At 41.2% G+C, this 277,291-nt stretch overlaps 2 protein-coding genes, 1 non-coding gene and 1 pseudogene across 10 annotated transcripts; 3 read left to right on the plus strand and 1 right to left on the minus strand.

The window, feature by feature from the left end:
• Positions 1-90,208: 90,208 nt before the first annotated feature.
• Positions 90,209-219,975, plus strand: GNG12 (G protein subunit gamma 12). Of its 8 annotated transcripts, XM_065520536.2 has the most exons (6): positions 91,555-91,848; positions 93,385-93,429; positions 143,817-143,866; positions 152,344-152,486; positions 213,428-213,546; positions 215,882-219,975. In XM_065520536.2, exons 5-6 carry the CDS (start codon positions 213,454-213,456, stop codon positions 216,005-216,007), a joined length of 219 nt encoding a protein of 72 aa, XP_065376608.1. In that variant the 5' UTR covers positions 91,555-91,848; positions 93,385-93,429; positions 143,817-143,866; positions 152,344-152,486; positions 213,428-213,453; the 3' UTR covers positions 216,008-219,975. The 8 variants fall into 8 exon arrangements, with proteins under 8 accessions (XP_065376599.1, XP_005543128.1, XP_005543126.1 ...); XM_065520527.2 differs by lacking the exons at positions 91,555-91,848; positions 152,344-152,486 and adding an exon at positions 90,209-90,326; XM_005543071.5 differs by lacking the exons at positions 91,555-91,848; positions 93,385-93,429 and adding an exon at positions 90,209-90,326.
• LOC123571041 (U7 small nuclear RNA) lies at positions 147,279-147,339 on the plus strand. Its single transcript, XR_006695218.1, has one exon. It is a non-coding gene; the product is annotated as a U7 small nuclear RNA (small nuclear RNA).
• A 13,222-nt stretch (positions 219,976-233,197) lies between the features above and the next one.
• Positions 233,198-236,357, minus strand: GADD45A (growth arrest and DNA damage inducible alpha). Its single transcript, XM_005543072.4, has 4 exons — positions 236,016-236,357; positions 235,428-235,529; positions 234,952-235,189; positions 233,198-233,874 (listed from the first exon to the last, which is right to left on the minus strand). Exons 1-4 carry the CDS (start codon positions 236,057-236,059, stop codon positions 233,761-233,763), a joined length of 498 nt encoding a protein of 165 aa, XP_005543129.1. The 5' UTR covers positions 236,060-236,357; the 3' UTR covers positions 233,198-233,760.
• A 22,432-nt stretch (positions 236,358-258,789) lies between these two features.
• Positions 258,790-259,711, plus strand: LOC107127239 (heterogeneous nuclear ribonucleoproteins C1/C2 pseudogene; annotated as a pseudogene).
• Positions 259,712-277,291: the final 17,580 nt, after the last annotated feature.

Raw genomic sequence — 277,291 nt, forward strand, 5'->3', positions numbered from 1 at the left:
AGGATTTTCACATTCTAAGGAAAAAAGGACAATCTTCTAGAGAGACACAGTCTGCAACCATCGTTTCCTCCATTCTCTCTTAGCGTGTGCCAGCAACAAGTCCAGCATGTTAAGTATTTCGTGGGGCTATTTTTCTTTTCTAAAATGTCAGTGCTGTTGTAATCTAAAAGAAGAAACCAAGCCCCTAGGGGAGCCATTGGTGAGAGGCTTAGTCATAAGGACACAGATATTGATTCTTACCTCCATTCCCTGAGCTCGGCAAGGACCTGGAGCTTTAGAGAAACAGCCTTGATTTATTACCTCTATCTTCTGACTGAAATCTCTCCATTAACAAGGTTGAGCTAGTTAAAAAAAAAAAAAAAAAAAATCTTACTGTGAAATATTTTTAATATATTTCAAAGTAAGGTAATTCAATAATTATGTCATATTATTTTGTCTCTCCCCACTCCTTCTCTAGCTGAAATATTTTTTATTTTATTTTATTTTATTTTATTTTATTTTATTGACACAGAGTCTCGCTTTGTCGCCAGGCTGGAGTGCGGTGGTGCGATCTCAGCTCACTGCAACCTCTGCCTACCGGGTTCAAGCGATTCTCCTGCCTCAGCCTCCCGGGTAGCAGAGACTACAGGCATATGCCACCATGCCCGGCTAATTTTTTGTTTTTTTTTTAGTAGAGACGGGGTTTCACCATGTTAGCCAGGATGGTCTCAATCTCCTGACCTCATGATCTACCTGCCTTGGCCTCCCGAAGTGCTGGGATTACAGGCGTGAGCCACAGAGCCTAGCCTTGCTGAAATATTTTAAAGCAAAGCCCAGATATCATGTCATTTTGTCCCTACATACTTAAATATGCATCTCTAAAAAGAAAGAGCCAAACTATCTCATTCAAAGTATGACATCATAATTCAGTGGATTATCACATTTGAAATGCTATCATTTTCAAATTCTCCAATTGTCTTCTTTATGGTCATTTTATTCAGATCAGGATATTAAAAAATGCAACTACATTTGGTTGTTTAGCTCGTATGTTTCTTTTAATCTAGAGCAGTAACCTACCGCCCCTTTTTAAAATGGCGATTGACATGTTGAGAAAGGGTTGAGCTATTTTAAAAAAGAAAAACAATGATAATATCATTTCCTCTCCTTTCCATCCTCCCCTCACTACCTAGAAAAGGGGGAGCATTAATAACCATAGCAGAGACCACTTGTTACCACTATTATTTCTCTCCTTCTTCAAAGTAATGGAATTTGAAGCTGGGCTTATGACTGTCCAATATAAAGATGACAGTTCACGGCCACCCTTATAGTTAAGTATGGCCATGTGTGCATAAGTGAGGGTGAACTTTCCAAGTTCCAGATTGTGTTCTGCAAGGAGAGAGGCATGCTTGCCTCTTCCTCATTCTTCTTCCCCACTGCCTGAACTGCAGCCATGGGGTGACCATGCAAACAGGACAGCACCACAGGAATGGCAAAGCCACAGAACAGCAGGTAGCAGAGTCCCTGATGATTCTGTGGAGCAGAGCTACCATTCCAGCTCAGACTTTTACACGAGAGGTAAATGTCTACCTTGTTTTTTCTTATTTGTTTTTGTTTTTTTTTTTTGAGACAGGCTCTCTTTCTGTCACCCAAGCTGGAGTGCAGTGATGTGATCTCAGCTCACTGCAACCTCCACCTCCCAGGCTCAAGCAATCCTCCCAATTCAGCCTCCCAAGTAGCTGGGATCACAGGCTTGCACCACCATGCCTGGCTAATTTTTGTACTTTTTGTAGAGATGGGGCTTCGCCATGTGGCCCAGGCCAGTCTTGAACTCCTGGGTTAAAGCGATCCTCCCACCTTGGCCTCCCAGTGTGCTGGGATTACAGACTTGAGCCACTGTGCCCTGCTCAATGTCTACCTTGTTTAAGCCACTGTTCCTTTGGGACTTTGTCACATGCAGCTACATGTATATGCTTACGAATTCAATATCCATATTCATATGTCTTCAACCTGTCTTCCTGTGCTTTTGGGAACGTATTCTATCTCATTAATTCTGGATTTCCTCCAGTGTTAAAAGAACAATAATATTAATACCTATCTCAGAGCATTGAAAGAATTAATTCATGCATGCATTTATTCAACAGATATAAATTGAGTATCATATGTCAGTTACTGTGCTGTGCACTGGGCATATAGTGTTGAATAAGACATTCTTCCTGCCCTGTAGGAATTGACAATCTATTCAGGGAGGCAACAAGTTACAGATAATCACCTTAAAGTGCAATCATTTTACAATAAAAGAAATTAGGCACAGTGTGCCATGAAAACACAGAGAAGGAACATCAGCTTTGAGGCCTGAGAGTAAGGCAGAATTAGATTAAAAGGAGTTTGCTTATTAACCATCAAGAGTGCCTACACCCATCAGGACCTGAGCCTTGGTTGCTATTCCTACTTATTCATCTAACAAATGTACCAAATGCTGTGCATATAGCAATGGCTAAGACCTGGTCTGTGTTCTGCCTGGGAGAAGTACACAGTCTAGTGAGGGAGACATGCTAAGAGATAAATTATAAAATACAGTTGGAAGTATTTCAACAGGACCTTGAATGTAGAGGTAGAAGAAAGGGCACAGATAAAAATATTAATAATAGTATTAACCTTTGCTGAGTACTCACTAAAACCTCAGCACTAGGCTAAGCACTTTGTAAACATGCCTGATTTTCATTGGTAATCACAATAACACAGGATTTGAGCCAGGCACTCTTCAAAATACGTTGGATGCATTAATTCATTTATTCTTCATAATAATAGCCCGAAGAAGCAGGTGATATTATTATCCCCGTTTCTCAGAAGAGAAAACTCAGGCACAAGAGGTTAAACAACTTGCCTAAGGTCATGTGGCACACCAGGATAAGAGCTTGGCCTCTCAGGCTCCAGCTTCACACTTGGCCACTCTGCTGGCACTGACCCCGCAGAGTGCCTCCCCCCAAGTGGAGGGGAGAGAAGGCTTCTGGGGAGAGACAAGCTGGTAAGGACCTGACCTCAAGTAGAGCAGTGGGGAGAAGAGAGAAGAACCTCGCTATCTAAGGGAGACCTGACAGGATTTGATGACCTGTTAGACATTGATGAGGGTAAAGGTGAGGTGGAGTGAGGGTTCTGAAGACGACCTTGGGAGGGTCTAGCATAGGAGGATGAGATGATGGCAGTGTCATTAATTAAGAATATGAGAGGAGGACAGGTGTCATAAGGGAAAGAGAAAGAATCTTGTTTGATCACGTTCCCTCTGAAGAGTCCCATGAATATTCAAGCAGAGATTAAGAGCTGGAGCTCAAGGAAGAGAATCAAGCCAGAGACAGAGACGGCCTAATCATTAGCATGGTGTGGCTGGTCATACAAGCCATGGGATGAGATCACACATGGAGTGTGTGTATGTGTGTGTGCGGCAAGAACAGAAAATAACCAAGGACAGAGCCAGAGGAATCCCCTAGCATTTAAGAGTAGACTAAGAAGGGCCGGGCGTGGTGACTCACGCCTGTAATCCCAGCACTTTGGGAGGCCGAGGTGGGCAGATCACTTGAGGTCAGGAGTTCGAGATCAGCCTGGTCAATATGATGAAACCCTGTCTCTACTAAAAATATAAAAATTAGTCGGGCGTGGTGGCACACAGCCGTAATCCCAGCTGCTTGGGAGGCTGAGGCAGGAGAACCACTTGAACCTGGGAGGTGGAGGTTGCAGTGAGCTGAGATCACGCCACTGCACTCCAGCCTGGGTGACAGAGTAAGACTCCATCAAAAAAAACAAAAAAAACAAAAAAAGGTAGACTAAAGGAGGTGAGACCATGAAATAGACAGTGTTAGGTGGAAGTTTCTCTTATTACCATGAACATGGATGCTTCAGCAGCCATCTTATAACCATTGTGTAACAAGGGCGGGAACCATTAAGAGAATCACCCATATGTTGATCCTAACATAGGGCATGAAATTGCACAAATAATCGACTTTATACAGACATTGAAAGAAACATCATTATTCGAGAACTTACTGTATGTTGTTTTGTTTAAAGTTGCAGTTTCCAAGAAACTGTTGATAATGTTGAGGAGTTACTGTACTCATTAAGCAGTAGAGATTATTCTTAACTATAAAATGAGAGTAACTGTCACATAGGATGCTTGTGAAAGCCGAGCCTAAGCATTTGTTGCATTCTCTACACTCATTAAGCAGACGGGGCACCAAGATACAAGGTTGTAAAATTTTCTTGGCCATTCACACAATAATTTGAGAATTAAAAAAAGCAAATTATATCTCCAGAGCAGGGGACCAATTATGAGGGGTAGGGTAAAGAGAATGATAGAGTAAATGGAGTGAATGGTGAAAATACAAAGTTTCCTTGCCATTAGGTCCAAGGTGGGGAGAGAATGAGATGAATCCAGGCCAGTGCTGACACACTGTTGACACACCACAAGATCCTCCCATTTTGTGGTGAGATTCAGTCCTCTCAAAGAGGACAGACTACAAGACCAGTAGTTTAAAAGGGATAGAGGGGTTACATCTTGTGATCAGAAAAAGGGATTCCCCTGCTTTAAAATTTCAAAGGTGAAGTAGTTTCAAATAGTGACAAGCCCAGAAGCAGATGGTTGTAATGCGGTGGAAGCGGTTGTAATGCGGTGGAAGCCCAGAAGCAGATGGTTGTAATGCGGTGGACAAAATAATCAAAATTAATAGTTTACATTTTATTTGAGTACTTGTCTAGCAGATTCCAGGTGTATTGGTTTACTAGTGCTGCCATAACAATGTACCACCAACTCAGTGGTTTAAAAACCAGAAATTTATTTTCTTGCAGTTGTGGAGGCTAGAAGTCCAAGATCAAGGTGTTGGCAGGGTTCATCTCTTCTGAGGGTTCTCTCCTTGACTTGTAGATGTTTCTTTTCCCTGTGTCTTCACATGATCTTCCCTCTATATTTCTGTGTCTGTATTTCTGTGTTGTATATGGACACCACTCATGTTGGATTAGGGTCCAACCTAATTCAGAGATCTTAATTACTTCTTTAAAGACCTTATCTCCAAATACAGTCATGTTCTGAGATGCTAGCGGTTAGGACTTCAACATACAAACTGTAGGGTTGGGGGACACAACCTAGCATATAATGCCAGGCAACATATTAAGCTTTTGTATATATGAGTGCTGTTTATACATCACCTAATTTTTACACTAGCCCTTTGAGAACAAAAGCATTATTTTCAAGTTTATGTATTAAAAAAAACGAATAGAGAGATTAAGTTACTTGCTCAACGTCTTAGTCAGTTTGGACTTCTATAACAAAATATCATAGATTGCATGGCTTAAACAACACACATTTATTTCTCACAGCTCTGGAGCCTGGGAAGTCCAAGATCAAGATGCCTGCAGATTTATAGATGGTTACTGCCTTGCTTTGTTTTCACATGGTAGAGAAAGAGATCAGTCTTCTTCTCTTTTTATAAAGACATTAATCCCATAATGAGGATCCTACTGTCATGACTTAATCTAACCCTGATAACCTGCCAAATGCCACATCTCCAAATATCATTACATTAAGGATTAGGGCTTCAACATGTGAATTCTGGAGAAACACAAACATTCATCCCTTAACACCCAAATACACACTGCTAATACCCAGTGGTGCTTAAATTCAAGCTCAACTCTGATTCCGAAGCCCATGTGACTTCTTTTCTCTCTTTCTCCTTCCTCTTATGTAAAATTTAAACCCTATCTTCTTTAAAATGGACTAGAGGAAGCATCTTACAATTATATCTAACATGAATCAAAAATACTTTTTATCCCCAATCTGTGTTGTAATAGGTAATAAAAAAAATAGAGAGGAGGGACTAATAATGATGCAAGGGAATCAATAATGAAATTTGAAGATGACTAGTATGGTGAGAACTAAGCAATTGCTTAAGGAGAGCTGTGGATGAGGCATAACTCCAGGATGCTGCATTTCTGATTACCTAAAGTATTAGTTTTCTATTGTTGATATATTAAATTTTCACAAAGTTGGTGTCAAAAACTATAAATATATACTATCTAGTGGTTCTAGAGGTCTGAAGTTTGAAGTGGAGTCTTATGGGGCTAAAATCAAGGTGTTGGCTGGGGTGCATTTCTTCTGGAGGCTCCAGGGGACACTCTATTTCCTTGACTTTCCCAGCTTCTAGAGGTCTCCTACATTCTTTGGCTCATGGTCCCTTACTGCATCTCCAGAGAGCATTGCTCCAACCACTGCCTCTGTTGTTCTATCTCCCTTTTCTGACTGTGACCCTCCTCTCTCCCTTTTACAAAGACCTTTGTGATTACTTTGGGCCCACCCACATAACTGAGTATAAACACCCCAACTAAAGATCCTTAAATTGCTCATATTTACAAATTTTCTTTTGCTACATAAGGCAACATATTCATAGGTATCTGGAATTAAGGCATGGACTTTTCGGGTGCCTATTACTCATCCTACCATGCTGTTGTCCAGTGTTTATTTCAAGTAGGAGAGAAAGTACAATGGAAGTTACTAAGGCAGGTTGCTATTCTCAGCATTTTAAAACTTTTACAAGAAGAAATGTAAGCACTGATCAAGCAGTCAGATAATGTTCCTCTATATAATGAAGTGTACAGTATGTGTGGTGGAGCAATCAGATGGTTGCTCTTTAATGAACATCCTCAAGTATAAGACGTATGACTCTTATTACGTAAATGTTTGGGAGCTGTAAAGCAGAGCATAAATTATGTTCGTGATTCTTCCTTTATGTGAGATATGAAAGGGGCAATAAAATGTTACTATTGTCAAGCATAGGATTTGACTATTTCACTACTTCTTATAGTAAAAATGATTTCAGGTGAGCAAGGTGTACTCTCTCATCTGGATAAATTAAACAATAATTTCCTTGTAGGGTGGTTCAGAGCTTAAGTGGAGGTAGGGGTGGTATGTGAGAGCATTTGTAATGTGCACCTTAATTAGACTACCCATGGCTGCACCATCGTTCATCAGTATTGGATACCCACTTGTCTTAATCTGTTTTGTGTTACTGTGACAGAATACCTGAGACTGGGAAATTTATAAACAACAGAAGTTTATTGGGCTCACAGTTTTGGAGGCTGGGAAGTCCAAGAGCATGGCACCACCAACATCTGGTGACAGCCTTCATGCTGTGCCAGCCGATGGTCGAAGATGGAAGGGCAAGACAGCGCAGAAAGCAAGGGGGGGCTGAACTTGGTTTTATAACAAGCCTGGTCTCTCAATAACTAACCCGTTTATGAGATAATGACATTAATCCATTCTTGAAGGCAGACCCTTCTGACTCAATCACTTCTTACTAGGCCCTACTTCCCAACACTGTTGCATGTGTTCAGTTCCCAAAACATGAACTTTAGGGAACACATTCAAAGTATAGTATGATTCCTTCCAGACTCATAGGAGAATTGCTCTTATCCAGCCCTCTTGATGTTAGAAGGGTCAAAATAACTTGCTTTAGCCAACAAAATGTGATTGAAGACTCTCTAGCTATACTTCCTCTACAGTGATGATTGTAGGAGCAAGCCTTGACATAAAGTGTCACAAGCACAAAATGCCTGAAGTCCTGAGCCTGCACAGGGAGGACAGGCACACTGAAAAGCAGCTCAGAGACAAAGAAGAATGTATATGAACAAGAAAAAGATTCTCGTTCAAAGCTACTAAAACTCTGGGGGTTGTGATCCTGTAAAATTAAACAACTTAATCTGACTAACATACTATTACAGAGATAACCCTTTAAAGGTGGAAAAAGCTGTCTTGGGGAAATTTGGTGCTAAAATGCTTCAAAGTTTCAAGGCTTTCAGGCTAAGTATGTGTAGTAGCAGTAATAATGGTAACATAACTGTTGTTGGTGCTTATGAGACTCAAGGTACCATCTTAATTACTTTACATTCTTTGTATTATGTCCATATTGTTCACACTGGTATCTGCAGTGCCAAGAACAATGTAAAACACAGTGGGCATATACTTAAATATTTGATGAATTAATACATTTCTGCTTTCTACTAGGAAGGAATTTGAGTATAACTTGAAGAAAACTCGAGTTCGATTAACAGTGAGTGAGCAGGTAACTTGCTTTACATGGGCAGTTACTTGTTTTTCATGCTTACACATTAGTATTTATTGCCATTATCAGCCAATGTATTGAATGTTTACCCTGAGTAGAATACATCTACTTCGATTTTTAATGGTTTGCTTACATGTTTTAAAACTGTTACATTTTTTAAAAGCACGAAAAATAATGTCCTTATTTCGTACAGGAAATGGTAAAAATATTAATCTATATCAGACATTAATAGGTCAGTAATGCTTGTTACAATCTCTAGAGTAACCATTAAAATTAGTAAAATAATGTGTAAGAAACTTATTTATAAAGGGAAAAGAACTGAATAATAAAAATAACTCAAAAGAAGGCAAGGAAGAAGAGGAGAAAGGAACATGGAAAGGGCATAGCAAGTAGGAAGGTGTGGCAAAATGATAGCTGTACACCTAAACATATCTGCAAATGCAGTAGGTATAAACATAATCAATATTTCAATGAAATACATAGATCATTAGACTGGAGGGAAAAAAATGCTGCTTTTAAAAGACACACTTCAGATGATTCAGAATAGTTACAAGGATGGAAAAGACATGGAGGAACCCTAAATGAATATTGCTAAGTGAACGAAGCCAGTCTGAAAAGGCTACGTCCTGTGTGATTCCAACTGGATGACATTCTGAAAAAGGCAAAACTATGAATACAATAAAAAGACCAGGGGTTGCCAGGGTTAGTGAGGGAGGGTCAAATGAATAATTGGAGCACAGAGGATTTTTAGGGCAGTGAACCTATTCTGTATGACACTCTAATGGTGGATACATGTCATTATACATTTATCAAAACCCATAGAATGTCAATGCCAAGAGTGACTCCCTAAGGTAAACTGTAGATTCTGGGTGATGATGATTTGCCGTTGTAGTTCATCAGTTCTGCACCACCTAATGGATTGCCCCTCTCCACCCACAGGTGGTCATCATCCTGAACCCATGTTCATCATTCCCTTTTTCTCTTCAACTTGTGCTTTCTATGTGTATACAAAGGATATACTTTTGCCTATTTTTGCACTTTATATCACACCTGAAATTATGCTGATGTATTCTTCTGTGAGTAATATTCTTTTGTTTAATAATGTGTTTTTGAGACTCATCCATATTGATGTGTGTAGGTGGCATTCAACCATTTTCATTACTGTAAAGCATATTGTTTGACTTTACATAAAAACAAATTTATCCATTCGTTTTTGACAGACATTTGGGCATTTCCATGTTTCTTTTTTATTTGTTTGTTTTTAAGAGGCTACACTGGGAAGAATCCTTGTTTATTTCCATAATGAGTAATTTTGCTAAGGATATGCTTGTACGTATGCAATATTTTCTCTAGGTATAGTCTCAGTTAGTCTTGGGTCCAGTCATGAGTGACAGAAAGCCAAAATAACAATGCTTCAACAAGATCGAAATGTATTTTCTTCTTACTTCAAAGAAGTCAGGTTGGAAGCTGTGCATAGCTAGTGCAGCAGCTTTGCTCTCCTAAGTCCCCAGAGACTGGGACTCCTTCCAAATCACAATTTTGCCATTCCTAAGGTGTGGCTCTCACTCTCACAATCACGATGATGGGATCCTGTATTTCAGCCAATGGGAAGAAGGAAGAATGAAAAGTAAGCTGCAAAGTACATACATCAATTGTCCATTAAGGAAGTTTCCTATAAAATGCTATATATATTTCTACTTATATCTCACTGGTCAGAAATCATGTAGCCACACCTGGCTGCAACGTAGAATGAGAAATGAAGTCTCTATTTTGGGCAGTCATATGACCAGTTAGAAATTCTATTTTCATGGAGGAAGAAAAGAATGGATATTGGAAAACAACTGGAAGGTTCTACCACAAGTACATACCTAGGAGTAAAACTGCTGTGTGACAAGGTATGCATATGCTCATGTGTGCAAAGTAGTACCAAATCATTCTCTAGAGTGTTTGTCCCAGAGGGTAGAATTTGAATATTTTTATTCATTAAGCAATAAGTTATTAAACACCTACCATGCACCAGCTTTGTTCTAAGAGTTGTACTGTAACAGTGAGCTCACATTTTAGTGGAAACAAGTAATAAACAGATAATAAACAGACACTCACCAAAACCTGAATGTACAAAGTTATATATTCAGGAGTAAAGTGAAGTGAGTAGCTGATAAGACTGTAGGGGTACTAGGTTTTAGAGAGCAGGCAGGAAGGACCACTCTCCAGGACGCCTGAATGAGTAAGGCCAAAAAGGCACAAGTGGACTAAATTCAGATCCTTCTGTGTCTCCCCTTGGCACATAAGAACAAACTTGTCCCTTCTAACAAGTGGCTTTTTTTTTTTTTTGACCATCAAAAAAACTGAGCACGATGTTACTGGTAATTTATTCAAATAAGCATTATTCTGGTGGCAACTCCTACCTGAAATGCAGCACCACTAGATACAAAAGTTCAGAGGCCAGTCTTTCATTTATTCATCAAGTACATCACATTTGCAAAACACTGTGCCAACTAAGGGGGGTATTGCAAATGTGCAGAACAAAAGAGTGCAAATAGTAGCTTATAGGCACAAAGACAGTGAAGCCAGACTGCCACCAAGACAGGCACAGGAGGACAGGTAATCTGCCATGTGTGCAATGTGCGCTTATGAGTACAGGGAGTACATCTCCAGGAAACAAGTCCCATGTGCAGATGCTCACATGTAATTTTCCCAAAACATGCTCAGAAAGCTTCTTCTAAGAATGGCAGCCAAGCTCAGGATTTTTTCTTTGCTACTGTAGTTGTAATTCAACTACCACTATTCCAGCTCCCCTTACCTAGAAAAATTACATATGAACCAATGCAACTTGAACTTTATACAGATACCATTCTCTCTCTCTCTCTCAATCAATGATTTATAAATGAAACGTTATTACAAAAACACATGCTGTAGCATAACAAATCTATTCATACAGTCATCCTTTCCACACTTGACTATCCTAATCCTTGAATGCAAACTCTAAAATGATATAGCTCAATATGCCCATCATGCTATTTTATCCCTGCTTGCAAACTAAACTTTTGCTTGAATGGTAAAGTAAAACAGCATGAAGTCAATCTACTCATACCTGGCTTGAACTTGTAGCCTTGTTTTAATTAGGCCTCAACTTCAAGAAGCTGAGTGAACCAACCACAAACAGCAGAGAAGTTGAAACAAGGAAAACAGCCATCATTCAATAAACAAACACCCAAACCTGAACGTACAAAGTATTCTCTGTGTGTGAACAGCAAAGTGGACCCCATGGTTGAGTCTAATGGGACATCAGATCTACACAGAACTAATATTTTAAAGAACGTGGGACGAAGTAAGTGCTGTGCCGCCTGGTGATGAATAGCACTCGCTGTTTCTAGGGCCCCATAAAGATGCTTGTATAAGCTCCATTTTGCTGGTTTTTAAACACAGCTGGGCCATCCATTACACTGAACCAGGCAGGACTCCTTTCCTCCCACACTAGATCTTGGAAGTAATCTTGGCATACAGTTATATTACAAAATTTTATCCACCTAAAATAATATAAAGATATTAAGTCAGGAAACAGTACAATGTTTGGCAAACCACTTCCCCATGTTGCCAATTTTCTGATCTTCAGAGTGCCCTTCACTTCACTTATGAAATATAGGACTGGAGTTGAAATCCTACTTTTTAGCTTTTCTGGGTCAGCAGACCATCACAGTGTCAGGGACATATCATCAACTGACCACTGTCCTCTTTTGCTTTTATTGGAACCCAGGGGTTGCAGCATATCTGCAGCCTTCAACGGGAGAAAATGGTGACTTCCTTAGTCAGTGATCATCTTCATTCTCCTGCACTTGTCCCCTACCTACCCATGGCCAGAATATCCCTTACCACCTCACAAAAAAGAGGTGGGGAGTCACTTCCTATTTATTCTGGAGGCCCTCATGGTTCACTAACCTACAGATCTGAATTTCCTGTTCAACCAATCCCCATAAAACTCCTGTATCACAGTAGCCAACAGCTGATGCATTGCCTACAATTGGGCATTTACTAATTATGTATTTCATTGAGGTGGAAAACACTGGGTTTTTAAAAAGTCCTACTGCAGCTATGGGAATACTGAGAAAGGATTTAGTAATTCTAACTGAAGAGCTGGGGAAGGCCTCGCAGAGAAGACAGTGTTTGAGCCACAGCCTGGAGGATGGAGTCAGTCTTGGTAGGCAAAGAAGAGAATCAGGCATCCAGGCTGATGGAAGAGCATGAGCAAAGGCATGTTCAGAGAACACTGGGAAATTTAGCGGCAGCAAAGACTGCATAATGTTGATGGGGGATAAAACTGGAGAAAGGGCTGGAGTCAGATGATGGAGAATCTTGAATGTAAAGTTAAGAATTTGGATTTGACTCTTTAGGTGATTGGGAGCTACTGAAAATTTCTGCAGAAAGAACTTCACCTGTCCTTTATAAAATCAGAGGGACGAACTTGGAGGCCAGTGAAGAGGCTACGGCAACACTCAAGGTAAAAGAAAATGGACACTTATCATAGAGAGTAACAGCGGGGAATTAAACAGGAGGAACCAGGCTAGCAAGTCATCAGGGAAGCTCAGATTTCACTGCTGATTTTCTAATTAGTAAATTGAGATGATTTGTATAACCTAAGGATTACTAAAAAAGTCATGGAACTGCCCATTTTTTAAATCCAGTGGTAGGGGAAGAACTAGTCCTATTGAATAAATGTATACCAACATGGGAGACACAAATTGATTTGTGGTAAAATCCTGAGTCATGCATTTTTAATATACTGCTTTCTCTATGGTCCTTCTTATGCATTCACCATGAAACCCAGCTTGATATATCCCTAAGGGCAGGTCAGCATCCTTAGTAAATGGGAATATTTTCATTTATTCATTCAACAGATATTTATTGATCATTCACAATATGCTAACTGCTCTGTATGTAATGAACAAGACACAGTCCTTGCCCTCAAGTTGTTTACCATCTGGGTGATATGGGAGTCACATAGGAGAGGCTGTCTCAATGAAGTGGATGGCAGTTATGACAGAGGCAAGCAAGGGGTATCCACAGACCACCGAAGAGGCAACTAACTGAATCTTGAAGGAATAAAAAGGCATCAGCAAGAAAAGCAAGAGGTCAGTGAAAGGAAGGACAGTCAAGTCAAGAAGAGTCTGATTAAAAGCCCCAAGGTGAGAGAAGGGTTGATATATTCAAGGAAACAAGTCGCTGTAGGATGGGAAATAAGAAAGAGGTGGAAATGTGAGAACAATAGTTCACCCAGACTGTGCAGCCTCCCAAACCATCCCAGGGAGTTGGGACTATATCCCAGGGTAATGGAATCATGAAAATCTTTTTTTTTTTTTCTTTTTTTCTTTCTTTCTTTCTTTTTTTTTTTTTTATTATTATTATACTTCTAGGGTACATGTGCATAACATGCAGGTTTGTTTTAAGCCAGGAAGCAACAGTCTGTGTTTTAGAAAGCTCACTCTGACTGCAGGAAGCGGGGTGGATTAGAGGGCAATGAGGCTGCAGCATGGATGTGTACCATTCATAATGTGGCTGTTTCTGCCCAGAGCACCCTTCTGCCTATAGAAATCCTCCTTATTCATCAAGATTCAACTCCTGAGACATCTCTGCATCTCCCACACAATCACAGTTAATGATTACTCCTTCTTAAGTATCTCCATTATCCAGGTGCATGTACTTCAGTTTCTCTCAGTAAGTCCAGCTCTACAATACCTCCTGAAATATCAAAAGAATGAGAGCACCCTTTGTAAATTATAGTGTTATACAAATGTTTGCAAAGTGATGACAGTCGCAGTGAAGTTGTTTGCCTTTCTAGCTAGACTGAAAGATCTCTGAGAACAGTGATTGCATATTAAATCTTCCAAGTCTAAATGTTTCAGCTTGGGTAAGTCTTCATGTAAAATGGTCTTTCACACTGGAGGGTTGCTGAGACATATAGTAGAAAAGACTTTGGAGTCCAACAGACATGGGTTGGAATCCCAGCTTCTGACTAGTGTATAGTTTTGAGTTCTTTTTACCTCTTGGAGCTTCAGTCTCCATATATGTAAATAGAAATAAAACTAACCCATAAGGTTGCTGTGAGAATCAGAAGTCGCATATAGAAAGTACCTGGCATGGTACGTTGTACAAATTAGGCAGTACATAATAATTGCTACTCTTAAATTGCCTCCATTTGTATACCCATGCTGGTGAAACCAAGTCCCAATTTAGAAATTGATATTCTGGCTTCAGAAGGAGGAAATCATGGCAGACCACAGGCAGGACTAGATTTCCCCTCCCACTCAGATGGACAGAGCAGTGTATACAGGCTTGCATAGTGAACTTTTGCTCCAGAACAACTGCAGGAATAAATGAGGAAAGCCGACAGAACACACAGATCCTCTGAAGGAAATGGATTGCTCCTGCAGGACCCAGGAGACACCCCCAAATACTGTGCTGGTATCCACAGCTGAGAAACCCTCAATGGTTCACATCACAAGACTCTGTGCAGACAACCCCCAGTACCAGCCCAAAGCCTAGTAGACTCGCTGGGTGGCTAGATCCAGAAGACAGATAACAATCACTATAGCTCAGCTCTCAGGAAGCCACAGCCTGAGGAAAAGGGAGAGAGTACTACATCAAAGGAACACCCCGTGGGACAAAAGAATCTGAACAACAGCCTTGAGCCCTAGACCTTCCCTCTGACACAGCCTACCCAAATGAGAAGGAAACAGAAAAACAACTCTGGTAATATGACAAAACAAGGTTCTTTAACACCACCAAGAAACCACACTAGCCCACCAGCAATTGATCCAAAACAAGAAGAAATCCCTGATTTACCTGCAAAAGAATTCAGAGCTTAGTTATTAAGCAAATCAGGGAGGCACCACAGAAAGGTGAAGCCCAATTTAAGGAAGTCAAAAAAATGATACAAGAAATGAGGGAAGAAATTTTCAATGAAATAGATAGCATAAATAAAAAAAAACAATCAAAACCTCAGGAAACAATGGATACACTTATAGAAATGCAAAATGCCCTGGAAAGTCTCAGCAGTAGAATCAAACAAGCAGAAGAAAGAACTTCAGAGCTCAAAGACAAAGTTTTCAAATTAACCCAAGCCAACATAGACAAAGTAAAAAGAATAAGCTGGGAAAACTGGCTAGCCATATGCAGGAAACAGAAACTGGACCCCTTCCTTACACCTTATACAAAAATTAACTCAACATGGATTAAAGACTTAAAATTAAAACCTAAAACTATAAAAACCCTAGAAGAAAACCTAGGCAATAACATTCAGGACATAGGCATGGGCAAAAACTTCATGACTAAAACACCAAAAGAAACAAAAGCCAAAATTGACAAATGTGATCTAATTAAACTAAAGAGCTTCTGCAAAGCAAAAGAAACTGTCCTCAGAGTGAGCAGGCAACCTACAGAATGGGAGAAAATTTTTTGTAATCTATCCATCTGACAAAGGGCTAATATTCAGAATCTACAAGGAGCTTAAACAAATTTACAAGAAAAAAACAACCACCTCAAAAAGTGTGCAAAGGATGTGAACAGACACTTCTCAAAAGAAGACATTTATGTGGCCAACGAACATATGAAAAAAAGCTCATCATCACTAGTTATTAGAGAAATGCAAATCAAAACCACAATGAGATACCATCTCATGCCAGTTAGAATGTCACTCATTAAAATGTTAGGAAACAACAGACACTGGTGAGGATGTGGAGAAATAGGAATGCTTTTACATTGTTGATGGGAATGTAAATTAGTTCAACCATTGTGAAAGACAGTGTGGTGATTCCTCAAGGATCTAGAACCAGAAATACCATTTGACCCAGCAATCCCATTACTGGGTATATACCCAAAGGATTATAAATCATTCTGCTGTAAAGACACATGCACATGTACGTTTATTGCAGCATTATTTATAATAGCAAAGACTTGGAACCAACCCAAATGCCCACCAATAGTAGACTGGATAAAGAAAATGTGGCACATATAACACCAGGGAATACTATGTAGCCATAAAAAAGAATGAGTTCATGTCCTTTACAGGGACCTGGATGAAGTTGGAAACCATCATTCTCAGAAAACTAACACAGGAACAGAAAACCAAACACTGCATGTTCTCACTCATAAGTGGGAGTTGAACAATGAGAACACATGGACACAGGGAGGGGAACATCACACACCGGGGCCTGTCGGGGAGTTGAGGGCAAGGGGAGGGAGAGCGTTAGGACAAATATCTAATGCATGTGGGGCTTAAAACCTAGATGACGGGTTGATAGGTGCAGCAAACCACCATGGCACATGTATAACTGTGTAACGAACCTGCACGTTCTGCACATGTATCCCAGAACTTAAAGTAAAATTTTAAAAAAAGACAGAAAATATGAACAATGCCTCCAAGAAGTCTCACATTATGTTAAATGACCAAACCTAAGAATAATCAGCATTCCTGAGGAAGAAGAGAAATCTAAAAGTTTGGAAAACATATTTTGGGGAATAATCAAAGAAAACTTCCCCATTCTTGCTAGAGACCTAGACATCCAAATACAAGAAGCTCAAAGAACACCTGGGAAATTCGCTGCAAAAAGATCATCACCTAGGCACATTGTCATCAGGTTATCTAGAGTTAAGACAAAGAAAAGAATCTTAAGAGCTGTGAGACAAAAGCATCAGGCAACCTATAAAGGAAAATCTGTAAGATTAGCAGCAGATTTCTCAGCAGAAACCCTAAAAGCTAGAAGGGATTGGGGTTCTACCTTCAGCCTCCTTAAACAAAACAATTATCAGCCAAGAATTTTGTTTCCAGTGAAACTAAGCTTCATAAATGAAGGAAACATACAGTCTTTTTCAGACAAACAAATGCTGACAGAATTTGCCATTACCAAGCCAGTACTACAAGAACCACTAAAGAACTCTAAAACTTGAAATAAATCCTGGAAACACATCAAACAGAAACTCTTTAAAGCAAACATCTCACAGGACCTATAAAACAAAAATACAATTGGAAAAAAAAAGGTATAAAGGCAACAAATAGCACGATGAATGGAATGGTACCTCACATCTCAATACTAACGTTGCATGTAAATGGCCTAAATGCTCCACTTAAAAGATACAGAATTGCAGAATGGATAAGAATTCACCAACCAAGTATCTGCTGTGTTCAAAAGACTCACCTAACATGTAAGGACTCACATAAACTTAAGGTAAAGGGGTAGAAAAAGACATTCCATGCAAATGGACACCAAAAGCTAGCAGAAGTAGCTATTCTTATATCCGACAAAACAAACTTTAATGCAACAGCAGTTGACAAAGACAAAGAGGGACATTATGTAATGATAAAAGGCCTAGTCCAACAGGAAAATATCACAGTTTTAAATATATATGCACCTAAAACTGGAGCTTCCAAATTTATAAAACAATTACTAATAGACCTAAGAAATGAAATAGACAGCAATATGATAATAGTGGGGGAATGCAATACTCCACTGACAGCACTAAACAGGTCATCAAGACAGAAAGTTAACAAAGAAACAATGGATTTAAACTATACCATGGAACAAATGGACTTAACAGATATTTACAGAACGTTCTACCCAACAATAACAGAATATACATTCTAGTCATCAGTGCATGGAACTTTCTTCAAGATAGACCAATATGATAGGCCACAAAACAAGCCTCAACAAGTTTGAGAAAATTGAAATTATATCAAGCACTCTCTCATACCACAATGGAATAAAACCGGAAATCCACCCCAAAAGCAACCTTCAAAACCATGCAAATACATGGATATTAAATAACCTGCTCCTGAAGGACCGACCATTGGGTCAAAAATGGAATCAAGATGAAAATTTAGAAATTCTTCAAACTAAACAACAATAGTGACACAACCCATCAAAACCTCTGGGATACAGCAAAGGCAGTGCTAGGAGCAAAGTTCATAGCCCTAAATGCCTATATGAAAAAGTCTGAAAAAGCACAAATAGACAACCTAAGGTCATACCACAAGGAACTAGAGAAACAAGAACAAACCAAACCCAAACCCAGCAGAAGAAAGGAAATAACCAAGATCAGAGCAGAACTAAATGAAATTGAAACAAAAAGAAATACAAATACAAAAGATAAATGAAACAAAAAGCTGGTTCTTTGAAAAGATAAATAAAATTGATAGACCATTAGCAAGAGTAACCAAGAAAAGAAGAGAGAAAATCCAAATAAGTTCAATTAGAAACAAAACAGGAGATATTACAACTGACACCACAGAAACACAAAAGATCATTCAAGGCTACTATGAACACCTTTACATGTATAAACTAGAAAACCTAGAGGAGATGTATAAATTCCTGGAAAGATACAACCCTCCTACCTTAAGTCAGGAAGAATTAGATACCCTGAATAGACCAATAACAAGCAGCGAGATTGAAATGGTAATTTAAAAAATTACCAACAAAAAAAAGTCCAAGACCAGATGAATTCACAGCAGAATACTACCAGACATTCAAAGAAGAATTGATACCAATCCTATTGACACCATTCCACATGATAGAGAAAGAGATAATCCTCCCTAAATCATTCTGTGAAGCCAGTATCATCCTAATACCAAAACCAGAAAAAGACATGATTTAAAAAAAACTACAGCCCAATATCCCTAATGAACATAGAGCAAAAATCCTTAACAAAATACTAGCTAACCAAATCCAACAACATATCTAAAAGATAATCCACCATGATCAAGTGGGTTTCATACACAAGTCAATATGAAACCCACTTGATCATGGGTTTCACACAAGTCATACACAAGGGATGCAGAAACGGTTTAACATACACAAGTCAATAAATGTGGTACACGACATAAAAAGGATTAAAAACAAAAATCAAATGATCATCAATAGATGTAGAAAAAGCATTTGAGGCCGGGCGCGGTGGCTCAAGCCTGTAATCCCAGCACTTTGGGAGGCCGAGACGGGCGGATCACGAGGTCAGGAGATCGAGACCATCCTGGCTAACACGGTGAAACCCCGTCTCTATTAAAAAAATACAAAAAAACTAGCCGGGCGAGGTGGCGGCGCCTGTAGTCCCAGCTACTCGGGAGGCTGAGGCAGGAGAATGGCGGGAACCTGGGAGGCGGAGCTTGCAGTGAGCTGAGATCCGGCCACTGCACTCCAGCACGGGCGGCAGAGCGAGACTCCGTCTCAAAAAAAAAAAAAAAAAAAAAAAAAGAAAAAGCATTTGACAAAATCCAGTGTCCCTTTATTATTAAAACTCTTAGCAAAACCTTCATACAAGGGACATATCTCAGTGTAATAAAAGCCATATATGACAAACCCATAGCCAACATAATACTGAATGAGGAAAAGCTGAAAGCATTCCCTCTGAGAACTGGAACAAGACAAGAATGCCTATTCTCACCACTTCTCTTCAACATAGTACTGAAAGTCCTCGCCATAGCAATTAGACAAGAGAAAGAAATAAAAGGCATCTAAATTGGTAAAGAGGAAGTTAAACTGTTGCTGTTTGCTGATGATATGATGGTTTACCTAGAAAACCCTAAAAACTTCTCCAGAAAGCTCCTAGAACTGATAAAAGAATTCAGTAACATTTCCAGACTCAAAATTAGTGTATGCAAATCAGTAGCTCTCCTATATACCAAGAGTGACCAAGCTGAGAATCAAGTCAAGAACTCAACCCCTTTTACAAGAGCTGCAAAAATAAAATAAAATAAAATAAAATAAAATAAAATAAAATAAAATAAAATAAAATAAAATGCTTAGGAATATACCTAACCAAGGAGGTGAAATACCTCTACAAGGAAAACTAGAAAACACTACTGAAGAAATCATAGACAACACAAACAAATGGAAACACATGCCATGCTCATGGATGGGTGGAATCCATATTGTAAAAATGACCATACTGCCAAAAGCAATCTAAAAATTCATGCAATTCCCATCAAAATACCACCATCACTCTTCACAGAACAGGAAAAAACAATCCTGAAATTCATATAAAATGAAAATGAGCCCACATAGCCAAAGCAAGACTATGCAAAAAGAACAAATCTGGAGGTATCACATTACCCGACTTCAGACTACACTATAAGGCCACAGCCATCAAAACAGTATGGTACTGGTATAGAAATAGGTGCATAGACTAATGAAACAGAACAGAGAACCCAGAAACAAACCCAGACACTTGCAGCCAACTGATCTTTGACAAAGCAAACAGAAACATAAAGTGGGGAAAGGACACCCTATTCAACAAATGGTGCTGGGATAATTGGCAAGCCACATGTAGGAGAATGAAACTGGATCCTCATCTCTCACCTATACAAAAATCAACTTGAGATGAATCAAGGACTTAAAGTCCTGAAACTATAAAAATTCTACATGATAACACTGTAAAAACTCTTGTAAACATTGGTGTAGGCAAGGATTTCATAACCAAGAACCCAAAAGCAAATGCAATAAAAACAAGGATAAATAGCTGGGACTTAATTAAACTTAAAGGCTTTTGCACAGCAAAAGGAATAGTCAGCAGAGTATACAGAAAACCCACAGAGTGAAAAAAAATCTTTACAATCTATACATCTGACAAAGGACTAATATTCAGAATCTACAACAAACTCAAACAAATTACCAAGAAAAAATTCCCATTAAAAAGCGGGCTAAGGACATGAATAGACAATTCTCAAAAGAAGTTATACAAATGGACAACAAACATATGAAAAAATGCTCAACATCACTGATTATCAGGGAAATGCAAATCAAAACCACAATGCGATACCACCTTACTTCTGCCAAGAATGGCCATAATCAAAAAAATAATAGATGTTGGCATGGATGCGGTGAACAGGGAACACTTCCACACAGTTGATGAGAATGTAAACTATGGAAAACAGTGTGGAAATTCCTTAAAGAACTAAAAGTAGAACTACCATTTGATCCAGCAATCCCACTACTGGGTATCTACCCAGGGGAAAAGAAGTCATTACATGAAAAAGATACTTGCACACACATGTTTATAGCAGCACAATTCTCAATTGCAAAAACATGAAACCAACCCAAATGCCCATCAACCAACAAGTGGATAAAGAAACTGTGGTGCATAATATATGATGGAATACTACTCTGCCATAAAAAGGAATGAATTAGTGGCATTCGCAGTAACCTGGATGAGACTGGAGTTTGTTATTCTAAGTGAAGTAACTAAGGAATGGAAAACCAAACATAGTATGTTCTCACTCATAAGTGGGAGGTAAGCTATGAGGATGCAAAGGCATAAGAATGACACAATGGACCTTAGGGCCTCGGGGGAAAGGGTGAGAAGGGGGTAAGGGATAAAAAACTACAAATTGTTTACAGTGTATACTGTTCAGGTGATGGGTGCACCAAAATCTCACAAATCACCACCAAAGAACTTACTCATGTAACCAAACATCACCTGTTCCCCAATAATCTGTGGAAATTAAAAAGTAAAAAAAAAACAACAACAACAACAACAACAAAAAACAATACTCTGAAGAAACTAACAGATGAATAATAAAAGCTTCAATTAAAAAATCATTTTTCTCAGATAAAATTCAATGAACATGTCCCAGAAAGACAGACATGCTCCTCATAGTGACATTATATTCAAATAGAATGTTCTGCAATGATGAAAATGTCCTAAATCCACAGTGATGAATATGTGACCAGTAGCCACATGTGGCTCCTGAGTTCTAAAGATGTGACTAGTATAAATTTTTTATTTTAACTTTTTTTCATTTTTTTCCTTTTTTAAAAATTTCAATAGTTTTTGGGGAACAGATGGGTTTTGGTTACGTGGACAAGTTCTGTAGTAGTGATTTCTGAGATTTTGGTGCACCTGTCACCCAAGCAGTGTACATTGTACCCAATGTGTAGTCTTTTATTCCTCACCCCTCTTCCATCCTTTACTCTGAGTCACTACAGTCCATTGTGTAATTCTTATGTCTTTGCATACTCGTATTTATGAGTGAGAACATAAAATGTTTGGCTTTCCACTTCCGAGTTACTTCACTTAGACTAATGGTCTCCAACTTTATCCAGGTTCCTGCAAATGCCGTTATTTCATTCCTTTTTATCGCTAAGCAGTATATATATATACACCACATTTTCTTTATCCACTCATTGATTCATGGGCATTTAGGCTGGTTCTACATTTTTGCAATTGCGAATTGTGCTGCTATAAGTATGTATGTGCAAGCATGTTTTTCATATGACTTATTTTCCTCTGTGTAGATAGATACCCAGTAGTGGGATTGCTGGATCAAATGGTAGTTTTACTTCTAGTTCTTCAAGAAATTTCCATACTGTTTTCCATACTGGTTGTACTAGTTTACATTCCCACCAACAGTGTAAAAGTGTTTCCTTTTTACCACATTCACACCAACATCTATTTTTTTGATTTTTTGATTATGACTGTTCTTGCAGAAGGTGATATCAAATTGTGGTTTTGATTTGCATTTCCCTGATAATTAGTGACGCTGAGCATTATTTCATATGTTTCTTGGCCATTTGTATATCTTCTTTTGAGAATTGTCTATTCATGTCCTTAGCCCACTTTTTGATGGGATTATTTGCCCTTTTCTTGCTGATTTGTTTAAGTTCATTATAGATTCTGGATATTAGTCCTTTGTCAGATCCATAGTTTGCAAATATTTTCTCCCCCTCTGTGGGTTGTCTGTTTACTCTATTGATTATCTCTTTTGCTGTGCAGAAGCTTTTTAGTTAACTAGGTACCATTTATTTATCTCTGTTTTCACTGCATTTGCTTTTGGGTTCTTGGTCATGAAGTCTTTGCCTAAGCCAATTTCTAGAAGGATTTTTCTGATGTTATCTTCTAGAATTCTTATGGTTTCAGGTCTTAAGTTTAAGTCTTTGATCCATCTTGAGTAGATTTTTGTATAAGGTGAGAGATGAGGATCTAGTTTTATTCTTCTACGTGTGTCTTGCCAGTTATTCCAGTGCCATTTATTGAATAGGCAGTCCTTTCCCCACTTTATGTTTCTGTTTGCTTTGTCAAAGATCAGTTGGCTGTAAGTGTTTGGGTTTATTTCTGCGTTATTTATTCTGTTCCATTGGTCTATGTGCCTATTTTTATTCCAGTACCATGCTGTTTTGGTGACTATGGCCTTATAGTATAATTTGAAGTCAGGTAATGTGATGCCTCTGGATTTGTTTTGTTGTTGTTGATTGTTTAGTCTTGCTTTGGCTATGCGGGCTCTTTTTTGCTTCCATGTGAATTTTAGGATTGTTTTTTCTAGTTCTGTGAAGAACGATGATGGTATTTTAGTGGGAATTGCATTGAATCTGTAGATTGTTTTTGTTAGCATGGTCATTTTCACAATATTGATTCTAGCCATCCATGAGCATGAGATGTGATTCCATTTATTTTTGTCATCTAGGATTACTTTCAGCAGTGTTTTGTAGTTTCATTGTAGAGATCTTTCACCTTCTTGGTTAGGTATATTCCTAAGTATTTTTTTATTATTATTATTATTATTATTATTATTATTATTATTATTATTTTGCAGCTGTTGTAAAAAGGGTTGAGTTTTTGGTTTGATTCTCAGCTTGGTCATTGTTGGTATATAGCAGTGTTATCGATTTGTGTACACTGATTTTGTAACCTGAAATTTTCCTGAATTTATTTATCAGATCTAGGAACTTTTTGGATGAATCTTTAGGATTTTCTTGGTATATGATCATATCATCAGCCAACAGCAACAGTTTAATTTCCTCTTTACCAATTTGGATGCTCTTTATTTCTTTCTTTTGTCTGATTGCTCCGGCCAGGAAAATTTTCCTTCATTTACATTTAAGTAGAAATATATTGGTGTATGGCAGACATACACCAATGTATGGCAGACAGAAGTGACAGCAATACCTTAATGTAAGCATACCCTGAGAATGACCCTATGGTCTAAGAAGAATGTGTTTAGAGTTCCAAGATAAGGAATCCGGGAGTGACCAACCCAGAGATTCATTCCTTATCTATGAGGAACATCTAAACACCGCCCCCCACCACCAACACACGCCATCTGCCCATCCTGTGGAATGCAGCTCATACAGGGGCTCAAGGCCTTTTGTTTTTGGTTGAATGAAGGTTACCAGGTGCAGGTTGCTAGAGAAAGAATACTAAGTGAAAATGCTACATATTGCATATTTTTTTAAAGTGGTGGCAGTTCTCCTCTCTAACCCACTGCCACCAGATCTCCCTGTGTGTAAGTTCCTTCAATAAACCCTATGTCTCATTCACTGGCTGTGGGTCTCTTCAGCCTCTTGAACACAGTGCCATCCTTATTGAAGTCAATAGGGGTCTGACACAAGAACGAGTAGATACCATGCTGGACTGTGTAGGTAGATGCTATGCACTGGGCTAGCCCTATAAGTGTGTGTTTTGGTGGGGAGAGCTTAGGAAAGGCATGAAGGGGCAGGAGGGATGGATGGGGAGATCTGTTTTCAAAGCCATACAGAAAAGTTATGTGAGTTTGAGTACAGTCATTACAAGAAGTTATAAGAAGGAAGCCCCAAGTGGCCAAGAAACTGGGTAACAGAGGTTAAGGAGGGTAGGTCCCACACCCCAGGATAAGGACAGGGATGGTCCTTGCTACGTGCAGAGAAAGAGAAAGCAATTCCCAAAAGCTGGTGCCAAACGCAAGCCCTAAGTATAACATCCTTATAGTGTCCTTGCAAATGAATTACATCAGCAGGTCAGACAGTTTGATACGTAAGGGTTTTATGATTTTGCTTCCTGTCTTTCAGCTGAACCCTAGATTTTACTCCACAGGAAATACATTTCTGGGGGTTGGTGAGCAACTGTTGGAGACGGCAGAGAAAAGATGAAATGCTAGAGGAATGTTCTGCCTCTCAGAGGAGGAAACACCTGCTCTGAATTCTCTCCTCTCAGAATATGGGGCATGCATTTCACTCCAGGGCAAGTGAGCAAAGGGACGTGAAACCTTGCCTCCCTCTCCTGCCCCTCCTGCCTGCCTGCCTGCCTGCAGCAGGAAGACTGTTTATTACATTCCAAGTCCCCATGGAGACAGTCCCAGAAAAGTCGCCTTCCTCGCTCTTTGTGGGACCATCAGACAAGCCAGAGGAGAAGCAGGCAGATACCACAACCATTGGCCATATGCAGGAGGGGTAGCAGGCAAGCTAGAGACTGAGGGAAAAGGAGAAAGAGAGTGACAGCAACAAGGGCCGCATGAGGCAGGGGTCTGAAACATCGAGAAATTCTGGGGAATCAAGAGACTGTTATCCTATGAAACCCACACCCACCTCCTCTCCTGATTTTTCTCCCAGAGTTTTTCTTTCTAAAGTTAAGTTCACACTTAAAAATTTAGCTCAATTCAACAAATGTTTATTGAGCATCAATGATTAGCCAGGCTCTGAGAGGATACGTATGAATTCACAAAATCCCCGCCTTCCAGGAAGGAGACAGGAGGCATGCGATAACTGTTGTCTGGGAGACACAGACATAGCACAGTGGGAGCGAATGAAGAATCCTGGTCAAGCATCCAGGGCAGTCTGCACAGAAGAGTTGGTGCTGGAACTGCACCAGAGACACGGGGATGCCTTCGATGATAGGGGACAGAGTAGAGCAGGGCAGCCTTGGTGTAGACAAGGACAGGGTGTGAAAGGAAAGGAGAAGGGTGGGCAGTCGGGCAGGAAGTGTGATGATGGCAGCACCTGGAAGCTGCTTTGGATGCCATGCCAAGTTCTTCAGACCGCAGGTGAAAGGTAGAGGGGAGCCAGAGAAGATTTTTAACACAAAAGTGACATGCTTATTTATGTTTTCTTTCTAAAGATGAGAAGACCTGGTCCCTCTTGTTAGGTTTCCAGATGTAAATGACAAGCGACAAGCTTTTAGAAGGATGCTAGGGCACTGGTGCAGAGGTCAGGGTGGAATTTGAGGGACTGCAACAAGGAGGTGAGTTAGGAGGCTGCCAGCCATGAAGCCCTAAACTTCATGGGTGTGGATGGAAACAGAAGGAAGACATGGTTAGGTAGGAGACACTGAGTTAGCTGAATCAATGCAACTCAGTGACCCATAGGGTGAGGATGCAGAGGGAGGGGATGCAGAGGGATTGTGAGGAGGGGCTGTATGAGTAAACAGGAGGTATGCAAGGTGAATTCCTCAACCTGTTTGGAGGGAAATGACAGGATCAACTCCATGTCTCTCCTACTTGCCCAATAAAGTAAATTGGAAAAAAAAAAAAAAAAAAAAAAAGCACGAGGAATCTGAGAAAAACCATCCATATATAGTTAATATTGATCATCCTCCTGGGGAAGACCATCAATCATTTTACCAACCTATCCCAATAGCTCTGGATCTGCAAGGCACATACATGCACACACTCACATACAAACGTGCCCATGCATGAGGCAAATATCTTTGAATTGCTACTTCCTCTTACTGACCACCCTTAAATTGTTGTTGTCTAGGGGCAGTCATTCTGTATTCCACAAGGCAATATCTGACATTGAGGAAAAAATGAGCAGCTCAGAATTTACAAACATTACGGTATGTCCACTCCACAGAAAATATATTTCTGGGGAGTGGTAAGCAATTGTCAGAGATGGCAGAGAAAGGCAGGCATCCAAGGTAAGCTTACGTTTGGGTTTGCCAAAGTTACCCAGTGAAAACTAAAAAGAGGTAACCAGCAAATCAGGAGAACACTATAATAGTCTTTAAATTTTTTGAATTTGGTGTTCAATGGTTCATTTTTTTTTAAAAATAGGCACTGTCAAGAAAGTGAAAGACAACCCACAGAATGGGAGAAAATATTTACAAATCTTATATCTAATAAGGATCAAGAATGCAGAATATATAAAGAACTCTTATACATCAAAAATAAAAAGACAATCAATTTTTTTTAATGGGCAAAGGACTTGAAGGGACATTTCTCCAAGGAAGTCATATAAATGGCCAATAAGCACATGAATAGACACTCAACATCATTAGTCATTAGGGAAATGCAAATCAAGACCACAGTGAAATACCACATCACATCCACTACAATGGCTATCATCAAAAACATGGACAAAACAAGCATTGGCAAACATGTGGGGAGACCGGAACCCTTGTACATTGCGGTGGGAATGTAAAATGGTGCAGCTACTTTATTAGAAACCAAACATAGAGTTACCACTAACCCAAAAATTCCACTTCTAGGTATATTCCAGGAGAATTGAAAACATATGTTCACACAAAAATTGATATATGAATGTTCATAACAGTATGATTAATAATAGCCAAAAAGTGGAAATAACCCAAATGTTTATCAACTGATAAAGGAATAAAGAAAAAGTATATCCATACAATAGAATATTATTATTATATTACTCAGCCACAAAAAGGAATGAAGTGCTGACTGATACATGTTACAACATGAATGAACCTTGAAAACATTATGCTAAGTGAAAGAAAGCAGGCACAAAAGGCCACATTATATGAGCCCCTTGGATGAAATGTCAAAAGTAGGTAAATCCATAGAAAGAGAAAGTAGAGTATTAGCTGATAGGGGTTGGGGGAAAGGAGTGGAATGCAGAATCATTGTTTAAATGGTACAAGTTTCTTTTGAGGGTAATGAAAATGTTCTGGAACTAGGTAGTGGTGATGGTTCCACCCTTGTGAAGATACTTAAAATAGCTAAATTGTACACTTTAAAAAGAGCGAATTTAATGGTATGCAAATTACATCTCAATTTTTTAAAAATCTGATGACTTCCTGGTCAGTGATCTAGGTGTTCTTTGAGAGTAAGCGCTCTTGCTGCTTTTAATACACACCGTGATGTACCTAAGAATGTATTTATTTTAATTTAATCTGCTCAGAATTCATTGTTCTGTCTGAATTTGAGGATTAGAGTCTTTCATCAATTCTGCAGTCATTATCTTTTCAAAAATTGCCTGTTCACCATTCTCTTTTCTCCCTTTGAGACTCCATTTAGACTCATGATAGATCTTTTCATTCTCTTTCCCATACCTACTAACCACTTTTTCATATTTTCTATCTTTTTGTCTCTCTTTGCAGCATACTGGTTGATCTTTTTAGATTTATTTCTCAGGTCTGTTTTGAGCTATATCTAATCAGCTGTTAAATAATCAATTAAGTGTCTATTTTAATTTATTATTACAATCCAGATAACATGAATTCAGTCTACATGAGGCCATATTATGTTTATTAATGCTCAACTGAGTATTTCATTTCTCCAATAAGTATTTAAGCTCGAGATAGGCAGTGTTCCCATGTATCCTCTGTCAAGAAACAGTGTGGCTATTTTCCTGTTTGTGCATGAGCAAAAATTCCTGGCAAAGTATGAGTGAATGGTAAACAAGCCTTAGAATTTAGAGATAATTTATTACCCCAGAGAGATTTGAAGGTTTATTTTCCCTGAAACTATTATTTATTTACTTTCAAAGGATTGTGGACACCGAGGGACCTTCCCCTTCTCTTCCTATAGAGGATTGGTTTACATTAGAGAGCAAAGGTTTCTCTTCCTATCTGCAGAGGAAAGGGCAGCAGTTCCTTCATAAACTCTGAGGTTCATAATTTCTGGAGTTCCCTCCCGAAGGACTGACTCCCTTTGTACATGCAAGGGGAATATCTGCTCTCATCATATCACCACAAAGGGGTAAATGGAGCATGGAGAACCATTAATGTTACTGCTGTAAGTAAATAATTGGTCTGATCGCTAATCTAGAAACCTTGTGTCTGCTATTAAGATAAAATAAGTATAGCGGCCTGCCATGGTGGCTCACACCTGTAATCTCAGCACTTTGGGAGACTGAGGCAGGTGGATCACTTGAGGTCAGGAGTTCAAGACTAGTCTGACCAACATGATGCAACTGCATCTGTCTAAAAAAAAAAAAATACAGAAATTCACTAGGCATGGTGACAGGTGCCTGTAATCCCAGCTGAGGCTGAGGCAGGAGAATCACTTGAACCCAGGAAGTGGAGGTTGCGGTGAGCAGAGATCATGCCGCTGCACTCCAGCCTGGGCCACAGACTAAGACTATGTCTCAAAAAAAAAAAAAAAAAAAAGATAAAATAATTATAGATAAACATAAAACTTATCCCCTGGGCGGGCAGGGAGTGAGGGACTGGCTTATGTTTTGGTCATCCTTACATTAAAAGTACAGCACATGGAGGTACCAGTTTCCTACAGGGGCTCTCCTATTAAACTCTCCACTTCAGGATTTTCTCCTTTCCCCTTGCCCTGACAGAATGTGAGACGGAAGCTTAGGATCAGTAGAGTTTGGTGTATGCCCTCAAGGTAAAAACCACTCAAAGCAATGTTCAAGTTTGAGTTCTTACTGTGACTTTTTTTTTTTTTTCCTGAGGTAGTCTGGGATTTTTACTAGGATCTTTGTTATCGCATAATTGAAGTACCATAAACTGCACATATTTGATCAATTTTGGCAATACACATTGATGAAATCATCCTTACAATCAAGAGACTGAACATTTCCATTACTTCAAAAGCTTCCCCCTGCTCCTTTGGAACAATTCCTCCAACTACTCCTACTCTCATGAAACCACTGACCTAGTTCCTATCACTACAGATTGGTTTGCAGTTTCAGGAATTTTATGTAAATGCAATCATAAAGTATGTATTCTCTTTTGTCTGGCTTCCTTCACTCAGCACAATGGTGTTGAGTTACTCCATACTGTTGCATGTGTTAACAGTTTGTTCCTTTTTATTCACTTTGGTTTAGGACTCTAAACTCTCACTGCATCCTGGCTCCTGCTTGCGATTAATTTCTTAAAAAATATTTTAACCAGACTTTTAAATTGTGTTTTGGTAAGAGCCAGACAGAGCACCTAGTTTTCCATACCATGCTTCCAGAAAAAGAAATTTCATCTTAATATTCTGCTTAAAGAAATGTCTTACAAGACCTCTTGAGAGGCACTGTTGAAGGAATAAATGAGTCATGAGTAAAAGACCTAGTCCAGAATCCATATATGCTTGAGAATTTTTTTAAATTTATTTTTTATTATACTTTAAGTTCTAGGGTACAAGTGCACAAAGTACAGGTTTGTTACATATGTATACATGTGCCATGTTGGTGTGCTGCACCCATTAACTCGTCACTTACATTAGGTATATCTCCTAATGCTATCCCTCCCCCCTCCCCTCACCCCACAATAGGCCCTGGTGTGTGATGTTCCCCTTCCTGTGTCCAGGTGATCTCATTGTTCAATTCCCACCTATGAGTGAGAACATGTGGTATTTGGTTTTCTGTTCTTGCGATAGTTTGCTGAGTATGATGGTTTCCAGCTGCATCCATGTCCCTACAAAGGACATGAACTCATCCTTTTTTATGGCTGCATAGTATTCCATGGTGTATATGTGCCACATTTTCTTAATCCAGTCTGTCATTGATGGACATTTGGGTTGGTTCCAAGTCTTTGCTATTGTGAATACTGCCACAATAAACATAAGTGTGCATGTGTCTTTATAGCAGCCTGACTTATAATCCTTTGGGTATATACCCAGTAATGGGATTGCTGGGTCAAATGGTATTTCTAGTTCTAGATCCTTGAGGAATCGTCACACTGTCTTCCACAATGGTTGAACTAGTTTACAGTCCCACCAACAGTGTAAAAGTGTTCCTATTTCTCCACATCCTCTCCAGCACCTGTGTTTCCTGACTTTTTAATGATTGCCATTCTAACTGGTGTGAGATGGTATCTCATTGTGGTTTTGATTTGCATTTCTCTGATGGCCAGTGATGACAAGCATTTTTTCAGGTGTCTGTTGGCTGCATAAATGTCTTCTTTTGAGAAGTGTCTGTTCATATCCTTTGCCCACTTTTTGATGGGGTTTCTTTTGCTACAATGTGTTTCTGGCATCTCAGCTTCATATAGGTAGCATAAGGAATAGGCCTTTCCTTAGAGATCTACACGGGAGTTGACTTTCAGGCAGGGTTTAACTTCCTCCCAAATCTCCATGAGCCCTTTATTCTTTGATGTGGACAACTGGTACTTTTCCAACCTTATGTAAAGTGAAGACAAATGCAGTTTCATGTATCCATGTCTCCTTTCCCTTCCAATCTGTTTACACCTAATAATTTCCTCCCATATTGACATTCTAAACTGCATTGTACATTTGTCAAAACTCATATAGCATACAACATCAAGAGTGAACCCTAATGTACACTATGGACTTTGGGTGATAATGATGTGTCAGTGTAGGTTCACTGATTGGAACAAATGTCCACTCTGGTGTGGGATGTGGATAGTGGCAGGAGGCTGTGTGTGTGCAGGAACAGGGGTCTATGGGAACTCTGTGCTTTCTGCTCAATTTTGCTGTGAACCAAAAACTGCTCTTCACTTCCAGTTGCTGCTTCTTCCCTCACACTCGCTCTTCAGCCCTGGAGTTTGATTCTTATTTTTCTCACAGTAACCAACACATCAGTTTGCCCAGAATTTTTTTGGTTTTAGCACTGCAAGTCCCACATCCTGGAAACCCCCTCAGTCCCAGGCAGTGGGGGACATCTGATCACCTTAGCCACCACCTCACAGAAGCTATCATGGCAAAGAACATCATGGCCTCTCTGTCATTCAATCCAACGGACACTTTTAAAAGCATCTTATTTTATCTCTCTGAATGTTTCCACTGTTCACCATTCCTTCCTGGCTCCTGTGACTTCACTTTATCCTGCATCCCAGTGATTCCTTCCCAGAGGCTCCTCTTTTTCTTTTCTCCCTTTATGTGTTTGCCTAAGGTTCAGTCCTCGGGCTGCATCACTTCTTACTAGTCCTCACAGTTTCCTGGGGTGATCTCATTCGCTCTGTGACTTCACCTTCCCTCTCTAGGACCACAATTCAACCTTCTTTCTCTCATGAGCTCCAGACACACCCAGTCAACTCTTCTGGGTGCCTTGAATCAAGATTTGCTGTGCAGACTGGGGGCCCAATGAGCAGTTCCTCATCGCAGACTGTAAACAAAACTCCTTTACATCAGGGTGCAAGGTAACACTGGCAGATACACAAACATGAATGACACATGTTCCCTGGCCTTAAAGTATTGCATTTACAATAGAGTAGGAAAGACTAGTTGTTTTTCACCTCCCACTAATTCAAGATGAAAAGTACCATAAGTGAGGTCCCAGGAGGGTGAAAGAGAGTTCAGAGGAGGAAAACTTTGCATTTATCTAGGAAAATCAAGAGTGGTCCAAAGAGTTGAGTATTCAAGCTAGGACATGAGATTGAATGAGACATGCAATGATGCCAAGAAGGATAGTCCCAATGACAGGATTGATGTGTGCAAATGCACTGAAGCAAGCCAGCTTGGAAACTGGTGTAGCAGGCTGCCTGGGTTGTACGTGTATCCATACCAGTGTACACACTCTCACAAAGCAAGGTGGTAAATTAAAGATTGCCCACACTCCTATGTATTCCCATTAATGATGATCACCCAACAGCTTATAAATCTTTTTCAGGTGGCTTCATGATCTTTACAAGCAGCACGGTTCATTTAGCAAGCAAACTCCAGCTTGGAGGAAGCAAATATCTCATGGGTCTGAAGGCTCAGGCCCAGGATTCTCTCATTTGCCCCTTTTCTCTGAGACCAACAGGCTTGCAACATTAGGAACAAACAATTTGGTAGAAGCAGCTGAGATGGCAACATCACCACAAAGATATGAGGCCGTGCTACGGTGGAAAGAGCACTGGATAGGGAGGCAGAATGCCTGGATTCAAGCCTCAGCTCTGGTTTCTATAACATGTGTAAGCTGTGTGGTTTGCTTAACTTCTTTGAGACTGTTTCTTTCTGTCTTTTATGGGAATATGCTCAGTGTTTTATGGGTTTGTTCTGAGGATCAAATGAGATAAATGTGAAAGGCTTTTGCAAGACAAAAATGATTATATATTATAAAATATCTGTTGCTGTTTTTTTTTTCCTTTTTAATAACACACTTCTCTATAGAGATTATGACCATTCGAAAGGCATTCACCTCCAGCAAGGAAAGGGAAAGTGCAGACATCTATAACTATGTAACTGATCATGGATTCAGCCAAGCTCAAACAAACGCAGTAATGTCTGCCTGTGATTCTAATACCAGCAGTAGAATCTCCCACTGGGAGAAAAATTTAGATGTTGTGTGCACTTTTCTTTCCAGATCCTGGACAGCACACCTAGCAACCAAGGAAATGAGAGTTATAGCTGTTTCTTACACAATGAAGAGTTCTCAAGTATAATTAAAAAAAAAAAAAAAATCTCATTATCTTCCCCTCTACCCAACTCATGACATCATTTGTAGCTGAAAGTTCCACATGGGTGAGCCATCCCACACTCCGACCCTCAATTTCAATGACATTTCCTCCACACCATCCCAGCCACCCACTGCATGGTCATTTCCTGTCCTTTGTCATCACCAGAAAATGGGCCACTTCTAACCTCTAGATTCCAAGAACTCATTTTCATTGTCATTTTAGCTCACTTTCTCTGGCACCCCACTAGTACAATTCTAGGACTTCTATAAGATCTCTAACCCACTGACTCCATTATTTTCCTCTGTCTGCATACATTGTTATTATATAGTATATTACGATAATATATATTATAACTTCTATAACTTTGCAGCTTAGATTCAGAGGGCATCATTACCCCTACTCCCATGCAAATATCCCTAACACCCTTGCCCCACTTGTTTCAAGGTTTTCTCCTTAGCCCTGAAAGAACCTCTGCATCTGCATCTGACATTTAGCTGGAATGCCTCAGAACAGCTGTACCAGCGCTTACTGCTGGCATCTGCTCTGAATGATTTTCAAAGGTAGATTTACTGTGAATCTGTCAAAGCCTAAGTTTCAGGGCCTCCATATGCAAAACACCTTTCAAAGACCCTACCCATGTGTTTACAAGGCCATATCAGTTTTGTTTTGTTTGAAAAACAAAAGTCATTGAGCAGACATTTTAAAATTTCTTTTTTTAAGGAAGGCCCTCTCCCCAAAATGTTTAAGCAAAACCAGGTCCACCCCTGCCAGGTGTTGACTATTTTAAATATTGCCCCTGACTATCACCCACGCAGTGGACATGGCTGTCTAATAGATGCAGCATACCCACACACGCTGGCATAATCTGCTCCCTGCCCGGGTCTCCTCTGCTTTTCTGCCAGGTTCCTCCTCACTCTCCAGTCACACTGGTCTCCCTCTGACCATCATCACTAAAGCAAATGCCCTCCCACCCCACCCTTGCCAGCCCCTCGTCTGCTTCCTTCATAACACAACAAAATGTCATTCTTTGATTTTTCCATCGACTTTTTGTCAGTATCCTCCATACAACTGCATTCTCCACAAGTACAGGGGTGGGGTCTGAACACCACTGTGTGTCTCCAGGACAAACAGGACCTACCACATACATACTTTGAATTAATTACAAATGACACCGACTGCTTGGGTTGTCAGTGAGGCTGTTTCCTCCCTACCGCTGAAGGGAAAGTCCGTGGCGGCCGCTTTCAGGCTGCTCTAAATTCCTTTTGTGGCTAAGGAGGAGGTGGTCTCCCGAGCACAGAGCAGGTTGCATTTCCAGATTCCTACAGAGTCCTGAAGGCTTCCAAAGCCTCTGCAGGAAAGCATTGCTCGATGCTCTGGGAAAGCCACATTGCTCCTTTGCTGTCAGCAGGATGGAGGCCTCCCATTCCAGTCCCTGGATGCCTCGTCCTTTGCCTACAGCTTCTTTCAGCTCCTTCCATTAGTTAAGTCTCCCTGGTCCCCGAACAATTGTCCTCTGTATTAGGGGATAGCCCAGGGAAAGAGACACCCGCAGTATGACAACCGCAGGGTGTACTACTTTATTAAGTTGGAGACTATTCAACACAGCATGCAAAATTATATACACGTTCATGCATATGCATGTGCATTTTAATTATGTAGAATTTATTTTCTGAATGCCTGGAGCTGAAAATATGGTAACCTTAATCAAGGGTTCCCTGAGGGAGGTGATGCTGACAGCTTGCTGGGATGCGAGGGATTCCAGGTGTGTTTGTGAGGAAGTTATTCCGTAAGAGCAGCTGCTTCTTATTCCCACAAGCAATTACTGTCAATAAACATCTCCCAAACCTATTTATGAATGGAGCACTGTGTTGGCACTGGGTTACCTGACCTTATTTGCCCACTCTAATTTCTATTTGCATAATGTACATTTTTCAGAACTTTCATATGCATTCGCTCATTCAATTCAAAGAATAATGATGACATGAGGAAGATGGGGTATTAGGCCCCTTTTACAGAAAAGAAAACTGCGGCTATTCAGAACCAACAAGCAATGCAAGGTAGCATCTGATATATGCCAAAAAGCCAGAGCTTGTAATGTGTGTTCCGGGTTGAAACCTACAAATTAATGAACTGTTGTAGGAAGGCAGCACAGTATAGAGGGAAAGGCCAGGTCTAGGGGTCCAAACATCTGTATCTGGCCCCAGCTATTCCCCAAACTGGCTTGTGTTCCCTGTCTACTAAATGAAGCCATGAAGCTAGTCAGTGGTTCTTCACTTGGGTTGGCCATTGTCATAATCAGGGAAACTTTTAAAATTCCCATACCCAAACTACACCATAGACCTATTAAATACAGTCCCTGAAGCTAAGAGACTTGAATTTCCGCATTTTTTTAATGCTCCCTGGCTATTCCAAAATGTAGTTAAAGTTAAGAAACTTGGCTCTGAACTAAATGATCCCTTGGGTTTTTAAACACACTGTAAACTTCTATCAGAAGACAACTTACAGCCTCTGACCAAAATAGATGTTCATTGAGTAGCCTTCAAAGAAACCCATTTGATATTGTTTAACCAAGTCTTTCCCAGTCATATGACCACAAAAGCCTTTCCTCATGTGATAATTGTTAATACTACTAATATCCCAGAATATTAATGTATTATGGAAAATACTCCATGTAGGGTTTACCTTGAGAAATCCCTTTGGAAGAGTTTGATTCTCTAAGCAGTTTGGAGCACTGGAGATGCATGCCTTAGGAAGCTCTCTCTGGCAAATTGCCAGCACCTCCCAGCACATCCAGATGGGATGATGGCCATTTCTACTTAACTCTTGTTTTGGGATTCAGTTCTATAATTATAGCATCTTCTTTATTATATTCTGTGTCTAGGGATAAGAAAAGAGGATGTTTTATGTATGTTTAATGTGTTTCAGATGTTTTAAAGAGCTAAACATGAAAGCAAACCCGTGAAAGTATAAAGTACAGCAAAATACATCAAGGTACAAAATGCAGAAGCAAGAAAGGAAAGGAAAATAAATTTGGATACATCAAGCTTTTAAATGGTAGAAGGCTCCATAAATTAAAAATAAAAGAAATTATATACTGGGAGGAAATACCTGCAGCACATGTAACAAATAACAAACATGTGGAATATGTAAAGAAGTCCTATAAATCAACAAGACAAAGACAAATAGCCCCCAATAGAAATAAACGAAGATATGAGAAGGTAATTCACAGAAGAAAGACAAACAGCCAGTGTTAAAAGATGTGAAAAGATGCACAGCCTCACTAGCAATTAGAGAAAAACAAACTAAAATAATTGCAAGACATTTTTCACACAGGAGATTAGCACAAAATGTAAGAAGATTAATAACAGCAGGTTTTCCTGAGGAGTAGCAAAAGGTATATACCTTGCACACTGTTAGTGAGGATATGAATTGAAAAAGCCTTTTTTTGGAGGACAATTTAGAGTATCTAAAAAAACTTGTAAATACACATTGCCTCCCACCTAGCAATTTTACTTCTTGGTCTTTATCCTGCAGAATGACTTGCAAGTTCCCAGGAAGGCAGGTACCAGTATGGTCAATGCCATGCTGCTTATAATGGAGAAAAACTGGGCAACATCTAAATAACCATCGAATGCCAAAAGAGAAACATCTGAACCCTTTGGGAGGCTGGTATATGGTGGTCAAAGTGGACTGCTTTATCTGCATTATTTAATTCATTTTTTTTTTGTACACTGTCTTAATGATAGTGCCTACTCATAAAGTTGTTGTATTAGATGAATGAATATATATAAACTATTCAGGGCCTGTCCCATAGTAAGTACTCAAATAAATGTCTTTGGTAGTATTTTTGTCATCTGTAGCCATAAAAAGTGGTGTTACAGTAACTTCTTGTTACTCAAGAGTGGCATCTTCCCTCTCCTCTGACAGTGCTGTGGAAGGCCTCATGTCACCCACCTTGGCTTATGAATAGTTCTACTTTTAAGTCCCTGCCTCCTCCATTCAACCAGGCAGTGAGCCCTGATTTCGGCTTTTCTGTATCAACACTACAGAGGCCCTGTGCTTTCTCAAGCCTCTGAGATGGGGAGTGCCACAGGGAAACGTGGAAGAAGTGCAGAGACACAGACTCGAGGATGTGTGCAGCGCCTTACTGGAGGTCTGCTGACTTTTTTTCTCTCTCCCTAGTTGCTTCCTCTCACATGCTCTCTTTTGTCTTTTTTTACTTTAGCCTTGGAACTAAGAAGACCATACCTTCTAAGTAAACCCTATCAGCTTTTCCTCCCTGACACCATCTCACTGAAAACATCTTTCAGCCAGAGCACTGCTTCTGGCCTGGATGGAACTTTTATCCTCTTTCGTCTCTTTCTGAATTTGACTGAGTTGACTTCTTCTCCCTAACCATCCCTTTCAAGAGGTTTAATCCAGAGATCTGGTCCTCTTTTCCTCCCTTTCATCTTTCCCCATGCTCAAATTTTCATTTCTATTTGAAGATGCACGGCCTTAGAGATATGTCACAGACTCCACGATTCTGGCAGGTAGCTGTGACTTGCAAAGCTCTCTTTCTCCAGCTCCATCTCCTTCGTGGGCACCCTCTGAAGTCCCAGCTATCCTGTGGATGCTGAAGGTGAGGGAACACACCATTTTCCCCATTTCCCTTTGGCAGTATAAATCTCACCAGGTCTAATTCAGTCCTACCTCTCTTAAGAAGGCTTTCAGGACCGCCCCAGCTGGAAGTGATTTCCCCTACTGTGAATTCCTGTGGCACTTAATGTCTATATCACTTAAACGGCCCACCATCTCTGTAGTCTGTAAAGAACTGTGATGACTATCAGAGCTGCTCGCAGACGAGGCTGTGTGCATGTGATCAGAACTTGACCTTCTGGTTACAATGCTAGGTATAGGCAATGCAAAGATGATCAAGAAATGGTCCCTCCCTTTGTAGGTTTTTATAATCTAGGAAGGAAGACACAAACTTAGCCACATTTTTTCTCTGTATACAAACCCCCCTGGTTGAATTGAAGGGTGGAAATATTATCATTTGGTCCTTTTGGGGTTGACCTCACCTAATTCCTGAACTACTAGGTGTGACTTGGGACCTTCAATCAGGTACATGTTACCTTAAGTCAGGGCGGTTTTTAGATTAATTCCTTGAGACAATTAGTTTCATGGGATAATTCCTCATGGGCATATTCCCTACTTTCTTTTCTCACCACAGTACAAAATATCAGCTGGAAATGGTAGCTCATGTCTATAACACTTTGGGAGGCTGAGGCCGAAGGACTGTTTGAACCCAGAAGCTGGAGGACCAGTGTGAGCAACAAAGTGAGACCTCATCTCTACAAAAAATTTAAAAAGGAGCTGGGGGTGGTGGCACATGCCTGTGGTCCCAACTACTCAGGAGGCCAAGGTGGGAGGATTACTTGAGCCCAGGAGGTTGAGGCTGCAGTGAGCTATGATCTCGTCACTGCACTTCAGCCTGGGCAACAGAGCGAGACCATGTCTCAAAAAAAAAAAATCACACATACAGAGCAAACAACCATCACAACATCATACTAAAACATAGATTAACAGAAAATGCTTTATAAGATATATATTTCACATTAAATATACAAACCACATCTAAACACTGAGAATCCCTGGGTGATCTGTTTCTAAAACTCATTCACTCTGCTCACCACAACTGCTACCTTAACACTCATAACAGTTGGACCCACTTCCAAAAGCTCGAGTTTCCAAGTTTCTTAGCTGTTCTAACTCTGCTGTATATGTGTTGATTTTGATTCTCTTCAACCTGTTGTGGAAGCAGCTATATCAAGATTTTAAGTTGCTCTTACCCACAAGATGCTCCAAGTATTCAGCCTCAGCAGAAAATACCCCACTACGTCTAGAAACACTGTGCCTCTGGATCATCCTACTTTTAAGTCTCTTCCTCCACTTTTCAGATTTTCTCCCTTTGGTTCAGAACTTTAAAGTCTGTGTATATTCTTTTAAAAGGTCATGTCACTGGCTAAAAGTCTTCCTTTTCCGTTCCATCTTAGATATGTTCAGTCTCTTTTCTTCTTTACTTGTTCTTAAGAGTCATTTCAGGTTAAGCTTGGGCCATTCTCCCAGCCAATTAATTTCAAAGGATTTGTCTCTACACATAGCACCCCTATCAGATGGCCCCCTCCCATGTAAATCCCTCCTGTTCCAGCCCTTACTCCTTTGTCTCCAGTTCTAAGTTATCCTTCTTGCACCAGAATTCCTGTGGGGCATTCTGATTCACTCATAGTACTCATCACTTTCTGTCTCCATTTAGAATTACTCAGCCCTGTAGCTGATATCCCTAGTATATTAAAAAGTCCCTGGGAACAGGATCTATGACTGACTCATATTTCTATGAGTCAGCACCCACTGCAATGCCTGACTAATAATAGGCACTCAAAAACTTTTGTTGAATGAATTGATAATGAAAAGATGGATGAATGGATGGATGGATGGATGGATGGATGGATGGATGGATGGATGGATGGATGGAAGGACAGACAGATGGATGGACGGACGGACGGACGGACGGACGGATGGTCAGGGAACATGAGGTAAAATGAAAAACCTTTGGAATTAAATTCAGAAAACAGAGTTCAGATCCAGTTCTACTCCCCTCTATGTGACCTTGGATATGCCATTTTACTTCTTTGGATTTCAATTTCTCCATAAGAAAAATGAAGATATTAAGACCTGCCACACCTAAGGTTGTTCTGAAGATCAAATCGGGAAATTTATATGAAAGTGCCTTATGAACTATAAAGAATCTTAAGAAAAATACAAAGAATCAAGTGGTGATTTGCAGCCTTTCCATGTGAATTATACGTAAGGTATTCAAAGGCATCTAGATTATTTCTTAATTTGTACGTGTATACTTCCCTCCCATTACACAACACTGAATGAATGTTCTGGTACCATCACAAGAACATCATGATCCTAAGCATTATGTTAAATACTCACAATCTTTAAGCTGAAGACTGAAAATACGAAGACAATTAAGTACATTACCATAAACCACTCTTATGAATTGTACTCCCAGTAGCAGCTAAGAATGAATTTTGAGAATTAAGTAAGTTTACAATATTGTTAACTTATATTACAAATAGATTACAATATCTTACATAACAAATTTGTGTTGAAAAGCATAAATTGTGTTTTACAAATACTGTATTACTTTTCTCCTTCCTCCTTGGCAAGAGTTTGATGCTTTGCTTCTCACAGAAAGAACAAGCAGCATGTCCTATCTCCCAGGCCTTATCAGCCTAAAGAGGAAGTAGGGACATGTAACCAAGCAGTAGTTCTCTGGCTCTACCTGTGATTTCCAAGCTTAGAGGACTTTTAGGGGACTTAAGCAGATACTCCCTCCTGCTCAGATCCTAGGTCTCTGGGCCACTGTGCTTTTCTGCCATTGCTGGCTTGGCACCCTTCTCCTCCTGGGGTGCACAACGGAAGCCCAAACGGGTGCATCTTTTACACACCTGCCAGTGACTCCCAGGTTCAGTAGGATCTATGCTGCAGCTCCTGGGAGGTAACCCAGGTCTGGCTCACTACCTAGTCTTCCATGATTCTATCCTTCTGAAATGTGGCCGCTTCAAGCCAGGTGGAAAAATACTCCTTACCTCTGAGGCAACTCTATTCTTGTTTCCACTCCCCTCTCCAGGTCTTGGGCAAAAATTCCTGGAGCAAAGGCAAGAACCCATAGGAGTGTGAGTAAGATATCTGCTATTGTAAGTATCCCCAAGTAGGGATCGTTTGTCCATACCCAAGCCTGCCTTTTTCAACCCAAGCCTGCCTCTTTCAATGGCTTCTTTTCTTAAATTAAGTTTCTTCACATGAAGATCCCTGGACCAGTGGACATACCCCACATGGACCTAACCTTCTCACTATCCCAACAAGCACCAACGTATGTGTATACCTCCCTCCCATTACACAACATTGAAAATGGGTTCAGTATGTTTCAACTGTGCTAAGTAAAGGCCTTTATTCAGAGCAGATTTCATAAGATTTTAGACACAGTGCCTTTTTAAGAATCTGCCCGTTTTCCCCTCTTGTGGGTGGAGGCATTACGGCATAGTGTTCAAGAGAATGAACTTAAGATCAGAATGCCAGCATTCAAATTTCAACTCAACCTTGAACAAGTTTCTTACCCTTCTAGTGCTAGTTTCCTTATGTTTAAAATGGGTCTTTAATAATATATATCTCATAATGTTGTTTTGAGGATGATCAAAATTATTTGTAAACTGTATCATAAACCAAGCCTCAAATAACTTTGAAGTACTGAATTATTCAAAGTGTGTCCTCTGGAATTAAGTTAAAAGTTAATAATATAAAATTATTTGCTTGGAAATTAGGTAACCCATGGCTCAAATAGGGTACTCAGGTTTTCCCCACTTGTTTTTTGTTTTTGTTTTTGTTTTGAGATAGAGTCTCACTCTGTCACCCAGGCTGGAGTACAGTGGTGTGATCTCAGCTCACTGCAACCTCCACCTTCTGGGTTCAAGTGATTCTCATGCCTCAACCTCCCCAGTAGCCTGGATGACAGGTGCATGCCACCATGCCCAGCTAATTTTTATATTTTTAGTAGAGACAGGGTTTTGTCATATTAGGCAGACTGGTCTCAAACCCCTGACCTCAAGTGATCTACCCTCCTCAGCCTCCCAAAGTGCTGGGATTACAAGCATGAGCCACCGGGCCAGCCCCCCCACTTGGTTTTCTAATATGCACTTATACCCCTCAATTATCAGTAAAAACTGATGAAGGGCAAAAAACGAGTTGCCCAAATAGGGAACCTAATCAAGTGTAATCTGAGTGAGAAGGCTCCCTTACCCATCACATGCAGAAAACTGAGTGAAACAGGATACTGACAATCATTGCTTGGGCTTCTTTAATCATGTAAAAGCATATGTTCACACTAAACATGAGAGTCACCCCTCTTACTACACACATTTGCACAAGCTAACAACTAGGGAGTGAATTTGTATAATCACTTTCCAAGGAAACAAGCATGTTTTGCCAGATTCCTAAAAACGAGGGTTTATAAACAGGGCACAGTTTACCCAGTTCATCCTTTTCTGTCCAATAAATATGGGAATCACAAGAAGGAAAAATCAGGAGACTAAAGATGCTATTTCTGCTTCTCAGATTTACAGACTGGAGACCTTGCAGGGCAGAAAGGTGCTATCTGACTCACCAGTGTGCTAGCTGGAAGACTGTTTAAATTTTTCCAATTTGCACTTGGCTGGGACCAGGACATTTTGTATTTGCATCCGTGCCTGGCATTTCTGTCACCACATATGCTAAGGATATATCTCCTAGGAAACACAAGAGATTGATGATAAAAAGTGAATCATCACCCAGGGTTATGAATTAGCCAATGCTATTCCACACAACAAACATTTACAGAGCAATTATATTTAGTTAGACACTGGGCTAGGGCAACGGTGCCACTAAATGTAAACATCCAGATGGCTCATTATAAAGAAACGATTGAATCCTCACATCAATTTCAGACACAGGCTGATATCACAGTAAGACATGAACAATGGACACGGAATTGGAAGGTCTGTGTCCTAGTCCTAGCTCTGGCACTTCTTCACTGTACATCAGCAGGTTAAGTTTGTCACACAAGGGAAAAAAGAGTAAATTATGTCTAATCCATGTCCAGCTATTTTCAGTGAGATAATGCATGTGAAAGCTGTTTTAGTACAGTTGAGGAGAGTTGCGGAGGTTCTTTGTGTAACATTGTGACATGATCCCCAAGAAAGTATTATTAACTTTTTAGAAAAGGGTACAGAAAAAATGCTCAATTTTTGTAAAAAACAAAAAAAAAATAGAGAAAGGAAGAAAGCAAGAAAAAAAGGAAGGAAGGGAGGGAAAAAGAAGGAAGGAAGGAAGGAAGGAAGGGAAAGAAAGAGAGAAAGAGAAAGAGAGGAAGGAAGGAAAGAAAGAAGGAAGGAAGGAAGGGAGAGAGAAGGAAGAAAGGAAGAAAGGGAGGGAGGGAGGAAGGAAGGAAGGAAAAGAAAGAAAGAAAGAAAGAGAGAGAGAAAGAAAGAAAGAAGAAAGAGAGAGAGAAGGAAGGAAGGAAGAAGAAAGAAAGAAAAAGAAAGAAAGAAAGAAAGAAAGAGCAAAAGAAAGAAAGAGAGAAAGAGGAAGGAAGGAAGGAAAAGAAAAAGAAAGAGAGAAAGAGGAAGGAAGGAAGGGAAAAAGAAGAGAAAGGAAGGAAGGGAAAGAAAGTGAAAGAAAGAAAGAGAGAGAAAGAAAGAAAGAAAAGAAAAGAAAGAAAGAGAAAAAGAAAGAAAGGGAGAGAGAGAAAGAGAAAAGGAAGGAAGGAGGAGAGACAGAAGGAAGTAAGGGAGGGAGGAAGGAAAGAAGGAAGGAAAAAGGAAGAAAGAAAGAGAAGAAAAGAAAGAGAAAGAGAGAAAGAAGAAGGAAGGAAGGAAAGAAAAGGAGAAAGGAACATCTATGTACTGTTAAATGCATAGAATATGTTTGGAGGTAAACACAAAAAACCAGTAACACATTGCTAATCCCTGAGAAAGGCTACAGTGTGCGTGGTCTATAACAATGAGAGCAAATTTTTACCATATATCATTTTGAACTTCCAAATTATGAACCATAGGAAGTCATTAACTATTCAAAAATAATATTTAGTTTTAAATAGATTTAAATATTAAAACACATATTCTTAACATGCTGAGTTTTTCTGTGAAGACCAGTGCTCTCAGTATACTGCAAAATTATATAAGTAGACCTTAGTTATTAAAGTAAAATCAATATATTAATCATGACAGGAAAACTTATTTACTAGCAGGGAACAATATCTTGACCCAACAGAATCAAATCTCAATGGTACAGTGTCAGCTTTCAGAAATGGCATAGAGCAAGGAGACAGATTTTTGGTCACAGCCCTTTAAGAAACCTTAAGTTTTACACTACTAGAAGTCATGGCCAGTGATGATGCTGGGGTAGATACAAGCTAAGCTCTTTTCAGCTCCCTTCTTCAAATGACTCCAAAGGAAACAGGAAGTCCATGTTGGATAGTTGGTTGGATGAATGGATGGATCATCCACTCTCAAAGGCTTATAAATTCAAAATCCATTAGTTCTAGTCTTTACTCTGAAATGAGAATATGGGACTGAGGCTAGAAGTGTAACAGAATTCATGGTCTTATGAGTCATTGAGGGTCCCTGTCTGCGTTCCCCAGCTCTGATGCACTCTATTGAAAATTTCACAATTCATGAAGAATTTCTGACATGTCCCTAGGATAGATACTGACTCTAATTGGAAAATTCCTTCACCCAGAATCTCCCTCTTTGATTACCCATCTACTATTTTACTGCCATTTATTTAGGTCTTCTTTAACGTCCCTCGGAAATGTTTTATAGTTTTTATTATACAGGTCTTGCACATGTTTCTTATGTTTAGTATTACTTAGGATTTAGTATTTAGTCTTGTACATGTTTCTTTTAATATTTAGTATTATTATAAATATATTTATATTATAAATGGCATATTTATTTCTAATTGTGTGAGATTCATTTAATTTTATATGTTAACCTTGTATTCTGATACCTTGCTGAATTGACTTAATAGATTCAATAGTGTTTTGTAGATTCCTTTGTATATTCTATGTACACAATCATGTCATTTGTGAATACAGTTTTATTTTTTCTTTTCTAATCTTTTGACTTTTTTCCTTACTTTATTGTATTTGTAATGCTTTAAATATGTCATTCTGGTGGGCATTGTTTTTAATAAGTCTGCTATCATTCTTATTGCTCCCTGGAATGTTCTCTGAATTCATTTGGAATTTTCTCTTTATGCTTATATTTTAACAGTTTGACTATGGTGCACGTAGGTACGACTTTCTCTGTATTTATCCTGCATAGGGTGAGATCCTTGGATTTGATGATTAATGTCTTCCATAATAAAAGATGGAAAAAGTTTTGGCCATTATTCTTTTTTAATATTTTCTGCTTACTTGCCTATTTTTAAGTTCACCGATCCTTTCTTTTGCAGTTTTCATTCTGCTGTTAAACAAATCCAATTTATTTTTTCTCTCAAAGACTGTATCTCTAGTTCTAGAATTTTCATTTGGCTTTCCTTCATAGCGTCCACTTTCTGCTGAGACTACCCATCTGTTCACCCATTCTTTCCTTCTTTTTCCTGTAGTTCTTTAAACATATTCATAAAAGTTGTTTGAAATTCTTCTCTGCTAGTTCCAATATGTGGATCATCTATGGGTCTGCTACTGACCATTTTGGGTTTTTTTTTCCACATGTCTTATTTTGTATTGTATATAAAAATATAGTGGAGATTGTAAGATTTGATTTTTTTTTTCTAGTGTGTGCAAGCTCTTTCCGATGTCTGGTAGCTAAGATGAGGAAGTGAGCATTCAGTATTCACTAAGTGTCACATTTCACTGGGATAGGCCTCGGCTTTACTCAGATAGTTAGCCCAGTCCCTAGTTGTGCTATAGCTGCAGGAGCAGCTACCTAACTTCTTTGCTCTTATTAGCATTTGAGCCAGGGTGGCTGGGTTTCAGTTTCATCCTTGGATTCAATGACTGCAGTCTCCTGTTTGCAGGAACCATGGAAATCACCCATGAATTCCTTCTGGTATCCAGTTCTGCCAGTGCCGTATTAGTAGCAATTCAGGTAGGGGTTGAAGAGAAGCATCCAGCTGATCATTCAGGGCACTTTCAGAGTCCAGTGTCATACTTGCCCCACCATTACCAGTAGCTTGATGGGTGTCTCTTCTCCCCAGCAAAGTCTTTTGATCTTTGTAAACTTTCTCTCTTCTCACTCATACCCAGATCCAGAGTTCACCACCAGGAAACAGATGCAGCTCCCTGCTTGCCAGGGAAGAATGCTTCTCCGTGGAAGTCAGTTCATCAAGTCTTCCTTACATCTACTCTTTGGTTGTCCTGTTCATACGTATGATCTCTGTTTGATCCTGGAGTTACCATGGGTATAGAAGGTTCCTATTTTTACATCTAACCAGAAGTAGATATTATACGTATTTTCTCAGTCTAGAGATCCTAATATACTGCTAGTCTCATCTTAGAATCTATAAAATGTTTAGATAGACATAGATCTATAGATATAGGTGATGTGTAGCTGAACACTTACTCTCTACAATTCACTAAGATGACTTATTATTCTCCTTCTATAGATAAGGAAACTGAGACATGTAGAAATTAGATAACTTGCCCTGGGACCCCTAGTTAATATCCAAAAGGACAGGGATTTAAAGTCAGGTAGTCTGGTTATAGAACTCACTGTTATCCCCATGTTACACTGAGACATGGTGTCCTCATGATGGAAAGGTTAATGGCCACCACTCTAGAAGCACAACTCACTTATTTAGCCATCATCTGTAGAATTTAATCTACTAGCTATTTTTTCCCCATTTCCAGGCTGATGTGTTATCCTGGCTGAGAACATTATGTATTTCATTAAATTACACTTTATTTTGCACAAATCAATACAAAACCAATGATGATTTCTCCAAAAACATACACAGCATTACTGTTCCAGGTTTGTACTTTTCTTCTTCAGCATCATATCCCTGAAAGCTATAGAAGAATCACTTATTTTAACAGGAATGATCCTTTCTTTGTGACACTAATTGAAATATTGTTTGTGTTTCAGAAAATGGCTGAACAGAAAATGTCAAATGTAATTTGCCGGTGCCTTTCCCAAAGTCGCTGCCCACCTCAGGGATGTTTGGCTAGACATCCTTCGGCTCCGTTTGCTTAATTGGAGATTCAGTCATTGGATTTTGGTTGATGGGGTGGTTAATGCCTTCCGCTTACCATGCCCTCTAGCTGCCCTGTTTAAATCACCTATCAGTTTATTTTTAACTTCCTCCCAAAATCTTTCCATGAGACCTGCCTGCTTTGAGATTAGAGCTGAACCTGTTGTTCCTCTCGATACCAGTTAACAGATGTCAAATTTATATCCCACTGAGTCATTCTTATGAACAGTCATCCTCCATTCAGACAAGGCCCGCATCTTCTGGCCCTCCTTTCTGCTAATAGCTTCATCTCCATTCCACTGCAGCCATCTCCTCACTCCCATGGTCACACCCAGGCCTCAACATTACCATTACCTTGATTTCACCACAAAAATATTAGACTTCAAAATCTCCCAGCCTCATCACAATTTCCTGAAATTTTACCTGTAGACCATAAAACTGTCCCAAAACCCTCTTCAAGGATTCAGTATTCTCAGGACCTCACTCTTCATCTGGCTTCACTTTCTTTCCTGTCCAGCCTGGATCCCAAGATCAAATTCTTCAAACCCAATGACAACTGTTTCCGCAGTTCCTCTCTCAACTATCACTCTGCTCCATCTGCTTGAATGGCTCTAACCCTTGGGAAATCCAGCAAGCCTGTGCCTCTGCCTCTGATCCCTGACTGTCAAGAGTAGAGAAAAGCACATACCTTGCAGATTCATGACTTTTGTCAGCTGAAGCCTCAGCTCATGAATCCCTTCACTGGACCCTAGTACGTTCCCTTTTCCACTCACCATAGCTTTAACATGGTCCTATTTCAGTTAGGATTGTATTTGAGTACATATCACTGAAACCCAGATAATAGTGGCCCAGATATGCTAAAAGTTTATTTCCCAATCAGGTTGAAAGAAATTCAGAGGCTGAATTTCTTGGATACTTGGATTCAAGTGTGCTATGCAGATACCACAAAATCATCAGAACCTAGTATATTTTTGCTCTGTCATTCTCAGCAGATGGCTTCTATCCTCAAGATGATCTCATGATCCAAAATGGCTGCCGGTACACCAGTCATCATTTTCACATTCTAGACAGCAAGAAGGTGAAATAATAACAGACCAATTAGGGCACACTGAAAGCTGAGTTATCTTCAAGCCTTCATGTAAGTCCCATACAACACTTCTGTTGACATCTCACTGGCTGTAACTTAATCACATGACATTTTGTTGTAAGAAAAGCTGGGAAATGCAGTCTTTTAACCATGCTTGTTGCCAACCTAAACAAAATCAAGGCTCTTACAAAGGATGAAGAAGATAACATATTTGGGTTAAGCCTCTAAAAATCTCTACCACATATCCTTAGCCCCTCTATTTCCACACTTATGCTTCTCATTTCAATCTGATGATTCAACCTTTTTACTAGGAAAGAAACCATAAAGTCTCAAATCTTCTAATACTGCTCCTCTTGACTTTCAACTTACTTGTTTATAGAACTAGCCCTCATTTCCTCCATTTCTATGTCAGAGGAAGAATTGTCCCTACTCCTGCTCAAGGCTAAAACTTGTGCTGTTAACATGTGCAGTTTATTATATGTCAAGTATATATCAATACAGCTCTTTTTAAAATTTAAAGATTTTAAACTCATAAACTTCTTAATCCTTTACCATCTGTTTTCCATAGAAACTCACACTTTCCACCATCTACTTCCTCCATTCCTTCAATTCTTTCTTCCCTTCATTTCTTGAGCTTTGTTTTTTGTTTGTTTTTGTTTTCCTTTTTGGTTCACCACCTGCTTCTGTGACCACATTGGTCTGTCAATGTTTTGTATTAGTGTATTTTGGAGACTTCTCCAGACTCTTTATTTTGTCCTCTTCTATTCTTGGCTTCCCAGATATTCACATCAATAATTACAGTTCTATTAGAGGAAATGTTATGCTTCTGTCCTCATGTTTCAGGATAAAGAACTTTCATTCCCAAGAAAGAATAGTATTGAAAGAACCCTACTGAATGAACCCCTCCTTTCTCCCATGAGAGAATTAATTTATCTGACTCCTATTTTTACATAGTCCCTTATAGGGGAGAGGTTGAAATGTTAAAGTCCATGGTTCCCATGTCGCCTGTCCTCTCTCTTTTTGTTCCAGCCTGCCTGTGGAAATCACAAATTCTGCTCTCCTCTGTGTACTACACTGAACTGTAGGTCTGAGGAATAACTTTAGTAATTTCAAATCAGAAGAGAGCTTTAGGAAACCCCTGTGGCAACAGATCTAAGCCAGTCTTGTTACTATTGAAACAGATATATTGATCTCCATCTATTGATATCTGTATTTATTTCTGTATTGGTCCTTAACTCAGAGAGAGAGAGAGAGAGAGAGAGAGAGAAATATGGTCCAATACTCCCTTAAGCCCCAGTGGGCCCCAAAAACCACATCTGTGCCAACTGCTCCCAGGCCCATCTCTCTGGTCCTGAATTATTATATTTTCAACTGACCATCTGACTGTCCTCCTCATGCATCCCAGACTTCTGCTGTATTATTTTTTGTTTGGCTGGTTTTAAAACATTGAGCTTTATGTAAGCATGATTTTTGAAGTTATATATGTCTTTCTTGAGGCTCAAAATTATTAAACATCAGAGAATTGTGTAATTAATAGATTACAAAGTTGAGGAATCTCAGGGATAGGAAGAGCTAAGGAGTCATTTTTTCTGTATTCTTGATCTTGAAAAATGGCACAAGCATCCACTCAGGCCCAGGAAGAGGACAAGATGAATGGCAGAACCTCACAGCAGCCTGAAACAAGAATTGGAAGACCATTAAGAACTCAGGTATCTGCCCTTGTCTCCTAAATTTTCTCATTATTCCAGGAGATGTTCCCATGCCCTTCTCATAAGTACTCCCTTTTGATTTCAGGTTGCTTTAGAAGATTTATATTACTGACAACCATCATCTGATGTTTATCACATGCTTTATACTTTTGACTATTTTCTAGGTTGTTCTTGAGCATGAAACAAATAAAGCACATGTTTTTAAGTATAAAATAACATATCCATGTTATCCTGCATTTGCTTCCTTTTTTTCTCTCCTTCAGATTGCCTGTCCACACTGCAGAATCTGGAAAGCTTAAAAGCTGCATTTCCAGACATTTTTGCACCTAGGGTGTAGATACAAATTTTGTCCCACCAAATAGATGCACTTGTGCAAAATATGGAAAGCAGAAACGAGATAGAGGCCTTTTCCCTGCCCCTTTTAGACTGGTTTTCTTCTGGCCAACATTATCTTGGGGACAGGAGCTATTTCTATAGCAAGGTTGCAGTGTCTATTATCCAGCTTCATTGGTATAGAAAGTAGTTGCAACAGAGGCATTGGCGATTGTAGCCTCTTAATCTGGCTTTCTGATCCTTGAAGATGTCATTCAGATCATGCAATGCAGGTCCTTGACTATGGGGTGGTGAGTTCTTCTACTTCTACTCAAAATTTCCAGGGGTAGCTTCAGAGATGGTAACTTCCACAGGGGTTAGGAGTTGCTGTGTTATTCTTGGAGCAAGGATTTTTCTCCTCCCAACTTTCCAATGACTTTTACTAGCAGCTAATTTCCTGCATTAAATCACTTCTTGCATAAAATTTCTAAAGTGGCTCTCTTTCCTGCACTGAACCCTAACTGATACACTATTGTATTTTCTATCACCAGAATAAGCAAGGTTAGAATAATATAAGAATCGTTTTCATGGCCAGAGACCCAGGAATGCCCAAATCCTGTTCTGCTTATCTTCCCTTCCATTGGAGTTCCTAAGGGAGCTGGCCATGAAAGGAGTAATAAATAAAAATTAAAATACCACTTATTACTAGGTTTACACAGCTTAACACCAATTGCAATGCCTAGTAATGGGCTCTTTGACCCCAAATGTCCATCTGAACATCTTATTGCTTTGGCTGGGATAGGCAGGAAGAATTGGTATAGGCAGTTGAAGAGAAGGTAAGACAACAGAGTCATCTAGAATCTGCTAATTCATCCACCTGTGAGAAGGAGAAGGGAAAAAGAAGTCTATGTATTTTAAGGTACAGTAACCTTGCTCACTAGTCCACATGGCTCAACCAACAGTCCCAAAATCTGACCACTCAAACTAACTTCTCTCCCTATGGTGGGAACAAACAAGGAGTTGAGAAAAGGGGGTTAAGCATGGGAAGAAATCACAGGATACATGAGAAGGGGCTGGCCAGGCGGAGCAGAGAGGTAAGAACTATTGAATATCCTTCAGTATGTGTTAGTCTCTTCTTCTGCCCCACCATGAGTGCTTTGATGAGTGTATATTTATTTACATTTTTGTCTGTCCCTTTGAAGTTACTTGCAGAGCTAAGACTTTCCAATTTGTACAAACCTATAAAAGGTAAAAGTGTGTGTGTGTGAAGGAAAAGGAAGGAATGGTGATGGGGAAGTTGACCTGTGGGGGCAGTATTGATAAGTCAGAAGGTGTTGATCAATACCATCAACTGTGTATTAACTTTTCATTTTTTGTTAATACACATTTGTACATACAGGGTGTATTAGTCCATTCTCATGCTGCTAATAAAGACATACCTAAGACTGGGTAATTTATAAAGGAAAGAGGTTTAATTGACTCTCACAGTTCCGCAGGGCTTGGGAGGCCTCAGGAAACTTACAATCATGGTGGAAGGGGAAGCAAACACATACTTCTTCACATGGTGGCAGCAAGGAGAACTGCAGAGCGAAGTTGGGGGAAAGTCCCTTATAAAACCATCAGATCATGTGAGAACTCACTATCACGAGAACAGCATGGAGGTAACCACACCCATGATTTAATTACCTCCCACTGGGTCCCTCTCATGACATGTGGGGATTACACAAACTATAGTTCAATATGAGATCTGGGTGGGGACGCAGCCAAACCATATCATAAGGTACATGTGATATTTTATTTACATGCACAGAATGTGTAATGATCAGAGTTTAGTATCTCCATCATCTTGAGCATTTATCATATCTGTGTGTTAGGAACATTTCAAGTCCTCGCTTCCAGCCATTTTGAATTATTACTAACTATAGTCACCCTACTCTGCTATCAAATATTAGAACGTATTCCTTCTACCTAATTGTATGTTTTCACCCATTAGCCAACCTCTTTATGCCCCTACACATATCCATGCTCTTTCCAGCCTCTTTGAACTATCATTCTGCTCTCTACCTCCATGAGATCCACTTTTATAGCTCCCGCATATGAGTGAGAACATGTGATATTAGTCTTTCTGTTTTCTGCCTTATTTCACTAACACAGTGCTCTCCAGTTCATCCATGTTGCTTTAAACGACAAGATTTCATTCTTTTTTTGTGGCCAAATAGTATTCCATTGTGTATATATACCACATTTTCTTTATCCATTTATCCACTGATGCACACTTAGGTTGATTCCATATCCTTCCTATGGTGTGAATTTTTAGGATTAATTGGCCTTAATGAAAATACTAGTAGACCCCCTTCTCACTACTGCACTTGACTAGTCTTAAAAAAAATACTAGTAGAAATGCTACTAAACTACACAGATTTTTCTGGGAGGAAGAGACTGAGAGCAGAAATCCTGAATGTACTTTCAATAGGTTATTTGACTTAACCTCTCTGAAAGAAAATGAGTGACATGAACTTTAAAATTTTCTAACTCTACTCTGTACTCTGGAAACACCTCAGAGTTTCTGCCATCTCTAAACAGCTTCCTGACCCAAATAAATCAACACTAGCCTCTATGCTGGTAATACCTACCTCCTTTAGACACCTCTGCATATTCTCTTTATTTTTGCCTGCACTAAAGAAAAGAATATATCTTTCTGAAAGTGAAGAAGCTACACTTTCAACATTTTTAAAAAAATCAAGTTGACTCTGTATTAAAATAGACAGGAGTAAGTTCATTATCCAGGAAATAAAATTCTGTTTTGTTTATCTTATTGACAGTACTGTTTGTATTGTTGAATGACCTTATGGACTCAAGTTTACAGCCAAGTACTTAACTAGCACTCTGACAATATGTAGGGCCTTACATTAATACTGTCCTTGGGAATATATCCCAAGAATTGTGTCATTTCTATAAGAGATGGAATTCCTTGGGAGCAAGAACTGTGTCTCATTAACACCTACATCTTTCACAGCGTAGTTGTAACACAGTGGACCCTAGAAATGTAGATGAATGGAGAGATGGTGAAATTGATGGTTAAACAGATGGCTGCACAGATGGTTGGATGGATAAATACGTTATTTTTGTTATCTCAATCAACACACTCCTTTGGAAGGGCTTCAAGATGAATCTGTGTAATATTTAATTCTGCTGAAAGAGAGGTAGGAGTAAACATGGGTTATAGTCAAACTCAGACACAACAGAACAAAACAAATTAATATTAAAGGTTTTTAAAAACTTTACATTTTGAAGTCCAGAACCCTAGTTAAATGTTTTGCTTTTTATAGTTTAGAATCCTCTTTTCCATTCTTATCTTTTATCTCAAAATAATGCTGTGTTAATATTAGCTCCAGGAAGGGCGTTAGAACATAGTTATGCTCTAGTCTAGAAACTAGCTACGCAAAGTATGGTCCACGAGAGCATCCCCATCTCCTGAGACCATGTTAGAAACGCAGACTCTCAGGCTCTTCCCTAGACCTACTGAATCAGGATCTGTAGTTAACAAGTTTCCCAGGCGATTGCTATACACAAAACACTGGTCTATATTCTAGACAATAATGAGTGAGAAGTAGACTAGTCCAGAAGCCTTGACCTCTGGCATGAGACTCTTAGTCTACACAGAGTAATAAACTTCAAGTAGTATCTTGCTAGTGGAGAAGTCTAAGACGCTGAGGAACAGATTTTGATATGTTAGACTACAGAGAGTAAGATTTGGAGGTAGAGGGTGAAGTCTGTGGGGACAGGGAACAGTGTGTATGTGTATGGGGTAAATGGGATAGTACTAAAATTCATTTTGTGGGTAACCAGAACCCACAGGAAATTCAAGTGGCTACAATCAGCTGATTGAAGTATAATGCAAGGTCTCCACTAGGTTTCATTGCCCTGAAAAGGGATGGAAAACCTGGGATACTCACATTGTCCCCAGAGAAACCTAGCTTCCCTGATATCACCGCTGAGCCCTTCAACTTCAGAAGGCACAGCCAAGCCCATGTCCTGCTTAGAGAAGGAAAGAACTGAGAGTTCACTGGCCAGCCATGTCAGATCTTTTTAAACTTTGGCCAGAGGCCAAGCAGTCTGCAGCATGCTGGGTGCTTACTTCAAAGATTTAAGAAAAATCTAGTATGGGAGGACAGAGCCTGACAGTGAGGATGTGTGGCTGGTATTAATGTCCTGAAATGACATATGGAGAAACTGACGCAGGTAGATGAAGTGTCTTACTTGCACTAGCTTGGTGTAATGACCCTGTGCAAATCAACTCACCTGTTAACTATATATTTTTAGTTATTTTCTTATTGGCTGCTCTAGAGATTACAATATCCATTTTATTACAATCTATTTCAGGTTAACAGTGACTTAATCCTGTTAAAATATAGCAAACTTTGCTCCAATATGGCTCCACTTCCATGTTCTTCCTTTGTCCTATTATTATCATCTATATGGCATCTTACGTAGTTTATAAACCCAGCCGTACAGTATCACAATCATTGCTTTTAACAATCTATGTCTTCTAAGCAAATTTTTATTTAAAAAGTATGTATTTATACTGCCATTTACAAAAGTATGTATTATATTTGCCATTTCTAATGTCCTTCATTTCTTTCTGTGGATTCCAGCTACTGTCTGGTATCATCACCTTTCAGCCTGAAGGATTTCCTTAATACTTCCTGCAAGGCAGGTCTGCTAGCATCAAATTCTCCGTCTTTATTTAGGAATGTCTTTATTTCGCCTTTATTTCTCCTAGATAGTTTTGATGAGTATAGATTTTTGATTGACCTTTTTTTATTTCAACACTTTGAATATGTATTCCATGACCTTCTGACTCCATTGTTTTTGAGAAGTCAGTTAGTTAACCATATAATTGTTTCCCTGTACATAAGGCATTTTTCTTGTTTTCAAGGTTTTCTTTGGTTTTCAACAGTTTCTCTTTGATGTATCTAAGTGGAAATCTCTTTGCATTCACCCTGCTTGGTGATGGTTGCATTTCTTGAATCTGTAGACTAATTTTTTTTTTTTTTTTTTTTTTTTTTGAGATGGAGTCTCACTCTGTCGCCCAGGCTGGAGTGTAGTGGCGTGATCTCGGCTCACCGCAAGCTCCGCCTCCCAGGTTCACGCCATTCTCCTGCCTCCGCCTCCTGAGTAGCTGGGACCACAGGTGCACGCCACCATGCCCGGCTAAGTTTTTGTATTTTCAGTAGAGACGGAGTTTCACCGTGTTAGCCAAGATGGTCTCAATCTCCTGACCTCGTGATCCTCCCGCCTCGGCTTCCCAAAGTGCTGGGATTGCAGGCGTGAGCCACCACGCCTGGCCAGATAATGTTTTTTATCAAATTTGCAAAACTGTCAGCCATTATGTCTTCAAATAATTGTGCTGCCTTCCTCCTCTCTCCCTGACTTCTGGGATTTTCATTACATGTATATTGACAGTTAATGCTGTCTGACAGATCTTTGAGGGATATTTTTCTTCAATATTTCTTCTCTATGTTTTCCAGATGGGATAATTTCTGTCTGTCTTCAAGTTACCAGGTTCCTTATTCCATTATACCAAATTTGCTATTTATCCCATCTAGCAAATTTTTCATTTATGTTATTCTGTTTTTCAACTCTCGATTTCCATTTTTGTAGTACCTATTTATGTATTTATTGAGATTCCCCATTTTTTGAATCATTTTCATCACATTTTCCTTAAATACTTTACAGGTGGTTTCCTTTAATTCCTTGGACATGTTTATAATAGCTATTTTGAAGTCTTCATCTGCTGAATCCATCATCTGGGTTCACTTACATATGATGTATATTGGCTATATTTTTCCTAAGGGCCACACTTTCTGGTATTTGTACATCTCACAATTTTTTTCAACTGGACATTAATCAAAAATTATCAAAATATATTGTAGTAACTTTGTTTTCTGGTTTTCTCTAAACTCTTGTTGTTGATTTTTTGGTTTTCTTTAGTAACTTACCTGTACTTAATCTGTGGAATCCGTCTCCTCTGCAGTACGCAGCCATAGTTGTCTCTGCTCAGCTTTTTTTTTTTTTTTCAGAGATAGGGTCTCACTCTGCCATCCAGGCTGGAGTGCAATAGCATGATCATAGCTCACTGCAGCCTTGAACTCCTGGGCTGAAGCTCTCCTCCTACTTTAGCCTCCCAAGTGGCTGGGGGGCCGGGCACGGTGGCCCACACCTGTAATCCCAGCACTCTGGAAGCCTGAGGCAGGTGGATCACCTGGGGTCAGGAGAGTTCAAGACCAGCCTGGCCAACATGGCAAAACCCTATCTCCACTAAAAATATAAAAATTAGCCAGACATGGTGGCATGTGCCTGTAATCCCAGCTACTCAGGAGGCTGAGGCAGGAGAATAGCTTGAACCCAGGAGACAGAGGTTGCAGTGAGCCAAGATCATGCCATTGCACTCCAGCCTGGGCGACAAGAGTAAAACACTGTATTAAAAAATAAAAAATAAATAAATAAGTAAATAAACAAATAAGTATACCAAGTAGCTAGGACCACAGATGAATGGCATTATGCCCAGATAATTGTTTTATTTTATTTTTGTAGACATAGGATCTTGCTATGTTGCCCAGGCTGGTCTGGAACTGCTGGCCTCAAGCAATCCTACTGCCTCGGCCTCCCAAAGCACTGAAAGCATTTTTTAATTCTTACTTTTACTTTTTAGTCTAGTTTTCTAGAAGTTGCTCCTGTGTCTGCATAGCTTAGTAGTCAGTAATTGGTCAGAAAATGCTCAGATGCCTTCAGCCAGTAAGATTTCTAGCTAATCTTGATGGACCTGAGTGTGGATCAAACTTTGTGCATACAAGTTTCAGGTGGGTTTCAGGTCAGCCCCAGCTTTTACTTTCTGTTAGGCCCCACATGGACTTCTTGTGCACGCATATCCTCTCAGTCAACCAGTGATGCGTGGAGAGCTGATCTAATTCCCAAGGTCTACTTGTTGAATTTCTGGCCACAATCTGAGGTCAGCAAAGCTGTAGGCTCTTCTTGTGTGTTTCTAATTTTCTGATTTTACTGATGATGTCCTTCACTCTAAATCAAGTCAGCACCTTCTGGCACAAGCAGATCTACCCTGGCAACACTATTGTGACAACAGATCTAGGGTTATGAGGCATCCCCAAGCAAGAACAACACAGACTCCCATTTTTCTTATCCAAAGTTCAGCAGGGTTCCATGAACAAATGTTTCCCAATTTCTTGTTGACCTCTGTCCATTTCCAGAAGACTAAAATGGCTGGTTTGGACAGTTTTCTCCAGTTGTTCTTGGGAAAGAGGATTTGTTATCTTCTCCACTCTGCATTACTGAAAGCCCTGAATGAAATTCACTTTAAAGGGCTTTGAGTTTCTCATCAATAAAATAAAACTTAATTTTATTGCACAGGACACTAGTCCTGTGCTATTTCCACTGGATCAGGGTTTCCAAAGGTTTTGAGGAACTTGAGGAGTATTAAAAGATGACAGGAATGTATTACCTAAGCTTTGGGAAAGTGCAACCTAACCTGACTCTAGCTGAAGCATATTGGAAGGACACAAGGCAGCTCAGAGATAAGACTGCCACTAGCACAAATTTAAAAGGATGTTCCTCCCTCAAATGAAAGATGGTTCCATTAGTATATTATTGCACAACCAAGCACTATACTCAGGCCACCCAGGAAAAGTAGACACCAGGTAAGTAGCTACCTTACCTGTAAACGAAGAGAAAGTAAAACTAAAGCCTGCTGCCTGGACACACACCCTTAGTTTTCTAGGCCATACAAAGAAAGTCTGCAAGGGCCCTGGCAGGCAGAGTTACAGGTGCTCTGTAGAAATGGGTCTTGCTATACACACTTGTGCCCACATTCCTGGCTGCTTATCCAAGTCCTATACTGGAACATACACACTGTTGACAGAGGCACACTCCATGCCCCCAGTCCTATTCCCTAGGCAAAGGGACTGTGTCTAGATAGGTTTCTGAGAGTATCTGAGAGCAGTGGAAGGATGACAGAAACAACCTCATAGAATTCTTGGGGTTACACAGGAACAAAACCAGGTTGTGAGTCCATGGTCATCAACAAGTGTGCATGCAGGTCTCCGAAGTGAATGTATATTCTTGAATGCTGGTGCAGCCTAACTTCATCAGGAACTCTCCTCTACTACTTCCAGATGCAGCCAGAAATCCCAGACTCTCCATTATCCACCGCCCCCCCACCCCCATTCTCACAGGAGTTAATATAGATCTACAGCGTGAATGTTTTCTTTCTTTTTAGACATGGTGCCCTTTAAGCAGCACACAGCCTGTACAATTACACAAAGGAAGGCTGGAAAACCAGAATGTTAAAAGCTCAAGAAGAAGAGTAGCTCCAAAGATCCAGTAAGTGGAGCACCATCACCAGGAAAAATGAATTTCAACCATATTGAATCACTGCATTGTTCCATTCAAGATACAAATTCCAGAGAGAAAGCATTTGATTGGTCCATCTTGGGTCACATGCCCATACTTTGGCCAGGGCATGGCAAGGCCCCTTGATTAACACCCACTTCACACTGTGTCAAATCAAGTGGCACAGTTTCCCAGAACAAAATTATGGTGCTATTCCCAGAAAAGAGAACACATACTGAGCAGGCAATAACAACAGATGGCCAACACAAAAAATTAATTAGGGATCAGATTTTCTTTACTGTAGGAGTAGGACTTCTCAGAGCCTTCAATTAGCAAATCTTATTTTCTGAATCCTTCATAGGAGATAAAATACAGAGCATGTCTAAATTATATTACAAGAAACCATTTTTTGACAGAGTATTTAAAGAAGCTAATGAGTTTCCCAAAAAACACTTTTAGGAAAATTAAATCCTTTCCGGGTTTCCACTAAATTGGCCTTTACAACTTTTTCTCTTGGTTTTGAGCATTTGTGTGGTTAAGTTGTTCAATGATGTATAACTTATGATATATTATGTTACTTTCAGTATAATCGAGCAATTTTATCATAGAAATTGCACTATTCAATTTTGTTAAGAAAAAGCTCCCTTTTCCTAAGATAGTAATACATTCAGATTTACAAAATATTTCAAGGCATGGATCAGACAAAACAAGCATTCAAAAGCACAATTATAAAATAAGAAAAAGGTGAACTGTGTTCCAAAATGAGATGAATACAAACAATTTATCAATTTTACTGTTTCAAGTGATTGGACAAGAGCATTAAAATGCATTTAAAAATTTATATTACCATAAAAACTCATAGAGAGACATTTATTTATAGGAAGTAAAATAACAGAATGCTGCATGTAAAATAGGTAGTCTGTTAGCCCCAAAGCTAGAGCCATTTGGGAAAGAGTTCCCAGAAATTAATTAAGAGGATACACTGAAATCAACCAGACATGGGTTGAAATCCAGGACCCATCCTAAAGTAGTTACGTGATCTTGAGCAAATTACAAGCTCTCTTCTGTTATCTTATTTCTAAAATAAGAACAATGACACCTACTTTAGAGGCTGGCTAACCAGTGCACTCTTCAATTATTAACTACTGTCTTACTATCTATAAAGTTTGGAGCAAATTAAAAATACAAATTGTCCCCTTAGCATAGCCTCCTCGCCATCTAGCATAGCTAATGAAATAAGCGTGTGACAGTAAAGGGGCATGGATCTGGGTCCACCATAGAGGGACATCAACTTAGAGGCAGGGAGGCATAGAAAGGGAAATAACTGAGCAAGTCACGGGCCTCAAGTTTGTGTATCAGTCTATATAGGCAGTTATAGGATCATGATGAAAAGAAGAAACTTTTCAGTCGCTTTGGGTTCTCATCATCACTCTGTCACCCACTAACTAGCTTTGTGATCTAAGAAAAGGTACCTATTCTCTCTTTGCTTCAGTTTCATCATTTTTTAAAGTTGCATAATAAAGTCTATCTCACTGGATAGCTGAATCAAGTGTGGTCGTACATGTTGTGTGTTTATCTCAATGTGTGGTACATAAATGCTCAGCCAATGCTAGCTAGTAATCCTATTACTAGTAGGACTAGCAGTATTGATAATAGTAGTGGAGTTTCCAGGCTTTGGTTCAGGAATAAAATGCCTATCTCAACATGATTAAGGGTTAAAAAGGAAAATAAGAGTTATTCTATATAGCTTGGATTAGCTAGGCAGCCACTCAGGACAACAAGGCCAAGATACACACACAGAAACAAGGTACCTGGGGGAGACCAAGTGATAATAGCAGGGTAGAAACACAGCAACTCAAACTGGGACACGTAATCAGGTTTTAACTAGCATCAAGTATGACATGATGCAGTTGGGCTAAACTTGCTGACATAGAGATCAAGGTGGCTCAGCTGTTGGTAGAGCACTCTGGGAAAGGCAGACAGGCACCTCATAAGCACAGAAAAGGCACGATAACTCCTTATGTATGCAGAGGTCATTTATTCAGTAGTCTCTCTCACAGAGTAAGTAAACAAAAAGGGTTTCTGAACAATCTTTGTCATAAAGCCCAAGAAACAAAATGCACATCTTTTACTCAAAAGTAATTTTTCATCTCTTCATTCAGCTCCTGTTTACTGGTATTTTACTTACAATTTCAATGAGCATTTGTATCTGGTTTCCTAGCCCAGGACAGATTTAGGGAGAAATGAGAAACTTCTAGTGGGCAGGAATCTGGTCAAAAAGGCAAACACTATAAAATTATTAAAACATAGAAACAAGTTTTATAAAGCATAGTGGTCTTGTGCCATTTCATGCAAGGGCAAATTGTTTTGGATGCCTCATAAACCAAGAAAGCACATTATAATACTAGATGTTCATAATGATAATTTTGAGTCTTCTCATCTTAATAAATAGTATCACCAATCACCAGTGGATCAAGCCAAACATCCAGAAGTCACTATGTTTGCCTTATCCTACGTGTCTAATCCATCAGCTAGTCTTGATGGTCATAAAGCTAAAATATGTTCTGGATCTGTCTGTACACTTCTTGCCACCGTCACTGTCATAGCCCAAGCCACTGCAGTCACTTGCCCAGATCACAGCAATCACCTCCTAGCTGGCCTCCTCAATAATCCATTCACCTTGCAGAAGCCAAAGTGAGCTTTTAGAGACAAACACTGTATATGTCAGTTCCCTGATTTAAAGCTCTAGGAGCTTTCTACCATCTTAAGAGGGAAATCGAGACCTGTAAGATCCAACAACTGCTTTCCTGGATGTTTATGCACTCCTCCATCCAGCCACACTCTCCTCTCTGTTCCCTGAATATGCCAAGATCACAGCTGCCGGAGACTCTCTGCATTTGTTCTTCTCTCTTCCTGGCATGTTCTTCCTCCGGATCTTCACTGACACCAGATCAAATGTCACCTCCTCCCACAGGTCTCTCTGATCACCCAGTCCAAAGTAGCTGACCCATCATTCTATCACTTCGCCTGGTCTGATGTTTTGAATAACATCTAACACTCCCCAGATATTTCCTGTTTATTTCATTGAGCATGATCTCTCTCCCATACTGGAATGTGGTCTTGTCTCTCTCATTTGCCCTTGTGTCCCCAGTACCTAGAATAGTGCCAGGCACCTAATAAATACTTAGTATTTGTGAAATGATATAAATGAATAAATCTGCCTCAATTTGTTTTAAAAAAATAAATAATCTTCAAACCTTAACCATTATGACTGAATGCACATAATAATGTGCAGGTGCAGCCCCCTCACCACTAGTCAGGTCCTACTGATGGCTGAGAACCTCTACTATGCCCGATGACAAGAGGTGTGAGTGTTTTCTCCCAGGAGGGCAGCATGATGGAGAAGGGCTTTGACAGAGGTGAATCTAGAGGGTGTTTACAGAACAGATCAGAGGGGCACAAGCAACAGCCAAGTGGTCAGTGAGATTCCTGTTTTATCTATCCAGGTGGAAAGTGATGAAGCCTGAATTAGTGGCAGGAAAATGAAGGAACAGATGCAAGGATCATTGTGATGGAAGAAATAATAGGGTTGGAGGCTAATTAGATTTACCCGGGAAGCCACAAGAGTGAAGGAGCTCTGGGAGCTCAAAACCTGGCAATGATCTTCTCCTACTTATATGAAGTCTGCTTCCTATAAATGACACCCTGAGTGATTTAATAAAGGAATACAGATTCATTAACTGAGATAGCAGTATGTTCCTCTTTATTTTCCTTACATAATACTTACGAAAATCGTGCATTCTTTTAAAGACTGGGAAGATTTATTTGCTATCAATAAACATATCACTTAAAAATGTTTAAGTAATTATATCCATATACTATATGAATACAATTATTTTGAATGAATTGAACGAAAAACAACAGTTTGGTCTTTTTTAGTTCTTTTAACACTTTGATAATTTGACTGAATTTTTCACTTTATCTTTACTTGGTGTGGTGCGTTCATTTTCTATTGCGGCTGTAACATTACCACAAACTTAGCAGCTTAAACACAGTTCTGCAGGTGAGAAGTCTGGCCCAGGTCTTCTGGGCCAGCACCAAGGTGTAGGCAGGGCTGCTTTCCTTGCTGGAAGCTCGAGGGGAGAATTCATCTCCTGGCTTTTTCCAGCTTCTAGAGGTCACCTACATTCCACCGCTCCTGGCCCCTTCCTCCATCTTCAGAGCCAGCAACTTTGGAGAACACTTATAATTATAATTGGATTGGACCCACCCAGAGAATCCAGGTTAATCTCTCATCTCAAGATTCCTAACTTAATAACACTGGCAAAGTCCCTTTGGGCCACATAAGGTAACACATTCATAGGTTCTGGTCGTTGGGGCAAGGACATCTTTGGAAGGCCATTATTCTGCCTGCCACATTTGGTATCATATAGTTATTGTTTTGTCTATAAGAAGTAATTTTTTCAATGTTGTCTGATCCTGTGTCATACAGCTGGATTCTCTAGTAGCTACCCACATGAGAGGAAGAGGCAAATGAAAATCTTGATCGATTTCATTTCCAATTTTTCAGAAAGGTATTTTAGTTCATTTGTGTAGACCTCCACCGTGTCCTAGAAAAAATTTAAGAATCCTTAATGGTCCTTAAGAATTTGATAAGGATGATATGTCTGGTACGGGATAGCAGCTTCCTCCTCTTTCTTTCTTTTCATCTGGACTGTCTTCCAACTACAGAGCCTAATGGTTCACAGCGCAGGCTCTGGTGCAGGGAACGACTCATGCTTGGCTCTGTCACCTACTAGCTGTGTCTTTGCACACGTTACCTAATTTCTCTGTGACTCTGACTCCTCATCCATAAAATGGGAGTTAATTCATGCAACCAATAGTTACTGAGCACTTACTATGTGGGAGTATCATTCTAAGCACTGGGGATTCATTCAGGACTCACAAGTACAAAATCACTGGTTGTTAAGAAACCCCTCATCCTCACCCCTTACTTCACGTCTGCCCCAACCTTTGCCCCAGGACTCTGGACTTCCCACAATCTAGCAACCAAAGGCAGTGTGCCTGGTTCAGCAGGGGCTCTCAGGAAGCCTGCCCCAGTGCTACTGCCTGCATCTATAGCACCCGTGCAATAGAACTGTTCAATGTGTTTTCATATGACCTGAGAATGCAGCAGTGAAAAAGAGACAGGTGAAAATCCCTTTTGGATCCTGGTAGAGAAATAGACAGTGAACAATAAAGAGGATAATAAGGGCTATGGAGAGAAATCAATCAGGGAGGGGAAGCATAAACGTCAAGTTTAAATAAGGCAATCAGAGAAGGCTCACTAAGAGGAAGAAGGATGATGGCCCTTATCTCGATCACTAAGGGGCTACAATTCTAGGGGGTGATGAATCTATAAGGCAGATATTTGGTACCCAATGAGTTGTAAAATTCCAGCTGAACCCTTTTCTTACACACACACACGTACACACACACACGCACACACATCGTAACCAGTAGGTACTGTTCTATGAATTCAGAGCACAGATATGGCCATATCTTGTTTATTTTTTACTTGAGTACTCAAATATCCTCATGCCCTATTAGCAAAAGTGGCATCTTGGGTTGTCTTCAACTCTAACGAGTCCAACCATCTCCCTGGAGCTTACACAAGGCAACGATGTTCAGACCTGTCCCTCAACACCAAGCTGAAAGAGAAGAGGTTCGATGGATCCAGGGCTGCATGTCTTTTGCCTGGTGTCCTTGTGGATTGTGGGGGACTAGTTGTGCCCGCTCACCTCTTCACCTGGACTCTGAGGTTGCAAGTCTTTCAGATATACTCTCGTTCTCAGAAATTCTTCCCTTCGTTCTTTTCACTGTGTCCGGAAGGGATACTGATATGAATGAAGAATTGTGTCGGAACCAGCCCTCCCTCACACATTTTAAGGTTTTGATCCCATGTCATCAGCCTAGATATCTGTACCTTGAGGTTGATTTTTATTTTAGGAACCTCATAGGCCTTCCTTGCCCTGGTTTTAAACGGAGCCCTTCAACCTTTCTCAGAAGCTCTACCTAACCAGACCTCAGGAAACAGTTTGGAATGTTGGTCCCTTGTCTCAAAATGCCTGGGGGTCTTATGCAAATCAACTGCCATCTTCCTGCAGATCAGTTTCCCAAGTTCCCCTAATCCACAAAAGTCAGACATGCCCCAAAGCCAGAATAATGGGTACCTATAGCCCTGTATTAAATGACTAAAGACCACTCAAGAAACAGCACAGCAGAGAGGAGACAAGCCTCTCTTGATTACACACATATCCAGACATTCCTAACTGAAAAGCAAAGGCTGTGGACAAAATCAGATAATGCAGTGTGAGCTATTTGTATCTGACACATTTTCATTTGATCTGTCTAAACATTATAATATATTGTTGGAACCGAACTGTCGATTCCCTCCTGGGCAGGGGTCGCCGCGAAGGATCACCGACACGAGATTCACAGCAGAGAGTTATTTATTACTAGCGCGCTAGGGTCCCAAGCTCTAAGTTGGCCCTGGGACCCCGAGTGCTTGTTACAGGTTGTTTATATAGGCAAACAAAAGTTCAAACACAGCTTAGGGCGCAAAATTCAAACAAAGCTTTAGGCGCGTGGTAATTGGGTCTGTCTATGGCCTGAGCAAGGTATCTTGTTCTGATTGGTTGGGGCGGGACCTTAGGAGGTTCTTTCCTGGAATTGCTGATTCCGGGAACATCGGGGACATTGAGTCAGGGTGGGACCCCATGAGGTTATCAGGGTGGGACCTCATGAGGCTATCAGGGTGGGACCCCATGAGGCTATTTCCCGGAATTGTCTTTCTGTTTGGGTTCTGGGAACATCGGGGGGCTATCCGTGGCCATCTGGGGTTTAAGTTTCATGATGGCCAAGCTTTCTAAATTTTATGAGGCTTAGGAATTATGAGGCCTAGTTTCAATATCTCATTAATTTCCTCATTGTCTAATTTAGGTAAGCCCTGGAAGGCTTGAATAATTAAGATGTGCAGACAGTAGAACCAATAGTATAACTCTCTTTAAATATGGTGGTTACCAACAGAGCTTTCAGAAAGACATTTAGATATAAAAACTCCATCACTCTCTCCTCAGTTAAAAATGTTTATTGGCCGGGCGCAGTGGCTCACGCCTGTAATCCCAGCACTTTGGGAGGCCAAGGCGGGTGGATCACGTAGTGAGGAGATCGAGATCATCCGAACACAGTGAAACCCCGTCTCTACTAAAGATAAAAAATTAGCCAGGCGTGGTGGAGGATGCCAGTAGTCTCAGCTACTCGGGAGGCTAAGGCAGGAGAATGGCTTGAACCGGGAGGTGAAGCTTGCAGTGAGCCGAGATTGCGCCACTGCACTCCAGCCTGGGCGACAGAGCAAGACTCTGTCTCAAAATAAATGAATAAATACAAATGTTTATTAATGCACATTGCTAGCAGATAGAACCCTAAAGATTGCCCATTATAAGAAGAGAGTACTGCTACCGTGGGAAAGCAATCCACAAAGTCCAAAGAAATCAACCTATTTCCTCCCTTGTGCTGAAAAGAGGTGATAGCAGGATGCACTGTTTACTCTTAATTGTGCACAACAGCATAGAGATGTAATAATTTAAAGCACATGATTTCAAAAGCTGGGAGAAACACATTTCGCTCATCAGAGTTATTTAATCAGTTGTGAAACAACACTTTGGAAAGAGGCTGATCCCTGGCCAACAATATCCATGGCCCACTTAATGTATATATCGGTCTTCGTGGGTCTTTTAGTCCAGAGCTTATTGAAAAACCTCAACTTCCTTTCAGAGAGAGAACTGATTCAGATTTAGCTTTTTTGATCTCTGAACCATGTATGCCTAAGCCAGGGATAGCAGATTTTCATCTAAAGGGCCAACCTTGATCTATAATAAATTCTACATCTATATCCAGCTGACAGTCAAAAGTAATGTCTACTTGGGCATGGGAGGTGTATGAACAGGATGAGGAGTTCTGCTCTTTTGCTTCAGTATTCCCAGGGCTTCGAACAGTGCTCAGCCCACAGAAGGCACTCTGTAAAAAGGCATGTTGAATGAATGAATTACCCTATCATCTCCAGCTTATATCTTTGAAAAAGCACAGTGTTGTAGAAAGCACACTAAAAACTAGAAGACGCCACCACGTATCTTTCTGGAGTTTGATGCATCAGTTCACATTTTGCCATCAGCTTCTCAGAATCAATCTGCCTTTTTCAGCCTGTCTGACCCTCAGGACGTTTCTAAAGACAGGTTTGATGAGTTTCCAGGTGCAGCCCCTTCCTGGAAGCCAGCCTCAGGATGGAGAAAGACAATCAGAATGCCAGAAAAGGTAGTTTGCAATGAATAGACTCATCAGTGATGAAATTGTTAACTCCTGAGCAAAATTACACAGCGAACTTTACAATAACATAATAAAAGGAGAACATGAAAAATCTAAGTGCTATACAGTGACATTTAGCTACAAAAGAAGAGGTTTCCAGGGGTATCTCCTTGACAACCAAAGGCAGAGTGGAGGAAGTGTAACCTTCCGTAGCCTCTTTCTGTCAAAACAAACTATGACTTCATTACATCTGTTCTAAGCGGAGGCCTCTCTGTGTTCGAATAAAAAAAAACAAAACACATATTTATTCATTAGAATAGATTTCCTGCTCAATTTAAATGACTCAGAAATGAAAATTCTGGGAACATAGGAAAATCGATTCAAACTATTTGGGACACCATTGCAGCTTCGCAAGGATCAGGCCCCATCTATCTCTCATTCCTTTTCTTTCACTCAAATTTCACCACAGGCTTTGTATCCTCTTGGAATAAAATCTAAAATCCTTGCAATGCTGACAAGGCCTACCTGTTCTGGCCTGGCTAGCCTCCCCACCACATATGCATTTGCTACTGTGTTGCCCCCATTCACTCCACTGTAGAAATACTATTCTTTAAACCTGCCAAACACAACACTCCATCCAGACCCTTGTATCTGCCGTGCCCTGGCCCTGAAACACTTCCCACTGGAAGATTCAAAAGACTCTGACTCACTTCTTTCAGATCCCTGTTGACATGTTAACTTAGCAAAAAGGACTTTCTTGGTCCTTCCATCTGAATGAGAAGCTCACACCCCAACACTCTTGGTTCTTTAACCCTTTTAACATTTTTCTTCTTTGCTTTTATACCATCTGACATTTTTTCCATAGGCATATATACATATGTATTTAAACATTTATTTGCTTATGGCTTATCTCCTCTTATTAGAATGTAAGCCTTGTAAGGAAGAAACATCATTTTTATTTCACTACTCTATCCCCAGTACCTAGAGCAGTACCTGGTGTATACTCAAATATTCATTGAATGGATGAGCAAACCCCTCTTCCCAGCCTACCCTTTCATGGTATTCAGGCACTCTTCCTCACATACATCATGCATTGCACCTCCATGCTCATTGCTGTTCCTCCCCCTGAAATACTGTTTCCCTTATTTCTGGATCCCAGAGTAATTTCTCTTTTATTTGTTTGTCTGTTTTGAGACACGGTCTTGCTCTGTCACCCAGGCTGGAATGCAGTGGTGCCATCATAGCTTACTTCAGCCTTTAACTTCTGAGCTCAAGTGATCCTCCCACCTCAGCCTCCAGAGTAGATAAGACTACAGGTGTGCATTACCATGCTGGCTAATTTAAAAAAAATGTAGAGTTGGGGGTCTTGCTATGTTGCCCAGGCTGCCAAGAGGGATTTCTGTCCAGCACACACAAGAGCTGAACTGATTGGGAGGAATGGACAGGAGGTAGGAAGGTGGGAACTTTCCAGAAAAAGATTGCAGCAGAAAACAGTTATAATGGCGAACACAGGGAGAACTGGAAGAATAATTTACCATGGAGAAGGAGAAGGGAAAGAGTCACAGGGGAGACACCAAGCAACCATCTCCACCAAACTCAGCCTCGTGGCCCAGACCTGCATTTAAGAGTCTGCAGGGTTGCCATCATCTAGAACCTAGTCCTCCTTCCTCTCCTTTCTTCTCACATTTCCATCCATCCAAACCTTTCTTACCAAGATCAACATAAATGCCTACCCTGTGGCTTCCCCACTCAGCCCTTCAGAGTCATGTGCCCCTGCAGCTTTAGTGAGGGCCTCCACTCAGTGTTTATGAAACCCTACTCTGTATTTGACAAAGGTTTGTGGGGTTTTCCTACTTGCTTTTTTCTCCAACTAAATAGTAAACTCCTTGAAAAGCAAAGATGTACAGACTTTTGCAATATGTTTAAATTTTGACTTCAATACTGACTATCATATTTCATAGAATCTAAGCTAATATAAGATACATTATTTTATATACTACTAAAAACAGAAAAATACTTCCACTTGATTGTAAGACACTGCCAATTGTAAAAAGCATCCTGATTTCAGAGATCTGAGAATGTGAAAAGTGGGCATAGAAGAACTGATGGAAGACATGTGGCCTTAGACACGTGGTAAGCCTCTCTGAACTTTAGACTCACCATTCATGAAATGAAAACCATAATTTTTCATTCATTCGGCAAATGTGTATTGAGTGCTTAGGTGTTGGGAACTTTTTAAGTTGAAAGGAATAGGAACTGGCTCTGGTTAATGTAAGCAAAACAGGATTTACTGGAAGGATATTGGGAGCTCAGAGAAACAAGGGCTGGAGCAGCTGGCTTGGTGATGGCAGGAAGCAGGGGAGCACCGAGGCCTGGGAAATGGAAACCATGGCAACAGCTCTCACCAGGAGAGCTCTGGTGAGGACAGAGATGCTGGGATTCAACTCGTCCTCTTGTCCATGGGTAACTCAGGAGCCTCTGATGGACACAGCCTGCCCCCTGGTGTAGGGGTCTGGGGCGGCATCTGCTCGCTTTGGCTTCCACAGTAGGAGGCAAACACAGAATTTGCCATCCCATCAAGACCACACACGACAGAAGAGTGGAAATTCCCCAAAGTGATTTGGAACATTAGAAAGATGAGAAAGGGAAATGGACAACATGTGATCAAAACAGAAACCAAAAGAGATAAATTGCATAACATATTCCTAATATGTGCCAGCCACTATGCCCCCAAACAGTCATGGTCCCTGTTCTCATAGGGGTTACTGTTACTATCCAGTGAAAGAGGCAAACAAGAAAGAGAGAAAGAGAAAGAGAAAGAAGGAAGGAAAGGGGAGGGGAGGGGAGGGGAGGGGAGGAGAGGGGAGGGGAGGGAAGAGGGAAGGGAAAGGGGAAGGGAAGAGGGAAGGGAAGGGAAGGGAAAGGAAGGGAAGGGAAGGGAAGGGAAGGGAAGGGAAGGAAAGGGAAGGGAAAAATTCAGATACTGTCAATGGAGAAAAGACTGCTATGGGATAGAATAACTGGAGCTGCTTGGCTAAATCCAGTTGCTCATTTTCAGTCCTCATTTTACATAAACCATCAACAGCTTTTGACACAGTTGATCACTCCCTCTCCAAGAAACACGCTCTTCACGCAGCTCTGGGGAAATCATGTCCTCGTGGTTTCTCCTCCTTCACCAGTTGTTCCTTCTCTTTGATGCATCCTCCCTTCATTTCCCCACCCTTAAGTCCCAGAGGACCCTAGGGCTCAGCCCTCAGACTCCCACTTTATCTATACTCGCTCCCTTGGTGAGTCCCTCCAATCTCAAGGTTTTAAATAATGTCGGCATACTGGAGATGGCCAACTTTATTTATCTAGCCAGAACTCCTACACTGAACCCCAGACTCGTGTATCCAACTGAAGTCTCAACAGCTCCATGGAGATGTCTAACTTAAAGTTCAAACTTATGTCTAAATCTATTCCTCCACTTTCTTCTACCAAACCTGCCTGACCCATAGTCTTCTCATTCAGGAAACAGCAACTCCATCCTTCCAGAAACCTTGGTGTCACCTTTCACTCCTGTCTTTCTCTCACCTCTTTCAGCTAATCTACCAGCAAACCCTGCTGGCTCGAGATGTAATCACCTCTCACACCTCCACCACTGTCCCGCTGTTCCAAGCCATCCTCATCTCTTCTGGACTAGTGCAATAGCCTCCTAATTGATCTCCCTGCTTCTACCCTTGCCCTCTATATTCTAACTTCAACACAACACCTTGAGTGATGCTTAGATATCTAGATCAGATCATGTACCCCTCCTCAAAATCTATTATGGCCCTGAAGACCTCAACCTTCCTCCTAACCTCTCCAAATCTTATTTCCTGGCTGTCTCATTCATTCGCTCTGCTCTAGCATGTTTCTTCCTCTAAGTTTTTGCAACTGTCCTTGCCTGTTCCCAGAATGCTCTTTCATCAAGCTATCCACAGAGCTTCCTCTCTCACCTTTTTCAGGTCTTTACCAAAATACCATCATCTCAATCAGGCAATCCCTCACTACTATATTTAAATTAGCAACACTACCACCTCCAAACACACACTCACACACAATCCCCTTCCCAGTTCCCGTTTTATTTTCTCCATGCCACTCATCACTATCTGGTATATTACATATTTTATCTATGTGTGTGCTCCCCACTAAAACATAAACTGCATGAGGGCAGGGATTTCCTTCACTACTTACAACACTGCCTTGCACATATTAATAGTATGCTCTCAGTACAAATTTGTTGAATGAGCCAAGTTGCCTGACATTTCTGAGCATCAGTTGAAGAAACTGTGGGAAACAACGCTGCCTACAATATAAAATTTACATAAAAGGCCAATGAAACAGTGTGCCTTATAAACTGAGCTACGCTGTGCACACGTGAGGAAGAATGACAACCTGCTTTTCACATGACCACATTTTAGCACCCTGCTCTCTTAGCAATCTCTCACATAGACTGAAAACATGAACATTTGTTTTGCTACTTGCAATACAGGTGAAAGACCAAAAAAACTGTTTCCTTCCCTCTATGATAAAGGTATATTTCCTATCCATTTCTCACCACACCCTTATTACCCTCCCCTCGCAAGCCCCCACATGAAATAGAAAGCCCCCACTGAAAAGCAATGCTATTAGATAACAACAGTATTAATTAGGCCAGACACGGTGGCTCATGCCTGTAATCCCAGCACTTTGGGAGGCCAAGGCATGAGGATCCTTGAGCCCAGGAGTTGGACACCAGCCTGGGCAATGCAGGGAGATCTTGTCTCTTAAAAAAAAAAAAAAGAAAAGAAAAAATTAGCCAGGTATGGTGGCATGTACCTGTGGTTCCAGCCACGTGAGAGACTGACACAGGAGGATCACTTCAGACCAGGTAGGTCAAGGCAGCACTGAGCCATGACTGTGCCACTGCACTTGAGCCTGGGTGACAGAGCAGACCCTGTCACTATATATATATATATACACACAAATATATAAATATATACATATGCACACATACACACACACACACACATATATATATAGTATTAATTGGGGTAACATTTCTGAAAACCTATTTTCAAAGCGCCCAAATATTTTAGACTTTTATAAAAGAAAGTGAAGTATCTGGTGGCCTGAGCTAGTAGGAAATAGGGAAGAAGATAAATACAGTGGGGACAGCTGGCTGGCTTTGCTGTATAAATATTCCCTGTGGCTGAATCACAGGCACTAGCATCAAGTCAACTTCTTCCCTAGGTAAATTTGTGCTATATTCATACTGTGTGAAGCTCCAAACAAAACAGCACTCGGACCTATCCTACCTGGAAGGCTGGGAATATATGATCCTAACAGATAGCAATTGTACATGTTCCAATAGATGAGGAAAAGCTACTAAATAGAGAGTAATTTAATTCATTGCAGTGTATCAGGAGGCGGTGATTTTCCAGCATCCACATTCCATTCAGGAGCTTCCTCGCTCTCCATCTTCATGGCTTGCCTGTCCAATCAGACAAGTCAACTGCAGAAAGACTCCATCTTGTGTCAATACAGTTGGGAGGAAGGATTACCAAGGAGGAGCACCTTCCAGGAGCCAAGTACTAAGAGAACCTGAAAGGGAGTCAGTCATCTTGCCATGACTCATGTGCTTCACTTATTAGATCATGCCCGGCAGGCTGCCCACAACTAAGGCTGGCAAAGAATAGAGTCTTAGAGCAGGGAAAGTGGGGATAAGGGTCACTGTGGAAATAATAATAAGAGCTACCGTGTATTAAGTGCTTACTTTGTCCCAGGACTGCTAGACACATTATAGGCATGCATTATCTAAGTTCACACTCACACCCCGATGAAGTTGGTACTAATACATATACAACATTCTACAGATGAAGAAAGAGACTCAGAGAGGTTATCTAAGGCTTCCAACTCAGGTGCTTGCACTAAGAACCCTTAGGATTAAGGGGCTTTTCATGATATGAAGCGTAAGTCCTAGATAGTACATGCACATAGGTACCCACTGAAACACATGAGCCTTCTTGTAAGAGGCCACAAAAGGATCTTTCTCATAAAACTGCCTCCACTTATGCACATTAATAGAAGAACTCAGCAGGATGGGCTGCACTTTCAGTGATTTTGACTAGACTCTGGTTGCGTGCCCCTCCAAGAATCCACCTGAATGTAGCTAAGAAGGTATGGCTTCTAAATCTGGGCTTTTTTAAAGAAATGTTGCCATCTGGTGGACACCCAGCCAGTACTTTTAACAAATATTCATGAGCAATTTTAAAAATAAAGGGAAGGGTGATGTATGTTGAACTTGAGTTGTCTCTTTTAGCCTCAGCTCTTTCGGCCTCAGCTGTAGGACTCTTGTTTGTACTATTGTAATTAAATAGGGTTTATTTGTATTGTAGACATGCATCAGGCTTCAGAATTTATGTTCGCCTAAAAATATGACTGTCATCTACTTCCAACCTCTCCATACAAACCAAGTCCTCCTCTTGTTTCCACCATCTTGCTAAAGTCACCTCCATCAACCAGGTTTTTCAATCAAGGAACCTGGGAGTCATTCTTGATACTTTCATCTTCCTCTCCCTCCTCTCCTGTACAGCTTCTCACATCATGTCCCGTCAATTCTATCTCCAAAATACACCTCAGAACTATCCACTTCTCTGTCCATCACCCGGTACCATCTCTTGCTTGGACTAATACAATTTCTCTGTTTCTGATCTGGGCCCTACCCACATTGCTAAACTCACCTCATCTCACTCTTCCACTGCTACTCTACATTCCAGCTACACTACCCTTCTTTGGGTTTCGACAACATCCCAAGCTCTTTCCTGCCCCAGGACCTTCACACGTGCTGCTCTCTTGGGCTGAGTTCCTCTTGCTCCCACTGCACTTGAATATTAACTACTCATTTTTCAGGTACAATTTGAAAATTCTTGACTCTCAATGTAAATTGAGTCTCCATTATTCTTTTTTTATGACATTTGGTTTTCTGTTTGGTTGCTTTTTCTTTCAGGGCACATACTTTTTGTATTTGTTTTATATACATACATGTATCTATTTTTTCTAAGTTTTCTAACTCCTGACCCACTTCAAGATTATTAAGTTCCATGAGGAAAAGAGCCATATCTGTTCAATTTACCTTTGTATCCCTGGTGCCTAGCACAGAGTGTTATATACAGGGTTTTTTTTTTTTTTTTAAGGTAGAAAGCCCTAGAAATCATGCTATGAACAATATTACTACTATTATGAATAATACTATACTACCCTCTACATTATTTTAACACGTGGTTTATTAAAAATCCTTGTTGGCATTTCACCAGAGATATACAGATAGAAAATGCACATGAGAAGATGTTCAACATTATTAGGGAAATACACATTTAAAACATGATGAGAAACTATTGCACTTCTATCAGAATGGCTAAAATAAAAAATAATGACAACAACACATGCTGATGAGGATGCAGAGAAACTACATCATTCACAAATTACTGATGGGAATGTAAAATGTTTCAGCAATGCTGCAAAACTGTTGGCAATTTCTTTGAAACTCAACATGCAACTACCATACCTAGTAATGTACTCATATACATTTATCCCAGAGAAATTAAGACTTACGTTCATAAAAAACCTGTACACAAATGTTTATGGCAGCTCTGTTGATAACAGTCAAAAAACAGAAATAGTCCATATATCATTCAGTGATTGAATAGTTAAATAAACTTTAGTGCATCCATCCCATGGAATACTACTCAACAATAAAAAAGGAATCAACTGTTGATACACACAACAACTCGGATAAATCTCCAGAGAATTGTATAGAGTGAAAAAAAAAAAAAAGCCTGTTTCCCAAAGGTTACATAATGTATTATTCCATTTTTATAACAACTTTTGAAGAGACAAACTTATAGAAATGAAGAACAGATTACTGATCGCCAGAGGTTCATGACATAGTGGAAAGGAGTGTGATTATAAAAGGAAACATTAGGAATACTTGTGATGATGTAAATGTTTTATATATTGACTATATTAACATCAATGTCCTGTTCATAATATTATACTAGAGCTTTGCAAGGGGAAAACCAGGAAAAGAGCACATGAGATCTTTTAATATTACTTCTCACAATTGTGTGCTGTAAGATAAAATTTTTTAACTCAATAAAAATTTCAATTAAAAAATCTTTTAATGCTTTGGTGGTGACAAAAAAAAAAGAGCCAAGTGGCTCATGACTGTAATTCCAGCACTTTGGGAAGCCAAGGTGGGAGGATCGCTTGAAGCCAGGAGTTCAAGATCAACCTGGGCAACACAGTGAGAACTTATCGCCATTTTAAAAAAAATTTCAAAGAGGCTTCCATATATGGTGTTCCTGTCTTAGTGGTATAAGTTGCCATTTGTGGTATCTTGTCTTCTCTGTGAGGGGTACCCTAGCACACTCCAGTCCCTAGAAATTTCACTGCAATGGCAGGCTCCTGAAGTTTTTTGGAGTTTATTTCCCACCTTCTGGCCCTCTTTGTTGTATCAAAAGAGCTTAAGTTATTTGCACTTCCTACAGAAATTCACTGTATGAATGAGAGGAATGATTTGACAAACTGTCTTTTTTCTTACCTAAGTGCTTCTATCACTCAAATCTCCACACGCTAAAACAGTGTCCACTTCCAACACTGGCAGTAGCATGAGCCATACACCCTCACAACATCCAGACATAGTGGCCTTTTCTATTGAGGACACAGGAAAGAGATGTGGAAAAACATTTCCCCTAAAGTATGAGCAGTGTTAGTCATGAAAGCACATGTTTATGAACACAGGTTGTACTAGGCCAGGACTGAGCATTAGATTCAAGTGAAAGAGGTCCTTGTACATTCCTTAAGACATTTACAAAAGGTTTCTCCACTCATTCATCTTGATTAGTGGGCTCTGTGATGCAGGGGGCCCACGCTAAAGAGCCATGATAGAGGAGACCTCTTTTTCCTGAGTCTAAGCTCAATACTATCTGGCAGGAGACAGATTATTAATTTGATGAAAGTTTAATAGTGGCTACTTACAAAGATTGGGCAGTGTGGCCAGGCGCGGTGGCTCAAGCCTGTAATCCCAGCACTGTGGGAGGCCGAGGCGGGTGGATCACGAGGTCAGGAGATCGAGACCATCCTGGCTAACATGGTGAAACCCCGTCTCTACTAAAAAAAATACAAAAAACTAGCCGGGCATGGTGGCAGGCACCTGTAGTCCCAGCTACTCGGAGGCTGAGGTGGGAGAATGGCGTGAACCCGGGAGGTGGAGCTTGCAGTGAGCCGAGATTGGGCCACTGCACTCCAGCCTGGGCCACCCAGCAAGACTCCATCTCAAAAAAAAAAAAAAAAAAAAAGACTGGGCAGTGTTGAGGGAAACCAGCAAATAATAACGTAGTATCTAGAAGCTAGCAAGAAGGGGAACCATTACCACCCTAGGCCTAAAGAGGTAAGGGGTGTAACAGGTTACCAGAAGAGGAGGAGTTTAGCTGTGTGGAGATGGCCATCTGACAGGAGCTATGGCTTTCACTGGGGAGATGCAGTGAACCCACTGACACTCAGCTGGGAAGAAATTAGGGCAATAAATATCCCAATCTCTTATTCTTTCTTTGATTTTCCCCCATTGGCCAAACCCTGCCAGAAGCTAGAGGACAAGGGAGCCCATTGGTGAAGTCCATGCTGGTCAGGCTGCTGGGGCACAGAAGAGGATCTAGTGGGGAAAACAAGATATAGAGCACAATTTCTTTAAAATCTAGAAATAACTAAATAAATAACTCAAATCCCTAAACCTCTGTGACAGCAAGAAATCCAACCACCCTTCTAAAAAAGTACTTCCTTCCAAAAAAAGGATTCCTGAAGAAGACATAGGCTTCCTGATAAAGATACACATCTTTTGTTAGCACTTGCCACCTTGCACTCAAGACAGCTTCTCCATCCAGGTTTGCTGGTCTCTTCTTACCGTCTCATAACTGCTGCTATAGGCTATTAGTTACTGTCTTGACTTGCACTGTCTTGTCTTGTCTTGTACTGGTATTGGTATCTCAACTACAGAGTCAACTTTTCCTTTCCTTCCCTTAGTCACTAGCCTGATGCTGGACTGTAGTGATTAGCCAGCCTCACTAAAGACATGAGGATATCCTGAGGTAATTATGATGCAGTGCATGAATACCACTCAAAACCCAGTGTTAGACATTTCTGCTCCTGGTATCCATAGACCAATCCCTGGTAACAGTCAGGGCCTCCTTAGCTGTCACTGATTTGGACCTCAGTACTGGACCCACTTCCATAAGATCAAAGTGTTCCCTTCAATTCCCTCTCTCCTCAGATTCTTTGTCTTTCCCTAACATTGCATCTTTGGCACTACCTTCATACCACTCACAGGAAAATAAGACTCAGTTAACTTCAGAATAAGCTCTCTACCCAAGAAGAGTATCTTTTCAATTTTATCATCCTTTGCAGTTTTACTAAACTGGGCATCTTGTCTCAACCAGTCCTCTCTAATCTGGGCCCTAATTCTTGCTCTATGTAAAAACAAAGGACCACTTATATGTTTTACAAATAAGAACTGGTTTTTGCTCCAAAATTATGTCAACAAATCTCCTAGATGAGTGTTTTTCAAACTGAGGGTCCTGACTCACTAGTGTGTCAAGTAACCCTGAGTGGGTTGCAATCAGCATTGATTTAAAAGATAAAATAGAAGAAAAAACATCAGAATGCATTTTAGACAGAAAAAAATAGGCTGTGTGCAGTGGCTCACGCCTGTAATCCCAGCACTTTGGGAGGCTGAGGCAGGTGGATAACAAGGTCAGGAGATTGAGACCATCCTGGCAAACACAGTGAAACCCTTTCTCTACTGAAATACAAAAAATTAGCCAAGCGTGGTGGCATGTGCCTGTAATCCCAGCTGCTGGGGAGGCTGAGGCAGGGGAACTGCTTGAACCCAGGAGGCGGAGGTTGCAGTGAGCTGAGATTGCACCACTGCACTCCAGCCTGGCAACAGAGCAAGACTCCGTCTAAAAATAAATAAATAAATAAATAAATAGAAAAAATAATTCAATAGTAAAAAAAAAAAAAAAAAAAAAAAAAAAAAAAAAAAAAAGTTGTTTTGAATTTAGAATACAGAACTAGCCATAAGCAATGTTTAAATTTTTATCTAAACAGAAATGTTAAGAAGGGAACCTATTTTTTCTTCTCACACTTCCACCTTAACCCATAGAAAAAAGAACACTTCCACCCAGCTTCTAGGAGAGAGAACATTCCTGCCCATACTTCTAGAGACCACCTCACAGATCCCCAAGGAGGAAGCAAGAGGATGCCAATCCCAGTGGATGGCGCCTGGTTCACACTGGATCACTTCCTGATGGCTGCCTTGTCTGTGTCCTGTGTCCTCTCCTACTACATGCGTCCATGTGTAGTGGGCCCATCTCTACATCCTGTTACCCTATGAGAATCTCACCTGGACACAAGCTGTCTCCTTGAGGGAAGCCTAGCAATACTTGTGCTCTCTGCCCAGCTCTCTGGTCTGCAGTGGTGTGGGTGAGGCAAGCCAGCCTTTCTCTACTGCACAGCTGGTTAGGTCAGTGGATTAGAACCTGCTGTGCAGGCCTAACCATTCTACACTCAGCCAGTCCCCACTCAAGGGAGTAGAAAACTCCATGTTGGCTTCTAGACTCAACCCTCCAGCACAGCTAACAAGACAATCTCTGCTATTCTATCAAATACATCTGGTTCTTTGTCTTGTAATTAGCTATTGATCTTTAGATATGTGGCTCCCTCAGCAGGGAGCCTTAGAGGTTTGGGGTACCAAACCCCACTTCAAACTCCTAATGAGGAATACATATAATTCTAATAATAAATAAAACATATTCATTTCATGAATATTGTTATAATTTCACTCATTTGCTATGAGGATTTAGGCAAGTTTTTACTCTCTCTTAGCTTAGATTTTATAAAATAAGGTAGTAAGACTTGATATCTCATCCATAAAGTGGAAATGATACCTCATAAGGTGATAACAGAGATTTCATAAGGCAATACATATAAAGCTCTTAGGATAGTGCCTTGCACACAGTAAGTGTTTAATGTTTGCTGCTAGTGTTCCTATCATTTCTTTCGATTCTTTAAAAAACACTGTTTTATTCTGTAAGTCACAATACATGCATGCAATGACTAGAAATTTAGTCAAAAACATTCTCTCTACATTGATTTAAAATCAGAGATAACATGAAGGTCAGTAATAGAAGAGAAAACAAAAATGTAATTTGAGGGAGAAGAAAGTTAAATAAAACACGTCCTAAGAACAAAGAGAAAGCAAGAAAATAAGAGAGAGAAAGAAAAAGAGAGAAAGGAAGAAAATGAGCCATAATAATGGGAGGCCTAGAAACATTGATGCTTATGTACCTTTCTGTGATCTCATCCCAAATTCAATTCAAGCAATACAGCTTGACAAAGATGTGACTATCAGAAATCAGAATCTGATACTACCATTATCCAGGCTGCCCCCGCTTTTTACCTGTCAAGCAAATAACTTTGTGCCTGTATAGAAAGTTGCTGGCACATGGTTAAACACAGTTGATTGAACACAGGATTATCTCTATTCCTCCTTTCAAACAAATCTCATTAAAATAACATGAAATGAAAAAAAAAAAAAGGGTATAAGTCCATAGAAGGAGGAAAATGAGAGAAGACCAGAACAGATAAGAGATGGAAAGTAGATGAACATCCAAGTGACAAGGCAACTGGCTTAGCAGAACAAGGAAAGTTGAAATCCAAATATCTAGAATATTTGAATTACTAAATGTCTCTTTAGTAATTCAGTCTGTTAGGGGGAATGCCAACAAAAGCAAGCTAGCTTATTCCACTAAAACCCAGAAAAGCTCAGAGATTGGAGGCACCAAGCACTTTTGAAAATAGGAATGTGGGTTAAAGCTCAAAACAGGAGGTGTCTTAGTCTGTTTTATGTTGCTATAAAGGAATACCTGGGGTTGGGTAACTTATAAAGAAAAAAAGTTTAGTTGCTCACAATTCTGATGGCTAGAAGGTTCAAGATTGGGGATCTGCTTCTGGTGAGGACTTCAGGCTGAATACAGAGACCCCATAATGAGACAGGAGGCAAGATAAGCTGGGGGAGGTGCCAGGCTCTTTTTGACAACCAGGTCTCATGGGAACTAATGGAGAGGGAACTTACTCATTGGTAATACCCAAGGAGGGTATTAATCTATTGATGGGGAATCCACCCCCAAGATCCAAACACCTCCCATTAGGCCCCACCTCCAACATTGAGGATCCAATTTCAACATGAGGTTTGGAAGGGTCAAATATCCAAACCGCAGCAGGAAGACTGTTTGAAAGTCTTCATGATGGCCCCTTGGAACTCCAGATTTCTGCTACTTCCTTTTGCAGCCAGCCACCCATCCCTCTCTTACCCTGGCAGAACACTGGACACGTATCCTATTAGAATGTAAGCTCCATGAGCACAGGATTTTCATCTGTTTTGATTGCTAGTGTATCCCCAAGCACCTGGAACTGTGCCTGGCCCAAAGTATTAAGGGGACACTCAATATATATTTAATGAATACATGAATGATCAAACAGTTGAATACAGAGTACTGTACTGAAAACAAGATGATTAAGTGAATATCTAGATTAAAAACAAACAAAAACCATGATGAGATATCCAGGCTCCTGGAATGCTGGCAGTCAGGCTTAAATCCTCCCCTTAACCCCAAGTGGGGTATCTGATCTCCTTTTGGGGGTATCTGACTAGCCCTAGAGAAGAAATCTATAGAAACCAATAGAGTTCTGAAGACAAAATAGCCAAATCTCTGCTCTGTTACCTATTGTCACCACTCCGTAAGTTCTGGACACACACAAGGATTCCAGTTAGAATCAGCCAAGAATCAGTCAACATTTAAGGAAAGCTGCTAACATGAAAGACACAGATAAAAAGAAGAAATGTTTTAAAACACAAAAAAGAAAAGAAAGCCAAAAGAAACAATAAGGACAATAAAAAGAACAGGAAAAAAGCCCAATATACATAATAAATGTTTTCAAAGAGATGAGAAAGTATTAATATAACCAGAATATTTACTATTAAAAAATAAAGTATATATGTGGAATCAATCAGTGGGGCTGAAGAAGTAGGTATTCAGAGAATAAAAGTTCTTTTTTAAAATGCCAAGAAGACAAAACAACTGTCAAGAAAAACAGACACTATCAAAATGTATATCTCTTACAGAAGAAATCTATAACTTTTGAAGAAAATTATAGACCACAATGACATTTAATTTGAATAATTCATAAGTATTCTTCCTATATAGAGTATACAGTACCATTAAAATAACACACAAATAAATTTTATATGTTTTATAAGGACACATGCAAATAAAAAGAGGCATGTAAGAATTAAGATACACATCAGACTTAGAATGTCTACGAACAGGAAAGAAATGCGGTAGGAACAGCGTAAAAAGTATAGGAATGAAAACCATCAATCAATCAAGAGATGGCCATTGCACAGATCAAAAATGAGCATAAGTCACCAACTGAGAAATATGATTAGCTGAAGCTTTTGCATTTGAGTTAAAAGAGACAGTGCTGCTGCATTATTCCAAATTCTTTTGGATGCAAAGGACAGAAATTCTACTTGTGCTAGCTTGAGCACACTGAAAGCAATGAACTGGTTTACTGAAAAACCCAAGGGTAGTCTTGCTGCAGGCAGAGTTGGATCCAAGTATTCAGATGATGTGTACAACTCTCAGGTCTGCCATCCCAAAACTTACAGAAGTAAAATAACCTTTTTACTTTGTTCATGAGTGTGTGTTACCTGTGTGTCTGTGTGTGTGTGTGTCTGTGTGTGCGTGTGTTAGGAATTCCGTAAAGGCTCAACTGAGCAGTTCATTTCTAGTCTACTTGGTGTCAGATGGGGAGTCCAGGCCAGAGGTTCCTCTTCCAAAATATCTTCTTCATTCATGTGTCTGGCACTTTGGTGTTCCCTGCTCCGACCCCTACACACACATACCCCATAGTGTATTGCAGATTCGTTTTTACTCTATTGCTACTTCTGCAAACTACTTTTATGGTAAATAACTTCATATATTTAAAATTTGTTATTTCTATCATCTCCTTAGCAATTCAGTCTGTTAACATGGCACCTAGGAAATATTCACAGCCTTGTACTTGTTCTGGGTCCATAGTTTAGTGGACCTGAGAGGCTTCACAGAGAACTAAATATATACAAATCTTTGCTGAGAGAAGACTCATGCTCTTCTGAAATCAGAAGCCCTGTAGCCACATTCAGTGCAGTATACAATTATAATGTACTACATAAATGTGGGGACTAACAAATAATTGCAGACTGGATTTTGAATCTACATAGAAAAACTCCCTTCTTTTCAACTTCAGCTTGCTGTAAAAGTTGTTTTCTTATACTTAAGCCTCAGAGGTTTTGAGGTTTTGTTTGTTTGTTTTGCAGAAGAAAGGGGCACGATTAGAGGTGCCTCATAGGAAGAGTAAGCCAGCCTCAACTACAACTACAGGGAATTCAGAGACGAGATCTGTGATGTCCAAACATTTTTGATTGTATACTTCATCGGTAAGGACTTTGAGCACGTAGTCCTAATATATGTGTCTTTGTAAATTATATACCTGACCTACCATAATAACAAAAGGAAAAGACAAAAATTAAATGTAGCTGTGATTTCTAACATTTTTTCCTGCACCTCAGAGGACTGTCTTGGAGACTAGAGTCAGAAAAAACAGTAGAGAGGCTTTTGCAATTGTCAAGTGAGGTTTTTAAGAAAACTGTTCAATTGTCAAGTCCATCTTTAGGATACTGACTAAATAATTTAAGGATGTTGATAGGAAATAGCATCCCATCCTTTCCTTTATTAGGAAGGAGGAGTAGGCACATTATTATGGGACAGGAGGGCTGAACACTGCAGTGTCCAGTGTTAGCAGTCTAAGAAAAGAGGTCAGGGTGGCAATTCCATTGTGATACATAATTAATATTTGTAAAGGGCTTAGAGCCAATCAGATTAAGAGGAAGGGTCAAAATCATGATTCATTATTACCGCCATGTTCCTGAATTCCAAGCAGATTCCAAAAATGTGACCTAATCTGCCAAGAACTTTGGCAGATTTACAGACAGAGTAGCTTGACTAAAGTCACCAGCATTGCAGTGCTCAAGGTCCTCACTTTGCAATTGGATAGAACTTGGCCTACATTCTTCTGGTTTCAGAATAGGAGCTTCCACTCTCAGCAACATCTGTTCAATTTTCCTGCTCATCATTCGAGTTTTCTCATGATCTCCATCCTGGTCTAGCTTTCATTCAGTCATTCAATATTTAATGAGTACCACTACGGGTCAGGCAATATTACAGGTGCTGGGGAGGCAATAGAAAACAAAACAGACATAGTACTTTCCCTCATAGAGCTTACAGCATGATGAGGGGGGCAGGCAATAATATTAGATAACACTAAGTTAAAAGGGGGCAACTTCTACTTTTAGTCAAGATGGAGTAAAGAACCAGTTTTGCCCTCCTACCCATAGCAACCTAAAAACAGGCAAAATAATTGAAACAACAGTTTGCAAAACACTGTGCATCAGGTGACAAGAGGACAGTGATCCCTGAGAGATGGGAAACAGATGAGGTGTGTCCTACGACTCCCCCAGCACCCTCCCCTGAGGGAGTTTCCAGGCCGCAGCAGAGAGAGGGGAATTCAGGAAGAATCTGGTGGACTCCTTGAGTTAAGGAGATGGAGACAAGAAGAGATTAAGGCAACTAGAATTCCTAAGACAGAGAACCAGAGAGAAGAGGGTGTACAGAAAGAAAACCCAGAAACTAGCATGAGTATGGTGAGTGATAATGGGCTCTTGCAGGCGAAGCAACTACCCAAGGCTGAGAAAAGAACCGTGTGCAAGGTATTAGAGAAAATAATACCTGATGCTCACACAGGGCCAGGAAGAGTCCCTCCTCCCACCAACCAGGCTGAAAAAAAACTCAAGATTTATGGAGCATTGAATAGACACACAATCCCCTTTTGCTTCAATAGAGGCAAAAATCCTACAGTGGTAACTGCTCCAACTCTGCTAAACAAATCTTAAAAGCAAGAACTGAAAGAAAGGACAAATCTGTTTCCAAATAACTTAACTATATTCCAGAATAAAGCTCAAGGATATTTATAGGAATACAGAAATATCCAGCACAATCCATCAAAGACCTCTGCAAGTAGATCCATGCCCAAATTGGTATTGGGCCTGCAGATGACTAATAAATAGAAGAAAATGTGCTCAATCTCCCTAGTAATCCAGGAAATAGGAAATAAAACAACAATAAGACACCTGTGGAGGATTTAAACAGGCAAGGAATGTGGTCAGAACACTCTTTAAATGAATGCACTTCTATTACCTTTAAATTTTTAATGTGGTATGTAATTCTCTGGGTAGTCTCAAGACAGAAATGGTTCATATTTTTATTCTTAAAAAATACTGAGATAAATGAGTAATACCAACAATAATGCCAGGATTTCAGTACTCTAAAATATGTAATACTAGAATACTGAAAGAAAAGAGCATTTTTATTACATTTTCTGAGATTCCCCCATGTTCTGAAAAAATATTTTATTTATTTTGGGAACCATGTAAATTGGAGTCACCGAGGTTGCAGGCTTGGTACTTTCCATTCTCACCAGTATCCAAAGCTAAATGAAATTAACAGGTTTGTTATCAAAGTGCCAGAGTAAATACTTTCCATTCCCTTTTTAACTTAGCTTACAGGTCCACAGAGTTGCCTGTGTATGAGTCAAAACCCAATAGCATAGGCTATAGGTAAACCAATAATCTAACCATCTCACAGGCTGCTTTTCTTTCTGACACTGCAGGGGCCTATGTTTTCTTCAGGGAAGGTCTAAGGTGAGTGGCTGACAAAGAGCGTGTTTCTGTTGAACCATTTAATTACTTGGTATCTGAGTACATTCCATATCAAGGCCAATATCCAACTTTTCTGGCTGAGTTCTGGAAATCAGCAAGGGCCTGGCATTGCTCAGACTGGCATTAGTTAGCCTTGCTCATGTGAGTTCTGCAGATGGGAGCTTTGATGCTGGATACCACTGACTGTGAAGGAGAAAAACCCCCAAACCTCCTCTGTATATCTGGAGGCTAGATGGATCGTGTGGGAAGGGTCTGATGAGGGAAGGGGAAAAGGGAGAGATTTACTCCATCCAATTCCCAGCCTTTCCTCTGGAGCTGGACACCCTCTCCTCCTCCTCAGCTGGGCTCCTTCAGCTTCCCTGTTTTTTCTCCTCCAGGTCTAGGTCTATTCTTTAGAACCTTGCCTCTCTTCCGCCAGGACAATTTATTTTGTCAAGGACTTCCTCAATTATTCTGTCTTGGAGAGATCCAAGCCAGGAAAGGGAAACCTCAGTTCTCCTCCTGGTACTTTCTCAAGTAGAACAGCATCTGAGGGCAAACCGTAGAATAAGATGGTGATCTTATCAGGAGAATGACAAGGAAGAGGAAGAGGAGGAGGAAAAGAATAAGGAAGAGGAAGAAGAAGGAGAATATACAGACCTTAGCTACCCAAATACTAATATTGTCACTTTGCTCTGTTATAATCACTACTCAGAACTGGGATATACTTTAAAATATACAGTCTATACATATTTTTAATAGAAATTCAAATAAATTGAAATCTGAAAAAGTAAATCTAGGTTGCAATTTGCCATACTGAAAACGTTTTCTAGTTTAATTGTCTACACCAGAGGTTGCCACACTTCTTTCCTAAAGGGGCAGATAAATACTTAAGGCTTTGCAAGCCGTAAGCTCTTTGACAGCTATTCAACTCTTACCTTTACCTAAAAACAAAAGCAGCCATAGACAATAGGGAAATGAATGAGTGTGGTTGTGTTCCAATTAAACTTTATTTACAAAAGATGTGGTCCTTTTGTCCTCTGGTCATAATCTGCCAACTCCGGGTCTGCACAATGCCTTTTGTCGTTTTGTATTATGAAAAAAGATACATTTATAATATGAAAAAAGACATGATTTATAGAAAAGCTACACATTCACTGTGAAAAAATTCATGCAGTATAAAAAAAGATAGGTTACCTGAAATCTCACCACCCTGAGAAAGTCACTGTTACTATTTTCACAAACATAATTGCAGATACACTTATAGAAGAGATTCGTGTGTATGTATGCTTTTTTATACATGAATGGAAAATTCTCCACATGATAGTTTACAATCTGTTATCTATGCTCAAGAATGCATTGAGGGCATCTTTTCATGTGAACATATTTAGATCTGTATCTTTTTTTTCAGAGTGCTTTAGAGGGAGGTATCTTATCTCTTATGATGGGCATTTGGGTTGCATCTCTGATATCCCCTACATCTCTACTTTCTAAGTGACCGCTGGTTGAATTCCTCCAATGATTGGAAATTCATTAACTCTTGAGCCCATGTTTTTGACTTCTAGACAACAGTATCTGGGGACTTCCACTCCCTAGAGCTAGGGAGGCTATTGCAGTAATAAGTCAGAGAGCTCATATTGAGTTAGTAATCAACTAACTTGCATGGGTGCCTCCATTTTGGGTCACTCCCACCCAGGCGTCTGGAGGTTTCCACCCATGTGAGTGTGGAACTATGCTAAATTGCCTTATGATCTGTAGCCACAGTTTTGGTCATAGCTCCTGCCTATGGCAATACACGTTTCAACAGGTTATGTGGGGATTTCCAAGACTGTGGGTGCTTATCCCTGACCTAACTTCTACATGGAAATATGGCAGCCTCTGACTGAGCAGAAAAACCAGTTTGGAAGACATTTATTCCCAGGTGACCTACTCAAAAGGAGGGAGTTCTCCCTGACTTCCAGGGCAGGTCCAGACAAAAAGTGAAGCCATGTGCAACAGGACCAATAAAATCCACAGGGAGCAAAGCTAATATCCCAAAAATGTTGTTCTGAAGTAAGATCTCCATCTCTAAAGAAAAAAAAAGAATTGTTCTGAAGTCTGTGGAGACCTAATCACCGAGAGACTGACTGATTTGCCTCACTTTTTAATTTCTTCACCATCTCTTTCTGACTCATCCTTTAGCTACGGTGTTGTTATTGGATATTAAATAGAAATTCACAGTAGATTGACATATGAATTGCAATTCATTTAAAAAAAAAAACTTTCCTGAATTATAAAACCACTTCTCTTGTTTGTCTCGTGAGGGATTAAATGGCCAAGAAAGCCACTTTTTAAAACTAAAATTTAATTTCCATAGAATTGGGACTTTAGAGGCATTCTCTTACAATCCCTTTATTTTAAAGACAAGCAGAGACCTAGCAAAGTTAAGTGACTGTCCCAAATTTACACAACTTGTTAATGGCAAAGCCAGGCCTTAATCTCAAAGACCTTATCTCATAAAGCATAAATTTCACTCCACTCCACTGACACTCTTTCATAGGAAACTGATTTATTTGTTTTGAATGCCACTGGGTGAGGGAGTCGAAAATAATTCATTAACTATTTTATAGCAAGAACATAAAAAAAAGTAAGAAAAAAAGTTTAAAAGTAGAGGAAAAAAAACAAAAGAAACCAAATAGGCTCATGAAATTTGGCCCAACGGCATAGGGAACTCTGTAGACAATGTAGATCCACCAAGTTATCACAAATATGAGCAAAGGAGCTGAAATATTTATTCCTCCACACTGGCTAAAGGCTAGGGATGGAGGTGGAGGACATTAATTGTAGGCGTTTCCAGCTACCCTGTGCCCAGGCAAAGCAAATCCTGCAGCTGGAGCTGGTACTCTGAGAATAAGATGCAGGTGCTGGCAGGTGGGAATGAACGCACACCTGGAACCAGTGTGCACAAAACCGGAAAAGGATTGGAGGGGATATGGCCAAGCACTGACAGCAACTGCTGGAATTAGGCATGTACTTTAACATGAACTAGGGTAGAAGATTGATGCTTGCTTATCAAACCCATGATTACATGCTTGGAGTTACTAACTGCCAGGGTAATACATGTACAAAATAACAAAAGTGAGTCAATAAAAAATATAAATAAAAAATAGGAATTACAGTGGCATGAAAATGGAATGTGAATCATTTAAGTTTGGGAAACACCAGCAGAGTAGAAAGGACACTGGATTGAGGGCATGGATAAAAGAACAAAATATGAGGTCAGCCAGCCAGGGTTTGAATCCTGGCTCTGCCAGTTTTGCTCTGTATGACCTAACCTTACTGTGACGGCGTCCTTAGGTTGTTAGGAGGAGTAAAAGGTTTAATATATGTAAAGCACTTAAAGCAACATCTGCCATGCAGAAAGTGCTGGTTAAGTATTAGCTGCTATCATTCCTGCCTTGCTATTAGGTTGGTGCAAAAGTAATTGCGGTAATAACTTTCGTACCAACCTAATACTAACTCGATTAGTTTTTCTCAAACTATCAGTGATATTTTATTTTCAATCTGTTGCAGGCTGATGCCTTTCTACATGATAAGAGAAAAATGAAATAAACAGACATAAAATACAAAGCTGCATTTTAAACGATTCAACAGACATAAAATTACTCTGTCAAACTCTTATAAGTTTCTACATGCTCATCTTCAATTTCTATGCTCATCCCTTTGTAGATGGGTAACGGTTTGCAGACTGTCACTATTCTATGAACCACACTTTGAACAGCACTCAACTAGAAAACTTCCAACAGGCCACTTAAGTTACTGGTGTTCCAGTTTCCAGGTTTTTGCAAGAGACTAATGAGAGAAAAGTAAGAGTAAGTACATGAAAGCACTTATTAAACTATAAAGTGTCCCAGGAAGGGAAATTAGTAGTATGGCTTAGAGAAGTCTATTCTGTGGTCTGTGGCCAAAAAATACAAACTCCAGTATGCCACCCTCTCAGTCCCTGTGGTGTCATGCTGTTCTGTTTCAGATGTATCATTTGAACTGTTAGTACCTGTGAATCAGTCAAGCATTTCCTAATGCTGAACAGAACAGGAAATAAAGACCTCTCTGGTAGCCTGTGACTTGCACCCCCAAAACCACCCTCATCTGCAGCTTGCTAAGATCACACCCCTGGGGCAAGGCATGCATTCATACACCGACTCTACCTGTGACACCTCTTCTACATGTGCAAATCATTTCACTAAGCCTGATACTTGCTTAGGGGTCAGAAGGAAAGCAAGAGGGAATATAATGCCCTGACTGCAGTCCCTAGTTTCCAGATTCCCCAGGGCCCACTTGTCCTCAGTTGGTGAAACTCAATACACAGACATCCCTCACCAATGCTTTCAGACTCCATTTCAAGTGCGGACTCTGCCCACACTGGTTCTAAGTGACCTACTTTGGCCTCACCTCTTTTCTCTCCACCCTGTCAAACAAGAAAGCGGTTACCTAGGAATATTCCAGAAGTCCGCTGAGTGGTTTTCTGAACATTCAACTTCTTTACTCTTTCTGGACTCCAAGAAGGCAAGCCCCCTGTCTGATTCATCCTTGTACCTCTCCCATCACCTTTAGCATCGCGCTTGGTACACAGCGGGTGCTCGGTAATGTTTGTCGAATGGCCCAAGGAATAGTACGAAATCTGTGGAAGCAGAAATGGCTCCTCCATTTACCCGACCTTGAACCATTCCAGAAAAGACCAACCAAATCCGATTAATTCATTGGGCAGAACTCTGCCAGGTACTGGACATTCGGAAACAAATTTCAGGGGGTTGGGGCAGATGGACGGGAAGCTAATGGTGGGTGGATGTACTACAAATTCAATAATCCGCAGTTATACCTCCACTTTCTGTGAAACGTCTCTCCGTGGCCCCAGGGCCCTTTAAATGTTACTGTGAGTGTTTTCCTCCATAGTGTCTGGGGCAGAGCCAAACTTTTGTGTAGGGGTTTGGCAGCGCTCATCCTCACAGCCCTGGGGACGGCTGGCACAGGGGCTGGCGAGGCGTTCGCACGCGAAGGAAACTTGCGAGGCGTCAGGGCGGCCCCGCGGAGGAGCGGGTCGTAGAGTGGGAGCCCTCAACTCCTAGAACTTCAGGTCCTCCATGAGAATAAGGGGAAGAGGGATGGCCAAAGACGGCCAGACGTCCACCGAGCTTCCCCAGGCCAGGCCTCTCCCCTCCTCCAGCCGGGCCACAACGCGGGCTCCGCGGCCCGGGGCAACATAGCCAGGGTGTCTGGGCGGGAGGCAGGGCCCGGCGCGGAGGAAGGAGCCTGGGGCCGCCGCCGCCCCGCCCACCCCAGCGAGGCGGAGCCGGCGCCCGGAGGAGCAGGAGGAGGAGGAGGAGAGGTCGGAGCCGTCTCCAGGAGCCCTTAGAGACCGAGTCCCGGCGGCGACGGCGGGGCAGCGCACCAGCAGGCGGGTGAGTACCAAGCGGCGGGCGCGGGTGGTGAGTCGGGTCCCCGCGGGGTCCGGGCGCGGCGCGGGGCGTCGGCCAGCGAGTTCGGGGGCCGCCTCCGAGTCCCGGGTGCTGGGAAGCGAGATGGAGGGAGGGAGCAGAGGAAGGAAGGAAGGAGGGAAGAGTGTCCTGTAGGGCGGGGACTGGTCGGGGCGCTGGGCGCCGGAGACCGGGGAGAGGCGGAGGAAGGGGGCAAGGGACACCCAGACCCAGAGGCAGAAACCGCGCGGTCGCCCTCGACGGGCGGCAACCCGAGGTCGCGGGGAGCCGGTGCCCCCACGGCTGGGGCTGGGGCTAGGCTAGGGGTGGAAGGAAAGGTCTCCCCGCGAGCTCGCTTGCCTCCTCGCCAGCCTGCGGCCGTGCGCCCCGCGCCCGATTGGGAGGCCCCCAGTGTTCCCAGCCCTGGCTTGTGGTGGTGCCAGGCGTTGGAGGAGGGCTGGAATCTGGGGGCGACAGAGACGCCACGCCCCTCTGCCTGCTTTCTACCTCCCGGGACCAGCCGGCGGGAGCGCAGCGTTGGAATCCACTGGGCGCTGGGGGTCTAGCAGGGAAATAGCGGGTCGCAGAGGGGAGAGCCCATATGACGCACCCTGCGAGGGACCCCCGAGTGGGGTCCCTAGGTTGCCCTTCTGCAGACTATATTTGCAGGTGATAAGGGGGAGGTTGAGGCTCAGTCTTGCGTGATTTTTTCTTAAAAAAATTATTGCCCCGACAGTTATCCCGTGGGTCAGGGTGACTTCTGTTTTTCATTGTAATTAGGGCGTATCAATAAAAGCTAACTTTAAAACCCTGTCAGCGCCTGCCGTCACTCACTCGTCCCTCGCTTTGTGTGTACTGTAAACTTGGCTTAAATCATTCATAACTCTCGGTAAGGAAGCCGTGATTCTTGTTCACGTCGCCGCGGTGGAGTGAAACTTTGCCCAGCTGGGGCTGAGTGGAGGCACTGCCGCGGCCGGTCATCTGGTGGTCATCCTGCCGGGCGTGGTTGTATACAAACAAGTGGGTAGAGAAGGAAATCTCTGAACGCCAGAGGTAGAAGGGAGGTTCCTGCGCCCACGTGTCAGGGCGCGTTTAATGGCTGCTCCCAGCGGAAACAAACGGGAATTTATTAGACCATGTGGAGTTGGACAAACTTCACATGATTAGCTTCCTTCCCATCAGTTACTTCCTCTCCCCCCCTGCTGTCTTTGCCGACACAGTTTATATTTCCTGGGGCGGTTGTAGCTTCGCCTGAATAGGCTGTCTATAATGAATCTTTTGGATGTCGTCAGAGGCAGGGTCTGCGTCTGTGCCTTCTCTATTTTAAAAGCGGAGTTTGGCTTTGTTTTTAAAAGTGCTAGTCACCAGACTGCACCCTTGCCAGCGCTTCTCAGCTCTCAAAGTAAATTATCGCAGGATGGCGGCCCTCACCTAGGAGAACCAGGAAGGCAGGCAGCGCTAGAACGACGGGATTGAATTTTACTATTGCCAAAACAATCACATTCAAGTAAGGAGCTGTTTTGTTTTGTTTTTGTTTTTTTTTTTAACCCAATTATATGTACTAGCAAGCCCCTTTTCTAGTAAACTAACATGATTCACACACACAATTTTTAAAGTAATCAAACATTTTACAGAGTCTTAAGTGATAAAAGGACTTTCAGATAAAATGTTCAGTCCCTTTGCCTTCTCTAATAGTTAACCAGCGCCGTAAAGCCCTGGTTTAAATCCAAAAAATGCTTAAAAGTCTACTGCGTCGTTAGACCTTATAAATAATGCAGTCCTATTTTTGCTGTATTTAACTCACGTAATTTACTAGATATCGAACACCCAACAGGGCACACAGCACTGAGATTTGTGTAGAAATATATGAAAATGTGAATCTGTGTTTCACAAGAGCCTGAAAAAAATAGTATTATAAAAATTTCCTGTCCAGAAAGCTCCAATCTTACTTGAAAGCTCTCTAACAATTAGATTTGTGGATTTGTGTTGTCACTTGTTAGAGAATATCGGTGGTTTATTAAAGTGTGAGAGCAAAGGGCTTCATGGTCAGAACACTCGAGGAAGTGGTTAGCCAATATCAGATTAGTTTTTTTTTTAATTGTTGAAAACTTCTGTCTAGCAGGAAAAAAAATCAAATTTAGAATTAAGTGATTTATTGTGTTTTGCTTTAATTTGGAGTTTTATGTCAGCTTAAGCTTAACCTAGAAAGGCAAGTTGTGAAAGTCAAGTAAATTTTTCTGAGCCCTAACTTGGAAGAGAAGCTTGTTTAACAGTGATTTGGGGTGTTGGCTTTGGAGTCAGACAGACTTAGATGAAAATATTAGCTATTTAACCTTTTCAGTCTGATTTATAAGATGGGGATAATAATGGTCTCTATCTGTAGGGCTTTAAAGTATGTGAAACAGTCTTTGGAAAACACTTAAACTGGACTTAACACACAGTACATGGTCAAAATTATTAGATATTAATCTAGCTTGTTCAAGCAGCAGGCTACTGGATAAATTGCAAGGTGGTAGCTTGAACCTTCCGAAAATGCTAGATAGAGCAATTTCAAATTCCACAGAAGTAACTGGTATGTGTGTGTGTGTGATGTTTCTACCACAACAATATGAATAATTATGATTAAAGGATTAATAGTTTTAATATGCTTTTAGTGCCAAAGTTACAGTTGCATAGTAATTTTGACAGAAACATTGCATTATCCTTTACATTTAAAGATAATTTATATTTCAAATAGTTGTGTTTATTAGCCCTAGGTAGGAAAGTAGCCAGGAACTGAAGTATTCATCTTTAACCAAGTATAATTCTTAATTAAAGTATGAAAACACGTGACCCAAGGGTATCTTGTTATTTACTTTTGCATGTACTGATGTCCAAGGCCAACAGATAAGCCCTAAGAAGTGTTAGGCTGATTGTGAGTGGTTGTTTTATTTGTAAATTTTCATGAGATTGGGTGTTCAGTTAATTCAGGGACTCTACTCATCACATTGTTGACTCACTTCCTAAAATCTAAAAGATTTTTAAAATGTCTTTATCATGCCAGGCGCAGTGGCTCACACCTGTAATCCCAACACTTTGGGAGTCCGAGGTGGGTAGATCACCTGAGGTTGGGAGTTTGAGACCAGCCTGACCAACATGGAGAACGCCCCCCCCTCCCCCGTCTCTACTAAAAATACAAAATAAACTGGGCATGGTGGTGCATGCCTGTAGTCCCAGCTACTTGGGAGGCTGAGGCAGGAGAATCACTTGAACCTGGGCGACAGAGGTTGCGGTGAACCAAGATCGGCCATTGCACTCCAGCCTGGGCAACAAGAGCAAAACTCTGTCTCAAAAAAAAAAAAACAAAAGCCTCTGTCTTTAAAACAAACCCTTTAAATCTTCTTGTTTTTGTCTTAATGCACGTCAGTTGCACAGAATTGGGCTGAACCAGGAGCTTAGCTCATGCCACAGATGATTTCTCGTTTTACTAATTGCTCCACTGGGACACAGAGATGTGGTTTATAATAATTTTAAATAACTATAAAGGGTACAGTGTTATTATTAATTGTTTCTTGCCTATGACATTATGCTCTGAAACAGTTGAAGCATTTGATTGAGTAAATTATTGATGCTTTTCACTCCTAGAACATAGCATAATGATTTGTGGCTCATACTTCTAGGTGAGTAGACAGTGAGCAAGTTACTTAATCTATGCTTCCATAAGTGTTATAAGGAATAAATGAGCTAATCTATGTATATAGCGTTTGGATTAGTGCCTGGTGCATAGTCCACATTCAATAAATGTTAACATTAAATTATTGAAATTTTCTCTACATGTTGTATAATGAGCATGCATTATTTTTGTAACAGGAAAACAGCTATACAAAATTTTAGTATTTCCCCCAAATCTAAAAAAAGCTCAGTAATTTAAATAGTCCTGCCAAATAGTACTTACAAAGTAAGAGAGTTAGGCAATCATCATTATGTCTTTTGAATGTGAAATGGTTTGTAATTTGTTAAACAAGTTAATTCTTCCAAATCTCACTTCCATTTTCTTTTTCATTAGACTTTTAAAAATCAGTAATGCATGAAGTCTGTTACAGTTTAAAATGGGGAAAAGCAATGTGCACAGTTACATTGTGTTATTACAATTACAGCTAGCCTAAAAATTATTTTTAAACCATAAAAAAAGGCTAGAAGAAAATACAGACAAATTGGTGATGGGATTATGGTGCTCCCCCCACCCCAACTTGCTTTTCCCCTATTTTCCACAATGCGCCTATATATATACTAAAAAATAATTCATTTGTGTAATAGTTACTAAACAAATCTGGTTTATTAACTACAAATACTAAAAATAAAATTGTGTAATAGTTACTAAAAAACAAATCTGGCTTGTTAACTACAAATAGCAGGATTTTGTTGTTGTTTTGGAAAAAGCACCAACTTTTATGGCAGTTGAATGTCCTTCGGTTAAATGTCAAAACCTTTGCAGTGAGAATTGTTTAGCAGTAAAAGAGAAGGCCCAGAAGCTTGTAGGTTGATCTTCATGAGGAATATTTGAAAAGTCTACCAGTGGGTTTTTAGGATCTGCATATAGACCTAGTCCACTAACCTTGACTTTATGGAAGTTGTGACTTCCCAGATCCAGGCCTGCATTGATGAGCTGCGCTTTTACAGCACCTTCAGTATATCAGACACCAGGAAGACAGTAATGAGGCAAATATTGGTGCACTTAGTTTAACAGGAAGGTTGGATAGATAAAAACTAATTACAGCACAATTGTATGTATTCTATATACTGGGCTGTTTCTAAACCCTTCCCATATACAGTCTTGCTCAGTTCTCACAACAGCCCAGAGGAGGAAGCTGAGGTTCCCTAAAGTCTGAACCTTGCTTAAGTTGCAAGAACAGAATTTGACCCAGAAGCATCTTAACTCCGCATCTCATGCCCTCTGCGTAGGGATGAAGGTGCATCCAGCCAGAGGTGAGAGTGAAGAGGGCTTTATGGAGTCAGTTTTGCTTAAAAACTATAAATCACATCAAGAGAAACATGAGGAGGAGACTCCTTTTAGGTGACCTACCTGAGGAGAATCATCAGTGCCTCTCCATCAGACTTGCCACTCTTTAGCCATAGCGGTTAACACTTCCAAATGGCTGCTGAGACCCAGCAGGCCTGAAGAGAACACAAAGGTCCAGTCCTTGGTGACCCTGTGAAGTCTACCTCTTTCATCCCTGGACTCCCAAAGGGGGCCTGGATAATACAGATGAAGGAACTGACCTGCTAAGTCCTGTTCTAGAACCAGCAGATACCCACACATCCTGATCTCCCCACTTTCCTCCCTTAGGAACGACAGGAGAGTAGTTAACAGGTAGCATGGATCCAGGGCAGATGGTGGAGGTGATTTGACTTAAGATAACTTCTAGCTAGATTATTCCGTTTATTGGAGAGTCTCTCTTGAAAATCATTTCTGGTGTTACTGAAATGTTTGGTTTATCATGTCAGGCTTTATTGGGTATCATAAAAGTGCTTGGTTGTGAAGTGTCTGGTTGCCATCCTGTGACAAGGAGGGTTTTTGTCTTCTTTTAATGGGTCTGCATTTCAGAGAATTACTGTATAATAAAAACTGGAGTGTTGGCCGGGCGTGGTGGCTCAAAGATCGAGACCATCCTGGCTAACATGATGAAATCCATCTCTACTAAAAATACAAAAAATTAGCTGGGCATGGTGGCAGACGCCTGTAGTCTCAGCTACTCTGGAGGCTGAGGCAGGGGAATGGCATGAACCTGGGAGGTGGAGCTTGCAGTGAGCTGAGATCACGCCACTGCACTCCAGCCTGGGCGACAGAGCAAGACTCCGTCTCAAAAAAAAAAAAAAAAAAAAATACTGGAGTGTTGGAGACTATTAAGACTTAATACTTTCAGTTCTGCCGGAGAGTTAGTAGCTAAAAGTTCCAAGAGATTGGTTGCTAAAATCTTCTGTAATTTTCAGTTTCATTGATTGTATAATAACTGGCTGACGATGGGCCCAGAGAGTCAGAAGGCTTTGTATTCTGTGTGCTTTCTGACACAGTAGGGCCACCACTCCCCTTATAGGCAAGGTCATGTGATTGACACATAGGATCCCCTTTGGTTGACAGAAGAGAGAAGTATAAGCTCTGGTTGAACTTGAGTTTGCGTGATCACACATGCTCACTGGAGTGAAGTCTGAATCAGTTGTCATCTCTGCACTTGTGTGTAGAGAATTGTCTTCATTCAGAACGGCTGTGTCCAGACTCACATGAGCCCATCTTAACTTCACTGATGTGAAATAATCAGGCTTTTATTTAGCTGCAGATGGCACTAGCCAAGACGTCCTTGACCACTGGACACTAAACCCTTAACTCCCCACTGGGACCCTTTGACTCAGACCCCAAGCTTGCAGTTACATCAAATTTTGTGGGATTTTGGGTGGGGGGATAAATTATTGCCGAGGAAAAACATGAGGTTTTTTCTCAAGTGAAGACTCATACTGAAATCCATTAACCCACCATAAGCTAAAGCTAAGGATGGAAAGAGGAATCAAAATCTGAAAGCCTCCTGGACTTTATTGAGGCTTATTGAAGACGTTAGTGAGATAACATCATCATACCAAGTTTAACCAGAATCTCAGGCAAATTAGAAAAGTGTAACCTTTAGACTGGATGCCTGAGTTATACCTACACTAATGAAACCTGAATTATTAGACCATGGCCTGCACATTAGACCATGGGGCTTCATGTGGGTATATAAGGTCATGATTGGCTGTGCAGATAAGTTGTCATGGGAGGGTTGGATGTCTGGCCAAGAAGCAGAAAGAATGGATTATGACTTCTTGACAGGGATGCCTTGAACTGTTGTACAGGTTGTTCACTGCACAAGAGGGCCTGGGCAAGGAGGCAAATGGGAGGTTCACATCTGCTAAACAAACAAAAACCACATGCATCCTGAAGTAGGATTGCCTCTACTAGGACAAAAGGGAACTTCTTTCTGATGCTATCAAGCCTGCAAAAGGCTAGGTGTACTTGGAGGGATTGCCTTTTTTAACACACACAGAGGCACAATATGGCTACCAACAGTTCTGCTTCTCAAAGCCCCTACAGCCACAGTAGTCCCCTAGATGCCATCAGCTGGTAGAGTCTGTCACTTAACCATTTGGTTTATCATGTCGGGCTTTATTGGGAAACGTATAAACTTCATGAATGCCAGTGGAATGAAGGAATAAAACCATGTTTTCTCTGGTGTGTGTCAGCAAGGTACATGTAAAAAAGTAGTATGGATTATATATGCTAGGAAAGAAACATTCAGTGGTACACGTTGCCTATGATGAACTTCTTTCTCTTCAATTCATTATTTCTGAGGGTCACTTGCCAGGGTCACCAGCACCCGTTGTGCTGTTGGCCTGGTGCAGGGAATGGAGTAGCAGTAACTCTTGGGAATGTGGAGAGGGGTTCATGTTATTTATTGATCAGCCATAGGCCTTTTTCCTTGGGGACAGGATGCAAGTAACAGTGGTTGCAGGAGCCTTTGGAACTTACCTATGAGTAGCTGCTACTTCTGGAAAAAGGCTCCTAGTTTAGGCTAAGAGGTGCGGAGTCTTGTTGCCAAAGGTATGACAAACTCAGAGGGTTTGTCTGTGTTCCTCTTAGTACCAACTGGTACTACTTGCATGCTTTTTAAGTTGATCCTTTAGACAAGCCTATAGTCAGAATCAACTTCCTCCTCCTGGCTCCTCTTCTGGGAGGCATTTGCACAGCCTGTAGGATCAGCCATGTTTAGTGAATCTAACTGCTAAGGTAGTGGTCCTGAGGGCCAAGGTGCTGGTTCGTACTTCATACCTAGGCCATCTGCTGTTTTCTGCAGACAATACACCTTGTGAAAAAATCCAAAAGATGCAGAAACGTGAATGCCTTTCACATTTAACCTGGTTAAATGCAGCCATCTTCAGACATACTCATATTCTCAAAGCAGAAAGAGCAGAAGATGACAATTCCTAAGAATTTCTTACAGAATTTCTTTAAATAACTAATTCACTTGTTGTGTTTCTAGTATGATTTGATTACACAAAATTCCAGGAGTCTCAAGTTTTCAAGGAATATCTCTGTCAAATTAAGCAGAATATTCCAGCACATGCCTTGCCCTCTTTTTTAACATAAATATTTGATGAGCAGCATGCTTTTTCCAAGAGCAAATCAATGCTCCTGGCAGGCCTCCTGGGAGGTAATCCTAGTGTTCCTGTCTTTGCCTCCCATTCACCTACAGTTCTCTGACTTTCTTCTGGCTGTAATAAATATCAGGGGGCTCAGAGCCACCCACATCCAGCAGGTAATATAACACAGGGCAGAAATTACCCTCTCCACGCTCACTGTGCTCACCTTCTGAACTCTGGACTGAGATTTCCCTGACCGACTTTCACATGAGAACCTACCTGCCTAAACCCAGGTTTCTCCAACTCCTCCTCCTGAGCTGCTGAACTCCACCTTAGCTTTATCTCTTCCCTGCCAATCTTGTGCTTTCTTCATACTTTTGGGAAAATTGCCTATGCAACCTCTATATTTTTGAAAATACATAATATATGATCTTGAAGAAACATTATAATCTTATATAAAGGTAAACATTTTTGACAATTTCCTATAAGAATTCCCTACAAGATTTCTTTTCTTTTCTTTTTTCTTTTTTTTGAGACAGGATCTCACTCTGTTACCCTGGCTAGAGTGCAGTGGCACAATCATGGCTCACTGCAGCATCGACTTACCTGGCTCAGGTAATCCTCCCACCTCAGCCTCCTGACTAGCTCGGACTATGGGTGCCTGCCACCACGCCTGGCTAATTTTTGTGTGTTTTGTAAAAATGGAGTTTCACCATGTTGCCCAGTCTGGTCTCGAACTCCTAGGCTCAAGCAACTCCTGAGGCTGCCAGCCTCGGCCTCCCAAAGTGGTAGGATTATAGGCCTGATCCACCATGCCCAGCCCCAGGATTTCTTTAAATAGCAAATTCACAAAAAATCAAAAGTTTTCATATTCAAAAATCTTGCTCCCATCTTATCCCCATGCACGCCTTCCCATATTCTCTGCAAGTAGCAACTTGTAAATACAATCTAAAAGAATATATGGTATTTTAATTCTTCCCCCTTCTCTCATTAAAGATGGTATATATACTCTTTACCTTGCCTTTTAAAATTAGCAGTATGTTTTAGACATCTGTCTCTGCAAGTATCTCTCTCACACACACATAGAATAACAAGTTTTCCATCACGTGGATGTACCATGGTCCTCTTGACCAATCCCTACTGCTGGACCTTTGGGCTGTTTCCCAGTCTTTTGCTATTACAGACAGTGCCGTGATGAATAAAGATGTAATACATCATTTTGCTTTGTGAAGGTGTACCTAAGGATTGATGCCCAGAAGTGGGACTGCTGAATCACAGTGCTCTGTAGTACCCCTCCGGAAAGATTGAACCATTTTGCCCTCCCATTAGGAATGTATTGGATGTCCTGGTTCCTTAGGGCCACCGGCCATAAAAGTGTCAGCTCTTCTTATTTTTGCTAATCTGGTTTCTGCACAACAGTAATTTAGAGCCATTGAAATATTTTTTATTATGAGTGAGATGGTGGTTTGGGGCTGTTCTTACATCTTTTACAGAATGTTGATCCTCCTGTGGGCATTTGTTGACCTTTCCTCTTGCATACATCTCTGTCAGAATCTCCTAAATACAGACTTATGAATGTGATGGCTCTTTTGGGCCTAAGGGTAGAGTGGGCTGCCAAATTGTCAGTGCAAAATCAAGAGAAGTGGAAAGTAGGGTTTTATGCCAGTTGCTAATGTCTGAATTAAAAATAGTTTTCAGCTAATGGTATTACTAAACTGGGGCTTCTCCAAAAAACATGATGAAGATGATCTTCTAGCCTGGAATTTCTCCCTCTCAAACAAAAACAAAAGAGAGAGGTTGAGAATATATACATTTCAATAATATTTCCTGCAAAACTTAAAAACTTCCTTTTAAGAAGCCTAGAATTTTCCACTTACAAGTATCTCCTCAAAGAAGGTTATACATGCCACATTTTGTTGTTGTTGTTTACTCTCTGAATTGGGCTCCTGTTCTCCCTTTAATTTCACCATCAGAGCTTTGTCTACTGTATTTCCAGGGTGAAAGAGAAGATGAAAGTAAAAGCACAATGTAAGAAGTCAAGCCAGAGCTTAAGATTCTACAAAGGATGTGGGATTGGAGTTGCATAGAATCATCTTTCTTTTTGAAGTGCTCTTTCAGTCAGCTCTTGGGATGCTATTTTAATATAAAATTAATTTTCATCTTTTAAAAACTGAATGCCGTTGAAAGAGAGGGAAGTTGTTATATGATGGGAAGATGGCTGTGGCTTTGTTTTTGGAAATTCACAAGAGGCAGTCTTATGAATTTGAGTATAAAGTTACCCTATATCTCCATCAAAAAACAAAAAAAAGCAAAAAAACAAAAAAAAAATTTTAAACTCACAACAGAAAACTCTGTCTCTGGGAGTTCCCACACTAGCAATGAGTGGCCCATGAAAAATCCCAAAGAAAAAATTTTATCTTCCAGGCCCAGTGCTCTGTTTCTTTTCAGCTCCTGAATATGTACTTTCTGACTTTTGTGAAGGTTGCTTTGAAGTTCTCTGGATGTTTTATTTTCCTTCTAGCACTTATCTCAATCAATTGTTATATTAACCTACCTCACTATAGTGTCAGCTTCATAAGGGCAGGATCTTGGTCCAGTACCTAGAAGGGTACCTAGCACCGTTGGGTGCCTGATCAGAAGGGATTGACTGCTTCTGGAGCTAGCTGGGTCTTTGTGGTCCTGTATCAGACATGAGCCTGAAGGAGGTCATGTCAGCCATTCCTTGGCCTTTTGACAAGATACCCTAGCCCAGGGATGTTCAATCTTTTGAACATGGGCTCAAAAGATGGGCCACAGTGGAAGGAGAATTGTCTTGGGCCACACATAAAATACACGAATACTAACGATAGCTTATGAGCTTACAAACAAATTGCAAAAAAAATCTCAAAATGCGGGGCGCATGTGGCCCAGGATGACTTTGAATGTGGCCCAATACAAATTCGTAAACTTGCTTCAAACATTATGAGATTTTTTTGCGATTTCTTTTTTCAGCTCATCAGCTATCGTTAGTGTATTTTATGTGTGGCCCAAGACAATTCTCCTCCTTCCAGTGTGGCCCAGGGAAGCCAAAAGATTGGACACCCCGGGTTTAGAGCTTGAGTTTGCAGTTTCAGTCTCCTGGGCAAATCACCTGACCTCTCAGATGCTGTTTTCCCGTTTGCAAAACAGAGATAGTGACACCACATTTCAACAAATTTAAGATGTCATTGATTAGATGTGCTAGTATTCTATGTGCCATTATTCTATGTGCCGCTAAGAAAAAAAAAATGCTGCTGATTAAACTATAACGCACATCAGCTGTAAGAGTGTGTTAGTCTTCTATGGCTACTATAACAAATTACCATAAATTTAGCAGCCTAACACAACAAATATGAATTATCTCACAGTTCTGTACGTTGAAAGTCAGGGTGGGCTTGGCTGGTTTCTCTCCTCTGGGTTTTACAAGGCCAAATGGAAGGTGTTGGCCTCTTATTGGGAGGCTTTGGGAAGAATTCATTTCTAGGCTCATTTAGGTTGTGGGTGGAATCTAGTTCCCTGCAATTATAGGATGAGGGCCTCTGGCTCTCTGCTGCCTCTCAGCTGGGAGCCATCAACTCCTAGAGACCTCCCTCTGGTCCCTTGCCCTTAAGCCCATATCAGAGCTAGCAACATTATGACAAATCCTTCTCACGCTCGGGATCTCTCTGCTGGTATTTGAGCTGAGAGCTGAATGAGCAGGAGGCAACCAGGTTAAATCTGGAGAAGAGCGTTCCAGGTAGAGGGAGCAGCCAGTGCAAAGGCACTGAGCTGGGAACAAGCTTTGCGTGTTTGAGCACAAAAAGAAGGCTCCTGTGGTAGGAGTGTAAAGAACAATGAATGAATTAATACGTGGTAGGAGATGAGTTTGGAGAAGACAGAGAATAGGTCACATACGCCATTATAAAGAATCTGGATTTAATGAAAATGCAATTAAGAATTTGCAGGGAAATCTGCTTTTTGTTCAGACATAAGCTGTAATGAGTGTGGCATTTTGCATACACACTATGTTATTTTTGAAGGGAGGCAAGTTTAGGGTTGTGGAACTGCTGCTTTTTAAACTATTTTAAGTGTAACCAGTGCAAAGGGGAAAGAAGAGGAGGAAAGTGGCTTGGCAGAACTAGGGTGAAAATAGTGACTACCTGAATTCAGTAAACGAAGATCACAGTCTGTAGAATTTTCCTAAGACACAGCTGTAGATTGTCTGTCTCAGGCTCTTCAAATTCAGGTAGACATTTGCTGAAAACTGATCTCATCATCTTCCCCTTAAAACCTGCTTTCCGGCCTGTTTTCCGTAAGACATTTCCATCCACCCAGGTTGCTAAGCTCTGAACCCTTGAGTCATCAGGAACGCCTCCCTCCTCTTCATCTCTGCCTAGCTCGTACACCCTGCCCCCAACCAAAGCCTGGGTCCATCTCCTAAAGCGCCCATATGTCTGCTCCTCCCTACCCCCATGCCTCTCACCTGGATTGTTGTTGTGGCTTCCTAACTGACCTTTACCCTGCACACTGCCACCAGCATGATTTCTCTAAAACATAAATTTCAGTGGGTCACTTCCTGGCTGAAAATTGTCTGAGTTCCCCAGAGGCATCGGAGTCTAGTAATGAAGGTTCACACTGCCCAGGTTCAAGGCCTCGTGATGCTTCTTACCACCTCTGGAATCTTGGGAATGTTTTTCACGGCTGTGTCTCAGTTTACTCACCTCTAAAACGAGTGTGACAATAGCACTTACCTCACAGATAGGTTATGAAATGTAAATGAGTTAATAGGTGTGAAGCACTCATGACCATGCTGGGCACACAGAAATCCTCAGTAAACATTATTCTGGATCTCTCTTTCCTTTGTAGAACAATTCAAGCTTGTCTTTCTTGTGGCTCTCCACAATAGCCCCTACCTCCACCTTTCTCAGTGCCAAAAGCTTGGTCAGCAGACAGACCTCTTTGTTAGCAGTCTGCAGCTAGATAAGTCCATGTTTGGTAATTTTTATAGCAGTTTGACCATCATTTTACATCTGTTGAATCTGTTGATTCGGAACTGGACTTGCATTTTGTCCCATTTTTGGCAGTTCCTTTTTGCTGCATTTTTATGAAAGATTTGGTCCATATTGATTTGGAAGTTAAAAAAAAAAAAAAAAAAAAAAAAAACCTGGTCTTTCCCCATGAATAGTTTGAGAAGCACTTCTGTGTCCCCACATACCCACTATGTGATTCACATTGGCCAAGTTATCCAAACTCACTGTGTAACCTTAAATATCTCTGGATTTCCTACACTGTTTCCTCTGCCTAGAATTTGTTAGACATTTATTAAGTACCTGTAATAAGTACAAGACCCTGGGGACATAAGGATAAATAAGGTTCTGCCTCTACTTTTGAGAATGTTTCCCTCAAACCACCTAGTGAATTCCTACCTGTCTCTCGAAGCTTAGCATAATTTCATTTTTTCCTTCATTCATTGAGAAAACATTTATTGGCCAGGTGCGGTGGCTCACACCTATAATCCCAGCACTTTGGGAGGCTGAGATGAGAGGATTGCTTGAGCCCAGGAGTTTGAGACTAGCCTGGGGAACCCAGTGAAACCCTATCACTACAAAAAATTTAAAAATTAGCTGGGTGCAGCCAGGCGAAGTGGCTCACGCCTGTAATCCTAGCACTTTGGGAGGCCGAGGCAGGTGGATCACAAGGTCAGGAGATCGATACCATCCTGGCTAACAGTGAAACCCCGTCTCTACTAAAAATACAAAAAATTAGTCCAGTGTGGTGGCGGGTGCCTATAGTCCCAGCTACTTGGGAGGCTGAGGCAGGAGAATGGTACGAACCCAGGAGGTGGAGCTTACAGTGAGCCGAGATCGCGTCACTGCACTCCAGCCTGGGCGAGAGTGTGAGACTCCATCTCAAAAAAAACAAAAACAAAAACAAAAAGCATTAGCTGGGTGCAGTGGCGTGTGCCTGTAGTCCTAGCTACTCAGGAGGCTGAGGTGGGAGGATTGTCTGGGCCCAGGAGTTTGAGGCTGCAGTGAGCCATGATTGCACCACTGCACTCCAGCCTGGGCAGCAGAATGAGATATCTCCAAAAAAAAAAAAAAAAGAAAAGAAAAGAAACAAAAGAAAACATTTATTAACATTTATTAAACACCAAACACCAACTGTTTACTAGGCACCTGCTGCCTTCCCTTTCTTCCCTAAGGACCAGTAAGCTAATGAGGAAGACAGACACAAAAACAAATAATGACAGAATAATAGGCATGTTATATGGCATTGTGAATACAGCAGTATGGAAGCACAGAGGAGGAGTGTGCTGGGCTATGCCTGGGCCAGGGCAGGGCACTGGGGAGGTCAGGAATGGGGTCATAGTCAGGGTGGAGACAGTGTGTGGAAAGATTATGATCTAGGTTTTGGGCCCACAGCCAAAGCCCAACTCTGCCATTCACTAGCCATATGACTTTGAGAGACTGCCTCTCTGAACTTGCGAGGTAGGTAGGTATTGCTTTCCTTATCTGTAAAATGGGGAAAGCAGTACCTACCTACCTCACAAGGTTGTTTTGAGGCTCACTCGAGATTGTATACATAAAGTGCTCAGATGAGTACCTGACTATCAATATTTACCTGCTGTCTGTCACCTTGTCCTCTCCTCCATCTGTGGACATATGTAAATTTTCTGTTGTCTGACTTCCCAGTAGCATGCTATTCAGCCATCATACTAATTATTACATTGAATTATGTAGCTTTATCTACCACATTTCTGTTTCCCGCATGGAATATATTGTACCCCTTGAATTCAGTGGCCTTTTTTTTATCTTTATATTGTCAGTGATAGGCAGTGTCCATGCATAGAAGACTCAATTAATGTCTACAGAAGTTGTATTGTATCAAAATAACTTTAAGCATTTTGCACTTTTCAAAAAGCTTTCTGAGGAGTCTAGTCAAACATTAATTTCCACTTTACAGATGGGGACACTGAGGCACTTTCTAGAAAGCTTCTGTTACTTGCGCAAGGTCATGGGCTAGCAGAGGGCAAAGGTGGAGTTAGAGCCCCACACCTCTTGTTTTCCTGCTTTTGTGCTGCCTCATTAAATCCAACTCTAGTGAGTTGGGAGTTGTCAGGTGCTGGCCAGGCTCAAGACCTCTTGTCACTGGGCCCTACATGTCCTGAGAGGACGGCTGAGTAGGCAGGAGTCAGTCCTGGAGAGAGCCCTGTCTACACCCTTCCCCACCCCTCTGGTTCACTGCTGCGCCACAGGTATTTAAGAGTCACACCCTAAGTGGCAGGGCCCACCTGGAAACCTGGGGTGGGGATGAGGGCAGAGGACTCCAGCTGGCTTGAGCTGGAGGCAGAGGGCCCTGTCCTAAGAGTGAGTAATTTGTAACTAGGCTGGAGGATGAGTGCGTCCAGGAGGAACAGGAGCCCAGATGAAGGCAGGGTCTTGGAAAGTAGTGAAAGTCCTTGCATGCATATCCAAAGGGCAGTGAATCTGTTTCTTAAATTTCTTTTCTCTCCTTCATAAACTTCCAATACATTTCCCTTCCACCCTCTTTGAAAGGGTGCCCTGTACACTGCCCAGGAGCATGTTCTGTGCTCCAGTCACTGCGGTTGGCTGTAGTCTTCCTTAGGTGGGTGGGGCAAAGGGATAAATTCACACTAAGGACTCTGACCTAAACTTTCTTGAGGAAAGCTCAAAATATATGATTTCATACATTATCTTTTTCTTTCACTAGAAGAAAAGAAAAAAAGTCTCAAGAGAATAGGCTCTAGCACCTTCTGCAACCTAACTGAAGACAGAAGGGACCAGGGCAGTGGTTTATAAACTTATGTGCATGTTAGGATCAGCTGAGGAGTGACTGAAAATCACGGAGCCCCAGCCGCACCCAGCCCTGGCCTGGGGCCCAGAGGGTACAGTCTAATAAAGCTTCTAGGTGACTCCAGGGCGTGGTCAAGGTAGGAGTACTGGGTGAGCAGCCTTCTTGCTGCCAGAGTATACTGTAAGTCTCTGTAGTGCAGATGATTGACAGGAGGAGAACTCTGGATTTGGCTGCTGAGGAGTCTTGTGGATCCTGGCTCATTTCCTCATCCAGTTATGGAGTCTGTGAGAAGCCTTTGGGCACAAATCCTCCCTCATGCCAGCCCTCTGAGCCCCCCTTCCTCAACACATACCGAGCCCTACCTTTGGGCTGTCTAAATCTGTCCGTTAGGAAAAAAATGAAAACAGAAAACTCTTCCTACTTACAAATTATTGGTGTATGCTGCTAGGTAAAAACAAAAGGAATGTCCCTGAAGGAAGAACGTCACCGTTTCCATTTCGACACAGTAACCCACAGGGTAACAGCACAGCACTCTAGGGATGAGGGCCCCAGGTACACAAGGAGCCTCTGCAAGTCCTTGCCTTGGCAAGTCGTGTTTCATGGAAAGTTTTCTTGAGAAAGCTAAATCTGAGGATTCTGGGACGTGAGTGTTACTCATGGCCAGCTTCATCATATGGAGCCTGGGAGCGAATTGTTTTTTCAAGAGGCGTATGTAGGCTATTGAATTTTGATTAGAAATGGCTTTAGTGGTCAACATTAATTTTGCTTTATATCCAGCAGCATTTCTTATGTTTATCAGGGATATACGTGAAGGAAAAACTGTGAGGGAAGGCAACCTGTAAAGTTCTCATTCATAGAAATGATTTGTGACCTTGATTTCCTGGATACAAATACTATTTAAAATTTTTTTAGAGAGGTTGTGTTTGGATGGAATTTCCAATCCACATATATTTCTCCATTCCGCCTTAAGAACTAGAAGTCTTTCGTATGGTAACACTTTCCAGAAGCACCTGAAAGGAGTCCTTTGGAACTTTTGTGGCCACAAACTGGATAAAAATGAAAAATGGAATCTCAGAAGTGCAGCTTGGTTTTGAAAGTAACTTTTTACAACTTTGATTATGGGAAGTAACTTTGTTGTGTGTCTGTTGTTGACTTGGCATTACAGCTCCATTAGGACAATATAATTCGTTTTACAGAAGCAGTACAACTCAGAGAGCTTCAGTAATTTGTGCAAGGCTGCAAAGCCAGAATTGAAACCTGTGCCTGTTTGACTACACTACTCCTAGAACTAAAGAAACACATAACTCAAGTGTTAATTTTCTAATAGCTTTAAGAGACTTGTTTCCTTTTATTGTCCACAGAAGATTGTCCTGATAAGCATATAAAACATGAAAGCATGTAAAGCATTGTAAAGCTCGAGGCTTAACGGAATTAGAGTCTACAAGAGGACAGAAAGTCCAGGGAAGAGAAAGTGGAACTGTTTCCTGGCAGGTACCATGTTTATAAAAAGCCCAGCAATCACTTATGTAAATTCATTTTTAAACTGGCTCATAACAGCTGCAAAGACTGAAATTGTCAGTTCCCAGCTCGATTGTCTTTTTATTGTTGTGACCCACCCTTGTTAAACAGGGAACTAATAGGTAGGAACAGTTTTGCTGATGGTTATTATGCCTTTAGTTGACTGTTACACTAAATGCAGGATTTTTAGTTATTTCACCAGAAAACAATGCGGAAGAAGTTCAGAGAGAACGGTGGAAAAATGACAGAATTAAAGGGTTGGCATTCTCCAAAATTTCTAAACAGGAAGGGCTTAGGGCTGGCAGGGTAGAAGAGTGCTAAGAGACAAATCTGAAAGCTGTTTGCTAAGCAAGCACAATGTTTTGTTGTTGTTTACTTTATGTGTTTCTGTAATGTTTTCTAATGATATTTTAAATTTTTACTTTTAAAGGTGGGAAAAGGTTCACTGTCAATATTAGAAAGGGGGCTCATGTAGTATTAGGGAGCAGGAGCCTGACTGGCAGGGTTTAAATCCCAGCTCTGACACTTGCTACCTTAGTGACCTTGAACAAGTTACCTTATCTTCCTCCTCGGGTTATTGTGAGGCATAAGTTTTAATTACATATATGTGTGTGTATATACTACTATATATATATATGTAAATGCTTACAACTGTGCCTGACACTGAATAGACTAGATACTCAATAAATACTTGCCATTATTTTAATTACTTGGAACTTAATTAATTTAATTGGAGGAGGTGATAGAGATAATGGGGGAGGAAAAGATGCAAAAGTTGCCGCAATTCAGCCTTCTGCAAATTCTTCCAGTATAATTAATTCTGTTTAGCATAGTGATTTGAGGTTCATTTTTTTTTTAATTCTCATCATATTCCATGTTTATATTCTATAGTACGGTATAGTGGGAAGATCAGTGAACTATTTAATATTTAAAAACTTAACATTTTAACTCTACTTTTAAAAAGTGTTCAGTGTGGCCTCTGCAGAAAATGTACTTTTAGTGGGGTCAAGGAAGACAGAAGCTCTGTGCTGGAGACACAATTGTTCCAGTTTCCTTGGAACAGGGGCCTCCCATGCTTAGGCCCTAACTAATGCCTAAACATCGTAATGAGCAATGTCGTTTTCATTCATAATTGGCGTACCAATTCTTCTGGAGAAATACATTTTTTTTCTGGTCCTAAACTGTAACAGATTTATCATGTAGGTGTAAGTTCTTATGAGAGGGCCTTTGGGGATAGGTTCTTCACTATCTTAAGTGGTTCTTCCTGGTAAATATTTAGAGAAATTTTTCTTATGGCTATTTCTTATGTTGACCCTTGAAATAATTAGAGGATGCTATTCTTATTCAGTAACTGCATTTCTATGGGAAATAATGAAGTCCAAGAGCATGTTCTCTTGATCTAATTTGATAAAGGGCCCAGTTTGGAAAGAAGAGTGGCTAGAGTCGGGAGCTTGCCATCTGGAGCTTTGGGGACAGAATTATGGGATGTTACAACAGAAAGGGGCCATTCTCGTTATGGAGTCTAACTTCTTTTTACAGATGAAGAAATGGATGCCCAGAGATTTGCCAAGTTCACATAGCTAATTGGTGGCAGCTCCAGGATTCCTGATTCCAGCTGCCCATTCCAGCAAATATATCCTTGTCATAAACGGTGTACTTAAGAGTATCTCTGTGCAAAACGTTCTGCAATGAAGGACAGGTTAAGTCTGTCTGGTGGTGTAGCCACCAGCTACTTGTGTCTCTTGAGCATATGAAATATGACTACTGTAACTTGGGAGTTAAATTTTGCTTTATTTAATTTTAATTAAACTTGTTAATATATAGCTACCATTGGGGTAGCTCAGCTTTTATAGACATTTAGGAGGAGGAAAGGGCTTATCCTCATCTCCTACCTCATTCTCACCAAATGAGAGGCCGCCTTTTCTAATGGCTCCAGTGCAGCTGCTTTGTGCCAAACCAAGAGAGTCACTCTCAGTCTCATCTCCTCGCCTCCTGCCTCTCGAGATGAAAGTTAGCTCCTCTGTAAAATTGACATGAGTGGAGTAGATGGCTCATTGAGGCCTCTTCCACTCTGAAGCATTATGACTTTAGACCTGGCTCTCCAGTGATCATCAGTGACCTTTAGCAGGGCACATAGTCTGCCCATACCTCAGTGTCCTTGTCTGTCAGCTGAAATTAACACCCGTTCTGTCCTCTCTCAGATTAGGAGAAGCTCAAAGTAGAAAATCAGTGAGATGAGCTCCGTTTGCAACCTTTATTTTTAAATAATCTATGGTATCTGGAAATATTTTTGGTTTTGATACAGATATTTTTTTTTCCAATAAGCTGCAGCAGATCCTCATTGCCAGAGTAGAGAAATAATAACCCACAGCCCATATGAAATATGAGCTGGGAGACATGGTACTGATGAAAGATGACTGATTTGATCAGTGGGTGCTAGCTTTTATAATAACTTGCTTAACTTGGCATTCCCTAAGCCATTACTCCATAGTCAGCTGTTTATCTGGAAACCCAAAGCAGATCCCTTTTCCTGAGAACTGTGACTATCTATCTTGATTTTCCTTCTTTGGCTCCTTTACTCATTGTCAGCTTATGTAAGTTTCATTTGAATACTTGGAACTGCATGTTCTTCCGTAAACAAATACAGCAAAAACCTTCTCATGATTGTTTCCTTGGTTATATCCTCTACATCAGTAGTTTTCAAACTTAATTCCTAGACAGTGATTCTCCACTGGCATATCTACTGCCTGCTGCTGAGCCTCTGCTTTCTTCAGGAGTATGCCACCAAACATTGATTGAGACATAAAATGTGTTTTTGACACCACAGAGTAAGGAGGTCTTTTGACCCAATATGAATGGGGTACAGCTTGCTCCGGGCAGCAGACAGTGTAACATCAAGTTGAGGCTAGATATTACAAAGGATGTTGCAAAGAGAGCTAGATGGCACTTCTGAAAAGTTTTGTTCCAAGCATGTAAGATAGCCAAGTCAGGCCAGGGATGTGGTACTAGAGGGTGACCCAGTGTGGAGTGGCTTAGTTGTGGATGCCCCTAGAAACCCCAGGAAGTATTATTTTACCGCAGCAGGGTTTGCCTTATAATTATGGTCGAATCGCTAAGTGTTGTGTTAGTCCTTTAATTCTGTTAATGGTGCCACCAAAAATTGTAGTATCTGTAACGATCAAAGAGCATTTCCCTGCCCCAGAGGTCCCTTGGGGATGGCTACAGGGAACCAAGTGGGACCTCAAGGGCACACATCGAGCTCCCCCTACCCAGTTCAATCAGAACTGGTTCATATTTATGTGTTCCACAGATCAGCTTTCTGAATAAGATTCCTTTTGAAGAAAGGATTCCTCTGCTTATAAAGAAAAGAAGTTGAAAACTATGATGTTAGAGCAGCAGTTCTCCATTTTTAATGAGCATCAGAATCACTTGGATGGCTGTTAAAACACAGATTGCTGGGCCCACCACCAGAGGATTCAATGTGCCTGAGTTGCAGCTTGAAAATTTGCATTTTTAACCAGTTTCCAGGTGATGCTGATGCTGCCAGTCCAGGGGGTTGAACCACTGATTCTAGCAAACAGAAATGTTAACACTAACTGCCTGTTACATTACATGTGATAAATTCCATGTCATTTGGTTTTGACAACCTTTTAAAGTATTTCTGTCCCCATGTACAAAGAATAAAACTGAGACATAGTTTCAGTAACTCACCAGTCATCACACTGTGGTCATCACAGAACCGGAGTTTGAACCAGGTCTGGGTAAGGCCAGACCCCTTCCATATCCAAAATGTCACTCGCCTTCCTTGTAGACCTATGGTTCCCAACCTGTGGTCCAAGGTGGGGAGGAGGAGGGAAGATTTATTGTTTTGGTTTGCAAATCCAGATGTAAAGCAGACATTGCTGGCAGACTAAATGTCTCACAAATCAGTCTTTTTTTAGTCTTAATAAACTTTAAATTTCATAGCAGTTTTAGGTTCACAGCAGAATTGAGCAGAAAATACAGAGAGTTCCCATATACCCACTGTCCCTATGCATAGCCTCCTCCACTGTCCACATCCCACACCAGAGTAGTACATTTATTGCAATCAGTGAACCTAAGTTGACACATCATTATCAGCCAAAGTTCATAGTTTACATTAGGATTCACTTTTGGTATTCTACATTCTATCGGTTTTGACTAATATATGATGGCATATATTCACCAGTGTAGTATTATACAAAATAGTTTCACTGTCCTAAAAGTCCTGTGTGCGCTGCCTGTTCATTCCTCTCTCCCTCCTAACCCTTTGGCAACCACTGATATTTTCACTGTCTCCATAGTGGAATGTCAAATAGTCGGAATCTTACAGTACATAACCTTTTCATATTGACTTCTTTCACTTAGTAATATGCATTTAAGCTTCCTCTGTGTCTTTTAATGGCTTGATAGGTCATTTCTTTTTAGCACTGAATAATATTCTATTGTATGGATGTATCAAAGTTTATTTACCCACTGACTTACTAAAGGACATTTTGGTTTCTTTCAAGTTTTGCCAATTATGTACAAAGCTGTAAACATCCATGTGCACATTTTTGTGCAGGCATACATACGTCTTCAGTTTATTTAGGTAAATACAAAGTTGTACAATTACTGGATTATATGGTTAAGAGTATGTCTAATTTTTTTTTAACTGCCAAACTGTCTTCCAAAGTGGATGTACCATTTTGCATTCCCACAGTGAGAGCTCCTGTTGCTCCACATGTTCATCAGCATTTGGTGTCATCAGTGTTTTGGATTTTGACTATTCTGGTAGGTGTGTGGTGGTATCTCATTGTTGTTTTAGTTTGTAATTCCCCAGTGATGTAATATTGAACCTATTTTCAGATGCTTATTTGCCATCTGTATGTTTTCTTTGGTGAGGTATATTTTCAGGTCACTTTTGATCATTTTTCAATCAAATTATTTTCTTATTCTTGAGTTTTAAGAGTTCTTTATATATATTTTGGACAATAGTCCTTTATCAAAAGTGTCTTCTGCAAATATTTTCTCCCAGCCTGTGGCTTCTCATTCTCTTGACATTGTCTTTGGCAGAGAAGGTGGTTTTCATTTTAATAAAGTGTAGCTTATTCTCTCTTTTGTGGTTCATGCCTTTGGTGTTGTATGTAAAAGCCCATTGCCATACCCGTGGTCATCTACATTTTCTCCTATGTTTTCTTCTAGGAATTTTCTAGTTTTGTATTTTACATTTAGCTCTGTGATCAATTTTGACTTAATTCTTATGAATGTTATAAGGTCTGTGTCTAGAATCTTTCTTTTTTGGGGGGGAGCGGGGCGGGGGGGGGGCATGTGGATGTCCAGTTCTGGCACTATTTGTTGAAAATACTATTTTTGTTCCATTATATTACCTTTGCTCCTTTGTTGAAGATCAGCTGCCTATATGGGTCTGTTTCTAGGTTCTATTGTGTTCCGTTGACCTCTTATCCTATTTCTTGGCTAATACCACACTGCCTTAATTTCTCTAGCTTTATATTAAGTCTTGAAGTCAAGTGGCGTCAGTCCTCCAACTTTGTTCTTCAATATTGAGTTGGCTATTCTAGGCCTTTTGCTTCTCCATACTTTATATTCAGTTTGTTTACATCCATAAAATAATTTTCTGGGATTTTGATTGTGATTGCACTGAATCTATTGGTCAAGTTGGGGAGAGGTGACATCTTGACAATATTGTGTTTTTCTGTCTATGAACATGGACTATCTCTTCATTTATTTCTTCTCTGATATATTTCATCAGCATTTTGTAGTTTTTCTTATACAGATCTTGCACATATTGTTAGATTTATACCTAAACATTTCATTTTGGGGGTGCTAATGTAAATGGTAATGTGTTTCTAATTTGAAATTCCACTTGTTCGTGACTGGTATATAGGAAAGCAGTTGACTTTTGCATGTTAACCTTGTATTCTACAACCTTACTATTATTTCTTATTAGTTCCAGGAATTTTTTTGTCAGTTTTTTCAGAGTTTTTACATAGATGTTCATGTCATCTTTGAAAAAGGCAGTTTTATTTCCTCTTCTCCTATCTGTATATCTTTTATTTCTTTTATTTACTATTGCATTACCTGGGACTTGCAGTAAAAAGTTGAAAAGCAGTGATGAGAGGGACATCTTGGTCTTTTTCCTAATCAAAGAGCAGGAAAACTCCAAGTTACTCACTATTAATTATGGGCTATTTTGTAGATGTTCTTTATCAAATTGAGGAAGTTCCCCTCTATTTTTAGTTTACATATTTTTTTAAAAAAATCATGAATAGATGGTGGATTTTGTCAAATGCTTTTTCTGCATCTATTGATATGATCATGTGACTTTTCTTTTTTAGCCTTTTGATGGGATGGATTCCATTAATTGATTTTCAGATGTTGAACCAGCCTTACTTACCCTGAGGTAAATCTCCTTTGGTAGCAGTGTGTAATTCTTTTTTACATTGTTGGATTCAATTTGTTAGTATTTTATTGAGGATTTTTGCATCTTTATTCATGAGAGATACTCTTAAGTTTTCTTGTAATGTCTTTATCTGGTTTTGGTCTTAGGGTAATGTTAGCCTTATAGAATGAGTTAGGATTTATTCTCTCTGCTTCTATCTTCTGCAAGAGATTCTAGAGAATTGTTATAATTTCATCCTTAAGTGTTTAGAAGAATTCACAAGTGAATCCATCTGAGCTTGGCGCTTTCTGTTTTGAACAGTTATTAATTATTGATTCAATTTCACTAATATAAATAGGCCTATTGAGATTATCTGTTTGTTTTGTGAATGTTGGCAGATTGTATCTTTCAAGGAGTATGTCTGTTTCATCTGGGTTATCAAATTTGTGGACATAGAGTTGTGCATATATTTCTTTATTAGCCTTTTAATGCATATGGGATCCGTAGTAGTGTCCCCTCCTTTATATCTAATATTGGTAATTTGTCTTCTTTCTTTTTTTCTCAGCCTCACTAGATGCTTATCAGTTTTATTGACCTTGTCAAAGAAACAGCTTTTGGTTTCATTGATTTTTCTCAATTGGTTTTTTTCTGTTTAATTTCATTGATTTTTTTTTGCTTTATTTGTTTAATTTGAATTTTTTATTTTTTATTTTTATTTTTCATTGTGTATTAATCATTGCCCATGCTTAATTTGAATTTTTTTCTAGTTTCTTAAGGTGGAAGCTTAAATTACTGATTTTAGATCTTTCTTTTTTTCTGATATATACATTTAATGCTATAAATTTCCCTCTCTTAAGCACTGCTTTGGCTTCAGACCATAAATTTTGGTTAGGTATATTTTCATTTTTATTAGTTCAAAATATTTTTAAATTTGAGATTTCTTCCTTGACTCATGTATTTTATAGAAGTGTGTTGTTTAATCACTAGGTATTTTGAGATTTTCCAATTATCTTTCTGTTACTGAATTCTAGTTTAATTTCATTGTTGTCTAAAAGCAGACATTATATGGTTTATATTCTTTTAAATTTGTTAAGGTTTTTTTATGGCCCAGTATTTGGTCTCTCTTAGTGACTGTTCCATGTGAACTTGAAAAGAATGTGTATTCTGTTGTTGTTGGATAAAGTAGTCTATAGAAGTCAATTATATCCAATTGATTGGTAGTGCCATTAAGTTCAACTGTTGGCTTTAATGTTTGTCTGCCTTGTAGATCTGTCCATTTCTGATAGAAGGGCATTGAAATCTCCAATTATAATGGTGAATTGATCTGTTTGTCTTCGAAATTCTATTAGTTTTTTACCTAGCTTATTTTGACACTGTTGTCAGGTGCATACATGACAAATATTGTTATGTTGTTAGTGAATTGACCCCTTTATCATTTTGTGATGCCTGTCTTTATTCCTGGTAACTTTCCTTGTCAGCTCTGCCTGAAATTAATATAGCTACTACTATTTTCTCTATTAGTTTTAGCATATGTCTTTATCCCTTTACAGTCATCCCTTGGTATACACAGGGGATTGGTTCCAGGACCACCCCTCTGCCCTGCATGTAACCCAAATCTGTACATACTCAAGTCCCACGGTTGGCCCTGTGGAACCCGCACATATGGAAAGTTGGCCCTCCAAATATGTGGGTTTCACATCCTGTAAATATTAAATATTGTATTTTCCATCCTTGTTTGAAAATAATCCAAGTAGAAGTGGACCTTCTCAGTTCAAACCTGGGTTGTTCCAGGATCAGTTGTATGTATGGACATAAGCGTATATCATTGGATATATTGTTGCTATTTTTTAACAAAGTATATCTGTTAAATCAATTAAAATTAAGAAAAATTAAAGTTAGTATTTTACCTTCACTTATGCATTCTCTGATGTTTTCTTTCTTTATGTAGATCTGAGTTTCTGACCTATATCATTTTCCTTCTCCCTGAAGAATTTCTTTTAATATTTCTTATAAGGCAGGTCTACTGGCACCAAATTCCCTCAGTTGTTTTTTAATCTGAGAATGTTTTTATTCCTCTTTTATTTTTGAAGTGTAATTTTTCAGGGTACATAATTCTAGGTTACTGGTTTTTTTTTCTCAGTACTTTATATGATTCATTCCACTCTCTTGCTTACATCAATTCTGAGAAGTCAGTGTAATTATCCTTGGTCCTGGATGGGTAAGATTTGTTTTTTCTTCTTTCAAAAGTTTTTATCTTTGATTTTTTGAAGTTGAAATACGTTATGCCTAGGTTTTTCTTTTTTCTTTTTTTTTAAGTATTTATTCTGATCGGTGTTTCTGAGCTTCCTAAATTCTGTGGTTTGGTGTCTGACATTAATTCGGGGGAATTTTCAGTCATTATTGCCTCAGATAGTGCTTCTGTTTCTTTCTCTTTATTTTTCTGGCATTCTCATTACATGTATGTTACACCTTTGTAGACATGCTATAATTCTTAGATACTCTGTTTTGTTTCTTTTCATCTTTTTTCTCTTTGCTTTTCAGATTTTGAGTTTCTATTGTCGTATCTTCAAGCTTAGAGATTCTTTCCTTAGCCCTGTTCAGTCTACTAATGAACTTATCAAAGGCATTCTTTATTTCTGTCTTTTAAAATTCTTAGAATTTCCGTATTTCTACTTACATTATTCATCTGTTCTTGCATGTTGCCTACTTTTTCCATTAAAGCCCTTAGCTTATTAATCTTAAATTTTAAAAATTCCTGGTCTGATAATTCAGCATTCCTGCAATTTCTGATTCTGGTTCTGATGCTTGTTCAGTTCCTTCAGTGTTTTTTGTCTTTTAGTATGCATTGTAATTTGAATGAAAGGCAGACATGATGTACCAGGTGAAGGAAATGTGATAAACAGGCTTTTAGGAACATGGAGGTGAAGTGTGGGATAGCAGAAGTGTTCTGTACCTCTGTGGTTAGATCTGAGGCTTTAGATGAGTCTTGCACCCTGGACTATGAACCTCACGAGTGCTTCCCAGTATTTTTTCTTCCCTGAGGTGGGACAGGATAACAAGAGGGTACTAGAGTTGGGTAATTCTTTTCCCCAGATAAGTTAGGCTCTGTTAAAACCCAAACAGATTAGGCTCTGGAAAAATAGTTTCCTCTGAAGACAGTCCATATTAAGAATAGAATGTTCTGGTATATTTAAAAATGCTTTTTTCTCCCTCCCCCTGCTGGAAGCATGAAGGGATTTTTCATCCCTATTCAGTGAGGACCTGAGAGAGCTTCTAGAGGTAAAACTCACAAACGTATGTCTTCCCATTCCCCCATTACTAGATTCCCCTGAAGTTTTTAACTCCCTGGCTTGTCTACACTAAGTCTCTAGCAGTTTGTTGGTTACAGCTCAGGTTTTTCCACCTCGGTGCTGGTTCCCGCGGAGGCTTCTGCTTGAAGGTTTCTAATCCTGTATACTATGATTTTCTGTATCCACCTGCCTTTCTCTCCAAATTTTGGGGCAGTGGTTTTTCCTTGTCACCTTACTTCTCTACTGCATCCAAGAAAAGTTGTTGATTTTTCCATTTATTCAGCTTTCTAGTTGTTAGGAGCGAGTGACAACAACTAAACTCCTTGCGTGCCCAGCTGGCTAAATGTCTGTTTTTCAAATGCACTTTTATGATAAAGACACCATGGAGTCATATCAGGTGTCTCAGCTGGACAGAGTTAATGTGCACCTAGCATTTTCTCAGTGCGCACTGAAAGTACAGCTTCTGCAGCTGAGTGCTTGGGAAGTTTTTGGGTTTTGTTTCTAACGGCACGAAGTTGTCTTCATAACTAGAAAAGATGGGGAATTATTTCAGTAAAGCACTTTGGTTGCCTTTTCTCAGTCTAGGGGCAGTGGGAATTAAGAAGACGTAATATTAATTAACTGATTTTTATTTGAAGAGGTTACTGGAGAAAGTAATACTGTCATGTTGATTAATTCCACCAGGAATTCATGCCATGTGACTTCAGCTGCAGGGCCCCAGTGGGAACAGGATTTCTTCCCTCCTGCTCTCGACTGAAGCCCTGCCCTCATCTCTTGCCCACAACCTTTAACCTGCTTTCTCAGCTTCTCCCTATCCCTCTTCTTTCTCTCTTGTTTGCCAAAGCCAGCCCTTCTGCCTGGATTCCATCCATTCTGTTGCCTAGATTCCTTACCCATCATCATCTCCTCTCCAGTTGCATGTTTTTTGCTTCTCTGCTGTTTCATTCAAATAATGTGGGTTTGTTTTGTTTTGTTTTGTTTTGTTGGTACACTTGCTGTGTAGCAGAAACGTTGTTCCCTCGTCTAACAGATGTGTTCAGGCCTGCCTCCTCTGCTCATGGTTATGATAATTAAACCCTTACCCTGTGTCAGACTTGTGCTAAGTATTCATCTTGCATCATTTACCACTGACTAGTTATGGGACATTGGATATGTTATCTACATTTTCTAAGCATCTCTAAAAAGGGAATATAACTTCATAAGGTTGTTGTGAAGATAAAAGTAAAATAATGCTCGCAAAGCACTTAACACAGGGCCTGATACCTTTTACACACTAATTATAGATATGGCACAGGAGGCTCACCCATGAAGAAAGGGAGAAAAGTCATTGTCACCACTGTTTCCTCCCGATTTGCTTCTGCAGTCAGTCCTTCCAGGCTGCTGTTCTCTCACCCCTTTTACCTAATCACGTTCCTCCAGATCAGTGCTTCTCAACCTTTTTTTCATTGTCACCATATAAGGAGAAACATTAAGATAAATTAACTTAAAATTCTATAGAGATGAGTTCACTACATTGTCCAGGCTGGTCTTGAACTTCCGGCCTCAAGCAATCCTCCTGCCTCAGGCTTCCAAAGTGCTGGGATTACAGACATGAGCCACTGTGTCCAACCAATTAACTTTAAATTAAAATTTTCTCCCTAATGGGATAAATATTAAGGAATAAGATTTTTGGGATGTAGGATTGAGCTTTGGAGGGCCACAGACCAGTGTAATCTAAGAATTTTTTTACTTGCACCCCCTGAGAACCGGCTTCTACTCCCTAGTTGGGGCAATGTCCCTTGCAAGGAGAATGCCCGCATTAGACCCCCAACAGTGTTTTCTTTTGTGAAATACATTAGCTTCTTCTGGACTTTATCATCCTTGGTCTCTCTTAACACCTCTTAGCTCCTCTTGCTGCTGCTTCTCTTATGGCTCCATGTCTGTTTTCCTGGCTTCATCAACCATACAACAGAGACCGAGTGGCTGCTATATGCAGAGATGTCCAGGACAGGGTCATGTGTAGGGGGAGAGAGAGAGAGACCCAGCTTTGCTATAGCAGGAAACCAACCAGGGAATGGTGGGCAGGAGCAAAGTCCAGTGGGAGCCCTGAGAAAGGAATGAACGAAGACTGTCTGGACAGGGGCAGAGGGTAGTGTGTGTGCTGGGGCATAGAGGATGCAGCAACAGGACAAAGAGAGGTAGCCTGGGACACAACTGCCTCAGGGGTGGTGAGAGAGCCTGGGCCTTAAATGATGCTCTCCCTAATGATTTTTTGTTTTGTTTTTCCATAATCTTAATATATGACCTTAAAAATAACAAGTGCCGCTTTTTGAGAAACTCTGCTTCTGGGAAAGAGGCGGTGAGAGCAGAGCTTGCAGAAGTCTGGAGCCTGAAAGCATGAAATCGCAAGTTTGGCAGAGCAGCAGGAGTGACTGGCTGGAGTTGGGGCGGTAGAGCCAATATGTGCCTTGCCGACAAGGGTTTGGAGCCAGTTAAAAGGTTTTAAGTCGGTGCATCCTTTTTGTGTCTCAGATCCTGTTTTCTCTCATTTTTCCATTTGCCCTAATTTACAGTAGCATGTGTCCTACAAAAATATTGATCCTTCACCCTGTGCCTTTCTTCCCTCATCTATTCCTTCCCTGCAGAGGACCTTCAGGTCTTTGCCCTTTGGTAGCTACAGTACCAGCCTCCTTGGCTGCTTCATATCAGTTCGTTCCTCTGGTCACCCAGGCTTGAAATCGTGGAATGATCTAATGGCTTTTTCCCATTCTCTGGTCAAGAAACCACAAGCGGGGCTTATAGATTTGCTCTCCCTTTGGTACTGCCCAGGTTCATCCAGGCATTCCACAGATATTTCCTTCCCTCAGCCATATTTCCTCCTCTGTACCTCCCTCCTTTTTCTTCCTCACCCCCCTTCCTTCTTTTTTCCTTCCCCCTTCCCTTCCTCCCTCCCTTTCTTCCACTTTTTTGTAGGCAAAATTTATTGAGCGAAGAACGATGCTGGTTGCCTTGTATACACTTTTTCATTTAAACCTCACAACAACTCTATGAAAGTATAGATTATTATCCCATTTTGCGGATAGGGAACGTAAGAATCGTACAGGAAAGGTAATTTCTCCAAATTCACACCGTTAAGCGAGAATTTGTGGAAACCTGTGAAGTCTGACACTCCCCACCAAGTTACGGTTTTTCACTGAGAATGCTGAAATAGGACACAAATTGCTCTCTCCTCTTCCTTTTGATCTCCACTCCAAGTCATCCCAGATCTCACTGGGTATAATCTTTCGACAGCACAAATGTTGCCCTCTTAATAAAAACTTCTCGGTTCGTAGACTACCTGTACCAACATCCAAGCCTCCCACTGTATGGCCTGAGTTTCTATCCCTTTGAAGAAATCAGCATGTAGGGAAGGAGTATGGTATTTGGTGCCCAAAGACCTGAGTTCAATCCTGTGGCCACCACTTCCTAACTGTATGACCTTGAACAGATAATTCATTTCTCTGAGCCTCATTCATTTATTCATTCAGTGAATATTTATTGGGTGTTTCCCATGTGCTGACCACTGGGTGAGAGTTCCACATATTCATGAGTGAAGAAAATGGGCATGATCCCTGCCTTCCTTGGCAGGGATGCATAGGTGAGGAAGATAAGACCCATCTTCTGGGAACATTGTGAGGACGCGACAGGTAATTTGCACATAGTACACCTAGCCATGTAGAAGGCGCTACTCAACTGAGGTTGTGCTTCCCTGTTCTGCTCTAGGAAAGTTTCCTGCCCATTTCTGGCTCTTTGCTTTGGCTCATGCTCCTTCCAACCTCCTTTACCTTTAAACATCCAGTGTAGTCTTGGTGGCTCAACTGAAAAGGTCTCCTAGACCTTCCCAGAACCTCCCTCCATAATATGAAGTTATATTTGTTTATTGAGATATTTAAGAACATTTATTAAACACTTTTTAAAACAGTGTTTTCAGTGTGTGGTACATAGACCCTGGGGGTCTCCATGATTCTTTCAAGGAGTTCACAAGGTCAAGTTTGCTTTTAAAATCATATTAAGATCCTATTTGATGTTTTCCTTGTGTTGACATTTGGAATGATATTACAAAAACAGGGGTGGATAAAACTGCTAATTAAACAAGGCAGTAGTCGTATCCCTTATCACCACACACTCAAAAACAACAAAATGCCATTTTCACTTAAAAATGTCCTTGAAGCAGTAGAAATTAAGTCTTATAATTTTGAGAGCACTTTTAAAAAATTCTGTGTGACATAATAGGGAAACTAAAGCTCTTCTGCTGATAATAAAGTATGTCTCAAGGAAAAATACTTGTGTGATTATTTCAGTTGCAAGTTGAACTAGCCACCTTTTCACCTGACACTGCTTTTACTTGGAAAAATGTCTGACAAGCTCTGATTATTCAGACTTGGATATTTGGCAGACAGTTTCTCAAAAAAGAATAGTCTGTCACTGCAAGAAAAATGATTATATTTATTGCTAAAATAATGCTTTCAAGCAAAACTCGGAATTTTGGAATACTTGTATCTGCCACCATGAGCTTGACCACTTCCCAATACTTAGGCTTTGCTGATAAGATCAGGGATGACATTAATGAGTACATTTTCAATATTGTGTAATGTAATATGTCAACATTTGGAAAACCTGTATAACTCAGTGAACCAATATTTTTCAGTGAACAATGTGCGATGTTAAAAACTCTGCATGGGTTAAAGTTCTGTTCCAATGCAACAGAGACTAATCAATTTTAATATAGCAGAATGCAGGAAGTTCATTGAAAGGCTTTCAGCCAGCCTGTAAGAAGCCTCTACTTATCAAGTTTTGGTTTAGTTTCAAAGAAAAATATCCACACATATCTTAAAAGACTTTTCATCTATATCTGTGTGAGGCCAGACTGTTCATACACTACAACGACAACAACATATCACAAAAATTGGATTTAGAAGCAGAAACCAAAAAAAACAGCTGTCTCCTGTTAAAAGGTGTGCAAAGAGAGTTGAAATTAAAGAGTTACAAAACTGTAAAACAATTTTCACTAAAATTTCTTCTGTTTTGGAAAACATTGTTTTTATAAATGTTTTTGCTAAGAGGTAATGAATTTATTACTATTATATTTTAATGGATTAATAAGTATTTTTTAACTTCTCAGTTTCAATTTCTAACTATATATCAGATTAAGCTAATAATTGAAAGTCTTTTGGGATTATCAATTTTTTAGGGTCCTGAGAACAAAAAGTTTGAGAAGTACTATAATAGAACTGTTTGTAAACAGTGCTAGTTGCTGGTATACATGTGAAAACTAAGTCCTCTAGCAAAGTTTATTCATGAACGTCACTGTGGTCTGGGTTCATTGGCACTATCTAACTAGATACAAAGTCAGAACAAATAAACATGGAATGATTGTAGAATACTATACAATGCTCTGCTGTTTATGGCTGCGCCTGGGGATTTATTATGCTAAGTACAGTAAAGATGTGAAGAAGAGCAGCTCCCTGGAGAGACAAATAAACGTGTCTGCCATGCCTTATAAGCCCCTTCTTAAAAGGCCCAGTTTCTGCTAAGGGAAGCAGACTCAGACTATTTGGTAAAAATGGGTAGCCACGTTCCTAACTATAGTTGACCCTCGAACGACACAGAGTTTAGGGATTACAACCCCCATGCAATCAAAAACGTACATATAACTTTTGGCTCTTCAAAAACATTACTATCGATAGCCTACTGCTGACAAGCCATATTAATAACATATACAGTCACTTAACACATTTTGTATGTTATATGCATTCTTAGAATAAAATAAGCTAGAGAAAAGTATTAAGAAAAGCATGAGGAGAAAATATATTGACTTTATTTATTTATTTATTTATTGAGACTGAGTCTTGCTCTGTCGCTAGACTGGAGTGCAGTGGCATGATCTCAGCTCACTGCAACCTCCACCTCCCGGGTTCAAGCAATTCCCCCGCCTCAGCCTCCCGAGTAGCTGGGACTACAGGCTCATGCCACCACACCCGGCTAATTTTTTGTATTTTAGTAGAGATGGGGTTTCACCATTTTGGCCAAGATGGTCTCGATCTCCCGACCTTGTGATCCGCCCGCCTCAGCCACCCAAAGTGCTGGGATTACAGGTGTGAGTCATCGCACCCAGCCAGGTTTACTATTTATTAAATGGAAGTGGATCATCATAAAGGTCTTCCTCCTCAACATCTTCACGGTGAGAGGCTGAGGAGAAGGAGGAAGGGGAGGGGTTGGTCTTGCTGTCTCAGGTGGCAGAGGGGGAAGGGTAGGCAGGAAGACTTAGGGTAACTTTATGGAAATACATCATAATTTCTGTCTGACCTTTTTCTCTTCCTTTTCTCTAATAATATTTCAATACAGCAGTGATCTCCAGCCTTTTTGGCACCAGGGACCAATTTCATGGAAGACAATTTTTCCATGGCCAGCAGTCACAGAGGGGTTGGGGATGAAACTTCCACCTCAGATCATCAGGCGTTGAGTTAGATTCTCATAAGGAGTGTACAACCTAGATCCCCTGCATGTGCAGTTCACCACAGGGTTCATGCTTTGTAAGAATTTGATGCTGCCGCTGAGCCTACAGGAGGCGGAGCTCAGGTGGTACTGCTGGCTCCCTGCCGCTCACCTCACGCTGTGCAGCCCAGTTCCTAACAGGTCACGAACTGATACCAGTCCACGCCTGGGAGTTGGAAACCCCTGGTGTAGGGCATTGGAAAGCAAACAGGAGAGGGCAGACTGAGGCAGAAAGCGAAAGGAACCTCCTATAGGTTCTTGAACACAGGAGCAAAAATGTAGTTGGGACTGGTTTAATGAGTACGATGGACTGGTTTAATGAGTAGGATGGATCTGAGGACAGGGCATTTGAGCCAGAGAGGCTGGTTTTGAGGCCACCGTGGTCATCCAGTGGTGCCAGTGGAGACGCGTGTCACCTCAGCCCTATTTACGGTAGAACTTGGTAAGCCTGGCCGGCGCTGTCACCTGAGGAAGGTCTTGGCTCTAAGGGGATGGTTCTGTTGTTAAATGCTATGTACATGCCATGATAGGGATATGTCGCGCCCTGGTTGACTGGAATTGGACCGATCATTATTTTTCCCATTTCCCATCCTATTTTCTAGGTCAGAACCTCTTCTGGCAAAGTGTAGAGAGTTTAACTGGAAATAATTTGAGTGAAATAAGTTGGGATTTTTTAAAAGTCAGAACTATCACAGCAAGGGACTGTTTTCCCTAAGCTGCACACTGCTAGTTGGCTTCTACAGAGTGAGTGTGGAGGGTTACGTTTTATTTTTGTGTAGTTCATACTTGAGTTGTTTTGCTTTCACAGGTGATTTAATTTATAGTTTTGTCCTGCCTGACTCAGTTATGCTTTTGAATCTCAGTGTTCAACAAGCCATGGGACTTCTTGCCTCTGAACGGTCTGAACGGTCTAGTGTCGTACTTGGTGAGGCATTTTGGGAGAGTATTTCCACCTTCCATTGACATACAAAGGGAAGGGGATCTCTGCCTTTCAAGAACCTGTATCATAATGGCAGGACAAGTTAGGTATGAGTAGAAAAATAATTTTGGAATTTATTCTGATGAGCATGATTTTCTGTGTTTTATCACTTAATTTTTAACTCATAAAAGTATAATCCCATTGAAAATGAGCCAGGGATTGAAATGTGGTTAGCTGAGGTAGGAAGCTGACTACCTGTCTTAGTTTGGATGTTTATCCCCTCCAAATCTCATGTTAAAATGTGATCCCCAATGTTGGAGGTGGGGCCTAGTGGGAGATGTTTGGGTCATGGCAGCAGATCCCTCATAAATAACTTGGTGCCCTCCCCATGGTAATGAGTGAGTTCTCACTTAATTACTTCACACAAGAGCTGGTTGTTTAAAAGAACCTGACATCTCTCTTGCTCTCTGGCTCACCAAGTGACACACCTGTTCCCCCTTTGCCTTTCACAATGAGTGGAAGCCTCCTGAGGCCCTAACCGGAAGCAGATGCCAGCACTATGCTTCTTATACAGTCTGCAGAATAGTGACCCCAATAAACCTCTTTTTAAAATAAATTATCCAGCCTTGGGTATTACTTTATAGCAACACAAAACAACATTACCCTATTTCTATTGACCTTAGCAAAATATTGGCCATTAAGCAATTGACTTTACCTATCTGCACCCCATCTGTAAAACACGGATAATTATAATACTTCTTTTATAATGTGGACATGAGAGTTACATGAACTAAAGCATAACCCAACTAGTAAATATGTATTTATTGAGTGCCTACTATCTGTCATATAATCTGTGTTTGAGGTCATACTGGAAAGCATGATTGACATGAGCTCATAGGAAAGTGCTTACAGACATACCTAGTATGTAGTAAAATAATAAGTGGTACTCGTTGTTATTATTTGAGAAAGGTACACTCAAGTTCAGGAATTCTTTAACGAACCAGAGTTAGCTAAAAGAAAGGTATGGAAATGCAGGCCTCAAGCAGAAAGCATCCTGAGTGTGCCAGTCTCAGCAGGGAATGGTTGTCCTTGAAAAGTAAAGATTGGGTTATCTGAATGTGCAATGTGAAAAGAGTATGTGTGTATTGGGCTTTTCACACACACAGCATTCAGACACCGGGAATAATGTAGTATATGTTTAGCCTGACAAATAAATAGATCTAAATAAATAGATATGTTTAGCCTGACAAATAAATGGATGTCTTTTGTCAGTAGGGCATTTATTTTCATCATAGGCATATAGAAGACATGTTTTTCTAAATCGGTCACATGTTAAATTGTGAGCCTGCATTTCATAAGAATTCAGTAACATCGATCATAAGAAGGGTATGGAGATTAAACAGAAGAAAGAAGAGCCAGTTTACAATTATTAAATTCTGAATTTTTATTGTACATGTAGAAGAAAGTATTCTTGTGAGTTCAGCTTCACATTCTCATGCCATTTGGTTTCCATGTGCATATTTTTGCATAACTGGAGTCAGTGTATTATTCTCTGTTGGTCTTCCTGCCTTTGCATCTGACCTTGATTCGTGTTGCCCTTTTCCTGTGTCCTCACACTCGACATCCTTTTTCTTGTAATGGCAATAAAAGAAACTCCTGCACTGATAAGTGGCCATTGGTTCAACTTTTCATCCAAATACTGGATATTTGGGTTGTTTCCAGTGTTTCACAGATGAGAACATATTTGCTATAAACCTGGTGTCCAGAGAGCTTAGTCAGCAGCTTATTAAACACCTTCTGGAATGGGACTCTCTGCCAAGGTTTTTGAAGTGATACCAACTCATTAAATTAAGAGTCCTGAGAACTGGCATTCAGGATTTCCTGAGACAGCATCTTATTCTTTGGCTTATTTTTTCTCATACATTTAATCAGCAGATATGTATGGACAACCTAGTGAGTGCCACAGAGTGTACTCAGGACGGGTAAGCAAGGTGGAAAAGGTCTCTGACTCATGGTGCAGACAGCAGCCTGCAGAGGCAAGGTGCATGCGGTTGAAAAAGAGATCATCATGGTGGGCTGCCATTTTGCAGGCATGGTATCCGTCAGACTTCTAGGTGGAAAGTGGACCTTTGGTCTGGGTACATCAAATGTCAAGAAAGGGTGCAGTGTAACTAACTGCAGATGGCAGAGTTGGGAACAGTCAAAATTGCAGAATATTAAAAAGCAGTGCAGTTTTTGTTATTTTTAAATCAGGCCAACAAGGAGATTACTAACATTTGAAGCTGCATGGGATAGTAAAAAGCGCAAGGCCTTTAAATTCACACATCCTAGATTTGAATCCTGACTCTACACTTGTAGACTAGGTTTTAGGAAAAACATTGAAACCATCTGTACCTGTGTCCTTATCTCTAAAATGGGTATCGTATTTTCTGTCCTTTGGGTTGTTTGTATCTACAGTGCTTAGTGAAGTGCCTGGCTCAGCAGTTGGTTGTTGTTAGAAAAAAAGAAGAAATGGGTTGGCGGATAGGCGGGTGGGTGGATGGATGATTGGTTGGTTGGTTGGACAGATGGATGGAGTGACCACTCTGCATTGAGAAAGCCGAAGGGCCTCTGTACTAAATAATATAAATATAGCTGGAGCAAGTCATACTTGCCCTATTAGCTTGAAGTTTGCTAAACAAACATTTTCTCAATTCTGCATTAGACCAAATTAAGAAGCCTTTCTTTTGTCATCTCATATATATCAAGACTATAAGTAACAAAAAAGCTGGACTAATTTGTCCCTAACAAGTAGGGAGTTGTTTCTCTACATCTTCATAAAGCTTGGAGGAGGCAGCTGCTTCTGCTCTTTGGCATGAAAGACTTACGCTCTTTTCATCTCTGTGATCCACCGTCTTTGTTGTGTTAAGTTTTTTAAATTGAGACATGCTTTCTCGTGGTCATCAAATGGCCGTCACGGTTCTGTGCCTCATGACCAGTTTCAAAGTTGGGAATCAAGGGGGTATGGGTCACGCTACCCCTGGCTTCTGTGAGGAAGCGGAATCCTTCCCCAGCATTCTCCCGTCATCTCCCCTCAGACCTCATTGGAGTGAGCAGGGCAAAGGCCCACCCTTAAACTATGGCTCCCATCTCTCCTGAGCTCACAGGGTCTCTATTCCAACAAGCCCAGGTTCTGCTAGCAAAGAGATGTTGAGGACTGTTGGTGGATGGACAACTTTATGTTGGCCACATTTTCACAAAAGTAATTAAGTGGAAAGTAAAAGCCAACATTAAAGTTTAGTGGATATGGTTTACTTGTAAGACTTTATTATCTGGGTTAAGGGATTCAGGATTTGTGAGCCCCCAGTTGGTGCCTTAAGATTCTGTTTATGCAGAGTAGAAAGATTTTTGTGACTGTTATGTCTCTCCGTGAGAGTTTATCCCCCCGCTCCGTTTTGGATGGCAAAAGAAAAGAGTAAACGAATTCAAATAGAGAAATATTTTCTGGAGTCAGTGGTAGGCCTCTAAAAAGCTGCAACAGTGACTAATGCCAGAAATTGTGTGCGGAAACTGGTCAAAGAACTGTTAACAAAATACTTCCCCAACAAAGTGAGTGAAGAGAAAAACACGTGAAACAGTGTTTGAGGAAGGAGGGGACAGGGAGGAGGGTTGGCGGTGAAGCTTTGCAGAAGACTGCAGGAATTTGGGGGTCGTTCAGAATGTCACCAGCATGGGGTTTATGTTGGCTCTTCCCAAGTTCAGTATTCAGAGAATAGCGGAAGAAAGCCACTTGCACAGCCAGAGAGGGATGCAGACTGCAGTGGAATGAAGTCCAGAGTTAAACTGCACAAGCACAACATTCTAGGAGGCCAGATTTGTGGTTTAAAAAAAAAAAATCAAAGTGCTTTGAGTGGGAGCTTTTGCCTTGAATGACCAAATACTTAGTATTTGATATCTACCATTTTCTTCTTTTGGACAAACCACCTAACAACTTAAATTCCCAAACAATTAAATAAGATTTCACATCACAAAGATCAAAATTTTTAAGCTTTAAAGAAATACATGGAAATCAAAGTTCACCAAGACTTGCAGATGATTTGCTGCATTTTATTTATTAAAGAAGTAAAAGGGCAGAACTGATAACCATCTGTGTTTTCTATTTATGTTATCACTAATGTTAGAATTTGACCAGATCTTTGAACTAAGCTGAGTCTGACATTTCTCAAATGAGTCAGGATTAAGAACATCTTGTTTTTACACAATAATTCCAAAGTCTTATATGTAAAAGATCCAGAAAGATTATGCTTTAAGAAAAGGAGAAAAGACACAGGAGACAATTTCCAGTTGACTGAACTTGCTGAAGCTGAGGTTTGCTAAGAGTCCAAGGTGGAATTCACAGAGCAATAGTGGTCTCTGTGGGGTGGTATTCACTGTCACACTGGGAAAATGTCAGAGGCTGGGAGAGTGGCTGTCCCCTGGGAGCTAACTCTGTCCACTGAGTGTGTCATGATAAATGGGCTTCATTCATGAAGGAAACACTGCTCTTCTGAAAAGCACCAATACTGGCCAGGCAGCCAGAAAACCCAAATGTATTGGAGACTCCTGGCAGAAGGGGCCTGAACTTCCTTCTAGTCTCTTCCAAGGAGTTATCTTAATATTCCACAGTGTTTCTGTGGCTGCTGGGCCCAAACAACAAAAGTTGTGGGACAAACTAGTTGGCATTGAAATCTGAGCAGCCTTATTCAGATACTACTGGGGGAAAAACAAAAAAAGCTGCCACTGCCACAAGTAAGGCAGACAATGTCTTTATTAGTTTAATTCTGCAAGCATTTTTTAAAGGTAATAAAGCCTTAAGGCTTTAGTTAGAGGTAAAAGACTACAGAACATGCCAGATGCTTAGTAAAAATTCAGAATGTAGCCATGAGGTTTTCTATATTGAGACACCCCGATGGGCAGATATCAGAATCTAAGGGGTAAGGCATACGTAGTTTAAAAATCATGCCTTATCTTATGATTCACTTGGGGAAAGGGAAAATATTTATTTTTATAATGTGAACATCAGGAAAATCAAGTTCAATAAAATATTTCTGCCTAGTTGAGAATATGCATTCATTCATTCAGTAACAAAAAAAAATGCGTATTTTTTCTTGAATGCCTAGCCTGTGTCAGGCGTTGCCTCAGGCACTGGGAGTACAACGGTAAACAAACAACATCCTTTTCTCATGGCGTTGACATTCCAGTGAAGGAGAGGGCTAATAATTCAATAGATAGAAAATAGAGTGCCAGGAAGGGGGAAGGGTTACATACCAAGAAGAAAACCAAAGCAGAGTCTGGGAAGAGAGAGTACGGCCTTTCTGAGGAGATAGCGCTTGACCTAGAGACCTGAAGGAAGTGAGGCAGTGAGATGTGTAGGACTACAGTGTCTGTGAGAAGTTTAAGCAGAAGGAAGAACCTGTGTGAGGACCCCGAGACAGAGCATTGCTTGGCAGATTAAGGAGAAGAGGGGCTAGTGTGGCTGAATACAGTGAGCCAAGGCCATTTCTCATAGCGCCTGATGGGCCAAGGAGTGGATGTGAGTGAGTGTGTTAAGTATGCTGAGAAACTGTTGGAGAGTTTTGAGCTAGGAAGTAATGACTGATGGAGACTAGGTGGGGGGTTGAGGAGGGAAGCAAGTGTGAAGCCCAGGTCAGCAGAGGGAACTCTTTAAGTCATCCAGGCGAGAGATGCTGCTAGTTTGCCCAGATGGGAGCAGAGAAGATGCCAATGCGTGACTGGATTCTAGAGGTATTTTGAAGGCAGGGCTGACAGGATTTGCTGATAGATTGATTGGATATGCAGTTGGTGAGAAAGGAGCCAAAAATGAATGAAGATTTTGGCTTGAACAAGGGCATGAATGATGGAGTCCTCCTGGTACCATTGATGTCCCCTGGGGGCCCCAAGAGGGGAGAGCAGTGTGGGAGGTGATTGTGGCCAGGGCACAATTGTTTGTGATGCCTTATTAAGCATCCTAGGGGAGATATTAAGAAGTCAGTCAGACAAGTATGTGTGGAGTTCAAAGAGCAAGCTGAGATAGGAGATAGAGATTTGAGAGTCATCAGATTTGAGGAAAAGGAGAGAATTCAGCAAAGGAGACTGAAATACATATCACAGTTTCCTAAGACACCTAAGGATGGATATATCAGAATCTGATTAGGGATGATAAGGTTATCAGAAATGAGTGCGAATTTTAAAAGATTAAGAAAAACTGTATTTACATCATCAGTATCCACAATTATTCCTGGTATTAGGAGAGACATGTTCACAGGAATAAAAGCTGGCTCTGACAAATAAGATAAATAGAACTGAATTTCAGAATTAACTCTTGCGTTACCCTTCCCCTGAGCCACTGTGAACATTTCAGTTTTAGAAAATTAGATATAATTAAGTACATCCAGAGTGTTTTTTTCATTTATTAACAATCTAGGGCGCTTCAAGTAAAGAGATAATTCTTGTGGGAAGGAAAACAAATACATATAGAAATAAAGTATGGACTGGGCATGGTGCCTCACACCTGTAATCCCAGCACTTTGAGAAGCCGAGGCGGGCAGATCACGAGGTCAGGAGTTTGAGATCAGCCTGACAAACATGGAGAAACCTTGTCTCTACTAAAAATACAAAAATTAGCCGGGCGTGGTGGTGGCATGTACCTGTAATCCCAGCTACTCAGGAGGCTGAGGCAAGAGAATTGCTTAAACCTGGGAGGCAGAGGTTGCAGTGAGCCGAGATAGTGCCACTGCACTCCAGCCTGAGCAACAGAGCGAGACTCCATCTCAAAAAAAAAAAAAAAAAAAAAAAAAAAAAAAAAGTTTTTTTGGCTAGTACAGTGATTATATGCTTGTATATTTCCCTAAATGATGGGCAATAGATTGTCTGTGTAGTTCAGAATGTATGTAAAATGGAAAGATCTGTAAGGATGCCTGGTGGAGGGCGGGGGTGCAAACTAATATTACAATAGAGGCAGCAAAGATGGCTTTACCCGGGAAGCAGGTGGTAAGTGTAAGAACAGGTGGGTTGTACTGGATATGCTGATTTTCTTCAGAATAGTCTTCCTGTTGAGTTATGGCTTTCAGTGGACTGTGTTGAACACAGACGAGTGTTTTGTTTCTGTTTTTTAATAAGCTGTTGATCTCTTGATGATACAGGAAAAGATGAGCAAGTCCTTAGAATCTGTATATCTTACTTCTTTGGTTTTCAATGACAGAAAAATTTCTTTGCTAATCCATATTTTCATAGCTAGAGTTTAAGACTAAACTATTCTGTGGAGTCAAAGCCCCAAAACCAGCGTGGGATACTTTATAGCACACCCACCTCACACATCTGTGAATGTGCAGGTCTTGGAGGGAGGCTCACAGTCTCACCTGATGAGCACTCCTCATTTTCTTCCTCTGAGTCCGAGGCCTGGGGAAGTGCGCTCATCTACACCAAAGGTCTGGCAGAGTGGAAACAAACCCTTCCGGCTCTTGTTTTTCTGATCCAGGCTCAGGGCAATGCCCTTGGCTGCATCCTGCCCGCTTGTGCCGCCTGACTCTACAGCAGACATAACCTGAATATGTCTTCTGTGATTCTATGTCTGATGCAAAGGTGTCAGCAAAAAGAGTAATAGCATTAGAGAACTAAACCTCATGGGCAAAATGTTTATTTTCAATATATAGCAAAATCTCAGTTACCTAGACTACTCCAATAAAACCAGAATTTTTAGAGGGACTCATAGTTACATATCACCAGTAAAAAGTACTGCTAAATTTTACTCTTTAATTTTTTTTTTAGTTTTCTGAGGCTAATGAAAGGTATTTTAAATATAGTTCCATTCAAACACGATTAGATGTTAGAAATATCTTTTCATCGAAAGCTAACCAAAAATGTGTTAGAAATCATTGCTTTTGTCGGAGAAAGATTCTAAGGCACGTATCTTCATCCATTCCTATGTCAGGATTCTCACCAAAGAGCATTAGCCTGGATGACATTTCCTGAGCTTCCTGGGGGGATGCCTTTTGAATCAGGACTTAATAGCGGGCCCTTGGTCTTCCATTGAAGTCTTTCTGCATCTTCTGCAGACCGAAGGCCATGTCACCTATTTTATTCATTACCACCCTTGTAAGGAAAGGACTGCTCTTGAAGAGCTTTTGCTTCCTTTTATTGGACAAGAACTGTGTGCCTCAGCTTGGAGCTCCCGCTGCTTTAGTCAACAGCACTGTAGCAAAAGCACAAGTATAGCCTTTATCTCATTCACTATCCTCATCATTTTCCTTTTTGTAGTTCTGTATGGGCCACTTTCCCACCATCATTCATTCTATAAAGATTTGTCAGCCACTCTCTGCCTGCCAGATATTGCCACAAAGTAATATCCTATTGTGACTGTATTTATTGGAAACTATAATGCGTTCTTGTTGTCTTCTAAACCTTCTTAAATCTGTCGAACGGTAAGAATGTAAGCCATTGCAATAAGTAAGGCATGGTAGGATTCCTGGTTAACAAAGATATATGAAAATATGTATACTACTCTTCCTGTGTAAGTAAACTAATTTATTTTAGGAAGATTTTCAATGTCAGAAGTTAAAGCCGGCCAGACACAGTGGTTCATGCCTTAAATCCTTATGCTTTGAATCCTCAAGCAGAAGAATGGCTTGAGGCCAGGAGATTAAGACCAGCCTGGAAAACGTAGCAAGACACTATCTCTTTTAAAAAAAATACAAAAACTAGCTGGGTGTGGTGAAGTGACCCTGTAGTCCCAGCCACTAGGGAAACTCAAGAGGATTGTGTGAGCCCAGGAGATAGGGGCTGCAGGGAGCTGTGACCTGATCACACCACTATACTCCAGCCTGAATGACAGAACCAGACACTGTCTCAAAACAAAACAAATCAAAAAAGTTAAAGCTGAAAGATTGTTTGGTTAACTTTCAGTTAACAACAACAACTAATTTCAGACGACTCTTCGGGCTGATTGCTGTGAAGTATGCAATTATCTGATGTTAGCACACAGATAGTAATCACTAAGCCCTCAGCTAGGCTTTTGCTTTGCAAATATTATTCAGTGTAAATTATGGCAAATAATATAGGAGCCTTGGAGAAGTCACTAAGTTATTCCAAAAGGTTCCGTCATTCAGAGGATCCAAGTTAGCTTGGGAGGTCGGTCACGTGTAACTTTGCACCAGTTCCTATACAAAAAGCTGTGTCATAATCCCATTGCCCACTTCATGTACGTCACAAACTCTGAGTAGGCTGACCAACCATCTTGCCTTGCGTAGCACTGAGGGGATTCCTGGGACATGAGACTTTCAGTACAAAAACTAGGAAGTCCCAGTCAAAGCAAGATGAGTTGGTTTTTCCTAGTCAGAAGCTGGATGGATCAACAGAAAGGAATATTGATAAATCCTGTCTTCTAAAACCAGCAGCTTACCTGTAAAATGGAGATAATTCTGCCCTCCTCTTAGGGTTGTGAAGAAGGCCTGCTCACTCTTCCTTTTTGTTGGGTTGGGTAGCTGGCTATTGGTTTTTCCTTGGAGTTGGAAACCGGCATTGACTCTGATGAGGTTGTGGCCATGGTACAGTTTATCTTCTTGCTCTCTCTCTCTAGAGGTCTATTGCTCAAAAGGGCCTGGGCTGTCCCCCCTGTCTGTGATAACTCTTTCTGATGTGAAGATGCTAGAGATTCTGGGTCATTTCCATTGGTCCTGTGGTTTTCACTATAGTTACCTCCTTTAGGTTTTGCCTGGCTGTTGCCTGTTAGTTAATAAGGACTCTCTCCACTTGAGAACTCTTTGCCCCAGTGCACCAAGCTCTTTGCATCCCCCAGTGTGTGTAGGGACTCACTTCCTCTCAGGCTTTTGCACGAGCTTTTCCCTCTACCTTACTTATACCTCCCTCCTTTCCTCTTGTGGTAAACCCTGGTCATTCCGTACAGTTTAGCTTCCACCCTGCTTCCTCCTGGAAGCCTTCTGTGATCATTCCAGACCGGTATAAGTGTCCCCTAGTGTTCTCAGAGTTAGCTGTCCTTACTGTAATTAGATTATTTGCCACTGGAGCTATGGTGGCCTCATGAGTTGTTTATATGACTTATTGTGGGTTCCTTGAGGAGAGGGACTATATATATACACACATATTTATACACACACATATATATACATATATATAGACACACACACATATATATACACATACACACACACACAGAGAGAAGGGAGAGACAGGGTCTCACTCTGTCACCTAGGCTGGAGTACAGTGGCCCAGTCTCTGCTCACTGCAACCTCCACCTCCCGGGTTCCAGCAGTTCTCCTGCCTCAGCCTCCCAAGTAGCTGGGATTACAGGCACCTGCCATCATGCTTGGCTAGTTTTTTGTTGTTGTTTTTGTATTTTTAGTAGAGATGGGTTTTCACCATGTTGGCCAGGCTAGTCTCGAACCCCTGACCTCAAATGATCTGCCCACCTTAGCCTCCCAGAGTGCTGGTATTACAGGCGTGAGCTACTGCATCTGGCCCATAGAGGGACTATATTTTGTTCTCTGTTTTGTCCCTACCACCTTCCACATTGCCAAACACATAGTAGGTTCAGAGACACTTATAAGCAGCAGGATGGTGGAAGAGCTAACAAGCTACAGACCCTCTTCTACAGTTTTCTTTGGCCTTGCTCTGTGGCTGTCCATCATTGTCCCTCCAGTTCACCTTGGGAGATATAGCTATGCTAGATCTTTCTCAAAAGACCCCAATCCTCTCTGTCTGGGGACCACCGTCCAATTTAGTGTTAGGTACTAATTTGTCCCACAAGGCACTGGGCACGTTATGGAAATACACACGAAACAGCTAACCTCAACTGCCAAGGGTTACATAAATGTCCGCGGGGAGATACAGAATCTGAAAGTATTGTGTAGGCTGGGGTATTCACTTTTGTTTATTGGTGTGTATCCGGAATAACAATGTTTCTACTGTAACAGGTATTTCAATAAAATGTTAAATCATCCCCAGTTTTGAAGATCTCATGGCTCACAGGCTATACTGTATTCAATTGTAAATTTTGGATGTTTTCATTTCATAATTCAATCCAGATTATTTCTTTCTCCCTAGTTAACATTAATCATTTCCTGTGAATTTTCCTAGTATTAGGAAACAGATGTCCCATATTTTTATCTGAGTTTTTCCCAAATGCTGACCAAGACTTTAGTGCTTGTGTGCTGTGTGTCTGTGTGTATACACAGTGAATTTTTGAGAAATAAGTTATATCTGAATTTGCAAATAAAAGCATCACAGATATAGCTGTGTATTTATACAGATTTGTACATGGTTGGAAACATTCTTAGACATTCTGTTTAATGTAGTTTAGTATTATTTGGCTAATGCAGGCCTCCAGCCTAAGAATGCATTAGAAGTGTCTCATGATAGTATGTTTGCCAAAATAAGGAATGTTGTAGCAAAGAGAATACAGTTAGTGCAACCTGTACTTTAATGCTCTTATTTTAATTACATTTTTTAAAAAACTGTTGTCTCTTAACTATGAAAATTCTTCCCCCATGTCTCTGTAAAACATTGAACGAGTGCTCCTCCATGCAGAGAAAGATGCCAGGTGATTTAGGAGATACGACTAAAATATGGACCGTGGGGACCTTACCACCCAGTAAGAGAAGTGCAGCACATTCCCAAATATCTGTGATAAAAAGTAGGAGGTGAAAAAGGTTGTAGAAATTCTAAGAGAAGAGTGGTTTCATTGAGCCAAAGAATGAGGGAATACTTGGGAGAAGAAGTGGTATTTATGCCAGGTAAAAATAATAATAATAATAATAACTTAAAACTTAATTTAGGTTTAAGTTATTTAAATTATTTTGTCTGTATAAAAAACTGTGTGAGGGTAGATCCATTTTGTGAGCCATTGTTACAGTAAATTTGCTGAAGTAATGCTAGCATTTCTTGAGATCCTCCAGCGAAGTAAACATGGTTCTTGGATGCTGTGTGTAAAGGCTTTCTAATAGGAAACAATATAGAATTGGTGCTTTGAATAATAATCCATTTTGCACAAAATACGTCTCTTCACTTTTACCTTGTAAGCTTCCTTTCACAAGGGGTCCTGTGACTCAGAGAAAGAGGGATTCAGCTGCAGGATTCAGTGGTCCTGTCTCAGTCCCCTGGCCTGTTTGGATCTGTTTTCTCTGCTGTACAGGCAACACTGTTATACTTCCCAGTTCACTCACAAGGTTGCTATGACCATCAGCGTGGATATAAATTGACTTTGAAATTCAATCAAAAGCCAAACATTTTGCCAAGAAGCAGTACCATATCTCTTGAGGTTTATACAAAATATAGCTGTTACACATTATTTATGAAATGCTATGTAAGTGAAAAGATACTTTCATACTTACTTGCATAAGTTTTGGGAATCTATTTGTGGCAAATGTATATATTATCTGTTGATTACTGTGCACTACAAAGAACTTATTCAAACTTACAAGAAAAACATCAGGTTCCTAGTACATGAATAACCAAAAAATATAAAATTATTGTTTTTCAAGGTGACACACCATTAATAAACATGTAAAAATGTTGATCCTAATGCTCTTACAAATAAAAAATAAAACAGTCTTAATACTATTTTATGTATAAAATATGAAGATCTCAGGAACTGTGCATTATTTTGCTGGTGATATTGTATGCTAATAAAAATCCCCCCCCTTTTTTTTTTTTTTTTGGAGACGGAGTCTCGCTCTGTCACCCAGGCTGGAGTGCAGTGGCGCGATCTCCTCTCACTGCAAGCTCCACTGCCTCCTGGGTTCAAGCCATTCTCCTGCCTCAGCCTCCGAAGAAGCTGGGACTACAGGCGCCCGCCACCATGCCCAGCTAATTTTTTTGTATTTTTAGTAGAGACAGGGTTTCACGGTATTAGCTAGGATGGTCTCAATCTCCTGACCTTGTGATCCACCCGCCTTGGCCTCCCAAAGTGCTGGGATTACAGGCGTGAGCCACCACGCCCAGCCAATAAAAATCCTTTTAAAAGCAAAAGCTAGTAATTCTACTGTTAGGAATTTAGAGAAGCCAGAGAAATAAGATAAAAGAATGAAAAAGCTAAGTCATGAAGATGTCCAATGTAATCATGTTTGTGATAATAAAAACTGGCAGTAACTTAACTATCCAGCATTAGGGGATTGATTTAGGAAATTGTGGCTTTTCAACATGAAACACTTCTGTCTATGTGTAGAAATACTAAAATATTTAAAGTGAAATTTTAGAAAGAAATAGTAGCTGTAATTCATGGAGTTTGTCCTAGTGGCACTGTGCTAAGATTTTCTTTTTTTATCCTTACAGCAAGTGTATACAAAAGGTAATATTAGCCCCATTTTACATGTTAGGAAATTGAGCACTAGAGATAAATTGTTCAAGGACTTGCGTCTCATTAGTTGAGGATCCGACATTCAAACCTAGATCTGCCCAATTCCAAAGCCTTTACTACCAATACCGTATAAACTATGGCCATAGTCACATAAAAGCACATGTTTCTATCAAAGGTAACATGCAAAAATAAATAGCAGCACTAGGATGCTGGAAATATGGGTAAATTCCAAAGAAGCTTGCCATCCTTTTAAAACTGTGATTGTCCTTTCAGTACAAAAATGGGAAAAAAATTATGTTGAGTATAACATTTCAATTTCTTGTTTACTCTTTTTCACTTATTCTCTTAAAGTGTGATGAAATAGGAATCTATGTGTATTTTTTAAAATTTATACTGTCTTTGGCATTATCAGAATACTTTTCCCCCAACTCATCTACAAGTTAGTTGAGTATATATACCACCAGTTCCTCATTTGAAAACAAAACTTTGTCTTCAGAAACTCTCTGTAGATTAGGACAGTAGCCAGGTAAAAAGAGTTTCTCCTGATGAACAGCCTAGACCAGCTCTTCCAGCCAAGAGCCAGTCCCAAGGTGGAGATAATGGGGTGGTACCATTTGGTTAAAGTAGGCCGGTTCAACCTTTTGGGGTGTGCCATTCTCTGGGACAGAAGCCCTTGTACAATGGGGCAAAATGCCAGCATTTTAACCCACAGTTTTTAACCTTTGGAGCTCAGGAATGAATTTATAATTCTTTGACACATATAGTATTACTTTACAAAGTTGGTAGCCCTCCAAGCATCTAATAAAGGCAAATTCGTAAGACTTAAAGCATAGGGTTTATTTCCCTCAACTATGCCCCACCTTTGTGGAGCATTTACCTTTTATCCCTACAGTAGGGTCCTTTATGTGTGTCAAAAGCCCTTTTACATCTGTTTTTGCCTTTTGAGATAACATATCAGAATTTGCAAGTGAAACCATATGGTACCTGTGCTGTTCCATAGAGTAGCTGCCTCTGTGGCTGCTTGGTCACTTGAAATGTGGCTCATACAACTGGGGAAGTAAGTTTTTAATTGTATTTAAATTTAAAGACCCACATGTACCTATGTTGGACAGCATGGTTCTAGACTTCTTAATGCTTTTTTGACATCCTCCCTTGGATGTCTCAAAGTTAACCAGATCACATCAGAATTCTTGATTTTTTTTTCTTCCCTCAATCTGTTTTCTCCCTGAGTAAATGAAACCATCATTGACCGAGTTGCTTGACCCCCTGTATCGACTTCATCAGCAAGTCTTAATTGTTTTACCTCTGGAACCTATACTGAATTCATCTACTTCTCTATATCTGAGGTACCGTATCTCACCTGAACAATCAAATGGCCTCACACTTGGTCACCATTTGTTCGCTATTGCCTCTTCAATGCTCCTCCCTACAGCTGCTGAAGAAACCTTGTTAAACTCTTCATTAGGTCACTTCACTCCTTGCATGTATGAAAAAAATTGTAGAACTTATTGTTTAAAATGATCTTATTTACTTATTTGCATACGTGTTTGTTTGCTTTCCCCCATTACAATGTAAGGGCCTCAAGTCAATAATGTAATTATACTTCATTCACCACTGCATCTCCAGCACCTAAAACCATCCCTGGCACATGATTTACATTCAGTAGACCTCTCAATAATAACTAAATTAATGTCACTATTTCTTATGTAAGGAGATGATATGGCAAGAGTCAATACAGATTTATGGTTTGGTTGTTAATAACAAGTGATGCTGACATCCATCTACTTACATGGGAAGGTGGTGGATTCTTTTACATTCTAGATGCAGTATAAAGGGTGGATGTTATGGCTGGCTGTATTTATCTGCAAGTGGGTAGGCTGGGCCACAATCCTGATGCAATCTCTGACCAGGCTAGAGAGAGCTCCTTCTCTTCCTAGAGATCAGTGTATGTTCTAGATCTTAAAACTTTTTGCCTTTCTCACTGTTAGAGGAAAGTATTCTTCTACAAGTTCAAATTCCATAGGCATCCGAGGGGAGTTTAGTTAGTAATGGAAAGAAATATATCCTGGAACTCCAGGGTAGAAATATCCAAGCCATGTCCAGGCAGCCAAAGGAAATTTTTTAGCATGTGTCTTTTCTGGCAGTCCTTGATAATGGCCAGCCAAGACTCTGGGTATGCTATTGCTTAAGCACGTTATTACTTAGTTCTACATGCAAAGTAAAGTAAAACTGATGAACTTGGAGGTGTGAGCAAGTCTGCCAAGCTCTGAGTTGCTTCTCCTCCCTCTGGTACTGAACAGGCCTAGGAAGTGACCATCTCCTTGGTACCGGCTGGATTTAAAAGATAAAGTCAAAACTTGCTTTGTTAAAGTCTGTATTTGAAGATTCTTTATCCTAAGGCATTTTTATCAGGCCTGGGTTGATAGCCTTGGCTCCTATCCTTTCAGTGCTATTCCAGTGTTTTCCTGTGTGTGTCTTTATTGAGTATCTGCCATATACCAAGTACCTTACTAGGTCCTGGAGAGACAAGAATGAGCTAGGCACATTATTAACCTTCAGGGATTCTGCAAACGTGGGGAGAGAGACCAATAAATGGAAATCTTAAAATATAGGAGATACCAGAGTAAAGTAAGTACAGGGGCAATGAAGGTAGAGGGAAGGGGACCCTAGTTGGAGGCAGGCATGGAGTCTGAGGTCTAGAACCAAATTGTCTGGGTTTACAATTTGACTCCGCCACTTATGAGCCATGTAACCTTAGGCTACTGGCTTAACCTCTGTGCCTCAATTTGCTGTCCTACTAAACGGAATAATGAAAGAATCTTCCTCATAAGATTACTAAGGGGATTAAAGGAGCATGTAAAGCATTTGAACAGTGCCTAGCACATTAAAAAACCAGCTTTTAATATTACCAATAGTACACTCATGTGCATATAATGAAATTTCAATCAACTATAGGCTGCATCCGTGGCAGTGGTCCCATAAGACTATAATACCATTGGTACCAACTGAATGTGTTTTAAACAAAACAACCTATTTTAAAGATGATAATACCATATTTTTACTATACCTTTTCTATGTTTAGATACACAAATACTTACCATTGTGTTATAGTTGCCTACAGTATTCAGAACAGTAACACGCTGTCCAAGTTTGTAGCCTAAACACAATAGGCTCTACCATGTAGCCCAGGTATGTGGTAGGCTGTACCCTCTAGGTTTGTGTAAGTACACCCTACGATATTCACATGATGAAATCCCCTAAAACTTCATTTCTCAGAACACATTGCCCTCCTTCAGGGACACATAACTATAGTAGTATATAATTGCCATTTGAATCGAATGAATACTACCTTACTGTCACTACTGCAGAGAAGTTGTTGCTAAGCCAGTCGAGAGTATTCACACAGGCTTCCCAGAGGTGGTGACTTTTGAACTGAGATGTGAAGACCCACTGATACTGTAGGGAAAGGACATGTTTGGCAGAAAGAACAGGATCCACAAAGGCATAGAGGAGTGAAGGGGGCAGGGTGTGCATTTTGGGACCTGTCAGTGAGACGCCTGAGGGAGAGTCCAGGCATGAGGCCACAGGGGCTTTTTAGAGTAGTCTGAGGAGCTTGGCCTTGATCCTAAAACCTAGAGGAAGCCACGGAAGGATTTTCAGCAGCTTCAGGGCTCTCTATGGGAGACTGGGTGGCAGCACTTTGAGTGGCCTTAGCTCTACGATGTCAGTGACCAGCCTCCGTCTCTGTGATTTGGCAGAAAGCTTGCATGTGGCGGGCTGATTTTGCTCACTGAGTGTGATTCTTTTGGGGCCTATGGATTAATAAAGTGAAAAGGATGTGTTTTCTTAATTCTTTTACTTGATTCTTCCTAACTCCCTACCCCTGCTGAGACAGATATAGGGATACCTATCTAAAAGACTCGTTTGAGAATCTTTCAGCATCTGATGAAAGCACTAGGCCTTTCCCTCAGAAAAATCACCAAAAGAAGATTTTCCGTGGACCTCACATTAACCTCCCCGACCACCACCACCTTAGTCATCCAGACAAACCTCCAGACCCGGTGCAGCCTTTTCGACCCCGCCTGCTATGGTTTTTGTGCTCAGATCCCAAATTGTTTTAAATTTAATTTGCTAGTGCATCCAGTAACTGTTCCATCTGCCATCACTGCTATTATCTAACCATGTTATCATGAGAGCAGACTTGGATCATTTGATGGTTATAATTAAAACTGAAAGTAATTATCTTATTTTGAGCTGTTCAAATTTAATTGAGAGGGTAGTGGGTAAAAGCATGGACTCTGGAGGCAAACGACTTAGATTTGAATCTCATCCCTGTCACCGTCTCACAGTCTTGTGTAAATAGTGTAACCCCTCTGTGCGTCAGTTGCCTCATTACAAAATGAGAATAATATATTTACCTCATAAAGTTATTGTGAGGTTTAAGTGAGGTAACACAGGGGCATGCCAAGAACAGTTCCTGGCACATAGTAAGTGCTATATATAAGTATTTGCTGTCATTTTGTCTGATTTCTGTTAAAATGACATCATGAAATGGGAGTAATGATAGATGACTGAGAGAAGGAAAATAGGTGAATAAGATCTTCACATGCGTCGGACTTCTTGAAGCCTTGCCAATACCTGAAGGCCAAGAATAGGTTCCCTAGACCTGTGCTGTCTAGTATGGTAGCCCCTAGCCATGTGTGGCCATGGACTACTTGAAATGTGGCTAGCTCAAGTTGAGAGGTACTGAATCTTGAAGATTTAGTCTAAAAAAAGTAAAATATCTTATTAATGATTTCTGTATTATGTGTTACAATAATACTCTAGATAAATTAGGTTAAATTGAATATTAAAATTAATTTATTTTTTGCTTTTTAAATGTGGCTACTAGAACACCTAATATGTTCTAGTTATTAAATGTATTTTATTATAATTATGTATAGTTATAATATATATAATACAATACATAATTTTATATTATTAATCTAATTATTAAATATATTTAATATTATGTTTTAATAGTATGTGGCTTGGGTTATATTTCTGTTGAATAACACTACCTTAGGCTCATTACTATCAATTAAGACAAAAATCTGTGTTTATGTATATGATCAGATAGCCACTATTAGAATGTCTTGTACACTCCTCCTCTGCCCTTCAAGTTATGTTGGACCACCAGTGTTTTAGGTGGTGTCTTAGAGGGAGCCATGGCTGGGTCCTAGCATAAAGAGATTGAGAGACCAAGGTAAGGGCAACAGCTAGAGAGGCTTCCCCGGACTTGGAGAGGTTTGGAAAAAACACTACCATTTATAGTTACACTGGCCTCAGATTTTGAGCACTCCCCAAAGTAGATGAGAGCATGCTCTCTCTATTCAGGAAGTTAAACTGTGTTGGCCAAAAATGTTCGCTCTTCCATCAGGAGCCAGAAAAAGCTTTGTTCATCTTTCACTACATGAATAAATGCTCAATGTTATGGCAGTCACTTGGGATCGAAAGCACACCCTTTCCAAATGTGATTTACTTATGGAATGTTTATTTAATTCTATTTCAGATTCATTCCACTTAAAACCTGAAAACATTGGACCACACAAAGTCTTACTGGTAAGTTCTTCATTTCTTAAACAAAGTGACTGTTTGACTTTATTTTTGAGATGACATTCACACTTCTAGGTTAGATGCTTCCCTACCAGTGCTATGATGAGATGTCTATTTATTTGTACTTTTCTTTAATCTCTATAATGATTTATGATGTTTCTATGCCTTAAAAAAACAGAGCAACCCATGTTCCTTTGTAAGACCATGGGCAGGATAAAGATCCATGATTACATGCCAAATACTATTAAAATAAAAACTTTTTTGGGTAATGAAACTATTTCCAGGCCCCTGTTGATGGTCTGCTTGTTTCAGGCAGTATCCAAAACAACAGAGTGTTATTTCAGCCAAGGAATTCAGACAGTCCCTTGTAGTGTGTTGTAATGAAAATTGGCTCACAGCTACAACATAAAACATACTGGGGCTCTACTCTTTATTTCTGTATTTTTTTCTCCCATCTCTTAGCTCACCTAAATGTGATTATTGTGAGGTAATAGTTCTGCCATGGTAGAAAACTTCCTTAAGAGCTAGGAAAATAATGTACTTTTTAAAAGTGAGAAAGCTTCTGGGGCTTCATATAGCATCACTCCCTAATATTGTGGTTATTTGCAATGTGTATCAGTTATCTTATGCTGCATAACAAACCACCCCAAAATTTACTGCCAGCATTTTGAGTCAAAATTTACTGGCTCAAAATAACAATGCTTTATTTATCTCACCATTCTGTGGGTTGGTGATTTGGGCTGGGCTCAGCTACGTGATCCTTCTCCTTTCACCTGGGACTATTCATGTATCTGCAGGTAGCTGCAGGTCCATGTCAGCTAGGCTTTCTTTCTTGGGGTCACTGACTGTCAGGTGGAGTGTTAATGATGACTAAGCCATGTATCTCATCATCCTGCAAGTTACCCTAAGTGCATTATAAATCATAAGTATAATTAAAATGAATTAATTGATTGTGGATCTCCAGTCGGCCAGTGTTCTGAAAAGGGCAGTAGCCTGCTTGGTAGAGGTAAAAGGAATAGACAGTGAGTGATTAAATGGTAGTGGTGGGATTAACAATAACAGCAACAATAGTAATAATGAGTAGCTACTGTGTATTGAGCACTGTGTGCCAGGTACTGTGCTGCCTTACATAGAATTACTTGAGATTTACAAGAAAAATCTCCCTTTCAATTTCTTTTGTACTACTTTTGTAGTATATTCCACCATTAGTGAATTACTTCTATGGGGTTTTTTCCTCTTCAAAATGCCTGGTTAAAATGTACCTGTCCTTGAGAAAGAAAAGACACTACGCTCTTATCAACTGTTGACAACATACAGTCAAGCCCAAGGTTCTAGAGAGAGGTGGAAGGCATTTTGATTTGGTGGGAAGAGTTGAGGGAGGGAGAGCAACCAGTAGCACTAAAGAGAGAGTAGGTGTGGATGCTCAGGAATGGCCCAGGGGCACTGGCTGCCCATGGGGGATGGAGGGTAGGGAAGGTGAGCAGGAACACAGGATCCAGGGTAGGGAGAATGAGATATTTGCTGACTTGATGAGTTGGCCCAGGGCTATTGCTGGTTCAAGGCCATCACCCTGTGCCTGCCACTGCATGGCAGCATTTGTAAAACTCCTCCACTCACCATCTGGTTTGTTTCCTCTTATGTTGATTACTGTTAATCTGATGTATGTACCTGTCTTCAAAGATTTTTGAGATGGCCTTTAAACATAGGTATAATATAACGCGATTAAGAAAAATAAGGGAGGAAATCTGTGGAGAAGGAAAAGTGGGGTGAAGTCAGAGATAAAATAAGGCCCCAGTTCATGGGAGAGAGGCTATTCATTTGCTGTCAGGTCCCACAGTCTTACCTCTGAGCTTCCGAGCAGTCAGTATAAGAAGGAAAACATGCTCCGTTAACAACTTACGGTGGCTGGAAGATAAAAGCACACGAGTTACTCAGAAGAAGCAAGGTTGATCATGATTCAAGGCTCAGAGAAATGTCTTCAGAGTGCTCATAAAGTGAATGCCACACAGAGTGGCCGACAACATCCCTGTAGGTAAAACAGTGAGGACTGCCTCTGTGCAAGCGAGTGATGTGACAGCTGAGTGCAGTCCAAGAGAAACCCCTCTAGTTCAGGTGTGCATTTCTCTGTTGGTCTTGCTTAGTCCAAGGATGAAATGTAATTGTTTCAACTGAAATAACAAATACATATATTCACAACCCTCCTCCCCTCCCCACCTCGTAATGGACTTCAGATTGTCACGGCCGTCTTGATGCTGAGCCTTGGCATTTTAGTTATGGACCAGATTGGACACGTGAGTTGAAATCTACTTACCATCCCTGTTCTGAAAGAAAAACAAACAACTTCCTGATAGTGCTCTGTGAATGTTACTTCTCTCAATTCTCAAGTCATTCTACAGTGACTCAGTCTGTGTTGTGGCTTTTGAAACACAGAATTTACATTGACCCTGCATGATCCTCTTCCCTTGCTCCATGTCTCTCTCCTCTTTTGAGCCCAGTGGTTCTAGGTTCATTTCTTATACTGGAACGTTCAGTGCCTTTTGGGGGCAGTTTGAGGGGCTCATGAGACTTGACTCCAAGTCTCGCTATTTGATGGTAGCGAACTATAAACTAGGCTACTATTGTCCATTTCTGGGTCCCTCCTCTTCTAATGAGTAACCTTAATACTTATTACAAGAGGTAGTATCCGATAGTGTAGGGAAGGTGAGCAGGAGTACAGGATCAAGGGTGGGGAGAATGAGATATTTGCTGACTGGCGGCACTGATAACTGTTGGTGCAGAGAATGATAGGGAATAATGTTAAGCCTAGACTTTTTTGCAAGAATGTCATAGGAAGAAAAAATTTTAATTCATTTAGGGTCGTTATCAAAGAGGAGCCCAGAATTCCACAAGGACTACCCATGAAGGGGAATTTCCTTTGGGACTTTGTTTTTCTTTAGATCAAGTTTATTAGGAGTATTTTGGTTGCAAGCAACAGAAATATAATTCAAACTAGTCTCTTGACTTATATGATTAGGATGGCCATACTAGTAAGGGCTTCAGGCACAGCTGTATTCAGGAGTTCCAAAGATATCATCAGGCCAGTATCTTTCACTCTGTCTTGACTTTACTTAGCTGTCTCAGCTTCATTCTCAGACATGCTCTCCCTTACCATGGTGGCAGAGGTAGCTATCAGTAACTGGGTTTCTGTTATTCTCACAGCTATGGGTGCCTCTTTTGCCATACTTCTAGCAGTAGTAAGTGCCAAGGAGGGACCTTGACCGGCCCAGATTGGATTGCCTGCCTGAATCAGCATGGCCAGAAATAGGCAGTCGACAATAAGCAGCATCACTTTAGCTAAGGCCTGTTCATGTGTCCCATGAGAGAGGGTAAATCCCACCAGAATTACACAGAATGGGTTCCCCATAAAAAAAAGGAGGGGTAGTGTTACAGCTCTTTTAGAATTTGTCTAGCAGGTTTTCTGTTTTCACTGGAAGACTCCCCACATTAAATACATTTAAAAAATTAAAAAATGATAAAAAGGAGGGTTGTTGCTACCAGAAGGAAGGAAGGAAAGATTGAGAATGCCAAGCAGATAAATGTTCTAGGTACCAGAGTCCACTAGTTTAGACATTCTTCATTTGGAGTCTGTTAAACTTGAAAGGTTGGAAATTAGATTCTGCACAGTTACGTTGACTACCTACTTCAGGTTTGGTGTCATGATCCAGACTACCAATAAGGAACATGTGGAGAGGACAAGGATGGGTAGCACCACTTTGAGATCTGGTGGGCAGCTCTTGGCCTGAGGACCTCATGTTGAATCCTCAGGATCTACAGGAGTGGTTCTTAATCTGGAGATTATGAATATACTTCAACAGATCTGTGAACCTTCTGTCATTATTTGCAAAATTGTACATATGCACTTTTTTTTATTGGAGAAAGTATTATGTTTTCCATCATTGTGTCACAGGACTCCATGCCTGCCCCCTCCCCTGGGCCCCCCTTGCTTAAAAACCATTGCTTCAGACTTACTCTAATTGTTTTAGACTTGGCTAGCTTAATCTTACACGTTCCTTTCTTGTCTTGGCTCAATTAGTAAAGTGTAGTGTCCATGATAAACATAGCTCCTTATGGGACAGACACAGTGACATCAGTGGCTGAGCATGTTGCATTAAATTATATGTTAAGCTTTTTAGGCACATATGTACACTTTCCACAATCATAGTTGCCATTTACCTAATGCCGGCTCTGTGCTAAGTGCTTTACTGCATTCTCTGAACTCTATATTTATATACATGATTATAATTCTGGGAACCTCAGATCCACCTGCTGGAACCAGCTCCTTCCAGCTGCCTCTCCTGGAACACTGGATACAAATTCTGAGTTTTTCCTCTCCCCTTTGTCTGCTGTGGGGGGTCCACCTCTCTCTACCTTCCCACCCACAGATGATAGCATCATAAAATCAGAGTGTTGTACAAGACCCATAAGATCATACTTGTCAGTGGCTTTCAAACTCTGCTTTTTGATTTTCTAGCTCAGGGACTCCTAAGGAGGAAGGATGGGCAGGACCCAAGTCCCTTTCCTGCTTCAATCACAAATTTGCTGAAAACCACTCATCCGGGACAATATGAGAGCTCACGGATAGATGTCAGGCTTGAGGTTGAGTACAGGTTCCTACTACTTTACTTACTTACCCGTGTGACCCTGGGCAAGGTGCCTAACTTCTCTGAGCCACAGTTTTCTTATCTGTCAAATACATGCCTCAAGGAGTTGTTAGAGGGACTGAATGAGGTAGTGTCTGTGAAGTCCATGGCCCAGTGCCTGGCACATAGTCAGGACTTACCAAAGGTTGACTGTATGTAACTAATATATTGTACAATGTGACTCACAAGTCATAGTTAAGACTCAGCTTCATTCTTATCTCCCACTGTTCCTTTAAAGTTTATTCAGGGAGGTGTGTTGTACCCCATTTCGGATAATAACTTGATCAGGCCCATGACTTTTCTGGTTACTTTTCTGGTAATGAGAAGTTCTAAGGCCACTTCAAGTCAGCCTGCCTGTCTGTCTCTCTCTCTCTCTCTCTCTCTCTCTCTCACTCTCTCACACTCTCACTCTTTCTCAGCATGCACACACACATGCACACAGGTTCATTTTGGAAATTTGAAATGCCCTCTTTGGTCTATAAAGAGTCAGTATTCATTGCAAGGGAGGACTTCCCTCCATCCAGCCACCAAGGGCCACTTCCTCTTCCAGCGGCCTCCAGCTGCCCACTGCTCAGGTCTCTCCAGGTTGTGGGGTCAGGGGGAGTGTGCAGCAAGTCTTTACCTGACTGCGACTGTCACACCTGGTGCTGAGCCTGGCAGACAGGGAAAGGGGACTTTTTTCTCTCCTGGCCACCTCCATGGCCTTCTCCAGGACTCCTCTGAGGGGCCTTGCACTGGGGCCCCTGGGATTTGGGTGGTTCTCTCCTCCTGCCACTGTTGCCACCCCTCAGCACCTTCTGGCTTCCAGTCGGACTCTCTTTGGGGTCCTCTCACTCTCATGCCAAAGCCCTCTCGGGGAGAACCTGTTGCGAAGAGACCCAGGCTGCCACTCTGGGTGTCCAGGGTTCATACTGCTTTCACCCTCCCCTCCGCCATGGGGCAAGGGGACAGTACTCACTTTCTGAGGTGGCATCCGCCCTGCTGGCTTAGCCAACGTCAGCCACCTCTCACATTTTGGTTCCTAAGGCAGATGTCACATATCAACCTGGGAACTCTAGGAGATGCATATCAAACTCACCACATACAGCTTTTGAAACCCTTTTCTCTGGGCTGGAGAAAAAAGGCTGAGCCCTCTCCATTCCACCCACCTTGGAAACCGTAGGAATCAGAGCATTACCAAAGAATCTTACTCACAGAATCCTCCATTGCTTTCCACTGTCCTGTTTGTGTCCTCCTTCTGGGTCTTAGAGCCAGCTTCTTAGAAATTTCCACATAATGATCAGATCCCCTGCTTTAGAATTTACCATCTGTTACATCTTGAGGTGGTGGAAACTTCCACTTTAGCATCTTAACCTCAGACCCAGTGTGAGACACTTCTCTTCTTTTAACACTCTAAAAGTGGTCCTTCATCTGGTGAGGAGCTTCCTGTCTCCCTCTCCCCTCCCTCCCTCTCATATCATCCCATTCAGATTTTCAGCTAAGTTGGAGTTGTTGAAAAGATACTGCTCCCTCCGAGCCAAACCTAGCTTCCTATGACGTTCTTTCTCTCTAATGGGATCTCAGGAGAGAGAGAGAGAGAGAGTATGAGTGTGTGTACGTGTGCATGCCTTGTCTGGGAAAATTGGACATTGGAAAAATGCGAAACGTTTGGGAAAATTGGAATTCTTGCCTGGGCCTCAGATTCCAAAGTGAAGCTTAGACACCCTGTTCTCTAAGCCCACAGGGAAAGTTTTGTGTGTCTGGGTGGGTTTCCTTTGCCTGCATACCAACATGCACCTGTATAACTCCAGCAGAAAGCTAATATTTGGAAACGGTGCTCATGCCATTTCTCATGCTCATGACCCTAACATAGTTTCTCTTGATCTGAGAACTGATTTGCTGTGCTTTGTGGGGGCATATTGATCAGGGCTCCATGCAGGGTTTATGAACTCTGCAAATTCAAGCTTGCAGAATGTCCTACCTCCCTGCAAAGACCCACCCTCACTTATGTAGGTTTTCTTTCATGCTCATGTGACATTTGGAGTCAGCATATTTTTCTGCCTTCTCTGGCACCAGCGCTGTGAACTCAGCCTCTCTGCCAGCATGCCCTCCTTTGTCATGTGCGGTTGGATCACTGTGATGTTGGGTCCTGTAACAATTAGGTCACTCGCTGAGTATAGGCCCCCCAACCCGTAGTGAAGCCAGCATCTCAAATGAGCAAGTGACCCATGCTGGGAAGATGCTTGGGTCAGCTAAAGTTGGAGTCTCTCTGGGTGCAGTGGCCTAAGAATGTATTAAATGCATTTGGGGTAGTTCCATTGTGTACTAGTCTCTTGGCAAGACTGAACATCATATATCCAGATGTGAAACTGATTTATGTCCTCATTTTTACTGGCTGTTTACAAAGATGGCAAGATACAGCTTCCTCCTTTCCTCCCCCAGACCCATCATATGAGGTGATATTAGAGACAGAAGCTCAGATAGCAGAACTCAACTCCCCTGGGACTGCTCACCTATACTCTCTTGGCCTGAAAGCATATAGTGATTTCTGTTGGCCATTCGAAGATCTAGATAATATATTTGAAATAACTAACAGGCTCTTAGCTAAAGCATGCTTTCTATTTGTATACATTTTATAGTAGGGAAGTGGCTTAGTGTGGGCAGATAGACTAAAGTTCAAACTTTCCTTAGCTATTTGAACATAGTGGTTATGGTTAACCTTTCTGAGTCTCAGTTTCCTCATCTGTTAAATGGGCATCATATCATTTGCCTCACAAGATAGCTATATTAAAGGAAACGGCGCATATAGTGAACTTAGCCAGTGCCCATCACATAATACATGTTCAATAAATGGTAGCTATTATCATCGTTTGCATTTAACTATTATGATGATTTCTAAAAACTTTTAAAGCCTTGGAAAAAAGTAGCCCCATTTCTCAGCCTGTTCTCTTTTTCTTTTTAATCAAATAGGAATTTGGGGAAAAATCGAAATATGTGCAATGATCTGCTTTTAAAAAATAACTCTCTTGTGAAACTCACTAGTTCTTTATAGTATCGAAAGTGATTTTTGGCTGCAGAGGCAGCATGGCATGGGGACTTAAGAATAAGGCTCAACCTATCCAGCCTCAAATCTATACGAAATACCTTTGTAACCTTGGACAAGTCGCTTACCTCTTAAAGCCTCAATTTCCGCATCAATAAAATAGGGATAATACTGCATAGGGTTATTGAGGTTGATTAAGTGAAATAGTCTATATGAAATGTTTAGACTACATGTAGTTCACAGGACACAAATAATGGTGGCTATTATTTTCCCATCACACTCCATTTTACAAATAAGAATTTGCAGAAGGTCAGGCACAGTGGCATGTGCCTGTAGTACCAGCTCATTGGTGGGCTGAGGCCAGGGATTCCCTTGAGCCCGGGAGTTTGAGTCCGGCCTCCTCAATGTAGCAAGAGCCCATCTCCAAAACAAGTTTTAAAATCAAATTTGCAGAACACTGTTTTTTGTGATAAATGGCTTTTATGAAGACACTTTTATATGTAAGAAGTTGTTCTTACTGTTTTGTTCAAAAAGAAGAAAGTTTATATCTGGTTTGCTTATACATTCCAAACTGTAGCACATGTGAAAACAAGCTACATTAACTAAACTTAACTTTCCATTTTTTTAGGCCTTGCCTCATTTTATTAAGATTTGGGTAAGTGATATTGCCATCAGATAAGGAAAAAATTGCGTATTATTTTTACAAGGACTGAAAATATGCAAACAAACTATGTTTAGCTAAATGCTCTCAATTCAGGTCACTTGATTTTGCTCTCTTTCAGTAAAGACTAGTATAGTTGGCACCTTTGTGCAGCCCCAGGAGGTCTGGAAGCAGGGGTGCATAACCTTCCATGGGTGGAAAAGGAGAAGAAGGCGGAGTCTGAACTAGTGAGACGACCCAAACTGGTGACTGAGGCTTGGTCAGGTAGGTGTGGAGAGCTGGCCCGTGGCAGAGGAGTTTGTTCCCTTTCACAGGGCAGCGCAAGTGTTTCTTTCAGTAGCTCCACCTCAGTATCTGTCTCCAGGCAATGGACAGTCGTAAGCGGGTGGAGCTCGGGCCCTGTCGTGCTGAACCCGTATCGGCCTCGTTAGAGATGGCACCATGTTCAAAAGGCCAAGAAGAGACCCAGAGCCAGCACACGTGACGTGGGGTTTTATTGCAGGATTACATGGGTTTTTATTGCAGGGGAGAGTCCAGTGGTGGCAGGCTGAACAAGATAACTGCATGGCCCAGCAGTTAAGAGCCCTAAGTTTCAGGATCTTTCACTGGCAGCATCCCCTTCCAATGCCCTGTAGCTAATGTGGTATTCCTAATTTTGTATTATATTTCTAAAGAGGACCGCCAAAATTGTATAAAGCTTAGAACTCACAAAAACTGGATCTATCCATGCATCAGGGACACACACACTCTGAGCCTTCTGCCCTGTTGTATGGTTGCCAGGGCGCTGAAACTCACATTTGATTCTCCCTTGGGAATAGGCATTGCCTGTGTGTGCCCCTTCTGTAGCTAGACCTGCGTTCCCTAAGAGGACACCTAACCCTTTCTGTAAGGGGGAAGCGAGGCCCAGCGAGGAACTGCTGTCCAGGCACCTTCCTGGCCACCAGATGCCATCCTTAGGGTAGAAAGGGCCCCGTTCATGCAGGAAGGAAGGGCAGGCACTCAGACCACCAGCGGCTTGCTTTGTGGTTTTTCAGAGGGAGGCCCTACAGAGGAGACCGGGTGGGAGGGAGCCCCGTGTGAGGCTTCAACTGGCTTCAGAATTTCCCCAGTGGAAAATTCTCCTGGAAAAAAAAAAAGAAAACATATATTCTTGAAAGTGTATCATCGCTGGCAAAACCATAGCTGTGATCTCAAGATTGAGGAGAATGGGCTGGCCAGCCTTCAGGGCTGTGCTGATTAAGCCCTGCTCATGCTCAGCCGTAATCACATTCCCTCCGTGTTACTGCGCCGAAGGGCTGGGCTGCTTTGCTCATCAGCGCAAGTGGAATGTATTGAGAAGAAACAGGAGCGCGGAAAGGCTCCTTTATATGTGAGTATCTAGCACTGTGCGAAAATCGTAATTTCCCCTTTCAGTGAAATGCGAGCCAACTTCGCCCCCTAGAGGAGGACCAGAGAATTGTTTAAAATGAGCCCTCGAGGCATTTTTATTGTACTGATTGATAATCTGGAAAGATTGTTAGCCTGTAATTAGATGGGACTGTGAAAGGGGCTTGTCTAAGAGGACTTTGGGGGGGGGGGGGAGGTGTGTGTGTGTGTGTGTGTGTGTGTGTGTGTGTGTGTGTGTGTCTTGTCTAAGAGGACTTTAGGGTGTGTGTGTGTGTGTGTGTCTTGTCTAAGAGGACTTTAGGGGGTGTGTGTGTGTGTGTGTGTGTGTGTGCGCGCGCGCGCGCGCGCTTTGCTTTGAGTTTTTGCCTTGAGATTTTGCCTTGAGATATTATTGTAAACTTGGGGTTGAATACTCTCATAGCTATCAAGAGTAAAATAGTTTAAATGCCACCAGACTTAAGGCTCACAGCTGTTACATTTATAGTGGACTTTTTTTGGCCAGATTTTCACCACTACTTCTAATTATGACAGTCATTGTTAGTCTTGAGTTTCCTTTCACTCCTTGGGGTTGTGGCAGACGTAAAGCCCACTAGAAAGCAGGAATTTTCAACCACAAACTAGATATGTATTAGAGATCCTAAATTATAGACTTTAGTTATGTCACTCACATTGAAATCTTTTTGATTTAGTCCTGCTACTTTATTTGCATCATTTCATTTACACCTGCTACTAACAACGGATTCAGTCACAGGTTAACTAGGTAGTAGTTATTTCACTACTTCCTATACATTTTGTGTATTTTTAAAAGAAAAATGCAAAACAAGCAGAAGGATAAGGGTTGAAGCATAAAAACCTTTCTATATATTTCATCTTCTGTTAAAATATGATCTTATTCTGACACCTTTGTTAAGCCTTTGTTAATTATTCAGCTGCTTTTAATTACCAAATCTGACCCAATTACTTGGCTTCTAATGTGTTCCCTGTAAATAAAGCCTTTATAATAAAAATGTTATCTACCATCTTTTGTCTCTGGGTAAATATGTTTATCATCTTCATTGTTCTAGATCTTCATCCCTCAAGTGCAAGATACAATTACAGTGTTGATATTAGTAATAGTCTTAATGGGTTTTTTTCTTTCTCTGCTCTTAGAAACACTGAGCTGTACTTCAGTATTTGAGGGCATGGCATTGTTAAGAGATCGTTACTCGTGCGTCAGATTAATTGCCTACTGGGGACTGTTTCCCTCAGAAGGATGTGAAAAGAAGAGAGTGTGCATACATTTTGTAGATTATTATAAGTTATTTTTTCAGGACTTGAACTTCTAATGACTATTGATAATATTCTTATATATTTGTCTACTTTAGTTTTTATATATTCTTATATATTTTGTCTCATTTTTCAACTCATGCCATTTTTATGCAAGGAAATAATTTTTTGACAATATAATCTGTTGCTTTTTGCCCCAAGTGTGTGGAAACCAATTGCCTGAAGTACCAAACAGGCTTTGTTTGGAGAAAGATGGATATATTTTTCCCAGGTCCAGTTCCTGGAGGATTCCTCTGTGTTCTTGCTACTTGACTCACTCTGACGAAGTCCAGAGGTGATGGTAAGGCCTAGAGAGCTGCAGTTTCTGCTAAACCAGAGGAACTCCAAAGCACAGGCAGGTCGATTGTTTTTGCGGGAACACCCATCTTCCTTGCTTGTGGCCGTCACCGCCACCCCAGTTATTGAAGGAGAACACACACGCATATACCCACATGCATATACACACAGCTGTTAGTACCTTTGTGTCTTCTTGGACATCTGTCCCCTTTCCGCTGTTGAAAGTGGCCATTAATCTAATGTTGGTACAGTCTCATTCATTAATTGTCCCTCAAAGTCAGGTAATTGCAGTGCTGAGCAACATCAGGATGATATCGAAGTTCCCTCTAATTTCAGAGCATTTTCAGGCTTTCATTATTATTCACAAATTGCAACACGCTGAAATTTAGACCCTGCTGACTAGACCCTGCTGACAGAGGAGAAGGGTAGGCTTTGGAAGTGGGTACTTGGGATAGGTCAGAATAAGGGTTCGTATTTTTAGTAAGAGCAATGTTTTGCAGACATTTTGATAGAATTTTGCGGTAAATGTGGTAAATGCCAAGAGGTACCCCACCTCTTTCTCCTGGTCCCCCAGCTGCAGCTCACTGGCTCATTTGTCTTTATGCACCAGGCTATTCCCTGTCTACCTGGAGCACTGCCTCCGGGTACTCATTGTCGCACCAGCCTGTGTATTTCACATCCCTTAACACAATCCATATATTCTTATTTCTTTCTTTACTTGAGACCTTGATCTCACACCTAAACTATTGGCCCAGAATATACACTTAATACTTACTGAGTGAATGCGAAGGAGTAAAAGAACGAGCAAGCAAGGAAAGGAATATATTCAGAGGCATGACAAGAGCAGTGCCCTTTATAATCACAATTTAAGGTGAAAGCCACTAAAACAGCAATGCAATACTAGCATGTCAATGCGCAAGGCTTGTTAGCCTGACGTGGAGTTCACAGTCTATCCTTTGTTAGACTGCAAATTGACAGAGCTTCTTAGACAAAAGTTGTTAATATAGTAACAATCTTAATGTATTCTTTTAAACAGATAAACTAAAATATAAAAATTAATAGTGGAAAGCCAATCAGTAGTTCATAGGGTGGGAGGGGGGCTGATTTAGAATTATAGCAAAATTATAAAAACAACCTAAAATGCTACAACAAGAAGATGCTTGTGTAAAATGGAATTTGCATTCCCAGCTACCCTGGAGGCTGAGGCAGGAGGGCTACTTGAGCCCAGGAGTTTGAGGCTGCAGAGCTATATCATTGCGCCACTGCACTCTAACTTGGGTGACAGAGTGAGACCCTGTCTCTTACCAAAAAAAAAAAAAAAAAGTGATGTATATTTATTTCTGTGTATCCCTACCAAAAGTGCATAACCTGCATCAAATCAGGAAGAAACATGTGCAAACCCAAATTGAGGGACATTCTACAAAATAACCACCTTTTACTCTTAAATATCAGTAACATAAAATACCAAGACATACTCAGGAAGCATCCCAGAGTAAAGAAGACTAAAGAGACATGACAATTGAACATAAAGTATAATTTTGTATTTTCTTTTCCTGTAAAGGACATTATTGGGATAATCATCACAATCTGAATAAGGTTGTAGATCAGATAATAATAAGATATCAGAATTAATTTCCTGATTTGACTAATTGGTGTGGTTATATATGAGAACTCCTTATTCATAGGAAACATACACTGAAGTGTTTAGGATTAAAACTTCGTATTCATTCATATTCATTCTCTCTCTCTCTCTCTCTCTCTCTCTCTCTCTCTCTCTCTCTCCCCCTTCCCCCCCCCCCCGGAGGCCTTCCCCCCCCCGGAGGGTAGGGTGTTAAATATAGTAAAATGTTGACATTTGAGGAAACCAAATCTGTATGCTTTGCGACTATTCTCTAAGTCTGAACTTATATCAAAATAGAAATTAAAACATGATGCTTATAAAGACTTTATAATCACATAGGGAAATGCTTTTGCTAGAATGGAGCAAAATACAAAGTTGTGTAGCAGAGTATAATTTAGACTACCTTAAAAACTCAATCTGATCAAGGTTTCCTTTGATTTTTTTAAAAAGGAAGAACAGAAAACGCCCAAGAAAATATTAGAAGGAAATATAACAGCATGTTCACTTTTACCTTCTATTCACTTTAATTATATTTTACAAATTTTTCACTAAATTGCATGTATTTCATGAAAACATAGGGGGAAAAAAACTTTAAAAAGAGATAAACGCTAGCGCTCAAAAATCTGAGTGAATCTTCCTCTGTGTGTCTTCACCACCACATACCCCATTCCAGTAGAAGGATGCCGTGTATGTATGCATGCATGTAGAAATGTATGTATGTACATAAATACATACTCTTTTAAACTTTTCTCTTGTTTTTCTTTAATATGTTGTGAGGGAAATCCTATATTGGGCAGGATTATAAATGAGATGACCTCTTAATCATCTTCTAGCCTTGCAGTCCTTGCCTTCCTTTCCATCTCTTTTGGAGTCAGCACCTCCTTAATCCAGATGCTGTGCTAGCTAGGTACTGAGTATGTAAGGATGGTTGAGCCACCCCACTTCATCTTTTAGAGATGTTTCAAGTCCATGGGGTAGGCAGATAAACAAGTCAGTGATTACAATCTTGTGCTAGGTACTGGGCAAATGTAGCAGTTCCTACAGTGGACAGGCTTGGGTTGGGGGCAGCCGTGGTGGTCAGGCAAAAGGAGAAGGTGTTGATCTTTAGACCTAGAAAGTTTAGTGAGAGCTTGACATTTGGAAAAGATAGAGCATTCTAAACTAAACATTGCAGCATATCTAGTGTATGTTCTCACCAAGACCCACTGGAGTATCGTTCTGGAGGCCCTGAACAAAGACGCCAAGAGTCTTACAAGACCTGAGAAGCTCCAAGTCCCACTGGGTCTGCTTTCCTGGGTCTGGGAGGGAGTGGTCTGACTGCAGGTGGCAGTAGTTGCTTTCTTTGGTCCTGGAGCAGAGCCCTGATTAAACTCAATGTCCCCATTTGCAGGATCACTGAGAGAGTTTTCCTGATTGCCCCTGCCTCTCTCGCCGCCCCCTCCCTCACCCAACAGAAAGCGGATGGTGTGCACATACCCTCAGGGAGGGTAAGGGACTAAGGGTTAATGGGAATACCTGGTTGGAGAGTTTGCCAATCTCAGATATACCCTGCTGAACTGTTGGAAATGTGTTTTATTCATTTGGAATCATAAAACCAAAGGGCCAAGTTGGCCTGCACTTGACCTTGCAGGCTTTGTAGATACTTCTAGGGACCCAGAATTACCCCAAAGCAATGTTGCTATTGAACAAGATGCCCCCTGTTTCCCTGGACAGTAACTCATCATTGAACCATTTGCCTGGGCCCATTATCCATTCCCATCATGAGAGCTGAGGATGCCAATACATAAGGTTTAAATCCACTATTCAACAAAATCAGAACAGAGGTTCAGGATGCTACAGCTGGGTGAGGTTGGAAGCCTCTCTGTTTATCTTGGGAATCTTTTAAACTATTTTAGAGCATTATTTTTTGCCCAGGTATTATTTCTACTTTAAAGCTGTCTCATAGGTTCTTAAGAAGATTACATAAACTGATAGAAATTCAGGGCATGGCACAGAGTAAGCATTCAGTAACTTCCAGTTATTATTCATAAATATTGACCAGCACAGTGTATGGAGAGAGAATACTAGACTCTTGGTCAGGAAACCCGACCAAGGTCTAATCTCAGCTTTACCCCAGAATCCTAGAAGTGAAGGGAAACTGAGCTGGAAAGAGGCCTTAGAAATCTTCTAGTATCTAGCACAACTTTATTTCAGAAACTTAGACCTAGAAAGGCATAGGAGCCCTGTTCATTACCCACAACTTAAATGTTCTGCACATTTTCAAAGCAAGAATAATCATCGCACCCCCATTATAGGATCATTTCAAGTCAAGGATGAAGCGAGTTGGTGTACATCAAACTCTTGAAGCAGAGTTCTTAATACATATTAGCTGGTGTTCTTGTGGATTTCCTGTTTATCCTACCCCTCCTGTTTAACTGCAGGGATCGAGATGTGTCCTCCTTGCTTACTGTTATGTCCCTGGCATCTGGCACAGTGCCTGACTCTGGAGGTGCCCAGTCAATGTTTGTTGAATAACTGAAGAAGGTATCTTGCTGAGGATCAAATTAGGCCAAGTCCGAATCAGAATACAAGTGCTAATGCTAAGGTTCAGTATTTCCACACAGTTCTACATTAGCTTTGACTTTAGGCAAGTTGCTTCATTTCTTCATTTGGTTTCTTCACCTTGAACACGATCCATCATGTTTTTCCTGATCATGAACAAGGTCACCCGTCCGTCAGCCTTTTCGGGCAACCCATGTTTGTGCTGCACTGGCCACTAGGTGTCGTGGTTGGTCAAATATCAGAGAAAGCAAAAAAATAAAAATAAAAATAAATTGAACTGATTGCCCTACAACCTGCCAAATGATGGGAGTGAGCTTATACAGTTATTGGAAGCTAGTTACCTCTGGATGAGTTGATTGGGTTGCCTTGGAAATGCAGGGAGTTGCCCAGGATTTGCATGCATGGACTTTGAAGCAAAGCCATAGATTAGAGCCCACAGCTGTGCTCATACCAGCTAGCACCTTGGACACACTGGAACGTCACAGGGCCTTGGTTTCAGTAATGTAATGCATGTAACATGCTCGGCACTTTGCCACAGTGAGGGAAGAGCACTACAAAGTTAGTGGCTATGAGGGCTGCTTCTGGTATTTGATACTGTAAAATGCTGCTTTTCTGTCCCTTGCCACGCCAACTGCTAAAGCTTTGCAGGCTTTCTGCCTTGCTCCCTGTTTTACAAAGCCAAATTTTTAAATAGCCCCTTAAACAGTAGAGTGGACAGGGTATCAGTATCAGGTTAAAAGGGCAGCCTCGAATATTTGGAGGGACACCAGAGCTCCTTGGAATGTCACTGTGGAGCTTAGTCAACACAAAGCAGAGTGTTTTTTACATGACTGGGACCCAGAGTGGAGGGAAGTGAGAGTGAGCGTCGTTAAAAAATGGCCTTCACTGAGATTGCTCAAGGAAGGGATTTCTTTGTTACATGGACTGTCATTTAGATCTAGGTGCCTTCTTTTTAAAATAATTTGGGGAAACTTCTAGGAATAACAATGACTAGTATTTATAGCGTGCTTACTATGCATAAGGTATTATACAAAACATCATACTTGCATGATTTCATTTAACCCTCACAGCAACTCTGTGAGGTACATACAGTTCTTATGTCCATTTTGTAGATGGGGAAATTGAGGTGCACCAAGATTATAATAATAACAGCCAACAGATACTAAGTACTTAGTAGAGATCATGCATTATTCTAGGAGCTTTAAGTAGTATTCTCACAATAATCCTATAAAGTCAGTATTATTACCTTCGTTTTACACATGAGGAAACCATGGCACAGAGAGGTTATATAGCTTTCTCAGGTCACACGGAGAATGGGTGAAAGAGTCCAAACACAAACCCAGGCCTACCTGATTCCAGAATTCGCTTTTTTTTTTTTTTTTTTAGACGGAGTCTCGCTCTGTCGCCCAGGCTGGAGTGCAGTGGCACGATCTCGGCTTACTGCAAGCTCCGCCTCCCGGGTTTACGCCATTCTCCTGCCTCAGCCTCCCGAATAGCTGGGACTACAGGCGCCCGCCACCTCGCCCGGCTAGTTTTTTGTATTTTTTAGTAGAGACAGGGTTTCACCGTGTTAGCCAGGATGGTCTCGATCTCCTGACCTCGTGATCCGCCCGTCTCGGCCTCCCAAAGTGCTGGGATTACAGGCGTGAGCCACCGCGCCAGCCCAGAATTCGTTTTCTTAATGGCTGCACCGTATTGTCTCCCTCAGTACTTTGGATGCCATTAGGCACTTGACGAATGTTTACTGAGGTGAGTAGTTATCAGACTATAGTTAGCCAACATGGAGAAGACTGTCTACGCAGGAACCATAGAGACCTTGACGCTCCTCCCTCCGAAAGCCACACGCCCTCTGGCCTGCATTTAGTACTGTGGGATGTATATGCTGTTCCATGTGCTGGATTTCACCCCTAACTTCTTAAAACATTTTTTATTGTTGTGTAATGTGCATATTTGGGGGGTACATGTGATATTTTGATCATGTATACATTGTATAATGATCAAATCAGGGTAATTGGGCTATCCATCACCTCAGACATTTATCTTTTGTTTGTGTTGGGAACATGGCAATTTTTTTTAGCTGTTTTGAAATATACAATAAATTGTTGTCGACTCTAATTTTCCTACTGTACTATCAGATACTAGAACTTACTTCTTCTCCCTAACTGTATTTTGGTACCCCTTAACCAACTTTTCATCCCCTCTTCCCAGCCTCTGGTAACCATTATTCTACTCTACCTCCATGAGGTCTACTTTTTTAGCTCCCATACATCACTCCTAACTTTTTGTTAGTAATAAGGTATTCCTCCATTGGAGCAGTCAGGAAAAGGCGAATGTTTTCAAGTCACACTTCCACAGGGAGCATCTTAGCTGATTTTGTTTGCTTCATGTTTTTCTGTCAAGGACTTTTTTGGGTGGGTTTGTTCTGGTGTAGTTGTGTCCAGCCTCATCTCTCAAGCATCTAAAAGCCAGAGCTGATGGGTTAACAGCGATGAGCCCAGCCCTCTCTGCTGTACCATCAATGTGTGCTCCAGTGTGCATATGGCAGCCACTCAGCCCCTGTCCAGCATGCTCCCCAATCCTGACACCAGGCCAATGCCAAGCTGTGTGAAAAGCAGAGGAGGGTCGGCTGCCCAGCTTAGCGAGCTGGCCGCTGCTACCAGCCGATGGTATTTCATCATCATGGTGAAATACTAAGTCTGAGGAGGGACAGCAGGACCCAGGCCACATTAATCCTTCTCTAGGTGTAACAGTTCAGTCCCAAGGGTTTGGTTGGTTGTTTATTCTAATGTGTTGCTGCAATAGGAAACCCAAAGCTAGGGCTGGGCGTGGTGGCTCATGCCTGTAATCCCAACACTTTGGGAAGCCTGGGCAGGCAAACTGCCTGAGGTCAGGAGTTTGAGACCAGCCTGGCCAACATGGTGAAACCCCACCTCTACTAAAAATACAAAAATTAGTCAGGCGTGGTGGTGGGAGGCTGAGGGAGGAGAATCGCTTGAACCCGGGAGGCAGACACTGCAGTGAGCCGAGACCGTGACATTGCACTCCAGACTAGGTGACAAGAGCAAAACTCTGTCTCAGGAAAAAAAAAGGAAACCCAAAGCTAAAACCTCCTTTTTGGACCTGCAGTTCTGAGCCCTGAGACTTGTTTATGTAACCCCTGTCCATTTCTGCATTGCTGCATTTTCTTTTTAAGTGAGCTGAGCCATCTCAAATCTTTCTCAGAACTTCTCAACGCTCCCCAGTGTCCCTGGGGACCCCTAGTTCAGCCTTCTCAAATAAAGCAGTGCTTTTCCTTCTGAATTTTTCTCCTCTAAATACAAGATTCTTTTTCCACTGTGACCAAAATCACAGATATCAAAGGAGATGGAGAGGGAGTTTGGAGCTTCTGGAGGGAAGGCAACAGTCAATATAGTGCAAGGTCCCCCAGAAGGCAGGAGGGCATGAGGTAGAAAGCCCTAGTGGAAAGGCTCCCATTTGTGACAGTCCCTTTGGCCCTACTGCTTGGCACCTTCCAGCCGTGTCGGTCTTTGGTTGCCTTGCCAGTATGCAGCTGGAAGCAGGTTGGTGTTGGCTTTGTCATTAAAGAGCTGGTGGACACTTGAGTGATGGAAGGAGACGAGTGATGAGCCAAAGGGGATTCTGGGCTCATGCAAATGTTTTCCTTTCTCTTGTCTAGAGTGGTACTTCCTGCCAATTTCCTCATGTAGGTTGATCATTCCTAATCCAGAAATCTGAAATCCTCCAAAATTCAAAACTTTTTGAGCACTGACATGACACCAGAAGTGGGAAATTCCCCATCTGATACCTTTGCTTTCTGATGGTTCAGTGTGTACAAACTTTGTATCATATACAATATTTAAAGTATATAAAATTATCGTCAGGCTCTGTGTGTAAGGCGTATATGAAACATAAATGAATTTCAAGTTTAGACTTGGGTCTTATGCCCAAGATATCTCATTGTGTATATGCAAATACTCCAAAATCTGAGAAAAATCCAAAAATTTGAAAGATTTCTGGTGACAAGCATTTTGAATAAGGGATGCTCCACCTGAATGGCACACTTAGAAAAGTCATATTATAGCATGGAGGAAGATGCCCACAGCTGGAGGCTCTGGATGGTCCAGGCCCTGCCTGGCCACCTGGGGCTGAGGCATACCTGAACCTCAGCAGGGTACACCGGCTTAGAAGCCCTGGTCCAGAGAATCATAAACCTTGCAGTGCAGATGACCCAGGCACACCAGTTGATTGGTTTTAGACATTGTGTGGCCCAGCCTCTTGATAGGACCTGTGAAAAAAGTGGGGGTCAAAGATGTATGACCCCTTGAACTAGATCACAGAGGAATCTGTGGCCATGCTGGGACCAGAGCCATTCCTGTGCTCACCTAACTGGGATGTGGTAAATGAGGAGGCAGAGCATCACATCACACACGTATGCACACACACGTGAACTCATGCTCATACCAGGTTAAAACCATCACATTCTACCATGTTGCCTCCAAGTCAGACCCACTCCCCAACCTGAACCCGGAAGATGGGAAGCTGGTGTCCAGAGCCAGCATCCTTTGAGCAGCAGCCACAGCACCACATGCTCTTGAAAACCCAGGCCTGACATTATTTGTCATTAACCTGTTTCCAGCCTGAGAAACCTGTGGTATTCCACAGTGAATTACTCTGGCAGCCCCTCAACTGGCCTCCCTGACTTCAGCCTTGTCTCTCCTACCTCATATATTACAGTCAGAATCCGCTTTTTATAAACTACAGACCTGATCATGCTACTCTTCTTTTTATTTTTATTGTTTATTTTTGTCCCTTCCTGAATGATAGACTTACCCTTTCTGTTCAGATACTTCTCTGAGAGAGCTTCTCAATGCATCAGGTCTGGCCTTGGAATCTCTGTTGCACCCTCTAGCTTACCTATTACAACATTTACTGCACTCTTTTGAAGTTGTCTGTTTTTCTTCCTCCCACCCCCAGACTCTAAACCCCTTGAGGACAATGGGTCAGTCTTACCTGGTTGAGCCCCAAGGCCAGGCCCAAGTAAGATGGGCATTCAGCCCACATCCAGTGGGCAGCTCTGCTGCTCAAATTTTATTTTTTTTGCTTCACTGTACAAAGCCTAGTTCTCCTTGTTCTATTTTAAGGCTTTAGCATCTTGGTGGATCAAAGCTCTCATATAAACAAACAAAAACTTACCACTAGTGATCTCCTAGAACCAGGATATATTTAGCACTATTTGTTGGTAATTACTGTTCGTTATGACCTTAGGATGTTATAAAAGTCCTAAGTGCTCTTGACTCATCAGAGGCAAATTAAATTATTCATTTAGCAAACATTTTGAGTATCCACTTTGCGCAAAGCATGTGTTGAGTACAGTGAGGTATGTAAGGATGGATGTGATAGGTTTGCCTCCTAAAGTGGACCGTAGAGCTTTTATATTTTGCTCATGGTTCTTCCTACATTGAACATTTGTAAAAATAAATGAAGCAAATTAAGCCCCTGAAGAAGGCCCATCTACAGGTTGAGACCTTATAGTGTGAGGCCAGAAGACGGTGCTGGCTCTTCATTCAAGCTCAAGAATAGGACAAGCCACCAGCCTTTGGGAGATACAAGGTTCTATCAAAATGCAAATGCTGCCCTTAAAAAGACCACAGTCTAAAAAAAAGAAACAGATTTATACCTAGTAAGTACCTCTAAGACAAAATAGGCAGTGAAAAGTGCCCAAGAATCTGTAATCTGTTTGAACTCCAATAACAGAAAACCAAATTCAAAATGGCCTTAACCAAAGGGGACTTACCATCTCACAGAAAAAGAAGTCCACATAGAGTCTGTTTCCAGTTCAGCAATTCAGAAGCCCAGCACCATCAAGCTCTTTCCACCTATTCTGCTATCCTCAGAGCATCAGCAGGCTCTCCTCCTAGGTACAGAAAGGTTGTAGGCATCCCATCCTCTCATAACAACGCCAAGGCAGACGGATAAAGAACTGCTTCTTATGCATCTCTCTATGAATGAAGAGACCTTTCAAAACTCCCCAGCCGACCTCCCCTCATGTCTCGCTGGTCAGAACTGGGGCGCGTGCCCACCGCTAAACACTCATAAGTGGTCGGGGGCCATCCCTGTGGCCTAGACCAATCTGGATTTACCCTCATCACATGAGGAAAGAGTGAACTTGTTTTACCAGCAGAGACGAGGGAGTAGATGGCCGTCAAGTAGCAGGCTGGAGTGCGTGCTACAGAAGGAGTGATTAAAAACCTTCCACTGCTCAGAGGAGAGCAAGGGAGCCCTCACGGAGTGGCCTCTAACGCAGAAGACCCACAGGTGTGCTCGGTGTCCTGATGGGAGAGACGGAGGTGCTGTGGCTTCCTGCATCAGCACTGCTTCCTGCAGGAAGCAATGTCTAAACTGTGGACAGAGCTTTAAAAGAGGAGGGTCACGTCAACTTTTCTTTACCGAAACATCACTCTGGGTGTGCAGAGTGGATTGAGGGGGTTCTGTGGGGAGATAGTGAGACCTGCTAGACAACCATGGCTGTGCTACAGTGATCCAGTGGCCAGCTGCTTATAGTCTCAACTGGGGTGGGGCAGTGGGGTAAAAATATACTAATTTGAGAAATATTGAGGTGGCTTAAGCAAGACTTAGAGACAGAAGAAGGGATGTGGTGGAGGTGTGGGGAGTCCTGAATGACTCTGGGGTGTCTGGCTTGGGCAGCTGCCCAGATGACAGTGCCACTCCCTGAACTGGAGACCACAACAGTAGGCGGAGGTTTGTGGTGGTGACAGGAATGATGAGTTCAGGTATGACCGGAGCTTAGTGTGTGGGAGGTGGGCGTGGTCGGGACCAAGCTGAAGAGGTGACCGAGCAGTCACAGCACACAGCGCCTGTGGGCCAGGCCAAGAGCTTGCCCTCCAGCTCCCCAGGAATTTGTGCAGAGTTGGAGGTGAGGAGAGATGAAGGAAAGGAAATACTGTGCACAGAGATGGGGAGCTCACAACCCTCCGGGCACGAGCGGGAACAGCAAGTTGTCACACTGAACTGCACAAAGTGGCCCAGAGGAGAGTGGGCAAAGGGGCGGGAATGCTGGAATGACAACACCAGCCCGTGTAGGGCAGCCTCCTGAAGAGGAGAAGGGAGCGCCTACCTTTACCCTGGCGGAGTGCTCAGATACACTGCCACGCTTAACACCCACCACCTGTCCTGCTGGGCAGGCATTCTCTCACCGACACCACAGAAACAACCCAGACAGAAACCACCCAAGGGGATCAGGGCAGTTCTAGAAGTAGCTCCCCGTTCTCCAGTCTCAGGCCAGTGGTCTCTTTAGTACAGACCCTTCAAAGATCTTTATTCACCACTGACCGAACACTTTACTAAGTGCTAGGGATACAGCACACAGTCCAGTGTGGGAGGCACAGAAAGGCAAACAGCAAACCCAGCAGTGAAGCATGGAGGCAGAAGCTGAGCTGTGAATGCTTTCCATGCTTGGAGAGGAGGTGCATGCAAACAGCTGATTCAAGGAAGGTGTTGGGGCTGCCGTAGCCCTCACCTCAATTCTAGCTGGCCTGCCCACCACTCATTACTTTAGGAAGTAAAATTTCCTCCAGTCGCAGGGCTTGTCACAGGTCATGTTCACTGTAGGGCATAAATTGAAACTCAGCAAGTATAGATTGAGAATCACTTACCTGAAATGCTTGGATCCAGAAGTGTTTCAGATTTCAGGTTTTTTTTCAGATTTGGGAATGTTTACATTATATACTTACCAGTTGAGCATCCCAAATTTGAAATGCTTCAGTGAGCATTTCATTTGGGTGTCATGTCACGGCCCAAAAAGTTTCAGACTTTGAAGGATTTTGGATTTTCAGATTTGGGATGCTCAACTTGCATTTGAAAACAAGAACTTTAAAAAAAATTCTTTCAACATAATTACCAAACACCCACTCTGTGTTCAGCATTGTTCTAGGTGAGTAAGACATGTTGTGGAGCTAAGTAGGGAAGAGGATACATGGACAGACCATTGTAGTACCACAAAGTGAATGCAGTGGTGACACTGTAGGAAGCAAAGGGAGGCCGCTAATTCAGGGTAGCAGTCACCTGGGAAGGTTACTGGAAGCCATAATACAGGTCAGATTTGAGCCACCTTTCCCTGCCTTGAGATTTTCGTAAGGACACAGGGACGTAAATTGGCACTTAGTGTCTAACAGTGTTTGGCAATGGATGATAGCCCATATTATTTATAGCTCAGATTAGTGGAGGAATTAGCTAAGAAGTATAGAGAGAATGTTGCTAAAATAAGGTAATGATACCTTAGTCAACTATCAGTTGCTTCAAGGAAAGAAAGTATATGAAATCAATTAGAACAAAAATAGTTCATTGTTTCCAACTTATGTGATTGGAGCGAGGTGTTGAAAAGAAGTATTAATTAACTCACGTCTGGGCCCAACAGGAAAGAACACCATGACTCATTAGTGATAGCTGCTGTGAGTGCTGATCCATTAGGGATGTCTACCGTGAGTGCAAGAGGAAAAGAGGCAACCTCCATGCCACATGTCTGCATTCCTTAAATTGGAATAATAGCTCAACGGAAGGGGGATCTGACTGCATGCGACTTGTTAACCCCAAACTCCTACATGCTTGGCATTTTTCAGAGACAAAGTAAACAATCAAAGTAAACTTTCAAAATGTCTATTGTGATCCTGGTACATTCAGACCAGTCTCTTATAGTTGCTACTTATATACAGCTGCCCTCTTCTCTCAAGTGAGACCTGGAACCAGAGCAACATCCTGAAACGCCAAGGAAAGATGAATACGGGGTACTTAGTTACTGCATTGAGTCAGTTATATTTCTCCAAATGGTGGGAGAGTGAAGGAGTATATGTTAGATTTCCTGTAACAGCTGATCAAAGAAAAGGCCTGCTAACAAGAATATGGTTATCAGAACTTCTCATTAAAGGGTCAGCGTAATCAGTTGAGGATGGGCCACATTGAATAACTATGAGGTGCTATGGGGCAGAGAGGAGACTGCAGTTTCTTGTCTTGGTAGTAACTCTTACTGAAAGACAGATGTAATACAACCATACTGATACTTGTCATCCTTCACAGCCATTAACCTGGCATCTCTGTTGTGCCACTTAAATGCCAACTTAGCTTAGAAAGACAGCTGTGAACTCCAGAAAATGGGGAGAGGCTCATCTCATTTAGTACATGTGTTCAGCACATTAGGCTTGAGAGAGGTTTCTGTTTGCTTATTGTTTGGGTTTGACTCTTCCAGCGCATCTGCATGATAACTCTTTCCGCCAGCCTTAGAGACACAAGAGATGTCTCGCAAGCCATGCTGGAAAATCACTTAGATTTCTCTTCGGGATGCCATTGAATGGGAATAAGGGTCAAGGTATGGCTTTTCAGGTTACCTAAGTATCCAAGAACCAATACACCAGTCAACATTTGTGTGCATGTTCTTTTGTACTCATAACCCCAAACACAGCAACCCTGACCTGTTTGAAGACCCCCCCCCTGGACAGGGGACAGTGTTCCCCCAGAGCTGCCACTCTCGAGGCTCTGGAGGAGACTGGGCAGAGACCCTCACTGTGGGACAGGCAACTGAAGGTGATTGTCCTGCCCCCTGAGCCACTGCAAGCTTTTTTCTTCAGATACTGTATTATTCCCAGAGGCAGACCATTAAACACTCTCCCTATGCTGTGGTGAGAAGTGGCTCACAGACTCTGCCTCTCTGTTGAACAACTATAGCTTTTACTTTGAAAGCTAATGTCATTCATTTCTATAATGGATAATAAATATTTTTAGTGGCCCAGAATGCATTTTACTCTGTGTGTGTGTGTGTGTGTGTGTGTGTGTGTGTGTGTGTGTGTATCCATGTAAACAGGCAGTCCTGGAGGCTATAATTAGACTATGAGTGGATGTGTGGGTGGGTGGGTGGGTGAGGGGGTCAATGTGTGTATATGGTTGGGAAAGTCTGGAGTGGCCCAAATAATAACTGAGGTTAAAAATTGTTGAAAAATATTTTAATATAAAAGGAAAAACAGAAGTGCATGCATATTTTTTAATGAGGAACAAAAATAACTCCTTACCGGTTAGTGTTATTTTTAAAGCATATGATGAGTAATTTATTACCTGCTGCTACATATAGTGTCATGAAATATGAAATACGAAAATACGACTAATAAGTGGGAAAGGAAATTTGTGCAAGTCAGCATTGCTGTAACTGAAAGAACATCCTGCGCATGTACTGGCAGTCTAATGTGAGTCTGAGGCATATAAGAGAGCTCAGTGAGACCACATATAAGTAGGTATAGGATATTCTGAGGAATAAGTGGGCCTGGAAACCTAAGCCCCAGTTATAACACTGTTTCTATGGGAAAATATGCTCCATAAATACCTTCTTTGAAACCAACTTTTGAAACCCTGCCGATTTGTAAGTTGGGGGCTAATGATATAAAATGATCACCTACTGATCTGTAAAATTGTCAGCACTAGTCTGTCATCAAGCATTTATTGAGTAACTGCTGGGTGGATTGCACCGTGATAAGCATAGCAGGGTAAAACAAAAGAATTGCAGGAGTGTTTCTGCCCTTAAAAAGCGTGCACCTCGTTGGAGAGAGAAAACCTGCATACAAAGCAACCTGAGAACTTTTACAATGCCTGAGCCCACAAAGCAGGAGGCCTGCAGGCAGCAGTGTGAAAGAGGAATGTGAGGCAAGTGTGGTGAATCAGGAAAATGTGGGGTTCCACTGGCAAAGCATGTTCCCTATTCGTTTATAATCCCCAGAGGCACACCAAAGACTCTCTCGTTTTTCCTGGAGAGCCTCACACAAGCATGAAGCAGTAGCTGCAGTGAATGTCATATGATCCTGGCGTGCCAAGCAATTTGAAACTAGAAATGGCATGTGGTATTACCTTATTAGGAAAGGTTCAGGCTTTTTTCCTCTTTCTGCTTCGTTTTTGTTGTTTAAAGGAAGATAGGTTGCTGGCAGGCTGGGCAGTGGGTACCTTCTGTCCCCAGAGTTTCAGTTCTGAAGCACACCCTGGTGAATCAGAGCCTTTCTCAGAGTGCCCAAGGTTTGGAGCCCAACTTTGTGTTTTTGTGTAATTTTCTGGGAGAGTCTGTAGATGGGACAGTTCCTAACCAGTGACTCAGCACCTGACAGGCAGAGTCCTTACCTTATTTGTCAGGCAGAGCTGTTGCTTTTCATTTCTCTCAAGCCTTGAGGTCTCCAAAAGGGAGAAGGGAGATCAGGAGAGGGGAACAAGTTGTGGGTAAAATTCCCGGAGTCTGGGGCTGTGGTGCATCCCACTGGGAATGCCGATAGCCTGTGGAGAGAAGCGTGTGGCTGAGGCTGCCTTGCCGGGTGAGGCATCCAGATCAACCAGTCTGTCCTGACCAGAGGCTCCTAAAATAAGCCCTTTGCTCTGTTCTGCAGGCTGCCTCTGAGACGTGCTTCCTGGGGGCTGCAATCAGCTAACAATTGTACCCAGTCCCTTCCTCCTGGTACTGTCTTTTAGCTTTGAGAAGCACTGAATCCTTGTTACTATACATGCAGTGGCGGAAAGGATGACATTTCTCCTCAAAGAATTTGCATCATCATCAGTAGCAGCAAACATTTATTGAGCGCTTACTGTGTTCCAGGCACTCCATGTGCTTTGTCTCATTTAATTCCCTTTACAGCCCTGGAAGGGCTTTTCTTTACCATTAAAACTCCTAATACTGTTATCTTAAAGTAATAATTTTACCCTAATGTAAAGTTCCATTTTGCAGGTGAAAAAAACGGAGGTTTAGGGGAAGGTTAAGCAACCTATCCATAGTCTCACCATGTGCAAATGACAAAGGCAGGATGTGAACCCAAATCTGTCTGCCTCCAAATTAGCAGACTGTTCTTAGACCTTTTTATTTGCAGTTACTGTAAGTAATGTCTATAGACCTTACTTCTGCTTTATTCTCCTGCATTATTCAGGAAGAAATGGAGGGTTTGGTTGTTTCCCCCACCCCCCCCTCCAGGGGAGCGGGAAGAGGGAAAGGCCTTGGAAAATAAGTCAGAGATGATTTTTTTTAAAGGAGAGTTTGTAAGGGAAGTGTTGAGTTGGCCAACCGAAAGGGAGAGGCTATTCTGGACTTCACATGTGTTATGGAAGAATGTGTGGTAATGAGTGGGAGAAACAGAAAGTAAACCAGGACAGGGCAGGATCAAATAGAAGGAAATGTGATAGCAAAGAAAGGGGCAGTCCTGCCTCCAAAAGTAGCATGTTAATGATTAGCACTCTGCAGACTTTTCAGATCTCACATGCTCTCAGCAGTATTCAGAACTCCCTTGTTTTGGGGGAGAGTTTTGCTTTCCAAAACACAAAACCATGACATTTAATTCTGAGTTTCTGTAGGGACTGGATGAAATCACCACTGGAAAAACAAGAATGGCAGTGCATATTAATTATTTCAGGAACTCTTCGAGGGTGCAAATAAAACAGCTGCCATCCCAAGAGACGCTGTACTTCTTCCTCCACCCTCTCTTCTTCCTGTCCCCCAAAGCCCTGATTTCTGCTTTTTGTGCCCTTCTTGCTACTTCTTTTAAAGAACTCATATCCCTTGTGTTCACTGAAGAGAAAAATGCATGCAAGAGATTATAGTTCTTTTTTTTTTTATAAAGCATGTTACATCTTCCCAGTAGCCTATGGTATGGTTTCAGGACTACTCTGATTTTCATATCTGATTGACCTTTGATTGGTAGCCACCAAACTCTGGAAGGCTAAGAATTTCTTGATCTGTAACCAAACTCCCAAACGCTCAGAACTTCCACTTTTCAAAGGAAACATATTACAAATAGAAAACTCCTTTGAAAAATGAATTGTAGCCCACTCTTTAGGTTCTCTCCTTTCCCTGCCCCCAAGAAAGGAAAGTTCTTTATCTGTGCCCTCTGCCTTTTCTCTCCCTGACCCCCTCCCCCATGCAGACTAACAGGCTCTTGTTCTGATATAGAATGTTCTGTAATTATTTGTTCTCTGAAGATTAGGATAATAAAACATTTCAGCCACCCTCTTTTGGATTCCCACTTTGCCCCTGTGAATAGAACTATTCCCCACCATCCTCATAGCCAGCAGCCTCAAGTCCCACAATAGCTCTGCCTTGGCACAGGGAGCCAACATTGTTTGCATAGCATACGTTCCTGGACAATTAGAAGATCTAGTTTAACCTTCAGAGCATCTCCATCAGTTTGTGGGTGTTTGTTCCGGGGAAAGGAGGAGAGATAGTGACTTTTGTGGTCCACACATGATGCCACCCACACACAAGTCCAAATCTTTATAGTCTAGAGATGAGCTGAAAATTGTGTTGCTAAAGTTCACATGTAAAATCAAACTTTTTAGGTACTTCAGTCTTTCTGTCCAGAAGGAGATAGCATTAATACTTGCTTCTTATAACACTACTCACCCACCTCATTCTCATTAAGTGAAAGCTTTTTTAAAATAGCCCAATTTCATGTGAAATTAATATTCATTAATCAAGATACTATAATAGCACACCTTTCTGAAAATACATTCTGGTTATGATTGATGCCTGATGAGGGAGGCTTTAAAACTCTTATTCCAAAGATGATACAGTCTTGGGCCATCGAACACTCAATAGATTTTTTATGGTTTGGGCGCGGTGGCTCATGCCTGTAATCCCAGCACTTCAGGAGGCTGAGGTGGGCAAATCACTTGAGGTCAGGAGTTCGAGATCAGCCTGGCCAGTATGGTGAAACCCCATCTCCACTAAAAATACAAAAGTTAGCTGGGCATGATGGCACACCCCTGTAGTCCCAGCTACTTGGGAGGCTGAGGCAGGACAATCACTTGAACCCGGGAAGCGGAGGTTGCAGTGAGCCGAGACCGTGCCATTGCACTCCAGCCTGGGCAACAGAGTGAGAGTCCGTCTCAAAAAAAAAAAAAAAAAATAGATTCCTTATGCTTTGAAAACTGCATGTTAGGAATTATTTGCAGTTTTGTGTGCATAGAAGTTGGATCCCAAAATGACATCAGGAAAGATAGGAGTAACTAAGTTGAAACTCGCCAGTTTTTCTTCTACTTATTTATAGTGAATTATAGCACAGCCCCTGCCACGAAAAACACACACACACACACACATACACACACACACACTTTTAAAGTGTATTATTTGCTTTAGAAATGTTTAGCTGCCTTTCACTTTCAAACTGGAATTTAAGCCTTCTACATCATATTACCCCCCTTCTGTTGTCTCTTTTCACCTTTCCTCAGATTCTGAGAGAATAAATATTTTAGAACTTTGGAATCAAAATAAAATGGCAACCTCCTTGAATTACTTACTAATACTCTCTGGGTCTTAAGCATAATTTTTTGCACATAATTTAAAAATCAAAACACCAACTGGTGTATTTAAGCCAAACTCCCTATTTTTAGAACAGTATATTTTAGACGGCAGATTTTATTTTAGACCACAGGGATGGAGAGTAATGAGGGAAGCTCCTGGGCACTTCTCCGTCCCTTGGGGAAGAGCTGGTGTGACCACCTCCCCCGCCCCCATAGCTCCCTCCAAATGCCTTCCTCAGCACAAGCCACTTCCGTGCCTTCATGAATTGGTTGCTGGGAAGAAAGGACGTTGCTTAGTTTAAAAAATATATATATATTTGGTAACTTTCCTTTTGATTCTGGTGAATTTAAGTGCTCATTGAGCTAGAGGGGAAAGTGGGGACTTTTTAAAAAATTAAGAATAGAAGAGAAAAGTTTCTTTACTCTTGCATGAATCAACTTAACTATGCCTTTGTCAGCAGGTAGTTTATTGGAGAGTCAATTAAAAAAGAAGGCTCTGGCCTTTAATTATCTCAGCTGGTATTCAGCTTTAGAAAGTCTGTGGACCTGCTGAGTATGTTAATTTAACAACCCTGTAGTATCTTAACTCGGCCATTTCTCCGCCCAAACCACCTCTCCAAAGAAAAGAATTTAGAGGAGTCAGATGATACAATACACCAAGAGTCCTACATACCTTGTTTCTTAAGACTTTGGACTTTCATTAATATCTTTAGGTAAGTTTGTTTGCTTCTCATATAACTTCAGAGTCATGTATTCATTGGTTCATGTATTCATACTTTCCACAAATGCAGTCAGTAAGTATTTATTAAGTACTGACTCTACCAGTTGCAGGGATGTAGACAGAGATGTCCCTGCTTTCAGAAACCTTAGCTTCTAGGGGGATGGAGAAACAAGTAACAAACAAGGAAAACTCCATCAGACAATGGTAGGTGCTGCACGTCATTTCCACGAACGTCTATTTATGTATGTCTTTATTTATTTTTTAGATTTTTACAGTGACTTGGAAACCACGAATACTTACTAAGTATCCACCTGTTGCCCAGCAAAGGACATGCCCGTGGAGAGCTCTGTTTGCAAAGGGGCTCTAACCTTCCCTTTCTTACTTGCCCTCAACCCTGTGAAATAAGGGGACAGACACCATTTTCTCCATTTTAGAAGAAATAGGGATGCAAAGAAATAAAGCAGTTTCGTCCAAAGTTATAAAATTCGTATATGGGAGAACCAGACCCTGTGGGGCTTGGACGCCATTTCTGGCTCTTTCCTTCCCCATGCCATGCTGCCTGGTCACTGGGGCAGCTTTTCACCTGGGAAGAAGCAGGGCCCAGAAGAGTGAAATGCTGTCTCCAAGTCACATAGGAATTCATGTCAGATCTGAAACTAAAGTCCAGGACTCTTCCAAATGTATTCTTCACATCAGCAATTCAGATGGAAAGCTATCAGGTCCCACAGCAGTGTTTGTGGTGGGCTTGCTACGTTGGCCACTGCGAGAGTTGATTTATATAAGTTTTCCATGATGACACATCTATTACCCTGGTTTATTTGTCGTCTGTATATTAAGTGCCCATGTAAGAGAAAGTTTTACATTTTTGTTTATTTCACACACTTAAGTAAATATTTACCATGTGCCAAGCACTGTGCTAAACACTTTACAAATACTAGTACATTCATTCTTCAATACAATCCAGTAGGATAGGTGCAATTATTATTCGCATCTTACAGATACTGAAAGAGGTACAGAGAAAATAAGCAACTTGCCCTCAGTCATATAGCAAGTCGGTGGCAGAGCTGGTCAAACCCAGACATTCTGGCTCCAGCCCGTGAACTTAGCCGCTACTCTTGGTTGTAGTTTTAAACAGGATCACAGTCTCTCTTAGGAGATATGCTAGGAGGGACAGAAGATTTGGAGGTAGAGATTCAAATGCTGGATCTACCCCTTGCTAAGTGTATAATTTGGTGCAGATGACCAAAGTCCACTCTTCCTATCTGTAGCATGGGACATGTTACATACTTTGTAGGGTTCTAGTGAGGATGAAATGAGATATTGATAGCATCTGTATGGCCTTTCACAAAAACACCTGAGTCCTCCTAGCTCCTGCCCCATGAGTAGCAGTCACATATGTATGATTCTGGAACCGTGCCTTGTCTCTGTCCGTTTCCATAGAGCTGGACTAAGACATGTGGGCCCTCTCTGCAGACTGCAAACTGGTGCTTCTTCTTACAAACATTCTTCATATATCTGAAAATCAGTTATTTAAAGAAGTGCCCGAGCACAGTGTAGGGTGCAGTGGAGAGGAAACACCAGGTGTAGCCTCTGCCTTTCCTTGGACACCTGAGAATTTCATTTCAGGCTCTGGAGTTGCAGACAGCAGTTAGCAGTACAAAATCCCTGATGTTTAACCCAGAACAATCTTGCTTAGAAGGCACCTGGGGGACCAGCATTTAAGAGCAAAAGCTTGGAGTTGCTCTACCTAGGATCACATCCCAGCTCTGTGACTTGCTAGCTGTAGTTTACTTGATTTCTTCATGCCTTTGTTTCTCCATACATAAAGTGGGAATGATAGAAGTACTCCCTCATAGGGTTAGTGTGAAGAGTAAATGAGGTAATTCTTGTGTAGCACCAGTGCCTGGTACATAGGAAGCATCCAGTAAATACTGTTAAGTTTATTGTTCGTACTGTCATCATCACTCAAGCAATGCCTTTTGAGGATTCTCTTCCCCACGCACACACACAAAAACTCACTCAAAGGAACACACCCAAGTGGCTTACTATGTTATTTCTACTAACCATTTTCAGTACTTCACTGACAAAATAAATGCCATTTTCTCTATTGTGATATATTTCCAGAAGATTGTTTAACATGCAACTAACGTTCTCAATCTCTTAAAGACCAATATCCTTGTAAAAAGCTGGATGACTGGTCTTCCTCATAACTTACCTCCTGCTTATAAACACAAAGAATTCAGTTTATTGATGAATAGAAATATAGAAGTGTCTTAAGCATTACAGCAGCCTAAATTAATTGCTCTTTGAGTTTCTGAAGTTTTAAAAATATATGCCATGAATAGGGCTTTTTCAGGGGAGGTAGGGGGCAGTCAGGAAGCAAATTCAAATGGAGGCAGCTGTGAGTGAACCTAAACTGTCTTACTTCCCTGGGTCTTGCAAAATCCCTGTATGCAAAGGCATTCTGGCCTGTCACGGTCTTTATCTAATCTAGGCTTTTCTGAGTTTCACTCTGTACTTCTGTTGAATTTGGCTGCGTTAGCAGCAAATAAAAATTCTCTGTCAGTTGCTGTGTGGAGACATTTATGCCATGAGGTTAGATGCAGTTTTTATTGTTAACAAAAATGTATTGCATTTTGTTATATTTGTTGTTTTTATGTTATTTTGCCCACCCAGCTGACAGTAGCATGAAGAACCTTGCTTCTGCTTCAGGTACTAGCTTCAGTGCATACTAAATCTTGATGCTGAGATTTCCAGATTCAAATTCCTAAAACAATAGATAGCATTTCATTCTCACCCAGCTTCCCCTACTCCTACTCTCCAGATCCCGGAAGGTGGCTTCATGGTAACACTCTAGGAATGTTTTCTTAGTCAACCCAGTGTAACTGAATTTTTTACTAAGCAGTCAAAAAGAAACCTTTATTCTTCCTGATTACTAAGTAGATAGCTTGTATCTTTACTCTTCTAGTAAGGTAGTGTATTCTAAACACCAGTATTTTGCATGCCACCATCAGAGTATTTATCAGACCTGCATACCATCTAGTAACAGATGTTTAGTGTTTTTCTTTAAATCCATTTTAAATCAACTCACTTTTTAACTTATCCTTGTCTCAAACAGTCTCATCCATAAAACCACTAGTTTGATGTGTAATTATCTTTATCTTTTTCAAATCTTTATCTTTTTATCATGTTTAAAATAAACATGAGCTATTTCTATTAAAGTAAATGTATGTCCATATACCACCAGAAATCATTATATGTTTCCAAGAATGGAAAATTGTGTTCTTTGATGTAGAAAGTAATCAAATGGCATAATTTGCCAGTGATCTTCCACTGAAATTTAGTGACTTTATTTATAATAAAAATATTTATTTCTCTTTTTTTAGATAGCTTATATCACTTTATACACATCTTTGCTACTTTTCGTCAACTTCTTTGGACCCCACCTATCCTTTCAGGCCCCCAAATTTATTCCTCTTTTGAGATAATAATCGTGCTTATCTCATAGAGTAGTTGTGAGAATGAACGCTCTGAGCACAGTGCCTGCCACAGAGTTAGAGCTATAAGCTTCTCTTTGGTCTGTGTGGGAGTTTTCTTCCCAGCTGAATTACCAAATCCTTGGGGCCAGAGAATTCCTGAATTCTTTGTGCGTGTAGAGTGTAGTAGCTTGCCTCTAGAAAATGCCAACATATATTTATTAAATTATTGAAGATTAGATCGTTTTAGAGTAGCTCAGGGGAAATAAACAGAACTTGGGTCGTGAGAATAAAACATTTCTTGATATTAATTGATTAATGCACATTGTGGTAGATGAGTCTTTTTATGAATGTTGTGAGCATTTACTTAGGTCATTTCTAAAAGGGAAATCTGCCGGTTCACCCTAATTGATGCCCCTCTAAGTAGAAAAGCAGAAGAACTAAAATTCAGTCTCAGCACTTTAAAGGTTTTGATTCCTAAACTTGATGTTGGTCCCACTGCCTGCTTGAAAAATTGGAACAACTTTCCAAAAGATGACTTACCCCACGGTCACAGCCTCAGCCACCTGTGGGCCCCGGCAAGTATAGCAATGCAGCAGGTGAGGCCAGGCCGTATCCAAGAGCATCTGCTACTCAGCTCCAACCAAGCAGCCACGTGGGAATGTGCTTTATGTAAAGAAGCCAGAAATCTGGATCTTTATGTGAAAACTCCCAATTTCTGAATGTTAGCTCCATTAAAAAATATAATAATTCTCTGTAGGCCGAATAAAACAGTCCGCAAGCCAAATTTAGCCCTCCAAATGTAAAGTCTAATGACTTAGACTTTACTTCCTTGATCCAATTCTAGAGCTTTGTCAAGTTATACAGTATTTTTAAATAATTTATTCTAGTATCAAACAACTAGTTTGTTATAGACTTAAAGATGGTGGAATCAAAGACCTTTGATGATCAGTTTCTGTTTGGGGTGATCCCAGCCCCGCCCCCCCCCGCCCCCAGAATCTGAGAATGAGCTGTTAACCCTAAACATAGCCATCAGTCCTTCCCCTGTTGGCAAACAGAGGAAACAGATGCCAGGCAGTTAACAGCACTGGTAACTTGTGAGGGACTTTGGATAGAATATGGTGAACTTTCTTCCAGGGTCAGTGCATTTTTGTAGCACAAGGAGGAACAGCTTGGAGGAATTAAGTCCATGTAGTCTGCACGTGTCAGTGACCTTACACAAGAAGGCGATGGCCATGAAGTCCAGGTGTGCAGTCAGAATGGCCGGGAACTCTGACTTGTTTATTTTTCCCAAAGGCCAGAGAAGCTTTAAAAAGCAAACAAAACCTTAAGTTGTAAAAAATGGTTTTCAGTTCTTGGCACTAATCTTTAACTTAAGAAGCATTTCTCTGTTGCATTTCCCCAGTCTGTATTTTATAAAAATGAACTGAGCTTCAAATTAGATAACAAGCTATCTGTTAATGCTTTATATATACACTGAAATGGAAACAAATGGGAAGAATAATTTTGGGGAATGGTTTTATTCTTTAGTTTGGGTTTTTTTTTTAAGAACTAGTGGATAAAAATATAAAATATGGATGAATCCTTGTTCATTCATATTCATGGTTGTTACAACAAAAATACCATAAATTGGATGGCTTATAAACAACATTTATTTCTCACAGTTTTGGAGCAGTGGAGGTCCAAGATCGGCTCCAGGAGATTCGGTGTCTGGCGAGGTCCTGCCTCCTCATACATGGTGCCTTCTCGCTATGTACCCACATGGTGGGAATGGCCAATTAGCTCCCTTGAGCCTGCTTTATAAGGGCATTAATCTCACTCATGGAGGCTCCACCCTCATGATCTAATCACCACCTCCTAATACCATCACCATGGGGATTAGGATTTCAGCATATGAATTTTGGGGAGACACAAACATATAAACCGTAGCAGTTATATATGTGGTAAATTTTAGAATGAAGCATGATCTTTTCTTACTCCAGATCAGGGGTTGGCAAACTTGTTCTGTAAAGGGCGAAATAGTAAATATTTTAGGCTTTGTGGGCTATGCAGTCTTTATCACAACTACTTAACTCTGCCACTGCAGGGCAAAAGCAGCCATGGGTAATACATAAACAAGTGAGCATGCCTGTGTTCTCATACAACTTTATTTACAAAAATCATCAGCCGACTGGGTTTGGCCCACTGGCTGTAATTTACAGACCCCTGCCCCAGATCAGCAAGAAAGAAATATAGGAGACTTGTTCTATTTTTAATTGTTTTAATTGTTCAAACAACAGTGGTAAGAGTATTCATAGTCCTGTATAGCAAATTCATTCATTTTTGTACGTTCTGCTCATTCTTTATGCATTTTATATATAATCTAATATACTCTCTGAGTAGCACGGGTAAAACTATATATTTTTTACTTAATGTAACATCCTGAACATATTTTGTATAGCAATACAATCTTGAAAAATCATGCCTTCAGTGGTACATTTATCCAGCTGGCATGCCATAATTTATCCATGCCTGTGTTTTGTGAATTTTTATTCTTCATTTTTAATTTTTCAGTAAATAATACTGTAGTGAATATCTCTACACATACTTTGGGTTATTTCCTTAGGATGAATTCCCTGTGTTCAGATTATGGGGTCAAAAAATATGAACATTTTTATGCTTTTGGAAAAGGATTGAAAAGCAGCTTTAAAACAGAGTTGTAACTGCTTTCCAGCCCATTGTGGAGTTCCAGTTTCACGATGGCTTTCCTGGCTGGGTTACGTTTAAATTAAGCAGCTCATTTGGTCTTCAAATATCTGAACTTACTATGTCTGGTTTATGCCCAGCTCTGATTTGCTCTGGTTTGTAGGAGTGAGAACATAACTTTTCCCTCAACCCTGAAGTTCATCTGTCAGATATTTTGAGTATTCATGAGTACATTTCTAACTTACAAGTACACCACTTTGACACAGGCTTTTCCTCTGAAGATGTAGCTCATGAACACCACTTTCAAAAACCTATCCCTGATCCCAGGACAAGATAAAGCCCCTATTCTATGATTTTCCAACATAGCAATCCCAATACTTCTCATCAGTTGTGTGATGTCAGCCTGCCCTCTGTCTTCTATGTCTATATGGGGCCTACCACATAGTAGGCATTCCGTAAACTTACGTTGAGTGAAGATCATACTGGTCATTGTGATGAACTGTGTCATTGTGATCAACTGTCTGCAGATATCACCTTGAGGGAGAGGATTTCAGAACAGGAAGAGTCTTTTGGGCCTGAGCATTTGGGTGAATGGTATTACCATTTCAGAGATGGCGAATGCCACAGGAAGAAGGATTTTGACAGGCATACAGGGTGGAATCCAGAGATTTCTACGTATTAAGTGTGTTGTTGCTGGGGTTTTTTTGTTTTTGTTTGTTTTAATTGACGGAGTCTTGCTCTGTTGCCCAGCCTGGAGTGCAATAGTGCAATCTTGGCGCACCACAACCTCCGCCTCCCAGGTTCAAATGATTCTCCTGCCTCAGCCACCCAAGTAGCTGGGACTACAGACACCTGCCACCACGCCCAGCTAATTTTTGTATTTTTAGTCAAGATGGGGTTTTACCATATTGGCTAGGTTGGTCTCGAACGCCTGACCTCAGGTGATCCACCCACCTTGGCCTCCCAAAGTGCTGGAATTACAGGCATGAGCCACCACACCTGGTCCCATTTCTATTGTTTTAAAAGCCAAGGTCTTGCTGTGTTGCCCAGAATGGAGTTCAGTAATACAATCATAGCTTACTATAACCTTGAACTCTTAGGCTCAAGCAATCCTCATGCCCCAGCTTCAGGAGTAACTGAGACCACAGGTATATGCCACCATGCCCAGCTAACCTTTTAAATTTTTTGTAGTGACAGGTTCTGTGTATGGTGCCTGGGCATGTCTCAAACTCCTGGTCTCAAGTGATCCTCCCACCTCCCAGAGTGCCAGGATTATGGGTGTGAGCTACAAAGTTTACACGTGTAAACTTTGAGATACATTTTAGATATCCAAGTGGAATGTTGAGCAGTCAGGTAAAAATTAGAGACTGGAGCTCCACGGGGAGGTTGAGGCTGGAGATAAAGAGGGGAGGGCTCAAGATCGTTGTTAAAGAGTTGATATAGACCAAAGCTCAGTGAGGACAGTGACTGAGTCTATTCACCTCTGTAAACCTAGCACAAGATTTCAGTTATGTATGTCTAATGAATAAATTAATCTGTGGCTGTTGTTGCACAGTGATTGTGATTTAGCACAAAACAAAATCACTAACTGAAAATTTGCTTTATTGTTCAAAACAAAACAATGGAAATCTGGTATGTAGTTTCTTAGAAATAATTTGCTTATAGGGCCGGGCATAGTGGTGCACACCTGTAATCCCAGCACTTTGGGAGGCTGAGGTGGGCAGATCACCTGAACCCAGGAGTTCAACACCAGCCTGGGCAACATGATGAAACCCCATATCTACCAAAAAACAAACAAAAAAAAAAATAGCCTGACATGGTGGCACACACGTGTCCCAGCTACCCAGGAGGCTGAGGTGGGAGGATCATCTGAGCCTGGGAGGTTGAGGCTGAAGTGAGACATGATCCTGCCACTGAACTCCAGCCTGGGTGACAGAAAAAATAAAAGAAAAAAAAAAGCTTTTATAATAAAGCTTGACACTGAAAAGAATCTTAGAGGCCATTTAATGCAAAGGTTCAAAGTGTACAGGCAAAGAATGGTAAGGGGAGTGGACAGTTTATTGCAAAGGGTGAGCCGTTGTTTACAGGGGCCACATATTGACAATAAACTGAGTAACAATGTCTTAAACGTAATGGCACCACTCTCGTTAAAGTATATGAAGATGTTGTTGCAATTAATAAAGAGAACATTTTTGTTAATTTCTTGTTATTATGTATTTTCATAACCATTAGCCTCCAAAAACACAGCTGTCTTTGGAGCAGGGAAAAGCTAATGCTTATACATTTAAAAAAAAAAAAAGTCTTCCTATTGAAAAGAGGAGGAAACACTGACCTAATCCAAGCTCTTTGTTTTACTGATGCAGAAAGGGAAAGGGAAGGGGATTGAGTGACTTGCATGAATTACACAGTTAACCAAAACTAACACCTGAACCTAGATAGACCCTCGATTTCTTGACTCTGGGCCCAGATTCTTCTTACCATCCATGTGACTGTTTATCTTTCAGAACCAACTTTCTTCAGGCCAGTAAATGAGGTAGTGCCTTAGAACAGAAATAATTTACATTTGGCTATGGAATTATATTAGTGATTTATTTTGATAATGATTTAATATGATAATTAAACTTGCTTTAGCTAGTTTCAAAATCCATTTACGATCCCCTAAGCACAGGCCATTTGGCAATACAAAAGACTAAGTAGCCCAAGAAGGGTTGATGAAAGTATGATTTTTAATTTGCAGTAGATAATTTACCCAATGAGTACTGCTTATATAGAAAATTAAGACAGTTTTAGTTGCAAACATCATTTTAAAGAAGCTTAGCAGCCTATGTGGAATTTCAGGAGTGGACACCTCTGAATATCCACAATTCTTGGTTTAAATTCAGGCTCCACAACTTTAGTACCTACATGATGTTGGCCACACTCACTCACTCCTCCAACCCTCAGTTTACACATCTGCAAAATGAGATACTCCCTTTCCAGTGTTGCTGTGGACATTAGCAAGCACACACATTTGGTGTTTGCACAAATGAGGTCCTAAGAGGTGGGTTCCTCTCATCTTACATGAGGAAACTGAGGCAGATTAGAAATGACCCAAGGAAACCACTCCGAGTTCAGTCTGGAGCCCACTCCCCTAGGTTATAATCATCCTCCAACTCAGTCCCTATCTGCTGAGGTTCCTGAATCCAGATGGTGCTTTCTAAGGAATTGTCTGTTCCCACCACATGGATGGTTTTCCAGGCAGAGGTGGTGCCCTGTGAGGGGGTCACTGCTCCTGGGGTTGGCATCATGAGGCTGAGCCTGCAGGCTACACAAGTATATTTCACTGAGAGGCTGCCCTAGTGGCTCCATTACTCACTCATCCCTGCCACAGAGTGCAGCTGGGCGCTGGCCCCAGCACAGGGTTCATTTACATAGCTGCACAACAGGAAGCAGTCTAGTGTTTAGAGCTGCTCTGGCCCACTGAGAGCAAATTGTTTCAGGTGCTGTGGGTTCTGGAACTGTGGGCTGTGCCTGTGGCGTCCACGTTTGCATCAGGAAGCAGTAGCCCTCTACTGCAACATTCTCCCTGCCTGCTGCTTGGTTCAAGGGTTGGGATTTTTGTTTTGCTTTGGTTTTTGTACACTCTCACGCTTGGCAGGCACAACCGGAAGAAGAGGTAGGCGTTGTGTCAGGCTGGGAGGGAGTGCCTTTGTGGAGCCAGGATTCCTAATGAACAGACTCCTAGTTCTTCTCCCACAGTGACTGCAAGTGAAATGGCAGATGTATGAGTCACTTCATAAGATGGGAACAGGAAGACATCCTGTTGATGCCAAGCCGTTTTCAGTTCAGGGATGAGAATCTACCCCCCGCAAGAAAGTGTGTGTGTATCTTCCTTCTTTCCCTAGTGCAGAGGGGGGTCAGCACCTCGCTCTTGTGAGAACTCCTCCACTTGGTTTAGCGCCCAGGAAATCAGCCCTTGTCTTTCATTTGTATCTATTATGTTATCCGAAGATCCTCTTTGCCAAAGATACTTTCTGTCTGAACTATTTTTTAAAAAATATTTTCCCTTGTTTTTTCTTTCTTTAGAAGAATATTGTACTCTGTGATGGTTTAGGATTTTCTTTCATGGAAGAATTTTTTATGTTTTTCTCACAGGAGCTTCACTGTTGTTAGTGAAGATCACTCAGAAATTATAGTATTTACAGTGATTCTCTGCCCCTTTTAATTGAATTCTCATAATTTCTTTCTTCAATTATTTGGTAGTCTTTATCATCATTATAAGAGGTCCCATTTATTGAATATTTGGAGGCAGGCACAATTTTAAGCACTTTGCGTATGCATTTCATCCTCGGATAGTTCCATGAGATGTAGAGACTGTTGTTATTCCCATTTTTGCAGATGAGCACACAGGCTCCAATTAAGCAACTTTGAAAGTCACTCAGTTAAATGGCAAGAACCAGAACTTAAGCTCTGTTCCTAACAAGTCCATTTGCCAGCATTCACTCAAAGTGTGATCTGCAGAACACTGATCTCATGAGATGTTCCTCAGAAAATGTTTTTATGTGCAAATAGTTTGGGGAAATGCTGCAAGCCACAAGCCTCTTGCCAGATCATAAATGTATCTTAGTGAAGGAAAGACCCTGAGAAGCCTTGCATGAAAGAAGCCTGCTTATCATTGAGTGAACTAGGGCTTTCCAAAATATATGGCATGGAACCCATTTCAGTATATACCTATTAAATTATAATACATTTGAGGCCAGGCGAGGTGGCTCACGCCTGTAATCCCAACATTTTGGAAGGCCGAGGAGGGTGGATCACCTGAGGTCAGGAGTTCGAGACCATCCTGACTAACAAGATGGAACCCCGTCTCTACTAAAAAAAAATACAAAATTAGCCAGGCGTGGTGGTGCATGCCTATAATCCCAGCTACTTAGGAGGCTGAGGCAGGAGAACTGCTTGAAGCCAGGAGGCGGAGGTTACAGTGAGCCGAGATTGCGCCATTGCACTACAGCCTGAGTGACAGCATGAGACGCTATCTCAGAAATAAATAAATAAATAAATAAATAAATAAATATTAAATAAAAATAGTAATACGTTTTGAGAAACACCACCCTAGTCTAAAAAAGCAACTAGAGCCAGACCCTGTAGTGTGCCTGTAGTCCCAGCTACTTAGGAGGCTGAAGCTGGAGGATTGCTTGAGCTCAGGAGTTCAAGGCTGCAGTAAGCTACGATCCTGCAACTGTACTCCAGCCTGAGTGACAGAGCAAGGCCCCATCTCTAAAAATCATAAAGAAGGCGACATAATGTTATGGTTAGGTACAAGGACTTTGGAGCCAGAGTTCATGGGTTCAAGTCTAATATCTGCTACACCCTAGGTAAATTATTTAACTTCCTGTGCTTCACTTCCCCCATCTGTGTAGTGGGAAAAATATAGCACTCTTGCATAGGGTGACTGTAAGGGGTAAATTAGTCAGTGCATCTAAAGGACCTGGAACACCGTTGTGCACGTAGAGAAGTAGTCAGTGTTCTAAATGTAGCAGAAGGAATCAAAACATTTACCACCATGTGGTCTGATCACAGCCAAAATGCTGTTTGCCCAGTCTTCAGAAAACCTATCAAAGAAGAAGCATGCCCTCACGCTCCTTTCCTCTGGTACTCTCTCTAGCTGCCCTGTGCTCGCTCTGCCTCTCACCATCTGCTTGTTCCAGATAGCAGCCCAGACCTGGGCTCAGGTCTAGGCAGTAGGTCTCTGCCCTGCCCTTGAGTCAGGAATAACACACACTCCCGCTGGGACACAGGACAGCTATCAGGTTTAGCCACACGCTGTGGGTGGCCCCAGCAGAATCTGCAAAAAGAACATTCTGGTGAGAAAGGAACTCAAGTTTCCTGCATTTGAGCAAGGCAGCTGCGTTTGCAAACCATTGGCTCTGGATTTCCAGAAGGAGAAACTATCTTCAAGCATTGCACACTCACTGAACTTGCCACTGCCCCATTTCACCTGAGACTGTCCTCCAAGGAGAATGGGTGCTGTATGAGGGGCCTTACAGTTCTGCAGGCTCAGCTTCTGGGCTGATCTCTCAGTACACAGCCTGCCTGGGCTATTTGTTGGGAAGTCCTGCAACAGGCAGGTAACATTTGGTTGGGTTTTTCTCTTTCCCCTCCCCTGTGTGTTCTGAAGTTGGTCCTGCAATGACTCCCAGGAAGATTTGGGGGAAGTCCATGGGGGAGAAGGAAAGAAATTGCAGAAATTTACAGATTTTCAAAATTCACTTTAGGTATTGTTTCATGTTGCCCTTGGGGTTTTTTTTTTTTTTCCTATAAATTTTAAGTATTTCAAAATGAAAAATTAAAATTAGAAAAATACACTAACACTCTGTATGGGCAAGGATGGTTACATGTGATGTGTTTATTATTGAGTGAAAAATGCAATTGCAGAACCATATGCAAATATGATTCCATTTGTTTAAAAGACCATGCATGTGTATATGATTGTATGTTTGCGAAGACCAGAAGAGGGTATGGAAGGAAAGAAAAAGACTGTATTGACAGTAGTTACCCCTTTAGAGTGAAATTCAAAGGAAAGAGTTTTAACTTTGTGTTCTATAGACATGCATATAGTTTGAATTTTCAACACTTTTTTATTTAAAAAAAGAAGAAAAGGCAAACACCCTAAGCCAGCTCCAAAAATAGGGCTAAATACTGGTGGCTTGTGATAGGTGTTGCTGCCTAACTGACTGGAGGGCTTTGCAGTAAGGGAAGGAAACTCAGATCAGAAAATGGGCTGATTGCAGTCACAGTCAGCTCTGCACCATGCACACTAAACTGGGCTGTGCAGTGTGTGGCTTGGGAGCCTGTGCACTTGCAAGTGGTGCTAAGTTTTGCTTTTCCTTTCCCACGCCCTCCCTCGGGTAAGCCACACCAGCTGCTCAGATCCTCCAAGGTTCAACTTCCCGTGTATTGCCCTTGGCCATGATAAAGCGCTTAATCACCCGGGCCTGGACCAAATGGAGGGGCCCACCCCAAGCACAACTGCCAGGAGGGCCGTAGCTATCACTGGTCACCCCTGCGGAAACTTGCTGCCCCTACAAAGGCCTTGAGATGAGTGGAGAGAGTCTCATCTGAGGGTCAGGAACCCAGCTCCCTTCCCCAGTCCTGGGGGACCTTGGGCAAGTCGTTAAGTCTCCGTTTGCCTCAGTTTCCTCTTATGCTAGCCAGACAAAGTGATGAGGTGTGATAATAAACATGAAAGAGCTTCAAAAGCAAAAGGCAATGTTATACAAAGAAAACAAGCACCATGAATATTATTAGCTGTAGTGAGCTATGGGACCTGCCACTCAGTTCCTGAGCTGACTTCTCTCCCAATGGAGTGTTTTGTTCTTTCTTGATTGGAGGCAGAGCCCCTTTCTTTGCAGTATGTAAAGTACTTGATCCCCTCTTTTAAAATAAGAAACCCAAGGGCCTGAAAGGTTGAACTGTCTCTTTTCCCCACCTTCCAGATCCCACGGAAAGTCAGAGAACAAGGCCAAGGGTTAGGCTTGACTTTCTGATTTCATGTTCTAGGTGCTAAGCATTGAATAGGCCTCTCTTGATAATAACAGTCGCTTTATTCTGGGGGGTCCCCTGATAGTCAGTTTACTTGAGAACATAGGATGTGGGACAGTATTCCTCACGTACACCTCATATAGCATCTTAAGTAACTTTAAACATTCTCCTTTGTGACTGCAGTTTTTTCCTCTAGATGTCAGTCATTCAGAATAGTGAACACTTAGGCATAGACGCGGAATCTAAAGACTGAGCGGAATACCTGAATTCATCCAGCTTTTTTGTATTAGTCCTGTGTGTTTTTTCTTTTGCACCTTCCCACCTTCTTTCCTCATTCATTCATAAATGGTTTTAAGTGGACATTGCACATTCATTAAGTAAATATCTGTTGAGTGCCACCACATGTAAGACAGCATGCTAGCACTGAAACCATTTTTGTCTTCCATTAGACCAAGTCAAGTTGGGGTGGAGAATATAAAAAAAATAAGCGTACAAAATAACCATATTATGAAGGAAAAGGCAGTGAAGTACCACAGAGGCAGAACAATGCATTTTAGACCCTCGAAGGAGGAAGAGATCATCTTAATCCCTCTGAGATACTAAGGCACATATCTGATCATATCATGCCCTGTTTATACTTTTTCAGTGGCTTTCAGTTGCCTCCAGCATAAAATTCAAAATCCAGAGCCTGAAAGCTAACCTTCTGCTTCCAGCCTACACCCTTCCAGATCTTCATGGTGCCTCTGCTCTGGGTGAACCAAACTGCCTGCCCTTTCCTGCCCAGGCTCATGGGTTTCACCACACTTACCTTCGTCCCTCACTTAGAATGCACTTTCCTTCTAGCTCCAAATCCTGCAGGGCAGTTCCACCTCCTTCATGAAGCCTGCTCGAGTTTCCCCAGCCAAAAGCAATCACTCTTCTCTGAACTCCCCTTGGCCTTCTCTCTGTCTCTCTCTGTTCTTTCTGCTTAAAGTTACATGTGGATTTTACGTGTGCTTAAAGTTACACCTGTTTTCCTTCTACTGGATAGAAAGCTCCTTGAGAACAGGGATTAGTATTTGTACATCCTCAGGGCCTTCCAGAGCATCGTAGCAGTCCACTTATAAATAGCTGTGACAGGAAGCGAAGGGGTAATTTTTGGTTTGGGAATCCAGAGACTTGGTGGTAGAGGTGACCTGACAGGCCCTAGAAGCACAGGTAGAATCTCAAGAGGAGGAAGTCAGAGAGGGGAGGGCTTTCTGGGGGGAAAATCTAAAAACAAAATAGGAATAATCACAGAGTTAAATTCTAATGACCATTTGAGGAGCAACAAGGAGAGTGATTGCTCTTTACTTTTTTGGTTTGCGAGACCCCTTTGAAAAGCTGACAGATGTTCTGGATGAATGCTATGGAATGCCATGAATGCCTCTCCCCAGAAAATGTATATTCCCACAACATTTCGTAGGAATATCTGAACCCCTTAGGGGTAAAGAATCACCACAGTAGGACGGGCGTGGTGGCTCACGCCTGTAACCCCAGCACTTTGGGAGGCCGAGGAGGGCAGATCACGAGGTCAGGAGATCAAGACCATCCTGGCTAATGTGATGAAACCCCTTCTGTACAAAAAAAAAAAAGCAAAAAAAATAGCCAGGTGTGGTTGCGGGCGCCTGTAGTCCCAGCTACTCGGGAGGCTGAGGCGGGAGACTGGTGTGAACGCAGGAGGCAGAGCTTGCAGTGAGCTGAGATTGCACCACTGCACTCCAGCCTGGGCAACAGAACGAGACTCCATCTCAATTAAAAAAAAAAATTAAAAAAAAAAAAAGAATCATGACAGTAAAATGAAAAAGTACTCTGAAACAGTAGATTACAGCCATATTGAAAAGGGTTTCTGGGCCCCAGTGAAAGTTGCATTTAATGCAACAGTTAATTGGGAATATTTGATGATTTGTTTGTTTTAAGCTTTTTATTGAAGTAAAATATTATACAGAAAAGTACCCAAATCATATTGATTTAACCTTAAGTGAAACACACAGCCAGCACTTGGAAGCTGCCTTGTATTTCCTTTCCCACCTTTCCCTTCAAAGGAAACCAATATCCCAACTTCTAACAGCATAGATCAGTTTCACCTGTTTTTAGTACCTAATGTAAATAGAATTATATGGTATGTACTCCTCTTTTTTTTTTTTTCCCTTGTGGTGTCTTGCTCTGTTGACCAGGCTAGAGTGCAGTGGTATGATCTCAGCTCACTGCAACCTCCTCTTCCTCCTGGGCTCAAGCGATTCTCATGCCTCAGCCTCCCAAGTAGCTGGGACTACAGATGTGCACCACCGTGCCCAGCTAATTTTTTGTATCTTTAGTAGAGACGGAGTTTTGCCATGTTGGCCAGGCTGGTCTCAAACTCCTGGCTTCATGTGATCCACCCACCTTGACCTCCCAAAGTGCTGGGATTACAGGCATGAACCACCACACTCAGCCTCCTTTTTCACTCTTTTATGTTTGGCTTCTTTCACTCAATTTTATGTTTGTGAGACTCATCAATATTGTGTGTTTTTAAAAGTTGTTCATTTCCATTTGCTGTATAATATTCTATTGAGTGACTCATTGTGTTCTTATTTTAGTCATTTGGGCAGTTTCCATTTGGGGTGTGTTTTGAATAGTGCTGCTGTGAGCATTCCAATACCTGTCTTTTGGTGAAAATAGGTACACATTTACTGTTGGGAATATACCTAGGACTAGAATGGCAATACCTAAGTCAGTACTGCCATAATTTACATTCCCACCAACCAGTTGGTGATTTTTGAGGAGGATGATATCATTAGAGCTGAATTTTAGGAAGATTCATCTGGCTGTGTTATCTATGGTGGCTTGCAGCAGCGATTTCAAATTGTCTCGGGTAGCCCTGAAGATCTGCAGAGTCCCCTTGGAGGCTGCCACTGGGGAGGGAGGATGGAAAGCCAGTTAGTAGTAGTGCTGTGAGCCACACCTTTCCCACACAACCTCCAACAGAGCAGGCTGGCTCATACCTGTTTACTTTGCTTTTGCCAACCGTCTGACGGATTAAAAGCCTTAGAGTAGAGCACAAGGGAAACCAAGAAGACCAAGGCCATTGCCATCATCTCCCAACACATATCAAGGGAGGGCCTGAGCGAAAGGTTGATGTAGGGGACTAGGAAGGGAGGTGCTGAGTAGAAAATAGAACCAGTAGGTCTAGTCAGCTCTGGTTGCGAGCAGGCGAAGATGGAGGTCTCAGAAACAAAACTAAAGTTTCGAGTCTAGGTAACTGTAATAAAAGCTATTTTATTAGCAGAAAGAGAGAAGCTGAGTCCAAAGAACTGGCCTCCTGTGTAGAGGAAAGGCACTTTGACTTTTTCAGTTCCAGGACCTGGCAGGCTGTCTGGATGAAAGGGTGGGGTCTCACAGACAGGTCCCCAGGACCATAGACAGATAGATCCAAGAGTCCTTTGCAAGCCCTTGGAGGTAGATGACAGGAGAGATGACAAAGTGAGGAAAAAATATGCACTTGGGCAAAATCTTCAAGGACAACTGAATTTAGAGCACTCAGAGCAGGAAAGATGTCAGCCCGGGACATGGGGCAGTGTCTGTCAGAAATGTAAAGACGTGCCCAAGGGAGGGCCAGAATCTGAAATGAGAGCAGGCCAGGGTAGCAGTATCAGTGCCAAAAAATGGAGTTGTTCAAAGAGTTCTTCAGCATTATCTAGAATCATGAAATTTCACAGAAGTGCCTCTTAACTGTCACTTATGTTCCAGGTTTTCTGTGTATTGTGCTGTTTCTCTTTGAACTAGCTACAGTGGTGCCCTTGCACATGGTAACTCAACCAGAAATTTCAACTTGCTGTCATACCCTTCCCCAAACCATTCTGGCTAAAGGAGAGCTTTCTGTGTGTGGGGGCATGTTTTCTTGAAACATCCATTATCACTGTTTTCTCTCCCGAATGCTTGCCTGCTTTAGAGCCCCCTTGGTAAAGAAAGCTGCCCTGCCCTGACTCTCTCCCATAAGCTGGTCCCCAATTGTGAAGTGTCCTGGGGCTTCAGAAGCTGTCAAGTGCTGACCCATCTCCCCTCCCCATGTGCATATTTCTGTCAGGCACTAGATGCAGCTGTTTGTATCGCCTCTAAGGTTCACCCTAGTGACATTTACAGTCCCCGTGTTGATCATTATGATAACATATAAGTATCAAAAGCTTAAATTGGTGGCTTGAGTAGTTCTGAAGAGCAAGCAAGGGAGGGCTGTTCAGAGAGAAGCAAAGAAGGGGTGCAGAGCATCTCTATTCTCCTTTGTTGGGGACGAGGAAGCTGAGGCCCAGAAAAAGAAGTGACTTGACCGAGGCACCAGACAGAGCAATCAGGGAGACACCATGCCTTGTGACTGACAATTCTGCTGTGTTCTAGTCCCATGGCTCTTAACTAGGAGTGCAGGTCACACTCATCCAGAACTTTTCCAGAGTGCACTTTTGCCAAGTCCTACCCCAATATTCTGACTCTGGAGGTATGGGGTGAGGCTTGCACCTGGATGCATGAAAAGAGCTAGCTGCCCAGGTGATTCTGAAAGGCAGCCCTGTTAGGAATCCACTTCTGGTGGCTTTGTTTGTGATTTCCGTCTTTCATTTTGCCCTACCTCTTAAGTACAGGCATAATCTGCTTCTAAGAAAATATCATTAAATAGGTTCTGTTTAAAGGGGAAAAAACAATATTTTCCTCTATTTAAGGTCCAGGAAATTATTAGAAGTGAAAATACACTAAAAAGAGAAGAAGCAACTGATAGGGCACTAAGAAACAGGATTCTTAATGAGGCAAAACGTTCTGGGTTTTTTCCAATCAACTGCCAAAAAATCTTATTAATCACATAAATTTGCATGCTAAATTCAACAGGTTCAGGCAAGACCATAAGTAGAAATGAAAATAAAATTAAACAATTAATTAGCCCTATCTAATATAGATGGTATGAGAAAGCACCTTGTAAATTGTTATCTTTTAATGGCATTATAGCAGGCTTACCACATTAGAAATACAATACCAGATTTCTACATTGGGTAAAGGCAGAAGGGACATACAAAGATGTGGCAGCATCTACATGGGACACATAGGTATGTTTTCCCAGAATTCGGCTGGGATTGGTTGTCAGTTATAAAGCCCTCCAGCCCATGAAGGTACATGCATCCAGAGATCATGCGAATGCCACATCTGTTGATTTGTAAATGGTGACACTGACAGGTAATGGTTGTTTATAAGAATTATATGCATGTATTTATTCAATCTACTAAAATCAATCTTATAGTTTCTACATGTAATATAAACACATGTCATTTATTTTGACTTACATTGTGCATAAAAGTGTTTGAACAAATCTCACACACTTGTGAAAACATTCCAAGAACAGACTTTGTATGGAATTTACTTCAACTTTCTGAAACTCTTACTTCGTCACAGACAACTAAATACTGGTCTCCTGTGATCTCTCCCAGGAGTTTAATCCCTGGACCCATTGAGTGCTAGAAAAGTTTAATTGACTTTGCAATTAAGTACATAAATAAAAGTCATAATATTGTTGTATTACCTATTAGAATTGCCCAGTGTCACTCATAAGATGAATTACCCTTGGACACAGCCCTGTTTCCCTCCACTTTAATTGACCTGCACAGGCAGATTTAAGCAGTGGAGGCACTTGGCACACTTCTCTCTTTCCAGAGCTTGCAGGGTCACACGTATACTTTCCAGTATTTGTCTTTAATACACCAATAACAGAGATCAGAAGAGGAGCGGCTTTTGAAACCAAAAGTAGCAGGTAGCCTAAAACCAAAGTCTGTGCCACCCTCCCTTTCACAAGTACAAGAATGATGAGAACACATGCACTAGTAATGTACTTTGGAAACTTAAGTAGAATTATACTCAGAACATGCAAGATGTTGTGCAAAAATGTGATATTTTGATTTAGAGATGTGTATTACAGTTCCTAATTGATATTTAACTAGAAAAAAGCTAAACAATTAGTTTCTTTGACTTAACCTTTTCATTCAATAGATAATACATTTGGGAAAGTCTTCTCTGGAGGAATCTTTTTGTAATGTGACATCATATCATTTGTTTCATAAATTCTGGTTTTCACGCATTGGGTTCAAGCCCTTATCATCACTCAACTAAAGCACTGCCACAGATTTCTGTGTCATCGTTTCACTGGATGAAGTGTTTATTGAGTTCTCACTCTGTGCCCAACCCAAGGCATGTGTTGTTCCTGTGTTTCCTGAATTATGAAGAAGAATGACAAAGCTGTCATTTCTGCCAAGACCATCCATGTGACTCATGATAAATCAGCACATATTTATTCTTTGTCTATTGCATATGGAAGATATAAAGCACTATATAATGTGAGGTGTCCACCATCAGATAGAGGATTCGACTTAAAGACTCTCCTGAGTGAAGTAGATGTCAATATTTGTGAAAAGTCTGCTGACTATAGTTTTAAAAAGTCAATGCGTGGGACCCATGGTCTGGTCAGTTACTGATATATCAAAAGAAGCAGAATATTTCAAATAGGTCTGGCCCAAGAAACCTGGGGCTGAAAATAGCCATGAAAGTTCTTTTGGGGGGATTACAGACAGGAATCCTCCCACTCCATTCCACTCCATGCTCTTGTTTTGTGATATTCTTAAATTTGAGTGAACAAAACTTAACAAGCAAGTTGTTTATAGTAACATAAGTATTTAAATTGGTGTCATCTTTTCATTTGTTTTAAGTGATGCTCTGTCATGTTTTGTTTGACTCAACCACAAGTTCTGTACCTATTTAAAGAAAAATTTTAACTCGAATTAATATTTCTGAGAAATTTTATGTCACTCCTTAAGATGAACTAGAGACATTCTGAAATACAAAACTCAGTGAACTAAAGTATAAGCGTACCGTATGAGTGCCATGTTATTTAAATTGTATTGCTGTTGCTGATTGGGTTTGGACTTTAAATGGCTTGCTTTGATTTCTGGCGCATGTTTTCCCTCAAGTAACATTTTTAAAAAGAATCTGTTAATCAAGTTTGTTTTTAGAGACAGAGAATTCTAATCAATTTAGGGAATGAGTTAGAACTGTCAGAAGTTGACTTGGGAACATCTTGTATCATCAGTCCTTTCCCCTTTGAAAATATATAAACATTTAGATACTGTGAGTCTCAAAACAAGTACTTTAACCATGAGAGTCAACACAAAATGTTCACCTTGTTGGTCACCCCAGAAATTCCACAGACTTTGACCTTTTTCAAAGTACAGACGTGTTTGATAGACATGTTTCCTCAAGTCCAGACATGTTTAAAAGGTGGTGAGGGCATGTTTCCTTGCTATCGTTTTATGGGAGAAGGTGAAATGAGGGAAGAAAGAAAAATTAAGTATCCTATTTTGCATTTTTTGGCATGTCAAAGTTATGAGTATCTGCACCACAGTGTTGGGCCTTTCCTTTTTCATGGGTACCTCCAAGGAATGATGCTCCCTGGCAGGTAAAAATTGGGTGTCTGTGACCCAGAGCCTGAGCATTGTGTGCAATGGGCAAAGGGCCCAGATTGTGGCTTTTTTAATCCTGTCCATGCTCCCTCAAAAGGCAACTGCTTCCTTTGTGCTGTGGACATTGGACATACTTGTTACATCATGATCTAAAGAAGGAGATTGTGGATAATAATTAACATGTCTTCCATTCTTTCATGGCAAATCTCAACTGATAATGTTAATTATCGTATAATATGTCATGATATGTTTAGAACTATAGACTTTTAATTTTTTTAAATTTTCAAACATATATAAAAGTCAAATGAACCTCATGCAGTTTAATTGTTGAAGTGACCCGGCTGCAGCAGTTAACTAACTCATAGCCAGTCTTTCTTCATCCATATCCCCACCCACTCTGTACTCTTATAATTTCTATCACTGTAGATGCGTTTTGCCTGTTCCCGAACTTTATATAAATGGAATTGGGCCGGGCACGGTGGCTGACACCTGTAATCCCAGCACTTTGGGGGGCCAAGGTGGGTGGATCACTTGAGGTCAAGGGTTCGAGACCAGCCTGGTAAACATGGTGAAACCCCATCTCTACTAAAAATACAAAAATTAGCCGGGCTTGGTAGCACATGCCCGTAGTCCCAGCTACTCAAGAGGCTGAGGCAGGATAATCACTTGAACCTGGGAGGCGGAGGTTGCAGTGAGCCAAGATCATGCCACTGCACTCCAGCCTGGCGACAGAGTGAGACTTCGTCTTGAATGAATGAAATTGACAGTGCATGCTCTTCTGTAACTGCCTTTTTGTTCAATATAATATCTGAGAGATTTCACCTGTGTTGTATCAGCAGTTCACTCCTTCCTGCTTTTCTACCACTGTATCCACTATAACCAGTTTTGGTTTATCAGCTCCTCTTTTGACCAATTTCTGAATGCAGTCCCGAGCTCATCCCCTTCTGCCCTCTCAGTTACCCTCTTTGCGCATCTTCACTCTCCTTAGTTTCTCAACACTCCTCCTCTGTTTCTGGAAATGCTCCAGTGCCAACCATCTCTAAAACAACCCTCCTGCCCCTAAAAGTGTCTATACAATTCCTTGTCTTGACTACACTGCCAAATTTTTCTAAATATTCCTCTATAGTCACTGCCTGGTCCCTGAATTAATAGTTCTGTGTTCAGCCCCTTATCATTTGAACTCCATTCCCTTCAAGCTGTGGAAACTACTCAGCAGTCCCCAGTAACTCCCAGTCATCTGTGAGCTGTTCTTGCCCTCTACTTCCTCTTACCCCGTAAAGTGACTAATAACTCCTCCCCCTGGTTTTGTGAATAACAATTACTAGGTGCTTTTTTTTTTTTTTTCCTTAATCATAAAAGTATCACATGTGGTTAAAGAGCATAGAATCAGGAGCCGGGCTGCCGGGATTAGAGTGCTGACTCCTCCATTAACCTTCTTTCTGACCTTGGCTGTGTTCTAAGTGGCTGCCTCCCTCAGTTCCCTTAATTCTAAACTAGGAAGAACAATAGGAATAACCTCATAGCATTGTTTTGAAAATTAATATCTGTAAAGCCCTTAGAACAATGCTTGGCAAGGGTGAGTGCTATATAAGTTATTAACTATTAATTCCAAAAAATGAAAAACTCACAACTACCAGAGTACATAGAAAACAACACTAAAAATCCCCTGAAATTCATACAACCTGGCAATAGCTACATCTTGGAGTACGTTCTTCTAATATGTTTTCTGGGTATAATATGTTTTTAACTAAACATATTTATACAGCATTAACTTGTGCTTCCTCCCTAACACTCCCTCTCTTTCCCTTTTTGTGAGGATGTGGCCCTGTCCAGATGGCCTCCCCCAGCCCATCTCTACTCCTTTGAATCTGCCCCACTATCCCTATCCAAGTGAGAAAGGCTCAAAGCCATCCTCTGCACTTTTCTTCATGCACCCCTCGGAAATCAACAGCCATTTCTGGGCTGTCACTCCCGTTCAGCCCCAAGAATGGAGTCTTATTCATTCTTAACATTTTCACAGCTCTCACATCCAGCTGTTAAAATTTTTTTTGCATTGTAATTGCTTCCATCTGTTTGAAATCTCATGCATTAACTCCTAATAATAATGATGTTTGATTGATAGATGAACAGTGGATGGTTTCTATGTGCTGGCTCTTTTCTATATTATTTTCTGTATTATTTAATCATTACAGTCCTGTGAGATAGGTACTCTTGTTACCCTGTTTTACAGATAGAGAATCTGAGAGTTCAGGGAGAGTGATTTGTTCAATGTTATACAACATTAAGTGGCAGAATCCGGATTGAACCCAGTTCCATCTGACCCCAAGCCCTGACTATGTTGCCTGCTCCTGAACCTTGTGTGGAAATAGTCTACTTTATCTTTCACTGTCTCCCATTTCTGTTCCACCCTGCATAGGAGGTTGCTCAATCATTTTCCCCAGTGTTCCCTTATGCCTGCTTTTTCTGCTCAGAAACCTTTGGTGGCTCCCATTCCACATGAGAAAGTCAGCTTTAATCTGCTCTCTACCGCTTCCCTCAGTAACGATTTTGAAATTCTCCCTGCCCCCACCTGTCAAGTTCCTACCCTTCAAGGATTTAAGACCTCTCTCCTCCATCTGTCTTCTGGCTGCTCAAGTTCTCACTGACCATCCTTTCTCTAAGCACCTACTGCTTGCCTTTGGTATGTTTTACTGACCCACTTACATTCCTTATTTATGTGCAGGACTCAGTCCATCATGCTGGAGTTGTAAGCCCTTTAACCACCAGGCCAGTCGCCCACATTCATTGTTTGTTGGTGAAGCCCAGCCCCAGCTGGCGACTGCAAATGTCAGCGAACTGCACACACTCTTCTCTGTCCTTTCTCAGCCTTTTTCTCTCCTGAATCCATTTCTCCTGCTCCTTCAAGAAGCTGACACAACTCAGCACAGAGGAGTGGCTCCCTAGGAATTTAATTTCTCTTCTCCTAAAATGGATGCAGCAGCATGTGCCTGTTGCCTCATTTTCAACCCTCCCATAAGGTGTTTGGGTTTTTCGGTTTCTTTTTTTAAAATACATTCTAAGGAAGTGGGTGAGCTCCTATTTGCTTAGCAATATTAGAAAGCATGCCCTCCTCTTATTGTGGGTCAGATGCTAGGGCTTTAAGCCTAGAATCATAAATATCTCTGTTCTTCTTCTTTCTCTGTTCTTCTGCTTTGTCAGCCCACCAAGAACTGGGGTAGATTAGCTACATTGTGGGCAATATCCAGGGTAAAGGGTTCCATTTCAGACAACCTCCAGCCCTGCTCAGCCAGGGGAGCAGGGAGCAGGAATACTGATGGGAAGGATTCCCAGTTGGTCATATAGGGAGTTACAAGTTGTCTGGATTTAGGTATCAGAAGGGCCACAGACCACTTCATTGTAGATAAGAGGTGGAGCCCTCAACCAGGGAATTTGGAATATTTTGCCTCCTTCCTTAGGCAGATTGATATTATGCCCCTTGCCAGGAATAACCTCCTTAAGATGTAGGGTCTGTCTGTGTATCCCCCATTCTCAGCTTAGTCCTAGGGTAATGCTAAGAATATGGATCAATCTTGGCTTAAATAGACTGATGCTAATTTACTTCATAGCTGGATCGTCCTTCTGTTGAAAAGCTCTAATCTAGAAATTACCTCTTCTAGTGGGGTGGTTCTTAAGCTTTAGGGAGCATCAAAATCACTCATAAGGATTGTTAAAACAGACTGCCAGGCCCACTCCCAGAGGTTCTGATTCAGTAGATCTGGGATGAGGTTTGTGGATTTGCATTTCTAAAGGGCTCCCAGGCGATGCTCATGCTGCTGGCTGGTGTCACCACGTGTTTAGAACCACAGCTGCAGCGGACTTCTTGCTGGAGTTACTCCACTCTAGGTCTCCTTCCTTCACACATGCTTAGCATCTTGGAATACTGTGAACCTGTGTCCTGGATATGTTCTTAAGTTGTTTGGAAATATTCTCTCACTTCATATAGTATTGTTTGCCCCTAAAAGCAATGAGTTCTTTTAGGGCAGGCATTTTTTTCTTCTGCTTCCCTGATCATTCCCACTTCCTCTCTGTAGGCTCAGAAGCGTTCTGAAGGTTGCAGGAGGCCTGCAGTGTGGAGTGATGGCTAGGAGCACCAGGCTTCATGTCAGCCCTGGAGCTTATTAACTAGGTGTCCCTGAGCGCTTCACTTGGAAAACGGGTTAATAATACTAATTTTACCATGGTCTCAAGAATATATTATTAATCAAAATAAAGACAAGGCTCAGAGCAATGTGTATAATATGCTCCCATTTCTATTTTTAAAGACAGATATAAGCATAATCATGTCTATATATGCATGGGATGTCAGGAAGAAACATGAAAAGCTGGTAACAGTTGTTGCCTGGGAAAGCCAGGAGTACCAGGAGACCTAGTTTTTGTCGTATAACCTTTTAGACTGTTTAAATTATTTGCTCATGCGTATATTCTTTTAAAATTTGAAAACTAGTTAATGAATAATAGTAATGCCTTTATCAGGGATGTTTTGAAGAGTAAATAAAATAACTTTACCTAAAGCCCTTAACACAGTGCCTGGCACAGAAAAAGTACTCTAAATGTTAGCTTTTATTTTCAATATTAAGTAATTGCTGAATTTGTCCATTCGTTTATTCATTTATGGAGAAGCACATGAGATATTTGGCTCTCCTAAGCCAGCCATGCAGATACCAGCAAATCTTTTGTCAGCCCGTCTTGCTATACTAGGTAGAGAGTAAAACTTGTTTGTAAACATCATTCTTAGTGTTGACTGTAAACACACGTCTGTGTGTTACTGGATTCTGGTCCAGCAGAGCACAGAAGGGGCCAAGTTCCACTCCTTTATGGGTCTGCATCTGAGGGCTACTCCCCACGGGTCCACCTTCACCAGCTGAAAACTTATTTGGGGCACAGGATTAGGGTGCATGGTCCCTTGGAATCTTGGTGCCACTCAAGTGGCTATCTCATGCTGGAGGTGAAAGTTCAGAGCACCAGCAACTGGCCCTAATCAAGTGCATGGAAACATCAGAAGCTCCACCCAGGCTTCTCAGAGTTGTGTAGGCCACCAAACAAGTGAGCATCTGTGGGCTCAGAACAGTCAGTATTTCGCGGGATACTTGTAGGAAGGAGCAGCATGGTGTATCCTGTTGCTAAGAAAACAAACACTGGGCACGCAAACACCCAGGGTGCAAGACTGAGGCTGGCTGATATGTTGGTTGCTACATTGCATGTCTTAATCTAATCCAGTTTTAATTGAGGCCTCATTCTCCACATTAGTCAATATGAGAGAGAAGATGGCATGGGATAACTCAGGTGCCTGATCAGGGCGTGGCTTTAAAGTCAGATATCTGGGTTGAAGTCCTCTTTCTGCCATGTAATAGCTGGATGATCTTGGACAAATTATGTAACTGTCCTGAGCTTTTAGTCTCAATAGGTATGATAAACCCCAACCTCCTATAGTTGCAGAAAATATCAAATGAACTAATATCTGCATAGAGTACTTGACACAGTAGCTGGCACATAGTAATGAATAAGTGTAGTTGCTCTATTATTACCGAGCCAACAGTAGAAAGACAATATTGATACACAGTAGGCACTAAATAACATACAATTAACCATTGAAATAAATGGTGTTATAGACCTTTTTGAAAGCTTGACGGTAGCTATAAATCTTATCCTCCAGAAAACAAAAAAAAAAAAGCAAAACATAAGCACACACAACAAATTTTGCATACAGTTCTAGGGCATTAGTGCACAACTCCCCCTGCCTACCTTTTGCATTCATGACCCACCCTCAGGAGTCCTTGAACCCATAAGATGTAAGCATGTAGCAGGAATTCATGAAGGGAATTAATTACTATAAACAAAAGCAAAAAGGGAGACAGACCTTCCTTGGAAGAGGTGATGTGAACTAGGGCCTACAAAAGGAGAATTTAAATAGGTCAAGAGAAGAAGACAGAGAATTTGAATGGAGGCTCACAAGTGAGACTTGAAACACAGCCCACGAAGCCAGGAAATGGGGTGACACTCCCCTGACACTATGACAGTATAGCCATAGAGGTTCTGCGCCGGGCCTTTGGAATCAGCCTGCCTGGTCTCAAATCCCAACCAAGCAGCTTGCTAGCTGTTTGACACAAGACACATATTTAACCTCACTGTGCCTCAGTTTCTTCATTTGTAAAATGGGCATGAAACTAGAGCCTACCTCACAGGGCCATTTGAGGATTCAATAGGGTAATGTATTGACATTGATGGGCGTATAGTAAGCTCTGTGTAGAAATTAGCTGCTTTATGATTAGGATTTTTATTATGGTGGCAAACACATTAGAGAGGATCTTGAGTATGAAACCAAGCCCTTTGGACTTTTCCTGGGGGTCCTGGGAAAGCCAGAGAGGACCAAGCTGAAGGGGTACTATATTTGAGCATAGTGGTCAGGGTGGATCAGATTGAAGAAGGATTAGGGGCGAGAGTGCTGGTACAAGGCTCAGGCAGTAGCCCTGATGTGAGCTGCAGAGAGCCAAGACTCAGGTAAAATAGAAGACAGGAGAATGGGAAAGTTAAAATGGGTGGGGGAGTTGTCAAAATGGAGAATTCAAGATTTTCAGAGTCCAGAGTTTCAGCTCACACTGTCTAATAAGGCAGCCACTATCATGTCCAAATTGAGATGTGCTGCAAGTATAGAATATTAGGTCTCACAGGCATAGTACAAAAAAAACATTTCAATAATATTTACAATGATTACATGTCAGTTTATTTTCATATTGGGCTAAATATATTAAAATTAATTTCACTTTTTTTTTTCATGTGGCTGCTAAAGAATTTTAAATCACATAGGTGGCTCACATTTTTATAGGACAAAGATGGTCTGAGGAGTTAGAAGGAGGGCAGAAGCAAAAGGAGGCCTCTGTGACCAGGACAGTGGTGGTCAGGTTGGGGGTAGACAGTGGTGTTTCGTCGAGTTTTACCTGTGTTGTGTTTGAAGCAACTGTGGACCATTCAAGCATAAAATCAAACAGGCTGTATTTACCCACTGGAATTCAGGTGAAGGATCGGGGCTGTATGTGAAGTGGGTTGGTCGTAGCTGAAGTCATAGGGTGGAGAGAGCATCATCTGCCTTTCCTGAGGACCAGTGCGTGTCAGGCACGTGCTGAGTAACTCATATGTGCTCTCTCAGTTCATCTGGTAACAACTCTTTGAGGTAAGTACTATTGTTATTCATTCCCATTTTACAAATGAGCGAATGAGGCCCAGAGAAGTAAAACAACTTGGCGTAGTAAGTGATGAGCCGGGATTTGAATTTGTCTGGCTCTAAAAGCCCATGATCACTCTGCTAGAATTCCAGCCCCTGAGAATACCTACTCAGGAGAAGGAGCGAGAGCTGTACCAAAGGAATATCCCTGGACAGGGCAGGAACAGGAGAGTCTAGCATCACTGATGCCAGGGAGGAGATGCTTTTCAGAAAGCAATGGCTGTTACAGATTCAGGCTTTTGTAACAAAGAAGTATGTTAAATGGTAAGAAAAATTTCAATCTGAAGAACACTTAATCCTGTAGGTTAAGGTAATTAAAAGAAGTTATAATTTTTACTTATTCAGAGCTTTAAAAAGTTAAGCACAGAAAAAAAGTAGTGTCTTTTTTTTTTTTTTTTTTTTTTTTTTTTGGAGACAGAGTCTCACTCTGTCGCCCAGGCCAGAGTGCAGTGTTGCAATCTTGGGTCACTGCAACCTCCGCCTCTCAGGTTCAAGGGATTCTCCTGCCTTGGCCTCCCAAGTAACTGGGACTACAGGCGTGCGCCACCACGCCTGGCTGATTTTTCTATTTTTAGTAGAGACAGGGTTTGGCCATGTTGGGCAGGCATGTCTCAACTCCTGACCGCAAGTGATCTGCCTGCCTCGGCCTCCCAAAGTGCTGAGACTGCAGGCATGAGCCACCGTGCCCGGCAGAGTAGTGTCCTTTTAAATTGACATTTTTTAATCCCCAGGAAGAAATAAACATGGGGGGGAGGATCAAGAGACGGAGACTCTGATCATACTATAAGCCATTTCTTCAGAGGACCTATATCAGAATCATCTAGGGGGCCTTTGAATATGGATCTGTGGGCCCTTCCCCAGCCCTACTGAATCAGATTTTCTGAAACAAGCGCCCCAGGTGTTCTAGACACACAGTGAAGTGAGGAACTCGCTGCCCAGGCTCTGCAGCTCACTCTCTGGATTTATTGCCGAGAATTGGCTCATTCTCATGGATCCTTGCCAACTTCTTTCGGGCACGGGAGAATCATCTTGTGTCTTTAGCAACAGCCCTATGTAGAATCTGGGGCAGTCGTTCTTATAAATAAGAACAATTGATTCTCCTTTGCTTAGGTCTTCTGGCAAAGCCACTTAGCTTCACGCTTCTTACTGACATTGCTACGGGGACAACCTGTCTGAGTGAACAGCAACTCCTGAATGGAGGCCATGTCTTCTTTATTCAGTGCTTCTGGCTGATACTTGCCTCCTTTCTCCCAACCCCTTCCTTGTATTCTTGCTGTCCAGAGGCAGGCAGCAAAGGGTTGTAAGTAAGACCATGATCTTGAGAGCCAGGTAGCCCTGAGTCCCAACTCTGCCATGTAAATCTGTGTGATCCTGGGCAAGAATTTTTTAACCTCTCTGCTTCATCTGTCAAACAGAAATGATAGAAGGATTCATCTCTTAGAGTTGTTGACAGACTTAAATGCAATGCTGCTTGGAATTTACTTACCTGGCACAGACTCAGCACTCAGTAAATGGTGGTAATTGTCAGAATTAATCATTATAACGTATTATCTTTATTGTTATTATTCAGGGGCATGTACCCTGGATGGCAGATAAAATCAACTAATGAAAGGCACCAGATAGGGACCTCAAAAGGATTTCCAAATCTGAAAGTGTGCTGCTTTTACAGAATGAGCTCTGTTGAAGTTTTCAGAGAGAGGTGTTCTCATTCTTTCTCATTCTGCAGATTCTGAACCTATATAAACTTCTCTTTGTAAAGCTCTAGACATTCTGTCTTCCCCACCCCAAACCACATTTCCCACCTCTCTGTGCAGCCCCTCCTCATCTCTCCCTCTCGTTTGCCTCGCCTGTAAGCCAGCAACATGTTCTCTTTTGCTCTTTGCTCTCATAACTATGCCGGGCCAGGGCAGCACTTGCAGCTGACCACAGGTTCAAGCACCCTGGCCTCATAACCTGCAACTTTGATTGGGGAGAAAGAGAAAGAATTGTATGTCTTAACTCCTTCCTCCCTTCAAGTTTTAGAGTTTGGGATGTCCAGCAATGATGGCGTGGTAATAATCCAAATAATAGCTGATATTTATAAGTTATTTGCAGTTTACAAAGCAACAGATTAACAATTGTGAATCAGCCAAGGTTCAGTTACAGCAAACAGAAGGTGCCCTTGGCAGAGTTAGCAGAATGAGCTTCAATACAGAGAATTAGGTGTTTGCGTAATCATTGGAAGGGCTGGAGGAGCAGGCCCGTGATACTGTCCCCAGGAGCAACTCCCAGACGCCACTGCAGAACTGGCCACAGGTGCCCAGTGGGGAGTAGAGACTCAAGAGGCTGCTGCAGCCATGCGGCTTCTCAGTCCTGTGTTGCTAGTGACTGGACACTATGATGCCTCCACTTCCCCTAAGCAGCTTGCCCACCACCCTGCTTGTCAGCAGAAATAACCCAAGCATCAAGAAACTGGCCTCCTCACTTCTACCTGCCAGATCTCTCCTAAATGCATTGAATTGGCAGAGACTGTCATCTGGAGCCCTAACATCAAGCTAACCTGGGTGTGATAGTGTGCTAGGAATGCCATAACAAACTGCCACAGACCAGGGGCTTAAACAACAGAAATGAATTTTCTCACATTTCTGGAAGCTAGAAGTCTGAGATCAAGACATTGGCAGGGTTGGCCTCTTCCAAGGCCTCACTCTTGGCTTTTATTAATAGATGGTCAAGGCCAGGCGTGGTGGCTCATGCCTGTATTCCCAACACTTTGAGAGGCTGAAGCAGGTGGATCATGAGGTCAGGAGTTCAAGACCAACCTGGCCAACATGGTGAAACTCCGTCTCTACTAAAAATACAAAAATGAGCTGGGCCTGGTAGCAGGCACCCGTAATCCCAGCTACTCAGGAGGCTAAGGCAGGAGAATCTCTTGAAACCAGAAGGCAAGGGTTGCTGTGAGCTGAGATTGCGCCACTGCACTCCAGCCTGGGCAACAAGAACGAAACTCCGTCTCAACAAAAAAAAAAAAAAAAAAAAAAAAGTCGTTCTCTCCCTCTGCGTTCACATGGCCTTCTCTCTGTCCCCATCTATGTCCAAATTTCTCCTTCTCACAAGGATGCAAATCATTTTAGATTAAGGTTCACTTATGACCTCATTTTTTTTATTATTATTATAGTTTATGTTCTAGGGTACATGTGCACAACGTGCAGGTTTGTTACATATGTACACATGTGCCATGTTGGTGTGCTGCACCCATTAACTCGTCATTTACATTAGGTATATCTCCTAATGCTATCTCTCCCTCCCCCCCCCCACCCCACAACAGGCCCCGGTGTGTGATGTTCCCCTTCTTGTGTCCAAGTGTTCTCATTGTTCAGTTCCCACCTATGAGTGAGAACATGTGGTGTTTGGTTTTCTGTTCTTGCCATGGTTTGCTGAGAATGATGGTTTCCAGCTGCATCCCTGTCCCTACAAAGGACATGAACTAATCCTTTTTTATGGCTGCATGGTATTCCATGGTGTATATGTGCCACATTTTCTTAATCCAGTCTGTCATTGATGGACATTTGGGTTGGTTTCAAGTCTTTGCTCTTGTGAATAGTGCTGCAATAAACATACATGTGCATGTGTCTTTATAGCAGCATGATTTTTAATCCTTTGGTTATATACCCAGTAATGGGATGGCTGGGTCAAATGGTATTTCTAGTTCTAGGTCCTGGAGGAATCGCCACACTGTTTTCCACAATGGTTGAACTAGTTTACAATCCCACCAACAGTGTAAAAGTGTTCCTATTTCTCTGCATCCTCTCCAGCATCTGTTGTTTCCTGACTTTTTAATGATCGCCATTCTAACTGGTGTGAGATGGTATCTCATTGTGGTTTTGATTTGCATTTCTCTGATGGCCAGTGATGATGAGCATTTTTTCATGTGTCTGTGACCTCGTTTTAAATTGATTACCTCCTTAAAGACCCTGTCTCCGAGTACAGTCACGTTCTGAATTACTGGGGGTTAGGATTTCAACATATAACTTTTGGGGGACACAATTTGGCCCATCACCCTGGAAGTTGTAGTTTTCCACTTTCCAGCCCCGCAGTCCAGTGAGGCATGCTAGGAGGAGGGTAGAACTGCTGCCTGGCTGCAGTCCACTGAGGAATGCAAAGTGCTGGGTGTACTTCACACAGTGTATAAGAGGATGCAGGTACTAAACACTCAGAAACCAAGTATCCTTTGTATTTATTACACTCACATACTTATTTTATCTGATGCTCTTTAACAGTTCTTTGAGATAGAAAAGTATTGTTACCCCATTTTTCCAATGAGAAAGCTGAGGCTTAAATAGGTTATCAGTCCTCTCCCAAGGCCTTAGATCTGGGAAGTGGCAGGACAGGAGTGAGCCCAGATGCCCCCAGCAAATCCCTGAATGTGTCCCTGGAACTAAAATATCCAAGGCATAGTGTAAAGGCAGTGCCACAGTTCAAATAGAGGGCCTGGCAGGTGCACCAGCAAGTGCTTGAAGGGGCAGCTGCTGCTCAGATCCAGCCCAGTTTTATAGGATTTTCTGATTTCTCCAGAAATCTTCCTTTTAAAGTGAAATCTCTCCGTTTTTCAAATGTTGACATTCAATTTAAAGTTAAAACACACACACACACAATTGAGTTAACACTGTGTGGGGCCCAACCAAACACATCTGCAGCCTGGATTTAGCCTGCAGGCTTTGATATAAATAAGAAGTGCTCATGAAAATAGAGGAACTATTCTTAAGAGCCTAACTCGGCCTTCTCACTAAGGCCACATTAGAAAGTTGTTGCTACCCTGGTCACATTACCTTGAATTCTTCTGTTGCTTCCTGAATCTTTCTCATTTCCCACCAAGCACATGTTTTTCATCTTGTTAGCGAGCCTAGGGGCCGGCATTTAGTAAACATTTGTATGTGCAAGGGAAGGTGCTTCTGTTTCTTCCCTGACAACGCTATGAGGTCTGCATTGTAGTCCCTCTTTTATAGAAGAAGAGGCAAATGAAGAACTAGAGAAAGACATTGAAAGTTGAAGGCAAGACCAGAGAGTAAGTGGAAGCCAGTGACTTTTTTTTTTTTCTTTTCTTTTAGCCTGCTCTTTTATTACAGCCACAGGGGTGTGTTTGCTCATGAAAGTTGGCTTCACTCCAGTGATTCAATTACTGGCCAGGCCATAATGACTTGTGATTCAGACCCTGGGGCTTCCTGGTGCCTTCCTCCCAGAGTGTGCTCTGTGACACTCTTTCCATCCCCACCCTGCTCTCCCTGCTTCAGGCCCCTCTTGACAAAGATGAAAATACCCGTATTTCCCTAATGGACCATCATGTTCCTAGGAATTTCTAGGAACCTGGGAATTCAGATGAACCACAGCATTAAAACCAATGCGAAGTATTTGAATAGCTAGATACTACATGTGTTTATTCAAATCTGTTATCCATATGCAAAAATTAAAGCAAGGCTGCAGAAGCGATAGCCAGTGTGTTACCAGACTGACAATCTGCACAGGCATGCACAGGCCTTGGCCCTTCTGGGTAGGATAGAATACTTGGTGGCTCAGGATCTGCAGATGCTAACTGCAGTCCTTGTCTAGGAGCGAGAATGTTCTTGTTTAGCTTGCATACATGAGAAGGGAGGTGTTACACAAACATAAGGTAATCAGCAAGCCCCCTACTTTAGGTCACCACGTGTCAGTCACCCCTGATTAAGAACCACATGGTGGGCCGGGCGTGGTGATTCATGCCTGTAATCCCAGCACTTTGGGAGGCCAAGGCGGGCAGATCACCAGAGGTCAGCAGTTCGAAACCAGCCTGGTCAACATGGTAAAACCCCATCTCTACTAAAAATACAAAAATTAGCCGGTGTGGTGGCAGGTGCCTGACTCATCTCAAAAAAAAGAGGGAAAAAAAAAAAAAAAAAAAAACCACATGGTGGAGCATTCAGTGATGCCCTGAGTGTGTATGAATCAAACTAATTGGAATTAATCCTTTCCTTGGTGCAGTGGGAAGGGTGGCTTCTGGAGTGAAAAGGCTTACCAACTAGGTTCACTTTTTTTTTTTTAATGAGGGTCTCACTCTGTTGCCCAGGCTGGGGTGCAATGGTATGATCACAGCTCACTGCAGCCTCAACCTCCTGGGCTCAAGAGATTCTCCCACTTCTGCCTCCTGAGTAGCTGGGACTACAGATAAGTGCCACTACTCCTGGCAAATATTTGTGTTATTATTTGTAGAGACAAGTTTTTACTATGTTGCCCAGGCTCGTCTCAAACTCCTGGACTCAAGCATTCTCCCACCTCAGCCTCCCAAAGTTCTGGGATTACAGGTGTCAGCCATCACACACAGCCTGGGTTAACTTTTGAAGCAAGATTTTCTAACTTTGATTCCTCATCTAATAAGATACCTTTCAGGATTATAGTGAGGCTTCATGGAATAATGCATATGCAAGCAATGTGTGTGCTCATAGGTTCCATACAAATATCAGGTATTGTTTGCCTTGGAAGCTATTCTCGGTGTAAGAATAAAGCAACCTTTTTATCTACTTAGTAGAACAAACAAACAGCCAGACATCCTCACCATTGAGGGAAGACCAAAGAAAACCCTCCAAAGGCACAGAGATATTTGGAGATATTTGTTTCCCCAGCCTTTCTGTCTTGTTCTGCACAACCCAACTGTTGAGGAGCTGCAGAGCAGCTGCAAGTCAGAAGGAAGTCCTTAGCTAGACCTCCAGCTCCTGTAAACACCTCTGCCTCTCGGGGTCACACAGTGGCCCTCTTTGTGCAGCCATGTGGCAACTCAGCGAACCAGAGGCTCCTTAACTTGAAACGGTCTAATTTTGATCTGCTTTCTCCATAGGAAGAATGTTATGATCAGAAATTATCTTCCTTTCCACTGGCCCAGTGTACAGCTTTTTCTAAGAATGACCATGAAGGAGTTCAGGAAATGCCACCCAAAATATAACACTTTGGTGTGCTGATTACTTTGAACTGAGGACACTTGGGGAACAGCAGATGTAGGCAGAGGTATTCTCTGAGCTCTCCTTATCAGCCTAAAGACAGATCCTCCAAAAGGAACTCAGTTGTCACGAATCTTCTCCCGGAAATCTTATCAACTGGGAAAGATTAACTCAGATCCCAAGAGGGGAGACTGGAGGTGACACCACACCCAGACAGACTGTCACCTCTTTTTCCGAGGGCTGCTGTGAGACAACTTGTGTTAACTGAGAATTTTTGTGTGCTTGACAAAACCACCTTTATTCACCATTTATTTCTTCCCCTTACCTCCCGTAATTCATGTCGCCACCACCCCCCAGAAACCCTGAACCCCCATTCTTTTCTGTATCTCAGGATCCTATGTGAGCTTTCATCATCTGACCACTTTGAGTCTCATATTTGTGGCACTCCCATGTGTACATTCATAATTAAATACAGTTTTCCTCCTGTCAATCTGTTTATATGTCAGATTAATTTGTAGCCCAGCCATAGAACTGAGAAAGGTGGAGGGAAGTCATTTTTCATTCCCCTACAATCACAGTTACCCCCATTTAATCGACTTCCCAAAACAATTGCTATACAATATTCATAGAAAGTTGTTTGTGTTTAATAAATCTATGAAGGTGTAAAAATTACCTGTCTCCTAAACTTTAATTTGTATTATGGGTGAGTCTATCCATGTTTGTACCAGCAGATGGGAAGGGACTTTCAGCAGAGAAATTGTATTCGAGTTAGGAGCCTGAGAGGGGTAGCAAAGCAGGAGGAGGGGCCACTATGCCTGAAGCAGAAGGAGGTCTCTGATGGCTTGTTTAATGTTGCCTCTGTGAGGGCAGGAGCTCTGTGCCTGTCCTAGCCATTTATTCTCAATATACTGTACCTAGTAGCAGTAGCACTCAATTAAAAATGTGTTGTATGGACTTTGCCTGGGACCAGCAGGAATACCCCATTGGAAGGGAGCAGGGAGCCTCTGAGTGACAAGGTTGGAGAAAGCCCTCTGAAGAAGCAGGTCTGAACACAGATATCAGAATGCAGGAAAGCTGCAAGAAGCCTGAGCTGGCAAGCGTGAATCATGAATTGCTGGCTGTTTTTAATCTTGACTATAATATAGTCAGGAAGTAAGAAAGACCTTCATGTACTAAATGCTGAGTGTCTCGCCAACTTTAGAGGGACCTACTCGAGCATTTTATAAATATTAATAGAGTCTGACTGTGGACTGCTTGCCAATGGCCATGCCGGGTGGGAGCAATTACTGGTCCAGTCCTGATTTGTGTGAACTGTTCTGCAGTTACCGGAAAAGTTGCTCAGGCCTTGGAAACTTTATGCCCTGGAGATTGGGAAGAAGAGAATGTTTGACCTTATCCTCATGCAAAGGGAACATTTAGAAAGTCCTTAGGGTGCAACATGGAAACCACAGGTCACTGAGAAAGGGTGTCATGTTCTTATTCTGGAGTCTGGGGGCCTCAGAACCAGCGCCAGCTGGAAGGAGAGCCCAGTATAATTTGCTGCAGGGAACAAAATACATATATATGTCCAACTTGCTGTGAGTCAGAGCACTGCACACTGTTCAGGGTGAGGTTGCCCACTTCCTCAGTTGCATTTCAGAGGCTCTGTTAGTAAGTGCTGGCCTGGGAGCACAGAAAGGGGTTGGGCCAGGCCACTGGGTGTGAGCAGAATCTAAGAGACCCTAGGCCTCTCTTTTGGGTGGGGCAGGGATAACTGAGGAATCTGAGGAAAAGGTAGCTACTCTGGGAGTGTGTTGAAATGAGCTTGTCCAAGCCTTAACACAAGGCAAGGCCACCCTGCCCTGCCACATGCTTCATCCTCCCAGTTTTCTGTACTGCTAGAGCTTCCTTATTCCTAGGGAAATCCTGTGATGGCTGTCACTAGTCTTTGCATTCGGCTCTGACACTAGTGGTGCAAATTGCCCAGGGACTCTAAAAAGGGCTGGTGCCCATAGCCCCACCCAGACCTGCTCAATCAGAACCCTTGAGGCTCATTGACCAGTTGTTGGGGAAGTGCAGAACAAACAGGTAAACAGGGAATTGCAATTCACTGTGCTGTATATGACCCCCAAGGATAAAAATACTAGCAGCTGCAGTTGATGGAATGTCTTGGTCCTATGCAGAATACTGATATGCAACGGTAAAGTGAATCCCCCTAAAAATCCTTTGGGATGTGAAGGTTGCTTATTAGGCTGATTCAAAATTCTGCATGCAGTTAAAAGCACAATTTTATTTGTACATTTGACCCAAAAGGTCCTCTGACCACAGAGGCTACAAGACCTACCCAAGTCCTGGAACTCGGCCTTTGGAAATATTCTAAGTCTGGTAGAATTCAGTGTGGAGCACCGTGGTGCCCACATGATGGATGCCCTGGAGTCTGGGTTGCTAGTGTTTTTTGCAGCTTTGTCTGGTCTCGGCCTTTATGGCAGAATTACATTATTCAGCCGCAGCCTTTCCAAAAGGTTGAGTCAGCCTGAGTTTGCTGCTGGCGCCGTGGAGCCCTAATACTTTGCTGAGCCCTCGCATAGCGCCGGGGAGGCACACCTACTGTCCACCTGCTCCCATGAGTCATAAAACTGCCACACTGCTGCCAGGCCTGCCAGCCCTGCATTTTCCTCCAGTTGCCACCCTGATGAGAATGAACTTAGCCATATAGGTCAGGGCACCAGGCAGCACTTTTCCCCCAGCCTGCCTTCCTCTTGCAATGTGCTATTGGACAACCAGTTCGTAAAGCAAGGGCCAGGATGTTTCCATTGCTTTATACCAGGTGGCTAAGGAGAGAGGGCAGCAGGGCAGCCTAGAGGCCAACAACCCAGGCTAGAGAGGAGAATCAATCCACGAACATATGATGGAGTAACAGAATTAGCAAGTGCCCAGACCATCATGATGAGACCAGGGAGAGGTCAAAGGAGGGAATAATAAAGTTTCATTAATTACTTCAGACTGTAGGCTACTCATGTATCCCATTTGGCATTTACTGTGTATCTATCACAGAGAGTCTCCACTGAAAGGTTTCACTCTTTCATGAATAAAGACTTCCTTATGTGCCTAACACTTTGAAAACGATTCCACATCATGACAGTACCTAAAAATAAGCGCCCTTTTTTCAAAGTTCTCTAGAGGAGCTCTATTCTCCTTTTCTGTTGCCAGGACTTTGATCAGCCTAAGAGTTGGGTGCAAGAGCCCAAAAAAAATGAAATCAAACCTTCTGTGAAAGTTGGTAGCAGTAATATTAAACTGATATGTAATGTGCCTCCCATAGCAAATGCTCACTTTTGCCACAGGTGCCCTAACTACTACAAGTGTTTGCGTATTTCTTTCCTCTTAGGAAATCCTAGAAAAGTCTAGCTTTATGTTATATGTTGGGGTGCATCGATTAAACTGCTAGTGCTGGGTTTCTGCAAACTAAAGATTTATGTAGGTGCTCAAATGGATGACAAACTTAGATACCTAGGTCACCGCTCAAATTTCTAAGGGGCATTTTAGTAACTGCCTCCAAGGAGCTGCAATGACTGGGAAAATCCATCTATTTCCCTTGAAGTGGAACATACTATTATGAATGTTTAAATAACTTAAAGATGCCTGTTACTTCAAAAAAAAATTCTCCTCAGATTTCAGGTAAAAACAAAAATTGAAGATGTCCAGCAAAACAGCAAGTACCAACAATATAGCCCAGGCAAGGAGAACTGTGCAACAGTTAAGATTAGAAGCCTCCATTGAAAGAATAAAGGTAAGAAGCCCCGACTGGATAACATGTGCTTTCTACTCAGTTCCCCCTGCTCCTGGGAGGCTGGACCACTTGCCAGAGAAGATAATACCATTTCATTCGCTTGCTTCCAGGATTTTTCCAGAACAGGCTGAGAGTCTCAAAATTTTAACTTTCATTTTCCTATCTAGCATGAGCCTCACTTCAAAAGTGTCTGCATTAGCCTCTCTGTTTGTAAAACTCGGAGACAGGATTTCCTGAGGACCTGTCTCCCCTGAATGAACATGGTCAAGTCCGTTGATCCCTGTGTTCTAAAGTGGGACAGGGGTTCCAAGTAGACTTCATCAACACCCTAGTCATTCCTCTGGAATTGTAGTGTTCTAGAGTTATCAGTGCAGCTGAGGCAGCTTCGCATAACAAGTCAACAGTCTAGGTTTCCTTTTTAGGGAAATGAAGCTTTTAAATGTGTTTGGCCCTCAGTGACCACTTTCTGTGCCCAGAGTAATAATGCCAGCTTTAGTTGAGATCACATAGAGAAACTGGAATGCATTTCTTAGATCACCTGACTTCGAAGTCTTTTCCCCTGAATCCCAAGAGAGAACTAGGCAGTGAGTGCCCTGGAATGTTATGACTAGTTCTTCCTTGAAACTGAAGCAGTTGGCCGGGCGCGGTAGCTCATGTCTGTAATGCCAACACTTTGGGAGGCCAAGGTAGGCAGATCACCTGAGGTTGGAAATTCAAGACCAGCCTGACCAACGTGGAGAAACCCCTGTCTCTACTAAAACTACAAAATTAGCCAGGCATGGTGGAGCACGCATGCCTATAATCCCAGCTACTCAGAAGACTGAGGCAGGAGAATTGCTTGAATCTGGGAGGTGGAGGTTGTGGTGAGCCAAGATCGTGCCATTGCACTCCAGCCTGGGCAACAAGAACGAAACTTGGTCTCAAAAAAAAAGAAAGAAACTGAAGCAGTCACCTGATCCATTCCTCTGGTCCTGGAGATAGTCACCTGTCTTTCCAGCATGAGGCTATCTGGGCTATACTAGACAGGGCTCAGCTGCCCCATTGCTCTTTGCGTAGGGCAAAGAGATCCTATTCTGTAGGATCTCCTTCCCAGACTTCTGAAACAGGGCATGATATTTTCCCTGTTTAATTCATGCCAGAGTAAGGTGCTGCCTCTTCCCATGCTGGTTTAGTCTCTCTTTTTACTTCCGCAAGCCCAGTCTCTAACAGTAAATCTTAAAGCTCCACGACTTGGCTCCAGAGTTTTGGCTCCAAGCCCATCGTTCAGTTCTTAAAGTCTGTTCTGCATTCCAATCTGTTTTTATTTTTTTTTTGCTGGGGGGGAGGTAGAAATTAAGATACAACCTTCCCTTGATTCACATATGCTTTTTCTCACCTGGCCCCTAACTTTTTATTTTGAGACATTTCAAACCTGCAGAAGAGTTGTAACAACAAACATTTATAAACTCTTTACCAGGATTCACCAGTTGTTAACATTTGACCACATGTACTTGCTTGCACTCTCTCTCTCCCTCCATCTGCCTGTACACGAATACACACAAAACATATATAATGTGTTCTTTTTTTTTTTTTTTTTTTTTTTTGAGACGGAGTCTCGCTCTGTCGCCCAGGCTGGAGTGCAGTGGCCGGATCTCAGCTCACTGCAAGCTCCGCCTCCCGGGTTTACGCCATTCTCCTGCCTCAGCCTCCTGAGTAGCTGGGACTACAGGCGCCCGCCACCTCGCCCGGCTAGTTTTTTTGTATTTTTAGTAGAGACGGGGTTTCACCATGTTAGCCAGGATGGTCTCGATCTCCTGACCTTGTGATCCGCCCGTCTCGGCCTCCCAAAGTGCTGGGATTACAGGCTTGAGCCACCGCGCCCGGCCTATAATGTCTTCTTTAAACCCTCGAAAGTTATTTGCAGTTCAGGATTATCTAACAAGAATACCTAACACACAGTCCATTTTTGAAGAATCCAGGCCACTTATTTTGCAGAATCACCCTCACTTTAGGTGTGGTCGTTTGCTGACTGGACTCCAGGTAAATGTTGGACAGGAATGCTAGCTCATTAGCTGGTGGTATGTCCTCAGCACTCTCCTGAAGGGATACATGGTGCCACTTTGTCTGATCGTTGTTAAGTTGCCTGGTTAAGAAAGACCTTACCTGCCAAATTGCACCATTTTAAAGGCACCATTACCTTTTTTTAACCTGACAAGTATCTGAAAGTGATGCTTTGAGACTCTGATGATCTTGTTCAAATCAGTCTTCCATTCAATAGCCTAGCATTCAAATACACTCTGAAAGTCTGCAAGTAAAATATTTTCTTTCTTGTTTGTTTGATTTATTTCCATGCTAGGTTTCGAAGGCATCAGCGGACCTCATGTCCTACTGTGAGGAACATGCCAGGAGTGACCCTTTGCTGATAGGAATACCAACTTCAGAAAACCCTTTCAAGGATAAAAAAACTTGCATCATCTTATAGTGGAATAGAGAAACAGCTCCTCGCCTCTTCTCAACAAAGCAAATTATGAGCAGCTCCTTGAAGAGATTTACCTTCAGCTTATTTGGTAACCACTGCTAATAACTAAAATGTTCTCAACTTGGAATAACAGACTCTGAAGTCTCTATTTTCCAAGTTGTCCTTTCTCTTAAAATACCCTTTACTGATTTAATACAGAATAACAATCTTATTTTCCACTTGGTAACTATAGCTTTATGTTGGGTTACTGTTTAAGGAAAGTTGATCTGGGCCTTTTTAAAAACATAATTATATACTTTAAATATACAATGGATTCCGATATGTCAGGACCTAAATTGCCTAAGCACCTGTCAAATTAAAATGCCAAAATTAATTGAAATCCTAAAGCCTTTATATCATATTCTTTATAAGGCGTGTGCCAGCCTGTATAGTATATAAGGGAGAGGGATGTTTTGTGTATATATATGCCTTTGTGTATACACTTATCAAAGCTATTTTCTTATGAAAACATCCCTCTTTCCATACCATCAGTTTCTCAGTTCCAGAAGTTATACCTTTACTTTGAGCTGTGTATAGGTAGAATAAAAAAATTCCTTTCATATCGTTATTGTACAAAAAGTAAAGAGTATCCTAAAGATTGTATTCATTGTAATCAAGTAATGCAGTCATCTCTCCTCTCTTGAAATCTTGCTGGACCTCTTAGGCTACAATAAACTGCACCAAGCTAAACTGACAGTCCTTCAATAATATGAGACATTAATTTACAAGGACCCTTTTGGGCTTCAATGATGCTGAGTCTGGAAAAAGGGAGGAGACCCTTGGGAGGACCCCATGCAGCTGTGCTCCCAGGGCTCATGTTCTCTACTGGATTAGGGATAGGCACCTCTGAAATCTCCACCCTGATCATTGGAATGAAACGGAGTGAACATGAGCCCAGCTGAGAGAGGAGCAGGAATGTGTGAAAACCAGCTGCTCTCCTTGTCCCAGCGTTGTGATTGAGCCCTCTGTCTTGCTCTTTCTGCCTTCCCTGTATCTTTCCTATCTTACCAGAGCATCTGTTTGCAGAATTAATGCCACCTTCCCCAGCCGCAGGTGTGTGGAACACGGTGAGAAAAAAAAATTTTTTTTAAAAAATGCAAAGTTGTCAGGATGCTTAAGCTCTTTTCAGATATCTGCAGTTTCATCCCTACCTTGTTCATACACCATCCAAGAGGCCTATAGGCTACCCAAGAGAGCCTTGGATTCAGTGGTACACTCCTTGGGCCCAAGGGCTTCAGCAACTGTGTATGGAGTTCCTTGATTTTCCTCTGGGCCCAAATACAGCCCTCACACCCTTGGAATTTCCGGGTGTGGGGGTAGCCTCAAAAGGAGGAATCTCCTATGGCCAATAAGGTATCTTGACTTTATCAAAGTAGAAGAGAGAGTCACTTCGCAGTCAAATCATACACACGGCCTTTGATATTTTAATTCATCTTTAGTTCGTTAAAAGTAACTACTAAGGAAAGGTTAAAAACTTCCTCTCAAAAAGGAATCAACCCCAAGAAGCAATTATTTACAATGATTTTCCCAAATTTTGTACAATCTGTCCTGGAAAGCAAACCCCTTTTAAAATCTAATGTCTGGGCTTTGAGTATTAGCTCATTCAGGGTGAACAAAATGCATTACTGTTTTTAAATTGCCCACATTTATTCAGTATTTCTCCAAGTTGCTATCTCCTCAGCCTTGTGAATGGCCCTCACTTTTCTGAGGCCATGTGAAAATCACGGCACTGCCCTTAGCCTTGTGTCATCTGCTTTTTCGTTTTGCAATATGCCCAGTTCCCAAATCAATTGTAAGTACCTGTTTAGGAGAGAGAAAGATTTTACCTCTCAAAGGGTGAGATTGGAAATTTACACTAAAAAGACAACTTTACATTTAATGCTTCACTTAATGAAACATTCTTTTTTTATAAGTCTATTTTTCTACTCAGTTTCAGAACAGTAATCTGATTTTCACTCTGATTTTTAACGTTTCTTTAAATATTTATAATGTAGCTTCTTTCAAAATATTTTCATGAAAAATTACTTTTATTATACCATTATGTGCACGTTATTGGTAGCAGGCATAGATTATTATTTAGTACTGAAACATGCTCTTTTACCTAACGGTAAACAAGTATGTTTTGATATATATCTGTTAATATGCTTATAGTGGTAAGAAATGGACTTGAGGTCACAGGAGATTTCATTTTCTTTGCCCTGGTCAAATACAATAAAGGCTATGAGTATAAATATGTAACTTCCTAACCAGGTGTAGGGCATGTTCATGAATATCAAATCTTTTGATGCTGGACCCAAGAGGGGAAAAATTGTAGCTAAATGTTGATTTACTTATAACTAGACGTCTGTGTGAGAAAATATATGTATACGTCTATATGATATGCAGAAGTCACTTTTATTTATCAGGCTTTATTCTCCTTACAAAGCCACAGTTTAACTGTCTGCAGCAGTTGGTTTATGTTAATGATAGACAAATGCCCAGGGTTTGTTATTTTTTCCAACTACCACTGTAATGATATACTTTCTCACGTATATACATGCAACTTCTTGGCTTCATTTCCATGAAGCTATTTCAATATATTCAGTATACTTTGTCCTTAATGCTGCTTCTGTTAGCAGTGATCTCTTTCTTTTTTTCATTCTTACATCTTCATTAGTTCATCATAAATCTGTCCACTTGAGGCCTCAGGACCATGGCAAAATTTCATGACTCCGAAGTATTTTACAGAAACATTTTTTAAATAAGGGAAATATTTTATATATCAGATGGTTCACAAGTGATGGGTCATAGCTAGTTTTTTTTTCCTTCTAAAAAATGTCAGGTTTTAAAAATCACTTACCTTATTAAAATGAAAAGTGCCATACTTACCTTTTAAAGGAAAGACCTGATTTGCTTTTTCTCTATTTAGACTGTTTTTGTACTTTACTAATCTTTAAACTATCAGGAAAAAAACCAAAACTTTATACCAATGATTTGGTAATTTTGAGGCATAGGGTAGCTTACATAGTGGAGGATGTGCCAAATATTCTCTTCAAATGCCACCTTCTTAACCAGTTTATAACTAAAATAGTGTTATCTGACTAATTCCTCTGAATTTTGATGTAAGATCTATACAGGCCCCCAAAATGATTATAGTACATGCCAGTCGTTTCTCAGTGAAATAAATACAATATCAGAGGACATTATGGGTTGTATTGCTTTCTTTTATGGTAGACCTGTTAATGGGGAAAAAAAATACATCACATCAAATAGAATCTTGTATCTGTGTGTTAAAATAGAGCACTTACCTGAAGTCAGTGGCCTGGATCATTTCCCAGTCTGTCCTGTGCTGTGTGACCTTGGACAAGGTGCTTCATCTCTCTGAGCCTCTGTTTCTCCATGTGTAAAACAAGGGGCTGCAGGAGATGATGGCTGAGAGCCCTTCCAGTTCCCAGATGCCTTGGTCCAAAGACCCCACCCCTCTGCTGGTCCTGCCAATGTGTTGGTGCTATAAGCTGCTTCAGATATAAAATTGGTTTATCTATAATGTTTATTCATTTAATAGCTTCTAAAAGGCCTTTTTGTTATACAGTGCTTTTTTTCTAGTTTTATGGACTTGGTTACTGTAATAATGTCTTGTTTTTAGCCATGTAATTACAAACACATATTCTCTTGATGTCTCAGTAAATTTGCATTTGATATATCATTGATGAGATTTTGTTGTTATATAATATTCTTCGGCTACTCATCTGTCCAGCATCTTATTAACCATAACACTGTGATCATTGTTTGGAAATATGTCCTATGGAAAGAATAAAAGGATTTACTTCACAGCTAGCATGTTCACAGATTTGAAAGAAGTTTCATTAAAAGCGCCATTGCTTTCTTTACTGCATCAGTGCCTCGTTGTAGCATCCTACCTGTGTTTTGCTCAATAAATGAATAAAATACCATTTCTCTTCCCCTTTCCCTTCCTTCACTCAGTTAACATTTTCTGAGCACCTCCTGGGAGCAAGCTGCTGAGAGTCAGGCTCCCATGACACCCAAATGAATAAGACACACACCAGCCCATGAGAAGGTCACAGTCTGAGCAAGGAGGGTGGGTATGACAGATATGTAAACCAATCATCATAGTATCATGTGGCAAGTGCCATAACTCAGGTGATCACAGAGTGCTGTGAGAGCCCAGAGGAAAGAGGGACTAGCTCCACATTGACAAAGACCTCCCTCTGAAAAGGCTTCCAAGGGTGGTGATGTTTGGGCTGAGTGAGAGAGGAACAGTATGCGTTGGAATTGAGGTCCTGGGAGGAGATGAGAGGAGGAGAAAAGAGGACTGGAAGCCAGTGTGCAGATGGCCCCCGATCCTGCCCTCCCATCCTGCTTGCCTATCCTGAAACCAACAAGGGGGCTAGAGAGGCTGTTAAGGAGTGAGGTAATAACTCTGACCTGTGGAGGGCTGTTTCCCATCCTGAGACCAGCTGTGGCCATGGAAACTGATAACAAATGGAAAGGTCATTAGATTGGTGGTGACTCATATTCACCATGTGTTTGCTGAAGGTGCCCTGCCCCCTCTTCTGCCCGTTCCCCCAGGGCTGGGATTCCCACAGAGATGAGGGGAGGGCAAAATCAAAGAACAAGGGCAGAGGCAGCCATCAAGCCCCAGGCTAGGAACCAGGAATGCTACAGAGATGGCCCCTGCTTCTGAGAACCAGCACTCCACACTTACAAGAAAGGTAGGGGCAAAAGACAGTCCCTGGGCCCTTTCTAGTAAAAGACTGCAGGATTTAAGATACATTGGTTTTGAAAAATAACCACTGAGAAGCACTTTTTACCGCTTCTGACCAAATTGCCAAGTTCTTGTAATCCTCAGTGGAGGAGAGTTGGGGATGATGGATGGGATTGGGAAGGGGTGGGTTGTTTTTTTTTTTTTTTTTTGAGACGGAGTCTCGCTCTGTCGCCCAGGCTGGAGTGCAGTGGCGCAATCTCGGGAAGGGGTGGGTTTTTAAAAGTCGGGAGGAGGGAAGGTAATGAAGCTGGAAGAGGCAGGTGAGATGGATACTTCCTTAACATGGACAAGAAACCCAGGCCTGCGGATAGTGATTGGAACTCAGAGTGGAGATGCATGTCACGGGGGTTTCCACCTCTTCTGGATGTGTGCCATGATCAGGTTTTCCCTGGCAGGAGGGTCAGTTACACATAAACACATGGATTTTCCCTCTAAACCTTTTTATTTGGGGCTCTATAATGCTTATTTGGGGCTAGGCAACCGTTTTTTGAGTATTTGTCCCTCACTCCATATGCCAGGTTTATAATCTCTCGGCTTAAAACTCTGACTGTGTCTGTGGAGCCTGGTCCCACCGTCAGTTCTAGCTATCTTTGTACCACCTGCCGTGGCTAGAGCCTTGTGCTTGTTTTCAGAGCATGGCCATACTTGCTGCTGTACCACTTTACCACTGTGAGTAGCAAATAACCTTTGCCTTCAGATGAGCCCTCTGTTACTCTAATTACCTTCTCCTTATCTGAATGATCTGGATCATTTAAATCCATGAAGGTTGTTTGACTTTAGGCCAACCCTGGGTAAATGTGCAGTTAGTCTAAGGAACCCTCACCTCAATTGCCCATTTTTTTCAAAAAATTTTTCTGCCCTGAAGGAAAATGCAGTCCCAGTAAATTTATTGTCATGTGCAAATAACTTAATATATTGGTCAGTAGATGACCACTGGCACTGTCAAATACAACTCTGGAGAGAGTGATATTTAGTACAAAGAAGTGGAAGTTCATAGTAAAGTTTAGACATCACTGAGAATTAATGTTACATATGAAGCATTCCTATACCCCTTAATTCCTCCTAGACAATCTCTACTGAATGATGAAAGCAATTAATTGGAATGGTTGACATCTATAATGGGAAGATACCAGGTAAGTCCAAGAAATTTGCAGCTGAGATGTCTGTGTGCACAATAATAGTTTTTATTTTTATTTTTATTTATTTATTTATTTACTTACTTATTTATTTGAGACGGAGTCTCACTCTGTCGCCCAGGCTGGAGTGCAGTGGCATGATCACTCACTGCAAGCTCCGCCTCCCGGGTTCACGCCATTCTCCTGCCTCAGCCTCCCAAGTAGCTGGGACTACAGGCAACCGGACCGCGCCCGGCTAATTTTTGTGTTTTTAGTAGAGACGGGGTTTCACCGTGTTAGCCATGATGGTCTGGATCTCCTGACCTCGTGATCCGCCCGTCTCGGCCTCCCAAAGTGCTGGGATTACAGGCGTGAGCCACCACACCTGGCCTTATTTTTCTTTTTCTTTTTTTTGAAACGGAGTCTCCCTCTGTCACCCAAGCTGGAGTGCAGTAGCGCGATCTTGGCTCACTGCAACCTTCTCCTCCTGGATTCAAGCAATTCTCCTGCCTCAGCCTCCCAAGTAGCTGTGATTACAGGCATATGCCACAAAGCCCGCCTAATTTTTTTTGTATTTTTAGTAGAGACGGGGTTTCACCGTGTTAGCCAGACTGGTCTCAAACCCCTAACCTCAGGAGATCCACCCTCCTCAGCCTCCCAAAGTGCTGGGATTACAGGTGTGAGTCACTGCTCCCTGGCCCCATGTTGCTACTTCTGATCTCTAGAGCCAACCACCTCCAACCCCTCCACACACACACCCTGCTCAGGGATAGGAGGGCATCATCCGCTAAAAGACCTTAAATATGGTCCCAACAGAAGACATTCGCCAAATATGTGATGTCACAAGGGCACTGTGGATCCATAAATTTGTGTACTGGGGCAAGCCTAAAGGAGTCACTCCCTGAACAACTGTGGGCAGTGCTACCTCCTCTAAGCCAGGCACTGACAGACTTGGTCACTAATGTCGCTGACTTTAATTAAAAGTTGGCATGTGAGATTTAGGTAGTGCACATGTTAACTTTTTAACATTTTATTAATTGGATAGTTTTATATGTATTAGGAAAACCAGAACTAGCACAAGTTGTGATAGAAAGTTTCCTTCTAAAATAGATTTAAATAAAAAGTAAGCCAACTTATATATTTTTTAATGTCAGTATATAATAGCATACCTTTGATCTGGATATGGAAAAAATTGTCATGAAGCCCTACAATACAAGCAAGTAAAAAGCCAAGCATCCCCTTTGGGAATCAACTCCAAGAATCACCCATGTAGGCCAGGCGCGGTGGCTCACGCCTGTAATCCCAGCACTCGGGGAGGCCGAGGCAGGCGGATCACGAGGTCAGGAGATCGAGACCACCCTGGCTAACACGGTGAAACCCCATCTCTACTAAAAAATTCAAAAAATTAGCTGGGCATGGTGGCGGGCGCCTGTAGTCCCAGCTACTGGAGAGACTGAGGCAGGAGAATGGCATGAACCTGGAAGGCAGAGCTTGCAGTGAGCCGAGATTTCACCACTGCACTCCAGCCTGGTGACAGAACCACTGTTCTCAAGAAAAAAAAAAAAAAACTCAAAGAATCACCTATGTAAAGCAGACAAGGTTCACATTTCTACTTTTAACCTTGAAACATTTTCCCATGGCCAATACCCTAGAAGTGCTTTGTTCTAAATAAACATTTTAGATCCGACCTTGGTGATGTAACATTTCAACATTGGCCATGCAACATCTGTCAACATTTGTAGACATCTGTGCAAGGCAATGAGGAACACTGAACTCCAGACACGAGGCTGGGCATTGTGCATGTGTTCTCCCATTTAAAGGACTCTTTAAAGGAAAGTAGATGTGATTTAAGCCCATCTTACAGATGAGGAAACTGAGGCTCAGAGAAGCTAGATCCTACAACATAAAAGGACGGGTCCTAAGTACATACACCCAGGCAGATTCTACAGCCCATGGACTATCTTAACATTTGTAGCATGGTTTGAATAAGGGAAAAAACAAACAAAAACAGTAACTTTGGTAATTGTTAGATTAAATAAAAGGTAAGGTAAACAAATAAGTCCTTTACTAATCATGGGTGTAATACCCTGGGCCTTAAGAATAAACAGTGCTATATTTCAGGCATTTACTATGACTAGGTACTGTTCTTAGCATCTTGCATCTTTTTTTTTTTTTTTTTTTTTTTTTTTTTTTGGAGGGGGTGGTTGTTTTTCGTTTTTGTTTTGAGACAGAGTCTTCCTCTGTTGCCCAGCCTGGAGTGCAGTGGCAAGATCTTGGCTCACTCCAACCTCCACATCCCAGGTTCAAGTGATTCTTCTCCCTCAGCCCCCCAAGTAGCTAGGATTACAGACATGCACCACCACGCCCAGCTAATTTTTGTATTTTTAGTAGAGATGGGGTTTCACCATGTTGGCCAGGCTGGTCTTGAACTCCTGACCTCAGGTGATCCACCCGCCTTGGCCTCCCAAAGTGCTGGGATTACAAGCGTGAGCCACCACACCTGGCCTGCATCTGTTAGTTCATGTAATTCTCACAACAAATCCAGGAAACAGCTACTCCTATTATTCCTACTTTACATACTAGGAAATAGAAGCCTGGAGACATCAAAAAGTATATTGGATATGGTTTCAGAAAACCATTTTTCAGGGTAGCCAGTGTGACATAAGAGAAAGAATACGTATCTTGGAATCAGCAAATGCATGTTCTGGACTGATTACTATTTATTCACTGTGCAACCTTAGGACACATATTATGACCTCTGATTCTATTTCCCCATTCACTTTTTTAAAAAAGATATAGGCTAGGTAATTTTTAACATTTCCTCTAGCTTCAAATTTTATATAAATCTGTAAATCTGAGAGGAGATCAACCCTCTTGCCATCTCCACCCCAGGACATTTTACATTTTCCTCCTTGAACTGAAAATAAGGAGAAGAACCGAAGTCTAGCATATGGAGTCAGAGGAGGGCATGTGGGTTTGTTGTGTATAATTATAGGTATTAAAAATATATTTAAGGAATCACCTCCTGACACTTCAGCTACTGGCTCATCAACAGGTCGGTAAAGAATTTTAAGGAAAAATGAATTATAGAAGAGCATTTTGAATATTGACAGCCTACCACTAACAGAATTAAGTGAGCAAACTTCTTCAACAAACTTAAAGTGTCAGTAGCACCTTATGAGTTCATAAAACGTAACTACAAAAAGAAAAATAGTCCATTCAAACATTAAATATGAATGAGAGTGCATTTGGTTTATAGAAACAGAACAAAGAGAAATGTATTTATTTGTTGAGCTCCTACTAGCACTGTGGTAGGTATGTCCTAGGATAAACCCAGAAAAGACAAGGATAGTGGGAGTGGGGGTAAGAGGGGCGTGGGCAGTAGGAAATAAACAGATAAATTCCTATGCAATATGGTAAATGCTATCATAAGAAATTGTTCTGCCTGAATGAGTCAGAAAAGATTTAACAGAAGAGATAATACATTAGTTGGACTTTGAAGAACGAGTAGGAGTTTGTTGGTAAAGAACAGGGAAAGGATATTCTCAGCAGTGAAAAAGAGTGTGCGCAAAAGCCCCAGGATCTAAGGAAGCATGGAGTGTCAGAGTAGCAGAGATCTTTGCAACAGAAGTATGGGAAGGTGAATGTGGACAAGGCTGGGAAGGAAGGTTGGGTCAAATAATCAAAGGCCAAGAGTTTGTATTGAATTATATGGGGGAGAAGGGTAGTTAGTAAGAGATTTTTAAGCAGGGTCTTGACATGAAGATAGTTAGAATGAACAAAGATAATAAACTAGTGAAGAAAAACTGGAGGATGTGTTTCTAATTTCTGTGGGGAGTGGGGAGTGGGGAGTGGGGGGTGATATTCACTATTCTTTTATTAGTTCTTCAACTCCTTTCCATTCCAAATCCGCATCACTCTCCTCCAACCCCACCCGCTATTTACCTCTTCTGTGATCTGTTTCTGTCTACCTCTTCAGCCTGCCTTTCTCCACTCCCTTCCTTAAATACTTAATCCCCTAACAAACACCACAGAGCCCCACACATGCCACATCCCTCACCCCAATGAGCTCCTAAATGTACTTTAAGACTCACATCAAGCATCACCTTCTCCTGGAAGGCTTCCTGACCACCCCCTACACGCACACGCACACACACACACACACAAACACACACACACATTGTGCATACCCATGCTTGCCATGACACCACTCTGGCTTGAAAATTATCTGTGTCTGTCAGCTTCCTATAGTTCCTACACGAAACTGCAGGTAGGAACTGTGTCATAATCATCTTTATGGAGTAAGCTCTAGCACAGTACTTGATACCCAGTACTTATGTTCTCACAACCTTGATTTTGAACAGAAACTGTTCTGATAACCTAAATGAGAGATAAAGAACTAAATTGAGTTAATGGAAATGGAGAGGGGAAACTAGATTAGTAAAAATTAACATAATTTAATTGGGTGGTGTCTTGCTGAATTCAGTTATGTTGGGCCATGTAGTTTACTGGGTGGTTTCTTTTTTACTTATATAACTAATTTGCAAACAGAACAATTAAATATGAATGGAATATAAACATGCATAGAAAATCACCAGTTCATGGAAGATGCAATTATTATTCGCTTACATATATTGACTGCTTCTAGGAACTGAGCTAGGTTCTTCCTATGCATTGTTTCCTTTCTTTTTCACCATAACCCAATGATATAAGTCTTGTTTATTTCCCTCATTTTACAGGAGAGGTAACTGAGGCTTAGAGAAGTTACACTAACTTTCCCAAGTTCTAGCTAGGATCCAGGATTCAAGCTCAAGTCTTTCTGCCTCTAAGAGTCCACTGTCTTTTTTCTTCATTTTTCTTATTCTTTTCTTTCTTATAAAGATAGGGTCTTGCTATGTTGCCCAAGCTGATCTCAAACTCCTAGCCTCAAACAAGCCTCCCAGCTAGGCTTCCCAAAGTGCTGGTATTACAGGCTGGTATTAAGACAGCGGCCTGGAGTGGCGGCCACTGTCTTAACTGCTGTACTCTTGTTCGTATCTTTCACTAGCCCTGTCCTTCACAGTTATATAAAGACGCAAAATCAAATCAGAAGACTTCCTCAGATGACCCATTTCTTGCTGAGTGCTTATTTCGATGATGGTAAGATGATTACAATATGGTGATATAATCATGTGTTAAGTGATGATACTAAGAAGTTTGCTGCTTTTCTTACAAATTCTTTCTCAGACAATGCTAGAAAAGATATTAGCATAAAAGCATACAGGGACACAAAGGTCACCTTTCCAATGATGCTTAGAACTTTCCCAGTTCTCAGATGAAAGAAGACAATTCTTAGAATTCTCGCCTGCCTGTTATGTGTGTCCTTTAGCTTTCCCAAGGCTCTGCCCCACTTATTGGATAAGTAAAAGATTCGATTCAATTAGTTTCATTCTTCCCCAGCCTAATCTCTGCTGTCTGGTTGGCCTCTTTGAGAGACTGACCTAGCATCAAGAGGACTGAGTTCACAGGAAAATTCTGATTCTTCCACTTCCATGGGATCTTGGAGGTGTCTCTTGATTTCTCTGAGCCTCAGTTGCTTTAGCAGAGAATCAAATGAATTAATAAATGTGAAAATCCATGAAAGGCAGAAAGTACTAGTGGTTGTAAGAAAAATGGAAGTGGCCAGGCACAGTGGTTCACACCTGTAATCCCAGCACTTTGGGAGGCTGAGGCGGGAGGATCACCAGGTCAGGAGTCCAAGACCAGCCTGGCCAACATGATGAAACCCTGTCTCTACCAAAAATATAAAAAATTAGCCGGGTGTGGTGGCACACACCTGTAATCCCAGCTACTAGGGAGGCTGAGGCAGAACTGCTTGAACCCGGGAGGCAGAGGTTGCAGTGAGCCGAGATCGTGCCACTGCACTCCAGCCTGGGCAACAGAGCGAGACTCGGTCTCCAAGAAAAGAAAAAAGAAAAACTAAAACAGGAAGCCCCACTTACTTCTCAGCACCTACTATGTGCCTGACACTGAGAAGTACTCATTGTATAACAATAACAGATTTTAATCATGCTTGTCAGCTTCTCCCTCATCTTCAAAGTGCCTAGCGCCATGTCTAGCACATAACAAAGGCCAAGAGTTTGTATTGAATTATATGGGGGAGAAGGGTAGTTGGTAAGAGATTTTTAAGCAGGGTCTTGACATGAAGATAGTTAGAATGAACAAGGATAATAAACTAGTGAAGAAAAACTAGAAGATGTGTTTCTAATTTCTGTGGGGAGTGGGGGTTGATCTGTCAGTTCGAGAGGTAAGAACCATTCTGTTTGCAGACTCTTCTACCTTTTTTGCAGTGATCACCTGAGTTAACTTGTAAATTCTCTGTCTCCAGGTAGCAAATGGTTCTGGTACACCTCTTCCTGGGAATCCCTGCAATCTTCGCAGAGAAATATGCATCCTTTTGGTGGGCTAACATCAAGGGAAACTGGAAACTGATCATGTAGAAGCTTCTCCCTCTCTAATCCCTCAGATTTGTAAACAGAGCTCCGAGAGACCATTCATTGTTTCTCAAACTTCCCTTGTAAGAATTACCTGAATTACTTGTTAAAAACATATACATGTGTGTGTGTGTGTATATATACACATATATATGTGTGTGTGTGTATATATACACATATATATGTGTGTGTGTGTATATATACATACACATATATACGTATAGAGAGAATATGTGTGTGTATATATGTATATATATACACATACATATACATATATACATATATATACATATATATATACACATATATATATGTGTGTATATACACACACACACACACATACATATAATGTTTCCTTTTTCTGGGGCTTGAATCAGGAAAAATAAATTCTGAGCCTTATTCCAGCCCCACTTAATCTAAAGCTTCTGGGAATAGGTCTTGAAAGTTATATTTTTAACAAACACCCCAGGGCCTTATTATCATCCAAACAGTTTGAGAAATTCTGATAGTGTAAAACACTTCATTTTACACAGGAAGATTCTAAGCCCCAGTCTGAGTCGGTGGGGTGGGGGCGAAGGGTGGACCTCACATGCCTAACAGGATTAGGGAGGGAAGCTTACATGAGTCCAGCAAACTAGAGTTACAACAGGGAGGGGTGAGGTCTGTGGCAAACTGGAAATCTGAGACTAAAAGGGAGGGGCCTCCTCTCGGCTCCAGCCAATTGCCGCCATGCAGAGTGTGGACCCACTGTTGCCAATATAGCAAATTTTCAAGAGACAATAGAAGTCTGGATTTTGCTAAGAAATTTTCCCATTTTTAAATGTTTATAACTGATTTTTGAAAATTTTTAAACATTGTGTGATCCACATTTCTTTTGGCTACCAGTTTCCACCCTCACATTAGGACTTTGTAAGCTATAGCATCATCTTTTTGTTGTCTGTCTCTTGGTGGTGCCAGCATCTGTCTCTTCTCTTAGTTTTTGCCAATTAATTTTAATGGCTTTCTATCATCTAGTAGAAAAGAAGCTTGGCCTGCAGGAAAATCATGCTCCGGTTTCTACCATCTTTGCCACTCCATCACCCATCACTGGAGGACATGTTTGCATCCTGGTCTTGCCACTCGCAATATGATTCTGGGCAAATTAAGATCTCTGTGTATCAGTATTTTCACTTTCAAAATGGGGCTAATAATAGTAGCTACTCCCACAGGGTTGTTGAGAATGCTCATGAGTTCCTGTCTATAAAATGCTTAGATCAGAGCTCAGGATGTAATAAGTCTTGTATGACTGTTGCTGTCCCCCAAAAGCTAGCTCCAAACACGCTTTCAGTGTGTACTTTCCTGAGCTATTGTTCTTCCTCCTGGAGTAAATGCCCTTCACATTCACCTGGCAGATCTCTTCATCTTTCAGGTCTCACTGAACCTGGCAAACATTCCCTGGCCCCAGGAACACTTAGGTCTTGAATATACCTCATTATCACTTACCACCTAGTATTACAGGTATCAGGTATCCCTACTAAATTGTACACATCCTTAAAGACAGCTGCTTTTTCACCTTTGTGGCCTTGGAACCTAACACAGTGCCAGGAAAATGATATGCATTCAGTAAACAGCATGATTGAAATGAACATGCTTATCTTTTCTTTAATGTGCTTAATGATTTCCTTATAGATTGTCAACTTAAGGACAAATGCTGTAATAGGCTACATCTTTGTATTCTTTGTAGCACATAGGAGAATTATATTCGACATTCAGTCAGTCAATTGATCACATTTTTGTGCTGTTTGCAAAATACAATGCTAGCTTATGAACAGAGAGTTTACAACCTTTTTCTCCATTCCATTCTTGTATGCCTTCTGGAGATTTCTATCCTTTGAACTTCCGGAACAGTTCTCTGAGCCTTTCTTATGTTGCTGGTAATTTTCTGCTTTGTATTCATGTAGTAATTCATGATACAAAGTCCTTGAGGCCAAAGTGTGTGTCTGATTTTTTTTTTTTTTTTTTTTTGTAGACTTCAATATAACCAGCATAGTCCCTTGCCCACAGTAAGCACTCACTTAATATTTCTTAGTGGTTTTCATGAATAAAACCTTTTCACAGAGGTTCTTATGTTTACCAAAGTATTGTTAAAAAGAAAAAAGTATTCACTTCTTTGAGGGATACTTGCTTGGTGTCAAATCATGCCACTGAGTTTTGTTCATTTGAAGAAAACCTGTCTCTCACATTTCAGTCTATATACCGAAGAATAAAATTCAACCTATGTAATTGAGAAGTAAGCCATTATTTCACAACGGCTTCAGTAACTCATCTCAAAACATGCTTTGGAAATATTTTCAACTGACAGTATACAAATAATTCTTTCCTAGAAATGACCCTTTTTCCCTGATTTGGGAACTAAGGTATGTATTATAGGAGATTAGCTACTTTCATTATAAAAGTTTAACTTGCTAAGAGCCTTGGTTAAGTGTGGAGAGGAGGAAGCAATGCTATTTATGACACTGAGGCGAAGTTGCCAGTGGAAAAAACAGGTATTTTCCACTTTTCAACATTCAATACACCTTAGGTAGATGAGGGGATTTTTGTTCCTGTTGTAACATAGCTTGCAATAAGTAGATTTAATGGTTTTTAAGGCAACAACTGAAGAATATTGGCATCAATTTGAGATAGAAGCCATCCAGGTAATTTTATACTTGTTTAAAATTAACTGTTTCATGATTGGGCTTTTCAATGCTGTGTTAACTTTCTGTTATGCTCAATCAGGATAGAAAAACAAGAGTTTAAAAAGTTTGAAGAAACCAGACAGCACTGCAGTAATTGTTGAGATTTTCCTCAAAACAATCTGAAGAATGTATAAGTACTATTACAGATATCTAAGCATTGTGAATTTAGAATAAAGCTCAAAAACTCCTTTTGAAAAACATAGTTATATAGATGTACATGTCATAACACAGATCTCTCTGATGCCTTCAGTTTTCCTATTGCTATCACCTGGGTTTTAGTAATAGCCACACTCCATTGAGCATCTATCATGTGCCAGGTAGTTTGTATTCATTATTTCTAATCATTCATTTATTCAGTAAATATTAATTCAGCTCCTACTACTTGCTGGCACTTGTGTCAACTACTGGGCTACAATAATGAAGCAGATATTACCTGCCTAAGGGAGGTTGCAGAGTTGTAGGAGAGGCCACAAGTCTGCAAGATAGGTAATCTTATCTCCATTTTACATGAGTAAAACAGGATGAAGAAAGACTAGTCAAGGCCAGCTGCTATTGTGTTTGTTCCACTAAGTGAAGCAGCTTTATCCACTCTGTACCCACTTTAATTCATTCATCCCAGCAAAAGGGTTTTTACCAAATTATTGTGAAAAGGGGCTGAAAAAACCTTACTTTAATGGGAAGGCAAAACACCTTGCTATTTAAAACTCACTGCTCTCAATCTTTTGGTAATATAAGAAACAAATATTAAATACCAGTTATGTTTTGGAGTGGGCATTGGATTTTAAAAAGATACAAGAAGCCTACGTAAGCCTAAAAATCCACATTTCTAGCAGATGTAGAAAAAGTCACTTGTGAAAAGACACAAGAAGCCTAAACGAGGCCTAAAAACTCACATTTCTAGCAGATGTGGGGAGAGAGAGTCATTTGCAAGGTGAAGGTCTCATGGACCTATGTATTCATAATATATGCGGAAACTTGGAGCTTTTTGTTGCTATTAGTGGGTTTTCCCTACCCGTTTTCCTGATTGTATGTAGTCATGACTAGGATGAAAGACAGATGGCAGGGGAGCCATAAGGGGATGGTTTGAGAAATAGGACAAGAAAATTCCTGTGGACTAAAGCAAGGCTAGGCCTTGCCTCCATAAGCATTTTTGCTTTCTTTGGTCTATGTCTACAAGGTTGTTGGAGTTAATTATCAAGTGACTGTTCCAACTAAAAATGATTGTTCTCCTGAAGCCTTTTCTTTTGCTTTTCTTCTCTGCCATCTATTCCATCTGATATAATTTAAGTGGACCCCTCAGTACCATAGAAATGGTCAGCTGGAAAGCACAAAGCTTTAGGAAGAGACTGGGGGCACCAAAAAACGTTGCCTGGCCACTTCCCTGTTTGCTCTGTAAAAATGGTTCTGCAAAATGCACAGCCTTGGATTCTTAGTCACTTCCTAATTGGCCTTGTCACCTACAGCTGCTCATCCCAATTATCATCTTTCACAGACCCTGGTGTTAATTTCCTAGAACACTGATCATGCCACTTCCTTCAAGGGCTCCGCTATCTGCCTGAAGTTTACAGAAGGAAGCCCAAATGCATAAGGGTGACACAGAATGCCCTTCACAGCCTGGGCCTAATCCCCACCTTCCTTCTCAGCCCTGTCGCTCCCTTATCTTTCTACACCAGAGGCACACACAGAATCACTCTGTTTTTACTGACCTGGTTGTGGTATTTCAGGCCTCCACACCTTTGCACAAACTAGTGCAGCTGCTAGCAATATCCCTTTGCCCTCTGTAACTAGGGAAATAAAACTAAGACCAACATAAAATGATCTCTCTTCAATAAAAACTGGTAGGTAGCTTTGGTCACTCTGTCCTCTCTGCCTCCTCAACCTTTTGTGTATAATCTTATTTTGGCACTACTATCATTGATCTTTAATTATTCAAATTTTGCAAGCTGAATCTCTAACCATCCCTTTTTCCTAACTCCAACTCCTTTAAGTCATGTGCTTTCTGACTATAGACCTGGTATAGAGCAGAGCGTCAGTAAAATGTTTTAAAAAGTACGAGTTAAAAGAAACAAGAGCACACAATAGGAAATGATGCAATTATTCATACCAGTTTATTGTAGGTATTGTGTTTCAAAAAAATTTATAGCATAAATAACTTTTCATGTCATAAAATAACTTAGTAGAATTTATAATAAAACTTTGAGAATTTAATATCTCATCAAAATACAATAAAATATGGTTTTCAAATATGATTAACCCTTTAGGCTTTTCTTTTACTTGAGGGCATATAAACCAAAAATACCCAAACTATGGCTGTACTTTTAAACTTTAACAGATTTGGTTTATTTTAATGTAACTCAACCATTCTAAATTAATACATAGTTTTCCTTCCTGCATGGTTCTTTGTAATTTTTGTTCCTTTTGACTTATTTTTCTGTTTCAACACAGCTTCCTTCTTCATTTTCACCTCTTTCCATCTGCAAAGTCATCTATCTCCGGGCCCCCAGAACATGTAGTTGAACTCACTCAGCCCCTTGACATCAGTTTCTGTAATCCTTGCATCAGTGTAGGGAGTAACTGCTTGAGTAACTACAAAGGTATTTCAAAAACTTCAGTGCAATTTGGTTCAGTTATTTTCATTCAGATGCCATCACCGTTCAGGGAGATTAATCACCGGAACCCACTGATCCATGTAGCGACTTTCCCGGCAAAAACAAATAAGTTGACTTAAGGCAGGATCCTTCCATTGAGATGAATGTGGATTCTGGAAACAAATTTAGAAAAATAAACTTATTTTTAAAAAATCGATATTTGCTAGTATTACACTTTTGAGGAGAAGACACTTGAACATTCTATATTTTGGCTACGTGACATGGAGACAAATTAGAAGCACAAAAAATTAAAGTTTCTTCAAAGTAGTTGGGTTCCGTGCAAAATCGTTAAGGGTAATTACCTATTAAACTACACACTGCAAAGTCTGAACCCATGCAACCCAAGCTGAACCACATACATATGTTTGCATATCTGTTCAGTTTTGCATGAGAGTATCATTCACGGGTTTGCTCTACCAAACTTGTTACCCTGACCTGAGTGAAACAGTTTTGAGAAAGATTTCCATGCTGTGTGCACAATGAGATGAGAGCTGCACAGCAGTTAACTGGAATTGCCATCAACTCTACTCCCAAGAGACAGAGTAGTACTTTTAAGGAGTAGCAAAATAATCCGGCTGTCACTTGACTAGACCAGTCAAAAAGCAAAATTTAGAAGACAAAAGTAGCACACTTATCCCTGAAAACATAACTTCCCTACCTACCAAAGGTTTTTATCAGAAGAGTAAAAAAAAAAAAAAGGCCCATTAAAAAAATGCAAGATTGCAGAGAAAAAAATTCCACTCTATCCTCTTAATGTATTTCTAGGGAATTAACAAGGTTTGTCTCCTACACAATTTCTATTTTTAGCTCTGACTGGCAGAGAATGAAGCTGACTCCTTAATGAGGGGTGAGCCAGGAATTCATTTGGCTTTATCTAATCTGCCCTGCTAAAGGAATTAGTCACGGGAGGCAATGCAGATGTAGGTAGGGAGTAGCTGGGCTGACTGCTGACTCACAGGGATCTCTTCCGCTGCTGGCAGTCCCCAGCATGCTTAGACATGTTCTGTACCACAGATTATCCTGATGATGAAACTAGTACATCTCGGCTGAAAGTCCAGCCACACTCTCGTGGGGCAAAGGCAGCACCCTCCTGACCCAAACCTACCCCAGATCCACAATCAGGCGACCCAGCCCTGACTCCCGTCCTTCCGGGGCTCTACCCCGCAGGCTGCAGTCCCCCTGCCCCTTACCGTCACCAGCACGCAGTGCAGGTCCGGGGGCTGCTCGGCGCCCTCGGTCGCCGCGGGGCCAGCGTCGGTCTCCAAGAGCAGGAGCTCCGCCAGCCGGCCCGGGTTGCTGACGCGCAGGATGTTGATGTCGTTCTCGCAGCAGAACGCCTGGATCAGGGTGAAGTGGATCTGCAGAGCCACATCTCGGTCGTCGTCCTCGTCCGCCGCCAGCAGGCACAACACCACGTTATCGGGGTCGCTGGGGGCAGCGGGCGGGGCCAGTGAGCGCAGAACCGCGGACGCCCTCAACCCCTGCCTGGGTCTCCGGGGGTCGCCGCCCGGCCAGCTCGCCCCCTCCCCTCCGGGACAGGCAGCCGCGGGGGCAGAAGAAAAGCGACAGGAAGTGGCGCGGCCGGGCGAGGGGCGCCCAGCCAAGGCGACCTCCCGGGCTAGGGCGGGAAGGGGTGCCACGGGAGACGCGCAAGGGCCCCACTTACACGTTGAGCAGTTTGGCCGCTTCGTACACCCCGACAGTGATCGTGCGCTGACTCAGGGCTTTGCTGAGCACTTCCTCCAGGGCATCCCCCACCTTATCCATCCTACACGCGGGCAAGGGCGAGGGGTCCCGTCAGCCCCGGTGCCCTCGGGCCCATCGCCGCCCCCATTGCCCGGCACCACGCCCCTCCCTCTCGAATGCAAGCACCACCGCGCACCTGGGCTCTCCGAAAACCCGGCGCTCCCGCGGCCCCGTCACCCCCCATGACCCCTGCACGCCCAAGGACCGGGCGTCCCATGAGAAGTCCCGAGAGTGCCCCTGCCACAGGCTGCTAGCCCCAGGAGCCGCAAGGGCAGCGACGGCCACTGCTGCCCTTTGCAAAGGCCCCGGCGGGGCTCGTTCGGGTTGCGGGGCATGCTCTTTCAGTCCGCGGACGCTACACGGAGAGTCCCGAGGGAGCAAGGGCGGGAGTTGCCCTGTGCAAACTTTTCTGCTTCCTCCCCTGCAAACCTTCCACAGCCCGCCTGCACCCGGGAGCGCGGGGTAGGTGAGAGAAGTTCGGGCCGGAAGAGTCCGCAGGCCGATTTACCTTTCGGTCTTCTGCTCTCCAGCCGAGAATTCCTCCAAAGTCATATTGCAAACTGCAGGTCGCCCACGGAGAGAGCGCGGCGTGCGGGCTGCTCCTGCCACGGCGAGCGCGCCAGCGCCTGCTTTCTGCACTCACTCACAGGCGCCGCGCCGGGAGCTCAGGCCCCGGCGCTGTCCGGCTGCCCCACGCCCGCCCGGGCTCCTCCTCCTGTGCCAGCCGCCGCAGCTTCGGCCACCCCTCCCGCCCCGCTTGCTCGTTCGCTCGCTCTCCGGCCCTCGCCTCGCCACCGGCCTCACGACACTAATTGGGCAGCTGCCTCGCAGCCACTGCTTACCAGCCACTGGAGGACAAAGGGCCCCGCTCGTCGGCGTTATCCTGCCAACCCTCAGCCAACCACCTTCCGCCTCATTTGCATGCATCTTGGCCATTGGGCTATGCAAATCAGCCTGCTCCGGCAATTTGACCCTAGCTCCTGGAGTCAGGTTGAGAGGAGCGGAAAAGGGAGGAGCCACGCGGGAGGCGAGCCGAGGGGGCGGGGGCGGGGGCGGGGACGGGGGCGGTGCAGAGAGAGGAAGGCGGGTCCCGCGCGCTCTCTTATCCGGTTGGCGGGGACCACTGGGAGTGGAGGGCTTCAGCAGAGGCGGGAGGTAGCCTTAGCTTGGGCTGAAGCAGGCTGCCAAGTGTTTTTTTATAATAGTCGCGGCACTTTTTTCTTATTATCGTTTCATGCCTTTTGTTTTAAGGGGTGGCTATTAAAATCTATTTCCAGGGTTAATGCACCTAAGTCTAGTAATTATTAGTAAGCAGTTTACATTAAAAAAGTGTCTCCAGACCTCTGGGGCAAAGTTTACCTCAGAAGTGTTGTTTATCTAAGTCTAGGCGAAGCTGCTTATTAGCAGTAGTATTATTTCGGTGCCCTGATGGCTGGTTTGATTTATTTTTGGAAAGCTGCAAGGGTTGGAAGCTCAAAAAAGAAAAACCAACCCGTTTGTATTCAGGGATGGCAGGGAACCAAGTTGGAGTCTTTTCCACAGAATGCAGAACGGTTTCCCACCTGCCCGCTGTAACTGGGAAATCGTGAGCTGGTCTGCGTGGGGAGCTGGTGACCACATGTGGGAATCCCTGGCAACCCAGATTCTCCTTTCTCAAAGAGCCTTGCCCAAACAAGGATCCTTCTGGACGCCCACCAGTCGAGAGACAACCATCTGACACCCACACAGCCCACAAGTCTAAATTCAAAATGCTCTTGATATGCCCTAAGCTTCCTTTCCTAACGTATGTATGTCACTACCTTCCACAGAGAGCCTCCTGTGTGATCTCACTGTGAATTATTGATGTTAGATGCTGAATCATGAAGCCGTAACTATAGGAAGTTTTTAGTCATATGCTAAAATTTCACCTTTGAGATAATGGCAACTTGCAGGTGGAAAGCAGACCTTTAAAACTGCAAATGGTAGTTACACATTTTGAAAAACAAACTTTAATATATAGACTCTCACTGAGTAGTTCAAAAGTCCCTTCCTTTGTTTTATGGTTTATGCAATAAATGCAAAAACATTTCTTAAACCTACTGAAGTCACCAAAAGTGGTGAAAACGGCTCCCACATGCTTGCATTCAAAACAGTGCTTGCATTATTAAGGTTGCTGTACAGCCAAAGGTCACAGAAGTAATTTTTTGCAAAGGTCACCTGGGAGTTTTGCACCCTTATGTTTTTATCACTCTAGACAAAATATTCTCCAGCTCTCTTGATCTTAATTTGGTAGAAAAGAAAAGTGATAGGTTTTTCTGGTTCATATATTTGAGTTGTCATTTTGCACTCATTTTTTAACTGCGTTGTCAGCCAGGGACAACCTTTGAGTAAAGAAATGGTCATGGTCAGTGCATAATTCACCGAAGAATGCTTATGTATCTCGTGTCTGTGCCTTAAATCTTCACATTTGATGTGTTTCTTAAAGAATTCCTCAACATTGAAATTTAGGTAGGTTACCAAAGCATTTTCAGTTTTGCAGACAAAACCTGAATTACACAATCTAGCCTGAGTCATCATTTGACGATTGTTAATATGTTCCGTGGAACTCCAAGGTTCTATCCACTAGGCATTTCTTAGAGGTTCTTGGGAAGCAAATATGATCACAGCAAGCTGACAAAGAATTAGGGAATCATGTGAGTTTCTTGACAGCAAGGACTTCATCAGTTTGGTGTCCTCAGCTCCTAGCACAATACCTACATTTAGTAGAAGCACAGTCAAGATTTATTGAGTTGAATAGAATCTGAGAGTTAAATAAGATATCAGAATCCTGCAGTCCTGTGCATTGCATGACTTCCCACATATTCCACATTTAACGTTAGTTCAAAAACACTTTTTCCTGTCCTCCTCTATACCAAGAACTGTACAATTCCTGGTCCTTTGCCTTTAAAAAGCTTAGGCTCTAATTGGTATGTCCACGCTTGAACTGGATTTTGGGACAAAATACTATGCACTGTCATCAACTAACTATGCTGAAAGTCCCATGACTTCAGTCATCTGAATGGAGGCTAGGACAGTAGAACCCGTGTATTGTTTACACCAATTCAAATGAACCACAGTCCTAAAGTGCCCCACCCAAGTCAACTATATCCAGTAAAAATGTGATATCAAATGGTTACTTTTTATTATAGGCTTAGTCCTCCACTCAAAAATTGTACTGGATGCTATATTTGACTTCATCAGAAAGTTATTTGCCCAAGTATTTTGGGGATTTTCTCTGAGATAAGCTTGGGCTTCCAGTATGCAAAAATATTCATTTGTCATACTTTCTGACTCAGATATGTTACATCATTTTGCCTGATTGCTGAGTATACCTAGAATGTTTTCTCAGTGATTATCTTCAAAGTTGGACCTAATGGCTGGAAGTAAAAACTGCATTTAGCTACACAGTTAGATTGTAGTTATACATTAGAATGGATATAGATGATTTATCACAACTGTTTATTAGTCCTGGAGGACATTGGTAGTCAATGGTAAATCAGAGAAATTTTCTTATATAAGTATTTTTTTATATATATTTCTTTATAATCAGTGTGATAACTCCAATATGTGATGTCATTTTAAAAACCACTACAGGTAACTCTGAGACCTGCAAGTACACAGAAGTAGAATGCCCTTGTAGTAATGTTTGTAAAGATGCCAAATAATTATATTTGGAAATCATATGAAAATATATATTCAAGAATTGTTCAATTATTTTAGCACTGCTATCTGCTTTGCATATTAAAGATCTTTTTGATATTTTAGTCATGCTTATCCTACATACATTCCTACTACTGGTTCCATAATGCAGAATTATTCTTTCTTTCTTTCAAAAAACAATCAATGCTTTAACATCTGAAAGAAATATAATGCTTGTTATTTCAGCATTAGACCGATCATCGTCCACATTAAAGGAGAAGATCAGTTCGACTGTGACGGATGTATTTTCCACCTACTTAGATTTGTACTGTATTATTTTTTTCTTGCTAAAAATCATAAGGTTCCTGGCCAAGTGCAGTAGCTCACACCTGTAATCCCAGCAATTTCAGAGGCTGAGGAGGTCGGATCACTTGAGGTCAGGAGTTCAAAACCAGCCTGGCCAACATGGTGAAACCCCACCTCTACTAAAAATACAAAAATTAATGGAGGCCGGGTGTGGTGGTTCGCACTTGTAATCCCAGCACTTTGGGAGGCCAAGGTGGGTGGATCACCTGAGGTCAGGAATTCGAGACCAGCCTGGCCAACATGGTGAAACCCCATCTCTACTGAAAACACAAAAATTAGCCAGGTGTGGTGGTGGGCACCTGTAATCTTAGCTACTTGGGAGGCTGAGGCAGGAGAATCACTTGAATCCAGAGGTGGAGGTTGCAGTGAGCTGAGATGGTGCCATTGCACTCCAGCCTGGGTGACAAGAATGAAACTCTGATTCAAAAAAAAAAAAAAAAAAAAAAAAACTAGTATAATATTCTTAATGCCATCTTTTTTGTGTGTTCAAGAAATCCTTACCCTCTGGAAATTCTCTTCAGCTGTTAAGAATCATGGTAGTAATCATGGTGTTGATTTGAGCTTTGGGCTGGCCATCTTGCGCTGCCACCAGCTGCTCACATTTCACCAGTCAAGCAAGGTCCAGCCAGTGGAGCAGTCAGATGAAGAGACTAACTAGAACATTATTCAAGATCAGCACCCCCTCAATCCCCCACCTCTCTGTTGGTAAGTGTGTATCAGAAGGCTTCTATCACGGGAGGAATGTTCTGAGAGTCTCTGCTTCGTAGGCTAATCACTGGTGAGGGAAACAGGTGGTCTGAGTTGTTGATTGGCCACTGGTAGGTTGTTTTTGCACCTTGAACAGATTTGTGAGTTTGCTTTTTGCTTTTCTTTTTTGAGACAAGGTCACCCTCTGTCATCCAGACTAGAGTGCAGTGGCACCGTCATAGCTCACTGCAGCCTTGAACTCCCAGGCTCAAGCAATCTTCCTACCTCAGCCTCCTGAGTAGCTGGGACTATAGGCACATGCCATCACACCAGCCTAATTTTTAAATTTTTCAAAGAGATGGGGTCTTGCTTTGTTGCCCAGGCTGGTCTCAAACTCCTGGGCTTAAGCAATCCTCCCACTTTGGCCTCCCAAAGTACTAGGATTACAGGTGTGAGCCACTCTTCCCAGCTGATTTGTGAGTTTTCTCTCTCTGAAATAAAAAAGACAATTCTATTCACCCATCAACTTCATTGCAAAGTTTTCTTCTTCCTAACTTCGTAACAGCTCATGCTTATACCTCTTCTCTGTACTCACTCTCTTGGTGACCTCATCTGGTCTCATGGCCTTAATTATTTATATGCTGATGACTTCCAAACATATTTCAAACCTGGTCAGTCATCTCTTCTGAACCTCAGCGCTTATTCATCATATCTACATCAATATATAGTAAGCATCTTAAACTTAAAATGACAATTGTTGCTCTCCTGATTGGCCAAATCTGTGCATACAATAGGTCAATGGCAACTCCATTCTTCCCACTGTGCAGGCCCCCAAACCTTGGTGTCATTCTTGTTTCGTTTTTCTCACAACCAACCACATCCAGTCCATCAGCAAATCCTATAGGCTGCACTTCAAAATGTAAACTAATTCAACTATTTCTCATCACCGCTACCACCAGCATCATCTCCCACCTGGAAAAATATAACAACTGGTCTCCCTCTGCTTTTGCCCTTCCTCCCTTCACCTCCAGCAGTCAAAGGGATCCTGTAAATAGTAAGTCAGATCCCAGTCAATTCTTTAACCCAAAGTTATCAGTGGCTTTTCTTTTTACTCAGAGAAAAACCCCAAGTCCTTACTATGGCTTAAAATACCATATAAAATCTGTGCCCATGATGAAAATGTCCTAATATTGATAGTGGTGACAATTGTACAACTCAGTTAATATAGTAAAACCCATTGAATAAAATATTTAGGGTGTGTACAGAATGTGAATTATATCAATAAAGCTGTTATAAAAATCTGATCCCTACAGCAATCTTATCTTATACTGTTCCCCCATGGTCATTTCTCTCTAGCCATATTGAACTCCCTTTTGCCTCAGGGCCTTTGTACTGACCGCAAGCTTGGAATGTTTTTTCTCTTGATACCACATTGCTCATTGCCTTCCAGCCCCCTTCCTAATGAGCCATGCTCTGCTCACTCTAGTTGAGTTGCAATACCTCTACTTCCCTGGCACTACTAATCTCTTAAACCCTGTTTTTTTAAAAGATCATGTCACAATCACCTTCAAACATATATATTTTACTTATATATATTGTTTGTTATCTGACTCTCCTCCTGCCCACTCCACTATCCAAAAGTATGGAGTAGAATTTTGTTTTGTTCACTGATTGGTCCCTAAGTGACTAGAACAGTGCCTTATATAGAGTGAACCCTTAATAAATATTTGTTAAATCAGATATTATTGAATGAATAAGGTACACAGATTTTAATATATAATTGATAAGTTAGAGCATAAGAGTTATACATTTTGTGGTCTTTTTTGTATATTAGAAAGGAAGATGTCTTGATCAAATACTGTTTTGCTGCTTTTTTTTCCAATCCTCCAAGACATCAGAAAACAGCTTGTATTGTTTTAGGTACAGAGGGTTATGCACCCTTATCTGCATTCATATTATTCTCATAGTCCCTCCACCCCCATCCAACTGTTTTTCTCATAATTTTTTCACGGGATAAACGGACCCATTTTGTAAGCTAAGGATTTTGACCTGTACTGTATACACATATAAAACTCAATAGATTAAAAGGTGCTTAATTGCCAAGCTTCAAATCTTGTTCTTTCAATGTAGCATAAAGAGATTATAATGATGAGGAAAACAACTTTGAAAGGTTTTATGAAGGTGAGTTTTGAAGTGGGAGATTTAAAAGCAAAGATGGGTTATGTTGCAGAAGCAAAATGCAAGAAACACAATTGGAGATGAAATTAAGGAAATAAAGTAATATTTAGGAGACTGAGAACAAAAGAAAAAGAAATAAAAGAGAATAAGAGCACTCTTTACTACTATTTGAACTTCTACCTCTCTCTCTGGCTTTAGTGCTTATAAGCATTTAATCCTGATTAACTGGAAATTTCTGCCAGTAAAACTTATTCTTTGAAATTGCTTATAAGATTTTTTTTTTTGCTCTGTGAATAATATGCATTCTTATATTTTGGTTTGATCCTCATGTACTTTGGCAATAAAATGTCAGTCTCAGAGTCTGGAAGATATTAAATATTAAAACAAGATCATTTAGGATCAAACTCTGTAAGACTGTGATGTTTTGAAGAGGGTCTAGGACATGGTCTTTTGGAGTGCTCATTTCTGTACAGCTGGTCTTATATGTGGGCCACGGCCATGTTTGTGTGACAGTAGTCTTTCTGGCTCCCATGTGACTTTGTACTGTAAAGGTCCAAAGTAGCCTCATTTTCAGTAACCAAAGAATGCAGTGAATGCTCTGCTATCCGGCTATCCATTATGAACACTTCTGTGCTTTGTGGACCGTATCAGTTTGTGGCAAAGTGATGGATTGTGTTTAACATTCTGTTGTAGACCTGTACGGATTTTTGCCATATGTTCCAGCTCATTCCCTTAAGATATAGGAGGGGGGAATCTTATTAGTATCATTGTCCACTAAGCAGAAATGTGTCAGAGATTTTGCTTTCTCAGCTGGAGACTCCCTCTTGGCAAGCCATCCTCCCTATTTTAGGAAAGCATCGCCATCAAATACAAGAAGGCCCGTTTATAAGCTTATTTGTTTATATTGTATATCTGGTCTATATTTAGGGAAGTTTTGAAATGAAGCTGTAAAATTAAGAACTATGTGGCTACTTTTCAGACATAGTCAACAATAATAAATCTCATCTGATGTCCCTCTGAGAATGTGGCTTGAATGATATAATCTTTAGCAGGTTGTTTACCTTCTCTATTCCTCAGTTTCCTCATTTGACAAATATTTGTGAACTCTTTTTAATTTTGAAAGGAACTCCCTTTCCCCAAAATCCATAGTAGGCATAATCCCCACATATAGATAGATAAAAGTGGAAGTGTTGTGGCTGCAGTAGCCGGATGGCAGTGGGGGTGAAGGGCAGGGATTGGCAAGTTTAGGCTTCCCCTCATAATCCCCTCCTGCAATACACCCCATAACCCCTGAGACATGCATACTCATCATAATGGGAGATATCTTGTTCTCTAAGACCTTTCCAGCTCTAACATTTTTTACTTAATAATTTTTATTCTATAATTACTCTATATTTTTCCACAGTCATTGAAAAATCCCAAATACCTTGCCTTACCACAAAAAAAATATTTTTCTGGGCCTTAAAAATTCAATCACGAGATAATGTGCCTAAAGAATTTAAAAAACATTCATGCTCCTCTGCTTTGATATCAATTTTCAAACATTTCAATCTATTTCCATAGGTTGGTTGAAGTTATGTTACAACTTGCCTTATTAACCTGAATTTATTGTCTGGTCACCAAATGCTATGGAGTATGATTTGGCACTGCGTCTTAATAAACAGGTCGCACCTGGGAGTTAGCGCGACCTCTCCCATCTGAGAAGAAGGAGCTGCAACAGATGGTAAAACGACTAAAAACCAGGTGGGGTTATTGTTTAATGACCATCTGAATTAAGTTTGGTTAATTTGGCGTGTCCCTAATTATCCCTAGCAAATGGACCCTCTACTCCATTTTATAAGTTTGGATTTATATCTTTTATGTAAACTATCAAAACAAGTCCATCTGTGATCCTAAAGCTGTATTTGCCTTAAATCTAACCACAGTGGAAATCCTAATTTATTTGGTTCTAGCTATGAGGAGTCCTTAAACACTGGGTTTTTACAGTGCTCTGCAATTTACTTTTTCTCAGGTTGTCACCTATGATGTGAGCATTTCCCTTCATTCTTCTCCAAGTTTAAATTAATGAAAAGACACTCAGCATAATTTCCAAAAATCAGAGATGTCAAAACTTCAACCTATGTGCATTCCTTTAGAAGATTTTCTCATGAAATCCGTGTGCAGCAGTGAGTTGGCTTCCAGAGATGTTTAGAAAAATGAGAAGTTATGCTGTCCTCAACACTATAATAGATTCAAGACCTGCCAGCTCCTTTAAAGACACTTCCTCCCCTACCCCCACTATACCTTATTTTTCTTTGTTTATTTGTTTTTGTTTGTTTGTTTTAGGCAGGGTCTTGCTCTGTCACCCAGGCTGGAGTCCAGTGGCGCAATCTTGGTTCACTGCAGCCTCCACCTCCCAGGCTCAAGTGATCCTCCCCCAGACCTTATTTATTAATAAGACTATTAATTTTTGCTGGGATGGTGGCTCGCGACTATAATCGCAGCTACTCAGGGGGCTGAGGAGGGAGGATCACTTGAGACCATGACATCATATAAACCAGGAGTTCAAGACCAGCCTGGGCAACACTGTGAGACCTCCATCTCTAAAAAAAATTAAAATAAATTTTTAAAATATAAAAAGAAGAAAAAATACTAATTTGCTAAATGCTTATCATGCTTAGCAGTATGGCAAAATTGTTATTTACATGATGTCACTAAGCCCTCACAACAATCTATGAGATAGATACTATTATCTTCATTTTATTGCTAAGTAAGCTGTAGCCTACTGGAGAGGTTAAACTAGTTACTAACTCAAAAGACCCATAGCTAAATGGCCAAGGCAAGATGCAAATGCACATCTGTGGGACTGCGAATCTCACATTCTTAACCACATATTATGCTCCTCTAGAACAGCTGTGGTTCACGTGGCATCAGAGTGTAGTGTTCAGAATGCAGACTCTGGAATCAGGCTTGGGCAAGCCACCTAAGCTCTTTTGCCTCTTTTCTCTATCTCTTAAATTTATTATGAAAATCAAATGAGGCAAAATACGCACAGCACTTAGAGTACACAGCATGTAGCAGGACGTCATGAATATTAATTAGATGGCACCCATTTTCCAATGTCCTTTCTAGTTTTCTTTGTTCTTAATTCCTTCATCTAAGTAAAATATTGTATTTATTTCCATTTTCTCTAACACTTGAGGCATGATTGCTAATGGCAAAAGTGCTGACTGGACTTCCCGGTCCTCACCTACTGCTGTGAAAATTCCCCTGAATTTTGATGCAAGCCACAGGTAGATCCAATATACATATTCCCTTTCTAACTACAGATGAACTGAGGTTCCCCCGTCAGTGCATTTTAGATCTTTAGGCTGTTTTTTGTTTTTGTTTCCTTATTTGTTTGAGATAGGGTCTTGCTCTGTTGCCCAGACTGGATTGCAGTGGCATGAACTTGGCTCACCGCAACCTTGGTTCACTGCAACCTCTGCCTCCCGGGCTGAAGTGATTCTCGTGCCTCAGCCTCCAGAGTAGCTGAGACTACAGGCCCGAGCCACCATGCCTGGCTAATTTTTGTATTTTCAGTAGAGACAGGGTTTCACCATGTTGACCAGGCTGGTCTTGAACTCCTGGCCTCAAGTAATCCACCCATCTCGGCCTCCCAAAGTGCTAGGATTACAGGTGTGAGCCACCACAACCAGCCTTTTTAGGCAGTTTTGGTAACGTGAATCGTGTTTCTGTGCATGCTAAGGAACAGGCTTGATGTTATTCAAACCCTTCTTGTGTGTGTGTTTTTTTAATACAGAACAATGAGTTTCTCAAGTTCACTGTAAAATACTCTTATGTTTTCTTTTATCCTCTGAGAGCTTCCTGTATTTGTGAGCTCCTTTCAAATCAGCAACTGCAGCCTCGGCATCTGGATCCTCCCTGGTGTAGGGAACATAAATTAACTGGTAGCGCCCTGTAAATGTTATAGGCAGGAGGAGTTCAGGGAGTGCACAGAGGCAGGCCAGGGTGCTTTCAGTATGTAACAGCTGGTCCCAATGTAGTGCCTCAGAACTGGTTTTAGCTGACGTCAGATAACACTGATGTGCACCAGACTGACTTGTAGTACCAGGAAAGCTGACCCCTCCCACTTCCCCTACTGCCCCTGTGCTTGCCAGAATGCTGGAGACCATTATGAACTCACAGTTGTCATTTGATCTCCATCTGGCTGCTGTCACTAAAGCTGCCTTTTATCATTTGCCAAAAAGTGTAAAGCAAAAGACATTTCCCTTTCTCACAAATCTTTGCTTCTAGTCCTTGCTCTTCTCATTTTCTGGGTAGTTCCAAGTAATTCTCCTTCTGTCTGAGTCTGTGTAGCACCATCAGGAAACCAGCAAAGGACTCACTAGAATATTTACCCATATGCCATCTTCTTGGTGAACTAGATTTAGCAATGGATTTTTTTAGGAAGTGTTAGAGGTGGGCTGTGGCTTTGCTGACTTCAAATATTATGTCTTAAGTTTGATGTGGTTTGAACTGCTGATATAAATGTGAGATTTGCGTGTATGAGCTCATATTGTGGTAAATTTTATGAGGATGTAGATCACAACAGTCTAGCCATACAATTATGTGGGTCCCTGTATTAAATTAGAATCTACCCAAATTAAACAATGAATATAATAGCAGCTTGCCATAAATTGGATCTTATAACAGCTTAGTAATGTGAGGGGAATAGAAGAATAAATTCTGAGGTGATGCTTGTTGTACTTGGTCACTAAGAACACTAGAATGTTAGTTGAAGCTGATCATAAATCTGGTACCAGCTTAAAAATTTACTGTTAGTGATCACCTAGCAGTTAAGATTTAGCAACATTAGCAAAAGATCATTCTTTGTCAAGAAAACTCTTTAGGGATGACATTTGATATTCAATAAGTGTTGATGGTAATGATGATGGAATATCGTACGCTCCAAAGGTTTTGGAAACAAATATAGGATTCTGATTTTTATGCAGTTTAGCAAATTAATCCTTCAAGAGGTAATTATAAAGAACCTTTTATGTATGTTCTCAGTATATGTTTATAAAGAAATTAGAAGGCACTGCACTCTATATGAATCCATAGTGTGTGTGTATGTGTGTGCAAAAAAAATGTGGATGGATATACGTCAAAATTTAAGCAGTGTTCCTTTTTGTTCTCCTTCCTTCCTTCCGTAATTCCTTCCTTCCGTCCTTCCTTCCTTCCGTCCTTTCTTCCTTCCCTCTCTCCTTTCTTCCTTCCTCCCCTCCTTCCTTCCTTCCTTCTTTTCTTTTTCGATAAGATCTTTCTCTATCACCCAGGCTGGAGTGCAGTGGCCCAGTCATGATGTGTATGAGCTCATACTGCAACCTTGACCTCCCAGGATCAAGCAATCCTCCTACCTCAGCCTCCTGAGTAGCTGAGACTATAGGCACACACTTAGCTGATTATGTTTTTTAGAGATGGGGTCTCATTATGTTGCCCAGGCTGGTCTCAAACTCCTGGATTCAAGCAGTTCTCCCACCTTGGCCTCCCAAAGTGCTGGAATTACAGGCATGAGCCACTGCATCTAGCCTGTGTTCCTCTTTGAGTGATGAGATTACTGGTGATTTTTATTTTCTTATTTTTGCCTACTTTTATTTGGTGATGTTTTATATAATAAGTGTGTGTTACTTTAAATATATTTTTAATTGAGGTAACATTTATCTTCAGTGAAACACACAGATCATAAATGTACAATCTGATAAGTTTTGATAAATGTATATTCTTGTGTAACCCAATCAAGATATAAAGCCCAATCAGGACACAACCCTATTAGTGATATATCCCCTATCAAGATATATAAAGTTTACATTACTTCAGAGAGCTCCATTCTTTCAGTCTCTTAAAAGAAGCTTCTGTGTAGACTAAGACAGGACACATACACACAAAAATTGAAACAGTTATCTGCCTTCAAGGATCTTACCTTTTTGGTGAGGAGATGAGAAAAATAATAGAGAGCTTAGCACGGAGCATTTAAGGGTTAAATTATGTAGCTCAAGAAAACTCAGAGAAGATCCAGATAATCAGGTGAGATTTTATAAGAGCTTAGATCTGTTATTTCATTCCAATAGAAAAGGTAAAAAGTTTACTAGACTATAAGCTCTAAAAGGTCAGGTACTATGTTTATCTCGTTCACTGTATCCTAAGTGCCTTACACATTGCCTGGCAGAGGGTACTGACTCACTAAATATTTGTGGACTGACTAAAAGGGTATTATTTATTTAGTTACTCAGTCAGCAAATATTTATTTACTCTTCCAGTAAATATTTGTTAAGCTCCTACTGTGTGCCATGGATTGTGCTAAGCCTGGCAGATATGATGGTAAAATGATGGACATGGTTCCTAACCTCATGGACAATTGTATCTTTGTGGAAGACTGATACTGTGTTAAAAGTCTTTTAGAGACAGATAGAATGGCACTGTGAGGGATTAAAGAGGAAGGCACGTGGTGAACCTGCAAGCATATTCAGAAGTAGAACTGAGCCTTGGCAAATGATTGGCTGTGATAAATAAATGAGTAGAGGTATCAAAAGTGACTTCAGATCCAGGAATAAGCAACTTGGTTAATGATAGAACCATTTAATTTTTTTTCTTGCAGATCATTATGCAATAGAGGCCAAGATTATGGATTAACCATAGTGAGGTTCAGACATCTGTTGACCATGGTTCTAACTATGGATCTATAATGTATCCATTGCATACCTTGGGGCAAAGGCAATGATTTACAATGCTGGTGCAGGGCAAAATGGTGACTTGAAAGGATTTTTATTTGGTGCCCATCACCTGTTCTTCTGATTACCTTTTCTTCCTCTTGCCCATGTTCCTCTCTTTATTCCACCAACCCTCATGTCCTTTTCCGGTATCTGATAACTCATCCCTACTAAGGTGATTACTGATCACTGTGGCTCTAAGGTGGAGATGCCTTTTTCCCACCTCTCAAACCCTTACATACCTGGCATGTTTGCCTTTTAAGAGGAATGGAATGGATATTAGGGGGATAAGGATGGGTCACAGAGTCAGTTGTTATGATTGTAGTTTCTTAGAGAAGGAGGCTGCCCTTATGCCTGTGCCAGTTAGACCTATCCTATTGCTCTCTATTTCCCTATATTCTCTACCTTGCCCTTTTCCAGTATTTTTTTGTACTTTCTACATATTAAGTTGCCTTTATTTTGAATCCCAGCTCTGTGACCTTGAAAAGTTTACATAACATTTATCAACCTCCATTTCTTCAACTGTAATTGGGAGATACATCAATGTCAGTGGATTCAGTGTCTTCCACATGGCAGTTTCTCAGGATTTGTCGCTTTTCCCCATCACCCACTGCTTGGCTGCATTGCTGAGAGTTCTAGACTCAGGAAATCACTCTTAAGTATACTCAGCTTTTATAGACAAGCTTAATGGTACCACCTCATTGCATTTGAGAGGCGTTTCTCTCAACTCTGTTCCACCCTTACTTGCCCAGTTTCATTTGTCTCACCAAATTGTAAGTGTATACCATTGGACACAATAATTATTAAGGGAGAGTGTACCTGGATCTGCACAAATCCATTCCCACTGTGATCAAAGCAGTTCGATAAGTCTCTGCACTGATTACCAATCACAAATGTCCTTGTATATGAAGATGAATCCTTAGTTTGAAGACTACACATGTGAATTAAGCAAAGTAACCCAAATCATTATGTGTATGAATAATATATGTGTTTATCCAAATTAGTTAACAAGGGCCCAGCATCCATTCATTCGTTTTGTTATACATAGTTGTTAAGCACCTAGTAGGTGCAAGGGAGTGCACCAGGTACTAGGTCTACAGTATTGAACAAGACAGATTTGCAGTGTAATTAACATTGAGATGTACTTGAAACAACTAACTTCAGAATTAATTGCTCAATTATAATTGTGGTAAGTTCTACAAAGAAACAACTACAGGTTTCTATGAGAGTTTATAGCAGGGGATATGATCAAGTGAGGAGGTCAGGGAGATCGGGAGAGACTTCTGAGGAAATTACTGAAGCACTAAATATGAGAGCTAAAAGCATTTTGTGGAAAGAAGGAAATGTAAGAGCTCCCCACTTGTTTGTAAGAAGAAGATTCTGAATTTCCCAATGCTGGTGTTGCCGTCTCAGGGTCTGACCCTGGGAGAGCTGATTTCAGCTTAGGAACTTCATGTTCTGAAGCTGAGATCATGAAGGACCTTCCCACTTGGTTATACCTAAAGGGAAGGAACTCACCCTCAGAAGCCAACCAACCAGTTAAAATTGAGGGAAAAGTTATAAAGGTATTAAGCATCATTTAGTTTTGCTTACCAAAGACATGCACAGGCTACCCAGGAACCTGACTTTATTGAAGATCTGCTTAGGGACAACCTTGAGCTCACTCAGTCCTCTGTTAACCTTACAATGTAGATAAAAATCCCAATTTACACCCAGGAGAACTGAAGGTGAGAGAAGTTAAATAACTTGTCCACACCTGTACCAACTTTCATCCATCTGATTTGAAACCTCATAATCTTTCAGCCACATCAAGCTACCCCATTGTTAGCATTTTGTTAAATGATTGCCGTTTTCTTTAGGAACAATTAGAACAGTAAAGAAAAGTTTGAAAGGTGTCAGTTATCCCTGAAACCAGAAAAATAATCTACTATGTTCCCATTTTTAAAAATTGTTATTTAATGAAGAGGATTATGAGTCATAAGTAGATCAATACTTTGACTATTTAAATTTGTGTATGTTGATATTCTAATTCCCTAAGTTTTATGAGCAAAGAGGTGAAAGGGAAGTTAGCATGATTAGGACACTTTCCACAAATTGACTGAATCTTCAACAACTGAACAGAAAAATGTACCATTAGAGGGTTAAGAACAGGTAATTTAGTTGTGTGAACTACTGTCAGCCTCCAAGGATGTAGGTGTTTACTGTTTTTGTATAAATGAAGCCAATATTGGTGTTTGAACCTCCAAAGAACTAACGTGTTATTTAATTTTATCCTTATTATATTGGAGATCACATTCAAATAGTGCAAGTAAACCAAAGAGAACTCAAGAAGCTTTGGGAATAGCTTGGTAATTGAGAAATTCCATCGGAAGGGTGTAAGGATCATCTCTTTTTATTTCATAGGAAAAACTCAAGTGACCCAAAGCCACTGTTCTTTGGAAATAGATCAAGAAAAAAATAAATAGACTCTTCATGTGCGTCTTTGCTTATGGAAGTTACAGAAATGGAAATCTGCATAATGGCTTCATTCCTTGCTGTTTGTGCATTAGCCTTCTCTAGGCTGGGAATGTCACTGACATAAATGATGCTGAATAATTATATCATGCACTACTTTAAATTGGTCTGGCAGGCTGAAGCAAAATGGTAAAGTTTTCTCCTGAATGCCACACCCTTGGTTCCGCCTTTCATTTATTCCTTTTCCCTCATGTGCACCTTGAGTGTCAGTGCCGACAAGCCATACCTTCTATTTATTTCTCAGACTGCTTTTCTTGGATATCCCCACTGAAAAGACCAAAATGAAGGCTTGAGCCTCTCTGGCCCACATGATGGCCACTGCTGCCATGCTGCTCCCTTGTTTTCCTCTCTTACCGTCCAGTCTACTTTCCATAAGGCTGCCAGGAGTATCCTTTTACAAATTAATGCAATTAGGTTGCATCAATGCTGAGATCCCTTCTATGGCTTCTTGTTAACTATGGGACAAAGTCCAGGCTACTTAGCATAGCATAGCATCTGGCCTTTGCTGATGTCACTGGTGTCATTTCCTGCCTCATAAAGTACTTATTCTCCATGTACTTCTTGTTCCAGCAATACTGAAGCATTTATGGTACCCAGCAGGTCTGGCTTCATGGGTGTGCAACCTATGCTGTTTGACAGGGCACTGAGTTTAGAAGGGCTCCATTTCATTTAATGCTCTGCTATAACTATTTTGAACTAATTCTTGCATGAAAGAAACCACGTCTTCATGCTGGCCAGGCGCAATGGCTCATGCCTGTAATCCCAGCACTGTGGGATGCTGAGATGGAAGGATTGCTTAAGACCAGGATTTTGAGAACAGCCTGGTCAACACAGTGGAACCCCATCTCACTTAGATGCCTTTGCATATATTCCCTCTCCCTACATCTTCATTTTGCACTGGGTCCTGCTGGCCAAACATCATATTGGTTCACTCCTATGTGTGTTGTTTCACTCCTCTGTCTGCCTAGTCTATCTTTCCCTTCATTCCATTTCCTGTGCTATTCTTTGTCTTCCAAACCTAATTTGAATACCACTTCTTTTTTTGTTTGTTTGTTTGTTTCTGAGACAGAGTCTTGCTCTGTCGCCCAGGTTGGAGTGCAGTGGCCTATCTCGGCTCACTACAAGCTCTGCCTCCTGGGTTGATGCCATTCTCCTGCTTCGGCCTCCTGAGTAGCTGGGACTACAGGCGCTTACCATCACACCCAGCTAATTTTTTTGTATTTTTAGTAGAAACGGGGTTTCACTGTGTTAGCCAGGATGGTCTCGAACTCCTGACCTCGTGATCTGCCTGCCTTGGCCTCCCAAAGTGCTGGGATTACAGGCGTGAGCCACCGCACCTGGCAAATACCACTTCTTAAGTGAAAGCTTCCCTGATCATTTGTCCCTCCATCTCCTACCACATTAATCACTCTCTCTTCTGTGCTACCGCTTTATATTGAACATACATCTATTATAGTCCTTCCAAGCACAGAATCTACCTTGAAGGGTGGGTGCTGTGAGGTTTGAATAAGATAATACATGTAAAATGCTTAGAGCAGTGCTTGGCTCATAATAAATGTTGAATAAATGTTACCTGTTCTTATGCATTATTCTTTATGGTGTTCCTGGAACCTAGTAGAGTGACTAGAACATTTATTCTTAGACATTTATTAAATACCTACTGTATGCCAGGCTCTGTGATGGCTTCCTGAGATACAAGGTAAAATAAGACATATCCTTTACTCTTAAAGAATTTAACTTTAGTCAGGGAGCGGGATGAACCACTAATAATCACGGTCCAGTAAAAAAAATGCTAAGTGCCAAGTACTTCAAGAGCGCAGAAGAAAGATATTGGGATCAGACTGAGAAGTTAAAGCTTCATCTGAATTATGCGGGATGAGTGGGAGCTACCTAAACGTGAAAAAGGAGGAAGATTATTCTAGGGAGAGACAATATATGCAAAGGTACATAAGTGTGAAAAGTCTTGCATGTTTAGGGAACTACATGTCATTCTATGTGACTGGAGCAAATGGTGTTTGGTGAAGTTCTCGAATGCTAGATCATCAGAAAGGACTAGCAAATAGATTTTCACTCTGGTCTTTTGGTGGTGGTTGTCTAGAACATTGTGTTGTGAAGGATTCTGAAGCTATGGCCAGTCTCAGCGGGAAATAGTGATGGGATACATTGATTCCCTTTGTTGTGGGGGCAGAGGAGGGGAGTGGGAGTCTGTATGTCATATATCTGCCATTATGATGGATTAGGGAGGGTCTCTTATTCTGTATTAAGAAGCTTGGATTTTATCCTGAAAGCTATAGGGAATTACTGAAAGATTTTAAGCATGGGAGTGATGTGATCATATTACATAGTAGGTGCTCCATAAATGTTGAATTGAACTGACTATGAATCCCACTTTACCTATTAATGATTTAGTGTATCAAATAGCACTCAAATGATCTGAACCCAGCAAATAAACCATGTATAATGGAGCCTATCGTGCTCAGAGGCTCTGTGCTAAGTGCTGGAAGAATTAGAATAACATCTAAAGGTGCTTAACATGCTCCCGTGGTGTGGCTTACATAGGAAAACAGTCTGCTTCACACTGCAGTTTTAATCGGAGGATTAAAGTGGTGTTAATAATTTATGCAGCTATATTGTTTCATGCTATGCGCTGGAGCTATCCCAAAAGGAAGACTTCCAGGGGGCTTTTTGAACCTTTAACCCTCCTGCTGGTTACATATAGTGAGAAAATGAGTGGAATAAATGAATTGCAATGTTTTTTAGATATAAATATATTAATATATTTTTGTAAATATTACTAATAAATCTTTTATTTGTAACTAGGTGGAAAGTACTCTGAAATGTGGGCTACTATTGCAAATAAATAACCAGACTTATCCTTATTAAGAAAATAAATTGAAACCCCATAAATTTGGCATTTGTTATCACCATCATTATCTTTTAACTGTTACTGGTAAAAGAATTTGTGAGAATCTGTGCTTCTGAAAGAACGCACAAAGCGAGGTTGTTTCCTCAACACGTTTAGTGTAATGGCCAAAGGCATAGATTTCTGTTTATTTTTCCTTGATTCCAAAGGGACTTAGGGTAGCATGAAACAATGCAAATAATACAGTGAGGAAAAGTTAATTTAAAATAACTACAAAAGAGGGAACAAAGAGAATTTTAATGTAAGGAAATTTAATGGGATCTATGCATGAGATTAGTAAACAATGTGTAAGAAAATTATGTATCTCAAGATACTCAAGTCAAACAACACTTTAGTTTAGTTCTCTCTCTCTTTTTTTTTTTTTTTTTTTCTTTTTTGAGATGAAGTCTCACTCTGTTGCCCAGGCTGGAATGCAGTGGCATGATCTCAGCTCACTGCTGCAACCTTCACTTCCTGGGTTCAAGCAATTCTCCTGCCTCAGCCTCCAAATTAGCTGGGATTACAGGCATGCACCACCACACCCGGTTAATTTGTTTGTATTTTTAGTAGAGATGGGGTTTCACTATGTTGGCCAGGCTGGTCTCGAACTCCTGACCACAAGTGATCCACCCACCTCGGCCTTCCAAAGTGCTGGGATCATAGGCATGAACCACCACGCTCGACCTTGTGTTCTTATTATGTACCAAAACCAAAACTGAAGTAATTAATATTTCTGATTTAAGTTTTATAAATAAAAAGACTAAAAACAGATTTTTCAGATACTTACTAGAAATGATTAAAAGAATCACTGGAGATACTGAAACTAAAAATTTATTTCCCATCGATTAATTACTTCCCTCTTCTTTATGGGTCTATCTGCTTTGTCTTTGTAGCATTCTGGCATTATCCCCCTGTGACTTCCTGTCATTATAAAGGCTAACAATGGTCATACATCAGGATGAAAGAGTTTTGTCTTTGTGTAAAAATTCTTTCTTGCAGTCACATTTGTGGAGTTGGAAGTAAGAGGAAAGAATTTGGAATGCAAACAACTTGAACTGACAGTGTTTTTTTCTGTATTACTAACATCTAGCACAGTTCCTAATAGATAGTTGATCCTTAATAGTTGTGAGTTGAAAGAAAAAAATGAAGCTTCACAGAACTTATTAGTCCTTACAAAAATGCATAACCAATAAAGATGTATGCCAGTATGATATCTTTATCATTACTTCTGACAGTCAATTCTTAATTTGTATGGTTGTGTTACCTGAACATTTTGTTCTAAAAGCATCTAGGCTACAATGCAACCCTAAGAAGAAGGTATATTAGGAAGACAAGATGTAGAAATCAAGGAAAAATCAAAGAGAGGGCACTCATTAATTCCTCTTCCTTTGCTGCTCCATTATTTATTGTTCTCTTAATTCATGCTTTTGTAAAAACAGGAAGCCTTCTAAGTCCTCCAACAAGATCTCCCACTGTCATCCAGCTGCCTCTTATTCTCAAAAAGGATTTTTTAGCTTCCATTTACCAAGTCTTTAGAACACTCAAAAAGTTTGGGAAGGAAAGAGTAGACCACTGTTTTTGTTGTTGTTGTTGTTTAGTTTTTTATTTTTTAGTATCACTTTGTCCTGGTTGCTCTGTTAGGTAATTTAGCAGACATTATATGATTTAGTCCTCACAGAAACCTTAACAGGTGAGTATGTCCCCAGTTTATAAATCAAGAAACTGGTGCTCAGAAAGATATCTGGCTTCAAGGATTCAGCTGCAGGTCTATCCTCTACTGCGCAAGAGAGTAATTCTCCCACTCTCAAACTTTGTGTTTGTTTGTTTGTTTTAATTGTTAATCAAGAGCTTCTAGGCTCCATAATCAGGAAGACTTAGTATTCCTCACCTGGAATAGGATTAATATTTATATTTCCAGTGTATCTGGCATATCTGGCATTAACTGTTACCACAACAGATCAATCCAGTTGGCCAAGTACTTTACAATGGTCTATTGTTTGAGTAGAAAAAGGAGGCAATGGCAAGTACATAGAATAAAAACTTTCTGTACTGTCACAGACATGATAGATCTCTAGTTTCATGAGATGACCATTAGAATGTGTTGCTCAAATTGCCAATACGATGATGATACTGATGATGAAAATGATGACAATAGTAATACACTCATTTCCTGAGCACCTAACATGTGCCAATGACAATTTTAAACATTCGTATTGTCTCATTTGATCTTCCTGATAAACGTATGAAATAGGTGTTATCGTCTTTACTTTACAGCTGAGAAAACAGAAGCTCAGAGTTGTAATTTGCCACGTTCTTATAGTACTAAATGACAGAGCTGGGTTTGAACTGAGGTTTGATGCTCATCCCCCTGTCTTTAGCGATGAGGCCACATAGCCTTCTATAATAACAACTAACATAATGGTACATACTATCACTTAGATTTTAGTTGTGCTTTCATTTCTCTACCACAATTGCATTTGCTGGAATTCTTTTTGGAGTGTGTGTTTGTGTGTATGTGTGTGTGTGTAGTAGCTGGTTGTATTTATTTCTACTTTATAGGAGAATTTTACCAATAATTCCATGATTTTAATACTCTTCATGCCCAGGATATTCTAGTTTGTTGTGTAACTTAATTTTTCTATAACTTATAATGCTCATTTCTGAAATAGTCTTCAGAATATGCTATTATCTCATTTTACTTCATTCATATATCTATGTATATATTTTATATATTACATAAAATACATGTGCATATAATCTCATTTGCATTATTTTACCTTTAAGGTGAAATGGTGTCACCCCTCATAATCCAGCTTCTGCTACTTTTCATTCATCTGATAGGTGCTGAGTCCCCACTATGAGTTAGATACTCTGCTAGACATCTGGGACACCAAGATGTAAGGATGTGGTTTCTATACTCAAGGAACTCATGAAACTCATTCTAGTTTATGTTTAAGGCACAGAAAAGATTGATACTAAGTCTGTGGAATAGTTCAAGTTGAATTTGTGGAATATATCCAAGTGTTCCCCCTTCTCCATCTTGCATAGAAACCCTACTGTAATATGAAAACAGTCTATAAAATACCCATGTTTAGCATGCTACAGTAAGAGATGCCCAATAGCCTAAGGATGAATTCTAGTTAGTTTCTGCTTAAGAAATTCCCCAAAGTCCTGGAACACAAGATGTTGAAGGGGTTCCAGAAACTAACAGAGAGATCACCTTTGTAAATATTGAAAAGTTCTGTTACTTTAATTATGCTATCCAAAGCCTTGAAAAACAGACCCTATATTCAAATCCTGGCTTCTTCAGCTACTATCTGTATCATGTCACTATGTTATACAACCCTTCCTGAACTTCAATATCCTTATTTGTAAAGTGAAGATAATAATGTCTTTTATTAGTTTGCTTATGTATTCATTCATCCAGAAAACATATTCTTAAATGCCTACTGCATCCCAGGCATTGAGCTAGGCACTAGATAAACAATGTTCAACAAGATAACCATTGTTCCTACACTCCTGAGCCTTATAGCCTGGTGAGAGACAAGCTGTAAATGAGCTGGGTGCTATGATGAAGAATAAAGTGAGGCAATCTGCTTTCAGGTGGGTAAGCAGAGAAGGCCTCTCTGTGGATATGATATTAGGCTGATATCTAAAGAATGCAAAAGACAAGCTTTGTAAGTTGCAAGTGAGAAAAGTGTTTCAAGTAAAGGAAATTGTTTGTGCAAAGGTCCTGAGCTAGTAAAGGAAGAGGTTGAGAAAGTAAAAGTAGCCTAGTAGATTGAAAAATGAAAAGCGGAGGGCTGGGGCGGGGCAGGGGGGGCATTATCCTAAAAAATGGACATTGTCTACCCTAAAACCCAGTAATTTCACTCCTGGCATACAACCTAGAGAAATTCTTACATATGCCTACTAGGAGACATACATAAAATACTCCTAATAGCACTATTCTTTGTTCATGATAGCACAAAATTAAAATAATCCAAACATGGACAAAAGAAAGGATAAGTAAGTTTTGGTGTATTCGCACAATGGAAGATTATACAGCAGTGAAATGAATGAATTGTAGTTAGACCAACGAAGATGAATCTTATAAGTAATACTTTGAGATGAATACTGAGTGATTGTGGCCATGCTGTTGACCTCAAGCAGCAATTGACTTCTCCACATGGAACCCTGGAGTTGGAGACACAGAATCTCCCTTCCCACTCCTGTTTTTGGCTTTGTGAGAAAACTTTCCATCAAACACAATGGCTAGCAATGTAACCAACAAGTGAGATCCTCACTCCATGAACCCCAGAGTATTCGTTGGGAATCTCAACACGCTTGTGGTCAAGAATTCTGATGTGGAAGCAATCTTTTCAAAGTATGGCAAAATTGTGGGTGGCTCTGTTCATAAGGGCTTTGCCTCCATTCACTATGTTCATGAGAGAAATACCCAGGCTGCTGTGGCAGGAGGGAATGGCAGAATGATTGCCAGCCAAGTTTTAGATACTAATCTGGCTGCAGAGCTGAAAGTGAATTGAAGAAAAGCCGGCATGAGATGATCTGCAGCGGAGATGTACGGCTCCTCTTTTGACTTGGTCTGTGACTTTCAAAGGGATTGTTATGACAGGATGCACAGTGATCCAGCACATGCTTCTCCTCCTCCTCCTAGTGCTTGGGCTGTAGTGCCCTCAAAACGCCAGCGTGTATCAGGAAACACCTCACAAAGGGGTAAAAGTGGTTTCAATTCTAAGAGTGGGCAGTGGGGATCTTCCAAATTGAAAGGAGATGACCTTCGGGCTATAAGAAGGAATTGACCCAGATAAAACAAAAAGTGGATTCTCTACTGGAAAATCTGCAGAAATTTGAAAAGGAGGAGAGCCAACAAGGAGTAGAGTTGAAGAATGTGAACGGGCAGAGCAGCAGCTCCATGAAGTAAGATGAGACTAACGTGAAGAAGGAGTCTGAGGGGCTGCAGATGACTCTGCTGAGGAGAAGGACCTGCTGGATGACGATGATACTGAATGTGGGGGTGACCAATTGGAGATAATCAAGGATGATTAAAAAGAGGCTGAGAAAGGGGAGGATGACAGAGACAGCGCCAATGGCAGAAATGACTTTTTTTTTTCTTTTTTGAGACAGTCTTGCTCTGTCACCCAGGTTGGAGTGCAATGGCACAATGTCGGCTCACTGCAAACTCCACCTCCCAGGTTCAGGCAATTCTGCTGCCTCAGCCTCCCAAATAGCTGTGCCACCATGCCTAGCTAATTTTTGTATTTTTTTTAGTAGAGGTGGGTTTTTGCCATGTTGGCCAGGCTGATCTCGAACTCCTGACCTCAGGTGATCCACCTGCCTCGGCCTCCCAAAGTGCTGGATTACAGGTGTGAGCCACCGCACCTGGCTGAGAGCGACTCTTAAGCACATGATGGGGTTTAGAAATCCTATCCCATTATCTCTTTACCTAGGCGGCTGTCTAAGATCAAATTCCTCACCTGATTCTCTCCCCTAGTATCTTCAGCACATGCTCACTGTTCTCCCCATCCTTGTCCTTCCCATGTTCATTAATTCATATTGCTCTGAGCCTAGTCTCGTTATCACTTCCTTTGAGGCTCCTAGTAGTTTTGTTAAGTCTTACCCTGTAATTTTTGCTTTTAATTTTGATACCTCTTTACGACTGTTCGATAAAAAGGATGTATGGTTTTTATCAACTGTCTCCAAAATAATCTCTTGTTATGCAGGAGTACAGTTCTTTTCATTCATACATGAGTTCAGTAGTTGTTTCCCTACCTGCAAAGGCAATCTCATTTAGTTCAGTAGCACTGGAGGGCAGCTTTGAGTTAGAAGTATGTGGGTTATATCCCACGTACGTGTGCTGCGTGGGGCAGTGCAGCACAAATGTAGCAGTGTATTTTTGTGAATGAGAGTTGGCATGTCAAATGCATCCTTTAAAAAAAATCAGTCTTAAGATTGTTTTATAAAGTTGATATTGTGGGTTATTGTTGTGAACAGCCTGATGTTTCGGACATTTTCCCTACAAAATGAACAAGCCCTTATTAAAGGAGAAATTTGGAGAAAAATAAATAAATAGTACTTTGAATGGAGAAAAAATTATCAAAAAACACCCCAACTTACAGTATTTTTTACTGTGCATTTAAAATAATCTTCAAATACCCCAAATTTTAAAATATTATAAAAGTATTTTTAAAAAGCAAAAGAACTGAAACTCCTGCTTCTGGCCAACATGTTAGAACAGAGAGCAAATTTACTCTTCTGCCTTAACAACTTGACAACTAGAAAAATACATGAAACAATGGTTTTTTGGAAATTGGACAATAGGCAGAGCAGGACTGTAGTGTGTAAGTGAAGGAAAACAAACCAGGTGAGCTCTGTAATTGCACCAGCTTACCCCCTGAAGGGAGTTTTCAGGCAGTAGCACTGAAAAACCAAACTCCAAACAAAATCCAGTGGTAATGAAGAAAGCAGATTGGTGTTAGGGGAGAACAAGGCAGCCACAATTTACAGAGCAGAGTACTGTAGAGGAAGGAGCTATACAGGAGAGCTCCGGGGATCTGCAGAGTGATCTACTTAACCCACTTATACCTGAGGTTGCAATTTTTTGAATTTGAAAAATCAGACCTTGACGATGACATTGAGCAGTAGGATATAAATAACTCCCACATGCTTAGCGTTCCAATAATGGAACACTAGGCATTAATGGGAGTGAGAGAGAATAACCTGAGGTCAGGGAAAGACCTACCAGAAGGGAGTAGGCAGAACAATTCCTGGACCTCATATAGCACTGGAAAATATTCTTGCTTCCACAAGTCAGAGTGAACAGGTCTCATGATATATGGCGCATCAGTAGGAAACTAAGAAGTAAAACATCTTAATAGTCAGCATAAAACCTTACTAGAGGCTGCTGTGGACCCAAAACCACAAAGCTTAAAAGCAAGCTTGAAAGGATCCAACTGTTATCCAAATAACTGCATACCAGAAAAAAATTACAACATTAAAAGAATGTAAGAAAATCTAGCCACCAGCAACATAAATTCACAACGCCCAGTATCTGAGAAAAAAATAAATAACCATGAGGTATGCAAAGAAGCAGGAAAATAATATCCCAAAACATAGACAAAATCCAATCCATAGAAACTGATGCAAAAATGCTATCAATGATGAAACTAGTGCATAAGAATATTAAAACAATTCCATATGTTCAAAAGGTAGAAGAAAACATAGCCATAATGAGAAGAGAATTTGAAAATGTGAAAAAGACCCAAATGGAACATCTAGATATTATCTAAAGTAAGAAATTCACTGGATGAGATTTGTGACTTTGAATTTAAAGCACATCTCAAGTAAAAACCAAATATTGAATCTTGCTTTTTTATCCAGTCTGACAATATCAGACTTTTGATTAGAATATTTAGTAAATATTCACAGTAAATATAACCATCAAGTGCTAGAAAAGTTAGGCCATTTTGCTATGTTTTTCTATTCACTTCATCTTTTTGTTCTTGTTGCTCCTGTGTTCCTCCTTTACTCTTTTTTGTGCTAAAAATTTATTTATTTAATTTTCAATTCTGGGGTACACATGCAGAACGTGCAGGGTTGTTACATAGGTAAACATGTGCCATGGTGGTGTGCTGCACCTATTAACCCGTCACCAGCATGCATTAGCTATTTTTCCTAATGCTCTCCCTCCCCGCACTGCACCTCCCAACAGGCTCAGTGTGTGTTGTTCCCCTCTCTGTGTGCACATGTATGTTCATTGCAGCACTATTCACAATAACAAAGACATGGAATCAACCCAAATGCCCGTCAATGATAGACTGGATAGAGAAAATATAGTACATATACAACATGGAATACTATGCAGCCATGAAAAGGATTGAGATCATGTCCTTTGCAGGGACATGGATGGAGCTGGAAGCCATTATCCTCAGCAAGCCCACCGAGCAACAGAAAACCAAATACCATGTGTTCTCATTTATAGTGGGAGCTGAATAATGAAAAATTTATTCTTTTGTTCTATTTTAATTCCTCTTCTGACTTGATAGCTATATTTATTTGCTTTATTTTTTAGTAATTCCTCTAACATACCATATGAGACTGGGTGTGGTGGCACACACCTGTAATCCTAGCTATTTGGAAGGTTGAGATGGGAGGATTGTTTAAGCCCAGAAATTTGGGGCTGTAGTGTGCTATGTTGATCAGGTGTCTGTACTAAGCTTGGCATCAATATGGGAACTTCCTGGAAGGAGGGAACCACCAGGTTATCTAAGGAGGAATGAATCAGCCCAAGTTGAAAATAGAGCAAGTCAAAGGTCTGATGCTGATTAACGGCAGGATTGTGCCTGTAAATAGCCATTGCACTCCAGCCTGGGCAACATAGCGATAGCTCATATGTAATAAAAATAAAAAGATAGGCTGGGCACGGTGGTTTGTGCCTATAATCCCAGCACTTTGGGAGGCTGAGGCAGGTGGATCATGAGGTCAGGAGATCGAGACCATCCTGGCCAACATGGTGAACCCTGTCTCTACTAAAATACAAAATATTAGCTGGGCATGGTGGCATGTATCTGTAGTCCTGGCTACTAGGGAGGCTGAGGCAGGGGAATCACTTGAACCTGGGAGGTGGAGGTTGCAGTGAGCCAAGATCGCACCATTGCACTCCAGCCTGGTGACAGAGCAAGACTCCGTCTCAAAAAAAAAAAAAAGATACAATATGCATCTTTAACTTATACCAGTCTAACTCAATAAATAATGATAAAATATAGAAACTTATTGCCAGTATAGTTATAGTAGCATTTCTGTCTTTTGTGTTATTATTGTCATACATATTACATCTATACATGTTGTGAATCCTCGAGTACAGTGTTATAAAGTTTGCTTTAAAGAGTCATGTCTTTCAAATAAATTAAGAGAATAAAAAGAGAAAATATATAAATCAGTAAAATCTTTTATATCTGTGCAAATATGTACCAATTCCAGTGCTTTACACTTCCTCTTGAGTCTCTGAGTTGCCATCTGGTGTCATTTTCTTTTAGCCTAATGGATTTCCTTTAGCATTTCTTGTAGGTACAGATATGCTAGCAATAAGTTTCCTTCATTTTTGTTTATTTGAAATTGTCTTTATTTTGTCTTCATTCCTCAAGAATAATCTGGATATAGAATTCTTGGTTGACAGTGGGTTTTTTTTTTTGTTTTTTTTTTTTGTTTTTTTTGCACCTGAATATGTCGTTCCAATGTTTTCTAGCTTCCACTGTTTTCAAGAAGAAGTCAACCATTAATTGTATTATGTTCAGCCTTTATTCATTCAAACACATTTTTTTGCTTCTTTTGCTTTCCTCTCCTTCTGGGATTTCAGTTTCATGTAGGATAGACTGTTTCTAGTGATCTCATACAAGTGTCTGAGATCCTGTTCATTTTTCTTCCATCTTTTCTATATTCTTCAGATGTGTAATTTCTGTGAATCTATCTTTAAGCTCACTGACTTTCTTCGGACAGATCAAATCTTCTGTTGAGCTCATCCAAAAAATTTCATTTCAATAGAGTATTTTCAGCTCTAGCACTTCCATTAGAATCTTTTTAAACAAATTTGTTTCTCTTGTGAGATTTCCTATTTGTTCACTCATCATTAGCATACTTTCCCTTAATTATTTGAACACATATATTTTTTAATTCCTAAGACATATTTATAACAGCTGCTTTGAAATATTTTTTGCTAGCTGCAATGTCAGGGGACATTTGGAATCAGTTTTGGTTTTTTTTGGGTGGGGGGCGTGGGTGCAGTGTGGGGGAGAGACTCTCACTCTGATGCCCAGGCTGGAGTGCAGTGGCATAATCAAGCTCACTCTAACATCAAACTCTTGCACTGAAGAGATTCTCCCACCTCAGTCTCCGGAGTAGATAGAACTACTAGAACATGTACCACCATGCCCAAATATATATATATATTTGGTAGAGATGAGGTCTCACTCTGTTGCCCAGGGTGGTTATGAACTCCTGGCCTTAAGGAGTCCCCCTACATCAGCCTCCCAAAGCCCTGGGATTACAAGTTTGAGCCACTGTACCCAGCCTGGAATTAGTTTTTATTGACTGTTTTTCATATCTTGAGTAGGGGTCATACTTTTCTATTTCTCTATATTGGGGATGGGGGTTAAAAAGTAGAATTGCAAATAACATGTTCAGTAATTTTGGATTCTTTTTCTTCTTCTTAAACCAATATGTTGGGTGGAGGCTATGCTAAGACACCTCAAGCCAGCAAGACTTTCACTTTCTGCCATCTGAGTATATCCATTGAGGAGCACTTTTTTTAAAATTTTATTATTTTTTTTTTATTTTTTTTTTTTTTGAGATGGAGTTTTGCTCTTGTTGCCCAGGCTGGAGTGCGATGGCTCACCACAATCTCCGCCTCCCAGGTTCAAGCAATTCTCCTGCCTTAGCCGCCCAAGTAGCTGGGATTACAGGCATGCACCATCATGCCTGGCTAATTTTGTCTTTTTAGTAGAGATGGGGTTTCTCCATGTTGGTCAGGCTGGTCTCGAACTCCTGACCTCAGGTGATCCCCCCGCCTCAGCCACCCAAAGTGCTGGGATTACAGAGCCAGCCACTGCGCCTGGACAAGGAGCACATTTAAAGGTACGGCAGATTCTCAAGTCTCTTCAGACTTTTAATTTTAACTGGGCTCTTGGGATGCACACATAGCTTAGCATTTATTCAGAGATATGTGGAGATTTTATGATATCAGCCTTTCTATGGCTCTCTCAGGTCTATTAACAAAATTCTTCCATATTAGGTGTTCTGCCACACTTCTCAAACCAAGACAACCACCTCCAACCATTAAAACTGTAGGTTCTTGCTATTCAACATGGATATTTGCATAGGAATGCCTCCTGTGCCATGTCCAGAACAACGGAGGCCACAAACTCAGTCTTCTTATTTGGTGTGGTGAAATTTTCATGAGTGAAACTTCTAAAACTGTTACTTGACTTTGGTCATTTACCAGTGCTCCAAAATGGTTGTTGTTAATAATTTTGTCCAGTTTTATACTTGTTTGCTGTAGAAAGAAACTTCTCTACCTCTTCTCCATGCCATCATTATAGAAAGTAGAGTCTCCCTGGGATGGCCACAGAAAGCGATGAGAAGAGAAGATGATGTCAGAAAGGTGACAGAAACTAAACATATGCCACTGGAAGGTATTTTGCTTTCATTCTAAATAAAATGGGATGCTGTTGGAGAGTTTGGGGAAAATGGAATCTAAAAACGTCACTCTGTTGCTTTGCAACATACAATCACTCCTCAGTGTCAGGTGCAGGATGGGTTCCAGGATCCCCCTGAATGCCAGAATCTGCAGATGCTCAAGTCCTTGGTATAAAATGGTGTAGTATTTTCATAAACCTATGCACATCCTCCTCTATGTATTAAGTCATCTCTAGACTACCTGAAATACCTAATACAATGTGAATGCTCTGTAAATAGTTGTTATACTGTGTTGTTCAGGGAACAGTGACAAGAAAAAAAAAAAGTCTGTGCATGTTCATTAAAGACTCAACCATCATAGACTTAACTATCGTTTGATCCACAGTTGGTTCAGTCTGTGAATTCAGAACCGACAGAGATGGAGGGTCATCTGTATATTGTAACAGAACATGTGGGCAGGCAGGGCAACCAAAAAAAAAAAAAAAAAAAGAAAGTAGAGTCTCCAAGCAGAATTTCTTTTTCTTTTTTTGTAGAAATTGACAAGCTTATTCAGATGGAAATACAAAGGACCTAAAATAGTCAAATAATTTTGAAAAGGTAAAACAAACTTACTCTACATGACTCCAAGACTTTCTCTACAAATGGTATGGTATTGCCATAAAGAAACACATAAAGATTAACTGAAAAGAGTAGAGATACAGAAATGGGCCTGCTCATATATGGTCAATTGATTTTCAACATGCCAAGGTATTTCAATGGGGAAATAATAATCTTTTCAATAAATGGTGTTAAAGCAATAGGCTCTTAACTTATCCCATACACAAAAATTCACTTGAAATGCATCATAGACTTAAATATAAGAGCTAAAACTACTAAACTTACAGGAAAAACAATTTAGCAGATTATTGCAATAACTTTGAAATAGGCAAAGATTTTTAAGATGGGATACAAAAAATCATAAAAGAAAAAAATTGATAACACTTAAAAATGTTTAAAATAGTATTTTAAAATTTTTAAACATTTGTTCTTTGAAAGACATTGTTAAGAAAATGGAAAGGCAAACCACAGACTGGGAGAATACTTTGCAAAACAAGTATTTGATAAGACTTGTATCTAGAATATATAAAGAACTCTTACAACTTAATAACAAGAAGATAAAAATCTAATTTTAAAAATGAGCAAAAGATATGAAAAGATACCTTATCAAAGAAAATATATGGATGACAAACACATAAAAAGATGTTCGACATTATTAGTTAGTAGAGTAATGCAAATTAAAACCACAATGAGATATCACTATATACTAACTTGGATGGCTAAAGTTAAAAAACCAAAAAAAAAAAGAAAACCGATCATACTAAATGTTGATGAGGAGCACCCCAAACTCTCATACACTGCTGGTGGAGATGTAAAAATGGTGCAACCACTTTGGAAAAAGCTTGGTAAATTCTTATAAAGTGAAACATACACTTTCCAAACCACCCAACAATCCCATCCCTGGGTATTTACCCAAGAGACATGAAAACATATGTTCACATAAAGACCTGTGCTTGAATAGTCAAAGCAGCATTAGTCATGATAACCTAAAACTGCAAACAACCCAAATGTCTCTCAACTGCAAATGGATAAAGACATTGCAGTATATCCATATAGTGTAATAGTATTCAGCACAAGGAATGAACTATTACTACATACCATAGCATAGATGAATCTCAAAAGCATTATGCTAACTGAAGGAAGTCAAGCACAAAAGACTACATACTATATGATTCCATTTATATAAAATCCTAAAAAAGGTAAGACACTAGTTGCAGAAATTAGTGTTTGCTAGTGGTCAAGGATAGGGATAAAAATTGACTTGTGGCGGGCGCAGTGGCTCACGCCTGTAATCCCAGCACTTTGGGAGGCCAAGGCGGGCGGATCACAAGGTCAGGAGATCGAGACCATCCTGGCTAACACGGTGAAACCCAGTCTCTACTAAAAATACAAAAAATTAGCCGGGCGAGGTGGTGGGTGCCTGTAGTCCCGGCTACTTTGTAGGCTGAGGCAGGAGAATGGTGTGAACCCAGGAGGCGGAGCTTGCAGTGAGCCAAGGTCATGCCACTGCACTCCAGCCTGGGTGACAGAGCAAGACTCCTTCTCAAAAAAAAAAAGAAAAAGAAAAAAGAAAATTGACCTGCAAAGAAGCAAGAGAAAATGTTTTGGGATGAAAGAAATGTTCTGGATCATGACTATGGTGGTGATTACATGATGACATATATCTAGCAAAATTCATTGCATTGTATTTTTTTAGAAATGGGGTCTCACTATGTTGCCCCAGATGGCTTCAAACACCTCAGTCTCCCAAGTAGCTGGGACTACAGGCATGTGCCACCATGCCAAGCATGTACTTTTAAATTATGTGAATTTACTGCATATAAGTTATTTGATAGCAAATCTGATTAAGAAAAAAATCAAGGGAGTGATTAAAAAAAAACAAAATTTAGGATAATGGTTACCTTTGGAGGGGATGTAGGGAGATGGAATCTGAGGGATGCCTGTAAGAACCTTGAATATTGGTGATGGTTATGTAGTTTTTCTGTGTGTTCAATGAAAATGTAAAATAATAAGGAAAAATGAGCAAATGGGGAGAAGAAATATGGACACATGTAGACAACCTTAGAAAATCAAGGTAGCAGCTAAGAAAGAATGTGATGTTAAGGCTTTTGTTGGTTTTTAAATACAGGAGGTGCTAGACCATGTTATGCCAATAAGAATGACTTACTAGACAGACGGGGAGAGAGAGAGGAAGAGAGAGAGAGAGAGAAAGAGAGAGAGAGAGAATAATGATGGAAGAAAAAGGGAACCAAAAAGGAGCAAAGTCCCTGGGAGAAGAGAGGATGGCTTTTGGAACAAGTGAAGGGATCAGCCTTTGCTGGTGGGAGGGTCCCTTTCTGCATGGTAACAAGCAGGAAGGAAAAAATGGACCCAGATTCAGTTAAACTTAGGAACTCAGTGGTGGGAAGATGAAGCAATTTTCTTCTAAAGATTTTAATTTTCTCAATAAAGTATAGTTGAAGCCATCAGTAGAAGTGGGGAGGAGTAGGAGGTTTGAGGAAAGTGTTTGAAATGACTATCCGGAGAGTACAGTGAGGATCTCATCATAGAATACATGCTTAGTGCCAGGTAAATAACAGCCCTTCCTTCCACCTAGTGTGCCCACTTCAGCTCAACTCAGTGCCTCTGTTGACTGAGGGTTATTTACTCCTGTGGCTGTGGTCTGGAGTGGAGAAGTGCTCCGTCAGTAGGTAATGAGTAAGAGTCAGCAGAGGAGGCAGCTGTCTTCCTGGCAGTCTCCTTACCCTGGATCGGTCATCGAAAACATTGCTGGAGATCTGTTTACAGCATTTTGCAATTCAAGAAGGGTAAGAAAGGACTTCACCCTTCTCGCAGGAGACCTGCAAGTTTTGCTGGCTAATTTAATATTTCTAGGTAGGCTATTGCTAAGCAGTGTTTTCTCGGGTAGTTTTTGTTTTGGGCATATGTACATGGTGCTATTTGATGTGTACTGAATTGATCAATTGATTGCTCATTTTACTGTGTTTCCACTCTGTGATATCCTGTACTATAACATATGTTATATATATGTGTGTATACATACTATAATATATAATATACTATAATAGTATTTCCTACTTAGATAGAACTTGTGCTTTACCTTTGTGCCTGCCTGCCACTGAGACACTTAATAAATGTGGCATGAACTAATCAATCAACGAAAATGTATTTATCAAATAGTTATTGTGGTGCTTGAGAGACAGGCTCAAGTAGCAAGAAGTGCAGACAGGCCCTGCCATCAACAATCTGGTTGTTAAGACATACACATAATAAAGAGACAGTGTGGTGTAGTATCAACGTACAGAATTTGGAGTTAAATTTGAAGTTTGTAGAAATTAACTAGATTCATGACCTTGAGCGAATTGCTTTACTTTCTGTGCCTCAGTTTTCTTGTTTTTTATTTTTATTTTTATTTATTCATTTTTTTAAAAATAGAGATGAGGTCTCATTATGTTGCCCAAGCTGGTCTCAAATGCCTGAGCTCAAGTAATCCTCCTGCCTTGGCCTCCCAAAGTGCTAGCATTACACACGTGAGCCACCACACCTGGCCGGTTTTCTTTTTTTAAAAAAAGTAGGGACTTAGATCATGGTAAGACATGAATGAGATAAAACAGGTAAAATGACTAGCATAGTAACCAACTGTAGTTAAAGCTTAATAAAATTAACCCTGTCACATGGAGATATCTTGTTAATTAAGTGCTCCATTCGAGGTGCAGACAGTCATTTTGTCAGCTATCAAATAGAAACCATTGTAGTACATATTATCTGTATTATTTCATTTGGTCATCATAATACCCCTGTGAGATGGGAGGGTTTTAATGCCTATTTTACAGATGAGGAAACTAAAATGCACATTGGTTAATCGATTTGCTCAAGGTCAGACAGCTAGTAAATGGCAGAATTAAGGAATCCAAACCCAGGCAGTCTTTTAACTAGATGTTAGTAATTATAGTGGTATTAATAGTACTACTGGTGGCTGTTGTAGGAGTGAGAATAATGAGACAGCACTTTGGTAGGGGTAGGATCTGAGTTTGGCTTTTAAATATAGCAAGATTTCTGCAGGCAGAGAGAGAGATGACGTCTCCCCAAAACAGAGACCAATTGTGAGCAAAAACTCAGAGTCTGGGCAGGTGCAGGCTTGCTCACAGAATTAGGCCTTTTTGAACCCTGCAGAGGGTCTGTCTTATAGGGAAATAGCATAAGATGGGACCCAAAAGAATGAGTTAGGGTCTGATGTGGCAAGAAGTAAATACTAGAATAAGACATTTGCTTTGATCTGGGATTCCAGCCTGGAACTCAGGACGTAGGCTGGGCTAGAAATGAAGATTTGGGATTTGTGTGTACAGAGATGGTAAAAATGTCCTATCTTACATCCTTACAGAGCTTTAGCATTTGCCTGATGCTTTCCCATCTGACGTTTTGCTGAGCCTCACAATAGCTTTATCACTGGGATGGACAGGTCACTCCTATTACATGAGTTATGTGTGAAGTGCCTGCTTCAGAGTAGGGACTTCATTAAGGTCACTTCCTTTTTCATGGACAAGACAATGAGAGCAAAGATGTTAAGTAACTTGCCCAAGTTCACAGAACTTCTAAACATTGGAGCTAGGACTTGAAAGCAACTCCTTTGCTCTCCGCTGATTCAGTTTTCCACACTTTCCATGGTAAGCCCAGTAATTATTTCTAATACTGAAATTTATTCAACACACAATTCAGTTGAGCTCCTACTGTATGTCTCACATAGTATCAGGCTATAAGGATGCAAAGATAAATATGTTTACTTTTTTTTTTTTTTTTTTTTTTTTTCCAGACAGAATCTCACTCTGTCGCTCAGGCTTGAGCACAGTGGTGCGATCTTGGCTCACTGCAACTTCCACCTCCTGGCTTCAAGCGATTCTCCTGCCTCAGCCTCACAAGTAGCTGGGATTACAGGCATGCGCCACCACACCCCACAGATTTTTGTATTTTTAGTGGAGATGGGGTTTCACCATGTTGGCCAGGCTGATCTCAAACTCCTGCCTGACCTCAAGTGATCACCTCGTCTCAGCCTCCCAAAGTGCTGGGATTACAGGCATGAGCCAACGTGCCTGGCCTCTTTTTTTTTTCATTTTTTAAATTTTTATTTATTTATTTACTTATTTATTTATTTATTTATTTTGAGACAGGGTCTGCTCTGTCACCCAGGCTGAAGTGCAGTGGTGTAAACATTGCTCACCAAACCCTCAAACTCCTGAGTTCAAGGGATCCCCCCACCTCAGCCTCCCCAGTAGTTGGGACTACAGGCGCAGGCCACCACAACTTACTTGTTTACATATTTTACAAATATGCTCACAAATCATTGGGGAAAGTGGGGTTTATATTTTTCAAAACCCAGAATTTGGCAAGTGCAGAGATGGTAGTGGGCACACAAGTGTTATGGAATGGGTGGGTGAGGGGAGAATGGCTTCACAGAGAAGGCAAAGATTGAAGTGAGCCACGTATGCAAAGTACGCTCTTACTCATGGTCTGAATCTCACACTTAACTCTCCCAGGATATCAAGTGTTAGTAGATACTCTGGAACTAATGAGCCTCCCACAGGAGAAGTGCAACAAAGAAGCAGGGCAAGTGGACACATGTGGCAGCCTGGGAGTACACCCCCAGATCTCCTTAGAGAGAACCAGAATGGGAGGAGTGTAGTAGCTGACAGCCTGTAGCTGCTGCCCTTTTGGGGTTCAACTGCATCATTCCTACTGAGGTGACACTCCCCAGGCTGCTCCCAGCCAACATCAGAGCATGGCAAAGGTACTAGAGCCAGGTCATTCCTGCTCAACATGGGAGTCCTCTGACAAGCACTCTGCTCAGGAGCTCAGCAGCCTGGCCCACACTTGCTCAGAGGTGCACAGCAACCTGGCACTCTTCCTAGCCAGTCCTCCCTTCCCCTCTCCTACAGGTGGGATTCCAGGTGCGCCACCAAGCCTGGCTAATAATTTTAGAGATGAGTTCCTATTATGTTGCTCAGACTGGTCTCGAACTCCTGGCTTCAAGGGATCCTCCCGCTGTGTGAGGCTCTCCCCACCTCCTCCTGATCCTCCTTCAACCGACACAATAGTGTTAGAGAGGGAGAGAAACCCAGAGTAAAACTATTGGGAAATGCCTTTGTTTCGTAAGTGAGGAAAGGAGGAGAATGCCGCACATCATGGAGGAAGGGGAAATCAGCGGAAGCCCTGTGGCCGAGACTTTGAGCACATTTCAGGAGGGCAATTCACAGCTGGATTCTGAAGAGAAAATAAGGGTAATGAGAATACCCACAGCTACATGCCAGGAAGACAACCAGGGCTAAACATTTGAAAAATCGTAAATAAAGTTATGATTGAATGAAGGAACAGAGATAGAGAACTTATTAGGGTGTTTAAAGCCAGCAGCTGCAACAGAAAACCCCAAACTCTCAGGTGGTTTAACCTAATAAAAGTTTGTTTTTCACTCACAGCAAGACCAGTTCTGGTCATGAGACCCTTCTCTACCTCGAGGCTTGTCCTTATAAAGCAAGAGTCTGCATTGATGCCAAAGAAGGGGAGGAGAGGACAGGGGATGGGGGGTTTTTAAGGGTCTGGCCTAGCAGTGGCCTGCATCCCTTCTCCTCACACGTCATTGTGAGGCACATAGCCTCAATCTAAGAGGGAGGGTGGAGAAAATATCTGTGCCTGCGTGCCTAGGAAAGAGGAAAATAACACAAGAGTGGGCAAACCCATAGCATTATCTCTGCCACATGGAATATGCCACCACAGTGTTTTGCAATTAGGAACGCATTATAAACCCACATAAAGGTTAATATATACATGGGGATGGGGTGGAGCATTTAAACCAGTCAAATATTTTAACAGACAGATTGCAAGATTGCAAGGAGTGAGGGAAAACAGGAGAGATTGCCAGGAAGTGGAGGTAACAATGCTGCCTCCAGGAATCCTTAGGTGCTGTCCACCCACCAGCCTCTGATCCCAGGGTGAGAACTCCTCTCTCATCACTCATCTTGCCAACTGTATGCAAAATGTTTGCTCTCTTCCCTAGGCTGTGAACTCTTCGACAAGGGGATGCTGTGTGCTTCATGTCTGTACCCCCAACCCCCAGCACAGGGCGTGGCACAGAGTCACTGTCAATTGGATGAATAGAAAACATTCACCACTCTAGAGATTATGATTTAAGGGATCTGGAGTGGAGAACAGGCATCCATACTTAAAAGAAAGTTATTTATTTACTTAAAATTGTAAAATATATACAACATAAAATTTACCATTCTAGCTTTGTTTTTTTTTTTTTTTTTTTTTTTTTGAGATGGTCTGGCTCTGTCATCCAGGCTGGAGTACAGTGGCATGATCTTGGTTCACTGCAGCCTTAACCCCCTGGGCTCAAGCAATCGTACCGCCTCAGTTCCCCAAGCTGGGACCACAGGCGTGTGCCCCCACACCTGGCTAGTTTTTAATTTTAACTATTTTTAAGTGTGGAGTTCTTAAGTACACTCACATTATGCAAACATCACCACCATTCATCCACAGAACATTTTTCATGTTGCAAAACTGAAACTCTGTACCCATTAAACAATAACTCCCCATTCTCCCCTCCCTGACAACCCTTGGCAACCACCATTCTACTTTCAGCTTCTGAATTGGACTACTCTAGGTACCTGCCATAAGTGGCATTATACAGTATTTGTACTTTTGTGACTAGTTTATTTTCCTTAACACAACATCCTCAGATTCATTGATGTTGTACTGTGTGTCAGAATTTCCTGTCCTTTTAAGGCTGAATAATATTCATTGTATGGGCGTACCATATTTTGTTGGTTCATTCATTGTGGACACTGGGGTTGCTTCCATCTTTTGGCTATTGTGAATAATGCTCTTATGACACAGATGGACGAATATTTCCCCAAGATCCTCTTTTCAATCCTTTTTGGATTTCAATACTTTTTAAAGGCTCTTCAGGTGATCTAAAACACAGCTAAAACGGAAAACCTTTCTTTTGTGTATAGGAGAAGAGAGTCAAGGGGATGATGAGGGATTTGGGGGACTATGCAACAGTGCAAGGCTTGGAGGAGGCAGGCGTGAGGAAGAGAGGGGAGAAACAGAGGACTATGAAGAGGAGAAAAGGTCAGATTATGTAATACATGAAGTTGAGATGATGTCATCTGCTGACCAGAGCAGGGGTAAGAGAAAGAGAAGATTGACACCTTTTGCTGAAAGGGATTCAACTGGGAGATAATGGGAGGAGAGGTGATCAAAGTTTAAAGACAAGTAAAGGAGCCAGGGGCATTTGTGTGCTGGAGGAGAGAGGGTGGAAATAGAAGGAACTCCTTTTTATTAAAATCAAGCTCACTTGAGAGCAGACACTTAAAAAAGTTTATGGCAAGTGGGCTTAGAAATGGGCAAAAAATCATTAGCAGGCTCTGGGCTGTCCAGGCCTCATAGTGGACATGTGATAGGCCAGGGCTCAGGGCCCCAGGATAAGGGAAAAAGGGATCATGGAAATGATCCAGGTTTGGAAATGGGCCAGAGGATGTGGCAGAAGGTTAAGGGAGGAGAGGGAGGCTAAGTGCCAAATGAGTGCTGAGTATTGCATACCTAAACAAACCCATGCCCTCATAGAAACTTCCTGGTAAAAACAAGGAGAGTCACTGTCACCTACATAGATAACATTAAGTGTTCCATCAAATCAAATTGCCTCCCCTGAGCCTGCCCTTGCCATGAGCCTCTCTATCCCTGGATGGACTGTCTTCCTAGCCACTGGCCACTTTCCTTATAGATCAAGATCTTCCTTGCTGCATTCAGAAACCAGAATTCTCCCTTTGTCCCGCCACATTGTTCCCTGACACTGCAGCCAGCAGCCCAATCCGGGGCCACCAGTAACAGATGTCTAACACCTCAGGGAGTCCCCTCAATGAGTCAATGGGGTGACTTTGCACTTCTAGAAGTCCTTGCCCTCCCTCCTGCACTGTGGCAGCTGTGGACTGAAGTGACAGTCCCCAGTGATCTCATTTTGAGCTCATCTTTATTTTTTTTTTTAAATAAAACAAGGTTTTTAAAACACTTGTCCTGAAAAATCCATTCCCATCGTCCTCCCTTCCTCTTAGATGACCCAATATGTCTTATCGATCTGGAACTTTCTTTATCTGGTATCTAATGGCTCACATGAAGCTTTGTTCCTATTTTCCCGTGATGCTCCTTTTACCCCCAAGCCTTTGTTGGCATTGTTCCATCTCTTTTCATTGCTTTGTGGGTCTCAGCTTTACCCTGTATAATTGCTCAGACTGCCTCCTGCCTGCTCTGAGAACTCTGTCAGTTGCTGCCTGCTGCTTGCGGTCTGTTATCTTTTACTTGCTTCACTGGGCTTTTGGCTGCCCTCTGGACATTGCTGCTGTTCTAGGACTAGATATAGATCTGTTTACTTTTCTAAGTAGCCTCTTACACTAGCATTTTGCTGTCTACATTTTATTGCCTTTTTCTCTCTCTCTGTTTTCCTCTCCTTGCAGGCATGTTAGAGGCTCTCCAGCAGGCAAGCAGCCTAGGGAAACCACCATCCTACTGGCATCCTTGGCGTCCAAACTGACAGTGTTCTTCAGTTGCAAATGTGCAGGCAGCCAGGCAAGGGGCCAGCTGACTCTGGAGCAGCCCAGTCCTCAGAGGATATGGAGGGAATTAACTTTGTTTAATAAATAAAATAGCCAGACAAACTTAACTACAAAAGATGTGAGCCTGGGAAAAGAAGATGTACTAGGAAGCATTCTCTCATTCTTCCCTTTGTGCGTGCAGAGGAAACACTTCTGTGTGCCATGTGGTTTCTGATTGATAATGGAGAGTGAGGCCCTTCCAAGGCTCTTCTTGGAAGTGCCTGGGACGTTTTTTGCTGCATTTCTAGTTGGCTTCTACTTTGCTCCAGCTTCTGCAGAGCTGCTGACCTTTGATCCCTTCTGTTTGCCTCTAGAAACTGGCGTAGGCCCTTGGCTTCCCATGTTTGTACGTCAGCATGCCTTGGGGACTTAGGCTGCTGCAATTCTTGGCTGCCACACTCTAGCTTTGGTTCCATTTTGAACTAACCAACTATAGGCACTGTGGTCAGGCCTTCCCTCTCTGTCCAGGCCTTCAGAGACTACCACATTTGGGAAGTGGAGAGGATAGTAGAATAGAGTTCCAAGGAATATTTGAAGTACATTTGTCCCTAGGTGGCAGAAATGTAAGAAGGGAGAATTTTCAAGGAAGGAGTGCAAAGATATTTAGAATGAATTCTTTGCAATCTGAGTAAAAGAAATATAGGGGGAAAAAACTAGAGCATCAATAAAGTGGTTAAGAATACCATGAATCCAAAATTGGTAATTTAATCCAAAATTTAAAAAAGGGACAAACATTGGATCAAATATTGAAGTAGAACCTAAGAACCTATGCAATGTAATAATTGTAACCTAGACCATCAATTTGCAACTGGCTTAAGTGCTATTTAAGGTAAATACCACTCCATGATCAAGAGAGTGAGGATGTCTGTCTTTACTCTTTCATTCTTTCACTGACTTCTTTTATAGATATTTTTGAACAGCAGCCCAGTACTAGATGGTGCTAGATGCCGCAGAAGATACAAAGAAGAACACATGGGGTCTGCCCTCAACATAGTTAGACACATAAAAAGTCAAGTTAGGATAAAGAAATGAAGAGTGTTTCAAGATAGTATATGATTAAGTATCAATTAAGTAAGTACTATGGGTCTGCAAGAGGGAGTACCCTTGCAGGCTGGAGGGATCACACAGGGTTTATGGAAGAGATGGGCCTCAAAGCGACCTGGGTAAGTCAATAAAATTGTAAAGGAAAAGACAAATTCTCACGCTTAGTGATGACTTAGTGAGTTCTCATTATGTACAACAAACTTTAGAAAAGCTGTGTCAAGTAGTCTTAGGCTAACGGCCCCATGGGCCTAAGATTGCAGCTGCAACTCCTCACAGAGCT

The sequence above is a fragment of the Macaca fascicularis genome, chromosome 1 (assembly GCF_037993035.2).
Source record: "Macaca fascicularis isolate 582-1 chromosome 1, T2T-MFA8v1.1".
NCBI classification, from domain to species: Eukaryota; Metazoa; Chordata; class Mammalia; order Primates; family Cercopithecidae; genus Macaca; species Macaca fascicularis.

Coding starts and splice junctions, on each gene's coding strand:
- GNG12 (XM_065520527.2), top strand. CDS start 213,454: ATGTCCAGCAAAACAGCAAGTACCAACAATATAGCCCAGGCAAGGAGA. Junction 213,547..215,881: donor CCTCCATTGAAAGAATAAAG/GTAAGAAGCCCC, acceptor TTTCCATGCTAG/GTTTCGAAGGCATCAGCGGA.
- GADD45A (XM_005543072.4), bottom strand. CDS start 236,059: ATGACTTTGGAGGAATTCTCGGCTGGAGAGCAGAAGACCGAAAG. Junction 235,190..235,427: donor GCGGCCAAACTGCTCAACGT/GTAAGTGGGGCC, acceptor CGCTGCCCCCAG/CGACCCCGATAACGTGGTGT. Junction 233,875..234,951: donor TGCACTGCGTGCTGGTGACG/GTAAGGGGCAGG, acceptor ATTTGTTTCCAG/AATCCACATTCATCTCAATG.